Source organism: Lampetra fluviatilis, chromosome 8, assembly GCF_964198595.1.
Source record: "Lampetra fluviatilis chromosome 8, kcLamFluv1.1, whole genome shotgun sequence".
Classification (NCBI taxonomy): domain Eukaryota; kingdom Metazoa; phylum Chordata; class Hyperoartia; order Petromyzontiformes; family Petromyzontidae; genus Lampetra; species Lampetra fluviatilis.
In genome coordinates, this window is record NC_136282.1 from 2,652,379 (window position 1) to 2,940,736 (window position 288,358).

General features: G+C 44.8%; 1 protein-coding gene across 1 annotated transcript; it reads left to right on the top strand.

The window, feature by feature from the left end:
* The first annotated feature begins 95,113 nt into the window (after window positions 1–95,113).
* Window positions 95,114–237,524, top strand: LOC144933776 (leucine-rich repeat-containing G-protein coupled receptor 5-like). Its single transcript, XM_078858881.1, has 18 exons — window positions 95,114–95,715; window positions 127,625–127,696; window positions 143,618–143,689; window positions 151,564–151,635; window positions 178,162–178,377; window positions 193,509–193,580; window positions 205,910–205,978; window positions 207,158–207,229; window positions 208,172–208,243; window positions 211,072–211,140; window positions 211,999–212,070; window positions 213,207–213,272; window positions 215,375–215,446; window positions 217,713–217,784; window positions 219,507–219,632; window positions 221,820–221,962; window positions 232,015–232,098; window positions 232,847–237,524. The coding sequence occupies exons 1-18, from the start codon at window positions 95,492–95,494 to the stop codon at window positions 234,019–234,021; spliced, it is 2,820 nt and encodes a 939-aa protein (XP_078715007.1). The 5' UTR covers window positions 95,114–95,491; the 3' UTR covers window positions 234,022–237,524.
* Window positions 237,525–288,358: the final 50,834 nt, after the last annotated feature.

Sequence of the window (288,358 nt, forward strand, 5' to 3'; positions counted from 1 at the left end):
TCAACCAAAGTGATGTTACAGATCATGAACATTATTGGAGGGAGAGTGGTAGGAAAAGTGACATCACTTCCTGTGATTGCACATTTTAAGATCAACCTAAAACAAAATGAAGTGTGTGAATCATGAATCATTTACAAATAATGCGGGAGAATATGCTTATAAAGCTGGAGTGCGCAGGTTTATGAACGTGATCTCTTGCGACGTAAAACAGTACCATGTGTTTTTTTATTTATGTGTTGGTGAGTTATTCATTTGTCACAACAGGGTAATGCAGCAGTGATGCATTTCTGAATTAAAAACGTATTGTCGTAATTATCGTTTGTAATTACTGCAACGATGTTTACATTGATTAATGTGTTTAATATTGCAATTAATGTACCGTAGCGGTACATTCGGTTGGAGCAGTGGTGTGTCAGTGGTGAGTGCATTGCGCTGCGAACCGGGCAAGCTGAGTTAAATTCCCTGCCATGGCTAAAACCAGTGGCGAGTGATACTTGAATAGGTCCTGGAGACCTCCTGCACAGACCTGTGCTGACGAGCGTCAAGTATATTCAAATAAACACCATCAGCAAAAGTTAAATGGACATCTTTAGCCGGCAGTGGGTTATTGAAGGGCTTTACGGTTGATAATATAAAATTCCAACGTGGATTGCGCCGCACAGCGTCCGCTCACTCTCGTCGAGAGGGAACGACCCAAAGGTGTGACGAGAAGGCACAGACCAGCAGGAAGGGAGCCGCGTGATGAGCCAGCGACAACCATTGCCCAGTCTCTGCGATCCTCTATATATTCAGGTGTTACAGGCCAATTAACGCGTGATTACATGTGGGAGGACATCGGAACACCGGGAGAAAACCCACAACTGCAAGGGGGAAAAACTCGATCCAATTCATGATTTGAAGCTTTTGTGGCTGCAGGAATCCATACTCTTTGGTTCTTTCGGTAAAGTCACGTGGATCGAAAAAATAATAGATCACGACGTTTCGATCGCAACACAAGCGACCGTCTTCAGGTGAGAGAGAGAGAAAGCTCCTGAAACAAGATGGGTGCAGCCTTAGGGTAAGAGGGCGGGGCTAGATATGGTCTGTCTGAGGCTGTGGAAGTGGCTATTGCATCGTGAGAGATTAGCACTCGATCCAATGCTAAGGGAACAAGTGGAGTCGACGTTTCTGCTGTACTTCTTGTCTTCTGCCAAACCAGGGTTACGGCACTTTCTCGACGCTCATGAGAAGAGAATTTCACATGATCCGCGGTACCTCCGATTAGCACGGTTGGCTACGTACAGTGCTAAAGAAGTTCAACATACACAGTACGTACGCACGATCCACAAACCCTCGGTTCTTCCACAGTGCTAGATCGTATCCGTACATAGCCACCACCGCCCAATATTACAGGCACAGTACATTCTTAATCGTAAATGAAGCCACCACCGCCCAATATTACAGGCACAGTACATTCTTAATCGTAAATGAATGACAATGTAGGTCAAATAACAGATGTAATAACATTTCAGTTCATCCTGGCTTCACTCCACCCATGAGCTGAACAACAAATCCTTCTCGATGTGAACTGGAGGAAACAAGGAACAGGCACCAGTGATGGGTTCAGCAATGGACGAGTCTGTGTGGTGCAGCAAGGTGGCGGGTGCCTTCCGAACGGGTTGCCAAGTAGTTGGCAACGTGTGTGAGTTGTGTGTACGTATGGTGACCTTATTTCGCACCGTACGTAGCCAACCGTGCTCATTGGACATGCGGGGGGGGGGGGGACAATAAACTAAGCACAACTAAGCGTTTCTAAAGAAATTAGCTTAAATATCGATTTCAGAGTGCCATAGCTCCAGTGGCTTCCTAATATCGGAAGGAAGAGCGTTTCAGACGGCCCACAAGAAGCAACGCATCTGAAAGCGCGCGATGCAGGTGATCGTCTTTATTCGCTGACCAGCCAAAAGCCGCTGCGATGCCACCCACTGGGTGTTTGGAGCAGAGGAGTCGGTGCCATAGGCGGGCGTGGTGGCAGAGGATGGGAGAGGTGGGGTGATGCGTGCCCCGGGAGTTTGAGAACTTGTCTCAGGCTCTGGCGAAGACGCCACTGCTGCTGCCATGCGCTGCACAATATGGTTGTGACTCGTGGTCTCAACAGCAGAGTTGGGAATCGTGAGTGAGGGGAGTGAGCAATGTGAGGTGGTGAGCAGTGAATGTCACTGAGGCGAAAAGATGCGTTCATCTGCTATTATGTTAAGTTCATTATTATATGTTCCAGTATCATCTGCCATGATCAATCCACTGCTGGATGAAGGCCTCCCCCTCACAGTCCCATGATGCAACAATCAACCCAAGCCTCGGCATCACTTCTGATCTCATCGCTCCAGCTCCCTGGTGGACGTATATGTTCTTGTAAATTAACCACCATTAAAAAAATGAACAGTACTTTTAAATGTAATGGTTATGTCTTCGTATTTCAGGACCATTGCATTGTTTTCAGTGGAAGACCACCAATGTCATGGTAAAATAATAGTATTAAGCACATTGGCTCAAGCAAGTGTAGCACCCAGAGCCGGCCCAGCCACTAAGCGACCCTTGCAATTGCAAAGGCCCCATGGCCAGCAGAGGGCCCCCTAGAGTCACTGCTAGCTAGTGGGTGAAAAAATCATACATCAAAGGGGCCTCCAACCAAATTTTGCTTAGGGCCCCCAAAGGTCTAGGGCCGGTTCTGGTAGCACCCATTACACACAAAGTGCTCGCCACAAATGAACAACAATACTTTGCTAAACTCGTCAGGGAGCATGAACCTTTACACGAACTCCGTTCATCATCGCAGCAGCGGCTTTTGGCTAGCCAACGAACAAAGTCGCTGCATCGCGTGCTCTAAGATGCTCTTCTGTGGCCGTCTGGAACGCTCTTCCTTCCGATATTAGGAAGCCACTGCATGGAGTTATGCATTTTTAAATCATCCCGATTGAGAACTCCCTTATTTAGAAACTGCTTTTTTTGTTTAGTTTGTTGTCCTACCCCCGCAACTCAAATGAGCATGTTGGCTACATACGGTGGATAATGTATACATTTGTATTGTCCAATGTACAGTAAATTATGTGTTAGTTTAATATAAACGTACAATGTAGAAGCAGCAAATTCACGTCACATTTAATGACAATGTGACAAAAGTGAGTCATTATTTTGCCAATCAGCGATCTGTATTTCCCATGGCCAGCTTACACTGGAGGGCTTGGACGCTCAGGGAGATTGAGTGTCACAGGAAAGGGCTGTCGTGTGGAACAATGACAGATATTTACGTGGGAAGCAGACACCTTTAAAAAGGAAATGCTCTGGCTTTCTCACAAACCTTGGCTTGAAACCTTAGCAGAGGCCTAGAGGCATACCCGGCACAAATTCAACGCACTGGTTGTGAAGCAGCCTCCAACCATCTCTCTTCCTCAGCCGAGAGACAAGGGAGTTGGATCCATTTACAGCCTCGGCTGCCTCTCTGTCTGGCAGTACAGTGGCTGCAGGCATAACGATTACAATGGCTAGCTCGCTATTGTCCTGCCCGGTGCCTGGGAGTGACCACAGGCTATCCGGTCCAGGCAAGCGTTTAACAGAGAGAAAATCGTGTGGCTACACTTTTTGCACATAGGAATGGTGGAAAAGTTATTGAAATGCTTTCTGAAATGTGTACAACCCAGTCGGGATGCTGCCGTGGCGTAATGGTTGCACACAGGATTTGCAATCAAGAAGGCCACCGATTGCAGTCCATCTCCCAGCACTGCAGTTGAGACAATGGCCGTGCGAGTGACTTTAAGCCGCCACCGCGTCTGTCCGGCGAGCAGGATACAGCACAGTACATGGGTACAGAACAGCTGATCAGAAGCGTTACTCGTGCAGCACGAGTAAAGCATGGGTACTGCCACTGCTTCCAAGACGTCCGACCAGTGTGGAGGCCCGTCTGCCAGCATGAGCAAGACAGTGCAAGGCTGCGCCTTTATCTCTGGTATGGCTGGGTTATATTAAAATTAAAACTTGATATGCCCAATCATTTCGCAACATTTTTAAGTTCAGATTTACGATACATTGCCCCAAAATGCCTCCAAATGGTATACACGCTGATGTTACAAGTTAGTATTTGGCAAGGCAAAAGACAGAATCAACACACTCACTTGCCTTTCCTTGTGAACTCTAAACATATGCGACCCAAACTGAACGCAGAAATCACCTTAACCAAATTGATATCACGGAGTCTTTATGACAATGTGGCAGAGCTAAAAAACAAATAAGACAACATTACACAGGGGGAATTGTTCCGGACGTTCAAGATTTGCCTTAGAGAAATGGAACGTGACATTTAGCCTGTACAATGTGATGGCATTCCAAATGAAATTGGATCTCAAGGAGTGGTCCGACGGTTACACGTGTGAGTCACCGGCTAAGATGTGTGGTTTTAATTCATGTCCTACGTTGTTTTCTGAATTTGCGCTGTGTTCGAGTTTTTTTTACAGCAATGCAGTCTCAATGGCTGCAGGTTTTTTGCTGTTGTTTTATTCTCAACAATTTAATATTTTTTGTTTGTTAAAGCGTGAAGGCCTCAAAACATTACGATGCATTTGCAGTCGAACGAGTGCTGCCCTGCCGCACACCGTAGTTAAAAATACACAACAACAACAATAACAGCTGCCTTTCGCTACAAAGTGGCCGTGACATCACCACAGCGCTTGTGCCAGGCAAGGTGCACCTTGAAGCCATATAAAGCTCGCTGACAGTTCACGGGACAGACAGTTGCTATGGGTGAACTGAGACGGCTGACAGGTACACCACCTGTGCATCTCCCCACTGTGCCAACTTGCTGCATTTTATCCGTCCCCGGCGCTCTGCTTGTTGTTGTGAGCATCGCTCCGAACGGTGAGCGAATATACGGCACGGCAGATGCAATCGAGCGGACTCTGGGCCACAGAGGCAGCGAGAACATTGTCCTTCCCTCAAATGAAATCAACCTCAGTGTGATTTTGTTCACTAGCATGAAACATGGTATGTGGAAAACAGCCAACGGCATTGTGTAAGTTATTAATCACAGCAATGATGTCTCCAGCCCTTGATGAAGGTATCGATCTAGAATGTGAAAAATAGCTTGAAAGCTCATCGGATTTCTCCAGTATGATTCAATATTATGATTCTGAAAGCGAGGATCCATCTGCCCCCCCCCGCACGTGACCGGATCTCCGCGGTGGCTATCCTCTCCCGCGTGTGCGTCCTCCTGTGGCAGCCACTCCCGCCTCGGTCTTGACCATTGGCTAGCGTCGCCTCCCGTGATGAACATCTCCGACTAATATTGATATCAAGGTACTGCGTACGTACGTTTGTTGAACTTCTTCCGCGCCTCCGATTAGCATGCTCGACTAAGTACGGTGCGAATGAAGTTCAACATACGTACGTAGCCAACCGTCATAATATTAGTTCGTTGCAATTAAAACATGCATGTAAATGCACATGTATTGTTTCGAATTATTTAATGATTTCAGTTTGCTAGACACCCCTTATTACTGGAAAGGCTTTCTACCCGTATATTACGGCTTAAAGATATTGTATTGCATTGAAACACAATACACCTATTTCGCTCAAGGTAACAGGTTGTGGTTGATTACATGTTATCTGCTATGATATATGTTTGCGAAACATGTACACTGAACATTTTAAGGGAACAAAAGCTGAGACGTGCACATAGACGTATGGAGAGATGCGGTCTCGACATTACACTGCGGGAGACAGGAATACGCATGATCAGATGACAAATGCAAATTAGCCAAGTCATTAACTGTGAATAAATATATGCTATCGTGGCCAATTATGTGCTCAAGGCCCAAAACGCGCGTGGTGAACGCGCGTTCACGCGACTTGGAATGTATCAGTGAACACATTAATTTATAACGTCGATGCGAATTGGATATAATGCGACTGAGTGAACACAACTACGTCGCGCGAGAAGGAATACGCCGTTGTATGGCCGCCTTAGCGTAGCATCGCACACGGCAGGATGCTGCTGGATGCATTTAGATGCGACCCATGCGCCTCGATTTTTGTCCAGCCTGCACATCCATTTCACGTGTCATTGTGGACTGTGCTTTAATCTATATTTTATATATTTTTAAAATAATAACGCGATTTTTCTATTGCACGATGTTCTACAGGAACGTCACTACCGCCGCGTTATTGGAAACCAGCCTGTCACTTGTTTCCAAGCATGTAAAATAATTTAAACTATTTCGTCTGATTAAAATAAAATGAAAATCGCTTTAAATAAAACAGCCTGCTTCGTGACTTCACACATGGATAAGCGTATTCTGGTGAAACCATAATGAAGACGACTCAGTGATGAAGACGACAGAGTGATGGAGACAACTCAGTGATGAAGACGACTCAGTGATGAAGACGACAGAGTGATGAAGACCACCCAGTGATGAAGACGACTCAGTGATGAAGACGACCCAGTGATGAAGACGACAGAGTGATGAAGACGACTCAGTGATGAAGACGACTCAGTGATGAAGACGACTCAGTGATGAAGACCACCCAGTGATGAAGACCACCCAGTGATGAAGACCACCCAGTGATGAAGACGACTCAGTGATGAAGACGACTCAGTGATGAAGACCACCCAGTGATGAAGACGAATCAGTGATGAAGACGACCCAGTGATGAAGACCACCCAGTGATGAAGACGACTCAGTGATGAAGACCACCCAGTGATGAAGACGACCCAGTGATGAAGAGCACCCAGTGATGAAGACGACTCAGTGATGAAGACCACCCAGTGATGAAGACGACTCAGTGATGAAGACGACTCAGTGATGAAGACCACCCAGTGATGAAGACGACTCAGTGATGAAGACCACCCAGTGATGAAGACGACCCAGTGATGAAGACCACCCAGTGATGAAGACGACTCAGTGATGAAGACGACTCAGTGATGAAGACGACAGAGTGATGAAGACGACTCAGTGATGAAGACGACAGAATGATGAAGACGACTCAGTGATGAAGACGACAGAATGATGAAGACGACTCAGTGATGAAGACGACTCAGTGATGAAGACCACCCAGTGATGAAGACCACCAGTGATGAAGACCACCCAGTGATGAAGACGACTCAGTGATGAAGACCACCCAGTGATGAAGACGACTCAGTGATGAAGACCACCCAGTGATGAAGACGACCCAGTGATGAAGACCACCTAGTGATGAAGACCACCTAGTGATGAAGACGACTCAGTGATGAAGACGACTCAGTGATGAAGACCACCCAGTGATGAAGACCACCCAGTGATGAAGACGACTCAGTTATGAAGACCACCCAGTGATGAAGACCACCCAGTGATGAAGACCACCTAGTGATGAAGACGACTCAGTGATGAAGACGACTCAGTGATGAAGACCACCCAGTGATGAAGACCACCCAGTGATGAAGACCACCCAGTGATGAAGACCACCCAGTGATGAAGACGACTCAGTGATGAAGACGACTCAGTGATGAAGACGACTCAGTGATGAAGACGACCCAGTGATGAAGACGACCCAGTGATGAAGACGACTCAGTGATGAAGACGACAGAGTGATGGAGACAACTCAGTGATGAAGACGACTCAGTGATGAAGACCACCCAGTGATGAAGACGACTCAGTGATGAAGACGACTCAGTGATGAAGACGACAGAGTGATGAAGACGACTCAGTGATGAAGACGACTCAGTGATGAAGACGACTCAGTGATGAAGACGACAGAGTGATGAAGACAATCCAGTGATAAAGACAACCCAGTGATGAAGACGACAGAGTGATGAAGACGACCCAGTGATGAAGACGACTCAGTGATGAAGACGACCCAGTGATGAAGACGACTCAGTGATGAAGACGACTCAGTGATGAAGACCACCCAGTGATGAAGACGACCCAGTGATGAAGACGACTCAGTGATGAAGACGACCCAGTGATGAAGACGACCCAGTGATGAAGACGACCCAGTGATGAAGACGACTCAGTGATGAAGACGACCCAGTGATGAAGACGACCCAGTGATGAAGACGACTCAGTGATGAAGACGACTCAGTGATGAAGACGACCCAGTGATGAAGACGCACCAGTGATGAAGACCACCCAGTGATGAAGACGACCCAGTGATGAAGACGACTCAGTGATGAAGACCACCCAGTGATGAAGACCACCAGTGATGAAGACGACCCAGTGATGAAGACGACCCAGTGATGAAGACGACCCAGTGATGAAGACGACAGAGTGATGAAGACCACCCAGTGATGAAGACGACTCAGTGATGAAGATGACTCAGTGATGAAGACGACTCAGTGATGAAGACGACCCAGTGATGAAGACGACTCAGTGATGAAGACGACCCAGTGATGAAGACGACTCAGTGATTAAGACGACCCAGTGATGAAGACCACCCAGTGATGAAGACCACCCAGTGATGAAGACGACCCAGTGATGAAGACGACTCAGTGATGAAGACGACCCAGTGATGAAGACGACCCTGTGATGAAGACGACTCAGTGATGAAGACCACCCAGTGATGAAGACGACCCAGTGATGAAGACCACCCAGTGATGAAGACGACTCAGTGATGAAGACGACTCAGTGATGAAGACGACAGAGTGATGAAGACGACTCAGTGATGAAGACGACCCAGTGATGAAGACGACTCAGTGATGAAGACCACCCAGTGATGAAGACGACCCAGTGATGAAGACGACTCAGTGATGAAGACGATCCAGTGATGAAGACGACCCAGTGATGAAGACGCACCAGTGATGAAGACCACCGAGTGATGAAGACGACCCAGTGATGAAGACGACTCAGTGATGAAGACCACCCAGTGATGAAGACCACCAGTGATGAAGACGACCCAGTGATGAAGACGACCCAGTGATGAAGACGACCCAGTGATGAAGACGACAGAGTGATGAAGACCACCCAGTGATGAAGACGACTCAGTGATGAAGATTACTCAGTGATGAAGACGACTCAGTGATGAAGACGACCCAGTGATGAAGACGACTCAGTGATGAAGACGACCCAGTGATGAAGACGACTCAGTGATTAAGACGACCCAGTGATAAAGACCACCCAGTGATGAAGACCACCCAGTGATGAAGACGACCCAGTGATGAAGACGACTCAGTGATGAAGACGACCCAGTGATGAAGACGACCCAGTGATGAAGACGACTCAGTGATGAAGACCACCCAGTGATGAAGACGACCCAGTGATGAAGACCACCCAGTGATGAAGACGACTCAGTGATGAAGACGACTCAGTGATGAAGACGACAGAGTGATGAAGACGACTCAGTGATGAAGACGACCCAGTGATGAAGACGACTCAGTGATGAAGACCACCCAGTGATGAAGACGACCCAGTGATGAAGACGACTCAGTGATGAAGACGATCTAGTGATGAAGACGACCCAGTGATGAAAACGTCCAACCACTGGGCAACGCCGTGGGCGCAACGTGATGACTGCGGCAGCGACCAAATCGCCGCTTTGTAATGATGTGGAGCGCTTTGGGGAGCGACGATCAGCAATGCAACGTTGCGTCCGTGTCAAATGTAAACACCAATGTTTTAGTGGTAATAACGTCCACTCACCTGCATGTATAACGGTGTCATACAAAATTCATCATCATCCCTATTATTAGTGGTTAATCGCACATGTTGGGATGCAATGTCTGTCTTCTGCCGAATGTCCACGGGACACCGTGCACACACAATAGGTACAGCACCTGTCTCGTAAGTTGTTTTCAATAGGAGTGCTTATCCATGGCGAATGGGTAGAATCGAAGGTCGGCTCGACCACACTGATACAGCACCAGCCGCCCGTGATTACGAGAAGGTTCACTTCAGTTCACGACATCATTATGATGCTGAACCTTATGCATGTACTGTGCAGTAAATGCATGAAATTAAACGGTAAAAATTTGTAATGTGTTCACTTAAACAGCACAAGAGAGTCAAAAAATCAAAACCTGTTCAGCAACCCAGCACGTTATTGACACATTCGTATGAACATACGAGTATAGATCACAGCTCCGAATGTATTCGCACGAGGCTCCGTAGTACACTAACAGTCGAAATTAAACTACATTCACAGTTCCATGAGGGTATCGAGCCAGTGTGAAATTCGCGACAAATTATTCACGCAGTCGATTCTTGACAATACAAATCACTGACAATTTCCATAAGGACCTCATAAATTTACTGTGACATGATTGGAACAGCAGATGGTTAGGTATGTGATGCCCGCTTGGAATTACTCTCAAAAGGCAAACATTAAAATCTGTATATTAAATTGCCAACAGAAATAAATTGCCAGTGTGCATTTAGAATGTCAACAGAAGGCATGTTTTCAGTGCTGTTAAAATGTGGTTGGAATCTGAGATGCTATATCTAAATTGTGATTACTCTACAGATATATATTTCAGTGCAGTGCTGGTGTGTTGAATTCCGAATATGTACCTGTATTCATATACTTTTTTATTGTTTTAAATGTTTGACATGTCGCAAAAAAATTTAACATCCACATATTCAACAATGATATCACGACAGCATTTGAACCAAAAAAATCATGTTCACGTCAAGTCTAAAATAATTTTGTGCTGAAAAATAATCAAATACGGTTTTTAATTAGTGTCTGGTGAGTATTGAGTGTCTGTCGGGGTCAGGTGAGTTGTCTCTGGTGAGTGTCACCCGCCATAGGAAATACTGAGGTTCGTAGTGATGCGAGCTAAGATGTGTAAATTTCACCACCGATGCAATGCAGCTCACTCTCTGCAGGGGCACCTGAGTTGTTTTATACATATGCTCAAGTGGTACATGCCCTGCCCTGACATCAATATGTTAAATGGTTATTTTGACAACTGCATACATTAACTAGTTCCACACTAATAATACAAAAAATGTCACCCCCCCTCCCCCTCTGAAATATATCACAATTTGATCTTTGAATGGTTGATACCAAGATGCAATGTTAATCTTTGTATTACATCCCATGTTGGACCTTAACATATTTTGTTCATTATTGTGATATGAATTGACACTGAACTCAAATTTCGTGGGCGTGGGCAGGACACGTCCTTGGAAGGAACGATGGCTGATAGTGAAACACATTCCTGCGGAGGCAGCTGGTAGGAACGTTGGGTTGCTCGGTCAATGGCCAGGGTCAACGGCGGCGTGGTGTATTCAGCAAATATGGCCGACTGTGAGGGCGGGCACAAGCCGGCGTGAGTAGGTTAAACGTTGAGTTTTATAAGGGCACCACGGGGTGACCAGCCCCTCCCTACCCAGCCCCACCCCTCCCACCCCCCACCCAGCCCCACCCTCCCCACCCAGCCCCTCCCCACCCTCCCCTCTCCACCCAGCCCCACCCCTCCCATTTTTTGATGCACGATGGACGGACACAATAATCCCCTGTGGGCTGGTGGAACCAGGTGGTTCCTACCAGTACAATACTGACGGTGAACAATTGAGTGGCAGCAGAGGAGTGGGATGCATCCGTGAGAACGTCAACCGTGGAGCCATATATCTGAGAGACAGCGACGACCTTGTTGAATCCATCCAGCATTGGATTGAACATGGCTGGTGGTGATGATCATCTTAACTGTATATCCTTAATGATATTGCTCCCTGTCATTTTCATGAAAACTTAACATATGAATTGCTTTTTATCAGGTATCATGAAAATATTTACCTTTTTATGGCGAACAAATAGTTTGGAGAAAAAAAATGTTCATCCTCTGAATGGAGTAGTGTCCTTCAGCAGTTGCATCCGCCCTCTGTGTTAAATTTCACATCATATTCTACATGTGGAGTGCAGTTGTGTAGCGCACACTGCACATCGAACACAAACCCGTCGACCTGAGTTCAATTCAGTGGCGAGTGATATCCGAACCGGTGCTGGGGCACTGCCTCTCACCAACACGCAGTGACCAGAGCGGTGAAGTATGGTCAAACAAAACAACCCGTTAACCGATAAAACGTGTGCAGTTCTTCATCTAGCAGTGGACTGACACAGTGCTGAATATGAAATGTCATAATTGGTGTTCTTCAATGCAAGGCCCCGCGGGCCACTATCGGCCCCTGGTAGCCTTTAGTGTGGCCCATAACATGCGGCTCCAGACAACAATACACAAAGAGTGAAAACATAATCATCATCGCCAGCGTGCTGCTGTCAAACCCCCCAATGGTTTCAATTGTGTTGCAGCCCTCCTCACACTGATGATGTCTCATCGACGAAGGTGGACACCCTCCCCAGTAAACACGAGTGAAGAACGCCGATTTTCATTCCGCCACTGATATTTGTAATCGGATTTGTGTGCGGGTTCTGTGGACTGTTGCAAACGATGGCCCTGCCGCGTTGGCCCCTGCGCCTCGGTGGTAAGTAATGGGGTCTTCTTCTCTCTCTCCATTGAGCAGTCGCCGTTGTTGACTTTCCACGAAGCAACTCGTCGCATATTCTTTGCAAGATTGTCGGAGTCCAAACTCACGAGCTTCCAATTTTTAACGGAGCGGAATATTACAGAGCCATCTGGCCAAATGTATAGCTGAAGTGAGAACACAAATGTAATTGTTTTTAGAAAAAAATATATAGAATGTCTCTTGTTTATTTCCATTTTTTTTATGTATTAACATTTTCCTTGCACCCCTGTATCCTGTCTGTTGTGTTATCTCCCACTTCCCTCTCTGAAAAGCAACATCGTCTCATTGAGATATCTATCCTCTTCTCAATGGAATATTGCACGAGTAAATATTATTTCGCGATACATCGCACAATAAGGACCCGTTTTTGTGTCGCTGCAGCTGAACGTGGGTGTTCTTTATAGATGCTTAAATTGCTAAGTTACGCGAAAGTGTTTTCTCCTTTGTGGCACCGCTGCACCATTACGAATGGTTAAATGGCACATTCAAGAATGGTGGTTACTGATGCTATTCAAAGCAAGTGCCTTTCGCGATCGTGATGCGCTACTGACGGTGTGAACTTGGCAGTCGGCTGCCTCGATCCTCCTCCTCCTATGTGCCCCTGACCATGAATAACGGACGTCCTTTAAATCACATCGAACATGGCACGCCTAATTAATGCATGTTACGGGGACCAAGTAACCATTGTGGGAGTGTGACCAGCGGTATGTCCACGCGTATGGGAACTGAACCAGACAAATAGCTTTGGTCGCAGCTCACATTTAAGTCGCCCTCCGCTTAGGGCACAAAGGAAACTTTCACCATACAACCCGCCACCATGGAAATATGACACAAAAGTCTGCCTTTAGAGCAACACGTGAATGGACTGCTTTAACAAATAGGAATAAATCTCCAGTCTAATCCCGCGCACAACAGATGGGGTCACGGGGAACCTGAACCTTGCCATTGTGCGAGCTGACAGCTTGACTCCCTAAATAAACGCCGAGCCCTGAGAGGCACCGGGCGAACTCTCCGTGAGAAAGGCGATGGCCCTCGCCGAGGCGAGCGAGGCCCGGGCGGCGCGTTGCGACGTTTAACCCGAACGATTCAATTTTGTTCGCAGATTTTTTTTTACGTCGCAGCGATTGCATTGCCATGCCCCCCCCCGCCGCCGCCCCCCTTTTGTCAGCCCAGGTCTTGGACAAGGGCCCTTTCTGTTGCCAGTCAGGAACAATGACAGTCGTGGTGGTTTTGCGCTTGTCCAGCAGCAGCGGGAGGGCTCACAAAAGGTGGGAATAATGGCTCGTCCGGGTCCTCAACAGGACACACACTAACAATTTGTTCTGTTTGTTCGGCTCGCTGGAGGGCCGCGCATTCCTCCACGGGACCTGCGCCACTTGCTTTGCCGCGCAGCTGCGATGGCAGAGGGGAATGCCAATAACTCACCGTTACGTTGTGACTTTGCACTGCGCATGTACCTATAACAGCACCGTAATGTTATACTATACCCTTAAAACCAATATGGTTCTACAAAAAAACATGTTACTGTTGAATACGTTACTGCATAAAGTAAAAGATGTGTGATTATTCTAAATCATATTCTGGTGTAACAGGGTGCAAAATATAAAAAGAGTATCCACATATATAGTAATCTTGACTTAAAGCTTTCGTGACTGCAGGAATTCATATTCTTTGGGTCATTCGGTAAAGTCACGTAGAACAAACAAACTACGATGTTTCGATCGCTACACAAGCAATCGTCATCAGGAGGATTGCTTGTGTTGCAATTGAAACATCGTAGTTGTTTGTTATCTTTTTTTGTTCTACGTGACTTTACCGAAAGACCCAAAGAACATTTTTGGTATAGTTGGTTTTAGGTCACGTGGTAGTTTCGTGCAAAGTTCTTATCATTAACCCTTGACCACCAGACAATATTGTCATATTTACGTATATATTATTATTATTATTCATACGTGTCGATGTAGTGACCAAATTTTGACCAATGAAGTTTCATCAACGGTGGTGTGTAGACTTCATGACTGAACTGAACATCAACCCATGACGGTTCGCAAATCGAGTTCGTGATCTGATAACAAGTAAACCCGTAAAAAAAAAGTTTTTTACTATAAATCCTTTATATACGTGGCATCGGGGCGGCTAGAGTCCTCTCGTCCTCTGGTTTGAGATGGCTGCCACCTATGGGTCAGATGATTGTCTGGCAGCATTAAACAATTTGTAATTAAATATTTAAAAAAAATTCTCTAAACAGTGTAAAATTTTGCATTGTCACGCACAACGAGTCTGTGTGCAAAATGTCAGCTCGATTGGATCACGGGAAGTGGGTTAAAAAACGACCGAAAGATTTGCACGGTCCTAAGCAAGCAAGCTAACTTAATATAAAGGATTTAAAAAGTGGAACGCCACCAGCGAGGTCTTTGTTGAGCACGACTTAATCTCCACACTAACACATACAAACGGTCTCTTTCTAAACGTGACACTCTTATTGGATGGTGGAAGATAAATTGAGATGACTTTTGGCATAAAACTACCACGTGGCCGAATGGAGAAATAAATATGGATCATTGTATGGGCTACGGGAACCTGCATTTTTAGATAAGAGTAATATTATAATTGACATTTGTACCGGCAATATATGATCGATTTCTTATCAACATTTCATAAAAAATAAATCTAAAGCAATTCAATTACCCATGGCAATATAGAAATCACAATACCGCTGCAAAGTGTAGCTGGTGAGTGCACCCTTACGCTGGATCACATGTGATTGAGGCAGTTATCATGAAACGTATGCAGTACTGTCCCGTCGTTTGATTTCTTGCCTCCACGTTGTGATTAAACTCACAGTACTAGTGATATACTCCATGCCGTGAAGTGGTGCATTAACAGCAATGGTGGAGTATTTTGGTTCAGATGTCAGCTCATATCTCCAATTTTAAATTATGGGGAAATAAAATACCATAATCACTGCCGCACACCATTCCCCAGATTTCCATATTAAAGGTGAATTAATCGAATGAGAGCATGTGATTGAATAAAGTAAAACGATTTCTCATGTTCAACAACATTGTGAGTAAACTTGTGCCAGACATTCAGCCAGACAAACTCGGTCCCTCTAAACCCTAACTCTTTGTAGGTACAATGGCGTGTCTGTTGAGTATCGCTTTGTTAACCTATAATAGTGACCTCGTGGGCCGTTGTGAATTCGCATTTTTCTTTTATTTTATTTTTGTGGAGCAATGCATTACTTCCTGTTCTCACACATTTTTTTTTCAAAGTGTCAGTCTTCAGTTTCCATTAGCTGGTGGGCCACAGACGAGGTCAAGAATGAGATCAACTCCCTTGAGCGGTGCAACGACGATGATGATCAAAAGCGTTATTATCATGCCAGCACCGGAGGGGCAATGAACGGCGATGAGAGTCTTCTCACCATAACGTGATTCCCTCTCCTTTGTGCTATTCAATCGAGGAGCAAGCCAAATGGCCATGGGCTTTGTTTGGATAGTCCGTTTTGTTTTAAAGAGAGGTTTTTTGTAAAAAATATATATAACAGGATTAAGATACATGTACAAGACTATTTAATGCATATAAATTGTAATTTGTCACCAAAGTCAAAGGAGTCTTTGCGCAAATTAAAAATATGGGTGGTGAACATTCTATTGCTTAAGCTGAAGTCTGAAGTGTAAATTGCACACATCGATGGTATAATCCATTAAAATCTAAATAAACCATTAACAATTCAAACTGTATTCCACAAGCCAATATTTGAGTTGTAATTAGGCCTACTATGTCATAGGATTACTTTTATTTATTCTGGTATACCATTTTAAGGACCATGTGGAAAATAGACTATTTTTTGGCGATTTTGCACATTGAGTACAACAATGGACACTTTGACGTTACTGTATATCGTCACATGCCCAACTCTTCCCACTTTCGAAAATACAGAGTAGCTCACGTTTGTGCACATTACATTGCACTTGACTCCACTGTGCAATTCAAAGGTGGTTTATGCGGGAGCATTACGCACATGTGTAACATTTTGGATTTTTAACTTATATTTGAACCTAATTTTTGGTCTCTCATTTGCACCATTTTTTTTCTCCAAGACATTTCTTCACCCCCTCTGCCTTCACTTTTTAAATGGAAAATGTTCATCCCATTTCAATTCTTCCCCCCTTTTACAAAAAAAGACAATCTGAATTGCTTTCTTTCACTTAACTGTCCATCTGACCATGAAGCAATTTCCGTTATTTCCCTGACCCCGTGACAATCGGGGTTTCGATGCGGACGCTCGACAGAGGCGACCCTTCTCCGTGTCATAAACGACCTCGTGATTTCTTCTGACCGCAGCTTCACGTCCCTCCGGGTATTGCTCGAAATTGTTGGCTGCCTTCGACGATATCGATCACACCACGTTGCCACGCCACCCGCAGCGAGGCGTAGAAATCACGGGGTCTCTCCTCACCTGATCTTACTCTCTTATCTATTGAGCCGATCCTTTTCCGAGACCGTACAGCGCTTGGTTTCCTTCCACCATCCACTACTTAATGGATATTACTCAGGGGGCCATGCTTTGTCCGCTTTTGTTTTCTATTCAAATCCTGCCTTTGGGCAGATGTTTCAGCTGTTTCGGTGTTGACTGACATTTTTATGCAAACGATACCGAAGGTGGTATAAAAAACAGAGGAGATGAGAGAGAAAAGGCTGGTGTGCTTCGGTAATGTGGAGAGACAACAGGGCATTATGTGGGGGAGAAGGTGCAAGTGATGGAAGTGGAACGAAAGAGATCAAGAGGAAAGTAGAAGTAGAGGTGGGGGGGGCGATGTGGTGCGATCAGACATGGTGGCCCTAGGAACGGACAGAGAAGTGGCGCAAGACAGGGCAGCATGGAGAAGGTTTGGCAAGAATCGCGGGCCCCACATGAGTGAGACAAACGCGTGGAAGAAGAAGAAGATACCCAGTTGTATATCCGATTGGATCCTGCAAACTCCATCGACCAAATCAACTCGGACTATTGCCTATCCAGAGATGTATCTCCTCAAAATGTCTCCAGTTGAAACCTGGAAAAAACGGAGGTTTCTCCACATTGGGAAAAGATCCGAGATTGAACGTGCCACCTGTTAAACTGTTTACCTCCTAAATTCCAATACTTGTCTTGCAGAACGAGTCCGCAATCCAAGAGTTTTCTTACACTCCATGTGTCACGTATCTACTGCACGTGGTCAGGTGGGGGCGCCGTGGTGGCAAGATGTTAACTACCTCGTCTGGTATTCAGGAGGACGTGAGTTAGATCCCGACCCTGACGCTGCATTTTTGGAGTTTGCATGTCTTTCTCCCACGGACATTTTTTCTAGGTCCTCCAATTTTTCCCTCCACATTTAGAAACATGCGTTTAGAGTATTTGGCTGCTATGTATTTCCACATGATAAGTCACTCCGTTGAGCTATCATTTGTGGCCAGGTCGCTTCTGAAAAAGAGCTTTTGAACTCAGTGGGCCTTAGCTAGTAAAATGAAAAATAGTTTCGTTTTAAGTTTACAGCTGCGATACCAAGCTCGCATCCGCCAGTGTTTGTCTCCTATAGATGCCAAGACTCGAGTTCACGCTTTCATAACATCTTGATTGGACGATTGCACCTCGTTATTTGTCGGACTTCCAACTACTTTATTAAACCGACTTCCAGACTCCTTGCGGAATCCCGGCGTCGCAAACACATTACTCCTGTCCTGAGGTCCCTCTACTGGCTGCTCATGAAATTAAGAATCAGCTACAATATCGCTGTGATTGTCTTTAAAGTTATTCATCCGTGTGCTCCTGTTCACCTTAATGACCTCGTCTCCCTATACGCCCCTACTCGACTTCTTCGTTCCAGTGCTGACCTCTTGAAGCCGCGGTTTTATCACCAACTCCATTGGAGGTTGCTCGTTTTTTTTCTGTTGCGGCACCTGGGGTTCTGGAATTCCCTGCCTTGGGATGTTGATTCCTTGGCTGTATTTACGTCATGGTCTGAAGTTGCAGTTGCTTCCCATGCATTCAAGTGAGTCATCGCTCCTTGTGCTACCATCCCATCATTTCATTTGTCAAATTATCCTGTTGCATATTCTTTGGGTCTTTCGGTAAAGCCACGTAGATAGAAAAATTACAAAAATCTAAATCACGACGTTTCAATCGCAACACAAGCGATCGTCTTCAGGTGAACACAAGACGATTGCTTGTGTTGCGATCGAAACGTCGTGATTTCGATTTTTGTTATTTTTTCTATCTACGTGGCTTTACCGAAAAACCCAACGAATATGAATTCCTGCAGTCACGAAAGCTTTAAGTCAACATTCGTCGTGTTGCTTTTACAAGAACGGTCTTTTAGTTCTAAGCAAAGTAATGTGCGGCGTCTTGAGCTACGGAGGCATTTTGATGCCGTGTGAATTTAAATTACATTGCATTGTAACTGTAGGATGAAAAAAAAATCACTTCTGTTTTTTCATAAAATGTTACTTAAAGTGATTACAAAAACAAAGCAATCCAATTAATCGCAGAACAATTAAAATGTAAATAGCTGGGAAAAATGTTTAAAAGTTAAGCAGAATTCTGTAACTTCTACATCTAAATTTAGTAGGAGGAAATATACTGTAATGTAACACTCTTAAAATAAGAATTATTACATTTGATATTGAGTCCGATCGTACAAATTGCATCTCACAATCGTTGACCAATCACAGACAAGCTGGAGGTCGGCCAGGGGGGAGCTGGTACCAACAATTGGCGAACCACTGTGATTTTCTATAGATTAAGATGTTGTCAGCCAATTAACGAGTGTTAATACCCGTGGGAGGAAACTAGGGAACCTGGAGAAATCCCGCACGTGTAAGGGGGAAACACTGTATCCCATACAGAAGGGACATGGAGATTCGTCTACATTCGCTTTCCAGGGACTCCTCTGCTTACGAACATTCGACTTACACACTTTCACAGATACGAACAAACCTGTCTGTGTATCCAGTTGCCTGTTCGGACCGAAAACCGTAAGTTCAACCACCATGCAATATATGGCGGTGGTGGCATCTACATCTGCAGAACGTGAAGAACCAGTGGCATCTACATCTACAGGAGATTATATAACTTTTAAAGGCAGACCTCGTGTTTAGTAGACATGCCGTACACCTTGCTTGGAATCGACAGGAGTAAAGTTGGATTTACGAACAGACCTCTGGAATCTAACTAGTTGGTAAGTCGAGGAGTCCCACGGGAAAGGAGTATCGCAAACATGTGTGCGCTGATCCGCCCAACCCTCGCTGCCTCCACAGCGCTGAATTACAGGCGTGCGTAGTCACCACGGCCATATCAATCGAAGTGAATGTAACATAATTAAATTGCTGTTACAATCAGTGGTAGACTGGAATTACTGGTGAAGTGAATTGCTTGCGGAAGTATGGCAAATTTATTCGCAGAGCATGATTCTGCTGTGTGTTGCGAACAAAATTGCATTTACAGGAGTGTCACTGTGAGAGTGACTTGTTTTTAAATGACATCGGATTTTTCCTGAAGAGAGCAGGTCTCCGGAAGTCTGCAGTACTAGTTGAAGTCTCACAAAATTGTATTAGATTGGGTATCGTCGTATCTGATGTTTAACTGAAATATGTAGTTTGATCGTGTAAAAATAACATTGTATTATTGTTTTATGCTTCCAAGGATGGCTGGTCCACTGATATGATAACGTTAACAGTTATCTTTACATGGTATAACGTGATGATATACTCTAATCATCTTGCTATGTGGTTGTAAAACTTTTCTTTATTTTCACAATCTAGTTGCGGGTGTTTTATATGACCTCACATGCAGTAAGTCACTCGCAAATTTCGCGTTTGCCGTTCGTCAATGCATTCGTTTCTTATTTGCCGGTAAAAGGCCCTTTGACCTCAGACGGTCTTTGTCAATGGCGACCCGGCCACAATGACTAATACGGCAGCACGCGTGTTACAAGCATGTTTACAAGGGTCGCATAGAACATCAGGTAAATTATATATATAAAATACCAACAAACAATTATAATACAAAATAAACAATGGAAATATATTAAGCAATCCAAAATAACATTGTGAACGACGCTTGTGAGAGGAACTCACGTATGGCATTTAAAGTGGCATTTATAACAGCAGGAATTTCAATTGCATTTCCTACTTGCAATACTCAGCAGCCTTTCCAAAAATGGCATTTTCAAGTACAAGTCACGAATGTCTTTACTAATGGCATTCACAAGTGTGGCAGTATTAGCCATGAAGCAATGGCTTCAATACAGATAAAGATGGTAGTGATGGAAATAATGAGATTTAGTGACCAATTCATTCCAGAATGTAGGTACCCATAATTGAGAGGGTCCTTAACCTATTTTGAGTTCTAAATTTTGGAATGGACAACAAAGCGACCAGAGGCCGATCTTAAACCTCTCTGGTTTGCTTAAGGAGCCAGTAAGTTCAATAGATTTAGATTTGACTTATTTTAAAACGAATAAAGCCCAATGTATATTTCCCCTTGCCTCCACAGAGTTCAAATTAGTTGTTAGATATAGGTTGCAGTGGTGTGTCCTGTAGGGGGCGTTCAGAGCAAAGCTCAAAGCACAACTTGTTGATGATAGTTTCAGACGCCGACCTGTTGGCTACTTCAGAATAATCAAAGAGCGGAAGGATGGAGGTTGCTTCAATCAGATCCAAACGAATTTGTTTTGGGAAACAATGTTTTGTTTCTGTAGCGTTAACCAAGTTAGCATTGTAATGTTTTGGTGAAAAAGCGTAATGGATGTTCTCGTGTGACTAAGCTGAAATGAGCGTTATTATGGTAACTCATGCCAATTTGTGGTTCTGAGCCCACTGCTTCATTAGGGTAGGAGTCTCTCTACAGGACAGCCACCTTTCAGTCAGTGTCAAGTGGTTCCATGTTCTTAAACCTAGAGCAGGGGTCAGCAACCTGCGGCTCCGGAGCTGCGTGCAGCTCTTCAAGGACCGCAGTGCGGCTCTTGAAATGAAAAAAACAATTATCTTCTTGTTATATTGGTTGCCGACCCCTGACCATGGGCGTCCAGTTTACCATGGGCTTCTAGTTACCATGTGCGTCCAGTTTACCATGAAATCCAGTTTACCCTGTGCGTCCAGTTTACCATGGAAGTCCAGTTTACCATGGAAGTTCAGTTCACCGTGGAAGTCCATACTCTTTGGTTCTTTCTGTAAAGTTACGTAGGTATAAAATAAAATAAATCAGGACGTTTCGATCGCAACACAAGCGGTCTTCCTCAGGCGGAAAAAATATTATCCAGCAGGGGAACTGCTGAACCAGCGAGAGAGCAGCTACAACAAGGTTATATATGTGGCGATGGGGAAGAAAGCGGGGTCTGAGCTGGAGAGGAATTCCATCCACGGACGTAAGTACGTCAGTTGTGTTAATGGGGGAGATTAGGGAGAAAGGTATTAGGGAGCGAGATTAGCATAGATGGGCTTCCGTCTCCGCATAAGAGTATCATGCCCGCATATGCGCAGAACAGCAGTGTTAATGAGAGATTAGCACCATGAGAGTGCAATCCAAAGGACGTGAACATGAGAGTGCAATCCAAAGGACATGTGAGCCTGAGAGGTGCAATACAAAGGACATGTGAGAGATCTAAGAGAGAGGCATAGAGAGAGAGAGAGACACTGAGAGTCAGAAATAACAGCTGACATAGGCAGGTAGGATGGAAACATCGCAGTCAGTTAATACTTTATCTGGTTAATAACATCTTTCCAATGATGGTTCAGTTTGTACCCATCTTCTCTGTTGAAGTTGTGTCTGTGTTTATATATCTGGATAGCTTCATGAACAAATATTGAAGGTAGGTTTGCAGAGTCTTGAAAAAATCTATTTCGTGTGAGCCCACAGCGTTAAAACAATGATCAGCAACGGCAGAGGTATTGGTCCTACCGTGTTTCAGATCTGCCTTGTGTTCACGAACGGAGTCATGTTTGCATTGACCGCCAAAAGGCGCACTTTTGGCGTCATCTGGTCCAACACCATGTGAGACTAGGCTCTAAGAAAAGCTGTCTCGGGTGTGGACCAATCAATTTCAAGGACAGTGCATACATTATCAGAGTTGTCTTTTTTGTTTGCATTCTGACCGCAGGTATTGTGGTCAATGCAAACATGACTCCTTGTAAAAAGGTGTCAGTTTTGTTGCCAGATAAAAGGGTAAAAACCAGTTTACCACGGCAGTCCAGTTTATCGTAGAAGTCCAGTTTACCATGGAAGTCCAGTTTAACGTGGAATCTCAGTTTACCATGGGAGTCCAGTTTATCGTAGAAGTCCAGTTTACCATGGAAGTCCAGTTTAACGTGGAATCTCAGTTTACCATGGGAGTCCAGTTTATCGTAGAAGTCCAGTTTACCATGGAAGTCCAGTTTAACGTGGAATCTCAGTTTACCATGGGAGTCCAGTTTATCGTAGAAGTCCAGTTTACCATGGAAGTCCAATTTACCATGTGCGTCCAGTTTACCATGTGAGTCCAGTTTACCATGGGAATCGTGTGTAACGTGAAAGTCCAGTTTACCATGGGAGTCCAGTTTCACATGCACATGGGTCGGCAACCTGCAGTTCCGGAGCCGCATGCAGTTCATTGACGACTGTTCCATGACGTTTAATTTCGGACCACCGTCTCGTTTTCACCACGTGCGCTGTGGCTCTTAAACTATTGAGGTTTTTTTTTGACCGAATTAGAAAAAACTGGTTCTTGTTGCTGTCTTTGGTTGAGTCGCCTTCGTATCACTCTTCTATTGCTGCTATATCATGGTTGCCGTTCCCACGAAGTTCACTCATTGATTCCTCCAGCCATGTTGAGGACTCGGTCTCTCAGACTCCTTCACAACGTGTTCAGCCACCACGCTGCAGATTCAAACATCCCTTTCTGAGTCTTTCCTCGCATGGCTTTGGGTTTCAAGCTCACCGTCTCTTTTCCCAAGTTCCTGTATAACCTTGCTCAATTCAAGAACGGAATTAAATTTGTTTCGTGTTACCTGTCACAACTTTAATTAGTGTTGCTGGCCAATTGGCGTTTTTGGGCCCTTTGGGGGGGGGGCTTAGCGCAGCAATCGCGCTAAATCCCCTCTGGCCTGGGATTGAAAGTCACGGCAGGGCGAGACGACATATGGGGCCCCTCTGCAGCGTCAGCGCCGACCAGCTGCAACAAGATAGTACGTGCATGACCTGCAAAAGGGTGCTCATGAAACATTTCGAACAACTTGTTAAGAGTAGGCATGCCATTGCCAAATATTTACATATATATAAATCGTTGAATCATTTATGTAAATATATATTTACAAAAAATAATAATGGCATTCATGTGCATATTCTTTGGTTCGTTCAGTAAAGTCACGTAGATAGAAAAATAAGAATACAATTAAAGTGAACACAAATAAAAGTAATAAAAATAATAAAATACAAATATATATGTGCTACGGTAACTGAAAAATAATCAGACTGTCGTGGCTTTGTGCAATGCCCTTGGTTCTTAAAAAATGTCTTCGGCGCCCATCATGGTTCAGCGAAAAACTGTCTAAGCAACGAATGTAGCAGACACAACGTTGAGTAGTTTTACTTGTGTTTCATATATATACACAGTATATTAAGTATAAGCATATCCACACACTTTAGTATTTATATATGAAAAATAATGCAAGGGGTTGGTGCCTTAGGGGCATTTAACATTAATTTCGCGACTAATTTTCCCAAAATTACCACACAACGTGTGCCTTTCAGAAGAAAAAAAACTGCGATTTAATTGCAATAGGAGGATCAGTTCCTGTACTTTGTTTTGGTTATATTTAGCGCAGGCTCTGGCAAGCTACGTGTACTGGCTATGATTACCGGCGAAAGAATGAAGGCTATATAGTCTTGCAGCCTGCCACTCCCAATTGGTGACTTTATTAGGCTCGGACGAAACTGATCCTCTGTGTCTGCACACACATCCCTCATTAATTAAGTGATGAGCATTGCTGTTTCCAATCCTGGAACTACTTCAAAACCATTCAAACATTCCTTACCAGAAATTGATTCAAGATATGCCAACACTTAAAAACTATTTCCTCACTACAGCAATGTGCATGCATTGTTAATAGGCAGGGTATTCGTTCCACATAATGTCAGATGCGTTACGCTTTTCGCAGTGAATGACAATGGTTAAAACTAGTTCATGAAAAAAAAACTCTTGCAATGTTAAAATAAAGCAGCTGTACAAGAGGGAAGAAGGGAAACGAGATATTCCATTTAATTACGCATGGCTGAATTGGAACAAGGCAATTATTTCCAGATTTCAACTAAAATAAGTAATAACATGAAGAAAACAAAATCATCATCATATTGTCCACGTCTTGTATAAACACAAACGTCGTTTTAGTTCAAATCTAACCTATCAACTGCATCAATGTTATCACTATTAGACTGCTTATAACGCAATATAATCAGCCTCAAAATTGACATGTTGTGAGTTCAAATCCTGTTGGGCGTCTGAGTGAGCCCATCATCCCTCATAAAATAGGTACGACTTTGTGGAGAAATCAACAGTGGCTGTCGTGTTGAGAGATGCGTGTCCCCCCGCCAGAGTAATGTGGAATGTCCAACACTGGCTCAGGGTTGTCAATGAGAGGTGAACACTGCCTCAATGCTCACGTGAGCAGGAAATCACGTGCACACTGTGTTTTATACAGCACCACAACGTCTGTGCCTAACCGGTTTCAATCATTGTTGAATGCAAGTCTCATTGTATTTGTGTACCCACAGATATATTGGCGAAAAATATGATGGGCTTAAAACGTCAAGATCATATTTAATAGTGTGATTTGACATATTTAATAGTGTAATATATTCCAATCAAGTGTGATGAATAATTATTTGAAGCTGGATTAATGTTAATCGTATTTTAAGGTGCTCATAAGAAAACAGCAATTGATTAAATATAATGAATAATACATGACATGGTGTACGAATAGCCTATTGCTGCCATTCTCTAACCTTTCGCTTAATTGCTAATTGGTGTTGAATTCACCTGAACTCTGCTACATTTGTAATGCGGGCGTAAGCGACCTTCCGGATGTGACGTCACGGGGGGTGGAGCCATGTGACGTGGGTGGAAGGTTCGGGTCCTTAAGCGGGTAAACCGGAAGGGGAAGTCAGTCGGGGTGTGAACGAAAAAGAGTGAGGCCACGCGGGCGAGTGAGAAGAGGGGGGGCACCGACGGCCATCGGGAGCCAACCCCGAAGACAGGAGGAAGCTACGGAGTGGTGTGCAGCTGCGGAGAAGACAGCCAGAAGGGCTGCGTGTTAGAGGCAGCGGTGTGGCTGCCAGGTGTGGCGGGAGAGAAGAGGGAGAGACAGCACGAGGCTGTCAGAGCTGCAGAGAGGACGAAGGAGAGAGGAGTTGCAGCGAGTACAGCCAAGGGGGGCTGTGTGAGAGTAACAGCAGCGGGGCTGCTGTTGTGGACCGGGCCGACATCGGAGTCAGCACCGTGGAGAAGCTACAGAGTAGAGACAGCCGTGTGGGAATACAGTACGAACCGCAATAAAGGACACTGAGCCAGACATCGTGGTCCAGTCGTTTATTACACTGGTGTCGGAAGTGCAACGGCATGTCGAAACAAGTGAGGAAGAAAGTTAATCCGGCGCCTGCATCGGCTTCTTCGTCCGACGACGACGAACTCCCTCCAACCACGGATTCTGCTGGGGTGGTGGAGGAGAGCCCTGCTGAGGCGAGCACGGGGACGGGAGTGGAGGATGTCGGCGTGGTGGCGGGTCCGTCGACATCATCAGATGCTGATCAACGATGGCAAGAGATGGCGGTACAACTGGAGGCACTTAAGGACGTCCTGACGCATTTATGCCATCTCGTCGCGCCAGGGACGATGGAGGACGCAGTTGGTGCTCCGCGGGCCGCCACGTTGCCTGCCCTGCCGCCGCCATTGGCCACGCGGCAAGAAGCCGCCATCTTGCGCGCTCCGCGGCGCCAAACCGCCATCTTGGCCATGCCGCGGGCCGACGCCATTTTGAATTTGCCACCACAACCACCACCATTGGAAGACGGCGGGAAGAGGAGTCGGAGTCGCCACCTTACCACAGTTAAAGAATTTTCCGTCGGTGGGGACTGGAGCGCGTTCGCCTGCCGCTTCTTGGCGGCGGTACGCACAGCAAGATGGACCGATGCGGAGGCTTTGGAGGTGTTGCCGACTCTCCTGGACGACGAATCTGTCCGATTTTTCCATTCCATAACGACCGATAAGAAGGCAACTTTATGTGGTGTTTTTCAAGAAATGGCCGACGCTTATGAGCCACCAGATGATGCGCATCGGCGATTCGCTCAACGACAACGAGCACCAGAGGAGTCGCCCGTGGCGTTCAGGGGTGCGGTGCTGGAGCTGGCCATGGCAGCTTATCCTGAGACGCCACAGGACCTGCTCGAGCCTCTCATATTAGGGAAAATGTTGGAGCTGTCTCGGGATCTAGGGATCCCCATGCCTGTGTGTGGGCATGAGAAACTAACTTCCCGGACGGCTGCTAAGTGTCTCGATGCGCAATTCAATCTCCGTCGCTGGAAACAAGTGACGGCGTGGACGGGGGGGCCCGTCAAAGAAGGGGATGCGCTGGGGTGGAACCCTGCGCAGGCTGTCTACGTTCCGGATGACCGGGGCCCTCAACAGCTGACGGCCGCCTCCGCTCCATGGACGGGACGCGGCGGGCCGAGGCCGCGCGCGGCGCTACCGGAACGGGGCCGTCAGGAGGCAAGGCCTGCGCTTCGGCGCAACGATGCCGAATGTTTCCGCTGCGGGCGTAGGGGCCACTACGCCAGAGACTGCTGGGCCCGCTTCCCGGCTCCGCCGCAGCAGGAGGCCTCGCTACCGGACAAGCCGACTAAAGATCCTCCGAAACAGGTATGTCGGCACGCACCAGACACCCGGCAAGGCTTTACACCTCACCCATCACCTTCGTTGCGCGATCCTAATGTTGTTGTTAAAGAAAGCCCTTCGACGGGGCCTTGTCGCTCGGTCACGCAGTGGCGCAAGTTGGCACGGAGAGTCGTCGCGGCCGCTACGGGTTCGTCCACTGTACCGGGGTCTATACAAGGGGTGGACGTACGCATTTTGGTCGACTCCGGCGCGTCTGCGACTATTATTTCGGATGTCATTTTCCATCTGTTGGGCATCCCGCCGGGGGCTGTGCGTCCGGTTTATGGGTCGTGCGTCGCTGCGAACGGGGGTAGCATGGGTATCGTGGGCCAGGTGGATGCTAAGATATCTATTGGGGATGTGTCGGCCTCGGGCGTTGTGTTAATATCGAGATCTTTGGCGGTTCTTTGTTTGTTAGGCACCGATTTTTTGGCTAAGATGCCCATTTTGATCAAAATCAATGAGAATTGTATTGAACTGCCGGGGGGCCGTCAAATCTCGTTTCTGCCGTCGCCCTGGGGGCGACCTGCTTCGGCCGTACAAGTGCAGGCGCTGTCCGTCGCATCTGTGGACATCCCACCTGGTACACAGATGCTTATACCCTTGCGGTATCGGAAGCCCCTGCCTGATCGGCTAGGAGCAGTAGGGGTCTGTTGCTGCTGACTCTCCCCTGCCTGCGTCCATTGATCTTGCTAGAGCGCCTGTCGTACCTGTTCCAGACAGGCCGGCCGTGACATTGCGGGGGACGAGGGGCCCTGCTCGGAGGACGCCTGCCAGGTCTGCGGGACCTTCGAGCCCTGCAGCCCTTCCGACCCAGCTGCGGGCACGGTCACAGGACAAGCCCAAGACTAATTCTTTAGGGACACGGGACGTTGGTGGACTTCCAGCTGCGGCAGGGGGATTACCCCCTGTCATTCCTCGACTTTCATCGCGTTCCTGTTCTGCGAGTGGGCCGCCGACCGTCCGGGACGGGCCGGCGACCCGCACACGTTCCAAATCGCTTACGTTTCGTTGATTGTTGCTGTGTTTTATCTTTTTCTTACAGTTGTATTTATTGCATGCTTTTTGTACGTTCGTTGATGTTAATTGCGTTGTTGTTGTTGTTCTTGCTGTTACATTGTAGGCTTAGTGTCCTTTAGGGGGGTAGGTCGATTCGCCGCATTACGATTGCTATTGGTCAGCCGAGGTCGGCTGGGATTTTTCTATGGGGAGGGTGGTGTAATGCGGGCGTAAGCGACCTTCCGGATGTGACGTCACGGGGGGTGGAGCCATGTGACGTGGGTGGAAGGTTCGGGTCCTTAAGCGGGTAAACCGGAAGGGGAAGTCAGTCGGGGTGTGAACGGAAAAGAGTGAGGCCACGCGGGCGAGTGAGAAGAGGGGGGGCACCGACGGCCATCGGGAGCCAACCCCGAAGACAGGAGGAAGCTACGGAGTGGTGTGCAGCTGCGGAGAAGACAGCCAGAAGGGCTGCGTGTTAGAGGCAGCGGTGTGGCTGCCAGGTGTGGCGGGAGAGAAGAGGGAGAGACAGCACGAGGCTGTCAGAGCTGCAGAGAGGACGAAGGAGAGAGGAGTTGCAGCGAGTACAGCCAAGGGGGGCTGTGTGAGAGTAACAGCAGCGGGGCTGCTGTTGTGGACCGGGCCGACATCGGAGTCAGCACCGTGGAGAAGCTACAGAGTAGAGACAGCCGTGTGGGAATACAGTACGAACCGAATAAAGGACACTGAGCCAGACATCGTGGTCCAGTCGTTTATTACACATTGTTGGATTCAAGCACCGTATCGTATAAACGATTTGTTAAAGGTAATCTCATCGATATGTTAAACGAATGTGGGGAGCGGTGGCGTTGCTGTTAGCACACTGCCCTTTGAACCAGGCCACCTAAGTTCGATTCCCTGCCATGGCTATCATGAATGGCGAGTGATATCCAACCCACTCTTGGCCTCCTCTTTCACCAAGCCACTCTGTGCAGACTGATGAAGTATGGTTTCACAACCCCCATGCAGTCATGGCATTACCTTTATCCAACAGTGGATTGATAAGGGGCTGTAAGTGTCGTTCTTGTTATCTAAATGCACAACGAATGTGTACATATATTTAATATCAGAGGTTCTGGAATGAAGAATATATATTTGTTCTCACGAGGATTTGCACAATCATAAATGTCAAGCAAATTAATACTTTACACACGCAAGTTCATTTTCCAAAGAGTGTCTTAACGGTAACTTGTTGAACTCCCTCAGGGTTGAGGCAGCGTAACTCAAGTCCGTTTCTGTTTAGACACCGATGCCTCTGGCGCAGTGAAACTGCCCAGCAGGGATGAATGAGACGTGGCCGTGTTTACCCTTCCGTCTGTTTTGTAAACACGCCTGCAGTAACTCGGACTCCATTTGGTCATGGGAATGGTGATGCACAGAACGTTGGGGCACCACCTGAAGTGCCGCTCTTGGGTGATTGTTTTGCCACTAGAATGGCTTTTTGCTCCTCTGCCCGAAGCCACACACGTCGACACACGGCAAGCACTCCTCGGAAACTGGCACAGTCCTCGGCTGCTTCGTAGCAGTGTTCTTTCAAAATTATGTTGCCACATGCGTTTCTTGAGTTACTTTTTCGTAATCAAGAACGGGATCTCATGATGAAATAATGAAAAAAAGTAGCATGTGCCTCAAGAAGAATGTTTTAATCAGGGGGCACGGGCTGCTATGTCGTGATTATAAAACGCGGTCATTGACACAAACGTGAACATAACTGAAGAGGAAGCGTGCAGAGAGACGAGTGCTTGGAATTACGTTGAAAGGCAGACAGTGGATTAGAAAAAACGCGATGGTTAATGATATAACTAAAACTGTCAAGAACAGGGGGCTTGGGCAGGAGAGATCGCTGGACGGGGTGCAGGAGGTTGGCCGAGCATGATGACGAAGTCGCAGCCGTGGATCGGATCGCGTCTCGAAGTACATCCGCTGAGGAGATGGAGCAATGAAAATCAGCTCATGTGCAGGTGCTGGATAGATTGTTACATCGCAGGCCGTAAGAGATGGCAGCAACTTAGGGAGCCCTTCAGCCACCAGTGGATTGACCATAGCTGATTACTTTGATTAAATGTCTTTCCAATATTTTCCATTTCATGTTGAGCAGCTTTTCAGAGCGTGGTCTTTTGGAAGGAGTGCTTGTTATTGCTTGGCAAGGACATCCTTATAATTGAATATTGACGGAAATATTTTGTGTAAAAGTATGACCATCAGTGGTTTATGCCCAATTTTCCATTCGGCACTACATTTTCAACCTTGAACCAAATCATTCTGTTAATGCTTGTGGATATTATAATTGCACCAATTTTCTTGAGAAGAAGATTGCATTGGTTGTTATTGTTTTTTGTTTGTTTATTAAGAAAATATGAAAACGTCACCATCGCAATTAAACATTTTTTTAAATGTCTCATTTGTAAAGTTTAGTAAAAAAAAATCGTTTGGTAAAACATTCTATCAATGTATCATCCTTACACTCACCATAGCGTTTTATTGTACACAGTGAATCACTTATTGGTGATCATGACTGTCGATGATTCAGAGGCTGACAATGCAGACACCCATAGTGGCTACTTTAAATGTTTTTCATCATTACATATCACATTTCTTAGAAGAAGAATCTAACGTTTTACATTTTTGGATTCATATTTTAATGATTTGCATACTTGTCTTGCACGATGTTTTGTACTGGATTTTATTGTTATTCATTAGTGTTGTTACATTTGTTTACGTAATAAAGTCCCACTGAGTCTCAATACTCAGAGAAAAACCCTATAGATAAGGGGGAGAACATACAACTCCCTCCACCGAAAGGCACCTGAGCCAGGAATCAAACCCAGGACCTTCTTGTCGTGAGGCACACGTGTTACTAATTTCTACAAGTCTTTACCACTAGTACCACTTGTGCCTCTGACTTATCTGTGCATTTTCCTTAATCCATGTGTTCTTCTTTTGTTTTTCTTAGTATAACTCCGAGCGTGCATCTCTCCCAATGCTTGTTTGAAAGTTTTACAGCTTTCGCTCCATATTCCTTGTCGGTGTCGATGTTTGTGATTCGTGTGATATAGCTGACGATACGACTGATAAACATTATTCCTCAGGCACAATACTGCGACGCTTCTCATGATCAAGTTCACGTTGTTAAAAAGGCTCCGTCTGGGTTTTCGCCTGGGCTTTATATAGGCTAAGGAAAAACATTATACTCCATCGTAAATTAGTGTAGTCCAAGACCAAGCTATAACAAACAAGACCTGGATAAAAATCAATATAACAATAGATAATAAAAATCAATAGCAACATTGAACAGCCAAACTGAGATTACACGAAGAAAGTATACAAGATACATTTTAAAAGGGAACTCAGTCAAGTTGACAAGATTTTGCCAAAGCTTTTCACAGCAACATCACAGAGCTCTGACCAAAATTGGTTTGGAGAATTACAGGCATAATTATTCATGGACAAAATACTAACCATCTCAGATTTGCTGATGGAATAATCACTGTAGTGTCCAGGAAATGTTGGGATAACTTAATATAGAAGGTTGCAAAGTTGGGCTCAGAATAAATATGAGCAAAACAAGTCGCATATCACAAGTTTGCTAAACAATCTAACTTTGGACATTCGCTGTTGGCGAACGTCTATGAATTCTAGATTTGAAGCTTTCGTGACTGCAATGATTCATATTCTCAGGTTTTTTCGGTAAAGTCACGTAGGTAAAAACATTACAATTAATGAAAGTAAAATAAAACAAAACAAAAATAAAATTCACGACGTTTCGGAGGCAACACAAGTCTCCATCATCAGGTGGGACCGTCACAGCCGAATTAGCTGCATCAAGTGAAGCAATGATTCAAGATGTAATCCCTTATAAGCAAGTTGAAGGGAGGTGGAGAGGGGAGGGGAGAGCTTATCAGGCTGTGGTAGCCAATGAATGGAAACGTATCGGGAGGGAGGAGGAGCGGTGATCAAAGACTGCACGCAGTGCTCAACACAATGAATGGAGACGTGTCGGGACGGAGGGCGAGCGGCGATCAAAGACTGCACGCAGTGCTCAACACAATGAAAGGAGACGCGCCGGGACGGAGGGCGAGCGGTGATCAAAGACATCACGTAGTGCTCAACACAATGAATGGAAACGTGGCGAGCGGTGATCAAAGAACAATGAAGAGATTACTGTTAAACACTGTGGATGTTAACACTCGGTGAAGTAAATTAAAATAGTGCCTGTCAGATAAGATGGTCCAAAAAGTGTAATTAAGTCTTTTTTGCGTGGTTAATAACATCTTTCCAGTGATTACTGAGTTTGTACCCATCATCACGGTTGAAATTATGTCTGTGTTTGTATATTTGTATGGCTTCGTGTACAAACCTTTTATGGTAGCCCGAGGTTTGCAGAGAACCTTGGTCTCGGAAAAGACAATTTCATGAGAGCCCGCCGAGTTGTAGCAATGATCGGCAACGGCCGAAGAATCAGTTCTGCCGTGTTTCAGATCTGACTTGTGCTCGCGGACACGATCAGCAACATGACGTTTTGTTTCTCCAATGTAGCAATCACCACAAATGCAACTCAATTTGTAGACTCCAGGATACTGTAAGTCAGGAACGACATCCTTCACAGATGGAATCAGATCACGGATTTTATGCACTGTACTGAATCGGACTTGGATCTTATGTTTGTTTAGAATTTTGGAGATCTTTTTGGTCACGCCTGCTATGTATGGTAACGTGATAGTTTTGGTCGGAGTTTCATGTGGTTGTTTCTGTGTGGTGGGAGAGACAGCTTGGCGGATAGTGCGGTCAGAGTATCCGGATTCCCATCTCACCCATCTCAAAAGAATTCTCTCATCACAACGCTATACCACAGAGCCCATGGCATTTCTGACCAACACCACCTGACTGATGAATTAAGACATGTACATCGGGCCCTCAGGATGAACGGATACTCTGACCGCACTATCCGCCAAGCTGTCTCTCCCACCACACAGAAACAACCACATGAAACTCCGACCAAAACTATCACGTTACCATACATAGCAGGCGTGACCAAAAAGATCTCCAAAATTCTAAACAAACATAAGATCCAAGTCCGATTCAGTACAGTGCATAAAATCCGTGATCTGATTCCATCTGTGAAGGATGTCGTTCCTGACTTACAGTATCCTGGAGTCTACAAATTGAGTTGCATTTGTGGTGATTGCTACATTGGAGAAACAAAACGTCATGTTGCTGATCGTGTCCGCGAGCACAAGTCAGATCTGAAACACGGCAGAACTGATTCTTCGGCCGTTGCCGATCATTGCTACAACTCGGCGGGCTCTCATGAAATTGTCTTTTCCGAGACCAAGGTTCTCTGCAAACCTCCGGGCTACCATCAAAGGTTTGTACACGAAGCCATACAAATATACAAACACAGACATAATTTCAACCGTGATGATGGGTACAAACTCAGTAATCACTGGAAAGATGTTATTAACCACGCAAAAAAGACTTAATTACACTTTTTGGACCATCTTATCTGACAGGCACTATTTTAATTTACTTCACCGAGTGTTAACATCCACAGTGTTTAACAGTAATCTCTTCATTGTTCTTTGATCACCGCTCGCCACGTTTCCATTCATTGTGTTGAGCACTACGTGATGTCTTTGATCACCGCTCGCCCTCCGTCCCGGCGCGTCTCCTTTCATTGTGTTGAGCACTGCGTGCAGTCTTTGATCGCCGCTCGCCCTCCGTCCCGACACGTCTCCATTCATTGTGTTGAGCACTGCGTGCAGTCTTTGATCACCGCTCCTCCTCCCTCCCGATACGTTTCCATTCATTGGCTACCACAGCCTGATAAGCTCTCCCCCCCCCCTCTCCACCTCCCTTCAACTTGCTTATAAGGGATTACATCTTGAATCATTGCTTCACTTGATGCAGCTAATTCGGCTGTGACGGTCCCACCTGATGACGGAGACTTGTGTTGCCTCCGAAACGTCGTGAATTTTATTTTTGTTTTGTTTTATTTTACTTTCATTAATTTTAATGTTTTTACCAACGTGACTTTACCGAAAAAACCTGAGAATATGAACGTCTATGAAGGCCAGCATGGCACACAAACAAACTGAATGCACCCCAATAGGTTGTCTCTTATCTCCGGTTGTGGCCAACATTTTCATGGAAAAATTTGAGACGGACGCCATCCTGGCATCCACTCTACGCCCGTCCTTGTGGAAGAGGTACGTGGATGACACGTTCGTCATCTGGCCACATGGCCGACCGGCTCTGAAACAATTCCTCAACCACATAAATTCCATACACCCAACAATAAAATTAACCATGGAGGTAGAAAAGGATGGCATGCTACCTTTCTTGGATGTCTTAATCAAAAAGAAACCAGATGGCTCATTGAGCCATACTGATGCCTACCTAAAACCTGATTCCCACCATCGTCCATCCCAGAAGAATTCCCTAATCAAAACGCTACACCATAGAGCTCAATGTATCTCCGACCATGAACACCTGACCAGTGAACTCAAACACATACACCAGGCTCTTAAGGTGAATGGATATTTTGACTACACAATCCGCAAAGCCATCGCAGCAACCGTGAGGAAGGAGCTATCTGAAGATCCAATCAAAACCATCACCTTGCCTTACATAGCAGGGATAACCAAAACGATTTCAAAAATCTTGAACAAACACAAGATCCAGGTCCGATTTAACAGTGCATGAAATTCGTGATCTGATCCCATCTGTGAAGGATAAGATTCCTGACATGCAATATCCCGGTGTCTACAAACTAAGCTGTATCTGCGGCAGCAGTTACATTGGGGAAACTAAACGACATGTCTGAGACCGTGTTCGTGAACATAAGGCAGATCTTAAACATGGCAGGACCAATACTTCTGCCGTGGCTGATCATTACTTTAATACGGCTGGCTCACGTGAAATTGATTTCTTTAAGACGATAGTACTTTGCAAGCTGACTGTCTATTAACAAAGATTCGTTCACGAAGCCATCCATATATACAGACAGACACAATTTCAACCGAGACGACAGTTGTAAACTCAGCAATCATTGTAAAGATGTCATCAACCACTTTGGGTCATGACTTAATTTGTGTTTTCTTGTCAACCTTTACCGTCAGCAGTGTGTATGGGTGTAGCGAGGTGCAATGCCCCCCCCCCCAATCTCTACCACCCGTCTACCCCCCTCCTCTCTCCCCCTATCTCTACCCCCTTCCTCCCCCCATTGTCTCCTCCTACATTGGCTCTGACTGACTGGCTGCCCCGCCCATGCTGTTTGCGCTGTGCAGCTCTCCTCATCCCAGCTCTCATCCCCCGCCCACTCACTTTGGAAACCCTTATAAGCAGGTGCATTTGGAGGCCTTGCCTCCTCTTTTCTCTCCGCCTGATGAAGACCGCTTGTGTTGTGATCGAAACGTCGTGGGTTTTTTGCTTTTATTATTTTCAATTTATTATTTTTATTTTAAATGTTTCATTTTTATTTTATTATTTTATATCTACGTGGCTTTACCGAAAGAACCAAGAATATGAATACACGAAAGGGTGTTGTGGCTAGCACCACTCCTGACCACTTTTGTCTTCCCAGTGGTGATCGGAGGGATGAAATGCACAGTGGTATGTGTATAGCTCGAAGAGCTATTGAAAGTGGGTCGGAATTAAAATAAAAAAGAGGTGAAAGAGAGCAGGAAGGCTAAACTCCATAACGAAAAGCACCACAGCAATGCGACTAAAGAAGAACGGGAATGCGTGTTACCTGCTATGACACTTAGCAATGAAGGATATGTCACAAAATGTGAAAAGTGCGCAAAGAAGCGTGAAAAATGTGTGCTTGTAATGACGTAGATAAAAAAAACTATGCGAATTAGGAGACATAAGTAGGTTAGATACATAATTAAAACTACCGCATTAATGGAAGTAAAGTGGGTTTGGCAGGCCGCTATATCAGGAAGCATTCTATTCTATGTTGGATTTGTAAAGCGCCTTTCACCAAGGATGATGAACGATGGGCAATAATAATTCCGGAGTGCCAGCCAAAGGATAGAATGCATCTGAGAGGAGGATGTCACGAGGAGATGGAGCGATAAATTCAGCCTCTCGTGTGCAGGCATTGGTGGATTATTGCATCGCTCGCTGGATCGTGAGAGATGGTGATGGCTTGGGGAGGCCTTCACCCAGCAGTGGATTGATATTGGCTCATGATGATGATTCTAATTATATTACAAGATATACAAAAGGGCCCCACCCTTTTGTAAATCTTGTAATATGTAAACTTTAAAAAAGTCGCATACCAAATTCGCCTTTTGAGGACATAACACAACGTGCAACGACAAGCAATAGAGCAAATTTAATACTCGTAATAAATTACACTGCAAACATGATTGAAGGCAGAGACGGACACACGAAATGGAGCTCTTCTGTAAATGTAGCCACAAAAATGCGTATTTATTTTGCAGACTCAGAAGGGGCTTAGTGGCTTGGACACATAATCCCTCATTGCCTCATTCCACGCTGACAGAAGAGTTTCACACTGCGGGGTGTAGAACATTAGATATTAGCTCTCAGAGTGCAGCGGGGGATTTCCAAGGCCCTTCTATTCCTCCTCCTGCAGCTGCACACAACGCCACGGTGCTTTCAAAGCCACACTCTTTGCTATTCTACGGAGCTCTTATTCTTGAAGAAACGTAAATAAACTCGTAATGATAGTACCTCTCTGGTTGAGCTCAATTGGCCAGGCAAATAGCACACGCTTCAGTCGAATAAATCCCCCAGGCTCATTTTAAAGGGGGTGCTGTTAATTTTCGTTATTTTTCCCAAGCCTAATTAGGTTAAAGGAAAAAAATAAGGATCACCAAATTCCAAGGCAGCATCTTCGATGTGCATTTGCTGTTTCATTTAAAAATGTTAATACAACTCCTCCTGCCTGTACGTAATTTAGTCGATGAATTGTATTAAAGTGGACACGAAGTGTGATGGTTATAAAGAACCCCACCTATTCCCATTATATCTTGCAGAACATTCCAGGCATTGCCACGTGTTATACCTGGTCATGTATAAGACATATATTGAAGCATGTCGTACAGGGCATGCTGTTTCCTGCTCTGCGCAATTAAATATAAACATAAACATGCTCATAAGCCAAAAGGAGCAATATTTAGTATTACTCTGTGTTAAGAAACGTTCTCAGTAAGATACATTTCAGACTGCTCTCAGATAATATAAAAACAGATCTCACTGCAATGTATATTGAGCTCGATGTTCACATGCATACTCTCGTAGAATAACTTGTGTTGCACGATGCAGATTTTTTACAAAGTTAATCTATTAATAAAATAAACCTGTAGTTGGATAGTTTCACCTCTCCGTGCAGCTGTATCTCTTGAGAGTAGACAATTGTCCATATCTATTGGCTGCCCGAAGTCACTGATTGTATTCCACATAACCATGAAATGGCCGACTACTGTTGACTTCCCACAAAATAGCATTCAATTAGCGAGCTGTTAACTACCTCGCGTGGTATACAAGAGGTCGTGGGTTCAATCTCAACCCTGACGCTTGCTGTATATTTGGAGTTTGCATGTTCTCTCTCCCTGTGGTCGTGTGAATTTTTCTCTGGGTCCCCTGGTTTTTCCCTCCACATTTAGAAACATGCGTTTAGAGTGTTTGGCTGCTATAAATATCCACATAATAAGCCACTTCGTTGAGCTATCATTTGTGGCCAGGTCACTTCTGAAAAAAAAGCTATATAGCTCAGTGGGCCTTACCTGGTAATATTTTTTTTTGTAGGGATAAGTATTGATGTAATGCTGAAGACAAATGTTTTTTTTAATAGTTCCAGTGCACTACTACAAACTACGACTAAACCTTGATGGAATGGATCCATAAAATTCGATCAGAATGTCATGTGAATGAGTCATGGAAATAAAGATAGCCTGTGATTGGTGTAATTTGTATTACAATCGTGAGAGCCTACGGAGAATACTTCTTGTGGTTGCGATTATTTATCGCCATCTCTCATTAACAATATCTCATTATCTACCATGGTGATTAAGCTATTATCGCATTTTCACATCATTGATTGAATATTAACATTGACGAAAATTGCTATGAAAATGAAATCAATTATGTGAAAATGCCGGCTTAAGAAAAAGAAAGAGCCTAAACTGAAATAAAACTGAAGACCCGTTTAAATAAACTGAATGGAAAATAAAACTGGGAAGATAGAGTGAATCTTCAATCACAACACTGGCATATTAGAATATCGTGGCATGAATCTCAGCTAATAGATTCACCAGCATTTTCAGAAACTTGGCAATCATCCCACTAGACTGGAGATAACTTTCCGCCATGTCTCCTCGTACCGCCAGGCTCCAGGGAAGATGTTCTCAGGTGAACACGTTCGGCATCTCTATATGAATCGGTTAAACCTCATTAGCAAAATACAAATTGTATTCTTACATTTATAACCTTAAACTCAACCCCAGCACTATGGGTTGGCGGGTGGCTAAAGACCGCTACTAATATTCCACCCGTGGTCGATTTTATTTCTGCGGTGTCCTTCAGGAGGACTCAGACATCCGTATCTTCCATCACGTATGGTCTTGGGACTTGTGGAGATGCAGCTCCATTCCACTGCATGAAGTATTCCGAACCCGGTCTTCTTTCGTTTTCCTCTCTTTCGTTTTCCTTCGGTCACTAAAACAAATTTTCATGAAATATCTCACATTGATTTCGACATGTAAAAAAATAATCATTTCAATCACACACACATCATGCACTTGCTGTATGGATGGAGCTGAGGACAGCCTGAGTGACATGGGTGACTGCGATATAATTCAATGATATCAATAATGCATGTGCGATACAGTGAGTGGCCTATGAGCACATCGCCCAGAAGTCAGCTGATGTCGATAGTTCTCAGAAGCTAAGCTGAATTGAGCCTGGATACGCACTTGGAGAGGTAACCGCCGCGCATGTCAGGTTGTCGTAGGCAGCTGTGGGGCTGTGCCTACATGTTGGATCAGCAGAAGACAGTGCTGAAAATTCCATTATTGTGCTGTACTTCAATTCTCCCGACTGCTATGCTCCCGACCTTCACCAGCATAGTGAAGTACTTTCAAAAGAGTGGCGAGGTCCTCATCTAGCAGTGGATTGAAAAAGGCCTGTACTTTTACTGGTTATGCAATGGGTGAACATATTCCAGAGATTATCTTCGCTGTGCATGTTAAATTCGCCTCTAAAAGCCCTTACGCTGTGCTACCTACTGAAAGTCTGAACGTTGCAAAATTAAACACACGCGTATGTGGGTAACGATGATTAATCACAGTGCATGGTGTTATAATTGAGTTTACGCCACACACGAGCAACTCCAGAGATTTCTTATATTTACCTCTTTGGAGCCGATTCGCAGAACATTAAATGGACAGGTTAATTAACTGTGCAAATTTTGGGAAAATTAAAAGCTGTTTAGCCTGTTTGGCAGCAGCAGTCTTGGTACTCCAGAGAGTGCCACGATGAAAGTTCAAGATAAATATCGTAAACACTGACGGCAGCAGCGGAAGAGGCACTTGGGTCAGAACCAGCGATGGTTTCCCGGCCAAATCCAAACACGCATAACTCTCAAATGAAGTGTCCCCCTGAGGTATGCTGATTTGCAACTTAATGCACTTTCCATTCAACTGTTGACGTTTATGTTGTACATTTCCCCAGCCACGTTAAACTATAATATATACAAATGCCTATTAATATTACGAGTGGATATGAATGTGGCATTTTATATAAAACTAGCGGGAAGTACCCGGCATTGCCCGGGGGAAAAATATATTTTTAAACTTCTCTTAAAAACATAACGTATACGTACACAAATACGAAGCTATTGTGAAAGCCCGGCGTGCCGTTTATCTGTCCATTTGTCCATCAACTAAATTATAAAAGGCTTGCAGAAGTCCAAAAAGTAATAGAAAGTGGGGGGTAAATAGTTGATCTAAAGGTTTCCGAAAATTATTTACCCCCCCCCCCCTCAAAAAGTATTTTTACCCCCGCATTGGCATATATACAGTGAGGGAAAAAAGTATTTGATCCCCTGCTGATTTTGTACGTTTGCCCACTGACAAAGAAATGATCAGTCTATAATTTTAATAGTAGGTTTATTTGAACAGTTAGAGACAGAATAAGAACAACAAAATCCAGAAAAACGCATGTCAAAAATGTTATAAATTTATTTGCATTTTAATGAGGGAAATAAGTATTTGACCCCCTCTCAATCAGAAAGATTTCTGGCTCCCAGGTGTCTTTTATACAGGTAACGAGCTGAGATTAGCAGCACACTCTTAAAAGAAGTGCTCCTAATCTCAGCTTGTTACCTATATAAAAGACACCTGTTCACAGAAGAAATCAATCAATCTGATTCCGAACTCTCCACCATGGCCAAGACCAAAGAGCTCTCCAAGGATGTCAGGGACAAGATTGTAGACCTACCCAAGGCTGGAATGGGCTACAAGACCATCGCCAAGCAGCTTGGTGAGAAGGTGACAACAGTTGGTGTGATTATTCGCAAATGGAAGAAACACAAAAGAACTGTCAATCTCCCTCGGCCTGGGGCTCCATGCAAGATCTCACCTCGTGGAGTTGCAATGATCATGAGAACGGTGAGGAATCAGCCTAGAACTACACTGGAGGATCTGGTCAATGATCTCAAGGCAGCTGGGACCATAGTCACCAAGAAAAAGGTAGGTAACACACTACGCCGTGAAGGACCGAAATCCTGCAGCGCCCGCAAGGTCCCCCTGCTCAAAAAAGCACATATACATGCCCGTCTGAAGTTTGCCAATGAACATCTGAATGATTCAGAGGACAACTGGGTGAAAGTGTTGTGGTCAGATGAGACCAAAATGGAGCTCTTTGGCATCAACTCAACTCGCCGTGTTTGGATGAGGAGGAATGCTGCCTATGACCCCAAGAACACCATCCCCACCGTCAAACATGGAGGTGGAAACATTATGCTTTGTGGGTGTTTTTCTGATAAGGGGACAGAACAACTTCACCGCATCAAAGGGACGATGGACGGGGCCATGTACCGTCAAATCTTGGGTGAGAACCTCCTTCCCTCAGCCAGGGCATTGAAAATGGGTCGTAGATGGGTATTCCAGCATGACAATGACCCAAAACACACGTCCAAGGCAACAAAGGAGTGGCTCAAGAAGAAGCACATTAAGGTCCTGGAGTGGCCTAGCCAGTCTCCAGACCTTAATCCCATAGAAAATCTGTGGAGGGAGCTGAAGGTTCGAGTTTCAAAGAGTAGTGGGACAAAATCCCTCCTGAGATGTGTGCAAACCTGGTGGCCAACTACAAGAAACGTATGACCTCTGTGATTGCCAACAATGGTTTTGCCACCAAGTACTAAGTCATGTTTTGCAGAGGGGTCAAATACTTATATCCCTCATTAAAATGAAAATCAATTCATAACATTTTTGACATGCGTTTTTCTGGATTTTGTTGTTGTTATTTTGTCTCTCACTTCAAATAAACCTACCATTAAAATTATAGACTGATCATTTCTTTGTCCGTGGGCAAACGTACAAAATCAGCAGGGGATCAAATACTTTTTCCCTTACTGTACCTACACACCCGGCATGCAATAGAGAAGTTTCTACTGCCTCTACAGTAGTATCTATTGACTCTATAATAGTATCTACTGACTCTACAGTCGTATCTACTGACTCTATAGTAGTATTTACTGACTCTTCAGTAGTATCCACTGACTCTATAGTAGTATCTACTGAAACATTAAAATTAATAAAAGTAAAATAAAATAAAAATCACGACGTTTCGGAGGCAACACAAGCTTCTGTCTTCAGGTGGAACCGTCACAGCCACGACAGCTGTATCAAGTAAATGAGAGATTACAAGAGCTACCACTCCGTATATATAATGGTTGGAGAGGGGAAGGGCCAAGTACGGCACACTTTTTATTAATATGGTAAGGTGAGGCTTAATACTAAAAATAGACTGCATAACAAAAGGCTGAGCCTTTGTTATGGAGAGGTATGGTTTGTGACTAAGCCTGGCCTACATAACAAAAGTGTGAAAAAGAAACAACTAAACATGGTAAAACAAGCCTGACTGTCTATCAATAACCTGTAATAGTTGTCTGTCAAATAAGATGGTCCAAATAAGTGTAGTTACATCTTTTTTGCATGGTTAATCACATCTTTCCAATGATTACTCAGTTTGTAACCATCATCACGGTTGAAATTATGTCTGTGTTTGTATATTTGTTTGGCTTCGTGTACAAACCTTTGATGGTAGCCAGGAGGTTTGCAGAGCACCTTGGTCTCGGAAAAGACAATTTCATGAGAGCCCACAGAGTTGTAGCAATGATCGGCAACGGCCGAAGAATCAGTTCTGCCGTGTTTCAGATCTGACTTGTGCTCGCGGACACGATCAGAAACATGACGTTTCGTTTCTCCAATGTAGCAATCACCACAACTGCAACTCAATTTGTAGACTCCAGGATACTGTAAGTCAGGAACGACATCCTTCACAGATGGAAGCAGATCACAGATTTTATGCACTGTACTGAATCGGACTTGGATCTTATGTTTGTTTAGAATTTTGGAGATCTTTTTGGTCACGCCTGCTATGTATGGTAACGTGATAGTTTTTGTCGGAGTTTCATGTGGCTGTTTCTGTGTTGTGGGAGAAACAGCTTGGCGGATAGTGCGGTCAGAGTATCCATTCATCCTGAGGGCCCGATGTACATGTCTTAATTCACCGGCCAGGTGGTGTTGGTCAGAAATGCCATGGGCTCTGTGGTATAGCGTTTTGATGAAAGAATTCTTTTGAGATGGGTGGTGGTGGGAATCCGGTTTCAAGTAGGAATCTGTGTGGGTGGCTTTCCTGTAGACAGAATGTCCCAAGGATCCGTCAGGTCTCCTCTCAAACAGAATATCCAAGAATGGTAGTTTACCATCTTTCTCCACTTCCATGGTGAATCTGATGGATGGGTGTCTAGAATTGATGTGGTCCAAGAAGTGGTTCAATGCTGGGAGGCCATGTGGCCAGACGACGAAAGTGTCATCCACATACCTCTTCCACAGGGAAGGACACAGGGTGGATGTCTGGATAGCGTCTGATTCAAACTTTTCCATGAACATGTTGGCTACCTATCGTGCAAGCCCACTGCATTATAACAATGATCAGCCACTGCAGAGGAATTGGTTCTGCCGTGTTTCAAATCTGCCTTGTGTTCGCGAACACGGTCCGAGACATGTCGTTTCATTTCCCCAATGTAACTGCTGCCACAGACGCAACTTAGTATGTAGACACCAGGGTATTGCATGTCAGGCATAACATCCTTCACAGAGGGGATCAAATCACGGATTTTGTGAACTGTATTGAATCGGACCTGGATCTTGTGTTTGTTTAGAATTTTGGAAATATTTTTTGGTAACACCTGCTATGTATGGCAAGGTAATGGTTTTGAGTGGGTCCTCAGATGGTTGTCTCCCCATGGTTGGGGCTACAGCTTTGCGGATTGTGCGGTCTGAGTATCCATTCATCTTGAGGGCTTGGTGTACATGCTCCAATTCACTGGCTAGGTGGCGCTGGTCGGAGATGAAGCGGGCCCTATGGTGTAGTGTTTTGATGAGGGAGTTATTCTTGGCCGGATGGTGGTGGGAGTCAGACTTTAGATAGGAATACGTGTGAGTGGCTTTCCTGTAGACGGAATGTCCCAACGAGCCATCAAGCCTCTTCTTGATCAAAACATCCAGGAATGGTAGCTTGCCATAATTTTCCAATCCCATGGTGAATTTGATGGAGGGGTGTATGGAATTGATGTGGTTGAAAAACTGGTTCAGTGCTGGCTGGCCACGTGGCCATATGACGAAAGTGGCATCTACGTATCTCTTCCACAGGGAAAGATGTAGGGTGGATGTCAGGATGGCATTTTTTTCAAATTTCTCCATGAAAACATTCACTTCCACTGGTGATAAGGGAGAACCCAGAGGGGTACCTTCATTATGTTTGTAGAATTTACCATTCCAGATGAAGTAAGTGTTGGAAAGGCAGTACCTCACCAAAGTTGGTACATCAGGATTCAGTCCATGTTGGACCAAGTCTTCAATGATTTCTATGGTGTCAGGTACATGTACCTTGGTGAACAGAGAGACTACATCGAAGCTGACAAGCAAATCATCTGGAGACAGTGAAATGTCCTTGATTAGAGAAACCAAGTGAGCTGAGGTGGTCTTGCCCGTGAATGGATTTAGGGTCTCAGACAGAAATCGGGCCAGTTTGTAGGTAGGTGAGATGATGGTAGAAACGATGGGACAGAGTGGAGTATCTGCTTTATGGATTTTGGAAGACCATAAAATCTGGGTGGTCTAGCAGCCGAAGGTTTTAGAGAGAGCTGCTTGGTCGATTCGATTAGAGAAGTCGAATTAGTGATGATATTGTTTGTTTTTGTAGCCAGGCGGTTGGTAGGATCTTTGTTGATTTTAGTATAACTGCCATCATTAAGAAGATCCTGGATTTTGTTGTTGTATGTGGTTTTATTCATGATGACCATGGCATTGCCCTTGTTGGCTGAAAGGATGACAATGTCATCTTTCTTTTTCAATTGAGCGAGTTCATAGCACTCGTCCCTGCTGATGTTACAAATGTGTTTCTTAGCGTTTTTGAGGATGGCGGTGATTTCACATCTTGCCACGTCTGCTGGGATGTGACCTAAACCTTTGACTGCTACGTAAACCTGGGCAATGATATCATCCACTGGGATGTGTTTGGGGGTGACTGCAAAGTTCAGCCCTCTAGCTAGTACCGATTTGAGGCTATAATAAATTGGGCTGTTACTCTGATTGATGACATTCTTGTTAACATCTAACTCCCCCTAATCTCCCTGCCTAATCTCTCCCATCAACATAGTGCTAATCTCCCATTAACACTGTTGTTGTGTGCATATGCGGGGATGATACTCTTATGTGGCGACGGAAGCTAATTTCATGCTAATCTCTCTCCCTAATCTCTCTCTCCCTAATCTCCCTCATTAACATAACTGACGTGCTTGCATCCAGGGATGGAATTCCTTTCCAGCTCAGACCCCGCTTGCTTGTCCATCGCCACGTAAATAACCTCTTGTTGTAACAGCTCTCTCGCTGGTTCAGCAGTTCCACTGTTGGATTATTTTTTCCGCCTGAGGACGACCGCTTGTGTTGCGATCGAAACGTCTTGATATATTATTTTTTGTTTGATTTTATTTTTCTACCTACGTGACTTTCATCAGCTAGCTGAAACCAGGCCACTTGGGTTTGAATGAGGTCCTGGGTGTACACCCACCACCGGAGTGGAAGAATGGCAGGCGCATCTTACAGATGACATGTCGATGGTCTGTGAGCAGATCAGCTCCACGGTAGGTCCAGGTGTCAATAACATGGGCCCAAATCCGCTGTTCCATCACTAGGTAGTCCAGCAGATGTTCTTGCTTGGACCCGGCATGCATTCATGATGTTGTGTGGATGCTCCGATGCCGGAACAGCATGTTGGTAATTACAAGCCCATGGGCTGCACAAAAATCTAGCAGCCTCCTACCATTGTTATTGAGCTTATGTGGCCCATGCCTTCCAATCACTCCAGACCAGGTGCCAGCATCATGACCAACTCGGGCATTGTAGTCACCTAACAGAATGACTCTTTCCCAGGGGAGCACTTTAGCTAGCACCTATGACAGGAGGTCATCGAAGCCATCTGACTCATCGGCCTTGCCTGCATCTCTCCACGGATGTTCGTCTTCGGTGGGGGCATAAGTAACCACGACCACCACTCCTTGCCTCTGGTTGATGGGAAGGCGAGCCCAAAGTACCCTGAGGCTTACAGTTTCACCTCACCACCACGCCCCGATGCCCCCTTCATTATTTTGTTCAGAAGAAGAGCCACTCCCTGTTGTTTGGCAGTCTCCTGCCGCGAGTAGGAGCCAGTGCCAGTCCACCGGACCTCCTGAGTACCACAGAGATCCAGGCGGTACTGGTCCAGCTCCCGACAGAGGAGTGGCAGCCTCTCCTCTGCAGTGAGCATTCGAACATTCCACGTGGCCACACATAGTGGTTTTTTGTTGTTTTTGGAGGAGCCCCGAGGTAAGGATTCAGTCTCCTGGCTCCGCCAAATGGGGTTTGGCCAGGAGACATCATAGATGCCTGTCCCCCCGGGGCCTCCGGCACAATCTTATGAATTAGATATTTTAAACGTGGTTCTAGTGGTAATTAATTAAAGGTGGAGGGGTTACCAGCCCCTCGCACCCGTCTAGAGCCCCCATTTGGCCGCTGTAATGGCTACAAACACCATGAGGGGAATGGCTAATCTAAATTATCCCTCCTCCCACGGCACTGCCCACCACAGCGTTGCCGCCCGTCACCACGAGGAGGTAGGGGGTTGTTTTTGCCGGAACAAAGTTGCGTCCACACACAGACAGACGCACAGACAAAAAAAATTACTTTCATAGGTAAGATTAAAATTTTAATTAATATTCTTTGGGTCTTTCGGTGAAGTCACGTAGATAGGTTCAAATTAATACAAACAAAATAAACAAAAAACTATGATGTTTCGATCACAACACAAGCGATCGTCATCAGGAGAAAGAAGGACAAGATTCCTGACATGCAATATTCCGGCATCTACAAACTAAGCTGTATCTATGGCAGCAGTTACATTGGGGAAACTAAACGACAGGTCTCGGACCGTGTTCGTGAACATAAGTCAAATCTGAAACACGGCAGGACCAATACTTCTGCCATGGCTAATCATTACTTTAATGCGGCTGTCTCACTTAAAATTGATTTCTCTGAGACGATGGTACTTTTCAAGCCGACTGGCTATCAACAAAGATTTGTTCACGAAGCTATCCATGTCTATAGACACAGACGCAATTTCAATCGAGATGACGGTTTTAAACTCAGAAATCATTGGAAAGATAACATCAACCACTTTGGGTCATGACTTTATTTGTGTTTTATTGTCAACCTCTACTGTCAGCAATGTGGATGTGTGTAGCGAGGTGCAATGCCCCTCCCCCCCATCTCTACCCCCCTCTCCCCCCCTATCTCTGCCCCCCCCCCTCTCTCTCCCCCTGTCTCTGCCCCCTTCCCCCCCATTGTCTGCTCCTACATTAGTGCTGTCTGATTGGCTGCCCCGCCCATGCTGTTTTCACTGCACAAGCTCACCTCCTCCCAGCTCCCCTTTGCTTTTCTCCTGTATTAGTGTGCTGCTTGCGCAGCTCTCGTCCACCGCCCACTCACTTTGGAACCTTATAAGCAGCTACATTTGGAGGCTTGCCCCCTCTTTTCTCTCCGCCTAATGAAGACCGCTTGTATTATTTTACTTTTTTTATTGTGCTTTTTGCTTTTATTCTTTTCTATTTATTATGCTTATTTTTTGTTATTTAAATTTATTTTTTATATTATTCTTTTAATTTTGAATTTTTGAATATTCTTTGGGTCTTTGGAAAAGCCACGTAGATAGAAAAATAATTAAAACATCACATTTTTTTGTTTTTTTCTATCTACGTGACTTTACCAAAAGAACCAATATACTGCTCCACACAGTTTGAGAAATCATCTTCATTTGATTTAACCCCTTTCAAGGACAACGTAAGAAGGCTCAGTATTAATTAAGCCACTTTCGATAGTATACATTCTTGCGTATTGCAGTATGTTGAGGAGCTAAATGCCAATGTTGAGGTCTGCTGGCCACAACGAGAGGGCTTCAGAACAGAGAGTCCATTTAATTGTTTATGTCCTTCTATTGAAGGGGTGCAGACCACAGTGCTTGTTTTACTTAAACACAACTAATTCCATCATCTGGGCAAAATAGACTCGGTTCATTCGAACCTTCAATAACAGATTGAGAAGGATGTGGTTACGTATTACGCAATATATCTGAAAGAACAATTTAATTGCCTAACATCAAACTGGTGAATGTCAGAACCATTTTTTTTAAATCAAAAAGCGATTGAGCACAGTCCTAAATGCCCAACACATTAAAGTGGCCAGCAACGAATAGCTCTATCGAAGGCGTAATAGGTAAGCGTTCATACGCCAGGGTCAGTAAAAAAAAACATGTATTTGTGCATTGGGCTTGGTAACTGGTGTAATTGAAAGCAAGCAATTGATACATTTTGAATGGTTTCTCAGACTGCGGTACCTACAACGCAGTGAACGTTTTATTTTCATATCATTTGAATGAAAGAAAGGCAAGGTAAAATAGGTCGTGTACGTTTTGATCACTGTATAATGATCGCACCTTGTGTAGTGTCACTTGCTAATTATTTCATGTTGGTTTACAGTTATTCGCACACGTTTATGTTCACCTGAATAGCAATCCCAGTGTGAATAGGACATTAATGAACAGATTAAACTACTTTACATGAGCTGTGATCAACAAGCAAACAAATTAGAGTTCTTAATTTAGTATTTGAAGCTTTAACTATAAACAGTTTATTTTATTTTACCAGGTAAGGCCCACTGAGCTCTCTAGCTCTTTTCTGAAGCGACCAGGGCCCAAATGACAGGTCAACTAAGTGGCTTATCACGTGGGAATTTAAAGCAGCCAAATGCACCAAACGTATTTTAAAAAAAATTACATGCATTTAAATTCAACACAACGATTAAAATATCAAGAAGAGCTTTAATGACTGGAAGCTAACATTTGACTAATTGGCAGTTAGTGGATACGTAATTTTCCAATTTGCTACAGTAGTTTGGGCAGGCTGTTTGAGAATAAAATGTTCTACAGACTACTGTATGATTATTGTCGGCTCGTTCACGATGAAGCGAGCACGTCTCAACTTGCCATGACGACTGTTGATGTAAACTTACAACAGCAAAACACAAATCTGGTCAGTTAATTTGGGTCCTTTAGCGCCATCGAATTGATTTTCTCTGTGCAGATATGGTCATCGGTGAATTTGAATCAAACAAAGATTTCATATAACTTCTTCAGGAAGGGCTCAAGTGCGAGAAGTTGCCCTATGTATCTTTCAAAATAATCGAAAGTGCATCATGCCTAGGTCACTATGGCCTGAATTAGACATGTACTGCAACGTAAAAACACATGCCGTGACACAAAACATACGTTGAGTTATGCGATTGTGCCCATGGAACCCAAACCGTAGACCATATAATAAACCACTGTATTCTGCGCTCCTTCAATGGAGGAAGAATAGTAAAACTACACGAGCTCTCTCTTGAGCATATTGTCATATGAAATAATATCACAGCACAGTTATTAATATTAACATTACAAAAACTGCAATATATACTCATAAGATGTATGTGATATTAATAAATGAATGTCAAACTTTTTTGCATTATGAGTAATAATGTCCAATGTCATTGAATAATTTCATGAATGCAAATGATATTCGAAACTCATGCAAGAAAGGATACCAGTTACCTTGATTTCTGAACATTGTGAATTGAATGTAATTCATATTAATGACTTATGACAATTTAGTTATAGTGGTATTGGGGGGCGCAGTATGGGAAGGCCGGATCTTACGATCCGGAAAAGAAGGAGTCAGGATCATGTGGGAAACAGGATATAAGGGGGAGCCCGGAAGGGATCAGGGTCAGTTGTGGGAGTAAGAAGGCTGAGCCACGTTGGGTGGCGAGAAGGGATCCGCGCCATCGGCCACGTGGCCGAAGGACCTTCAGCACACCGTCAGCCAGCGGTGTGCGGAGTGAGGGAGTGGAGGAGCTATTGGAGGGGCACGTATGAGCGCGCGCGAGGAGACGCTGGTCCGCTGTCAGGACCAGCGGGGTGTGAGGAAGAGCGGAGGAGTTGACGAGGGAGCGCGTGCGGGGCACGCGTGAGGAGTGTGCGGGGTGCGCGCGAGGAGACGCTGGTCCGCGGTCAGGACCAGCAGGGTGCGGAGAAAGAAGCTAAATAAAAGACCAACGGAGACCAGCAGTTCCTGACGAAGTCTATTATTACAATTCCAGGAAATTAGTTGCATTCTGGGTGATCAGAGCATAGGTGACACTTAAGTAGATCTAACAAAAATCATGCATGACATTTATTAACCGTGCTTACGAATTATTAACGTTTTTCAATATTGTGTGGGCTTCCAAGTGATATTGTCCAGCCTCATAGCTGTTTATTACTCATATTCTACAGAGAAGGTTGCAGTCTTGGCAGATCACGTTACTGGCAGGTCATTCCACGCATACTTTTGCACATTACTCATTTGGCAGATTAAAAACATTACCGAAGGGATGGCAACTTTAATTTGCAAGTAATTAGTAACGTTGTAAAACAAGACGACAAACTATTTTTTTTTCTTTAACTTGTAAAACGTGTTGTCAACAATAATTTTTTTCACTTTATGTAAACAAAGGGTTCTATAACCATTGGTTACCAAGGTCCCCCTTTCGAGATCTATATCTGCCATGTTTCAGTCCCCTACAGGGTGTGTGTGCGTTTGCAATTGGGAATGTATAATAATAACATAATGTTGCATTGATTCATGAAACGAAAACTCATTTCTAAAAAGATTGAAAACAAATATATTAAGAACTGTCTTTTTGCGTTTAGTTTGTCGTCCGATTAGCACGGTTGGCTACGTACAGTGAAAAAGAGGTTCAACATAAATAACAGATTGGAGGGGGGGGGGGTTTGACCACGTAATGACCTGGCTTAAACGTATTATAAGATCATCCACCACCAGACATTACATCGCCAACCAGGTGAAACTGCCGCGTGCTTAACCAATCGTGTAACACGCCAACGGGTTTTTGTTTCAGGCTCACCGGAAGATTTCAGAACCGATTATCACAACCGAAATATGTCCATTAGATGCACGACGTTTCGCTTGCAACTACGCGTCACCTGACCGGGCTTCTGAAATAGGTGTCATGACATGGCAATGGCAACCAATCAGATTTCAACTCAATATTAACAATTAAAAACGATTTTATGATATCAGTTACTTGGATGTTACGGCTGTCTCCAGAAGAGTAGTTTATGATCATGACAGACGAGCAATACAGTTTACATGTTCTGCCCTGTAACTATTCTGGTCATACCGCGGCATGTGAGCGAACATTTGAGAAAACCTCAATGATGATGGTGATGCCTCCCTACAGACTCCCCTCGTTGTGACCTCGTGTATGGTTGGTGAGAGGGTATGCACGGGGTTATGCGTGCATTCTGCTCCAACTCTCACCACTAATGTATTAGAAACGGCTGAACATCTGACAATGGCGTTGCATGTTATACCAATTTTTTGTAATTATACCCACAATGATGGGTTTAATTCGTTATCAGCTCACGTATTTTCTCTCGAACGTTGTTGGCAATTAGGGGACATTATTACGAGTTTAAGTAGTCGATCAGTTTAACGTCGTAGGCACACATTGTTCACTATTATTATTGCTTGTGAGTTGCTCAGCCACTTGCTACAAAGCTGTGTTTGTTGTGTTGCGTGGCTCTGACGTGGCGGAGGGACTACTTTAAGCTGCGTAGTAACACAGCGTGACTGTGCGGCGTCATTGATTGTTATGATTCGCCCACCGTGTATGCCTCCGCCATTCGCATCTCCTAGCATGGCAATGCGAGAAAATAAACCCTCTGTCAATATTGACGTGCCTATGAAACTATAGGCACCTATTACGTATCTTATTTCATTGTTCACATGTCCGTTGCATTGCACTCTCATGCATTTGGATTGCACTCTCATGCTCACATGTCTTTTGGATTGTACTCTCATACTCAGAGGCCCGTTGGATTACACCCGTTGGGTTGCACTCCCTCGTCGAGGAGGCTACTCTTCTTCTCCTTATTTTCTACAGTTACATGCTAATTTCTCACATTTACATCACTAGCCCCGGCCACTTCTTTATGACTCTTGAGCTACATCCATTTCAAACCTTTTAAAACAGTCTGCCTCAGCAGCTGACCATGCTTTCCCACCTGATGATGGACGCTTGTGTTGCGCCCGAAACGTCGTGATTTATTTCATTGTATTTTATACCTACGTGACTTTACCGAAAGAACCAAAGAGTATGAATTCCTGCAGTGACCAAATCTTCAAATCAAGATTATATATATTTTATTTGCGTGCAACTATATCTTGTACTTGCTTTTCTCTATTATGTAGCGTTATTATTATTCCACGTTAAATCGTATAATTTGTGATTTGTTATGACTTTACATATGGAGTATTGGAGCACTGCAACGTATCTCCTGTATTGTAGTACATTCTTATGGGAAATAGCTGATTGGTTAACGTCGCATCGGTTTAAGTCGTGTTTCCCAGGAACGTAACTGTTCATTCCGAGTAATCATTTAGGATTACTAACGTCTCACATTTTTCACGGAATGCAAACTGCTTGTTATTAACATTTAGTGACTTGTTTACCCTGTTCTGTGTTTTGAAAGCCTTTAGTTTTTTTGCGTACTGTTTGCTGTTGTAACTTGCTGACCCACCCATATTGGGCAGCTCTGACAAACAGCTGCATAGCTCATCAGATTCCTCCTGCAGTCTCAATAAAGATTCTGATTCTGACATTCCCACGCACCTGATGACGCACAATAATACACGATAAGTAAACGGTAACTGGCTGGGACAGCCAATAAGCAACACACGGAGAGAACACAGCCAGAGTCGAATGAGCAAAGTGACAATAAAGAATGTGACGAGAAACGGATGAGGTTTCACGGTTGTGGCTAATGCAGCTGCTATGGCTACACTGGGTAACCAATCCAGACCACCGCAGTAGCTCTGGCTGATGGGAGGTGTTTTTGTTATGAGACCCGTTATCACATTTACAAAATGTTGTGCCACACAATGAGGAGGATAAGAGAGCCATAAAACACTGCGAGGATGAGTGATAGAGTAGTTGTGGGTTCCTGATATAGAAATTGCGTTGGAAGCCTATGATAAAAAAAAATCACTCTTTGAATACCATAAAATAGCTTTCAGCGCAACTCCTATTATGGCGATTTATATGTATGTTGAACTTCTTTCGCACTGCACGTTGCCAACCGTGCAAATCGGAGGTGCAGGGGAAGTTGCGTTTACAACACAGTGAAACATATCTAGCAAGAGAAGAGGAGTTATACATACCCTGGTTTAAAGACATTCACAGACTTGGGTAGGTGCAGGTAGTTACCAGCAAGGAGAGCTGATGTGTTGACAGCAGAGGTCGCAACCGGGTACCCGATACCCGTACCCTACCCGATACCCGGCTACCCGTACCCAGCCGGGTACGGGTACAGGTAGCCGTTTGCGACCCTGGTGCGGCCGGGTAAGGGTACGGGTAGGCCGTGAGTCACTGGTAAGTAACCGTTTGTCACTCATTTTGGGTAGGGTACGGGTACGGGTAGGGAACGGGTACCCGTACCCGGCCGGGTACGGGTACCCAATTTGCGACCCTGGTGCGGCCGGGTACGGGTACGGGTAAGGAATCAAAACCCGTTTGCGACCTCTGGTTGACAGACAGCTGATAGAGTTCAACTGTTGAGTGCAAACGGGTTCACGCTGCAGGTTCAGCTATTTAGTATGTAGCGATCCATAGACACATCGATTAAAAGCAATGTATGCATCCAATCATGAGCGTAATAATATATTATTTGCAATTAGGTTACAATTTCAGATAATTATTGTATGCTGTACAATCTAGGTTTCCACCATTCAGCTTTCAGGAAGCTCACTACCTCACAAGCATTGTGTCTGGACTGGGAATATCAGGTGCAGTCAACTTCTCCACAACTTGAAAATAGAAGTACCAAAATACAACTGTGGCACACGACAACAAACAGTGCAACATATTGTGAACTCATAACTGCTCTAAGTCTATGGATCTCTGTGAAAGTCTCAGTATCTCTATGGATCTATGGGTCTCTGTACAAGTATATGGGTCTCTGTTTGAGTCGATGGGTTTCTGTCTAGGTCTATTGGTCTTTGTGTGTGTATATGTATCCCTGTGCAAGTCTCTGGGTGAGTTTTTGGGTCTCTGTGTGTGTCTATGGGTCTTTCCGTGAGTCTGTGGTTCTCTGTGTGGGCATATGGATAGCTGTGCAAGTCAATGGGTCTATTTGTGAGTCTGTGGGTCTCTATGTGAGTCTATGGGTCTATGTATGAGTCTATGGAATATATGTGTGAGTCTATGGGTCTCTGTGTGAGTCTATAGGTATCTGTGTGGTTTCGTGTTCACTTTGAGCATTCCCAGAGGACACGAGTGGTTCACAGTCACTGTGCCCAGTAGCTTGCATCTGTATTCGCAATCTCGATATTCATTGAAAGCCTGCTACTCAATTCATATCCGTACTAAAGAAGAAGAAATACGTATGCTTATGTAATAAAGGTCGTTGAGGTGACTTCTGGAATCCGGTCTTTATTCGCTTTTCATTACAGCACTTCCTTCATGCTGCTGACAGGCAGCGTGAGAGGGATAGAGAGAGAGAGACGCGCGCAGCAACGTGGCAACTTGGATCCCCGCTCTCGCGTGGCCTCCTCCTCCGTTCATTCCAGTTCTGACCACGTGTTGTTCGTCTCCACCCCTATTTAATACCCGGGTCACATGGTACGTTTCCACCAATCCTGGTTGGCCTCTATGGAATCTTACAGACTCCCCCGTAGGCTCCCGGGACCACGCCCCTTACTCATCTCCCCATTGGCTGTGGCTAAAGCCAGCAGAACCAATCCTCTACAAACAGCTGTCACCTTTCCATTACGTCAGGGCCACGCCCCTAGGCTTCCCCCCATTGGCTATGGACCAGGACCGGCAGAGCCAATCATCGTGACGAGTTGTAATCCGTCAACGACCCGGATATAACCTCATATTACACTTATGCTACATTTGAGTTAGTGGAGCCAGAAAAACTGTACAAACAAGGCAGAAATAAATATTAATCCATACAGACAATGCAATGAAAGTGAAAAAGAGATCTTGACTTAAAGCTTTCGTGACTGCAGGAATTAATATTCTTGGGTCTTTCGGTGAAGTCACGTAGATAGGTTATACGAAAATAACAATAAATAACAAACAACTACGACGTTTCGATCACAACACAAGCAATCGTCATCAGGAGAAAAAAATAGCGGGAAAGCTGCTGAGGCAGGATGTTTTAAAGGTTTGAAATGGGTGTAGCCCAAGGGTCATAAGCGAAGTGGATGGGGAGAAGTGAGAAATTTGCATGTAAATGTAATATTGGAGAGCTACCTCCACGACGACGAAGCTGCCGAGGTGGCCATTGTATTATGAGAGATTATCATGTCAATGTAAGGTCGCAGAGCCACCGCCACATCGAGGAAAACGAGCAACGGTGGCTGTGTTAGTGAGACATTTAACCTGTTCATGTAAAGACATTTAACCTTTTAATGTAAAACCAGAGAGTCGAAAATAACTACTAACATCGGAAGGTAGGATGGAAACACCACAGCCAGTTATGACTTAAATTGGTTAATAACATCCTTCCAAAGATTGCTCAGTTTGAACCCATCTTCTCGGTTGAAATTGTGTCTGTGTCTATATATATGGATGGCTTCATGAACGAATCTTTGTTGATAGCCAGTGGGCTTGCAAGTACCTTCGTCTTAGAGAAATCAATTTCGTATGAGCCCACCGCATTAAAACAATGATCAGCCACGGCCGAGGAATTGTGTTTCAGATCTTTCTTATGTTGCTTTGGGGCTAGGGATATAGCGACTGTCCCTGCTGGACCCTGACTGCCCCTGCAGGTAAGTGTACACAGCCCATTGACATTGCTACATACGTGTTCCAGCTCACTGGCTAAGTGATGACGGCCGGAAATACATCGAGCTCTATTTTTTCGAGTTTTGATGAGGGAATTATTCTGGGATGGATGGTGGTGGGAGTCAGGTTTTAGGTAGGCATGCGAATGGGTGGCTTTCCTGTGGTCTTTTTCAATTAAAACATCCAAGAATGGCAACTTTCCATCCTTTTCCACCTCCGTGGTGAATTTGAAAGCTGGGTGTATGGAATTGATTTGTTTCAGGAATTGGTTCAGAGCTGGTCGGCCATGTGGCCAGATGGCGAATGTGTCATCTACGTACCTCTTCCACAAACACGGACGTAGAGTGGATGCCTGGATGGCATCTGTCTCAAATTTTGCCATGAAAACATTGTCCACAACTGGAGATAAGGGAGAACCTATTGGGGTACCGTCAACTTGTTTGTAGAATGTTCCATTCCAGGTGAAGTAAGTGTTGGTGAGGCAGTGTCTCACCAGGGCCGGTACATCAGCATTCACTCCTTGTTGGACCAAATCTTCAATAATTGCAATGGTGTCAATCACAGGAACGTTGGTAACCAAAAAGACCACATTGAAACTAACGAGCAAATCACCTGGAGATAGTGAGACGTCCTTAATTAACGATACCAAGTGGGCTGAGTTGAGTGCAGCTGAGGTGGTCTTACCAGTGAATTGTTGTAAGGTCTCAGACAGAAATTGGGCCAGTTTGTAGGTGGGTGAGTCAATGATGGAGACAATAGGATGAAGGGGTGTCTCTTCTTTATGGATTTCCGGTAAGCCATACAATCTGGGTGGTCTAGTAGCAGAGGGTTTTAAAGAAAACCGCTTGGTTGGTTCGATCAAAGATGTCGAATCAGTCATTATATTATTGGTTTTCGTAACGAGGCAGTTGGTGAGATCGCTTTTAATTTTGGTGTAGCTACCATCATTAAGTAGGCCCTGAATGTTATTATATGTGGTTTTGTCCATGATGACTGTGGCAAGATCGGAAATCACTGCAATCCTCAAAAACGCTAAGACACCTATTAGCAACACCAGTAAAGATGAGCGCTTTGAGCTTTCTCAATTAAAAAAGAGAGATGACATCGTCATCCTCTCAGCCGACAAGGGCAATGCTACAGTCATCATGGAAGAAATCACATACAATAGCAAAGAATAGACACCCATTCGTCCTATCTTCTCCACCATTGACTCACCCACCAACAAACAGGCCCGATTTATGTCTGAGACCGTACAACCATTCACTGATAAGACTACCTCAGCTGTACTCAACTCAGCTCACTTGGTGTCGTTAAGTAAGGGCATCTCACTATCTTCAGTGATTTGCTCGTTAGTTTCGATGTTGTCTCTTTGTTTTACCAAAGTACCTGTGATTGACATCATTGCAATCATTGAAGATTTGGTCCAAAATGGACTGAATGCTGATGTACCAGCCCTGGTGAGACACTGCCTCACTAACACTTACTTCACCTGGAATGGAACATTCTACAAACAAGTTGAAGGTACCCCAATGGGTTCTCGCTTATCTCTAGTTATAGCCAATGTTTTCATGGACATTTTTGAGACAGATGCCATCCAGACATCCACTCCACGTCCATCTTTGTAGAAGAGATAAGTAGATGACATGTTCGTCATCTGGCCACATGGCTGACCAGCTCTGAACCAATTCCTCAACCACAGCAATTCCATACACCCAGCCATCAAATTCACCATGGAGGTGGGAAAGGATGGCAAGTTACCATTCTTGGATGTTTTAATTGAAAAAAGACCAGATGGCTCAATGGGACACTCTGTCTACAGGAAAGCCACCCATATGGATGCCTACCTAAAACCTGACTCCCACCACCATCCATCCCAGTATAATTCCCTCACCAAAACTCAACACCATAGAGCTCGATGTATTTCCGACCGTCATCACCTACAGTGAAGGAAAAAGTATTTGATCCCCTGCTGATTTTGTACGTTTGCCCACTGACAAAGAAATTATCAGTCTATAATTTTAATGGTAGGTTTATTTGAACAGTGAGAGACAGAATAACAACAACAAAATCCAGAAAAACGCATGTCAAAAATGTTATAAATTGATTGGCATTTTAATGAGGGAAATAAGTATTTGACCCCCTCTCAATCAGAAAGATTTCTGGCTCACAGGTGTCTTTTATACAGGTAACGTGCTGAGATTAGGAGCACACTCTTTAAGGGAGTGCTCCTAATCTCAGCTTGTTACCTGTATAAAAGACACCTGTTCACAGAAGCAATCAATCAATCAGATTCCAAACTCTCCACCATGGCCAAGACCAAATAGCTCTCCAAGGATGTCAGGGACAAGATTATAGACCTACACAAGGCTGGAATGAGCTACAAGACCATCGCCAAGCAGCTTGGTGAAAAGGTGACAACAGTTAGTGCGATTATTCGCAAATGGAAGAAACACAAAAGAACTGTCAATCTCCCTCGACCTGGGGCTCCATTAAAGATCTCTCCTCGTGGAGTTGCAATGATCATGAGAATGGTGAGGAATCAGCCCAGAACTACACGGGAGGATCTTGTCAATTATCTCAAGGCAGCTGGGACCATAGTCACCAAGAAAACAGTTGGTAACTCACTACGCCGTGAAGGACTGAAATCCTGCAGCACCCGCAAGGTCCCCCTGCTCAAGAAAGCACATATACATGCCCGTCTGAAGTTTGCCAATTAACATCTGAATGATTCAGAGGACAACTGGGTGAAAGTGTTGTGGTCAGATGAGACCAAAATGGAGCTCTTTGGCATCAACTCAACTCGCCGTGTTTAGAGGAGGAGGAATGCTGCCTATGACCCCAAAAAACCATCCCCACCGTCAAACATGGAGGTGGAAACATTATGCTTTGGGGGTGTTTTTCTGCTAAGGGGACAGGACAACTTCACCGCATCAAAGGGACGATGGACGGGGCCAGGTACCGTCAAATCTTGGGTGAGAACCTCCTTCCCTCAGCCAGGGCATTGAAAATGGGTCGTGGATGGGTATTCCAGCATGACAATGACCCAAAACACACGGCCAAGGCAACAAAGGAGTGGCTCAAGAAGAAGCACATTAAGGTCTTGGAGTGGCCTAGGCAGTCTCCAGACCTTAATCCCATAGAAAATATGTAGAGGGAGCTGAAGGTTCGTGTTGCCAAACGTCAGCCTCGAAACCTTAATGACTTGGAGAATATCTGCAAAGAGGAGTGGGACAAAATCCTTCCTGAGATGTGTGCAAACCTGGTGGCCAACTACAAGAAACGTCTGACCTCTGTGATTGCCAATAAGGGTTTTTCCACCAAGTACTAAGTCATGTTTTGCAGAGGGGTCAAATACTTATTTCCCTCATTAAAATGCAAATCAATTTATAACATTTTTGACATGCGTTTATCTGGATTATGTTGTTGTTATTCTGTCTCTCACTGTTCAAATAAACCTACCATTAAAATTATAGACTAATAATTTTTTCGTCAGTGGGCAAACGTACAAAATCAGCAGGGGATCAAATACTTTCATCCCTCACTGTAGCCAGTGAACTGGAACACGTACACCAAACTCTCAAGATGAATGGATTTTCAGACCACACAATCCGTAAAGCTATCACCTGAACCATTGGGAAAGAACCATCTGATGACCCAATCAAAACCATCACCTTGCTATACATAGCAGGGGTCAGTAAAAATATTTCCTAAATCATGAGCAAACACAAAATCCCGGATCGATTTAACACAGTACGTAAAATTCGTGATCTTATCCCATCTGTGAAGGATGTGATCCCTGACATGCAATATCCCAGCGTCTACAAACTAAGCTGTGTCTGCGGCAGTAGTTACATTGGGGAAACTAAGCGACATGTCTCGGACCGTGTTCGTGAACATAAGGCAGAGCTGAAACACGGAAAAACCAATACCTCGGCCGTGGCTGATCATTGTTTAAATGCGGTGGGCTCACACGAAATTGATTTCTCTAAGACGAAGGAAATTTGCAAGCAACCTGGTTATCAACAAAGATTCGTTAATGAATCCATCCATATATATAGACACAGACACAATTTCAACCGAGAAGATGGGTTCAAACTGAGCAATCTTTGGAAGGATGTTATTAACCAGTTTAAGTCATAACTGGCTGTGATGTTTCCATCCTACCTTCCGATGTTATTAGTTATTTTCGACTCTCTGGTTTTACATTAACAGGTTAAATGTATCACTAACACAGCAACCGTTGCTCGTTTTCCTCAATGTGGCGGTGGCTCTGCGAACTTACATTTACATGCTAATCTCTCATAATACAATGGCCACCTCGGCAGCTTCGTCGTCGTTGAGGTAGCTCTCCAATATTACATTTACATGCAAATTTCTCACTTCTTCCCACCCACTTCGCTTATGACCCTTGGTCTACACCCATTTCAAACCTTTCAAACATCCTGCCTCAGCAGCTTTCCTGCAATTTTTTCTCATGATGATGCTTGCTTGTGTTGCGATCGAAACGTCGTAGTTTTTTGTTATTTTTTGTTATTTTCTTTGAACCTATCTTGGTGACGTTACCGAAAGACCCAAGAATATGAAAAAGATCATCATTTTTGTAGCAATTCTAAACCCAAAATCAGACCAATTTATCATGTCAACTGGGTGGTTGGGGACTAAAGGGTACAATTTATTCCTGCCTGGTTGATATATATTCATTTCGTTCAATTATTAGACATGTGATATATCTATGAATATATCTATCGATATATCTATGAAATGGGATTTTTAACACTACACAATTCAGTCAATTTTAGTAAACAAATGTTCACAACATGCTGGATGGTAATATAGTGTAAGGGTAACATTTTCATTGATTATACGACCAAACATCGTTTTGTGGATAGAAATCTAACAGAACGTTATAGACAGGCACTGCGTTAAAACATCTCTATTGCATTGGCAAACATTTTAGAGTAGATATCCATCATTGCTAATTCACACCAAGATGATTACTTTGCACACGTGTTTACTTTGAATTCTGGATGTGAATACACGTTGTGGTTACACATATATATTACCAGATAATGCTAGGCTCCAGGAAAGTATACCTTTATATTTTTTACCAGAACACCCGTTTTGTTTTTGAATTAATTTCCCCTCCTTGATACATTTAGAAAAAAAAGCCTTTAAAATACCGACGATGATTTCCTCCATGACATAGGTTTTTGGATTAGATCGCATAAATATAAATGCGTCGTTAAACCCGCCACCACCCGACACAGCTAATTAATAAGGTTTGTCACGTCAACATAACATGCCAATTCGTTACTAGTACAGCACACCGGTATGTTAGAGAGCAAATCCACAACATTTAGAATCTGAGTACGCCGTTTGCCAGTAATTACAACTAGATTCATCAGGCGACAGCCAGATTTGTGCCTTTTTGAGATGACGCAAAAGTAGACCATGCAAAATGTCCAGCACACGGAACATTACGCGGTACACTACCTTGCTTTCATATTTTTTTTGTTTCGCAATGTGTCTTGCACGTTGTAATTGTCAAAGCCAATCAAATCTGACGCTGCGTTATCACAAGAGCCGTCCCGTGAACGCAGTTCTCAGCTCCCTTGTACGACGGCGCTGGCGAATTACATAACACATACGGACAAACTTGTACGAAAACAACCAGACGGGTGGGACAGACATGCACTGCGCAGCTAATGGTGAGGTAAACTCAATTTAAACCGAGTCTAGGGTCCACAGAGACATAGTTATTTTGAATGGAATAAATGAGGATAATGCCCAGAAGAGATAATGGGTTGAAGGACACACAACCCATGAAAAACAAACACGTGTGGGAAAACCTTATATATATCGCAGTGTATATTAAGACATTCTAATTCAATATGACTATAATACTTTAACATGCAATTACACAATTAATTTGAATAATACGTAAGTCATAAGGATACACAGATGTTGGTTGCAATGCAAAAAGAGCTATGCATGATTAATAGGGAACGGAGGCGATTGTGGCCGGATGCGTGTTATCCTTTTCAAACAATTGCAACGTCGCCCGATTGCTTCGACGGGCACCGTGTAAAGACAATGTCACTCAGCAAACTTTTTTTATTCTAGATTCATATTGCATTTGAGAATTTAGTAAAACTGCATTAAGATTCTAAGAAGAGAAACGTGCGTCAAAACAATGAAGATATGTCACTTACTCACACACAGGATTTCCTCATTTGCTGCACTGGTATTCAATGGTTTATTTGCATTGTGGTATACGTGACCAAAGGAAAGCAGAATGCTTTGGTGGTCCAGACAGATTGCTCCCAAATGTGGCATTTTCGGCCTTGCCGCACCCTCCCCCCTTTCCCCCCATTTGGTAAAGCGACTCCGCTCGCGCACCCTCTCGCGCGATTAGCAGCAGCCTTCACGGTGGCCCACTTCCTGCGTCAAAGGCGTTTGCAGCCAAGGGGAAAATGAGCGAAAGCCCTCTCACAGTGGTGCCCCTCGCCCCACACACGCGCGCGCGGCCGTCTTTGCAGCAGGCAGTCGCTCTCTGTGTCCTCCGCACGGGCCACTTGGTGGAATGCGCGGTTTCGCCAAGTCCCCAAGCGTGGCACGGTAAATGGGCCTCGTGCACAAAAAAATACCCTCCCAGGGTAAACTCCGGAGGGCTTTATTGATAAATAACGAGGCCATTTATATATATAAAATGAAAAAACAAGCATGTCGAGAGCCTTTGACGCAACGTCGCTTATTCGTAATGACGAATACCAAAATGGCACGTACACACATTTATAATTTGCATGCGTTACTGTGCCGTGGTCATTTACAGCCATTTGTCTATTCACTGTTGGATAAAACGCTTGCTCTAAACAAGGGGAAGGCAACCTTTCAAAGAAGAACAAGAGCCATTATTTTTGTTTTTGTATTTGACCAAAAAGTTATTCGAGAGTCACATCACACGCAGAGCTACTTGCCCACAAACACAGCAGCAGGTATACAGCAGATGACAAATTCTGACTTAAATAAACAAAATAGGTGATGGAATAAACTGCGTCTACCCCCCCCCCTCCTTAGTTATTATTTGACAATACAGTTTGACTGTTTTACATTTTGTCATCAACAAGACATTCCATAGTGACCCATTCCATGCCATAGTTAATCTTTATGTTAATTACCTTTACGATTTACGTTTTTTTTAAAACGGCTGCATGCCAATGGACAGCCAAAGAGCCTCAGGGGGGAAGCAAAAGGGCCACCGAATGTGGCTCTGGAGCCACAGGTTGCCGACCCCTGCTCGACACTGTGTTGCTAAGTTTCAAATATGCGTACAAAAACCACATCGCCTCCGTGCATTATTCAAACACCATCAGAGTTTTCCCAAAGAAGTGCATTGTGGTCCTGCTGTTTTAGGTCACGATCAAAGTAAATTTGAGCAAAGTGATCGAGAGGCAGCAGTAATACGAGAGTTCAAATCCCAAATGGGAAATTACTCAATCTGTTATCCTTCCAGGTTCAATAATATATTGGAGAGCCACGATGACGAGATCTTAACTTGCCTCACCTGGTATGCAGGAGGCTGTGGGTTCGACAACAACCCACACGCCTGTATATTTTGAGTTTGCATGTTTCTCTCCCCGTCGTTACGTGGATTATTCTCCGAGTCCTCTGGTTATTCCCTCCACATTGATAAACACGCTTTTAGAGTATTTGGCTGCTATACATTTACGCATGATAAGCCACTTCGTTGAGCTATCATTTGTGGACAGGTCGCTTCTAAACAAGAGCTATACAGCTCTGTGGGCCTTACCTGATAAAATAAAATAAAAGATTTTAAATACAGTCTGTTCTCATATAACACTTGTTGTTTTCATAACACGAATTCGATATAACGGGATGCATGTATTCGGGAACACATTTTGTATAACGCGGATGCGAATTGAATATAACGCGATTGAGTAAACAAAACTACGTCACGCGAGTAGGATCAAGTGGTCGTATGGCTTGCCTTGGCCTAGTATCACACACGGCGGGATGCTGCTGGATGCTTCGAGATGCCAACCATGCGCCTCAATCTTTGTTCAGCCTGCGTATGCATCTCACGTGTTATCCCGGACTCTGCTTTACACTATGTTATATATTATTTATTATAACGCAATTTTTTCCATAACACAGTGTTCTTCAGGAACGCAACTAGCCGTGTTATTGAGAGCAGACTGTTGTTTAGTTTGATATGAGTATCGTTTTGTAGAAATTCTAAAGCGTACATCCATAGGAATGTGGAATTTCTACCACTGGCCCGGGGCTCTAAACAAGACGAGAACTCTGCCCCCACGCTTGTGTGGTGGAGCACTTGGCTGAGCAGCGTTCGAAGATGGGCGCCATCCCACAGTCGTGAGAGAGGGGAAGGCAGTTTGGTTGTGACTCTTTGACCGTTGAGTGTAAATCACAGCCCTCTTTATTATTATTATTATTGTGAAACGAGGAAGAAACCTCATGTCTATTCATGTTTTTTTGTAACAGTGTCCAAAGTGCGAACTATGTAATGAGCAAATAATGACGTTACGTTTCAAACAGAATAACATCGCATGGCACGTGACGTGCGATGGCTCGAGGTGAGGTCACGCGCAATGACGTCGTCCGGATGAGAGCGGGGGGGGCATGCATCTTGACTGGCAAGGTGAATCCTTTTAGCACTGATTTTTGCCACCAACTTTGAGCAATTCTCTGATCGATGTGGCCAGTTTTCTCTCGGATAAGTCTAAAAAAATCACGTAAACTTAACACTAGAATTTAATTCACATTGAATCATGTCTATCATGGTTGGAGGGATCTAATGGGTTCATACTCTCAACCGTAGTTTTAAAGTGTTAACAAGAGACGCATCCTGCACCTCACAGAAACACTGACATCATTTTGAAGCGTTGGTGTCAGGCATTGTATATAGCATTATGCACACTTACCTTTAGTAGCACACATGTGTCCATAGGGAGTGGTAACCGGGGATAGGCAGGACGAGCCAGGCCATTGGGACACTTGGCTCTCCCAACCCCAAGAGAGGGGTTGGGGGGGATTTTCCAGAGCCCCCTAGAGAGTTCCAGAAGGAGGGCGTGGCCAGGGGCGGAGAGACCCTGGCACGGGTATAAAAGCCGGACCTCTGGACGAGTCCGGCAGTCTTCGTCAAGCTGAAGAAAGAATACCAGCTAGGCTAGGACCATGGGAACCCCGAGACCCGCCGTCCTTTTAAGGGCCGGGACCGAGTGGGCCAGTGGTCGGGACCCGAGGACCTTGGCTGGGTCGGGTCAGATAGCCTCCCCCTAGGTCCCCTTAGCCGGAGGAACGTGAGTGTAGTCCCAGTGATTCGGACACGCTAGGCTGGAGGCTATGCCTCCTTGGGCATCAGGTAGAGGGGCCGCTACCCATCTGTGTTAGGGACCCGTGTATCCCGCAGTTATATTGAATAAACGTGTTGCCTCAAGCGCTCCATTTCCGGTCTCCGTGGAACCTACAATTTAAAAACAAAACGCGACTCAAGTGTCAAAAATAAGTTGCATTCTTAATGCTTAAAATTTGGAACACCTCGCTTTAAATTTCACATATGTGTGCGTTAATAAGGAGGGAAAACTATTTGCCCACAATCACTCTCTGAAGCATTTTCCGGAGAGTTTAGATGAATTTATTGAAAATTTGACTTCGTGTGTACGTTCTTATGAGAAGCAAAGCAGGTCTCTGAAATTATAGTCCCATTAGCACCATGTCACTCATTTTAATCGTTAACAAGACTAATGGGCAACTCAATTACTAAGGTTGTGGAAGCCAACCTCCTTTTGTGAGCAAATTGGATTTTTTAAATGTTTTCTGTCCTTATTAACATGCATTTGCACTGACGCATTCTATGAAAAGGCAAATAAATGTCAAATACAATTATTTTTAACTTTTAATTGCCTCGGGGCCACAGTAGATATCCGATAATTCGTGAAGCAGGTGACTGTCGCACATAAGCTCATTTGTGCATGTGAAGTACTCATACAATCTACAAACCATAAACCTATCATCCCAAATTATGTATGCAGTATTTGACATTTGGGGCTGGAGGAGTTGTAGTGGCAAGATGTTAACTTCCCTGCCTGGTATACAGAAGGGCATGAGTTCGATCCCGACCCTGATGCCTGTATTATTTGGAGTTTACATGTTCTCCCGTTGTTGTGTGAAGTTTTCTCTGGGTCCTCCGGTTTTTCCGTCTAACATTTTGAATCAACATCACGCGTACAGAGAATGTGGCTGCTATACATTTGTAATAAAAGACTTGACCACGATCTCTGGCTCAGTGTCCTTTATTCGGTCCGTACTGCGTTCCCACACGGCTGTCTCTCTTATTCTCTCTGTGCTGGTTCCGATGTCACTCCAGTCCACATCAGCAGCCCCGCTGCTGTTCCTGTCGCTCTTGCAGCCCCACAGCAGCTCCGCTGCTGTACTCTCACACAGCTCCCTTGGCTGTTCCTGCTGCAGCTCTGACAGCCTCCCACAGCAGCTCCGCTGCTGTACTCTCACACAGCTCCCTTGGCTGTTCCTGCTGCAGCTCTGACAGCCTCGTGCTGTCTCGCCTTCTCGTCGCTCCTGCGACTCTTGGCAGCCACCCCGCTGCCCCTCACACACAGCCTTACTGCCTATCTCTATCTGCAGCTTTACACCTCCCAGTAGCTCCCTACTGTTCCCAGGGTTGGCTCCCGCTTCTGACGGTGCCCCCTCGGCTCGTACGCCCGCGTGGCCCCACACCTTTCCATTCACACCCCGACTGACTTCTCTTTCCGGTTTATCCGCTTAAGGACCCCAACCTTTCACCCACGTCACCTGGCTCCGCCTCCTCGTGACGTCACATCCGGAAGGTCGCTTTCGCCCGCATTACACCACCCTCCCCCATAGAAAAAATCCAGCCGACCTCGGCTGAACAATACCAAAGCGTAATGCGGTGAACCGACCTTCCCCCTCAAAGGACACTAAGCATGCAATATAACAACAAGAACAACAACACAAGTAACATCGACGAACGTACGAAAGCATGCGATAAATACGACGGCAAGAACAAGAACAATAACAACATACAATCAACGAAACGTAAGTGATTTGGAACGAGTGCGGGTCGCCGGCCCGTCCCGGACGGTCGGCGGCCCACTTGTGGAACGGGGACGCGATGGAACACGAGGAATGACAGGGGGTAAATCCCCTGCTGCGATTGGAAGTCCACCGACGTCTCGTGTCCCTGACGAATCAGTCTTGGTCGTGTCCTTCGAATGTGCCTGCAGCGGGGTCGGAAGGGCTGCAGGGCTCGAAGGTCCCGCAGCCCTGGCAGGCGCCCTCCGAACAGGCCCACTCCTCCCCCTCGGTGTCACGGCCGACCTGTCTGGAACAGGTACGACAGGCGCTCGAGCAAGATCAGTGGACGCAGGCAGGGGAGAGTCGGCAGCAACAGACCCCGGCAAGGCAACATTGGGAGATGACGCATCACGTAGGGGAGCAACATATGGTTTTAACCGCGACGTATGAACAAACCAACGGCGAGACCCAATCTGAACGCGTGCCGACTGTGGATTGGGAACCTCAATGAGGCGCACAGGACCATGCCAAGGTTTGTGCAATTTAGGAGAGGTCCCCGGCCGCACCTGCGGGCAATGGAGCCAGGCCAGGTCTCCCACCTTCCAGGGGCACTCCCCCTCAGACCGCCGAGCATACCGCTCGTTCCGGGCCTGGGCTTTGGCCGTAGCCACGCGGGCGTTTTCCCGCGCCTCCGTAACCCGGCGAACCGTGTCCTGAATGTATTCAGGGAGTGGTTTACGAGGTCCCTTCACCCCAGTACCCAATTGCACATCCACCGGAGGCACGTTTTCCCGACCATACATAAGGTAAAACGGCGAATACCCTGTAGCCGCATGGGGCGTCATCCTGTACGCCGAAAGCACTCCGGGGATGTGCAGATCCCAATCTGATTGCTGTTCACTCACAGTATGGCAAAGCATGGCAGACAATGTCCTGTTCAGCCGCTCAACCATACCATCCGTCTGCGGATGGTATGGAGATGTCCGTATCTTCTTAGTCCCAAGGCCTGCGCACACTTCAGCCAATAATTTAGAAGAGAAATTTCGGCCCTGGTCCGTGAGGAGTCTCTCAGGCGCCCCCTTGTCCATAATGTACCCAAACAAAAAGGCGTCGGTGATGGCCGCGGCCGACTGATTGGGCAACGGCCAGGCCATCGGCCAACGGGAGAGATACTCAACCCCTACCAGCAAATATTTATTTCCCCTCGCCGATGGTGGGAAGGGTCCCAATATGTCCAGTGCCACCAATTCATTGACTCGAGACACCTGAATCGACTGGAGAGGCGGCACGTAAGGATGTTTAGGCGGCTTACGCCGGGCGCATTCAGGGCACGCGCGCACGTGCCCTACGACATCTGTCGCCATGCCGTGCCAAAAATAATGACGTTGTAACGTCAACAGAGTCTTCTGCACCCCTAAATGCAATAGTGTGTCACAATGGAGAGTTCTAATCAACTCAAATCGCAAGGACGTTGGTACCACCACACGCCAGCTTTCCTGGAACCTTTCTTGCCACATAAGCAGACCATCTCGGAGAGCGGTTCGCGGCCCCACAGCCGAACTCGGACTCCCATTGTCCCTCATAGACCGCTTCCGCATGGACAACAACGACTCGTCCATCATCTGTTCCCGAACCCAGACAGACCGCGGCAGATTCAAAACCCCGTCAGTCGGTCCCGGTTCCATCGGAGTATCCGACTTCTCGACGGCCAACGTAAGCGGCTGAGGGGGGTTTAGAATCGGCGAACACCTATGCGTCCCCGACGCACATTTACAAGGGGCGCGCCCTGGTAATCTGGAAAGTGCGTCAGCGTTCGCATGGCGCACTCCCTTCCGATGTTGAATTTGGAAGGAAAATTCCTGCAGCGTGTCCAACCAACGTGCCCACTGTCCCGATGGCTGGTCCATTTTGAGTGCATATTGCAAGGCCGCATGATCCGTACGCACAATAAACGAACGACCGTAAAGGTACGGTCGAAATTGGCGTAGGAAAAAAACAACCGCCAAAAGTTCTCTACGAGTGACACAGTAGCGTGTTTCCGCAGGCGACAAGACTCGGCTACCATACGCCACGACGCGCTCTACGCCCCCTTTAGACTGTGATAATACTGCCCCAATACCTGTGTCACTCGTGTCCGTATCAAGAATGAAAGGGCGATCAAAATCGGGATAATCCAATGTCGGGGCCGTAGCCAATAGATCACGCAGACTCCGAAAGGCCGCCTCTTCCGGCTCTCCCCAAACAAATTTCCGTCCTTTACCCGTAAGGAGATGCAAGGGCCTCGCAATCGTCGCAAACCCCGGCACAAATCTTCGGTAATACGAGGCAAATCCCAAAAACCGCCGAACATCCCCCACGGAGGCCGGAGTCGGCCAATCCCGGACGCACGCCGTCTTTTCCGGATCCGTGGACACCCCCTCTGCACTCACAATGTGCCCCAAATAACGGACGGACCGTTGCAGTAGGTGGCATTTCTTTGGTTTGAATTTCAAATTGGCAGAGCGCATCCTCGTGAACACTGTCTCCAGCCGCGTTAAATGTTCCTCGAATGTGCGGCTGAACACAATAATATCGTCCAAATATATAAGACACGTCTCCCACTGCAACCCCGTCAAAACGAGCTCCATCAACCTTTGAAACGTAGCAGGGGCCGCATTCAATCCCATCGGGAGGCAGTTGAATTGAAATAACCCCTGCGGCGTACGGAATGCGGTTTTCTCCCGTGAGGACTCGTCAAGGGGAAGCTGCCAAAATCCCGACGAGAGGTCCAGTGTGGAAAAGAACTTAGCCCCCGACAATGCGTCAAGGGAGTCGTCCATACGCGGCAGGGGGTACGCATCTGCCACCGATATCTTATTCAATTTCCGGAAATCGACACAAAATCGCAAGTTGCCATCCTTTTTCTTAACCAAGACCACAGGAGCGCCCCATGGGCTGTTAGATGGCGATATAATGTCCGCAGCCAACATGTCTTCCACTGCCCCCCGAACGTGTTCTCGCTCTGCTGGACTCATCCGATGCGAATTTAACCGAATAGGGGCAGTGTCGCCCGTCTCAATGTGATGGGAAAGCAACGATGTGCGTCCCAAATCCAAATCGTCGGAGCTGAACACATCTGAATACGTCAGCAACAATTTACGCAGCGCATCACGTTGCCCCACGGACAGGGAAGAATTTTCGTCACATAAGGTAGCGATCCAACGATTATCCGAACCCCTTGGCTCGGAAACACCAGCGACCACTCCCCGGCGATGCGGACAATCGTGCGTCGCAAACGCCGTAGTGGCATGTGCCACAACCGTACCGGCCGGAACACGGATGTTTTCCACCCCCGCATTAAGCACCTGTAAAACCGGTAATTGATCCGGCCGGACGATGGTCTGTGCCCCAACTAACGCCAATCCCGTTGTTATCGTGGCGGATGGTGACAACAAGACCCCTAATGCTCCTAGCCGATTGGGCAGGGGCTTCCGATACCGCAAGGGTATAAGCATCTGTGAACCAGGTGGGATGTCGACAGATGCGACGGACAGCGCCTGCACCTGTACGGCCGAAGCAGGTCGCCCCCAGGGCGACGGCAGAAACGAGATTCGACGGCCCCCCGGCAATTCAATACAATTCTCATTGATTTTAATCAAAATGGGCATCTTAGCCAAAAAATCCGTGCCTAGTAAGCAAGGAACCGCCAAAGATCTCGATATTAACACAACGCCCGAAGCCGACACATCCCCTATAGATATCTTAGCATCCACCTGGCCCACGATACCCATACTACCCCCGTTCGCAGCGACGCAAGACCCATAAACCGGACGCACAGCCCCCGGCGGAATGCCCAACAGATGGAAAATGACATCCGATATAATAGTCGCAGACGCTCCCGAGTCGACCAAAATGCGCACGTCCACACCTTGTATAGACCCCGGTACAGTGGACGAACCCGTAGCGGCCGCGACAACTCTCCGTGCCAATTTGCGCCACTGCGTAACTGAATGACAAGGCCCCGTCGATGGCCTTTCTTTAACAACAACAATAGGATCGCGCAACAAAGGTGGTGGGTGAGGTGTAAAGCCTTGCCGAGTGTCTGGTGCGTGCCGACATGCCTGTTTCGGAGGTTCCTTGGTCGGCTTGTCCGGTGTTGTGGGCTCCTGCTGCGGCGGACCCGGGAAGCGGGCCCAGCAATCTTTGGCGTAATGGCCCCTACGGCCGCAGCGGAAGCAATCGGCCTCGTTGCGCCGAAGCGCAGGTCTTGCATCCCGGCGGCCCCGTCCCGATGGCATAGCGCGCGGCCCCGGCCTTCCGCGTCCCAACCATGGAGAGGAGGCGGCCGTCAGCTCCTGTGGACCCCGCTCATCCGGCACATAGATCGCCCTTGTGGGGTCCCACCCCATCGCGCCTCCTTCCTTGACGGGCCCACCCGTCCATGCCGCCACTTGCTTCCAGCGACGGAGATTAAACTGCGCATCCAGACACTTTGCTGCCGCCCGGGACGTGAGCTTCTCATGCCCACACACAGGCATGGGGATCCCCAGATCCCGAGACAGCTCCAGCATTTTTCCCAATATGAGAGGCTCGAGCAGATCCTGTGGCGTGTCAGGATATGCTGCCATGGCCAGCTCCAACACCGCACCCCTGAACGCCACGGGCGATTCTTCGGGTGCTCGTTGTCGTTGAGCGAATCGCCGATGCGCGTCGTCAGGTGGCTCATAGGCGTCGGCCATTTCCTCAAAAACTCCACATAAAGTCTTCTTCTTATCGGCCGTTATGGAACGGAAAAATCGAACAGATTCGTCGTCCAGTAGAGTCGGCAACACTTCCAAGGCCTCCGCATCGGTCCATCTTGCTGAACGAACCGCCGCCAAAAATCGGCAGGCGAAAGCGCTCCAATCGCCCCCGATAGAGAATTCCTTAACTGTAGTAAGGTGGCGACTCCGACTCCTCTTTACGCCGTCTTCCAATGATGGTTGTTCTGGAGGCAAATTCAAAATGGCGTCGGCCCGCGGCGTGGCCAAGATGGCGGTTTGGCGCCGCGGAGCGCGCAAGATGGCGTCTTCTTGCCGCGTGGCCAATGGCGGCGGCAGGGCAGGCAACGTGGCGGCCCGTGGAGCACCTTCTCGTTCCATCGTCGTCCTTGGCGTAACGAGGTGACATAGATGCGCCAGGACGTCCTTGAGTGTCTCCAGTTGTTCTGCCACCTGTTGCCATCTTTGCTCAGCGTCCGATGTTGTTGACGGACCCGCCAACGCGCCGACATCTTCCACGCCCGTCCCCGTGCTCGCCTCAGCAGGGCTCTCCTCCACCACCCCAGCAGAATCCGTGGTCGGAGGGAATTCGTCGTCGTCGGACGAAGAAGCCGATGCTGGCGCCGGGGGAATTTTCTTCCTTACTTGCTTAGACATGCCGTTTCACTTCTGACCCCAGTGTAATAAAAGACTTGACCACGATCTCTGGCTCAGTGTCCTTTATTCGGTCCGTACTGCGTTCCCACACGGCTGTCTCTCTTATTCTCTCTGTGCTGGTTCCGATGTCACTCCAGTCCACATCAGCAGCCCCGCTGCTGTTCCTGTCGCTCTTGCAGCCCCACAGCAGCTCCGCTGCTGTACTCTCACACAGCTCCCTTGGCTGTTCCTGCTGCAGCTCTGACAGCCTCCCACAGCAGCTCCGCTGCTGTACTCTCACACAGCTCCCTTGGCTGTTCCTGCTGCAGCTCTGACAGCCTCGTGCTGTCTCGCCTTCTCGTCGCTCCTGCGACTCTTGGCAGCCACCCCGCTGCCCCTCACACACAGCCTTACTGCCTATCTCTATCTGCAGCTTTACACCTCCCAGTAGCTCCCTACTGTTCCCAGGGTTGGCTCCCGCTTCTGACGGTGCCCCCTCGGCTCGTACGCCCGCGTGGCCCCACACCTTTCCATTCACACCCCGACTGACTTCTCTTTCCGGTTTATCCGCTTAAGGACCCCAACCTTTCACCCACGTCACCTGGCTCCGCCTCCTCGTGACGTCACATCCGGAAGGTCGCTTTCGCCCGCATTACACCTTTACACGTGGTAAGCTACTTCGTTGAGCTATCATTTGTGGCTAGGTCGTGAAAAGTGCTATACAGCTCAGTGGGCCTTACCTGGTCAATTACAAAAATAGTTTTAAGTAGTAGTGCAGTGATGATCATATTACAGTTTGATTCCACATGGCTAATATCAATGATAAGTGATATCTGAACCGGTCAAGTCCCCAGCATCCCCATTACCAACCCATACGAACCAGCAAGGAGAAGTATGATTTGCCAGGTTATTCAGAAAAAAAGCTTTCGATGTCGTTTTTCACGGCTTGGCAAATGAGAAACGCTCTTAAAAGCTGCTCTTTCAGGATAGCCATGGCGAGCACTGCTCGTTCCTGCTTTGTCTTACCAGTAATCTCAGACCAAGTTGGCGGAGACTATTAACAGAGAATAATCATCTACACAATCGGAGATGACGAATCGATAATTATCACACATTTTCCTGTGAGTCACCAGCACTTTTATAAGCAGGAGCAGAACCTCAGCTGGATGGATAGATAACACTGCCTGAAGGTGCCTCGAACGTGGGAGGAGTCGAAGCATCGCGAATGAGAAGGGAACAGCACTCGGCCGTGGCCATTCCCAAAGAGCAGAGCCTTGCAGAGCATTTCTCCGAAGAGAGTTGGGCTGTGTTGGGCTCCGGAGCCGGAGCTCGAGCCTCTGGAGCTGGGGCCACTGGATCCAGGGTCACCACAGCGACATTGGGGAACCTCCCTGCGGACCCTATAACTTGCAGAGGACCGTGACGATAATTTGATAGTATGCCACTAATTACGGGAGTTTAAAGTCACATGACTGCATTCATCCCGCACCTCCAAATAGCACGTGGCTACGTACGGCGCGAAAGAAGTTCAACATACATACAATCCGCAAATATTTAACGAATTATAGGAGCAGCTCGTCACGTGACGAGCGACTCCATAAATCTGCGAACAGAGTCCCGGTGGGGTCAACATGGATCACAGTTTTACAAAACCGTGAGGAGTGTAACCTGTAATGACGAGCCTCCGACAGGGTAATGGCATTGATAATGATGAGACAGGAGATACTGTATGCAACATAGATATTCGAGTTGGTATAAATAATGTTTACCACATCAACGTGAACAAGCTCCTCAAGTTGCGATGGTTTAATAACATACCATCGCCTGTATAATTTAAAGAACTTTGATTCACTATGCCACTCATTCCGAATGCTGGTTAGGCACACACTGCACCGTTTTGTGCCAGCACATTCTATGTTGCATTACCATCCCTGCAGTGTGCCCTAATTAAATTTTATTCTGAAACGCTTCGTGTCATGAACACCGACAAAAATGCTTCGGGCTAACCTTTTTTTTCTTTCTCTTTTTCAAAACTTGAGAAGAACATTCACAATTTCAGTCGAAAGAAAAGAGCAGCTGAAGAATGCAGAAGAAGAGCTTTTTGGGGCGAGGCCCGCACCGGAGGCAATGGCTTCACGCCAAGGCTCAATGCAGAGAGAGGGACACCTACCGCACCTTCCACAGTGTAAGCCTCACCTCTCTCTCACGCAGGATTGCGACCTGTGGGCCATGGGCAGCACCGCGTGTGATGCTATGTTTATCCGCCTAGCTGCGTAGTAACAATACATTGCACCCAGGCTTGTGTTGGGTTTTTTGTTGTTGTCGTCGTTCATGTGTTGTGCAAGTTAATTTATGAGTGGAATCAAAACAACTTGGCGGAACAATATACAGTAGTAATGGCGATATTTGAATTTAAAAAAATGATTAAACTTGTGTTCACTCCTGTCTCTTTATATACTCGTCATATAACAATAATGAGTGCGTCGATGGTTTTGTTACAATTTAGAAAAATATTCGGTGATGATAACGCTTGAGTTTTCATGAGACAGTTGAATGTTGTGGGTTCGATTCCAACCCTGACGCTTGCTGTATATTTGGAGTTTGCGGTGTCTCTCTCCCCGTGGTCGCGTGGATTTTTCTCCCGGTCCTCCCGTTTTTCCCTCCACGTTTAGAAACATGCGCTTAGATTATTTGCCTGCTATAAATTTCCACATGTAAGCCACTTCGTTGAGCTTTTAGTTGTGGCCAGGTCGCTTCTGAAAAAGAGCTAGATAGCTCAGAGAACTTTAGCTGGTAGAATATGATTTCGATGTGAAGTTAATGGTGGTGGTAAATATTGATAACAATTGTGATTTTGAGAATTATTATGACAAAAGCGATTATGTGATCCTTATAATGACAGTTATGAGGATTATGTTGATAATGATAATATTAAAATTGATTATGCTGTTCATAATAACAATTGATGGTTATCATTTGTGGCTAATAATGGCAACTATGATGGGAAATATATAATCTCCTCTTCCCACAATTCCAATTCAAAACACCCAGATACTTCACATCAGTCACTACTGCGGCAGACATTCCACACATCCCACTGGAACTTAGCTCATTGATAAATACAAAAAACTCTCTTTTACACGTCGGCTTTTGCGAAGAATATTATCCATCATATAAGTTTTTGGGTTAGATCGTGTAAATATAAAAATGTCATTAAACCCGCCACCACCCGACACAGCCAATTAGTAAGGGTTGCCAATTCGTTACTAGCACAGCACACCGGTGTGTTGGAGAGTAAACCCACAACATTTACAATTCGAGTAGGACGTTTTTTGCCAGTAATTACAACCAGCCTCATCAGGCGACATGCAGAGTTGTGGAGAAATCCTCCTGTTTCGCTCCTAAATAGAGGGGTAGATGTGATCTTGTAACTTGCGAGCCAATGAGGTGTACAGGCCGACGGGGGGGGGGGGGGGGGGTTAATGAATGCATTTAAAGTATCATGCATATAATTACCGGTTGGGTAATCCATAGGGTATTTCAACTTACATTATGCTTGAACATTATGCATGCACACCATGCCCGTACATCCTGCCGTTTTTTGGTGCAAGATATCGCAATACCATAGCTGTAATTGTCTGCTCACAGTCAATCACCATCGATGTATAGTGACCTTCATAGGCGTGCAGTTAAACAGTGCATTACTTGATAATTCACTTCCAAGCAGCACTAAGCATGTAGCTATCAGGACGGTTCTTTACTCTCCCTGAAGTTAACACAATTCGTATTATTTGGAGCTGGGATGTGGAGTAAATTTTCTAAATTAATCAACTAAAAGTTATGATTGATCACTTTTGGGGGGGGCAGTGGCGGAGGTAGTCACCCTCACATCCAACCTCTCCGAAGGCAGGTAACCCCCCTACGAGCCACGCCCACTGGGCTGCAGCTGATAATACCGATGACGTCACCAAGCCCCGCCCATCACCTGTCATCCACCATCCAGGAACAACACAGGCGAGACTTTGCATCCAGCCTTTTTGTCATATTGTGCAATCAGAATAAATGATTACTTAAAAGATGCCTTTTAGCCTGGCACTAGCAGTGTCATTGTTAAATGCACTGCAAGTGTAGACAAAAATTGAGTGAGAACCGGATGTCATGTTACATCAGTGACGTACCACGTTTTTTCCATCTTCATCGGGTTAGCCCATAACAGCGATTGCATGCAGCTATTTAGGGAATTTAAACATGAAAGAAAGAGGAGATTACAGGGAAATTAAGGGGAGCGGAGGGTAGAGAGGTCATGTGTGTGGTCAGGGCTGATTTGGGGGCGAGGGGGCAAACAGGGAGGAGCAGTTCCGGTGAGTCGGGGGGAACAAGACCAATAATTATTCTAAACGAGACAATTATGACAGTTTAGTTTGGGCGCAGTGAGTTGAAGCGAAATGGGGACCACATCTGATGAAACATCGGGGATCTTCCAGCTGGTTTATTATACCCAGAATTGTTCTACACATGTCGATCAGAAAACGTGTTTAGCATTAATGAAACAAAACGTTATTAGGCTAAACTCAGGTCACTTGATGCGTTTTTCAAACATGAAGGGTCATTATCGGGGCTGCTGTCAAGAAGGCTCTTTGAGAGGCTACTTAAACTAAACGACACGTTTTATTTTACCAAGGAAGGCCCACTGAGCTCTTCGGTTTTTTCAGACGAAACCTGGCCATAAATGATAGCTCAACGAAGTGGCTTCTCATCATGTGGACATATATAGCAACCAAATAATCTGAACGCGCGTTGAGTCTAAATGTGGAGGGGAAAATCGGAGGACCCGAAGAAAAATCCACCTGGCCACGGGGAGAGTGAAACATGCAAACTCCAAATATACAGCAGGCGTCAGGATCGGGATCGAACCCACGACATCCTTCATACCAGGCGAGGGAGATAACATCTCGCCACCATGGCAACCCACGTAATTCCCAATAAACGTGTTTCCATTGTTGGTTTCACTCTAGTGGCATTACAATAATTGTAATATTGAAGGATTTTTCCCATGGAATTCCTGAACATCTGAGGAAGAGCATAACACATGTTCATAGGTTTGAGTTAAAGATGGAGATCAATAAGGATTCCGACGTACCCTCATATTTCTCTCTACCATGATTTGTGAGGTAGGTACGATGAAGCAACAGGAACTGGTTTAGTCGGGATGGTGCTGATCTACACTTAGAATATACAACAGACCATGCTGTATTTCATTCCAGTCTTTGTCCGACATCTGGCGTCCCAGCCGATTGATATGTTTTAAACATTGGACACAAATCTGGGTGGGAAACTCACAATTGTTCGTGCGGGCCTTGGGCCTGGCATGGGAACGAACCTGAGCCACGAGGCCAGAGGTCCACCCTCCCCTGCCGCTCTTACGGGATGATCTACGCTGAATCTCCAAGTTGATAACCCTCACCCTTCCAAACAAATGATCACATCCGCTCCATACACATGCATTCAAAGCCCAGGAGCTCTTTCCAATTGCTCCGTTAAAGTTTATCTCTATGACCCTTATGGTAAGAGAACTCGTGACTCAAAATGCCTCTCTTTTAGCACTAACGTTGGCCTGCCTATACTTCCAAAGTGGCTTGTCTAGTCTGTCAAATACCAGACAACATTAGGGGGCGTCCATAAATGACGTCACGCGATTTTGGCCGATTTTTGACCCCCCCTCCCCCCCTCGTCACACGGCGTCACTAAAAGTCAGGCCCCCCTGAAATATGACGCTCTGCCCCCCCCCCCCTCAAAAAACATTTCCATTTTGAAAATAAAACATTCTTCAAATCACTTTAAACTATTGTCAGTGTAGTGCTTATTTAATGTGGCGCTGCACTCTGATGTTGTAGGACAAAACATGTATTAAAAAGTAGGCGTTGGAAAGCTTAAATTATATTCAACGTCTAACAGAATATTATGTTGAAATTCTCTTATAATTACAAAATATTAAAAGTAATTATAACTATAAAAAAATACTTGAAACTTTGCAGTAGAACGAAGCAAAATGGAGAGTACAATTATAACAATCACATATTCATTGCACAGAATGAAAAGCCCTGGTAGAATCATTAGAATCAAACAATGATCATTCAAAAAATTTACAAAATGTATGCTTCTCCATTCTCCCATGGAGAAGCAAAATGCTCCTTCATGGAATAAATAAAAGGTGACCTTAGTAAATAAAACAAATTAAATAGTTAATAATGAAAATTAATCAAAATTAGTGTTATAACAATTCTATTTAATTAATATTTATTTAAAGTTGCGCATTTTGATGTGACGTCACATTTCTCAACCCCCCCCTCCCCCCCTCGTCACACATCGTCACAAATGTCTGACCCCCCTCCCCCCCTCGGTGCGTCACGTCATTTATGGACGGCCCTTTACTACATAGTCAAATGGTACGTTGTTTTCTACTTAAATCCATTGCATTGTGCGATATGTACAAGAGCAATGCTTATTATTATTATCATCATCATCATCCTTGAAGGTACTGAGAATTTTATGGATTTGGGCGTTAATGGTGCCAGGATTCGTACCACCCAGACGGACACAGGAGGAGGGGTGAGAGCTGTATGGGCTGCAGCAGGCTTTCACTCTCGATGCTGCCTCTGTAATACATATATGAAAGTACGATCATTACTTTATTATTCACAGTGGATAAGATATTCGTTAGAAGAAAGAAATAGTTTCATCCGCAGCTTATTGAGGACCACGTGATACCCCCCAAAGTCTAACTTTATCATAAAGGCAACAGAGCCGTAGGGAGTCGTTCCCAGGTTCACAATCACAACTGCTCTTTGCGGTCACACTGATTCATGCCGCTCTTCCTTTTGGCGCTCTGCCAGATGGCTCCCAGCAAAGTATCTGATTGTCTCCCAAAAGCCCTCGACTCCCGCTGTTCCTTCTCTAAGCTACGACCTAATTGGCTACTCCCTAATGTCACTTAACGTGCACATCCACAGTCCGCACAAATGTATATAGATGCGTGCAATGATGCCACGAAATCCATCAGCCTAATATAGCCCGCACTGCATCATTATTCACCGTAAAAACAAAAGATCATCTCAATCATTAAAATATGCGAGTGACCGTACATTACTGTAACAAGACAAGCCCAACTGTAAATCTCCTCGCGGGGATTATTATCATATCTCAGGTTCGCGAGAGGTGACTGAGGCTTGGGGAGGCTTCCATGCAGCAGTGAAAGAACAATGCCCGCTGCTGCTGCTGATGATGATGGAGTCAAGACAACACAAACTAAACAATGTTATTGATGGTCTTGCCCCAGCCAATGTTGACACTCTTGTATCCTTCTATGGCCCTTATCACCCTTGGCGTTCTCAATCTTTGTCGTCTCTCTTTTTTTTACGATCAGAGGAAACAAGAAAATTATCGGTGTAGTTGGCACTTTGCTTCGTTCATAATTTAGTTTTTGCGTGGTTTTTTTCAATACTTTGCTTTACGTGCCCCCCCCCTTTTTAAATGAAAGATTTCACGAACGATTTCACGCTCTTCTCTCCTCCTTCTTACCCCTTCTCTCTCTCTCTATGTCTATGTTTTCTACGAATCTCTATTTAATATTTGTAAATATCTCCCCTCCTCCTTGTGCTCAATCCACGCGTTTGCTCTCTCTCTTTTCTCGCCCCCCTTCACTCAAACAAACTTCCCCTCCACATTAAGCAGCCACCTTTGCTCACTAGTTTCTGCTTCTCCCTAAAAATGCACTTTTTTTCCACGACCACCTAATCTCCCCCTTCTAACTCTCTGCATCTAACCAATCTCCCTCTTCTAACCACTACTCATCACTTATAACCCCTAATTTCCCCCTTCTACCCACTACCGTACCTACTCCCTCTGTACAATCTCTCACTATGGCTACCACTCATTCCCCAGCCATCCAATCCATTCATCATTATTTCCTCTCGCCAATTTGTCTTGCACTTAATTCACGCATCACAGGTTCGTCCACTAGTTCTACGCGACCACGGGGAGAGTGAGACATGCAAACTCCAAATATACATCAGCAGGCCTGAGGGTCGGGATCAAACCCACGATGTCCTGCATACCAAGCGAGGGAGATAACATCTCGCCAACGCGGCGCCCCATATTACAAAGGTGTGTATAAGACCATCAAAGTCCGTGAATTACGCGAGGTGACCACATCGCACGTCTGTCACCCACGCTTCGAGGGGACGGGCATTGTCATGGTCTGGGGGGTCTTCTGTGTGACGGCAAGAGGGCCTGCCCCCAGCAGGTGACCCATGATGCTTCCCCGTGCGGGTCACGGCCACTACTGTCATTGCGCAACCTTTCCCAACGTTTCTCGTCATGGACTCTGTTAGAATTTCACGATGATGGATGTAATCAGGGCATGGCCGTCATGATGGCTGCTGCCGATAGCTAGTTTCAGCACATGGCCTCCATAACTCGGCTGCCCACACCGATGAGTCCGTGCTCTGGGAGCCGAGTCCTTCACAATTCTCACCACGATTGCATGTACTGCATTTAGAAATGGTAGGGTTTTCTTTTCAAACCTTCCGTTTTGTTAGAGCAGTTCAATTGTTCTACGGCAACTTTGCAAACAAACTTTTGTAATCATTACAGCATTACCACAAAGACCTGGGAAATCAAGAGAAATGCCATAACGATGATAGCCCAATTAAGTATCGTTTGCAATAAAAAAAAGTAACTTAGCTTTCGTGTTAGATGCAAGCATGGATACTCAATTGCGGACCCTACCCAAGTGTGTGTGTGTGATGAGAATTTATAGAAACGTCTGACCTCCTGTCCCCAGCTGTCCCCGTCTGAGTGTGGTGACTGATGGGGCACCGGCTTAGGGTTGCAACCTTTTCCAAAGACCAAACCGCGGACATATCCCTGTCGGCCTGGGTCTATCAAATCCATGCAGTATCCTCAAATAAGTTCAGCACAATCAACGATACCAAATCCTGGTATAAATCGATTCGTGCCACCCGATACAGATGACAATTCCCGGATAGGTGGCAACTCTGCTCCGGCTAGAAGGGACGAGGCCACTCTGCTCAGCACGGCTATGACAGGAGCCATGCCCCAGCGTGGTGGTTCTGGTCCGCATTGTAACTGGTCGTGGAAACGTGGGACAGAGGAACAAGGCTATACGCCCTTCACGTGGGGTTGTGACTCTGTCGAGCTTAGCCAGTCAGGAGTCAGGCACGCATTTAAAGTGCTGTAAGATATTGCCCGAAGATGGACACCACCAGGCAAAGGTAAACCTGGGAGACCCAAGGCCACGTGGCGCAAGACCGTGAAGGACGAGCTGACAGCGATCGACCTCTCTTGGGGCGAGGCTCAACACGTTGCCAAGGACAGGAAGAAGTGGAGGGAACTCATCGCGGCCTCATGTCCCACAGGGGATGAAGAGGATTAACTTGACTAAGATATGTGGGACTGACGGCCACCATTGGGTATCTCGCGTTTCAGCGTGATTACCTTGAACGTTCTGGCATGAGCCAAGAACTGCGCGCAACTCGTTGAGCGATTGAGCAGTTGGCTGACATTGCCATACGCGGCTGCATTCAGAAACGCCCCAAAAATGTATAAGTTTAAGTTGCGGTGTAATTTAATCTCTCATTGAATTAAGTTCATTGTTCGCAAGCGAAAACATGTTGCCGATTTAATGCAATTGCAGGGAGTTGATTTAATGTAGGCTGGGCAATGGCTGTAGGGTACATCTGGGACCGTGGGAGAGAGATCTGGACATACCGAGTTCTCTGAGTGATGCGCCGGTCTGTTTGATGTCCACGATAATCGTCGCTGGGCCACCCGATCAGACCACGAAATGATGCCCCAATGTCAACAGGATATGAGCTGATATCTTTCACAAGGAGCACGGGTGTCGATTTCAAGTAAACATCTTGTGTAAAAAGCAGCAGCTGTCTATCATAATCGCGTATTATTAACGTATGGTGAAAATCTCGCGTGCCCCACCCAAAATTACACCCAGCTTATAATCGTGGGAGACAGGTGTTTGGCCACTAGGCGGCACTAGACACCTGCATTTGCTTAACAAAGCATATCGGCACATTGAAAAATGTATGTGTGAATGACTTTTTTTGTGACAAAAAGGGGGTTCTTCAGGAACTGCTGGTGGTGTTTGCATAATTTTGGACAGTTCTTTTTTCGATACGTTTGTCTGTGTTGTTTGGTAAAGTTATACACCCACCAATTCAAGAGGACAGGGTATCCCACAATGGTCTCCCCACAAGGGGCGCCGCGGTGGCGAGATGTTAACTCCCTCACCTGGTATACATGAGGTCCGTGGGTTCGATCCCGACCCTGACGCTTGCTGCATATTTGGAGATTGCATGTCTCTCTCCCCGTGGTCGCGTGAATTGTTCTCCTTGTCGTCCGGTTTTCCCCTTCACATTCAGAAACAACACGCATTTAGAGTATTTGGGTGCTATACATTTCCACACTATAAGCCACTTCGTTGGGGTATCATTTATGGCAAGGTCGCTTCTGAAAAAGAGCTATAGAGCTCAGTGAGCCTTACCTGGTAAAATAAAAAAACAGCGTTCAGTTTAGAATTAAGCTCTAATTGCCCCAGTCGAATTAACCATTGATATATACGCTCGTCAATGCTACATTGACGAATGCACGTGTCTTGAATTCCAATGAACGGGGACGACCTGTAGGCCTATTTTGAGTTGCACTTTTCAACTGTAATTAATCCGCAAGCCACTTGCACATGCACAACGCCTGTATCGGGAACAGTATTTGAACTTCGACCGTGCCTCTGCACATTTTATTTTGGAGTTGTGCGATGCGTTGGCGCGCGATTCGATGTGAATTTTTTGAAGGGGCTAATTTAATCGCAGCTGTAGCATCGTAGAAACAAGAAGGATATGCGATGTAAATATATTCACAGTACTGTATACAAACTCGACGAACACAGACCACGATCCCCAGTATAGCCTTCATCAAACTGTTGGGGCAAGTGCTCTTAGCGAGCACCTTTGAAGGCCGACACGGCGCACGAGGGGTTGGGAGGCCAGCACAAAGCCCGGTCACCTTTGTCTCCCCAGTGCTGATGTTGGCACACCGCACAATTCACTTTTTAAGGCTGAGTCGACATAGTAGAGAGACCCAGGCTCGTTTCAGATAATCGTCGCTGGTGTTGGCCGTGGGCGGGAATCGAACTCGGGTCGCCAGCTTCGTAGCGCAATGCTAAAAAGCGACACTGCGGCTCCCCGTGTCAATTTTAAAAAGACAAAGATGACCTTAATATATTTAACAGACGGTTGGGGCAAGTGTTATTAGGGAGCACCTATGAAGGCCAATACAGCACACGAGGGAGTGGGTGGCCAGCATAACGCCCGGCCGTCTTTGTCTCCCTAGTGGGGGTTGAGGGCTTGTCCAGCCACTCCCCATATGCACTTGACACACACACACAAAGGCACTGGCGGTGTCGTTTCAAGGTCTAATTGGTGCATTAAAACCACCGGTCGAGTAACCTTTAAAATGTCACTCGTGCGGGCCGCATTCGGCGCGGCGTAATGTGGTTAAGAGGCCGCCTAATGGAAGCGCGAATGTTCACTCCGCAGATGCAAAGCACCGACTGCTGCTGCAGCTGCGAGCACTTGGGTTTCTTGGGCGGATGAAATAAAAGACGCGTCGTCACAGGGGCCTATAAAAAACAAACTAAAACGTTCGAGACTCCTTAGATTCATAACGTTGCTCTCTCTCTCCCCTCTCTCTCATTTGCCGAATCGCTGTGGCCGCTGCTGTGGTTTTTATTTGTAACCTCGCCTCTTCATTCGCATGCAGCGTGCTGCCCGTGCCGCGTAAAACGTCGTGATGATGAACCGTGGGAAAATTCGGGCTTTCCCGACATCCGCGTGCGCGCGAGCATCCATCAGTGCTCGCGCTCAGTCTTCCTCGCCGCCGCGTGACCTGGCTTGTGAGGCACTTCGAATCGGACAGCCCGGGACAGCCCGGAGAACGCGCAGAGGGCAGGCATTCGCAATGTTAAAAAATGTTTGTCCTGCTGAAAAGTTCAAGATGTCACCGTGGTAAAAGCCGCTTGCTGCCACCATCACAACCACCAACAAATCATCGCCAACGCTTTATGCCTCACCGCCAGATTCCGTAACGACCTCTAAAGGGTCTGCCCTGACAATGTGTCACTATCTTGCCTTTCTAGGTCTTCGTTCTTGATCCCTGGATATCGTGGAGACCACTCCCACGACTTTTACTGTTGAAGCAACGCATATACATGTAACATGTAGAAATAGTCGCGTGCGTTCGGTATTTTCGTGGGTGTTTGGTGTGTAACGGGCATCACCGTGTATTTATTCACCAGTATTATAGTGATACAGTGGTTGATAATGGTACACATATTCCATGGATGCCGATAGAGTCACACTATATTATTTTCTGTGTTAACAACGTGGCTCATTTAATTATCTCTCTATACACAGGTATATACGTTACTTGAATCCTGTAACGAGTGGTGGAACCCACGATATGCGTACATGTCCTGTGTTTTCGATAATAAAAACAACAACGACGTTGCCTCGCGCCCAACTCTTGAGACCATCTAGAGGTGTTGAGAGACAGTGGTGGTGGCGGCAGCGTGCGGAATGGCCAAGTCGAATGGTGACACTTTTTTATTTTCAGAATACATTTTCCTCGACGCTAGGAGGGTGCTGGGTTGCAGAGCCGTGTTCCGCCAAATGTATGTGTTAATCTTCTTTCGCACCGTACGTAGACAACCGTGCTAATTGTCGGTGCGGGGGGAAGAAAAACAAGCTAAACACAAAAATCAGTTCTAGAGAAATGAGTTTTCAATTTAGACTTGAAAGTGCATTGCTCCAGTGGCTTCCCAATATCAGAAGGAAGAGCGTTCCAGACGGCTGCAGAAGCGCATCTGAAATCGCGCGATGTGGTGACCGTCGTTGTTCCATGGCCAGCTAAAATGATGTCCACGTGGCCCGCGCCAGTTCACGCTTCTCTAGCGATACATCACCGTTACAGTGGCCCCCCACACACCAACTTTACTGACCCCCCCCCCCCATTCGAGAGGAGCTGGAGCCGGACTAGCATGGGCTTTGGAGAACAGGTGGTGGTTTAATGCACAACGCCGTACTGCAATACAGCGCTCTATTAATACAAATGTGTAGTGTAGCTTATATTATTATAATATGAATGACTAACTCAACAGTGGCTGTACAATATAGAAGGCACAGTGTACTCTTTGTACTTTCATATATTACGAGCAATGTGCACGTCCTCAGTATGTAACCGTCCGTCCAGCTAGGCAGCCAGCAAAACTTGTAGTTTTTTTTAATTATAATTTAATACGACTGGAAGTATACATTAGATTTTGGTTATTTCGGTAAAGTCACGTAGAAGGGAAACAATATCATCATGCTTGGAATTTGCAGTGTTCGTTTTTTACATTTATTTTGTCAATCCACTACTGGATGAATTAAGGCCTTGCCGTTCCAAGTTCGTCATGGATGGTTCCTTCATTCGTTCGTTTCTCAAGGTGTTGTCTAAAAATGTTCTATGCGCCAGCCTACCAATGGTGATGCTAAATAAGGAGTGTATTTGCTTGAACGATCACACGCTTAAAGGTCGGGGGAGGAAATACCCCGAGGATATGGAATAGGGCAGATGAAAAAGCAACAACAGACCATCATGACCTATAACACTAAACACACCGCCGTGTTCGAAGCCTGTAATCACTTCTTAGAAAGTGAAATATGAAATTATTGTAATCACCCCCCCCCCCCCATATATCATGTAGTGAAAAATACATGCAAAATGTGTACGAGATGCCACAAGCCTACTCCTTAGCCCCAAAAGTTTGACATTGGAAATGAGTCAACCAACACAAAGGATACGTGATACATCACACGAAAGCATTCTCCTAACTCTCCAGCACGAACCGATACACATAACTTTTTTCCATGGCAGGAGTGTTATTGTTTTTTTTCTCAGAACTGCAGACTCAACCGTGACATCAACAGGATCTCTGCACCAGCCAAAAACATATCTCCCACCCGATGGGAATCTGCATCGGTTGCCTTTACATGCGAAGAACCTCGGGTAAAAACTAAGAAGATTAGAGCAGCTTTACTCCTTCCACACGAGAACCAGGGATCCATCTGTAGCAAATGCTGTATTTACCCCTCATCAAAACAATTGATTTGTCAACTGTCACCACTCGCCTGTTAACGCCGCATGCAATATCCTACTGGGTACGTTGTATTAGTCTATGGGGCCCAGCGAATCCCACGAGTTATATCCTCATAGACTGTTGGCGGATAGCGTTGTTAGCAAGCACCTGTTAAGACCGGTATGGCCAGAATCACGCCCGGCTGTCTTTGTCTCCCCAGGATGGATGTTCCCTCACCGCGCAATGCATTCATTTACAGCAGTGGCGGCTCCTGCAAAATCTCTCAGGGGGGGCACATGTCTGGATGATTGATACGGATAAGGTCCACCCATGCAATGGATAAATTAACAGCTTAAGCATGTAAAGGCAACTTCACTTCTTTAATATTAATGAAAAATAAAGTGACTCTTACAATACATCGTGTTTGTTTCTATACTCACTATTAAAACAAACCACTCAAGTTTATTTTATTAAAGATTCCACTAGGTGGCGACAAATTATATTGTTGGATGAAACGTGCTTACGTATGGTGACGTAAGCACGTATGATGACGTAAGCACGTTCGGGTGAGCCCTCCCGGAAGCCATAGAGAATGCATTGCAGCGCCCCCGTTCGAAAAAAAACATCTTTGAATGTAAGTCTATGGGACCATTCGGGGCGATTCTCCGCTGGAGGGAAATCGCCCAAAAAGAGGCGGTACTCCACAGAACGTAGCATGACGCTGATTGGACTATATCCAGAGGCACAGTGACGGCTAGCGTGATTCTGTGGTTGAATGACATTGGTGGTGCGTCGCCCAATCGCCCTAATGAAGAAACCGCCCCTCATTTACAGGCTGAGTCGACGAAGGGAAGACGTTCATAATCACTCGCCACTGATGTCAGCCGTGGCATGGACTCAAACCCACGTCGCATGCGTAGCGGGGTAACCACTGTGCTAGTGCACAATAACATCCATTATCCTGCTGCCGCAGCGACCTTACACTGCCCCATTGAAAACCAAACGGTATTGCTTCCTTCGCTTCAAGTGTAATTAATACCCAACGTTTGTATTCACGAGTGCATATCTCCCAATGCGATAAGACGTGCACGCAGTTGGAAACTAAAATGTATGAATACCAAAAATACAAGTCCCCTCTGTCTGTGCAAGCCCAGTGACGATTATCTGAACCGGTCCTGGGCCTCCCTTAGATCGACTCAGCCTCAAATGAGTACCTGCTGCGGTGTAAACATCGCCATTGGGAGACAAAGGCGGCCGGGCGTGGTGTGGGCCACCTACCCCCTTGAGTGCCATGCCGGCCTTAATAGGTGCACGCTAACAGCACTTGCCCCAACAATCTGTTCAGGCGATACGGGGGGTCTTCGTGTAGAGAGTATGTGTATACATTCAACTGCACGGAGTTGTGCAAGTGTTCAGTTGGACTGAGAGTCCCGGGGAAGCGAGCGTTGAGAGTCGTTAGCATAGCCTACACACAAATACACTTGCAAAACCATACAACCCCTCTCCACAGGAGTATTATAATGTTCTGATTAACCGCGGGGGGTGGGGGGTGTGGAAAGTCGTGTCGCCAAACAAGCAATGCCCAAACGCGCCCAAAGTTGGAACAAGGCAATCACACCTGCAAGCTCGCTCTCCATCTTCGTGGCACACCGCTTGTCCTCGACCGTCCGATGCACGACCCGGGGAGTTGAGAGGGCCACGTGGGGGTGCTGACGGCTGTCTGCTGCCATGCTGCGCGGGACTGCTGCCATGCTGCGCGGGGACGACCAATTGGAGGGTGCGAGGTGGTGGTGTGGTGGCTGCTGGATCGGCAACTGAGCGGCACGGAGGAGTTTCGTCTGTCCGAGTTTGTAACCAGTGCGAGTATTTCACTTTCCTACACTTCTTAAACTACCACGACCACATTTGCGACTCTGTCGCTACACGCCGGTTGCGAAGCACCGCAGTCAGGCATTGCGTTGCTTTTTCTTTTCTTTTTGTAAACGGAAATAATAAACTTTGCGTGTAGTTCGTGGATGTGCACATATGGTCTCCGTGTGAAGGAGGTTGCGGTTGACGGAGTGGCTGGTGGAGAAGAGGCTCGCTTACGAGACGCTGAACTTCCGCGGCTCAAACAACAACAGCAGTAGCAGCAGCAGCCCCGATTAAGATCGCACACCTTGGCACTCTGACAAATCAAACCTTCAAAGTTTAAAATACGCTGAGTTCGTGTTCCCCCAATCCCCCCGCTGCGTTAATGAAGTAAACGATTAATAGACGCGCGAGTTACTCGAGACTGCTTAAATGGAACAACAACACCAGCAACAACAAAACAACATTTCGAAATCGTTCAGCCTTCGCAGGTGGCGATGATTCCATCGTTTCAGGCGCTCTCCTCAACACCCCCTGCCCTTTGCGCAAAGCAGAGCTCGCTCAAGAATTCGCAAGCAGCGAGACACCTCGCTGTTTGCGAAGTGGATTGTGTCGCGTTCGCATTGCGTGTATTCCAACTTGCCGAGAATGCAGGTTATCGTGGAAGTCATATTCGAAATCGGAATCTCTATTGATAACCGGAGGAATCCGATGAGCTGCAAAGCTCTTTATTTTGCAGATGTTCAGTAGGGGCGGGTCAGAAAGTTACAAAACAACAACAAACAATACAAAACAAACCACGATAGGAGTGCAAAGTATATATAGAAAGAGGCAAGTGAATCACTAAAACATAACTATGTTTATTTTACCAGGTGATAAAGCCCACTGAGCTCGTGGCTTCTCATTCAGAAGTGCCCTGGGCCACAAATGATAGGTCAACGAAGTGGCTCATCACGTGGAATAATGCGTCGTACGTACGAACACATCTACGGATTGTGTTCGTTAACGCGCGTGCTAGAAACAAACAACAACACAAATTGCGATCGGCTGATGCGTCGAGGCTGTAACACTGCGTCAACAAGTGGCTGTGCAACTGTCAGGTGTTCCCATTTCTTATCATTAATCTGAACATCTGTGTTACATTCAAGTCTAATACCAATCACTGCGTTGTATAATCATAGTCACGTGATTATCTTCAACGGTCTTAATACCACGCTCATTTGTTAAGCGTAATTAATCGACGCTAGGCACATTTCGCCGACGCAAACGCAGCGGCAGAATGATTAATTAATGCTACTGCCCGAACACGTCAAACAATCAGCCTCCCTGTCTATTGTTCGATATTCCCTTAAACTCACTTCCCCTTGCTTACCCAAAGTCCTCTTCCCCTTCCCTTCCCCACCATTAACTCCATCCCTCTTTCCCGCTTCTCTAACCCATTCATCACACTCATTATTATCAACCACTCATTGTCACTCTCATCAGCGTTTATTTCACGCATCGTCATCATCATATTCACCATCCTCATCAACTCATCATGTCATATCACAGAGTACCGCTGAACAAATTGCTAACTCTCCATTCAGCACCTTGAATCAGGCGCGATATAAATTAAATTAGGATTGCGATTTTAGTCGACGTGTTGCCAAGAACAATCCCGTGATTTTGCCTGGCGTGAGTGGCTCTGTGGGACGATCCATCCACGCGGGGAGCGAGGTCACACGACGTGCCACGCACGACACCGTCGCCGTCAAGCCGTGCGGCTCTACCCGCCGCCGCATTGCTGACGACCGGAATCCAGCCGTCTGGCGCTCCCCTCTACTCCCTCCTTCCTCTGTGGTGGAGTTCCCTTCTCTTCTATGTACACATTCTTTGATGCAGGTATTTAAAAAAAAAACGCGGACGTTCCAGTATAAGCACCTCGTTCGAGACCAGGGGACGGCAACCTACGGCTCTTTAAGGAACTGCTTCGCGACGTTATTCACATTGCATTGCGGCTCTTGAAATATCGAGGGTTTTTTTACCGAATTATAAAAAAAAATGTTTCTTCTTGTTATTCTGGTTGCCGGCCCCTGTTCGAGAATCCGAACATAACGCCTCCTGGCCTTAACACTCCCCGAAGACACTGGTGGGAACATCGGCAGGCCGATGTGCACATCTCCTTCATACATGCAAACATCACAGACAAGCCACAGTTCAGTACTGTCGTGCGATTGTGGCCACGCAACCCAAATTACGGACCGTGCAGTAAAACCACTGTCGTCAAAAGCTTATTCAACCTGAACGACACGAACTCTCTCTCTCCTCAAGCCATCGTGGCCAGCAGACCTCGATATTGGCATTTATCTCACGAACAAATTGCTGCCACCATGCCCGAGAAAAAAATATACGCAGGGAACTCATTTTTATATGGAGCCTCGATCACCGCCAGCTGTGTCTACATGTACGCATTCAGAAGCCATTACATTGTTCATCGACAGCTCATGCTCACGACGTCTGCTTTTGTCATTGCCACTCAACGTGTTCACCTGTTTCCTGCTCGTGCCTAGCAGCGTTCATCGGTGAGCTGGGGGGGGGGTTAGTTCGAGAGCTCAAACCGCACCATAACCCCACGCCGAACAGCAAAGATGGGCCTCCATGAGTCATGTAATGTTGCTTGAAGGAAATTAACTATAATTACTAGGATGCAATACGTTGCATGAACAACACGTTCGCTGCAAGAAAATAAAATGACCACACATTTGACGCATTCCCTTCAAGGGCACGTGCACGACTCGTCTCGGCAGCTGCTGCACCATGCCGCGTTAAATCAGCTCGTGCGCAGGCGTTAGTGAATCATTGCATCGCGCACTCATTGAGAGATGGCGGCGGCTTAGGGACGGATGCCTTCATCCAACAGTGGATTGTTGATGATGATGACGACAACGACGTACTGCGGACGTGGTCACGCGCGCGCTCAAGTGCCACTTTTTAAACGGATTTGTTCATGCCACCCGGCTCCGTGCAGGCAACTCCTCGTGTGCGCCGCGAACCATCTGCGCTTCTAGCTTCAGTGGCGGCGCCAGTCGTGTTGTTGCAGGGGGGGTCGTATCTGGGGCGACAAACGGAGCGAAATAATTGCTGAAGTGAGACGTGGTGGTAGTGGCGGTGGTGGTGGTGGCGAGTGTGCCGCCCTTTAGCGCACCACTCCCGAGGCGACAAATCAACACGTCCACGGAGCTAGATTGCTCTTGCAGATTAAATCAACTAAAAATTTGCTCTGCGTGTGAATGTGCAGCGCGGGTCTATACACTTGGAGGATTGTGATTTTGTTATTTGTTTTTTCGATCGGACGAATATTTCAGCAGCATTCATTAACACCACCAAATCAGTTTCTTTAAATATTGCCAACAAATCCACGTCCGTTGTGCCCTTTCCACCAAACCGTCAGCGCATTCGGTAATTATCGGGTTTTTTTCCCCTCTGGCTCCAGGATATCTGCCATTAAGTTTTAAAAATAGTCGGTAGTTTACACTACGCGCGGTGCCTGCCATTTTCGCCCAAACAATAATCCCCATTCATTATGAAAGATTAGGGCTACGTGTAAAAATTTTAGTTTTGACTGGAAGTCCCCTCCGACTCGGCGATAGGATCAAAAGCTGTCAACAATTCGTATTCACCTCCAAACATACACCCGGTGGAGCCATCTCTGTCGCCTTGGATGATAAACTCAGATAATTATCGCGGGTCGCATGTACTTGCAAGTGCACGTACACGTGCAGAGTCTATAGTAGTAGTGGTGGTGGTGGTGCTCAGGGGAGTCTATAGTAGTGGTGGTGGTGGTGCACAGGGGAGTCTATAGTGGTGGTGCACAGGGGAGTCTATAGTGGTGGTGGTGGTGCTCAGGGGAGTCTATCGTGGTGGTGGTGGTACTCAGGGGAGTCTACAGTAGTGGTGGTGGTGGTGGTGCACAGGGGAGTCTATAGTAGTGGTGGTGGTGCTCTGGTCTCTGCGTGCGAGAGAGGGGTTCGTGGACTTGAGTTGGTGTGCGGATTTCACTTCGTACGCTACACACATTCCACAATTACATCTACGTATATATCTTCATGATACAATACTCTCCCCCTCTCCGCCTAGAATCACTGCAATATATTGAATTAAATGACGACGTCACCCTGCTGCTGCTCTATTTAAGACCGGGAGCAGGTGGAGGGCTTCACCATTCTGGCAAATCGCCCGATGAAGCTGGATGTACTTACCAGCGAAACGTCGTACTAAAATTTTTAATGATGTCGATTCGCTCTTCAACACACCAGCGGGCTAAAGGAGTGAATTATCTTGTCCTTTTTGTAAACGTGACAAATTGTTTACTGTTTGGCCGTGTCGGGTGGTGGGGATTACGACACATGCATAAATAACGCGATCTAACCCAAAAAACTTTATTATGAATAATATTGGTCGCGAAAGCCTACGTTGTTAAACTGACGTATAGCTTATATGCAACATTTCAATATGCACCGGTCGAGAGGATATGTCATTTTCCATCCAGCGGGTTTTTCAAGTGTCGTCTGTTCAAAAAGTTGACAACCAGGCTAGAATATTTGGGTTGTCCGAGCAACGAGTGAAACTTTAACTTTTCACGCGCACGTGTCACTCCGTGATCGCACACCGCGTGGGATCTTTCGTGGCCGTCTGTGTGTGTATGAGTATATATATACACTCACGTGCACACGTGCGTACGAGCGTTACTCGTGTGTACGTGCGTGGGGAGCGGTGGCGCAACGGTTGACGTGCTGCGCTACGGACTCGTGCGACCCGATTTCGATTCCCGCTCACGGCCAACACCGGTGGCGATTATCTGAACCGGTCATGGGCCTCCCGTAGGTCGATTCAGCCTCAAATACGTACCTGGTGCGGCGTGTAAACAGCGTACCACGGGAGACAAAGGCGGCCGGGCGTGGTGCTGGCCATCCGTAGCCCCTCGTGTGCTGTGCCGGCCTTCATAGGTGCTACTCGCTAACAGCACTTGCCCCAACAGTCTGTGAAATACATGACGGCATCTTTGTCTTTGTCAAATGGACACGGGGAGCCGCGGTGCAGTTTTGTTGCATTGCGCTACGAATCTGGCGACCCGAGTTCGATTCCCGCACACGGCCAACAAACACCAACGGTCTGTTAAGGCTATACGGGGGATCTTTGTCATTGTTTTTTTGTATGTAGGTACGTGATGTGGGCTTTTCGTTCACTTGCTTACGTGTACATTACTTACGGTATTCGTTGTAATCCGTCGTATGACGTTTGGGAACGAACTAAAAGCAGCATTTTATTATTGTATTATTTCCCTTCTACGTGACTTTACCAAAAGAACCAAGAATATGAATATAAAAAGCAGCGTGCTACAATTAATTGTTATTTTATATTCCGAAGCTGAATAGAGTCCACTTGTTCCACGGTGGCGGTGCCGTTAACGCACGCGTGCCGTGTTGTGCACGCGTGTTGCACAGGCGCATTGCGTGTGCGCGTGTCTCTCTCTCTCTCTGTAAGCACGATCCAACACACCAGGCGAAGCCACGACCCCTTGTTGCCGCTTGTATCTCGAGGCCGCACGCAGGACACTTATGTGCTCGCGAACAATACTTGTCCCAACACTCTCTTTAGACTGTACACGGGATTTTGTTTTTTTGTGGGGAGCGGTAGTGCAGTGGTTAGCGCGCTGTGCTACGAACCCGGCGAGCCGAGTTCCATTCCCGCTCACGACCAATAAAAGTGGCGAATACCCAAACCGATCCTGGGGCTCCCCTAGGTCGACTCAGCCTTATTAAACGAGAGCCTGGTTGCGGGCGCGTTAACATCACCCGTCCCCTCGTGTGTGCCGTGGCGTGCTTTATGGGTGCTGGTAAACAGCACTTGCCCCAACAGTCTGCCAAAGAATCTATAGATTTGAAGTGTTTCGTGACTGCAGGGAATCCACACTGTGGTTCTTTTCGGCAAAGTCACGTGGCTTTACAATTAATTGTAGCACGCTGCAAGAACCAAAGAGTTTGGGAGTCTGCCAAAGGCTCCTACGGACGGGATCTCTGTCGCTGTGTGCGTGTGAAAGAGAGAGAGATGCGTCTCTTCTGAGTGCCGGAAAGAAGAAGATGAAGAAGCAGAGAGAATGGCACATCGGCACATCGGCCCCCGCGGCGTCCCGCGTGCTTGCGAGTGTCGGAGCGCGAGAGCCAATGGAGAGCAGCCTTGCACCGCGCCGATCTGCCCGCGCGTGTGTGTGGGGTGTGTGTGTGTATATATAGGGGCGTGGGGCCAATCGTGCGACGATGCGCAATGTTCCACTTTGCGCTCCTATAAAGTAAAGTGCAGGGCGAGCGGCGAACACGAGTCTTAGCTGTAGCTGTAGGCACGCTGCTGCTGCTGCTGCTGCGTGTGTACACCACACGTGCGTGTGTGTGTAGGGCACACGTGTGCGCGTGTGTGTGTGTAGGGCACACGTGTGCGCGTGTGTGTGTGTAGGGCACACGGCCATAGGTACACGAGTGGACGCGCTTCATTCTTGACGCCCGACGTAATCTCCCTCCCTCTCGCGCGTGTGTCAACCAGCGACTCGGTTTACCCAGTGCGACTCCGCGTCTCGAGCGCACAACACGCGTGCGACACGTCGCTTCTTCGCGCAAGCTGCCTCTCTCTCCCACCCAGAGGCGCGGGTTGTTAGCAACAGGTAATAAACTCGCCGACAGCCACAGCCAAGGGCAAGCAGCTGGAGAGACAGATACATAGAGAGACACACACGCAACGGAGAACCATGCCAGTCTCGCCGCGGAAGCCGGTGATGTCCCTGCTGCTGCTGCTGGTGCTGCTGCTGCTGCTGGTGCTGTGTGGGACGAGCTGCGGGGCTCGCCCGGGTGAAGGGGGCCGCTGCCCCCCGCGATGCCGCTGCCAGGAGGAGCCCCGCGTCCTCAGAGTCGACTGCTCCGAGCTGGGGCTCACGTGCCTCCCCGCGGGCATCAGCCCGCTCACCACCTTCCTGTGAGTACGCGGTCCCCTCTGCGCCCCTGGCTCGCTCAGTCTGCGCCTCTCTCCGTCTCTGCCTCTGTGTGTCTCTGTCCGCCCCTCTGTGTGTGTCTCTGTCTGCTGCAGTGTCTCTCTGTCTGCCGCTGTGTCTGTATGTCTTCCCCCTGTGACAGTCTCTGTCTGCCCCTGCATCTTTCTGTCTCCGTCTCTCTATCTCTGCTTTTTGTGTTTCGTTTGCTGTCCTTCCCCCGCACCTCCGATTAGCACGGTTGGCTACGTACGGTGCGAAAGAAGTTCAACATTCATACATCGCTATGTCTCTGCATTGCCAGCTGCGATGGGAAATGCGCGCAATAGCCGGCAGCCCCGTGTGAGGGCCCACACGAGGTGACCGCGTGATCAGTGCCTCTATATCAGAATCTGAATATGTATGTATACTGACGAATCCGATGAGCTATAAAGCTCTTTAACATAGATATCCAGTCGGGGCGAGTCAGAACTTGAAAGCAACAATACAAATACCCGATCGGTGTACAAATTATACGAAAGGTAAACAAAAATCCGAGACCCTCTTGAAGATTGGGTGGACGATTCGGTGAATGATGTTCACTGACAGTATCATAACGAAACCAAACGTGATCGATCACCTTTTATGGATGTACAACTTTTCCTGTTGACGTATGTGCCACATTCGCTTTGGTGAATTATAATAAAGATAGAAATCGATTCTCTCGTATGTGTTCTGTAAGTAAATGTGAGATTTATGGAAATTAATTGACTTCACGTTGGCAATTCCATGGCGATTGCTGACGATTCACGAAGGATAACTGCGGATGCTGCTCACAACTAAGCGCTGATTGCCATCACGCGTGTGTTTCCAAGGCGGGTTTCACAAAGTAAAGATCAGCCGCCTTTATAGAGATGAGTGGCGGTCACGTGCGGCATTGTAATTCGCGCTGTTAATTGTTGATTGACGTATTCACAAAGTCTTACACCCACCCATGGGCTTCGATGAATCTGCACATTCAATTGATTCAATTGCCACAACATTGAGTTGATAGCGGCGAATGTAAGCGCATGCTTATAGATCATCAAAAGCTACTGTGTAGGCTCCCACTAACTACAAATCAAGTATCCAATAACTCCTGTAAATGGCAGGCATGATAGAGCACTCGAGTCAATATAACACGGGCATACAACAAACGTAGTCAATAAACTGTCATAAGCGTGGCTTAGCGCTGTGAAGATAACCGGGTTGTGTAATAAATCGGGCGTTGAGAGAACAATCCATTGACATTTCACTCGGGGCTGTGTTCACTGGGGGCAGTGTAGTCCAGGGCGTAGTAGTCATTAAGAGAGGGGGACATAAAGCCATAAACCTGGCGATTGATTGCTGCGCTCCGTGCCCGTGCACAGAGAGCAGCGCAGCAAGCCACGCGTTTGCATTGGGGCAATGGTGACCTATGGATCACGAGAGTTGATTCCGTGAGCCCTGGGTGCCAACTTGGCGTCGTGCCACTGCCTTCGGTGTGGTGGATAGGTGGCTGCGTGAGACTCGCAGGGGGACGCCAGTTGCAATGGGGCCGGTAGCACCGTGCGTGTTTACTCCTCGGCGCACTTTTGTGGCCCAATATGAACACGGGGGAAAGGGCGCGTTGGTGTTGTGCGGTGCGACTCGACAACAGGAGCGCTCGTAGGGATCATTACGTTATCGTTGCAAAGGGTCACACGTTCAGACGCCATGTAGGTGTGAGCAGAACAAATTGGGAAAATGGTACAACTGGAACACGAAAGAGAGGCAATAATCATCATCCAGTGATCGATACACTGCTGGGCGAAGTCCTCCGTAATGCGTCCGCTCGTGTCTCGTCGAGCTGCGCTCTATTCATCCCAGCAATTGGGGAAAATGGAACAGCGCCATGGAACTCACGGCGACTCGTGACATTGACACGCGGTGACTTTGCCGTGAATGACGGTCGGGGTGAGAGGGGAGGAGGGCTCTGGAAAGAACGCGCGCGGCGCGGGCAGTGACCGCGTACCCCGATCCCCCCACACACGCGCGCGCGGGCAGGGGGGGGGTGTACCCTCCTGCCCCCCCTGCCCCCCCTGCCCCCCTGTCCCCCCTCCCGCACGCGCGTGGGACAGAGGGGGGGGGCATACCCCCACAACGCGACCGGCGCTGTGGTCCCGGGCGTGAGGCGCTGCGGGGTTGGGGAGCTGCTCTGTGATGGACCGATAGGAGAGAGAGAGAAAGCGAGTGAGCGAGCGAGGGGGAGAGACGTCCTGGGGACCGCTGGCGGCGAGAGGAGCTCGCCCTTGACTCTGCGAGGTTCCATCCCTGCTCCTCGTTCTTCTCTAAATGTCAACAACATTTCGCGCGCACTCTGTACAATCGTTGGTCAAAACGGGACAATTCCTGTTTTTTTTTTTACAAAATTACCGTAAAATGTGTACGAAACACTCTAGATTTTAAGCTTTCGTGATTGCAGGAATCCATACTCTTTGGTTCTTTCGGTAAAGTCACGTAGGTATAAAATAAAATAAATCACGACGTTTCGATTGCAACACAAGCAATCATCATCAGGTGGGAAAACCACAGCAAGATTATTTTTTTTGCTGAAGTGGGAATAGCAATAAATAAGGGTGCCCATAAGATTACTAACCGAGTCAGAATATGTATTTATACTGGATGAATCCGATGAGCTACACAGCTCGTTGTCACACATGTACAGAACTTGCTTATAACTAGATAAAGAATACAACTAAAGCAAAGACCGTTTGGGTCAACAGTAAAGTGTGTGATATAATTATTCTCAGGAAGAAAAATAATATAAAATTCGGGCCGGACTTCACTGACATTTGGACAAGTGTGTAATGGATAGAGGAAGTGTGCGTGAATGAAGGTCATGGATTCAGCAGCGCTAGCGAAATAGGCCAAGCGGGAATCTAATTAAAGCGTTGCCTGGGGAAGGGTGCCGGGGATTTTGCTAAGGGCGCATTGCAGAGTGTGCAGGCACCAAGGTGAGCCAGTGGATGTGAAATCATTTATTTATTAAGTTCTGCGCATTACACACCGCTGCCACACACGCACGTATTATTACCAGGGACGACTCGTATTACCGTAGGAGTACAAGCCAGCAGGACGGGTCCAATAGCACGTTTATACCGCAGTTAAACAGCCCTAAAGGCAGATGAACTCAGCAGAGGCGTGCGTGACGTGGGCATTTGGCCCGGAGGACCTGCATCTGTCCATGCGTATGATGCCCTTTGAAACCGTTTTGTTGCAAACAAGCTGCCACGAAAAAGGAAGCCGTAATAGATTTTAGGCTTTCTTACGACCAAGCCCAAGATGTCAGTGTCCACATGTTGTGGTTGTCAGTTATGCGGAAAGGTAAGGGTTAGGTCAGATATCACAGTCGATGGGGAACAGGTTATAGAGCAATGCCTGGCCACCCCCTTTGCATGATATTTGCATACTGTAAGTACAAGGTGAGACACACAACCAAGTGATGAGCTTTGGGCTCAAAGGGTGTGGACGCTAAATCCACAATTGTATTGAATATGAAACCTGAATGCAGCATCAGTGGCGGGTATGCATAAACACACTTCAATGCACACATAGGTGCATCACATCGGCGTGATTATGTTACGCGTCAACAACAACTGCCCTCATTCCACACTAATTAGCAGTGACGTCACCACATCGCTTGTACCCGGCTGGGTGCACTTTGAGGCTACGTGAATCATGGAAGGCTCGCGGCTGACAGGAGGTCACGGGACAGACCCCAGGTGTTATGGGTTGACTGACGGAGATGACTGGCAGATGCAACACCTATGTTCCCTACTGTGCCAACTTGCAACGTTCCGCCCGGCGTTCTGCACATTGTTGTGAGCGTCGCTCCTCTGTCCACCGTTGTTGCTGGAGAGGACGACTTCCTCCAACTGTTGAGTAGCGTCCTTCGCGAACCTCCTCTACAAAGGCCGATCTTGACACCTCTGGCACCAATCAGGAGGATGCTCCACATCCTCCTGTACCGCATGTTATGTGTGCACACACGCACACACATCACGAGTTGGGGTAACTGACCGACTGGGTTGGGATACGTTCGCAATGCCACATTTTTGGCCGTGTGTACACTCGCTCACGTGTCGAACCGCTTCGCGCACGGGCACGCAACAACGCACGCAATGCACTCATTAGCACGCACGTTTGAAGTGACGCACACGCAGACGAATACACTCGCGCGCAATGCCACGCATACACGCGCACACGTTCACGGATATAAGCCACATGGTAGTACAGCGTTAAGCGCGCTGTGATCTGAACACGTAAACCCAAGTTCGATTCCCGCTCAAGGCCAGCACAAGTTACGATTAACTGAACCGGTCCTGGGCCTCCCGTAGGTCGACTCAGCCTCAAACGAGTGCGTGGTGTGGTGTGTAAACATCACCACTAGGGATACAAAGGCGGCCGGGGCGTGGTGCTGGACACCCACTCCCTCGTGTCCCGTGCCGGCCTTCATAGGTGTTCGCGAACAGCACTTGCCCCAACAGTCTGTTCAGGCTATACGGAGGATCTTTGTCTGTGTGCACCCAGTGTCGATGAGACACCACACCAAGTACAATCTATTCATTTTTAGCTTCTCCTTGGGTTGCCGACTACGATAACTATTTGCACAATCTAAATTCTTAATTGTAAGCCCTGTGCTATATCTGCAGCCCACTATTTCTGTGCCCTATGTCTCCTGCAGAGCATCATGAGAAAAAATGCATTTTTTTGTTATCTTTTGTCTTTGCATCCACGCATTTTTGCAACTTGATGGATATTCTCATGGACGAGAGGGGATGTTTATATCTTGCTACGAAACATAACTTGGGCAAAGGTGGAATTCCTTCCATTGAAATCTTGAGAAATTAATTAAATTTTATTTAAATATCCCCATCAATACATCGAGTTGAATTTACATACCGGTGATACAAACAACACTTTTATTTATTTATTTGAGGGTGCTTTTGCACGTTGTTCTAAATGCATTACGAAATAATATGTCGCGAAACGTAAACTTCCTTGCGAAAATAAATATTGATCGTTCCTATTACAACGCGAAATCGTTGCCACATGGTGCAATGCAGCTGAATGCAAACACCGTTGGCCACAATTAGATCCGTGACATATTTGTGACACCATTATGAGCTGGAGGCTGATTGCGTTGGAAAGAGACGCACTCTCGGTCGGAATATCACACAACCTATACCAGTATGCGGTTTGTGATGAATAACATGCAGACTTGTTGTATGCCTACCCTATTTATGATTAGTACGGATCTACCGATAACAATCATTAAAAACATTTAATGTTTAGTTTAATATATCGTCGTCGGCCATGCGGATTCCATCTCGCAATCGCCGAGCAGGAACCGCAGAAAAGAATTGGAAGGCTGCCAGGCGGGCAGTGAGCGCTACCAACAATTGCTCAGCACTTCTCTTCGTATTTAGACGCTTTCAGACAATTAGTGGGTGTTTATACACAGTGCAGTATTACGTTTCACATCCCACACTCGTAATAATGATTTTCAATTCGGGATATTGTGCCGCACGAGGCAAGCGGTCTGGGGGTTTTTGGGCCCGAGTAAGGAGCTGCGATAAGGTCAGAGACCTCCGGCACTTTAAGCGAGAGCGCGTCATTGTTACTTCAGTGGCTTCACAGATGAAACATTATTGACGCAAATTTCCCATTAACACCACGCGCATGCCTCCCTGAGCCTTTTTTTTTGCAGCCACGTGCGTTGCAGTCAGTGACACCAACCCTCTGGGTAGTTTCATTAATACCGCACGTGCCTCTTACCAACAATGTCGATGCGAGCCGCTCTGCAATTGATTTCGTTATCACAGCGGGAAACAATAGATCCAATTTTTTTTTACGATGAGCCCTTGAAGGTCAACACGTGCCTTTCTCCAGTGCCTCCGCTACAGGCTACATCGTGTCGCTCCATAAAGAGTGGATCCCCTACGGTTATACTTGCGAGCCAGCACACCGGGTACTCGCCATCACTGACCTTGGGGTGTCTGTAGGACTTTCTCTTTTTGTTTGGGGGGGGGGGCTGTATGTGTGTGTGTGAGCTTAAATGGGGAGCGGTAGTGCAGTGGTTAGCGCTAGGTTGCACTACGAACCTGGCGACTCGAGTTCGATTCCCGCTCACGGCCAATACCAGTGACGATTATCTGAACCGATCCTGGGCCTCCCCTAGGTCGATTCAGTCTCAAATGAGTGCTTGGTGCGATGTGTAACTATCGCAACTGGGGAGAAAAAGGCGGCCGGGCGTGCATGCTGGCCACCCACCCCCTCGTGTGCTGTATCAGCCTTCATAGGTGCTCACTAACAGCACTTGCCCCACGTAGAAACACATCTTTGTCTTTGTGAGTTTCAATCACGGTCAGAGGTCAACCATTGCCCTTGGGGGTCAATAGAATAAGCACCAATTTATGGGAGGTCAAAGATGCTTGTTCAATGAACACAATGGCCCCCGTCATAGGAATGTGGAATTGTATACTCCTTTGTGCTGGGATGCTATCAGAAATGAGCATAACCCAGGTCTCATTTTTGGCGTTTTAATCCGCCTCACATGTTCTGATAACGATGCCTTCACAAGCCTTCTCTGCCACACTCTTAACGTGGCAAAGTACGAAATAAATTGTGACTCACTCTTTGCCCGGTTCATTATTGATTGCAATTATAATTTCTAACAATTAATCACGCCGCCATACATCGTGAGGTTAAATCACTCTCTTACCGTTCAATGCCGAAGGTTGGTAATTGCCTTGGCCAACAATGATATCATTTTATAATCGAATCACGTGAGGGAGCAATTGTTGTGAAATCTTTGACATCAATAGCCACAATATATTCCTCTTGTGAACAATGAAATTAAATAAATTAATGTTTTCCAACGATATTTGTTCTTTCATGCGACAATACTCGCAGTGTACTCAGTTTTTAATAAGCGCTCATTATGCAGGATATTACAATTAAAAAGCTTCATTACACAATCATAGCATTTAAAATACGTAGAAACACATTTACAATAAACATGGACACCGATAATACACTCTTGGTTGCTTACAGGATTAGATCATTTGTTCAAGCCAATGTAACCATAAGATATTGCTATTTAAACCCAAATTCGTGAACTCATTTAACTATGTTTCAGTGTTCCGTCTGCAGTGGTAGAATTCTAAATGGATACGAATGAGTAACACAACACACCGTCGCAATAGAGATTAAATAATGTTATGCTCAAGACGGTGAACATGAGGGCATAAGAAAGGTGGGGGGTGGTGGGGGTTTGGAGGGGGGCTGGAGGGATTGGGTGGTTGGGGTGCACAATGTAGTGGAATTCAGTGAGGCTCATGGCCACGGCAATGTCCTGCTCGCTAAAGGTCCTTGCTATTGCCTGGGGGTGTGAGCACTAATCCATATTTTATTGGCATTGCTTAGCACCGCATGCGCCCACCTATCACGTGCTTTGTCATCTCTCTTGCCCCAAACACTCTACGAGGCTAAGGATGTCATAATAGGAGTTGGTCGTCTACGCATAATGATGTCATCGCCACCGACTTTTGAAAATCTCGATTGAAAACGCATTTCTTTACAACAGCTTTTTGTGTTTAGTTTGTTGTCCTTCCCCCGCACCTCCGATTAGCACGGTAGGCTGTGTACGGTGTGAAAGAAGTTCTACATACATGCATGCATAAACTAGGAACCACAAGATGTTATCACGGTGCCATGGTAACAAATTGCAGTTTGAGACTGTGCTTCTAAAGCCAGAGGATCCGAATGCTTCCACTGAACACATTTACCACTGCAGAATGCATAATTGCAGAATCCAGATACAGTCTGGTCTCCTTTAACGCGGTAGTTGCGTTAACACGTGAGATGCGTATGCAGGCTGAACAAAGACTGAAGATTGAGGTGCGTGGGTAGCTTCGAGAAGCATCCAGCAGCATCCCGCCTTGTGCGATGCTACACCGAGGAAGCCGTGCAACCGCTTATTCCAACTCACGCGATGTCGTTCTTATAACTCAATCGCGTTACATCCAATTTGCATCCGCGTTATAAAAAAATGCGTTCCCTAATACATTCATCGCATTATATCCAATTCGCATTATGAACGCAACACGCGGGCGTTATCGGAGAACAATACAGCCTCCTGCTGCTGGTATTCTCACTCAACTCTGAACGTGAACCCCTTTGCTCGCACCTTCCTTTGCATCCACTCGCTCGCCCATCAACTCGTGCACGAACGATCCATCGTTTTGAAGAAAAAAACCTGATCCTTGCCACTCACGGATGTCGTCCCCCACCTGCGTTCCCTCCCACGTGCTCTACGTTCAGCTTCACTGCTTTCTGTCTCAACCTCCCATCGATTGCTGTAGGAGATTAGTCCTATGCACCTCCGAACATGTTTTAATGACTTTCCCTTGGCTCTATCTATTTGTTCTCACTACGAAGGGTTCGAGAATACATGACGCATACATTGTTACATTTCATGAAATTGGCTGATCCTTTCCATTTATCTTGCTATATTTTCGTTGTTGTTAAATCTGTTGCCACACCACGATGTTGAGCACGGAGACACTGAAGTCCCAATTTCAGTCGTGCTGGAATGGTTGAAACACACCGTTTAATTAATTTGCCCCATTGCTGGTTATTGATACATGTTCAGGTTTTCATTGCCATGTTTTCAGGATAAAACTGACAGACCATTGGATTTTTGTCCAAATGAGAATCAGGCGTTTTGATCACTGTGGTGAATCCAGCGGTGACTGCGAATATTCACACGACGTTAGCTCGATGGTACTTTGTTCCAACTGCATCGTCACTGTGACCACTGCAGTCTGGCATGGGGGCACTACCACCGCTGTGTATTAAAAACACAAGATAAGCGAGCATGGGGTGTTGTATATACACGGTGAGTGAGTATTATACACAATGTCTGTGCGCGCCTCTGGCTTACAGAGCAGTTAATTTGCTGTTGGTTTATAACTTTTCCTGATTGCTCATGCCACAGGGATGGTGCCAGTGAGTCTCGAGAAAATGGCTTCTTGTGCAAATCAAATGTTTGCATGTACGTACTTTTGGTGTGTTTTTGTGCTTCTGATGTTTAAATATTCTTTGTAAAAACATCTGTAACGTGATTAGCATCATGCATGGATACAAGTGCATGGCTGCACTTTGAATCAAAGCAGACCGCAAGTGACACGATGTAGGATTTCGGTGACAGGCTGGGCCCTGTTGGCGCAGCGCATTTGGGGGCATCGCTTGCGAAACTGACAGTTGACGGGTGAAAAACTCTGGCCTCTAAAGCCGTTTTACGTAGAGTATCGCACTGCACCTCATAAGAAAGCTACGGCACAGGCGGCAACATTGAGAGAAAGCGATTCGTTAATGATGCAGGGACAGAATCCGTGGGCTAGCGGAAGTGTTGACCGCCCAACGCTTGCGTATGCACCTGCAAGCGCTCCGCATTGCGCCGACAGCCTTCATAAATAGGGCTTCAACTCGTGACAAAACACGCACTCATTTAGAGTTATGGCCTGTGCCGTGAAGTGCGAGTGCAGGACAGAGTGTTTAGCACAAACGACCTCTGGGATCACCACATGGGATGCACCCGCAGCCCACTGAGCGATGTAGCTATTGTTCAGAGGCGACCTGGCCACAAATGATAGCTCAACGTTATGGGTTACCATCATGTGAAACTTGATAGCAACAGCCAAATACTCCGAATGCACGTTGATTCTAAATGTGGAGGGAAAGACGGGAGGTTCCAGAGGAAAAATCCTCGTGACCACGGGGAGAGAGAGAACATGCAAACTATAAATATACAGCAGGCATCAGGGTCGGGATCAAACCCACGATCTACTGCACACCAGGCGAGGGAGTCAACAACTTGCTTCTTCGTGACAGCTGAACACTGAATCCGGGATCACGGGAACTCCAGCGTGAGGACGTTTTTTGCACGATGCCCAAGCGGCTCTGTGGGCCCGCCACTCGTCTGGGTTGGGAGTAAGTTGTCGTGCCCCATCCCTTGAGCCCGCGACTTTATTCACGGCACTTTGCAGCCAGTGAACACATTCAGAGAGGGCCTCGCGCGGTTCGGATGATCCAAGTGCGACGGCACAAAACGGCCCTGTTTGGTGCACGGCGTAAGCTTCGCGTGGCACGAAAAAAAAAATTACGAAGCCTCTTTGTCAGGGTTGCACAAATAACCCAAACCCAAGGCCATTGCCTCAAATGTCACCAATTATGTATGGGTTTTTTTCCGTTTTGGGCAGTGCTATTGACAATCGTATTGAGTTTTTGTTAAAAGATAATGATGTACGTGAGGGATGTGTGGAGTGATTGAACCCCGCCGTAACCTTCCTAACAGCCCCCCCCCTCTCCCTCCAAAAACACCTCAAGCAATTATTTGCTAAAATTCAGGGTTGTGATTTTCTTTAAAAATCGTGTTTTTTCATATTGCAGGTAATGGCAGTGCATCTCGTGTCTCCAAGGGGTGATGCGAATTGATTGCGTGCAATGTATATAAATCGTACAAACATCCATGCATGTATCGCGAGTTTGATGCATGTATCGCGAGTTTAAGTATGTATGTTCATCGATTTATTGATAATAAATTATGTCTATTTGTGCTGCGCCACGCAGTATTTGCTCATCTCGTAGAGCGAGAACAACTCAGAGGTGAGAGGAGCCACAGACCAGCGGAAAGGTAGAAGCCAGGCAGTAATGCGGTGCCAATAATTTGCCAAGCTCTACTGTTCTCTATATGGAGGTGTTCTCAGGCAATTAACGAGTGTTTATGCTTTGGAGGAAAGTGGAGCAACTGGAGAAAACCCAGCATTTCACACCATTACATGCATTACACCTGCATTTGCCCTTCTCTGCCCCATGTTTCTGACTCAATTACATCTTAGGGAAAATTTGGCGACGGTTTAATATCTGTGAGGTTTTGTAAACATAACCATGTGGACACTTTATGCTAACATAGCCAAATTAAAAAGAAAGGTAACATGGATATGGAAATAAGACTTAAATAAAGACCCCTTGGCTTCAGACAATTGGCCACCCAGTTATACCTTTTGGATGTTTACAGTGAATACACTGATCATCTATTTTTTGCTTAATTTTCATAACACTGTAATTGCTAAAATGTTACGGAAGTAGGCAATTGTAACATTACACACCAATTGTGCACTGGTTCACAAATATGAATATATTTAACATAATTTCAATTGAAACTGCAACTGATTCCTTCCGTAACATTTTATTTTCTTAGCCAAAGACAACGACCCCCAAGCAGCCTGAACAGACTGTTGGGAAAAATGCTGTTAGCAAGCGCCTATGAAGGCCAGCACAGCACACGACGGGTTGGGTAGCCAGCACAGCATATCAAGCAAGCCTTTGTCTCCCTAGTGGTGGTGTTTACACGCCACACCAGATACTCAATTAAGGCTGAGTTGACCTAGGGGAAGTCCAGGCACAATTCAGTTAATCGTCAATGGTGATGGCCGTGAGCAGGGAATCGACCTCGGGTTGCCGGGTTAGTAGTGCAGTACATTGATGGCTATACAACCGCTCCACCCATAAAAAAAAACTGTTCATGTAAACCATACACGTCTGCACTCATCACAGCCATAATATGCCTTACTATCTCTTCCTATACACATGTTTACCTATGCTTGCGACTTCACGTTTACCCAAGCAGGAAAGCAATAACTGCACCCCATACAAACGTTATGATATGATGCGTACACAAACATTGGTGCAGGTCCATATTCTCATTATCATTCGATTGAAAAATATGTTGTGATGCTCATAAAATAACGGGTCATTCTAAAGATAATTGGTTGACACATGCTATATTCCATTTCGCTCTTGTCAAGTGCAAATATATAGCAAATATAACTTCCCAATTGAAACATTTGTGCCAATTGTTTTTAAAGAAATGATGGCATGTTTCATCAGTGGCCTGGTCAGCACCCGTCTTTTTGTTTAAGCAAGAAAACCATCCACTGGTTTCAAAGTTATGATTCTCATCAGCAAAGTCACGGAGGTTAAACAAACGTTGCTGTATTGCCAGACGTGTCTGGCAAAAGGCACCCATTGAACCAACAGCTAAAATAATCCCCTGAGACGCATCCATACGTGTACGTGTGCGAATGTATATCAGACAGATTAGGGCTGCGAATTGCTGCCAAGATTTAAACCTTGGCATCACTGCCGCCACTCCTGCGTTCTGCAGAGCAGACTTGGGCGCGGTGCATTGGACCCACTGGAACGGCGTGCAAGTGGTCTGAGCGGAATGGAGGGGGGTTTCTGCCATCAGGATTTTCCGGCATGGAATATACCTACGTGACTTTACCGAAAGAACCAAAGAGTATGGATTCCTGCAGTCACGAAAGCTTCAAATCAAGATTGTACCACCCTATTCATTGTTATAATTTACACTCACATAGTACTAAATGCCACATTGACGTCGGTACCTAATTATGTTAAGTGTTTGCAGCACAGCTGGTAATATAACAACGGTGCTTTTCCAAATGACGATCACGGTGATTTAACGGGAGACGGACTAGCATGTTACACGTCCTCACATTTCTCTATGGGGTCAATCGGGTGGCTTTGCTTGCTTATATATTTAATTTTTAAAGTGACTCGATCCGGATTCACCCTGGGATTGCACTTATGCACAGCAACATGATGTGTATCGTGATTCTCAACACTGTCCCAGATCACACGCTATGCCAATATCTCGTCATAATCATGCCAACTTGGGTTCTGCAGGTGTGCACGTGCACATGTGTGTGCATGTGCACATGAGTGTGCGTGTGTTTCGGTAAAGTGTGGGTGCTCCCGCCTCTTTGCAGGACGTTTGGTGAACATGGAAGAGTAGGCCAAATACCCTCCTAAAGGGGCTCTCAAGAGCTTACCAGATTGAAGAAATTTCCTCCAACAGTGGCACAAGCAAGTACATTGCAGGGCTTTACTTTATGAAAAGAAAACTGCTTAAAATTGTGTAAAGCAATTTACGTCCATGAAATGTGATTGCCATATAATGAAATATACTTGCACCATGGTGTTCCAGTTTGACCAAATAATATAGTTAATCAAGAAATCGTTATTGAATTATGTGGTGATTAAATGTGGACCAATGAAATAAAGGTGTGACTATGAGCAGCTTGGAGTGATTTTGTAAAATTAAATTTGACAATTAAAAGTAGCATACCAATTTTTTTTCGATTTAAAGCTTTCGTGACTGCAGGAATTCATCTTCTTGGTTCTTTGGGTAAAGTCACGTAGAAGGGAAGTAATAAAATAATAAAAATAAAACATAATAAAATGAAATAATTCTCACGACGTTTCGGCTACAACGCAAGCAGCCGTCTTCAGGTGAAGACGGCTGCTTGCGTTGTAGCCGAAACGTCTTCAGGTGAAGACGGCTGCTTGCGTTGTAGCCGAAACGTCGTGAGAATTATTTCATTTTATTATGTTTTATTTTTATTATTTTAGCATACCAATGTTCCTAAAAACACGATGTTCGCTCGGTGCACGCTACCTGCCACGACATGTTGATTGGAGACATGGAACTCTGACAACAGTGAATGCGTAATAATAGATATAAGAGTATAGAAAGAATTGCGGAGAGACGAATTCTGGGAATCACACCGCGAGACAGAAAAAAGAACACGTGGATCAAAAAAAAGCATCGTGTTGAACTCTTATCGCTGTAAGGGAATGAACGCCGGTGTGGTCGAGACTAAAACACGGAGTGGCAACCAAAGAAGGCAACCTATCTGAGAGGATGCCCCCTCGGGAGATTGATTAACGAGGTTAGCTGATGTGCAGGAATGAGATGGATTGTGCCATTGCAGGACTGTTGATGGATGGCAGTGATGGTGGGGGTGGGGGAGTCATTCCGCAATGGATAGAAAAAGGCTGATTATTATTGCGATGATCAAGAAGAGATGCCACATCAGTTGGATGGAGATAATCAAACAAACAAAGAGAATTCCTGCTCACATTATTTTCCTCGCTTGCTTTGTGGGCTTGTGAATGGATCTTGGGTTCAGGGCTATCTCTTTAAGATCAATAATCACAGTAAATGTGGCTTTACAATTTCTATACATTCCACTAAATATATACATCACACTGAAATCCACAAAGTGTGCCACGTAAAAAAACATTACGTACATTTTATCTCTAACTATTGCCCAAGCCTATACACTACCTGCATTACGTGTACATTTTTAGATATTATCATAGAAACTGTGAAAATAAAACACTACATTTTTTATATTGCTGTGGTAATGTAGTTTACAAAAACATATTAATGATATTACTTTTCATGTAAAATAGAAAACACTAACATAAATTCGTCAACAATGTTGAAGGCAAATTCTTAGATTATACCCTGTGACTGCATGAACAACACGTGTGCATCACCATGACCCGAAATATCATAGTTCACAGTCCCCTAAGGTGGAATACGTTTCACCTCATCCTCTATCACCTCATATTGGTCACATACCACAACACTCTCTGGCCCCTATCTCCCCCAGACTGAATTTTACTTGCCCCACATCTAACCTAACATCCTCCAAAAATTGTATTTTAAACATACCTGGCGGATTTTGGATGTACATTTTGCCACGGTGCACAGACGTTGGTTGCTGATATCGCTTGCAAGCAGGTTTCTAATTCAGTTTTCAGTCCATTCGCACGTGCGTGCCTTGCATGATTTGACCCAATCTGCAGGCCTCTTTCCATTGCGAATTTCCTGGCAGAAACAAAGGCTCGGTAGCCTTGTGATTAGTGTGCTTGCCTCTAAGTTAGTTCTTGTGGAGGATTGATAGGTTATGTTTCTGCTGCTGCTGCCACTGCGGCCCAGTAATATGTTCAGCAGTAAAATGTGGCACATGTATAGAGCCACGGGCTTTGCATTATACACATAGGGCACACCATGATCCCAGTTTTGTGCAGTTTTTAAAATAGTTTGCATGCAATCCTTTATTGTATGCAGTGAAAGCCCATTGCGTTAATACGTCTCCATCGAAAGTGACACCTATCCAAGAATACATTTAGAAAACAAAGTAGATTAGGGTGCAAAACTTAAGTTAAATAATAAACCGTGCAACTAGAATCCAACCACTTCAATGGAGTGTGTATTTACACGATGGTGAAAACACTCACAAATTACAAATACAAAAAAACATTCATATTCAGAGTTTTACTTGAGGAGACAAACTGAATCATGAGAAGTTTCATATTTTTAATGAGTGGGCCTGCCAGCGAGATTACGTTTAGTAAGCAAACATTATGATTTCCCATCTGGATACTTTAAAAACACAATTATTTGCGATTTTAGCAGAGAGAAAGTCTCAAGTGGTAAAATAATTTGAATCCGAATTGTGAAAACTAGTAACACTGCAATATGTGCTCTATGATAACCCTGCAGGTTATCCAATTTCCCCTTACTCAATGTATTTTGACGTGATTAATGGGATCCGATGTTATTGAATAAGGCATCAAAACACACATTTATATATGTGTGACCTCAATGTGTTTGCTCTAAATGTGAGACATCTACAATTATGATGCATGTTTGCTTGGTAAAGGTGCGTTCGGGAAACATTGGCGTGTGGAGTCACTTCATTATAACGGAACCATAAGACATTGTGAGTGTATACACATTGTTCTCAGCAGTTGCCAAGCACTATATGATAGCGTTCGTTGTTACACACACACACAATGTTATGCACGTACCCCACAAAGCTTACGAACCGATTTTAATCGGCGAATAATTGCATGCCTTGTGCTAGCTGCCATGTGTGCGGGTGTGGTTAAATAGTGTGACGGGCCTTGGACTTTTCCACACGTGGCACTTATGTGTATGTCAGCGACCGATTGCTGGGATGCCTACAAATATGTATGAAATGTGAATGGCATATGGTTGTGAGCAATAATCGTATCGGTGAGTTAGTTTCGAACAATTCTTTAAAAAGTTCTGGAAATAAAATTTTAAAATCCACACGAAGCCCCTGAAAATAAAATGTAAAAAAAAAATCTATGTCAAATGGGTGCCTAAGCAAATCAGAAGGTTTCGCCTTGGACAATTGTGCGACCTCCCGAATGGTTCCTGAAATCACAGGGTGTGATGAAAACGTGGCACCCGTCTCTTGACTTGTGAATCTACGAGATTGAGTACGCAATGATTCCAGACCGGTCCCCCTCACCAACGTTCTATTTGCACCAACAAAATTGTGCTGTGAAATTTGATTTCCCGATAACAGTTGCGAGCAACAGACTCAGACACCCTTGCTGTTTTGCACATGGGCAGTGAGGTATGAGTCAAGCGCATTGCTTTTTCAATGGAGGACTTAAATAATGGGAGGAGTTTCACGTGCTATGCACTGTGTACAGATGGATGTCAGACGTTCTTTTTAATCCAACATATTAGACCAACATGCAGATACGATCTTCTTATTTATGTGCATACATAATTTATGTTCATGTAAAATATTTTTTTTTTGAAAATATATTTACAGCCCTTCTTCAGTCTCCTGCTGAATGAAAGCCTGCCCGTGCCATGTCAGTCACATGGGTATTGTGAACATACTTCCCCTCGTTGGTCGGTAAAGGGGGTGGCGAGGGAGGCCTGCCACTGATGTTAGCGGTGTCTGGGGATTGAACTCAGGTTTGCCGAGTTCATGGTGCTTTGCATTGCTAACCAGCATGCCATCACTCCACGTAACACGTACTGTACACCCGTCGTGTATTTACACCCACACGCACCCAGGCGCGTGTTTATGAATAAACACCCGCGCTGTTCTGCAGCGAAATTAAGATTCGCAGTGTTATCATTCATAAGCAGTGTGTTGTTAATTTCATTCATTTTGCTTTGCACAGAGGACATAGTGTAAGCAATCCACGCGCAGGTCGGGCACGCTGCACGGTGTAAATCTCCTAATAAAATCGACTGAATACCTGTGCCGGCGATGAACTGTCTGCCCTCGTGATGTCTTGCGGCACAGTGATATGCGGGGATTTAGCCCACCAAACTAATCATCCCCTTTGCTCTAGTATATTTCAAGATCGTTTTCTTTTCTTCAATATAATTACGTAGCTCCGCTGTGGGTATTTCAGATGCAGTTCATGCTTGTAGTTTTCCATTCCGTGAGCCATTTCATTTTCCACATCAGTTAATGTAATGGAAAATAATGTGTGAAAAGTGTTAATGTAAGCAGGGCCAGCAATGATCTTATGTGTTCAGGGTGCCAAAGGTGCAATTACACAACAACAACAAAAAAACGTGAAAAAAAACAATGGCCGACTTAAAAAAAACTAAATCTCAGAAGTCATAGGTTTCCGCGATTAAACACTTTAATGCGTCGTTATCTTATATAATCTCGGTTATTGAAATGGTGCCACGAAGTGCGATAATTAGAGGTGAGTGTACGAATGCGCTGTGCAAACCGGAGTGCCACTTTATTGTGTAAGCGGAGTGGTGGCCCGGACGGTTCCCACACTGCACCGTGACCCCCGTGACCTGAGTTTGATACCTGATCACGGTGAACATCAGTGACGGGTAACTACTTAACCGGTTCTGGCTCCCTCCTCCACCCCACCTGCACTGACCAGTGTGGTGAAGTATGGCCAAAACACCCTCGTGATTGACATGGCATGGGGGAAGCCTTCATCCAGCAGTGGATTGACGCAGCGCTGTACATTTGATGAAGAAGATTAACCCTTTAAAGACTCGGTATGTGAACTGAGCACTAATTCAGTGGTTGAGTTCACACATTTGACACAAAAACCATAAATGCACGATGGAAATAATGTCATTACCATCACGTTTACAACCTGCAATGTTTGCCACCCTCGTGTTTGACAAATCGGTGACAGCGAGGGCTTTTATTTGACCAACATTACTTCTTGATTGACGACAGCATCATCAACGATAAAAAAAACTGCGCATCTCCCCACAAGCTGTATTAAATATGTATTTATTGCAGTTTTATCGGTGAGGTTTGGGGAACAAAACGTAATCATCGACGCATATTTTCACGTTTAAATATGCACTGTTAGAATGCAAGCACACAATTCAATTACATAATTGCATCGGTTTCCCGTTGCCACTCCTGCTCACTGCAGCACTAATGCGAGGATGGCTGGATGCTGGATGAAAGCCCAGCGAGGTATCCGCAAAACCTGACAGCATAGCAGGGTGTGCTGCCACTTCCAATAATGTTCGTGTGGGCATTGAGCACATTACATAGCAGATGGTAAAACAATATTGAGGCAGCTTCAGTCGTGGCACATGCAGTCTGTTTCGAGAAGCGTTAACCACTGCAAACTACGAATCCAAAACGCGTGCACACTCTCTCTCTCTCTGCTCACAAAGGCCATGACCATAACTTCCACGTGTAAGACCCCATCTGGCTATTAAATGACGAAGGGAAATTACATGTCTACTCGTGGCATCCACCAGCTATTCATATCGATCCATATTAATCACAGAGATTGTTTTAGGCACCAACACAACGGAGGAATACCAAATATGTTAGTACTGAGTACGAACAGTTTTATAATCACTTCTGTGCATACTGCATCTGAAATATTCTAATAGAAGAGGAATGGACGTCTGTGTTGTGAGATGAAAGCAGAACGTGTACGCACATCTTTATAACTCATCATCATTGTACTATTGTAAAGTGGAGAGAGAACAGTTTGAAAATAAGGTGACTGTGATTTATGATGATGGTACACGTGAACTGGCGAACGCTCTTTCATGAATAATGATTATGCTCGTCCATGTTCTGCTCATTGCACAGAGAGCAATGACTTGTACAAAACAACACAATAGGAGAAAGCATAGAGGCACACATAGTGATCTTGATAAAGATGCGTTGTCTGAAGGTATGGCCCATATGTTTAAATTGTTACGCTACTCTGAGCTTAGTAACAGTACTATATGAAACTAAACTTAATAAACTTTGTTTTTATTAGGTAAGGCCACGGAGCTATGTAGCTCTTTTTCACAAGTGAATTGGCCACACATGATAGCTAAATGAAGTTGCTTATGATGTGGAGAAAAATACACCTGACCACGAGGAGAGAGAGACACCCCAAACTCCAAATATACAACAGGTGTCAGGGTCGGGGTCGAACCCACGGGCTCCTGTATACTGGGCGAGGTAGTTAACATCTCGCCACCCTGGTGCCTAATGGGGTGGTAGATTGCTAGGATTTTAACAAACTTAAAGTTTCCGATTTGGCTATACTGTACTTACATAAGTGGGGGAGACACATAGATGAATAAACTAGGCAGCCAAGACCAAAGGGTTATGTTAACTAGTTCACCTCCAAGAATCGCATACGTAAGTATTATTGTAGATGCTGCGTTGGTTGCTCTTGAAATGGACCCGAATAGCTCAATGGGCACTCCTCAGGTAATAAACTTCTGATTCTGATGACGGAATCGGCACAACACTAAAAACGTGGCGTCATGTAAATATCCATAAATAATGTACGACAAATCGCCATGAGAAAAGAAGTGCATTGGTAAAATGAAATAAAGCTGAAACTTGTTAAACTATACATGACTGGCATCTACAAAAAATACACAATAAGTCCCTGTTAACAAACACGTAATGAATTGTAAAGTAATTCTATTTTGTTCAGTTTAAGTTAGAAACAAAATCCCAGTATCCCCATTAGAGTAAATTGCCTGTGAAACCCATTCAGATATTGAACATTATTAACACGTCGCTACAGTGGTCAGTGTTTGCATTTAATCGTTGTAAAAGAGTGAATATCTGTACTCTATCCATCACTATACCAAACATGCGTCGTGTGAAAACAATGCCTGTCATTGGCAATACGTTGTACTCTACCATAATTAGTGGTGCTGTAGAGCCCAATACGTGTATTTTGTGCACCAGAATTTTGTGTGTGTGTGTCAATGCTAGGGAACCATATAGTCAACCACCGTAGTCTGCCCTCCGTCGGAGAAATAGCAGAAGTTAACTAAATCTCTCCTGAAGTCCTCTCGTGGCTAGCAGGCCGCGACATTGGCGTTTAGCTGCTGAGCGTATTGCCATACGCAAAAACAATGGAATAGAGTGCCAGTGAAGAGAAAGCGCCATCCTGTAAACAGTTTTATGAAGATGACATTGCAGTGGCCAACCACACATGCTCACGAGTTATGCGCGTGTTCCAACTGCAAACTGTGTAATCTCAGTATATCAATCCAGTGCTTTTCACCCTTGGGTTATTATCGCGCAAAATGTGACATCCAGGTATGTCACCTAAAGCATTCAGGTGCAACTTTGGGTTAACCCGCGCTCTGTTTCTCACGATTAGCGATTCACACTTCTATGGGATCGTAATTATAAGCAAGCACCACCATGCTATCTCTTCGTGTAATCGTTCAACATATCGATAATAAAATACTTTGGTAAATATTTATTTCATTTAGCCACTGAATTGATACTCACCTGCTGCATGTGTTAACATGCAAGGATCTCAATACACACATCTAGGCAGACATTATGCACACTTATTCTAAGGTCTAATGTTCAGGAAAGAAATGCAGAACTGCACACAGATTAAAAAATAAAGGCAAAAGTGTCGTCCTGAAAATATTTTCTCACACCACTTCTGGCGGAAGAGACTCCACTCGAGGGAGTTCTAGACATCCTCTCCAGATGGTATTGGGCCTACTCTTCCACACTGAGCAGACATCTTGTAAGAGGTGTGAGTACCCACACTTTACCCCACCATACGTGACTAGTTGATACACTGTGGTGTATCCATGTACACTGCTGGGCTGTCAGAGGCAGGAGGGTTGAAGACACTTGTTCCATCATTTCAACTTCCACTCTGGGAGTTTGCATTCAACGAGTACGCTAACCATTGCACCATGCCAGCGCTCCTTTAGGATGTATGGAATAGTAAACATGAATAGAGGACACAGAGGTATTTTCTTGACCAGGAGAGAGCCCGTTGAGACCTCTTTTTCATGTTGATTACCTTTGAGATCTCCTCAGTTTAGCCTGAATGCGTTCAAGAGACCAAAGTATCTATGAAGTATGAAATGTGACACGAACGGCAATGTTTCCTGATGCGTAGACACCAACGCGTGGGACTCCTTGAGTTCAGCACTGCCAATGTGCTTCATGATTTCAGGAGAGGTTAAGTGGTTAAGTACATCGTGCAAACATGCCGTGTGCATTATATAATGTCCTCTCGGCTGTAGTTTGTAAAGCGTTGAGACGGGGGGAGGGGAAATACCGCACTTTTTCATTCTTTTTTGAAAAAAAAAATTTTCATGTACAAAGTGAAACATACATTTCTCGAGCCTATAATGAGTGCGGAAGCAACGGGGGTGCTTTCTCTGCCCTCTCATTAACATCGTCGCTGCTGAATAGCCAACACGTGGGAGCGGCACAACAAAGGCAGCGGCGGCGTGGGCAGCAACAACGACGACGCCACCAACTCCACGCCACCACCACCAGCAGCAGCGACCTGGTCCCACAGCTCCAGTGACAATGTCGGCGTCCTCCCCTTGTTGGCTGGCTCGGCTCCAGCTTTGTTCAGAGAGAGAGAGAGCTCCGAAAATAAATACATGAAAAGGGAACAATTGTTAATCTGCTTTAACGGATGGTTGAGCCGCCTCCTCTTTGCGTCGCCAAGTGTGCGAATCTGCGGAGGCCTCGCCTTGACGTTCCCCCTCTCTGCCGTTGTGCAGTTTGGGTTGTGGCAAGGGGGTTTCGTTCTGAGCGCATTTAAAAACGAAACTACAATTTTGTAAAAAAAAATTCTACCAGGTAAAGGCTCTGCTGAGCGAAATAGCTCTTTTTCAGGAGCGATCCGGCGATCACAACTGAAAGCTAAACGAAGTGGCTCCATCGTTTATTTATAGAACTGCTTTTTGTATTTTAGTTTGTTGTCCTTTCCCCCCCGCACCTCCAATTAACACGGATGGTTGCATATGGTGCGAAAGAAGTTCAACATACTTCACGTGGCCATTTATTTCAGCAAAATACCTTGAATGCATGTTTATAATTGTGGAGGGGGATACCGGGGGACACGGAGAAAAATCCACGCGAACACGGGGAGAGAGACACGCAAACTCCAAATATGCAGCAGGTGTCAGGGTCTGGATTGAACCCACGGACTCCTTGCATACCGGGCGAGAGAATTAACATCTCACCACCGTGACGGATTCGAAATCATTCTCTGTCAGCTTTTGCACCAGTGTTCCATGCTAATCGAAAATTAGCAGTTGCTGGTACCACTATATCAGAAGAAACAGTGTGTATGTCAGTACATGCCAGTATGTATAGCAGCTATAAACGGACAAGTAGGCACACATTTTTTGTATATGTTATAAAGGGCAATTACTCATGGCGTCACCTATGATATTTTCTCCCTTTTTAAGAGCACAGTGCTATTGACGAATGTCCCGAGTCTTATGTTAATTGTGCTTGTTCACCACTTCCAGCGCAGCAGCACCACCAAATCATTGGTTTGTGTTGTGGGCACACACACTATTTTCGTATTCAAAAGTGGAAAGCGCATAAATGCATTATCGCATTAAAAGTAATAGCAGCAGCAACAATAATCTACTTCGTACAAATTGTGCAAACATCTCTTCAATATATCATTCGGCTCTTGACTGATGCTCATGGGATATCATCATCAGCATGTGGATTGCGAATAACGGGCGAAGAACGGTCACAGTAACAACGAGCAGCCCTGGGCCATGGGACCCGTTTGAGCCTTCCCCCATCACCCCACCCCGAATTAAATTAGAAATCTCCGCGAGGTTTTTGGGTCCCGGTTTAACGACGCTGCTCCGTTGTGAACTCAGGCGTTTATAAGATTAAGTGGCGCGCAGAGCCGAGCAGAGCCAGCGAGTGCAAAGCGGGCCGGGCGCAAGCTTTGGCGGTGCCTCCATTGTGCGCTGTGACGGCAACAGCTGCATGGATAAATGTCGCACGAGCCAGGGCCCCGGGGGCCCCCTTGGCCGTGGGAAAGCGGCGGCACGCAGGGCCCTCTGCTCGGGCTTGGCACCACCTGAATAGGGCCCATTGTGAGCGCGTCGCCAGCATTGTCAGCCTTCCTCACCTACTCGCCGCATAGCCCCCCCCCCCGCCACCCCCCCCCGGCCCTTCCCCTGCTCTTCTCGTTGAAAGATTAATTGTCCAACTTAGCCCTTAATGATGCAATTAAAAACAGTTTAGCGCAACAGTTTTTCTTGCGGGGGGTTTGGGGTGAGGTGGAGTGGGGGGTGGTGGTGGCCAGGGCTCCGAGTGGGCTGTTGTGTGAATGAAAGTGCCCGGGTCTGACGCTGCTGCTGCTGCGGCTACTGGAAGGAGCAGATCAAAGTGTGGCGAGTCCCACAATCGGTGTTTGTTCGTGGAGTGGCTCTACCCCCCCCCCCCCCGACTTCCCTTCCTGCAAGTGACAGGGAAAAGGCATTTTTTTGTGAAAGCTTCATTTTTGGTGGACAATTACAGGATTTAGAGGAATAAAAAAAAAACCCTTCCACTGTTTATGATTAAAGGTTCTATCTTTTAACCCTTTGAGCCTCTGATGACCACTTTCAATGCAATGCATAAGAAGGAATTATTGTACTTTGATTCGTGGGTTAAATGGCTTTAAATAACTGCATTCTTGAGTGTCGCATTGCTACAATTGCATTCTGTCTCGTTTCCTGCATTGCATCGCTGACTCGGACAAGCACGGGCCGTGTGCTCCTGGATCCACTGAAATATATATATATACTCTATATCAGTTCATGCCAGCGACACTTTTGAAGTTTGCGATTGATTTATTATTGACATTGCATTTATCTTCACATAATGTCAACGCGGTCTCGGCGCTCCTGAGAGGTGAACTCATTCTGTAGCTGTAGTTATTTTTGTGTTGTTGCACGCGAGTGCTGCATCCTGCTACAATAGGCCTTACTAAATATTCTAACACAGTTTTTGCACTAGGTAACAAAAAATTATACCAGCTAACCTGAGGCCCACTTCAAAGGCACATGCGTATACCAGAGCATGAATGTGATGCATAAAGTGTATCGTTTTAAAGTTTATTGCAGTGTTATACATTTTCAAGTTTATGTGTGCCTTTCATCCTGCCATGTGTTATTTTCCGAAGTGCTTTACCGTGGATGGTACTTTTGCGAATGAACATTGAGTATTTGCATTTGCAGGGAAATGCTGGTAACTAAAAAAAAAGCAAACAACTTGTGGACACACGGTACATCCAAAAGATGATGTATTCTAATATATAAACGCATTCATCGTGGTACAGCATGGTCAAACAACCCTATGGATTATTTAGCTTCGGGAGGCCTGGATTTACAAACAGCTCGCATATTCTTTGGGTCTTTCGGTAAAGCCACGTCTTCAGGTATAGACGATTGCTCGTGTTGCGATCGAAACGTCGTGATTTTAATAGTATTTATTTTTTCTATCTACGTGGCTTTACCGAAAGACCCAAAGAATATGTATTCCTGCAGTCACGAAAGCTTTAAGTCAAGAGGTAGCATATTATTAAAATGTCAATTTAAAATGGATAAATTGCTTAAGTAAATGTTGACAAATCGTTCACATATTTACAACACATAAGCAACTTCTTCTTCCTAGCGTTGTTCCCGCTGTGGCGCAGGGTCCGCTTTTCGGCATTGTCTTCTCCATTTGGCTCGGTCCAGGGCATCTTCAGGGGATGCACACATAAGCAACGACATTTCTATAATTTGCTTGATAAAACATTGTTCAATGCACGTGCAATACACAATGCATCAATATAAATCTTTACTGACATGTAGGGGATTTGTCACAATTCCTGACATTAAATTGGTAAAGCACGAACATATTGCTCTGTCACAAAGATCCTCTTCTGCGATGGCAGAAGAAACGAAATTAATTTAACTCTTCTTTTATGTTTGCCATGAAACAGAAGTTGTATCAAACAGGGCTCTCATCAAAGGTGGATACTAGTAGCAAATTCACAATAACACGAATAGGCTAATCAGAAAACAAATACCATAACTATGGGTTTTATGGCTTCTAGGTGTTTATAGTGGTCTGTCAATGGTCGTAAATGCTGTAAATCCACACACTTACTAAAGTGAGATTGTTCCACCCTGCTGCAGTGATTGTGGAGTAGTCGATTGCTCTTTTTTATTCATAGCCCTGAGCCAGCGGTGGAAATTCCACAAGATGATGTGGGCTGAATTTTCACGATTAGTTATAAACGTGATCACTTCCTGCAACATTGTGACCGGTGTACTTACTTGTGTACATTTGGATCGCATCGATAAATCATATCGCCGGCGTTAACCCGTGGGATGAGGAACTCATTGAGTGTCTCTGTAAAGCCAGCAGAAAAAAAACAACAACACAAGGGACCGTGCAAAAAGAGACTTCACAACAATTTACGGCGTCTCCTAAACAGTTCTGTTTTACCCATTACTTCAAGACGGTACTAATTCACAGTGTGTACAGATTTGATGACCATGTATATATGAGCCAAAACGAATGACGTCTTCGGAGCTGGTGTAAAGGGGATTAAGTTAAAAATACAAGTTACATTGGTGGGTTTTCTTTCGTGCGATAAACAGTTAGCAGGCTCGCTAGGTTCATGTTGTCTGGGAGCTTTTATATGTGAACCCAGGATCACCGTGGTGCTGCTTTGGCACTGAGACAGGCACACGGTTACACACATTATTCTAGATTTGAAGCTTTCGTGACTGCAAGGATTCATATTCTTAGGTTTTTTCGGTAAAGTCACGTAGGTAAAACATTAAAATTAATAAAAGTAAAATAAAATAAAAATCACGACGCTATACCACAGAGCCCATGACATTTCTGACCAACACCACCTGGCCGGTGAATTAAGACATGTACATCGGGCCCTCAGGATGAACGGATACTCTGACCGCACTATCCGCCAAGCTGTTTCTCCCACCACACAGAAACAGCCACGTGAAACTCCGACCAAAACTATCACGTTACCATACATAGCAGGCGTGACAAAAAGATCTCCAAAATTCTAAACAAACATAAGATCCAAGTCCGATTCAGTACAGTGTATAACATCCGTGATCTGATTCCATCTGTGAAGGATGTCGTTCCTGACTTACAGTATCCTGGAGTCTACAAATTGAGTTGCAGTTGTGGTGATTGCTACATTGGAGAAACGAAACGTCATATTTCTGATCGTGTCCGCGAGCACAAGTCAGATCTGAAACACGGCAGAACTGATTCTTCAGCCGTTTCCGATCATTGCTACAACTCGGTGGGCTCTCATGAAATTGTCTTTTCCGAGACCAAGGTTCTCTGTAAACCTCCTGGCTACCATCAAAGGTTTGTACACGAAGCCATACAAATATACAAACACAGACATAATTTCAACCGTGATGATGGTTACAAACTGAGTAATCATTGGAAAGATGTGATTAACCATGCAAAAAAGATTTAACTACACTTATTTGGACCATCTTATTTGACAGACAACTATTACAGGTTATTGATAGACAGCCAGGCTTGTTTACCATGTTTAGTTGTTTATTTTTTCACACTATTGTTATGTAGGCCAGGCTTAGTCACAAACCGTACCTTTCCATAACAAAGGCTCAACCTCTTAAGCCTCACCTTACCATATAAATAAAAAGTGTGCCGTACTTGGCCCTTCCCCCCCTCTCCAACCATTATATATACGGAGTGGTAGCTCTTGTAATCTCTCATTTACTTGATACAGCTGTCGTGGCTGTGACGGTTCCACCTGAAGACGGAGGCTTGTGTTGCCTCCAAAACGTCGTGATTTTTATTTTATTTTACTTTTATTAATTTTAATGTTTTACCTACATGACTTTACCGAAAAAACCTAAGAATATACACACATCATGTTGATGTACGCATTTGTGTGATACAGGGCAAAATTGTATTATGCACATTCATGCTATAGTTTGTGTATTTCGCAGAACTAATAGAATAAGAAAAGAGAGGATTTCTTTCCGTCGCTAGGAGTACAAATGATCTCGTTTCAGCCACATCGTTAAATCATTGTCACAACACTATCATTGTAAACAAAGGGTAAAGGCAAAGCCCTGCTGGCATAATGGCATGCCCCCACCCCAAGAATATACTTGGCCTCCTCTTCCTTAATAGCCAGACACTTTGGAAGAAGTGGGAGTGCCCACAACATTTTACCCCAACACGCGAGAACTCCCGATTGTGGTGAACCCATTTATCAGCCGTGGGTAGCGGAGGGGATTTCAGAAATTTGCCCAATGGTTTATCTGCCAAGCTGGGACCTCTGTAGAGTCTGTATCATGCACTGTTGTATTCTCTGCACAGCGTGTCCATATTCCCGATATAAGATGCACAGTATAGTTACTGCAGTTTACTATGAACAGAATGTGCGTACAGACAATGCAATTCCTATGCCAGTGGGCACACGCATGTTTATTGATAAAAAAATATATAAAAACGGGAATAGTTGCTGCTCTTGTTGAGAAGACTCAGGTTTTTCAATACGAAACAGAATATTAAATGACTCACAGCCCAACGCACGCTGCTACTAATTTAGGTTCCAAGGCTGAGGTACAGCCCTGGAATTGCTTGCTGGAAGAAGCACCTCCACTTGATGAAGCCCATGAGAGAGCCGCTCTATAAGATGTGTTTTCCTCCTGTTCCACATTGACCGCACGTCTTGGATGAGGTGAGAGTAGCCACACTTTGCCCATTTAAGAATCTTGCCCCATTGTTTCAACTGTAAAGCCGGGAGATTGAACCAGTAATCTCTGGATTGCAAGTGCAGGTTTTTTTTTGCATAACACGACAACATCCCTAGTTTCCAATATTTCAGAGTAATGCCTTACTTCAGCACACATCCTGTGAAAGTAGATACATCCGAACATACATATGGGGTTTCAAATTAGCTTAAGTCTTAGGTTTGTAATTTGTAAAATAAATCACGAACCTTTTGCACATTTACATGGCATGCGGCCATGTGCAACGCATTTCAAAGTGATTTTAAAAGGTAATTAATGTACTGTGAGGGTAAAATAGTAAAAGGAATGCAAAATTTCCCAAGGCATCCTAAGCCAGAAAAAGTAACCCATGTGAATTTTGCTCCAGGAAATGTTCGTCATATCCATATCCAAACCGTAAGACACAGAATTATCACTTGTTTCCAACCCAGTCAATCATACCGTGCTTGCTTGATAAAAAAAACATTGCATTGTGGCAACCCAACACAGATTGTTCGATAGAAATGCTCATGCCATGGGAATGTGGAATTTCCACCACTAACGTCTCATGGCTCATAATGGAATTGAGTGGTGTTTGAGTAGTTTGAATGTCCAATACAGCAATAGGTAACGTGGTGAGCTTAATTGCCATTGCATTTGTATTTATATAAAAATATTTACCACGTGAATTTTGCTCCAGAAAATGTTTGTCATTTCCATATTCGTGACTGCAGGAATTCATATTATGTGGGTCTTTCGGTAAAGTCACGTAGATAGGTTCAAAGAAAATAACAAAAAAAATATCTAAAAAACTACGACGTTTCGATCACAACACAAGCGATCGTCTGTTTTCCTTCTGTGTTGTGTTTTTTTTGTTATTTTTTGTTATTTTTCTTTGAACCTATCTACGTGACTTTACCGAAAGACCCAGATAATAACTTTGACTGTCGTATAACATGATTATTTTACAAACGATATTACACCATTAAGTTTAGCTATAAAATATGAATCCGTTGGTAATTTGGTTTAAAAAAATTACTTCGCCGATCGGAACGTATCGGCGTTGCATTTCCAAGAAGGCACATGCGCTCTGCAATAACATGACCACAAAGACTTGTGCATGAAACCGTGCGAGAATTTAAAGAGGAAAACAATTCCCACTTGCACGTCCGTCCGGCTAGTACAACCTCAACAAAAATTCTGCCCTCCATGCGATTCACAGAGCCCCCACCTTACCCCCCTTCCCTAACGAAGCCGGTTCGTGTGCGATCCCTTCACTGTGCGCCATGATCGCTTCCTAACCGTCACGAGCACTCGCGAGTGAAGCAAAGTGGATACACTGCGCCGAGCCTCGCCCGGTGGCAAACAAAAGTGAGAACTCGCATGCCCCCCCCCCCCTTTTGCTTTTGGCGGCGGCGGCGCCTTTGAGGTGGTTGTCTCTCCCCCTTCAGGCAACGTTCAAACCGGATAGGCTGGAATCCAACCATCCGGACACACTATTTATAAAGCCTCATTGCCATCAAATTCAAAGAGATGCTCGGCATTGAACGAGGGAGAAACATGTTTCGCGCGTTGCTTCATAACATTGAAAATGCAACATTTCAAGTTTTGACTTGTCACTTTTTAAAGCCGAGCTTGCAGTCACCGACACGTGACGTGTGTAAACAGACGTTGTGTTTTAGTGTTCGACTGTTACGACTGTTTTTATATTCACCTATGTGCATCCTAAATTAGTCTTTCGCAAGAGGAATAGGGAGGGATGGCGCTCACCGCTGTTGGCGGCACAGAGCCAGTGGTCACACATTCCACATTCCTATGACAGAGGACAGTCTATCCAGAGGACAACAAGTGTTACGTTCCGAGAAATGTACGGATATGTACTGCTTCTTCAGAGGTATATACACTTTGCAGTGTGTATCAGTATGGACACTGCACTCTCAATCCAGAGAAACCAGAATTCATAGACAACTTGCTCCATTCACTCTTTTAGCTGCTCCTACCCAACAATCGAAGAACGTGCGCTTCATACTGCGACTGCAATTGATTGATCTCTTGTAGTGGGGGTACATTTAAAACATATTTGGCCAGTTTAGATTACGATACAAGCAGGGTACCCCATTGAAATGAGATACTCTGCTTGCAATGTCTTAAACCCGAGGTGCAAGTCAGTCACTCAACCACAGTACAGTATCTTTCCAAGAAACAGGTAACATGCGTGTCTTTCAAAGTTACGGCATTCAAACATTTAAAAACAAGCGCGGCCAACGGCTGTCGCCTCGCTGACATCTTGAGTTATAGCATCGTAATTTAGAGAAACCACAAACCACCTAAATTATCTTAACTTTAGTTAAGAAAGGCCGTATAACTTGCACAAGTGTTAACTGTTCGTTGTCACGACAGTGCCATGAGTGTTATCGCCTCTGTAAGCGCAACTGTAATTGTGGAAATTGCTACATGTGTGAGAATGACCATAACTTGAATGGCTTTTGTTGTTATGGTGGCACATTTATTTGTGTACATTTAATGACGTTAATGTAAAGATCATTCGACGATTTGACGTAGTAAATCCCAACATTGTCTCTCGGCTGCTGCCTGTTTATCGATGTAAAAAGTTAATAAACTGTGAAAATTCCACTTTTTTAAGATAATGAAAACTGCCAGTCGTAAATCAATCAACATAATGGGGTTAAACAAACACCCTCACGTAACCAAAAGGTGTGTGAAAGGGTTTTACCAGCTTCCTAAACGCTGTGATTTATTGCTCAGGAGCTGGGGTTGCTTGTACTGACCATAGCTCAAGTTTGCTGAGCAAACAATGTTCACCTTGAAACAGGTAGGAGGAATAAGTTAAGACACCCCCAATGTAATCCCAGGCAAGGTGAACATTTTCCATTATGTATATAAAAACAAAACATTACCATTGCATTTTGAAACTTGCGTGAACTGAATGAGCGTGAAAAAAAAGTATCAGCTCTGAAAATGTCCTCAAATCTTCTGCCTTGGTTCTCGGTTAGCCCAGTCCGCATCGTATGGTGCGAATGAAGTTCAACACACAGCAATTCAGTCAAACTGTGTCATAAATACCGCACTGCCTGTGCCATACTAGTCTGACCCAGGGTAGATTGTAACAGATAACTCTCCGTCAATCTAGATTATAGCTCATGATTTAACGCTCGAATAGTGCATCCTTATCTAATGCCCTTTTTAATAGGTACTTTTTGGTGGGTGAAACTGGGTACCTACTCACAGAACATGAGTGGACAGTGGATAAGAAAACAATCCACCTTTGTGTTTTGACGGCTGATGTTGGCAAGCGAATATTGCCAGGCACTGATTTTCGGCTGCGTTATAGACTCAAACTCTTGTACGTGTTGCTACTGACGTGCATTTCCAGTGGCTACGTTTTGATCGATGGTATTACGATGCAACGTGCTCATAAAGCTGTCAAGTTTTACCCACCCCCACCAACAAACAATATTTGATTTCTACACCAATCAGAACACGTCGAGCAATCCACGTAATTACATTTGAGCATATACGATAAAAGCAAATGGTTCCTTTTTCTAAACTCTTATGGTATATATAAAGACACAAATAACAATGTTGATTGTGACAATTATAACATAATTAAATAGAGCTCTGGACTTGAAAACGTCGACAGAATGGCACGTATATTACAGGAGCTCATTGCTCATAATTGGATAAGACGGCAGGCAGGCTTCGCATCTCCTGTCAGACAACCTGCTTAATTGCATTGCTTCAGTAAGCGTGGCACCTACCATGCATTTCGCTTGAAAGTGGAGAATGCTGAACTGAGAGGTGTGCAATCTGCCTTTGCTGCCATGCTGTTTCCCTGTAAGATGTAAAGTTGCATAAATATACTCGTAATAGAATGTCATTTTTGCTATACAATAATTCCCATTTAGGATTTGTAAAACAATGTGTTATTGAGGTTTTGTTGGTAGTTTCACGACACATTGTACATTCATTTGGTATTATACCATTACCTTTCCAATGAGATTGTAAGCATGGACGCGTATTACTAATCGATTACAATCATGAGAACTAAATCTGCTGTGCTTCTTGTCCCTTTGCAGAGACCTGAGCATGAACAACCTGACGTCACTGAAGCCGTTTGCATTCAGCCACCTGCCGCTACTGCAAGAACTGTAAGTCACACGTCTAATAGCTTTGGTTGAAGCCACAGGGTTAGAGAAACGCGTGGCATTTAACCTCATGTGAGCTAACCGTGACCCAAGGGGCTACGCGGTGACATCAGTGGAGTGCAAAAGGAGCATTGGGACGTTGAAATGAACAAAGCTGGGTGGAAGCAACAATTGGCTTCGTGTCATTAGCAGTCATCAGGGATGCACAGAGGCCCCTGGAGGGCTGGGGCAGGATGCCACGTGGGGCCCCCTCATTCCACCAGCCACAAGGTTGTTATTGAGGCCCTCTTTTGTGTGAGGCCCACGGCAAAATCTCCCCCCCCCCCCCCACAGGTCCGCACCTCTCCCCCTTTCCTCTCGGCAGCTCTGGTAATAAATCAGTTCGAGGACTGGGCCTATCTATTTTAGAACCACTCACTAGTCACCTAGGATTTGTATTCACAACCTTGCTGCCAGCGAGTTGGCCACTCTGCCACAGTGCCATCAAGGTCAAGGGGTATCATGGCTAATGCCATTAATGTACGCATCATCGAGGCTTTTCTCGGGGGACATTGGGAAATATGTTCCCAACGTTGAATTGAGAAATTAAGGCATTAAAGAAATGGTCAACGCGTTGACCATCTCAAATTTGCTAGTGGTCCCTATGAGAACCAGCGGTAATGAATTGGAGTAAACAATTGAAGGTCTTAAAAGAAGAGGCTACAAAGTGAGGCTGAAAATAAATGTGAACAAAACAAATAGTGCACACATTCGCTGGACAAAATAACACAATGGTTGGAGTGATGCAATCGAACATGATTGATTGGCCAGCTGGGTATGGATTGGCCTGCTGACTATAGATTGGCCTTCTAGGTATGGATCGGCCTGCTGGGTATGGATCGCCTTCCTGGCTATGGTTAATATGGGTAATATGACAAAAACACTTGAGTTCCACAACTGACTCAGGCTGATTGCTTGCAAATTGTCTTGCAATTCATTGCTGGGTTTTCTGTGGTTTCCCATATCCAAAGCACATGCACAAGCAAAAGATTGATATTGCTTTCACACACGACACAGTACCGGTTTAAATTACTTGTTGGCTTTACTTTGTGTGGATAATAAGTGAAGCCCCTCCACATCTTCTCTGCACCAGCGGCTGTAGGAAAATCGAGAATATGGGCAGAGGGCAGTGCAGATTCGACCATGGCAGTTGCACAAATACATTGATTACTAGCATTATAACGCGGCGTTCCCTTTATCGTGGATATTTAACCTTTCCAAAGTCGTATATCAGCATGCATCCCTACTTTGCAGCCTATTTCTTATAATGTCAATGTATTTTATTGTGGAAATTGTTCCATTTCTTGATAAAAGGAAGCATTTTCGCAATGTCATAATATTGCAATGTGACAATTTATCCACAAATAATTAGTTTTCTTTGTTGCGTATAACATACTTTGTTGCATTCAAGTTATATGTGTGTTGCATGCAACATGGCACTTGAGACTGACATACCATGGCATATACCGTCTTGGAAAACGAGGCTGAGGAGACTACAGACACCCAGGGGACGTGCGGAGATGTTGTTATACGCTTCTTGTACATATCTGCCTTAAGGGTTGTTTTGATTGCACGGTCGTTTTTTTAGATGCTCACAGTTTGCTATTCACAACTTCCATTTCTCTTTTAGTAGTAGGGCTACTCTTCCTACATGCCTCGTTAGTTTAGATAGCATACAGTTAGTTGTTTGGTTTGAAAATGTTTACATTGTAATGTCTTCCATTACACGTTGCGCTGCATAAACACTGTTTACATGATCATAAACGTTCAGGTAAGGTGTCGTTAAGAGGAATGGGGTAGTGGTGGGTGGTGGCTGAGCGGTGACACAGCGGTTAACGCACATCACTATCAACAAAGTTCACCCGAGTTCGATCTCCGATCGAGGATAACATCAGTGGCGAGTGATATCTGAACCAGTCCTGACCCCCATCTCACCAATCCACACTGAGCAGCGTGGTGAAGTGTGGCTAAAGACACCGCATAACTGACACAATATGGGGAGGGCCTCATCCAGCAATGGCTTGACAAAGGCTATAAATCATTATTCTTGTATTGCTGCGGTTGTGACGTGCGTGGTTGCTGCACTTGACATTTGGAAGGTTGTAAGTTTAAACACGGGTCTAGGATTGCAGCATACCCCCATTGTACCTTGTACCTCTGCGTACCTTAAGCGAGCACCACTCTTGGCCTGCACGAGGGTAAATGTGACATTTCCACCAATGGGTTAGGGTTGAGCAGCATGTTAAAGGAAACACTGAATATGCAATGGGTCAATGCTTGTAAAAGTCACCTACTACAGAATATGTGGTATACCTAGAACGAGTTTTGAGAACAAATCGGGATCAAATAATTAAGTAGAAAGGCAGACAAAAGCAGGACAGAGTACTCTTCCAAAATTAAATGCAAGAAAGAAAAGCTGTAAAAAATGTTTTCGTAAAGAAGACATTTAATTTGCACGCTCTATCATTCAACAACTCATTTGTTAAACTAAATTGAAATCGGAACTTGTTCTGTGAAATGATCCAGTGAATAGTATTTGTGATGAAGAGTTTTATCAATTGACGGAAAGCCGTATTCAACAACATTAACGGGACGTCTATACAACAGTTATTTTCATATTGGCCATGTCCACTGTCATGCGATAAATATCACTATGGCAATGATGTTGTTACGATACTTAGGGGAACGCTCTTCTTGTAACCTTTATTGTTTTTAACAAACTTAGTTTTCAAAAAAAATGTTTACTTTTCCTTCCATTTTAAGTAAATTCTTTAAAACGTGTGGAGGGAGTTGGTGGGGAGGGGAGTGACCCCACGGACACGGATCTGGGCCATGCTGCTGAACCAGGCAACACGAGTGGCCCATTTCCTGGGCTGCCAAGCCAGCCCAGTGGCCTGTGTGCTGGAAACTCTTGGTTCTCTTCGGGTCACATTCTCATGAAACTAACGATGTTCACAGACTACAAATGGCGACCTAAATTCACACCACTACCGCCGTATATTGTACGTATGCATGTTGAACATCTTTCGTATGTAGCCAACTGCGCTGTACGTACTTTCCATCACTTGGTACAAAGCACAGGTTATTTCTTCAATTTACGTATTGTGTTTGATTTAACCAACAGCCAGCCTATTATTCCTTTGTCTTGTCAAATTGGATTTGTAATTTTACAATGTATAATTTGATTTCTATGTACCAATCCATTATTGCCAAATCATGCATATTATTACGATTAGTTACGTTTTTTTATCCTGGGTGCCAATTTTAAAATATTTATCATTTAAATCGGATGTCATTGCATTAGATGTAAATGGGTTGATACAATTGCGTTCATCGTATTCATTGGTTTACTGACACAACAGCACATTGGCAATCTGCTGCGAGATGAACACCTCCCCAACATAAGCTTACATTTCGCATACAACAATTGCATCATCACAGACTATACATGCATGCGCTATAGAGTGATGTCTGACTGGCATTAAATACACATTTCTTGTACAATTATTATTACAATTATTTATTATATTTTTTTTTTATTTTTCTTATTTTATTATTTCCCTTCTACGTGACTTTACCGAAAGAACCAAGAATATGAATCCCTGCAGTCACGAAAGCTTTAAATAAAAATTGTATTTGTGAAAAGTTAAACAATGCAGTCATTTTTTACGAGCAAATATTAATTATTCCCACAGTGGTTTCTAATTAATCCTGACCCTCCATCATAGAATATATACCACCACCACTACCACCACAATGTGTCCATGTAGACAAACATCTATATAATATCTAAACCAGCTCAAGCCGCCCGTAAACCACGTGACTTCTGTGTGACCATCCTCACTGTGAAACCTTCTTCCCGCCCTCTTTGAAAACGGACGTTTGCTAGTGCAGCATCGCCAAGGCCCTTATGTGGTTCCTTCCTCCCTATCCTCACCTTTCAGTGACCCTCTGCTCCCACGTTTCCATTCATTTTCTATCCCTTTCCTTTTGGTTACCATCCTTTATCTTCTACCCACCCTTTCGCATTCCTCTCTCTTGTTCGATACGTGACATCCTTGACTCGAGTCCCCTTCTCGTGCTTTGCCTTGGGTCAAACGTTGTTTGCAACGAAATGGAATTCAAAAAGACCTTGTCCTATGATTGTCCCCTGGCCCGAGAGGTGCCGATCTTTCTTCTCTACGAGGCTCTAAAGCTGAAATTGCATGTGCCAGATTAATAGCCATCACAACGAGAGAATTCATGATTGCCTTAACACTCTGGAATGACGGATGTGAAGGTGTCCAACCTAATATGCATGGCGTGTATGTGACGTGTGTGGTTGTGTAGTGTAATGAAGCATCGAATGTGTACAACACAGCTGTTGAATTTCGAAAATATCCAACAAATTGTTGACAGTACCAGATTATTGTATGCTATGTCCATTTCGAATATATGTCATTGAGCATTTCATAGGTCTGCGATGATGCATATGCTCGGTTTGCATGCATCAACTCATGGTTCTGAGAATCAATTGTTTGCAAATTATATGGCAATGTTACATTTTAGATAGTGGAGTGAACAAATTGTGTCAAAAGAGATAAAACACCATTAAAAAATACAAATGAGATGGCAAATTAAATGAGGCAAAATGGAACTGCTTCTTGTATTGAATCGCAAACCACCGTCCGGACAATTCATCAGATCCCAGGGGGGTGAATTGTTACAAGCCTCACAATTGCTTTGTACACACATGTACAACGTATACACCACGACCGAATGCCATGAGTTCAATACATACACGAGCATAGCTGAACATAATTAAACATAACAGCAATTTGTAAATAACCGTTTTGTTCTAGTCCCCATAGCTTGAGCATGATTCTCGCACAGGCAGTTGGCACCTCCTATACGATTCTGAATTCATGTTAGAATCATAGGAATGCAATTTACTGACATCATCTGAACTACTCCTCGATGAATACGAATATCTCCCAGACACTGCCAGAAAGGACAGCAAAAGCATGCAATGGGGTGTGAGAGGGAGGAGGGTGAGAGAGAGAGAAGTTGGGAGCGGAAAGGCACGGGCTGTGTGATGTTAAAATAGCAGCGTCGCTACAAGACCACTCAGAGAACCTGCCGCGTAACCTTTGCTTACCAGAGGTCGACAATCACTTCGACGTTTCATGGAGACTTGGCATGTACCGGCTACAAACAAGTACTGCTGCTTCCACACTTGCATGGACATGGCAATAAAACGTGCCTAGCTGTTTGTAATGCAGCAGGCAAATTAGCAATGTGCTTTGTGACAACTCAGAAGGTTGGTTGTTTCCTGGCCGGCTTTGGAGTTCCATCGTCAGCGATAATTATCATGCACTGAGCGTGAATAGCAGCCTCTTGGCAGACAGAGGTGCCAGCTGCATTGCCCCCGTTGTCTGTGTCTATGAAGATGTATAAAAAGCATTACGAACCACTGAAAAAATATATAATTTGTCTTTACAACGTTTCAGCCCCACTGTGGTTATTGCACGGTGCAATAGGCACCAATCAGCCAATAACATTGATCCCAATGTACTCATTCCGCTCCTTGAATTGTGATTGATTGATTTGTTGCTGGCACTGGTAGCAGGGTGCAATACGCAGTGTAATTCCTGGGAATAAATGAGCCTATGCCGGATTGTTTGACTGACTGAATATAAAAAGTTTCCATATTCTTACGATACGTACAATGTTAGAAAATCAATTATGGAATTGAATTATTTTATTTGTCATTATTATTTCATTTCACTTTGTTCAAGATGATGCTCGTGCACATCCACTAAATTACTATTGGTTGACCATGTTCTTGTATTTAAATGGATACTCCCGGATTGATTTTAATATGGAAGCCACCGAATCAGTTTTCCACATTTCAAATATAACATTAATTGTGAGATATAACAAGATATTTAGTGATACAGCAGACTTTTCTAAATGGACTCAGTAGGATCCCATGCAAGGAGAAGTACATTGCTGCTCATCAGAGATCAGCCCCAGAAAACGATGTAAATATAACTACTTGTGAGGTCACTTCAATAGGCCCTCGTTAATCCACAACAGTGGCACACCTTTTAATGTCTTGTATAGATAGTTAATCGCACATGAATCAATGTTACATTTTTGAACATGAAAGTTGGGATAAGCTAAATTAATTAGAATTGTTTTGTTTGTTGGCAGTCATTGCTGACTTGGTGGACACCCTATAACTCATAAAAATTTCAGAACCCATTTTAATCATCGGTGTCTGCCCAGATTCAAACCCAAGATGCCAGCAGAACCAGCTTACTACTCTGAACCTTAAGCCACCTCAATATATATATACACACACACAGAAAGTGAGCATAATATTTGTTGAGAAGCTCACGGGATGATGAGATGGGACTGGGAAGATTTCCCATGGGGATGGGATTGGGATGAAATTCAAATTTCATCCCCTTGTCCCTCTGTGGCTTAGGCATGAGATAATATGATCTGATAGAAGGATCATGATCCCCAGAGGGGAGGGGAGATATCCAATGGAGAGGCTGTACGCCCCAAATGGAGAGGATAGAACATCCCTATCAGGATATTTAAGCATCTTGGAGCTATGGAGATCAGAAGACTTGACATGGACACTGGGAGTCCTGGGATAGCAATCAATTCCCTCCTTTACCTCCAAATAGATCAATTGTTATAATTTGTTGATTGAAATCTGGAGTTTAGCTCAAGGATTTTTTCCACCCTGAAGGATTGTCGACCTCACCTTCCTGCCGAATCCAGGTCTGCCCCCGTGGGTCACCAACGAAGATTCCAAATGCCTAAAGCTGACCTCAGGTTTAAAAAAAAAGAGAAAATAAAAAAAATGGACCATCCCATGTGTTTCTGGCGCTCCCAGCAGCAATCGCTTACGGGAATCTCTACCCATGTGTGTTGTAGGGACAGACCGCCCCCCCCTCCCCCCAAATTGAAATCGCAATTCTGTAAGCTATGTTCTTTCTGTGAGGGATTGTTTTACATATTTAATCAAATATAATTGGACTTTAACGAGTGAACACATGCACACGTTGTCCGAAGAAAACCGGCCCCATGATTAATCAGGAACTGCGCGTTTGAGGTCCGAGGGTGCATTATTTTACTTGTTTGTAAGCATACTTTAAAGTTGAAATTAGCTAATTGCAGCTCTCAAAACAGTACTTCTTAAGAGTACATGATGATTACATGATGATTACATGTTTGGTTGAGTGAACGTACGGCATCTTGTTCGTGAACCAAATATCATGGCCAACCCTACACTGTCTGCGCATATTACCGATTTGACTCAGCTTATCCGGTTATGATTACACATACCCTACTTCCTTGTCATCGTTTTCTGCAATGAAATCAAGTTCATGAGGTCGTCACGTCACATTCGCACGTATACTTACTGTGCACATTGTTGTTACGTCCCGCACTGCGCTCCGTATAAAACTTCCTGAAGCTTGGTCCGCAACAATGTTTCCTTCTCGTCACGTCTCACGAATATATCACTCGTGATGTGATCCACGGCACGTGTGGGTTGTCGCGTTTGTCGGCCGCGGTCGATCCACTGCTGGATGAAGGTCCTCCCTAGTGATGCCACCATCCAGCTCCCTCCTGTGCGTCGAATCAATTCGTCGCTCCATCTCCACACTTGCCCTCCTGTTGGATGCGTCCTCTTCTTTGGTGGCAATTCTTAGCACGCACCTTCGATCGGCACAATTGGCTATGTACGTTGCAAAAGAAGTTCAAAGTACATACGTACAACACACGTAATTAAGGTGTAAGGTATTAATGTGCACGTAAATAATAGAGCTGCTCACTTTATAGCAAATATGATTGTGCAGAGAAAAACTTGACAGCTGTCATGCCTCGACATTTATCCAGGGCTATGATTTGCAATGTGATTATCTCTCTTTTTTACCCCATAGCCAACCGTGCTAATCGGAGGTGCATCTTTTCGTGATGATGTTACAAAAGCCAAATTGGTTTGAGCTCTTGCTGGGGCTTCGTGACCTTTTTTGAAAATTGTATGTTATGTTTAAGGGCTTATTTATTTAATAAACATGAGCCAGGTGCAGAGCACAAGCGACAGGAACAGGGGATAACGGATGATCCGCGTACGACAAGGAGAAAGGGAAGGTGGTTGTGCTCACTGCCCCACCACTCACGCAGGGGCAACGATCGGGGTATTGTGATGTCTTGATGGGTTATTTTTTTCCTTGTTGATAATGTCAATTTAATACATTATCGTGGCATGAAAAGTATTCAATCAATAAAACTTGATATCACAACACGCCGTTCACAATAACATTGCCACGGAGCGTTTTTCGTGCAAATGTAAGACAATTGCATCAATACAATTTGAGATACGCAAAATACTAAAACGAACACACAGTTCAAAATACGGCATACAAAGGAGATTATACAATTCAGGAAAACAAAACATGTTGAGGTTTTGTTCTTTGTAAGCACCCATTGGGTGTTTGTTGTGTGAGTCAATCGTCTATGGTTAGCCAATGGAATGTGGGCCCAGCTGATCATCTTCATCCAATACGCAGTGATTTGGAACCATATTTAGTAGATGCTTAATGATGCATCGGTTAATCAATGATTTTATACCGTAAAAGGTCCACGTGAGCTGCTCCAGCCATCAGTGGCCGCTACATTCACCACATGACAATGATATGGTTTCTAGGATCAAAAGCTAACCCTTGACCAGCACAAATCGGGGGGAGGGTGGGGGGAATCGTCAGACCTCTCAGGTTAAAAGACAAATCTGTGCAGCCAGAAATATAACATGCACGATATAATATACTCGAACCTGGAAATAAAAAAAACATTGCGTTGAATGCAAGTATGAAACACATTTTCACGTGAAAAAAACATTGCAAAGGCTCATACAGAATACCAATGGCCACTTTTGTGTGTTAGCAGAAACTGTTCTTATAAAATAAAAAAATAAAAATTACCCAAATTTCCAGAAATCAGTGGAAATTTGACTCTTTTTCTTCCATAAATTATATAGAAATCATTGTAGCAATTGAAGTACATGGTTCAACTTTTTGATATTGACCTTCTGGAGTGGCCAATCAGCTACAGAACCTGAACCATGCTGAGTGATGCCTGATATGTGCAGACTGCCGTTTATTGGTTGAACGGTAGGTATATTAAGCACTGAACCCTAAGCCCTTCTTGTCTTTGTGTCTTTATGAGGCTAGGCAGGTAACTCATTAATCGTCTGACTATAGCCACTGCATTCAATTAATGCATGAGATGTGACCAATCAGTTGTAATGTCTTTTCGCAACTGGAGATATTATTAATGGGTCGTATGGTGAGTGACCACGTGATCTACTAATAAGAATAATTTACATTTGTAACGCAAATTTAATCCGTAGATCCCAATGCACCCTGTATGGAAAGCAGGAAATAAACAGAACTAAGGGGTTGTAGATAGGCCGATTCAAAGACATGCGTTTTCAAGACAGACAAATATATCTAAGGACTCTGATTGTCTTATCATCACCACAGGAAATGAGCCTTGACCTTGGGGTACTGAGGAGAAAGCGATCCGAAGATAACAGGGACCTCGTTGGAGTTTACACATGAATTCGTTTGTGCAAATATCGTAGCGCCAACCCCTTTGAGTTTGCAGAACGGTGTGGGAAACTGGACACATTTATTAATTTCTTCTCATTTTCAGAGAAGGCTGCATAATGTGTGATGTGACAATTAGGGGTATCTCAAAATTTGTTTTCCAAAATTGGCTCTGCTGAAATGTTGACATTGCATTGCACGTATAAAATACAACATAAGCATTGCATAAAAAAAATCTTGTTTGAATTTGGTTCAATGAATTGACTTATCTTATAGAGCCGTGCAAACATCTGGGGGCCAACTACGTTCCTTTCCACTCCTGCTAAATCTAATGCAGGAATGGAAAAATGGAGGGACAATTAATCATGCACCCAGGAATATATAGCTTTGGACTATGCTCACCACCTGCTAATTCCTTAACATAATTACCAAGCAGTGACATTGAGTGTGGAATAGACAAGGCTCTGTTCCTGGGGTGGATCGGGCTTTTGCAAGTGCAGCTCCAAGACTAGGAATCTCTTTGCCTTTGGTAAATAAAAGACAATCAGAGTCGTTGGAGCTATTTAAGTTGCGTCTTGAAAACTCACCTCTGTAAACTGGCCTTCAGCCCAACTCGTTCTGGCCATTTCCCTTGCAGGTTTATTCCCTGCTTTCCATATGCAGGGCATTGGGATCTATGAAGTAAATGTGGCTTAAGATTGTAAAGTATTATTAGTAAATTCGCCACAGTGGCGAGATGTATTCGACCTCGCCTGATATATAGGAGGTCCTGGGTTCGATCTCGACCCTGATGCTTTCTGTATAATTGAAGTTGTTTCATGTCTCTCTCCCCATGGTCGCATGGATTTTCTCCAGGTCCTCTGGTTTTTCCTTCCACATTTATAATCAACATGCGTTTAAAGTATTTGGCTGCTATAAATGTCCACGTGATAAGCCACTTCGTTGAGCTATCATTTACGGCCAAGTTGCTTCTGAAAAAAAGCTATAGAACTCAGTGGGCCTTACCAGGTAAAATTAAAATAATTAATAGCTAGGCCATTGTGTCTGTTTTACAGCACACAATGGCCCGAGTACAACTAAGTTGTTAACACAAAAATGATTCCCCCACCTTTCATTACTGAAGTGGAGTTTTGTTGTTGTTGTTTCTGGGAATGATGATAATTAACTACAGCAGTGTTTTAGCTATTTTAGATTGTTGAATACAAGGTGTGTTTAACAGAGTGTATGATCCATGATGTTGAAATTACACGGGCAAACACCAACACAGCTCAACCAATTTAAACACGATTGTGGGATAATAAGTATTATTATTATTGTTTTATAGGCAAAGGTGATTCAGAGCAAAGTCATGCTCCATTTACGTGTGCCAAAATTATATGGGGATCTGTGAGGCTGTGATGACCATTCTATCAGTTACCTTCAAACAACATGTAGATAATGAGCTAGCACATTATACACTGACAAGGAACGTTCACGGAGTGTTAGGCTCCAATTTCAACCAACACAATTGCATTAACCCTTTCACATTCCGAGACATCTGCAAGTTTCAGGCTGGGTCCCGTTCACCACGGAATCTCGGAATGCGCAAGCGGTCAGCATTAATTTAATGTTTTGTACTCACCGCCGAGAACCCTAGCGACACGACCGCACTACTTAATAGTTGGCGCCAATCTGTACCACACGCCCTCCCGCATGCCCTTGTGGGAACCTCGGAATGTCTTTTGACCTGAATATGTATCGATAAAGCTATTTTATTTTTGTTTTTCTTCTGATTCCGATCCAATGACTTACACGGCATTGGAAGAAAAACTGATGACGTACACATGTCATCGGAATTGGAAAGGGCTAACAGAGCATGACCATAGAACAGGACTGGCGAGATTTCACGTGTCCCTCATTGCCTCTTGGGGCACCACGGTGGCAAGACGTTAACTTCCTCGCCTGGCATATAGGAGGTCGTGGGTTCGGCCCACGCTATTTCTGGCTTGCACTCATGAGATAATCGCAGGCCACTATTACCCGTGACATTGGCACACCTCACTATAGTGATGGGCTCCTTGCTACATCTGTAACATGGCTTAGATTGTTTGTGTCTGTTGGCAGCCAATCTATGTATGTATGTAGGTATGTTCAACTTCTTTCACACCGCACGTAGCCAACTGTGCTAATTGGAGGTGCGGGAAATGTTTCAGAAGGCATTGCTCTTTAGAGGGGGAAAATCCTGTGCTACTCACAATGTAGATCTTACAGGATGTCCCACGACCCTAAAGCGTTTGGTAGGCAGCTGCAATATCCACACATTTCACGTGATGTCTTCTCCATTCTCCTGGAGCCGTGGATTTGTCATTGTCATGCAAGTGTTCGCTTGTGAACATTTTTACATCCACAATGCTGCAGAGTTAATGTCTAAAACACTCAGCTTTTGCATTAAATATATATCGCTGTATTTTCTTGTTGTGCCTTATGTCGGTACGGTGAATGGGCACAGGCCGTTTGTCTTTTTTGACAGCAGGAAATACGTATTTTCCAAAAAGTGAGCTCATTTATAACAAAAGCCAACCATGTCTCTTTTGAAATCACAAACACAGACAGGCGCGCGCGTTCACACAGACACACCTTACCGTGCGACTAGGAGCGCAGTGTGGAGAATACGCCTGCGGTCTCTGTGACACATCGTGCACGCGACCTGCAGGCACGACTGAAATTGCATCAATGTGCCCCGGAGAAGGGCATTACATTTTGCTTATTTTGCATCGGTTCCTTTCCCTGTCATATTTGTTGTCAATCTTTCTCGTCATTGAGTTCACTCTGTAGTTCCATTTACTAGTTTTTTCCCTCGTAAGTTTAATTGACGAAAAGTTGTTACGTTCTTTTCTGCCGTTGATATTTTTTGCCACAAGGAAGGCATTTGGGTTGAGCAAGCTGGAGGACAACGATTGAAGCCCTAACCTCATTGGCATATACAGTATATCGATGTATGGGGGAACACATCTGGCAACATCGTCTGTGACAGAAGCCACAATATATGAGAATACCATATATGCAGTTTGGACAAAATTGTGAGATTAAAGTATTTCGGTCACACGGCGTTGCAACAAAATCCCCACAATGGCATTCAAATCACAGAACATACGATCGTTTACGCGCCAGCAAAAAAAACAGCTGAGAGGAGCAAAAGAGCATGGTGGCTGCACGGCATTTCTATCTTTATTAAATATCATAAAAAGGACGTTTAACATAACCTCAAACCATCTTTCATCTTGCCCGCTTTCTTGTCTGCTTCTCAACTCCGCCAGGTTTCAAGGTGGGGCACTGCTATTGACTTTTAACTAAGACACAAAAGTCCCGAGGCTACCTCTAGTGTGCAGTATTTGTTTTTGAAAGCCCAGAATCAAAGTTTTTTTTCATCCCAAAGAAAATGTCACGGACAATGCTTGTAATGCCCTTGAGTCTGAAAATAAATATGCCCTCTGGTAACGCACTGTGAGAAACGCTCGGCCTGGACCTTTGGTGCGAGCGGCAGAATGTCGCAGTGACGCACGCGAAGAGACACTGCCAGCAGATTGGTGACATGCGTCCTGGTCAATAAACTTGCACTGGCGAGCTCACTATTCTTGTCGCGTGAACTATTCGGTCACGTGAACATCAGTCGCTCTGTTAATCACCTGGCAGTGCAATATGTTGCGTGTTTTCACCACGAAACTATTCGCAAGATGTCTCGCCGATTCAAAAGACGCAGCAAAAATGAGCAGGCGTCAGCTATTCAGAGATCAATATACCAGGTGAGCAAGTTCCTCGATCCTGATCTAAAAGTGAGCATAATTGTATTAGAAAGAGGTTCGGTTTTCCTAAAAAAATAACACCAGTGGTTAACTTGCCTCAACAAAAGTAAGAACTAAAAAAGAAATCATATGACACTTTCAAAAGTTACCAGCCACAAGCGCCCCCTTGCATTACCCTTTGAACAACATGATACAGGGCCTGAAAAATTAAGCACATTAGCATCTTGATAGTTGCCTTTTCCAATGAGATACAAGATGCTTTTTTTATATTTCAATGACATCCCTGACTTGTTTGATGGAATAACATTGGCCGATTGCATTTAGTCTTAAAAATCCCATTGACTAATCTTGCTTTTTTTACATTTGTGAAAGCTATACACGTTGAACGTGATAATGCGAGTGTATTTGTTTAGCGAGGTGAGACCCCAAGAGACCAGGATAGCGTAATTGGCAAAAGAGACCTTTGGACATTAATTTACGATTGACAAAACCCTCGCATGATCGGCCAAGAAAATATAGCGTAGTGAACATTACCATGATAATTTACATGGAAAAAGCTTGTCATAGGTATCAAGAGCTATTGTATGCTACATATTTCTCGTATCTTTCTGTACGGGTTAAGTAATACTGCATTGGGCGATTTGAGTATGAAACGATTTACCTTTGGGACATTCCACGCTGAAAATCGATATCATAGACAACATGTATGTAAATGTGGTGATTAAATACCATCATATTTCTTGAATACAAATTTCGGTCACACTGCAATTAACAAACAAACATCAACACACGTGTCAACAACATTGCCTTGGAAATGAAAAAATAAATATATAATCACATATCATAAAGGGCCTTTGCCTGAAGCCTCGCCGATTATATGTGAAAGAGAAAAAAAATGAAGGCAAGTGCTGCTGATGAGTTTGTTTAATTTATCTTGCATCGTGGCCTCTCAGCTTGTTAATTTGTGGCACCTTCGTTGGAACGAACATTTTAATCGCAGCAAGAAGTGACAAGCAGTGTACACAGCCAATGTGAAGCCACCTCGACCCCTCCTGCATCACAGACACCCTTTTGAAGCTGCATATTTCATCTTCCCTTGAAATGGCCCTACTCTCCCGACGCGTAAGAGCCTGCGGGGAAAGTTACGTCTCTGCCCTGTCAATGAAACCCCAAATAACAAATATCATAGAAAAACCTTCGCACATCCACCTGCGTTCCAGATTGTGCAGAATAATTTACATGTCAGCATGTCACACTGTCACGAACATAGTAAGAGGTACGTAGCATTTGAAGGGCATTAGGTCATCAGTTTTTGCGTGCATATACAGTATATGTTATTTTTTTAAATGACCAGGTGCTACAAACCGCTCTGACTAAGCTGCAGCATTTGACATGATGATTGATGACAGTAATAACACACTCGCAAACACACGTATTCATTACACATTGTTCACAATATACGTTATCAACACTTAGTCGCATGTCTGCGTCCTTGATACAATAAAGAGCATTATGAGAGTCAGAACCCAATTTTTCATTTTGCTGCATGCACACTAAACCGAGTGAAATCCAGTCAAAGCACGCGTCGAGAAATTGCTTAATTACTGAAATAAATTGTGGTACATATATTATTTTAAAATAATTGATAATTAGAATGACCCCTTTTGTGAAATATCAAAGAGGGTCACTGGCTGAAATGATCAATTGTATAAAGGATTGCAGCCACACTGCTGAGTGTGAAGATACGAGCATGCGTTGCCCTTTGTTAGAGGAATGGATATTGTTTGCAATACCTGGGGTGGGAACCATGAGATATGGGCATGGTTTTGGATTAACCATAAAGAAAAGAAAAATGTTAAAAAATTGAGGGGTTTTCACGTCAGTTAATGATATACTTCATATCATTATTAATTAGGTATCCATATTACATGTTAGTAAGGTTTGTCATGTAAACAGAACATGCCAATTTGTTACTAGTACAGCACACCGGTGTGTTGGAGAGCAAATCGACAACATGGACAATCTGAGTACATTGACAACCTTCTGATAGCGATTAATTTACAATCTGAGTACTCAGATTGTAAACAACATTAACATTGTAAATGTTAATGTTTTTTAAACCTACAGTCAGAGCTTAACATTCTGTGTGGAGTGTTGTTCGTGAGAGTGCTGTCAATGTACACGTTGTCCAAGCGAACTCGCACTGCTTTCCAATTGCAGAATTCCTGTATTTAATGAGGAGGGGGGGTTTGTTAACACGACACTCGACACATTTACACTGTCTTTGCTCTTTTAATTGCCATCTTTGAATAAAAAGAAGCGATTGGACAAACCGCACTTTATATAATTTTCTGTTGATGGTGAATGGCAGACACATCCAATACACCCTAACGTAACTGGATATGTGGTACCGTGTATATATTGAGTGTTCGCCAAGACATGCTGCCGCTCACTCGGTAACTCGATCGCATGTGTGTATTTTCTCGTCGCAGGCGATTGGCTGGCAATGACTTGGCCCATGTACCCAAGAGCTCCTTTGCAGGACTGGGCAGCTTAAGAGTGCTGTGAGTATACGTACCCATGCTGCTTTGTGCACACACTGCACAGCTGATTATGCATTTAAACCCGTGTAGATATTTATGCAATGTAACGTGCACTTATATCTGTACATTTTAAGCTGTTGGTTGAATCTGGTGCATTAATTTAATGATTGCTAATCAGGCAATATGTTTAATGAGCATTTGCACAAACATGTTTATTTCCTGAAATGGCCTCAACTACACTGAGTCTCATCAGCAACATGTGGCCTGTTAAACCATTAACGAATAAATGCTTTGACATTGAACAGGAGACTTGAACAGCTGCAGTTTCAATTGCCTCCTCATTTATTTAATGAGTGTACTCTGCATGAGACTAAATTTTATCTGCCTAAATCAGAATATTAACTGCTGGCAATGGATTTCAGGGCTTGACTGAGTAGAACTTACGTGGCTTTTGAGTGTCAAAGTGATTTCTTGCTGCAATGAGCATCGAGGCAGTGTGCATCTCCTGTTTACAGTCCTGAGGCAGTGGTGGGAATTATTTAATCATATGGCAGGGGTAAGTCTATCCATAGGACAACCACTATTGATAAAGTGGTACTTATTTTCTCAACCCTAGAGGTATGATGGGCTTAGTCAACCCCCAAACAGGATTGAACTTGGTTAAGAAACAGGCAAGCAGGTTGATAAACAAAGCGGGGGGGGGGGGGCAACTGAGGCATTCAGTGGTTGCCATTCCAGCGCTTGGGATACGGACAACCGCATTGGTGGAGGAGTGGTGATGTGACGTTGTAAAATAAACACGTATTGATATACATTTGCTTGTATTTCAAAGAAAAAAAGAGGTCTATAACACTGCACGATTGCTAAAATATGTAAATACCACTGGTGTAATCACGAACTAATTGATAGTTTATACCGGCTGAGGCAGATTACAATTGTTTCCACATAATGTGCTCTTAAACGGAATGCAACTTGATAAAAGAAGAAAATTAAAATCCATCGCTACATTTTACTATAAAATAAACTTTTTTTTTTAAACGCATGCAAATACGTATTAGCGTTATATATTGCCTCAATTATGGCTAGCACATTTTATTTCAATATTTTCCTGAAAACGAATATTTATTATTTATGTTAATTAAGTTCTCCCGAAACCAGCAGATTTTTTTTCTTTCTGTCCTGCATTTCACCGTGGCCAATGGCAATATTTATTTGAATTTAATCGCCGCGCAATGAAATGGCCGCTGGAAAATCATGGCAGAATAATTGAAAAAGCAATGTTCGAGGGCTCGTGTTCTCAAGGGTGCAGTGGAAAGAGTGAATGTTACAGTGAGCCCTTAAATTACTTAAACAAACAGGTTCGAGCCACGAAGGCCACCATTTCACCCAGTAATTATGAAGCAATCCCATAGCATATGTCACATACCCATAGGCTTAAACCAGACCCTTTAGTTTATCAGATTTCTCACGTGGAATTGTACTACAAATGAATACATATTGTTACTAGATAACAGCTTTACATGGTAAAATGCCAACACTTGTAATTTATTAAAACCTTTGAAAGCAACAAGTCCTCATATAGTGGCATGCACACACACACTGTCTCTATCAGGAATTTGTTTATATGAAAAATGTATATTGAAGAACAGTATAGCAATTGAAACTAGCTACTACCAATAGCTAGAAGTATTATTTGTGCTATCAAATTAACGACCCACGGTGTATAACTATATAATTAGCACGTGTGGCTCTAATTAGCAGGGTTGGCTACGTATGGTGCGAAAGAAGTTCAACATACATAAATACGTACTCGTGTCAGTGTTCTTTGCTTAACAAAGTGATATGATTGTGATATTTGTTATCTCCTTATCAACTGTAATCATTTACATTCTGTTATTATTGTAAATTATGGTTCATTATGACATTTTGGGATTTGCAAAGGTGACACCAGACCACAGTGACCTACTTTTTTTAATGATTCCACAGTCATATCCATACTATCTTCATAAGATAGAGCAAATGCTTGAAAATTCCCACCTGAAGTTATGGAGTCTGGATAATTGAATACAATTTTCTCTGTAATCAATGGCGATCACACAATTAACACTTTAGCCACAACAGCCAAACATGCAGCACATTGCGATGACAACTTCACACCACGGTTACAATATCACCAATCGACTCGCGCTAAATATTGTTTTGCCCATCCTCAAATTGATCCCCGTGAGCGATGGCGATGATTGCATGAGAAGGATCACACCCCTTGCATTGCACCTCGTGGTGTCTGGTGCAAACATCCTTAAATAACTTGCTTGACTGTTGTGACTCTGCTTAAAAACTGATGTATGTAAATTGACTGAGCGCCACATGTGTGTGCTGTCCATAACAAGGGCCCGATGAAAAAAAAAATGCTGCCAAAAATAGAAAAAAACAACTTCGTGTGCATCTTCATGGCCTTCCAGTAAATATTGAGAAGTATTAGTCAGTTATTCTTTGGTCTTTCGGTAAAGTCACGTAGATAGGTTCAAAGAAAATACCAAAAAAACTAGGACGTTGCGATCGCAACACAAGCAGTCGTCATCAGAAAAAGGTGGGTTATCTTCTAAAGGCAACTGCTAATAAAGGTTTAAAATGGACATAGCCCAAATGTCAGCAGCCAATTCCAATGCAAGTGGTGGGCAGCAAACCACGGCAGTGGTGGGCTTTCCACCAATCAAAGGGCTGCCAGGCAAAAATTAGCATGTCAATGCAAGATCGCCGAGCATCCTTCCCGGCGAGTGTGCCAAGGTGGCTTTCACATTATCATAGCCACCTTGCATTTGCGTGGTATATAATTTCATCACGCCCTCTTTGGCCACGTGCGCACTGCAATCAGTGCAATGACGTCCTAACGATGTCATTCAGTCCTGTCCGTGTGACATCACCGCGGGACGACGACGTCATACAGAAGCAGTATGAATGCAAGTCAATCGGGAAGCCAACTTTCGGACGATTGTACTGATAAAATGCGAGTCACTCTTTAGGAATATGTTGGCTTCCATGACTTTGTATTGGACGTTATTTGTTTTCGTTCGAATTTTCAGGGACAAAATTTGGAAAGGTGCCAATTTTTAAGGAATGTCCTCGCCAAGAGACACGTTTTTACTTAATCAATGTTTTTCCTACAACGTACCGTTTGCTAGATTCAGAGCGTGACGGACAAACAAGTGCGCATTTTACAGATAGATGCCTCGAGGGGTGTCCGTGGCTTCCCTGGTGACATAGCAAACCCTAACTACGTGGCTCAGAAAACCCATTGGGGTGTTCACCCTCTTCGCTTGGGGGGGGGGGGGGGGCAATACCCTACCTGAGCTGGGGCTGCTCGAGTTGATCCCAAGTTGTGGCTGGGAAGCTTCAGCCTTCTCTGTTATGCATCACGCTTTTAATGAGAGCGTCACTTATTGGTGAGAAAGAACTCCGTCCGTGGGGCGAGCATCCCATGGGTACAGCAAGAGAGAGAGAGATGAGAAAGAATACAAGATGGAGAAAAGGGAATGAACAATGAGCTCGCTTTCTTACGAAAAGCCCACCAGATCACGCGATGTTAAAGGTTTAAATATGTGGGCACTTGACTATTCATTTCCACTATTTCTACATTAAAAAGTTGACTTTGCAGAAAAATTATTCCATACATAAATAAAATTGTGGATGTGTGAGAAATTAAACATCAAACGGGTCAAAGTCAAATTATTCGAACATTTTTTATTTGTAGTAAAGTCCGTAGATTGTTTGGTGTGTGTTGCGCTGGTTCAAGTGGTTAGCGCACTGCGCTACAAACCTGGCTACTCGGGTTCAATACCCGCTCAAAGCAAACGGCAGTGACGATTATTTGAACCGGTCCTGGGCCTTCCCAGGTCGACTCAACCTAAAATGAGTACCGGGTGCGGTGTGTAAATGTTGCCACTCGGGAGACAAAGGCGGCTGGGCGTGGTGTTAGCCACCCACGCCCTCGTGTGCCGCGCCGGCCTTTATAGGTGTTCGCTAACAGCACTTGCCCCAACAGTCTGTTGAGGCTATACAGGGGGGGTCTTTGTCTTTTGCAGTGGTTAACGCACTGCGCTATGGACCTAGCGACCTGCTCACGACCAATACGTACTTTGGTAGGATACACCACATTGGTGAACACCAGGCACAGTTGTGCCTACAATATTCCTGCTCCTGGCAGTCTAATACAACCACAGCAACAATGTCAAGACGTCCGAAATGTTCACATATACACGCAGATTATGACAGACAAGTATGTGTGCTACATGTCTACCTTTCATCATCATCTATTCCTACATCTTCTGTTCATTGAACCCTTCTTCAACAAAGATGTGTATAACATGCACACTACGGTATGCGTTGGTGAGATATATTGTATATATTTATTTATTCGTGGTTATCTGTAGGGCCAGTTGGTGATGTCTGGTGTTTTTACACCCATTCTTTGGGGGAATAATTGGAGCAACTGAGATGTAAACTGTTTAAAATAGATTAAAATGTTCCCTTGACATGGCTACAGTAATTAAAAAATCAAGGAGTAATTTATATTCATGTTGGGATCAAATATCACTTGCAATCTACATACATTGTTAACATTCTGTATTTATATGCTATATTTAATGCAAACGTTATGCATAATCTTTATATATAGTGCACATCAGCAAAGGAATCTGACAGCTCCGAAAATGAAATAAAATTCGTATAAATCCTTTACAGTTCCAATTCATGGTATATAAAATACGAGACATTAGTTGCAAATAACAAATGAATGTGCCCTAAGCAAAGGAACGTGAAACCATGATTTGTTTATTATTATAATTAAGCCAAATTACGCAATGCACATTACTGTATTCGCATTCTACACTGCCATGTGTGGTTTTTTTATGGTCAGTACAATGTTTACAACAATTATGACATTTATAATACTCAATTCTTGTTCGGTTGGAAGGGCCACGACAGAAGCTCTGGCCGTACGTACGTTCGTCACGTTCTGCGAGGTAACGAAGCCCCGTGCATCATTTGCCGGGTTGCCAGTGAAGTCCACTAAAGTCAGAAACTCGGTGGCGTCGTGGCTGTTGTAGCTTTGGCCTCCGCGAGCACTGCGACTCCTCGGGCCTGAGCGAGAAGCGGGTTACACCGCAGCAGATCATCGCATACACATGGGGAGGGTACATTGCGCTTATTTAATTTTTTGGCTGGCCATCGAACAAAGGCGGTCGCTGTGTTGCACGCTTTCGGATTCGCCTCTGCCGGCCGTCTGGAACGCTCTTCCTTCCGGTAAAAGCAAGCCACTGGAGCTATGCACTTTTAAATCATCATCTAGATTGAAAACTCATTCCTCTAGAACTGCCTTTTGTGTTTAGTTTGTTGGCCTTTGCTCCGCAGCTCTGGTTAGAGCGGTTGGCTACGCACGGTGCGAAAGAAGTTAAACATTCCTCACATACATTTCAGGAGTAACATATTGCGGTACCATATCCTCAATGTATCAAACCCTGTAAAGGGTTGCTATGGCAGCTGGGCGCACAGTATTGCATCATATCTTGGTGGCCTTTCAGCTCTTGCTGTCCACCGTTTATTTTCCTGGTCTAACATTTGCCACCATTCGTGTGCTCAGGCTCGTAATTTCAATTTCTGGACTTTGCCATTCATCTCTGGGTAAACTTCTCGGCTGCACACTCAAACTCCCAGTTGTCATTGAGGATTTATAAACTGAACAAGTGAACTGACCGCAAACAAATTGTGATCTTTACCAAGTCGGTGATTGCCTAAGCAGCCAGATATTCATTGTATATATATTCAAAAAACTTCACGTAATAAGCAACAAACATCAAATATTCAGCTGACCAGCATTGGTACAGGTTAATTATTCCACAACCTTGGATTTCCTCTATGTAATCCAGTGTTAAGAGTTTGCTGTTTTTTCACCGAAGGCCTTCATGGGTAGCACATTTGTGTGCCATACGTGCGGTGTGTAAAGTGCAGAGTCTACCGACACGCACCAACGAACTGCTACCAAAGCCAAAGAACATTTACATTTTACTCTTGTCAGGAGAAGCCAGAGAACTTGAAGTGATGGCACACGTGAGATGGGAATGGCGCAAAACAAATGTGTGCAGATAGGTAAGCAACCTGACCTTTGCGATTCTGCACAGTATTCTGCATGTACGTTATCTCTCAATTAAATTACAGCATTAAATTATCCTTTGCCTGACTGAAATGGGCCTATTTCAAACAGTTAGATTTCATGGTTTTGACAGAATTTTCAAACAAACTTGAAATCTATGGCGTTTTAAAATAACCATTTAGCATTTTTAGCAACGTGTATGCATGTATGTTGAACATATTTCACACCATACGTAGCGTGTGTACCAGATTAATTGCACTTGTGGCAAGTGCTTTGTTGGGCAGACAGGACGAATGATCAGCACGAGACTAAAAGAACACCAAATAAATATTAAATACTTCCAAATACAACTGTCGGCAGTGCCAGAACACGTGTGCCAACACGGACACTCAATTTATTTTGATAACGTTGAAGTTCTGTGCAAAACTAGGTACTACTGGCCAAGACTAATTAGATAATCTATATCAATTGAGAGAAAACAAAAATTTAGCTGTTCGGATAGCTGCAGGCTTAGTGCTGCTTCGAAGCGAATCATTAAATAATACATTGTTTAAATGCATGCCTGTACATGTCACCATACATCAATGGGGAATACGTGTACGCAGACAGTAACAGGTATTGCTATTTTATTTCACGGAAACGACAGGAGGTAGAAGAACAATGTGCATGCTTAATGTGCCTTGAATACCAAATGAATAACCCAAACGGCAATGGATATCCATTGTCATTCATATGCATTCATTAATCCCCTCCTTCACGTGAAGAGCTCACAAATGACGTCACACATCTATCCCTCTTTTTAAGGAACGAAACAGGAGGGTTTCTCCACAAATCTGCCTGTCACCTGATGAAGCTAGTTGTAATTACTAGTGAAACGTTGTACTCAGATTGTAAATATTGTGGATTTGCTCTCCAACACACCAGTGTGCTGTACTAGTAACGAATTGGCATGTTCTGTTGTGTGACAAACCTTACTAATTGGCTGTGTCGTTTGGTGGCGAGTTTAACGATACATTTATATGTACGCGATTTAACCCATAAACCTATATTATAGAGTATATAGAGACAGCCGTGAGGAAGCACAGCAATCCAGCCAATGGTATATGGGCATTTCCATAGCGGTTATGAGAAATACGTATTTGAAAACTGTCAAGTAAGTTCCAGCCCAAATACCATTGAGGTAGTGCTCATCTCCAGGTTGCAGCCCTCCTCAGCCAGTGGTGGAAATTCCACATTCCTATGGCAGTGGTGAGTATATAGTATTACCACTGTTGCCTTCCCCACAAAGTGGCACTTGTACTCGTGATTACCGTCCAGATGACAGACACCCAGTATCTTTATGGTAAAGTCCTCAATGACTGGCCATGAACACAACGTGACAGCCTCAACATTCATCTGCAACGAAGGGGACATGACAAACTCTTCTGAAGATGATCCAATGTGAGCAACGCTTTATTATTAGGTTGCATTGCTATTAGGGACCCGCCCTTGCAACAAAAACTGGCCACATTGATCAAGGGATTTCTTGCGCCTTTCGTGGGAAAAACCCGCTGAGCCCTATTGTCTCATCACGGCCTATAGGTGTGCCACTTCCTGCACGCCCGGCACGAGAGCGACCATTGTCATCGCTAATTTAAGACGTTCGAGGGCCGATTGGAAAGCATGACGAGAATCCGCGTGTATTCATGATTTTTCTCCCTTGTTAAATCAGGACTAACAGCATCTTCTTCTCTCTCTCATTCCCCAGAATGCTGCAGAACAACCAGCTGAGGGAGGTGCCCAGAGAGGCACTGCGAGACACCACGGGGCTCCATTCTCTGTGAGTACCTTCTGGCCAAACCCACATTATGCACGAACTGGATCGCAATCCAGGACAATATCGTGTGCATTCGATGTTTATTGCGTGAGCCTATCCCGTGGTTGAGCAAGCATAGGCCAAAAGGCCAAGGAGTCACAATGATTTATTGCCGAAATGTATGCATGCATGTGTCGTGACTCTCGGACAACTTGAACTGTAGATGTTTATTTATTTATTATTTAGGGCGCTTCACGCAGATAACTTGGGCCAGGATCACGCACAGATAACTTGGGCCAGGGATAGTACGCAAGTAGCGACGACACGAAGATAGTGACTATGTCAAGACAGCGACGACCCAAAGACAGCGACGGCATGAAGACAGTCGACCCCGATCCCATGGCAGCCCCGAACCTTGCCTCTTGCCTCCTTTAATTCCCGGTGTGGCCCTCACTCCGCGCCCGAACTCTCTAACCCGTTCCCGAACTTCCCAGATGGTTCCCATTCAATAATTACCCCTCCTGACCATTGGGCCACAAACTGTTCCTGCACCCGCACTGTCTCTACACATGTATGTTGAACTTCTTTTGCACCGCACATAGCCAACCATGCTCAATAAGCATTGAGGCAGTGCTCATCGCACATGTATAGCCCTGAGCTCGTGGTTAAATTTCCACATACCTTTTACAGAAGCGGGACTCTCCATACGACAACCAGCACTGACTTCCCCGGAAAGCGGTACTTTATTTGTATCGACCTCAAGAGGAATGATGGGCTGAGTCAAACCCGCAATGTTTCCAAGCCGCTCAATCTACCGCTGAGCCACCTCGTTGGTGTGACTCACGATAGTTTTGCTTCGATCATTGGGGCACCCTGACAGGCATTACATGGGGATGTTACGTGAAGTAATGGATAACCCAGGCCCACTGGAAATCTGACCATTAACTCGATGGCCATTTGAACAATATACATACAGCCAATCCACCCACGCAGCGGCCCAACTGAACTTTGAAACTGGAAGTATCATCATGGTGGAATGTTGTTTTTGTTATGCCGCTCGACTTGCCAGCCGTTTAATTTGCTTCAGTGTTTGTGGTTTAACATGAATCCTTTCAAATGTAAATTATAAACACTGCTTTCGTGACGGCAATACTAGTTAGACAATCAGTGGCTTGACTTTAGTTAAGTTTATTTTGAAGTACCCTGTGAGTTAAAAAAACTCTTAAGTCGGGTTTCATCAATAACAACAACACACGGTTATTGTGACAGACATAACACATCAGATAAAAAAATTAATGAATAATACAAATTAATACATAAATAAAACGTAATAAATCATGTAATTTTAAATATTAAAAGTACCTTTTAAAAGTTTTAGCCGATTAAGGAATCAAAAAAAAGAGTGCAAGATTCATGCATAAAAAGTGGATGTCACACACATCACAGCAGCCCTTTTGCTCTGACAAGTACGTGCGTGGAATTAGGCGTGGATTCTCAGAGCAGTACTTCTGCCAGCGAGTCCTTGACCGTAACCTCCTTCCCCTCGACACGACGGTTGAAATTTCCGCGGCAACTTCATTCCTTTCCCGTTCTGGTTATGAGAAATTGAGTTGAGGTCGACTGTTCTGGGGGGTGAGGGGCGTGTGATCGATCGGACTTCTTGTCATTCCATTATCAAGTCAGTATCACTTTGTTGGGAAATGGGCTTACATGTGTTGTAATGAAGAGTACTTGTTGAAGTTAGCTTTCAGAGATTGCGATACAGCTGCCAGATTAAAAGCATTCAGCAAAGCAGCCGACCGCTCACTCGAACATGTTCAGTTTATCTCAGTGCTGATATTGTTCTGATTTATTACACATGTCATATTGATGGCATCATGTCATCCCATTTATATTTTATTTTTAAAAAATATCACTTTGGGGATTGTTGTTTTTTTGTTAGAAATTGGCGTAAATGCTTCCATAGGGTCGGAGATCTTCATGGCGGCACATAGTGTGTGTAGATGAACTCCACTCACAATGGAAACCTGGTCACTCCATGAAAAACCAAACACGAGCGCACACAGACTGCTCCCAGGTAGTGCTGATGCAATCGCTATGATTGCATTGACCACAAATGAGCATTGCCTTACAGGTTGGGATGGTGGGAATGCCAATAGTTATTGTGGCATTAATTCCCCACAAACCGCAGTTTAATCGCGCGGTGCCGTAACTGCCGTTCTAGAAAAATCCTTACTCGGGTGGTCTAAAACCTCTCCACTCGCTGTTTTAAACAGAGGCTAATTCGACGAGGATCCAGCGTGCACAGGAACAGTTTGGGAGCTTGTTTTATTTGAGAATAAAAAAAACTATGCCCAACGCAGGCGCAAAGCAGAGCTCTATTTAGACGCACCAGAGTGATTTGCAAACGTTTTTTTTTTATTCCTCGTGACAGCTGTGGTCAGTCGCACGTGTTGTGAGGACACCAGTGCACCCAGTCCCCTCTCTACAATTACCTCTGCTGGCCACGCCTGGCGCATGGGAAGGTCAAATAGCTTTACAGCTGATTCGATCTGGCCATTCGATCTTAATGGAATCTCAGAAAGCGGATTTGACCTAGGGGGCTGTTGTTTTCTTTTCTTTTTAAAGTTCCCACGACAGGTGCGGACCACGGTCATCGTCATATCCCACCGCTGCGTGCGTGCGCACACGAATCGCTCGGGCCAGGGTGGGGCTGCCGTGGGAGCTTCTGGAGTGTCTATTTGGTTCTTTCGGTAAAGTCACGTCGAAATAAAAGTAACTAAATAATAATACAATACGAAGTTTCGATTGCAACACAAGCAACCATCATCAGGTACAAATGAATGAGAAAACAAACATAGTAAACTTGGAAATATAATGCAATACAACATAGCGAGTCGGCCAACACAAGAGTGAACAGCCCACCTGGTTGATTACGTTCTTCCAAAGATTGCTAGATTTGAGAGAGAGACAAAACATAGACACGGAGACACACAGACAGACACACAAGCAGAGAGAGACACACAGAAACACATAAGCAGAGAGAGAGACACACACAGAGACACAGAGAGAGACAACACAGAGACACACAGAGAGAGACACACAGAGACACACAGAGAGAGACACACACAGATACACACAGACAGACACACACAGAGAGACACACAGACAGACACACAAGCAGAGAGAGACACACAGACAGACACACAAGCAGAGAGAGACACATAGGCACACAGAGAAACAACGACTCTGTGATGAGGCATTATATAGAGGAGGGAGGGGGGCAGATAAATTAGCATGTCAATGAGAGCGGCCAGAGGAGAGAAATTGGAACTTGACAAATCTGGTAAAAAAAATTAGAGAGAGAAATAGGAAGTTTGAGAAAACAAACATAGTAAACTTAGAAATGTAATGCAATGCAACACAGAGAATCGGTTAACACAACAGTTAACACTTTACTTGATTGATTATGTTCTTCCAAAGATTGCTAAATTTGAAGTTAAGTGTGAGTTGTGTGGAAATCCTCCCCGTGGAGGTGGTTCAAACTTGATTTGAAGCTTGGGGAGATTCAAGAAAAATTGTCTATTGCTCAGCTGCCGTGCTAGGAGATCAAACGAGCGACCTCTGGATTGCAAGTCCAGCGTGCTGACCATTAAACCACGGCAGCATCCCGAGCAGTGCATATTGCCTGGAGAATGTGTTGCACCTTTGCAGCTGCACGGCTGCAAAGGTACAACAACTGAGAAGTGCACGAAGCGGTATGGAGAGATGCGTGCTTGGTGGTGCATTGAGAGACGAAAAAAAGAGGTGGGTTAGAGAATGTCTGCTGGTGAAAGGAATCACTCAAACTGTTGAGGAAATTAAGTGGGCTTGGGCATGACACGTCACTCGAACGGACGATGATCGAGAACACTGACCCTGAGTGGCAGGCCAAGGGTAGGTAGGTCGCCGAGAGGGTGACGTCCACCACGGAGATAGAGCAATGGAATCAGCCGGCGTGCCCGTGCGAGGCGGCTTATCACGACGGCGGCAGTTGATTGATCGTGGCCGATGATAGTGACGAGGTTATGAGAGCATACGTGTCTCTCTTCGTTTCGTATGCACACTGATTTAGTATTATTAATAATGTGTGTAGTATTTTGGATGCTGTATGAAGTTATATTTATCTGCTGGCACTGTCCCTGTTCCTTAAACCACAGTCTGTGGGCAGGTTTAAGCTCAGCCGTCTAAATCGTGCATCAGCCTAGAACACTGATGATTGATGGCCAGGTGAGGTACATTGCAATTTGGCTCTCTTTTTTTAAAAGCCAAGATCACAATCTATCCAGAGTAACTAATCACAGTCCAGGAGTGACAGCACTTCTTGCCCTCCACACTTCCCCCGGACCCTATACTTCTGCTTTGTGTGTCACTCTTCTTGTGAATGCAGAGCAAGCTTTAGTATAATAGTCTGTGTATTTGTCTCTTATCTCCCTTTGTCTATATATATACACACACACATCTGTGTTACTCTGCGTCTCTCTCTCTCTTCCTCTCATCCGCACATTTTTGACATCCCTCATAGATTGTTGGTGCTCCGTGCGGCTTCTTGTCCCGGGCACCCACTCTATCGCCCAAGCCTAAAAGGCTGCGCCTGTGTGCACGTGTAGTGTGTTCACCGTTTCAGTTTACACGTTAGACATCGCATTTCACACCAAGTATTAACGGTTCAACCAAGCTGCGGAAATGTGAGTGTTGCTGCGTAATTTTATGGGTTTTTTGTACACCACGGATCATCAGATAAGCACAGAGCGAGAGAGAGAAAAAAGTTATAATCCACGCAGCTAAAGAGTAGAATACATGAAGCTGTGGTAAGGTGACGGTTTAAGTTATCTCTTGAGTCACGTCCCAATGTAACTGCTGTCACAGGGAGTGCCAAAGAGACACGCGCGTGTTGATCCTCACCCTACATGCTCATTGCACAGGTGTAGAGATTATTTGTGAAGACTGCACAGACTCGAGGTCATTTAGTTAATTTAATTACCTCGAATCTGGGACGCCGCGGTGGCGAGATGTTAATTCCCTCGCCTGATATGCAGGAGGTCGTGGGTTCGATCCCGACCATGACGCCTGTATATTTTGAGTTTGCATGTTCCTCCCCGTGGTCGCATGGATTTTTCTCCAGGTCCTACGGTGTTTACTTTCACATTTAGAAACATGCGGTTACTATACATTTCCATGATAATCCACTTCGTTGAGCTATAATTTCTGGACAAATCGCTTCTGAAAAAGAGCTGTGGGCCTTACCTGGTAAAAGAAAAGAAAAATGTATAGTTTAGTTTTATTTTCCATGCTGTCTTTCAACAAAGTGAAAATGCACATGACGTGTAAACTTAACATCAATCCGTAGCAAACTATGAACGGCAATTATACTATCACAAGGCACTCACTCCGAACGGGCATTCATCTTCAAATACTCAGAGCCGTGTGCAACGCTAAGTTTTTGCACAACTGGAAACCAACGTAGTGGCAAGTTTTTTTAATCCCCATTCCAATTACCTGATTGGCCACACCTGCGTATTTAAAAAAAAATGTTCGCTCAAAATTAGCGGCTCACTTCAGCGCAATCCAGTTGGCTGCCTTCGGAGCATCGGTGAAGTATTTGTTGACAATCACGGATCATGGTTACAGGACACACAGAAAGTTGCACAAGTGCATGTTTAGCTCGTGTTTTTTTGTTTTGTTACGATGAGTCTTGTCCCTCCCATGTGCAGTTGAGCCGCGGCTAGTTACGCCATTCCTCTCTGTAATCGCAAATGTGTCACAGTTGTCATTTGTGAAAGGCTTTATGGGCATTTAATGTGAAGTGAGTGTTTCTCAGAGAGTGGATTCATATACATGGTGTTGTGGTTCCACACAAACACTTCTTTACTGGTATTACCTGTTCTCTTTGTACGGCAATAAAGACTGCAAGGGATTTCTCATAAATCTTGTGTAGAGACACCTCCACCCGCCCATGAATGATGACATACATGAACATTAGCAGAAAAGTATGCACGACTGTGTACAGATACACTATTGTCTTGTGAATCAATTGAATACGCGTGTGTATAATTACGAATCTTTCAAAATAACCAGAAGTAAAAAATAATATCAAGGAGTGGCTCATTTCCGAAATCTCAACAGAACATTTTAACTGGTTCCAACGTTTGCATTTGATGGAAAATCAGCTGATGAGTGTAGCGAAGCAGCACCCCCTCGTTCTTCACGAACTTGCTTACCGCTATTTTGCCTAACCATGAATTGGGTCTGAAACTCGACACGACCGCATCGAGAGAGGGAGAATAAGATGAGATAAATTGACGAGGTAAAATTACGAGATAAAGTGATGAGAGAGAGAATGTGATGATGATGCTCCTGTGCAGCAGCATCACATTTTAAGTTAAGTTCATTTATAAACTAATATTTAATACTTTTATATTTATTCGTATTTACTTTATGTTAATTATAACCAACACATTTTGTTGTGGTATTATGATACTGTTCATGTACTTCATAGCTTATTTAAGCATTTAGTTAAGAGAGAGCTTTTCATAGCCCAATATCGTTAAATTTGCTCCGAAACGTGTCCCTCGCGAATACCAAGGGAATAATGTGCACACAAAAAGAACAGATTCAGTACAGTGACATATCAGTGATCGACGTTGAGTGATTTAATAATGCTCACGAATGCCGTTGTAAACGTCGTCAGGTCTGTGCAGCCTTCAAACGCGACAACTCGTTGCGCCCTTCAAATGTTGTGCAACATCCTGTGGCAGACACTGCAGAGGTGTGGCAGCGCAGTTGTTCATTGCCGACCCATCGCAATGTTCCATGACGGCGATTATTTCTAGAAGCGTTTCACGGAAATATCCGTGAAACGAGAAGAGCACTGAGATGAGTGCATATCAGTGTTATTGGTAAACATATCCATGGCCTCAGATCAAAAATAGTCCACGAAGTAGAATTGTGTTTACCGGTTCTCATGATAAGCCAAATTAATAATGTCATGCAATCAATCACCGAGATGTGCAGTGTGCAACAACAACAACATTAAAGTGACGTTCAACAAAGTTGCATTTTGCAGACCCATGTGTTTCCTCGGTGGTGCAACTCACGATTGATGGAACAACACTGACCAATACATTGTTGGGAGCAACATTACTCCATGATCGTTGCATCGTTTCATTTACAGATGAAGGCACTTGCAAGCCACGATCCAGAGATAGTGGGCCGCATCATGGAGAGTTTGGTTTCACGCTTTTGTGGATATTCCAGCTGTAGCAGGAAATTCCGCAGACGGTATTCCACCTGCAATCCAGCACGCAGAAACGTACGAAACTTCAAAACCTTCTGTGCCACAAGGTGGCCAGGAGAAGGCAGTACAGAAAGTAGATTCGTGAATATATCTGTGTGGATGTTACATGTTCTACTTTTTAAGCATGGGGTTTCTCTTGATACTGTGCACTGCATTTTCATTCCACATGCAAAAGCTCTTAAAAGCAATTTAAGGGTATTCCATGAGTACTACTTGCCCTGCATCTTTGGTATCACTATTGCCATCAGCAGCAGAATCAACATCATCACATCATTTATCTTCATCACCATCATCCTCTTCTGGTGCACACATGGTCCATTCCAGTGCTTGCCGCAACGTTTGAGAGAGACACAAAAAAGTATCTGCCGTAAACATTGCGCGCGGAAATTCTGCAACAACAGAAAGTCATGGAAGAGGGGTTCGCCAAATACGCACACGTTTGTTTATTTTGTTGTTGTGCGAATTGAACACCGAGCCCTCTCAGCACTACCCACCCGAGCCTCACCCTCAGAGCGTGATTAACATTCTTCACATGATGACGGAAAGTGTCCTCGTATTCACAGAATCTTTCCGCCACCGTCGTTGGCAGCACAGAATCCATTCTCTGTGACGTTCCGCAATCGTGGCACGAGTCGCGGCCGAACAGGTGTGCCTTTGTGCAGGGTCAGTTGCGAGTGTTTTGTTAAATGCTGAGTGTGGGTCAGATTAAATTTGATTGTCGCTGTCACTCCACAATGAAACCTTGGAGTGATGGCCAAACATAATTACGTTAATTGGGTCCGTTGAGTTTGACCTCATGACAAAACTACTGTAACTTTTTGGCAAGTTTTTGTGGTAATTTTATATTAACCAGTGTCTATTTTCCATGAGTGGTAAAAAATTATGATTAAGTCAATGCTTGAAGTAGGGAGTCTCTGTGTTCTCTGCCAGCGGGGCCAAATTAACCATGAACCAAGGTGAAATTGCCATGTAAGGCCCACTGAGCTATAATGCACTTTTTCATAAACGACCTGGCCACAAAGGATAGCTCAACGAAGTGGCTTAGCATGTGGAAATTTATAGCAGCCCAATAATCTAAGCGTATATTTCTTAATGTACAGGGAAAAACCGGAGGACCCGGAGAAAAAATCCACGTGACCACGGGGAGAGAGAGAGAACACGCAAACTCCAAAAATACAACAGACGTCAGCGTCGGGATCGAACCCACCACCTCCTGTATACCAGGCGAGGTAGTTAACATGTAGCCACCGTGGCACCCTTAAATAGTGGAGCTGCTGGGGCCATCGGGATCTTGGAGCTCGTTGATCCTCAAGGGGAAACTCCGGCGCATTCTGCACCATGCCGAACAAACGTTGCGCCGAGACAACGCCGATTGCCACTGATCCTTACCGACGACGGCACTCCTCCACCAAAGCCTCAACACCAGGCCCATAATATAAATATGTCATATCCTGTACGTGCAACTGGTCTTAGCGGTCTCAGGGGGCAAGGAATATTTGAGCCACGGAGGGCACAACGTTTTGAGTGCTACGTGTACAATCAATGGTAGACGTGTGGGCAATCCTACTATTGCGTAACCACTGATGCAATCACATTGCTATGGAAATGTACATTTACATCTCCTTTTTAGTACTCTCAATAAAATAATTTCCTGGAATCGTATGAATCTTTTTTTATATAATACCGATTACATTTTTTTCTTTTCCTAAATCAGTAACAATGGCATAAAAAAGTGAAACAGGTGTCATATTGTTCTACATTTATAAATAAAAATAAATTAATTTTCCTTTTCAAGTAAGCGATACCAATATATTTTAAGCAACCGTCCAATTAAAAACACAACTCTTATTCTCTTTACCTCTGCCTTATAACACAAAACTATCAAATAAGTTAGACTATAAAATATGGTAGTTATTTGAAAAATAGCCTTTGGTTGAGAAATTGCGCTGCGTTTTTACAGCCAAAAACAAGAACCCCATAAAAGCGATTGAATTGTAAAAGCCATCTCAGCAAGGCTTGATGTCCGATGTGAACCTCTCGGCATTGAACATCATCTACAAGCACGGGCAATGAACAGCACATTGTCAATGCTTTTCACATTCCAGATCATTCCATGAGCGATTGTGATATACATATTTCCTGGGATATTCATGTTCATGTAATGACCGGCTCCCACTGACCAATTTGAAGATTAATCGACACTTGCCTCTGCCAAATTTCAGATAAATATTTTCCGTGGTATTAGCTTTGGCGCTGACGCACAGCGGCAATGCATTTTCCCTGACGACAGGCAGGTGATGCATTGTGCATCAAGGGCACTCTTCACACTGCCATCCAGAGGTGGGGGCCTCCTGGAATGTGTTCACACGCCGGCACTTTGCGTGAATTTGAGCTTGCCTTGTTTATGCACCACTTGGCATCAGACAGGAGGCATTTGAGCCATGCCAACCCGCTCGTGCAGGGACACGCGACCCGTGATGGAGTGCTGGGTTCTCGTTAGGAAAGCGAGCGTCGGCTGTTTTGCATTTCGTCTATTATTTACACCATGTGCGGCACTGGTTACCACGGGCAAACATCATTAATGAATGTAACTACATTACTACAACAACAACAACAAAAACACCCATATTATGCTCTCCTATTGTTTTAAAATAATACAAAACATCCAGCCTCACAATGCCATGCAACAAACAATCTTCAACGCTCGCTGCTGCACCTGAACAATTGATGGCAATTGATTCGGCGATGCTGCTTAGACAGTGGTTTGCAAGCGTGTGTTGTAAACACATTGCCTATTATATATATACAAATATGCATTTAATGTAATTGTTGCATTTTCATGCAATTCACGTTTGATTATTGTTGCTCATTTAGAGTAGATATTAATGCACTTCACTTTACAATGTCCACAGTTGGAACTGCAGTAAATCAATACTGGAGATAGCGTAGGAGTTTGGTTTTCACCTTTTCATGAGGACGAAATTTTGAATGACTTTCTGTGCAGTGCATACTATGGTTTCATATCCGATGAGGTTTTATGACAAAGTAGTGGGCACACGTGGTCCATGTGCCGTGAGTTCAAATCCCGGTCGATGATAACCACGGTCCCTTTCCACAACAACAACAACAACGAGAAACAACTCTGTGAGATAGGGATCGCCTCGTTGGTCGGCTTAGTCTTTTGGTTCAGGGGGCGAGCGTGCTGATGCCATTACGAATCACCCCAATTCCCACCGTCAACTGCTCCCTGCCGCGACGTGAATTTGGTGCACCCAATTTCCACGAAAAAATGAAAACCAACTCAACATGCCCAGTGGTTCTGGGACTGTCAGCAGACAACTGCTTTGCTCGTGGGTTGTAAAAGCACCCACCGTGCGAACAAAATTAAGCGTCGCACCCTTGAAGTGGATTTCAATACTCTTGCAGCATTTTTTCTTGGTGCATATGAATACCCTCTTGGCGATGGACACACCGAGGGAGGATGAGTTGTTGGAATGGGCACGTCCGTACGTAAAGTCAAGCCAAACAATGGGACTGCTGAGGCAACCCGTGCATCCACCAAGAGTGTTGGACATTGAAACTCCGATTCATAGTCTCCTCTCAACTCATAGCCATAATGGAAGCCTGTATGGCGACCTGGGCACATAGAGGCATGACTGCTTCACCCTCTATTATTGAATAGCGGGTACCTTGACAAATGTTCCCACTGTACATGTGGTATGTATAAGGTATATATACTTTTTTAATGTCTATTTTGCTTAAGGGATTATGCAGTAGTGAATAGAGAAATACAAGCTGGCGTTTCAGTGCATTAACAAGTGTGGATCCACTTGTGTTTTTGCCATCTCAAAATAAAGTGTTTGGTAGTCTGCCGTGTCCACAAACTTCAATCATATTATGTGATATCCCAGGAATAATAAGGGCACTTTAACTTTTTCAACATTTGTCTGCATGTGTGGCACCCTTCCAGGGAGTGCACCGATGTTTTTCTGGCTTCGGAACTTCGATCAACATCCTGGAGGCAGATGTGTCAGGAAACCAAAAATTTGGATGCCAAGCTGCATTGTGTTAAGGTAGCAGCAAAGCCATGCTTGGTGGCTGTGATTTTGCAGTGAGATCAAATCAGATTTAACGGTCATTAAAACAACCTCTACATTTCTCTCTCACTGCCCGATATCTGGCCCAAAATCTCTTTCTTGAAGGAACCTGCCAATGTTTTTTTTATTACATTCGCAAAGTAGCAAATATGAGCAGTGGCCATGTTGAAAATATCCTTGGTCTTTAGCCTTTGCGGAAACAGTATGGATTTGATTTGATTACATTGGCTTTCGAAGCAGCTCTTAATGGCGCGCTCCCTGCTGTTTGACAAAACAACATCCAGCCTGCTGCGTTTAATATGACCTTAAAATATAGCAATGGCAATAGAATTGTGGTGTGAGCCACTGTGGGATAATAAACAAACTCAACACTTGCATGACACACGCCTTGTCCTTCCCCGTACCTCTGATTATAACGGTTGGCTACGTTTGGTGCAAAATAAGTTCAACATACGTACATCTCCAAAAACACCATATGCAGTGAGAGATAATCTGAGGATTTAAAATTCATGAAATGTTTGCAAGAACCAGGTTAAGCAATGTTTAGGGTTGATAATTGAAGTCCTTCATTTATAGCCAGTTGAGAACATACAAACATGCTCCAATATTTATTTTGTGATAGAGAACTGGAACAAGCATATGATCAAATGTAACCAAATTACTGACATAAAGCTTGTAAAATACAATAATGTTTCATCATAAGTGTGGTCAGCTGGTTCAGTTGTTGAGCGAGCGGCTCGAAATCAGAGGTTTGCGAGTTCAGATTCTGGTTGGGGGTTTGACACAACCCATAAGCCTTCTGTGGTCGTACATTCGGTACCACTTTTGTGGGGAAGTCAACGCTGGGTGTCTCTTATGTATAGACTGCAAAGCAGCAAATGTGCACCACTCGTTTCAGCAGGCAATCACTGAGACTTGGCGACGCAGAGTAATCGGAGTTGCAGCTAAACACTCTCAAGGGCAAATTTCAAACGCCTCGATCAAAAATGTAAAATATGTACAGTTAAAACACTAATACACCTTAAAAATGTGTTCAATGCTTAATTACATCTTAGGAATGCATGTTTGTGTAAAAAAAAAAATTGTGTGGAAACAACTGGGTATGGCTGTGTAAGTATACATTTCTAAAATCGGTTTTTCTTTGGTGTATGACAGGGGTCAGCTACCAAAATAACAAGAAGATCCATTTTCTTCGAAATCGGTCAAAAAAACTCAAAATTTAATAACCAACGTCAAGAAGCATTCCTTAAAGAGCCACCGCACGCGGCTCCGAAGCCGCAGGGAGCCAACCCCTGGTGTAGGACAATGACATTTCCTCAAGAGAGCAAAGATAACGAAATGCGTTGCGGGAAGCAACGGAGGCGATCAGATCACGCCACAGAGATTTACAGCCAAATGCGTGTTTACTCTTGGGATGTCACGTGAGAAGATTTAAACCATTTCTCAGATTTCAGGGGTTTGCTCGTGGCCTAAGCAGGGTAAGTGTTTGCACAAGCTTTCTAAACTAAATCTAATGCAGTTTTTTTGCCAAGCGTAGATGGCAGCCAGGCTGAAGCGCCCATAGGATTTTCGGATGTCCACATTAATAACCGAATCTTAGTCACGGACAAAAATTGCCTTGGTATTTTTATATTTTTATCTTTAACCACTGAGAACCAGAGAGCCAGATGAAACAATTTTCGATATCTATGGGTTCATTGTCCGATTCAACACAGTACATAAAATCCGCGATCTGGTACCGTCTGTAAAAGATGTGGTTCCAGACATACAGTACCCTGGTGTCTACAAACTAAGTTGCCTCTGTGGTAGCAGTTACATTGGGGAAACCAAACGACATGTCTCGGACCGCATCCGTGAACATAAAGCTGACCTGAAACACGGTAGGACAAACACCTCAGCCGTGGCAGATCACTGTTACAACTCAGTGGGCTCACATGACATTGACTTCTCCAAGACAGAGGTTCTCTGCAAGCCATCTGGCTATCATGAGAGATTCGTTCATGAGGCGATCCACATATACAAACACAGAGACAATTTTAACCGAGAAGATGGATTCTGGCTTAGCAATCACTGGAAGGACGTAATAAACCATTTCGATACACATTAGGGTGGGTAGAATAATACATAGTGTTATATTAAAATGTATAAGGTGGTTTATAGCAATACAGTATGTAATTTAATGTTGGGTTTGTCTATGGCAGTATATAGTACGGTATAGACGCGTGTGATGTAAGAGAATAAAGTTTAGATGGAAGCATATTATATAATTTTTTACAACGTAGAATGTTTTATGTATTACTTACTGTTAGTAACCCAGCTTATTGTAGAGTATAGTAAATACACTGATGATGCTATGTAGTTTATACTTTAGTTTGTTATGCAGTTTTTACTTTAGTTTTTTACGTGGTTGTTTAGTAACTGCAGCTACATACTATTAACATTCCTTTCCTTTGTTAATGCTACCCCCCTCCCCCCCCCCCCCTTTGATGCTGCTAATCCTGCATAATGCACGGGCATAGTATTGATTTGGAACCCCCCCCCGCCCACCTCCCACGCATTTTCCATATGCTGAATTCCTCTTGATATGCAAATTATTTTGTCTAGGCGCTCTTCTTCCCACCTCCCCCCCTCTAACCCAGCTTAAATATACGCTCCAAGCTTGGTGGTGTTTCATTCTTCGCCTGAGGACGGCTACTTGCGTTGTGGCCGAAACGTCGTGAGAATTGTTTTATTATGTTTTATTTTTATTATTTTATTACTTCCCTTCTACGTGACTTTACCGAAAGAACCAAGAAGATAATGTATTACATTCAGAGGCACTGAGCACAGCAGTGTGTGATTAAGTTAAGTTTTTTACAGTTTTGCTAAATCAATCAGATCATTAATGAATTTGTAGAGAAATTTGTCACGAAGACTGTTGTATATATAATGCATCGCACACAATAGAAATATCCCCCATAGAGCCTGAACAGACTGTTGGGGCCAGTGCTGTTAGCAAGCACCTATGCAGGCCGGCACGGCCTATGAGGGGGTGGGTGGCAAACACCGCACCTGGCCGCCTTTGTCTCTCCAGTGGTGATGTTTACACACCACACCAGGTACTCATTTGAGGCTGAGTCGACCTAGGGGAGGCCTATGACCGGTCCAGATATTCGTCATTGGTGTTGGCCAGGTTCGTAGCGCTCCCCGCATCTACAATGCATGTACACACAAGCAGAGTACACGCGGTGATCGGAGATGGAGCAGTTAAAATCAGCTCGTGTTCAAGTGCTGGAGGGGGATTGTTGGACTACAAGATCATAAACGATGATAGCAGCTTGGCAGACCTTTCATCCAGCAGTTGATTCGCCATGGCTGACGACGATGATAATGACTGTGTACACAAGAATACATAAATACACAAGCGCCAATATCTATATGCACATTATACTTAAAATATATATAACAGAACAATGTAATTCCATAAGTTGGAAAGTAATGTCTGACAATAATGTAATTCCTAAAACAATAAATGTTACTAATGTGGAATAAATATGCAAATATTATAATACAGCCCCTCTAATCTTCTCCAATTACTCGCATCGCCGAGGCAGAAAGGAAACATTACACCACCTCAAAGGGTTTCCCAGAAGACGTGGTAGGTGTTGCTAGTTGTTCGAGTATGTTCCATACAAGCGACACCTTTGCAACACTCACTCATCTGCTTTCAACATTCATTGTACTACAACAACGACGACTATGACAACAATTTGCCAGCAGACTGTAGGAGAGTTATCAAACTTAACTTTAATTGCCCTGTGCACGAGGCAAGTGACGGAACGTCATCGTGCTCAAATGATTATCGGAATGTAGCTCTGCTGCTGGCATCTGTTTGCTGAAGGATGCCTCTCTGGGTGTGTGCGTTACCAGAGCGCAAGAACTCTGACTTTGATGCATTTTTCAAAAAGATTCCTCGCGGGCGGTTGCTATGGCAGTGGCCATGGTTTGTATGTAAAGTCCCCCGGCAGAATATTTTCTCGCTGGCACAATTTACGTGGGCACTCCAAAGAGCTTGCTCTGCTAAGTCTTCCGCGGTTTGCAGAAGGGATGGAGGGGGTGGGGGTGAGAAAGAACGCGCGTGTGTTTTTGTAGTTTGAGGTTTTTTTGTTTGTTCTTAATGTGGCTTGGTAGCAAGCTCCATCACATTGTTTCCTTTCGCCACCCAACCGAATGACAAATGTAGCCCATCCTTGCCAAAAACACCTTTCGCTCCACATCTCCCAGCGAAGCAGCAGCCAGCCTCTCCACTCACACGTGTGCTGGCTCCGTGCAGTTGAGAACGCTCCCAAATGCCGCATTACGCAACGCGCGGCATGATGACCGCGGCAGGAATTGCATCGCAGTTTGATTTCAGACGGAGAGTGCGCATATATCCGGCAAGGGACATCATGTCTCGGCGTTCCGTCACTCAATTACGAAAGTATGCGGAAACTTCGGTGTGCAGGTACTTTTTCAGCAATTTAAACACGCGGCAGTACTAAAATAGTCACGGAGAAAATGGTTTCAATGTACGGCAATTAGGAGCATGTTTTTTGCAGCCCGCGGGCCCTAAGGGGTTGTTTTACATTAGCAACTGTGCTTCTGCGAGCTCCTCGCCCCCGTCCCGAGTTCATTTGTTGGTTTGCACAAGCCGCCAGCCTCCACCAAAGCAGCCGCATTAATGAAGCAAGGCAGTGGCGTATCCGCTTCACGGCACGTGATTACAGCGACGGGCATTGCAGTCGTTGCAAATCCACGTGCCGTGAACTCTTTCCCAATACACGCGGTCCCCCTCGCATGCCCTCTCGCCGCACGCATCGAACAAGTGGAGAGATTCTAAACCACCCCCCTTGCTGCATTCGCTGGGAATCGTGACTGCCGGCGGTCGAGAATAATGTCGAAGGCGGCTCCCAAGGAATGGAAAGGTTCCCGAGAGGAAGGGCCCCCACCAATGCGATGGAGCGAGTGGTGCAGGCTGCTTCGGTGGTTTATTTTGCATCGCGGTGCCGTGAACGATGGCAACGGCTTGCGGAGGCCTGAATCTAGCGGTGGATTGATCGCGGATGTCGATGATGATGATATCCCGAAAGATATAACATTGCAGCGATTGCAAGGAATACATTACATTCCTGAAATATAATATGACCCTCTTCATCGGAGGCACTCACCACTGTTTTCTGTGCAGTTTAGCACTGCGTCGCTTTTATGAAAATGTGCAATACAATGTCACGTGTTCATTGCTTGAGTGTGCGAAATATGTACTATAAAGGATATTTTGAATGGACACTTTAAAACATTGATAGATTTGTTTATACTTTGGTGTGACCTCTGGTAATATTTATACATCTATAGTTCATCTCATGCAATGGCCTAAGACTTGTGCAGTGGCACAAAGTGGCTCTGCACGCCCGCAGTTTAACAGGGCGTGAACGGATTTAGCGAATCTCCATCCTTGGTTTTTAAATCACTTCGGCAAACTAAGGGGCAAAAGTGGTTCGCTTACGGTCTTTGGGCAGGGGGGGAGGTGTGGAAAAGATGAGTGTGAACACACAAGCCAGACAGACGCAGCTGTTTAAATCCCCAAGGTTTGTTTGTGAAAAGTCACTGCAGTGCTGGGTTATGGGCCCCCCGTGCTTTTGGGAACATCGCGGTGCGTTGGTACGCTTTGGATTTTCTATGGTTAACGGGTAAAATTTGCAGTCCTCAAATTGCTAGCTCACACCACCGCTCATGTGATGGCCCACCGCTAGAGGGAGCTCTAGAGAGCCCCTCGGGAGCGTGTTTTTGGCCTACTCTTCCACGCCGGCCAGACATCTTACAGGAGGTGGGAGTGCCCACACGTGACCCGCCGATAAACGAACTGAGGTGTCCCATTTGCATGCTGCTGGTTTGACGGTGGCATTCAAGAACAACCCGCACTGCCGTTTCAATGTCCGCTGCCGGGAGGTGTAACTGGCGGCAACATCTGGCGTGCACGCGCGGTGTTGCAACCATTGCACCGCGGCAAAAATCCGGGTTTTTTCTACAACACGTTGAAATATTCGTTGATATATATTTTTTGTATCTGAAGGTTTACTTCACGAGTCATATGCAGAGGGCATCTCCGCCAATACGAGCACTAGAGCAGCGCTCCTCTCTCCTTTCGAAACCTGAGTCAGTGCTGGAAATGAAAGATTCCTGTGGTGAGGGCAGTCTAGTCATGTGACAAGCACTGTTGGCGTTACAAAGAGTGGTCCTAATTTCGTCAACCACAAAGATATTATATGGCCTGTCACCCCCAACCAGGAATTTAACTATATTAACTTTTTTTATTGTAAGTCGGGCATTCTAACGGAAGCACGGCTCGGTGTTGCGAGTATTGCCGTTCATGGTCGGACAGCTATTAAGCAAGACGTGCAGGAACACATCCAAGCGCGCATGTGTTTTATACCCGTTGGTGTTAAACAGCTGTCCCATGTTGTTGCCTGGAATGAAGGTGTCCCACGTTGTTGTGCTTAGTGTCCACCTGTACACTGCCAACATTCAAGGTAATTCACTCACATGTGCTCATTCCTTCTGTTTATTCAACCTTCAGTCACCCTTCCATCACATTCCCTCAACTGTTTCATCACAATTCTTCATCGGTTTCCATCCAATTGAGTTAAGCGTATTTCCCTCCCCCGTTCTATATCTCAGCTAGCCTGCCATTGCATTTTCACGTGGAAAATCAGCATTCACCTCTCTTCTTTGTGAAAATTGAAAACCACCTCTGTGGGTTTTTGGGGACTTTGTGTCCTGATTGTTATGGATTAGTTGGGAAGAACTATCGTATCCACAGAGTGGATCTGGTACTTTGACTGGAATGTGTGGTGACCAAAGTGGAGTCTTCGACCTTCAAACACATCCTCACGTAACACAAATGTAGCGAATACATTGTCCAGCTCATAGTGGCTATCTGTAAAAGGCATATATATGTTTGTCTATGAAAATGTGACACATGCATTGATGGTACAGGTAGTGAATGTATAAAATCAGGTGTGGTCTAATTTGTAGTGTTCTATTTATTGGCCGGGTAACGTTATCCAAGGTTTCAACTCCTTGGCATTTTTTGGGGAGGGGCTGGGTGGGGAGGGTGGGGCTGGGTGGGGGGTGCGAGGGGTGGAGTTGGGTGGGGAGGGGAGGGGCTGGTAACCCCGTGGTGCCCTTATAAAACTCAACGTTTAACCTACTCACGCCGGCTTGTGCCCGCCCTCAAAGTCGGGCATATTTGCGGAATACACCACGCCGCCGTTGACCCTGGGCCATTGACCGAGTAACCCAACGTTCCTACCAGCTCCCTCGGCAGGAATGTGTTTGTTATGTGTGCATGTTTACAGAGTGCCAATCAGCTTATGTGGAGCGAGCGTGGTAGGGATTGCAATTAGTTTCTCATAAGGCTGCAACCATCTGTCTAAATCGCACTACCAGTATCTGACCCGTTAACTCACGTCAGGGGACCCTTACAATACCACCTGACGTTGTTGTGGCTTATGCTTGGCGCAGGCATTGTAGGAACGTCACCGCCGCTTAGTGGTAAGTGCGAGCTGGCACCGCGGCTGCGGTGATATCATTGCCACTTAGGGTTAAATGACCAATATAGTTGTCGTCGTTGTTGTTGTGTGAAGAGGACGTGCCCATGATGTCATCCCAAAGACAAATGTTTCCTTGTGGCAGTTTATCCCATTGGGGATGTGTAACAGTCAGCTCAGGAAACTGGCAAATATTCAAACTGGAAACTAACTCATACTTTAAATATACACACATGTGCACACCCACACAAGACAAATATCCCCCCCTGTAGCCTTTAATAGGCTGTTGGAGTAAGTGCGGTTAGCAAGCGCCTATCAAGTGCAGCACTGCATACGAGCTGCTGCTGTTGTGGTCAGCAATACGCCTGGCCGCCTTTATCTCCCCAGTGCCGATGTTTACACTCTGCACCAGGTACTCATATAAGGCTGGGGGCTCCTGCGGAGACTCAGGATCAGTTCAGATATTTGCCACTGATGTTATCTTTGACCCGGAATCGAACTCGGATCACCTATTTGGTGGCACAATGTGCCCCTCCGCCACAGCTCACACACACATTTACAACAACAGCCGCCATTCAGTGGCGGTGACGTCACCAGGGCACTTGTGCCAGGCCAGGTCCACTCTGAAGCCACATGCAGTGTGGAAGGCTCCCTGACAGGACGTCACAAGACATACCCAGGTTATACACACACATTCATACACATACACATCGTGTCCACATTTTGACTTTTGGCATTACACTGCTCCAGTGCATTTTTTTACACCTGTAAGCAAGCACATATGTGCATCATTCCAGATATGTGCCTGCAGTTCACCATACAAGTTGTGTCTACATAGTAGAATTTCAGATTTTTTTTAATGGCTCATGCATATTCCTCTGGGTTTGGAAAGTAATCTGCGATAGAGATATAGAGATAGATAAACCCTCAAGACAATGGCATTCAAAAGTCGACACACCATCATCGTCAGTAGTGTGGGGAATGTCCACTGACTGAATTGTGGGCCTCATTTTATTGAAGGCCTTTCCTTCAAGCCACATTTTAAGTAAAATTAATTATACCACATGGGCAAATTTATCTCATGCCAAGCCACTTTAAAAGTTTCGAATAGTTTGAGATTGAGTATACAACTCCTCTGCCAATCGTTCTTTTTTTGACGTAATATATTTTGGCTACCTTTACATCGGTGGAATTGTGGCTCAAACCCAACGACGTTAATCAGCCACACAATTTGTTATTTCCTTCGTGTGAGAGTGCTGCACATCAGCTTCACAGAGTCTCTTAACACGTTTTAAAAAATACGACATGTATCGGTCAAATGCTTTCCCTTAGCTACCCTGCTGAGAGTGTGACTCATTCCACATCTGATCCACATAACTGAACATAGTCATACCATGTCAATGGGGAATGTGTCACTTGTGCGTAATTATTTACACTTTATTAAAGCCTCTGCTGTTTCTGTGGCAGTACAGTTGAGCATCATCCCTATATCGCACAGACAATCGTGCATGTCATATTCATAAGGAATGTATCGGTAATGTATTATGCTATCTTGCTATGTTACACGGCTATATATGGAAGCATTTAACACTCACATTAATTACCCTTATCCATGTTGGTTCAAAGACATAATACACCAAGTAGTTTTTTTATATGTATAAAATAACCAGCACTAAAAGGTAGCACTGTAATAATGTTTAATAGTTATAGAATGAAACTCGAGTTTAGATAGTTATGGCATTGACATATATTATCGTTTCGTAACGATTCATTGTAAAATGTATTACTTACAAAGCATGTAGCACAAGCTTGTGTAGGCATGAGTAGATCAGCACATAATTTGTATTTGTATAGACCTGTGCTTAATCTTTTATTATTCTTGGGTGAAGGCGTTTAGGCTGTTGCAACTGCAGTGGTATTTACTATCTGTGGTCAGGTCCAGATTACCTCACGTGAAGGAAATGCGACTGTGCAAGGTACGCCTGAACTACAGAGGCCCCAGAGATGTTAATTATGTCTACTTACAAACTAGCAGTTATATAACCCAATCCTGTTATTACGGCCCATTCACTCATCTGACCCACTAATGGGAAATGAAGGAGCCAGCTCTCATTAAGGAGCTGTGTGATTGCACACCGCCAGCATGTCCACTCATGGGCCCCTTACCCTGCCCCATTAAGCTGCCTTTGCTTTCCCGCTTGTCTCTCAGCTGGACATGGCCACCAACTCATCAACTCACCCTCGCGTCACGCCAATTAGGGTTAGAGACCATTCAGATGCATAGCCTAGTATGCCAGTGAGCATTTGCCCTGTAGCGATGTCAGTTAAACAGCTACTTTTAAACCATTTTGTTTTATTATTTCTTCATTTTCTTTAATGATTCTAAGAATAGGAGTTAACTTATTTATCCAGGAAAGCAACACTAAGTCGTATTACTTTTTTAGGAGGATCCTGCATTTGGTTTTAATTTTAATATGTTTTCAGCCAATTAATGGGTGTTTATGGGCTGTGAAACTCAAATCTAACTGCCCACCCCTGCAAATATATTCAGTGTCTGTAATGTGCACAATATATTGTGCTTTCACAAGCTCCAAAGGAAATTCCTGTGCAGTGACAATCCAGGAGTCCACCATTCTCGCAAAATCACCATCTTCATCATCATCACAGCTTTCATCTCGTTTGCTGTGAGAGGAACTTTTTACAAAAACCATAGCGCACATAACCATGCCTTCTCACAACCCACTCTATTGAATGCATTGATCACTGATTGTGCACAAATCCTCAACGATCTGCATGTTCTCACCTTCCACTGAGGCCTGTGATAAGATGATGCAAGAGGCCAACCTCAGGACACCTTTGCCAATTGAGTTGATGAACCTACATTATGTAGCGACTCCACGTCTCTTGGGTGGAAAATAAACCGATTGCAATGATGCGTTGTGATGGCTTCTGTAGTACCACTCTGTGATAACTACACCTGATGGACACTGAACAAATCTACGAAAATTAAAATGCAAATATAGCAAATATAACGCGAAGCGGAACGTAACTAAAAACTAAATCTACGATAAAATTGTAGCTAAGAGGGGGAGGGGGGGGGGGCAGGGGGTGGAATTCAAGGTGCATGAAGGCACGAGTGGATGGCAGCTACAGGTGGCTTAAGAGGGTAGGCTCAGACAAAAGGAGGCCATCATCAGGCAGGGAATAGGGAATAGCTTACGGTGGTGAATGTGCACATTGAAAACGTGTATAACTGAATATTGTCGAGGCCTATCCCAACACACTGTCAAGAGCTGCAATTGACCGCTGTGTGGAATCGTATAAAATATCGCCACAATTCATCATCAGAAACCTGTTAGATTACTCTGAACCCACCACAACTCGTTGCTGTGTACTTTTTACAAAATATATTCCAGACCCAAGGGGAAAATTAGTTATTTTTAACGGTTATTGAAATGCCATTTCTCTGTTCCTGTTTATATATTTGTCACATTAACTAGCCTCGATTCTTTCCGTGTCTACATGATAAATTGTTTAACAATATTGAGCAACATCGCTTCAGGAAGGGTATGTGCTCAATAATAAATTAATACGTTTAACACTGCACTTCATAGGCTCTAATGAGACTGTAATCCAATATTTGTGGTTAGAGTAAATTGCTATGGTGGCTTATTTGATTAAAGCCTTTCGCGCCGGAATACTTGCTAATCCAGTCCACTAAGTCATCTTGCTGAGACGGGTAATATTATATCTTTGCCGACACATCTCTTGCCAGATAGGTGACGTTCGCACAAAGGTGACGTGCAAGTGTCGATGTGCCTTCCCATCGCCACGCGGCCTGAGAAAACCTGGGAGAAAATGCGCGGCCCTATGTTTACCTGCACGGTCCATAAAAGGGAATTGCTCAGCTGTGGGTTATGTTGCCAATGGACCACCTGGCTCCCTTTTCCCTTCCCCGAGACACACTCGTGATTGAAATTATGTGGGAAGGCTGGAAAAATCAGGCATTGCTCCAATAAATCAATCCTGTCTCTGAGTATGAGACGGAAGATGTTACAACCCACCCACCTCACCTCCCCCATCCCATTCCCTCTTTCGAACACCACAGCTTTTTCATTAAAATAAGCAATGCCCCCTTGTGTGTAATGTCGTTTATGTTACAATTTTTAAGATGTCCAATGCTGCAGCACAGGTTTAGCCGGTGCTACGTTGTGCGACTGCGTTCGTAGCAGCAAGGCAATTGGCATGCAGCCACGGTCATGTACAGGTCTGACCGCGGTGTCATATTCAGTTGGGCATTGAATTAATCCATCGCTTCTCAATAGTCAACATTGGTCAAATTATAGAATGCTCTTTGCCAAAATAACCATAGGAATGTGGAAATTCCAAAACTGGCTCAGGAATGAGAGTAGAGCAAAGCACTGCCTGGTACACATTTGACCATTGGGACAATTTGGATTTGTTTTAAATTTGGTACAATATAGCACAAAGCATTAAATACACTCGAAACAATAAGTACCTTCAGAGCTGCATTTCTCACACTTGCGGTACGTGATCACAGGGTTTAAAAATTATAATTCTATAAATGCAAGTGCTGGCACTTTTCCTTTCCGTGTTGATTTGGCCATAACCCCCGTACCCAATACAGTGAAGGGCTTTCCAAGAAAAGTCCGGTAAAAGGGGGTGACAAGGCTCCTGCATTGGAAGCTGCCACGATGGTCTACACAGACATTACACTTGCAGTGTTGAAAGCAACTAGGAAAATATAACCGGTTTCTTTAGAAATATATTGAATGATGTTCAGAGATGGCCAAACGTTTGTCAAGTTATCCCGTGGTCTGCGTAATGCCATTGTTTGTGCAACTGATTGCATTTGAGCATTAATAATATCGTGGATGGACAGACGTAAGCATTAAAACACGTTGAAAGAGGGCCAGTTGCAATTGAGAGCTTGCCTAATTGTGCATATTGGATAAATGAATCTAGTTCACAAATGACAGGTAAACTCTGAAGGCCCTCGTTAGCAAACCTGCATCTGAGCCACTTGAAGCAAAGTTGGAAGGCTGCATAGGTGTTTTTGTTTATGTATAAAATAATGCGAATTACATAAAATGCATATATGGGATGACCTTATCTAATTCATGATGAGCTTAGAGCTACACCACGTGTGGATTGACTGCAGAACGTTGTATCCCAACTCAGCATCCCATCGGCAATTTGGTCTGGGATTATTTTCATTCACTGTATTTTTTTAATGTGTTTTCATTGATTTCTTTTGGTACCCTTTTTCAGCTTGCTGATAATTCTGGCTTACTGGAGTCTGGATTCGGGAGGTTGTCCTGTACATACAACTTCACACGCTCATGCACACATACCAGGTGTAGGGATGCAGTTACGTTTTGAATTATGTGAACACACACTGTAAATATGACATGCAGACTAATTGCATCAATTGGTTTCAGGAAGAACTTATTAAGGCTGGTATGGTAAACGAGGCAGTAGTGTGGTCAGCACCGTACCGAGCCACGTTTGTATCCCCAGCGCTGATGTTCACACCCTGTACCAGGCATTTAATTAATCCTGAGATGACGAAGGGAAAGCCGAGGAGAAGTTCCAATGTCATTTGACACATTTGTTTTCAATGTAAATGTAAATTGAAAACAAACAGGAAAGTCTCACTGAGCTATACATCTCTTTTTCAGAAGCGATGTGACCACAAATGATAGCTTAACGAAGTGGCCTATCACGTGAATATGTATAGCAACCAAATACTCTAAAAGTCTAAACCATTGCTTCTTAACTTTTACTGCACCTTGCAGCCCTTTGGTTCTCAATCGTAAAAAAAATGTATCATGTTAATAAGTACATAAGGGTTTGATTAAACAAAGTAGTTGTACTTACGTGCCCGTGCTTAATTTGTGTTTTCGATGATTTACCTTCTAAAAAAATTCTGACTACGCCTCGCACCCCCAGAAAGGGCATCTCACACTCCCAGGGGGTGCGTGTACCCCAGGTTAAGAACTACTGCTTTAAACGAACGGGAAGAACATGCACACTCAAAATATACATGCATCAGGGTCGGGATCGAACCCACGACCGCATGTATACCAGGCGAGGAAGTTAACATCTCGCCACCACGGTGCCCAATCATGCACGGGCTACTGGGATTGTAGCGCTACGCTGTTACAAATACACACACAGTCCCATAAAAATGTAACAAACGTATATATTTTATAAACCGTCGTTACGTGGGTGGCGGACGGTAGGCGCATTCTCTCAAAGAATGTGAGCTCGTGTGGTAGATATGCCAAAGGTTAATTCTGAGTAAGATTGGAGGCCGAAACGCTTCATTACTATTCAAGGCAGTCGGGGCCAGTGGGATCCCCAGATGCATAAAACCATTGGATGTGGATGTCAGTGCGGAGACGTTTAAAACCGAACGACAACATCCTACGGAATTTCTGATAACATGGATTATTTTCCAAATGTCTCAGACTTTTTACGAGATGTCAGAATGCATTAACTCGGGAAATTCATACAGGTAGCCGACTTATCGGAGAGAAGCATGCTGCGCCAGCCCTCAAAAGCCGGTTTCAGCGTGCCTGATTTCAATGTAAAACACGTCAGTGTGATCCGTATTACACGTATACTGAACGCACAGAGCTCACTGCACTGAATGCGTGGCTGGCAGCTCACGGCACATTAATGTCAGTGATATCATGTGCTAGCCCAACGTAAGGCTGCCTCATGTCAATGCGGTGGCTTATTTAAGGCTCACATCTGAATGTCGCCACTGTGAGCACATGTATGTATGTTTAACTTCTTTCCCACCGTACGTAGCCAACTATACTAATTGTCGGTAGGGAGGAAGAACAACAAGTTAACCACAAAAAAGCAGTTCGAAAAAAAAGTGATGTTTCAATCTAAATTTAAAGTGCATAGCTCCAGTGGATTCTTAATATCGGAAGGAAGAGCGTTCCAGACAGCCACAGAAGCACATCCGAACACGTGCGATGCAGTGACCACCTTTGTTCGACGGCTAGCTAAATGCCGTTGTGAGGATGACCGGAGTTCACGTGATGGTTTATGTTCCTTGACGAGATCAGCAAGGTATTGTGGTTCATTTATGGCAAGCACCATGCTTACTACCAGGTTTGACTCTGACGAGAAAACATTTGCACAGACACTTCATTTAATTCACTTCATGCATTTCCATTGGTTGCCAATTATAACATTGTGAACATTGAATTCCATATTAGCAATCAAACTATGAGCTCCTGATGTAGGCCCGGGAGAAGGTGTTCACAGGCACATTTGGCAAATTTACTCGAAAATGTACCCGGTTGAGTAAAACCACATTGCAACATCATCACCTACGGCGAACCTACTAGACTATGCTCATCCGTGAAAGAGAGCACCTTCAATGGTGGCAGCCTTTTCGCTATTTGGAATGGCACGGAAGATGCCAAAATTCGCAAACGATTAGAGTTGATTGTGAACGGAATCCCCCCCCCCTTCCCCCGTTTGACCTGGGATTGCCTTCCTCCTTCAGACGCCTGGACGCCAACCACCTGACGCGCTTGCCGGCGGGCAGCCTGCGTGGCGTGGCCAGCCTGCGCCACCTGTGGCTGGACGACAACGCGCTGACGGAGGTGCCCGTGGGCCCGCTCAACGAGCTGCCAGCCCTTCAGGCCCTCACGCTCGCCCTCAACCGCATCGCGCACATCCCCAACGGCGCCTTCCGCAACCTCTCCGGCCTCGTCGTGCTGTGAGTGGCGTCGCGTTGGTTCGCTCGCGCACACGCACGGTGACCGCACTCTTGCCAGCGGGCCCGTAGGTGCAAGGTTGTCTTCTCCCGCGTCGCCGTGAGCCAGGTTAGTTTTACGCCAACCGATGCTGTGTCGTCGCAGTGATAATTCTGCTCAGTACAAGAGGAACCACAGGCTCAGGCATCTGGTGCGTGCCCTTGGCTGAGAAGGCAAGGGTGCGACGCTAGCACGGTTGGCTACATGTGGTGCAAAAGAAGTTCAACATATATACTTCGATAGTTTAAATGGCGAAAGCTTCCCAGATTGTGTAATGTATGTATGCATGTTGAACTTCTTTCGCACCGTACGTAGCCAACCATACCATCTCATTGGCTCGTATTCAGAGCTTTTGCTTCAGTCGTTCCTCTCATGGTGTGAGGGTAAAGGTGCAGCCCTGAAATTGCTCGCTCATTCCACTGCTGTCAGAAGGATCTTCACAAGGGAGAGGTTAATTTTCTCCGATATCTTCAGAATCAGAATATATATTTACATTGGAAGAATCCTATGAGCTATGAAGCTATTTTTCCCAGATGTCTTGGAGGAGGTGGGAATACCCACCTTTTATCCCACCATATGCAACCTGCAGATCGATTGTGGTGCACTCTTTTATACTGTTGTGTGGACAGAGGCTGGCGTGGGGGGGGGGGGTTAAGTTAAACAGCTAAATATGTTACGATTGTTGCTAGAGCTTTGTATATGGGCATCAAGCCGGTTACTCGTGTTTTACAATTTCTTTTCACGTGGTTGTTGGTCATACAAAGCAAAAAAAACAAAAAACATGTTAACAACTGTAGTTTATTATAACTGTTTCCCATCTGTACGTATATTGGATTATGTGTTCACATTTTCCTTATTTTTTGAATTGCTTGTTAATAGTAATTTTTGTTTATTGGAAACGATTTGGCAGCTGTTTTTGTCCAAATTTCAGTTCAAATCGCCATTCCGCAAAAGTTGCATACTCGTTCACACGCAGTTATATTTTCCCACTATAAAACACAAATTCCTGAAACATGAAGTTAATGTAATTATACGCCACACATATTGATATTTATAATGCTAGTATTTATTCGTCATGGTGGCCTCAGAGTTGTTTCTGCACAATAAAATAAACAAGCGCTCGGAGTAAATACAGCAAATGGACGTAAAAAATGTATCTTGAAGCATCACACTCACGCTGCTTTGAGTGCAGCAGTGATGCGCGTAAACAAATCAACGGAGGTAACTGAATTAATCTTCAGCCAGGACGTCGTGTTTTGGACTCCACTCGGTGATCGCGTCCAAATCTAAAAAGTTTCACTGCCGTCGCTCTCCAACGTAATAAAATCGTTTAGTTTTAGTGGTGCATAATATAACGTTCAGTCTTATATAGCAGCGTTCATGCAAATTGCATCTCAGACTTGCTGAGGAACCACAGACAAGTTGGAAGATAGCCCGAGCTTTGCAGTCCTTAAAATATCTTCAGCCAATTAATGGATGGCTGTTTATATGTCACCATAATAACTTCATTTAAATGTAATTGCAGTAAGCTTTTTTAAATTATATTCTTGAATAAGCAACACTTTTGCTTATTTAAGTGTGAGCAAATGCTGCGATCGAGGTTTGATACGATATGTCTGATATTAAAACAACAACATAAACCATTTCCATGAACATCTATTTTTCCCATTATGGCATTTCCCAATGCCATAACTTGTCCTAAACTTGAAGAGGACGTGTAAACAACACAAACGCACATTCCCTGGATGTACCACTCTCACTCTATGTGCGTCTAGTAATGGAATTAAACTTGATTGAACGGCTGAACATGATTTCGTCAGGGTCAAATGTGAAAACAAACACTGTCTCCAAATGTGAGCAGACAGACACATTTCTACAGATCTATGGCAGGTAATTAATATCAACGAAAAAGACCAACATCAGCCTGATATACGTTCCAGGGGAACTCTAAAAGATGCCCTTTGAGGCTTACCTTCAATTATTCAAACACATGAAACCATCCCGTTCAATAAGTCATAAACTAATCCAATCATTTTAACCATCCTCCCTGGGACTGTAAAAGTCGTATATGGCCTTAAGCGACGCTGCTGTGGTGGAATGAAAGCGTACCCGAATCCTGGAAAATGCATAAATACGCGTGTGCTTGATAGTCATCTGTCACTTGTGCATTTACACACTTCTCTCGAGCTTTGGATCGAGAATTAATGAGGCCGGTTGGAAATCGCAGTGCTCCATGTGGTGGAGTATTTTTTTTTTCATTGCCTGCTTGTGAATTGGGACAGTGTTTGATTTGTCGCAGCAAGCCGGGAAGGCTGGAGGACGACAAAGAAGAATATAACAGCAGGACGAGTGGGGCTCCTAAAACCACTGCAGCAAAACTGATAAGATTTGCATCAATGCCATTTAGTCCAGTTTATTTATCTACTTCAATTCTTCTGCAACCTCCTAAGTGGCGATAAAATTTTATTGAACTTCATGTCTATTGAAATCCACGCAATATATATTCTGCGCACATAACGGATACACATATATGCAGCATGGTTGTAAACGTGCAGACTTTACGTGTGCATGCGTTACATGCTCGCTCGATACACATGTAGTGGGTTCTACGGAGGCACATAAAAAACGACATCATATGCACAAACGTAGTGTACATTTCTACACACTTAAATACTGAAAACATGTAAGTTAAAAAGAGACCAAACATTTATACACTTGACAATTCTTATTCACGTGCAAGCTGTGTGTATAAACAAACCAGTGGACTACAAACATTCAGAGTGACTGCTTGCTCGAATGAGCAATGAGACATCCTCGCAGCAGCTTTTGGCGAGCCATCGAACAAAGACGGCCACTACATCGCGCGCGTTCAGATGTGCTTCCGGTATTGGGAAGCCACTGGAGCTATGCACTTTTAAATCATCTAGATTGGCAAACTAATTTCTTTAGCACCGCTCTTCATGTTTCGTTTGTTGTCCCCTCTCCTTACCTCTACTTAGCACGGTTAGCTATGTACGGTTCGGAATAAGTTTGACACATACAGACAGTACTCATCTTCACTGATGCCTCGAGTCAGAGCTGAATATTCAACATTCCCATAGAAAGGACCGTATGGCAACAACTTCTGTATTCCCTCAATAGACTATTCATTTATCGACCCATGAAAGATTAAGGCAGCCGAGTAAATATCTTTAATCACAAATCCACCCATCTGGAAAATCCCATGACAGAGAAAGGTTCAGCCCAGCAATTCCTTGCTCACGCCACTGATGGCAAAAGGCCCTCCAAACGGTCGAGCATTGAATACAATTGTGTGATGTGTATATTTTATGCTTTTCTTGTTGAGCAAAACAAATACTTTAGGACGTATTTTTTAAATTTGTTTACATTTATATGCATTATCCAGTATTTAAAAACAATGGATTAGCACAGCACCATTGCAGGACCACGATTAGTTTATGCTCTCAAGTGCAGTTCTGGAACCTAATCAAGAGCATGGGCTCTGATATAACTGCTTTAAATTTCGCTCCACACATGCGGCCAATATAGCAATGGCAAGAAAGCCTTTAGTGTAGCAGCTCCAATGTAGTATGAAGCATCTGCTCTTCTTGATTGAACATGTATTACATATATTTTAGTTTGGCTACAGTTTGGTTTGGCTACACGGTGTGGAGGTTGGGCATGTTGCTCTCTGGGTCCAGATTTTGCTGTCGTCTAATCCCTCAGACTTTTCACTCATGATGATGTTATGAGGGTGGACGCTTTATTCACGTTTGTGCAGATTTTTTCACTCTTTCAGCAACTGAATGTGACCCGATGTTTATCCGTGCCCATAGCTACCCAAATATATCATGGGGCTACGTGAAAAAAAGTTTACTTTCAAGCATTCTGAACAAATCCCTGGCTTAACATCGCCCTGTCATTTTGAATAAATAATGCACAACATGTGAATAGGCTGCACTAACGGATGTTGTTTTGGGACCTAGACATTGGACTCAGAAATTATTGTTACTGGGTCTAAGACATGGCCAAGATATAGGCAACCAGTGCCAGGCCTCTCCATCTGCCTGTGCAAGCCATAATAGCAGCCATGTACTTACCATGGAAAGCCGCAATGCCTCAATGACTCTTTAGACTTTTAAGGAGGGTCCTGCATTTAAATTGTTAGCCAATTCTGTTTCAAGTATTTTTCATTTTGTGGATGTAAAATCGAGTGCATGTAAAATACCCGTAGATTGTATTATTATTAAAAGGATTTGTCATACTTTGTAGCTACTATTAGGTATCTATTCAAATGCCAATTTGAAAATCCGGTCATCAGAATTTTGTTTATACTTAATTCTCATCAGGCCCTGCGGTGTTAAAGTGCAGTATCTCACTCTGATCCACTATCTGTCTAGCCTATCTATGTATGTGCTATGAAGAAGGGCCACTGTGCGAAACATTACCTGTTATATACTTTGTTTTATATTCTATTTTATGGCAGCAGGAATCTCGACGAATGCGTTGATTTTTTCATATCCATGAGGCAGTGATGCTCAAAATTCTGCACACATGGTTCAAAAACCAACTCACCACCGGGCATTGCTCAGCCATCAAGATGGGAGTCTCACACACGTGATGAGTTTCGTGTAATCGTAGGCGTCTATGCACGCATCTACCCACTCATAATGTAGAAGTGAACTACAGAAAGCTGACCGGTGAGATTCGTTTAAGTGGAGGAACATTGTGGTTAAGCTCATAACATACAATTTATCTTGTCAGCATGCAAGGGTAGACAAAAATGCCACTGCACTAGCAGTTGCATGAGCAATGTTTGCATGGCTGACTTTTATTCTTTAAATGTTACTAGAATGCCATTGCTTTCTTAGCCTGAATGCTAATTCTTCAAAATAGCCTGAGGGCACTGGGAACCGAAAATCCATCTTCCGGACCATTAACTCTCTCCTCTTCAAATGCAGCCACCGCAATTATGCCAACAAGTGATAGGATTGCACGTTTGCCTCTTGTTGCCTTACTCTTTTATCAAAGCATAAAAAAGTAACTCAGGCTTAGCAATGGTAAACAACGAATTTATCTGAGTTTCTTTTATATACATAGTGATTACTACACCATAAAGTGCATAGGCTCTCTTGCAGAGGTCGCAACCGGGTACCCGATACCCGTACCCTACCCGATACCCGGCTACCCGTACCCGGCCGGGTACCGGTACGGGTACCCATTTGCGACCCTGGTGCGGCCGGGTACGGGTACGGGTAGACCGTGAGTCACTGGTGAGTAACTGTTTGTCACTCATTTCCCAACGTCTTGTCTCTTCTCACAATTCAAGTTCCTAGAATCAACCCACCCGCGCCTGCAACATGGCTTCATCCCAGAGGTCGCAATCAGGTACCCGATACCCGTACCCTACCCGTACCCGGCCGTGTACGGGTAGGATACGGGTACGGCCGGGTACGGGTACGGGTACCCGTTTGCGACCCTGGTGCGGCCGGGTACGGGTAAGGAATCAAAACCCGTTTGCGACCTCTGCTCTCTTGTCATCGTTTTAGTTAAGCTACCTGTACACGTTTTAATATGATAGTAATATTACATAGTGTTTGAAATTTTTGCACTGTAAACACCAACTCATGCGCTTCATACTGCTGGCAAATTATAATTGCAACTATCATCAAAACTTATCTCAATGGAGTCACTGTGCATAGTAAGGAAATTATCCCAGAGGCATGAAAGGAATTTCAATTCCTCACTACTTTCGTTTCTCAGTCCGCTTGTCTTGGTGAGGGTCACGGCGGCAGCATGTTGAGTAGGGCAGTCCAAACCTCCCTTTCCTTGGCGACAGACTGTATCTCTTCCTGGAGAGTTCCCAGGCATTCCCAGGCATTCCCAGGCCAGCTGAGCAACATAGTCCTGCCAGTGTGTCCTGGGCCGGCCCCGGGGTCTTCGCCCAGTGGGACATGCGGCCCGGTAGAGTTCCAAAGGAATCTATGAGGGGGCATCCTTACCAAGTGCCCAAACCACCTCAACTGGCTCCTCTCGATCCAGAGGAGCAGCGGCTCGACTCTGCGGCTCTCCTGGATTACCGAGCTCCTCACCCGATCACGGAGAGTGAGCCCGGCAACCCTGCGGGGAAACCTCATTTCGGGCCCTTGTACCCGCGATCCCATCCTTTCATTCATTACTCAAAGCTCATGGCCATAGGTGAGGGTGGGAATGTAGATCGACCTGTAAACCGAGAGCTTTGTTCAAGAACTGAGCTCCCGCTTCACTACCACGGAATGGTACAGCGCCCACAAAACTGTGCACGCCGCACCGATTTACCAGCTAATCTTACCATCACTCGTGAGAGATACCTCGAGGTACATAAACTCCTCCACTAAGGGCAGCTGTATCCCCCTCACCTGGAGAGAACAATCCACGATCTGCCGGGAGTGAACCATGACCTCAGATCCTCATCCCAGCCACTTTACACTCGGCATCAAACTGTTCAAGTGCATGCTGGAGATCACAGACTGATGAGGCACGGAGGATAACGTCACCTGCAAAAACAAGTGACACCACCTCCATGCCCTCTTCCTAGATACTGTCCATACCTAGGCTGCGCATTGAAATTCTGTCCATGAAAATCACAAACACGAGTGGAGACAAGACACACCCTTGGCGGAGTTCAACACCCACAGTAAACGACTTTGATTTAACACCAAGAATATAGACACAGCTCTCACTCCGGGAATCGAGGGACCGGATAGCGCACAAATGTGGCACCGGTACATCATACTCCAGCAGCACCTCCCACAAGACATTGTGGGGAACACGGTCATATGCTTTATCCACGTCTACAAAGCAGAGGTAGACTGGAGAAGCATACTCCCATGACCCCTCAAATATCTGTCAGAGAGAAAAGAGCTGGTCCATTGTTCCATGCCCATTACGGAAACCACATTGTTCCTCCTGAATCAAAGCCTCCTCTCCAGCACCCTGGCATCGGCTTTACCTGGGACGCTGAGGAGTGTGATTCCTCGATAGTTGGCGCACACCCTCTGGTCCCCTTTTTTAAAAATTGGAACCACGACCACAGTTTGCCAATCCAGAGGTACTGTACCGACCTTCCATGCAACATTGAAGAGGCAAATTAACTACGACACTCCTACACTGTCCAGCGCTTTCAACAACTCTGGGCGAATCTTGTCCACTCCAGCAGCTTGTCCGCTATGAAGGCCCTCAACCGCCTTAGTAACCTCAGCAGCTGTGATGTATCTAACCCCCCCCCCCAGCTATTTCCAGGGCTGCCTCCTGAGAGGAGGGCATGTCCACCGGGTTGAGGAGCTCCTCCAAGTGTTACTTCCACCTCTCGACTGTCTCCTTAGTTGAGGTCAATATTACACCACTCTTACTGAAAACAGCCTGGGCCTCTTAAAACCACTACAACTAATCTGATAAGCTTTGCATCAATGCCATATAGTCCAGTTTATTTATATACTTCAATTATCCTGCACCCTCCTAAGCGGTGATAATATTTAATTGAACTTCATTGCTATTGAAATCCACACTATATATTCTGCGCACATAATGGATACATATATATGCGGCATGGTTATAAACACGCAGACCCCTCCTAAGGCGTCGGATGGTTTGCCAGAGCATCTTTGAGGCTGCCCGGTAGTCCCTCTTCATGAACTCTCTAAACTCCTCCCATGCCCGGACTTTTACTTCAGCGACTGCTGCAGCTGCTGCCCTCTTGGTAAGCCGGTACCGCTTAAATCGAGTCGGGTGGCCTTTTTCCGAGCATTGCTCGGAAAGCCTCCTTCTTCAACTGTCTACCGACTCCATAGTCTTACTATGGAGTAGTAATTAGCCTGCACCCACCTACAGCACGCTGTTGACCACTACCCCCACCGTCTCCAAGAAGGACTAATACTCTGAACTGCTTTTTACGTGCATAAGCACAGACAACAGTCAGAGTTTTCCTTTTTGAGACCCGAAGTCTCATTGAGGCGACCCTTTAATCTACTGCGAAAAACTCTAACTGAACAGCACCTATCCAGGAGCTTGTGAGTATCCGCAAACCTGCCCAGGGCCTCTCACCAGGGGTTACTCCGGAATAGGAGAGAGACCATCCCCGATCGAGAAGTTTGGTTCCAGCACCAATGTTGTGTGTGGAGGTGACACGGACTATATCTAGTCGGTACCTTTCCACCTCCTCCACTAGCACTGGTTCCTTCCCCTCCAGTGACGTGACATTCCACATCCCAATAGCTAGTGTCCATCTCCAAGGTCCAGTTCATCTGAGACCATCCCTCTCCCTGCCATACTGACATCGCACACCCGCCCCACACCCTTTGCCCTGCGGATGGTGGGCCCACAGGACGGTGCCACGTAGCCATTTCAGGCTGGGCCCGACCCGTTACGTGGGTTACCCGAGCAACAGGCAGTTGCTTGCGTACACCACCCCCAGGCCTGGCTCCAGGGGTATCCCTTGTCCGGGCGAGGTTCTCAGATTTTTGTATTTCTTAACCATTCATGAGGGCCTTTTTACCGTTATTTGTCTGGAATCTCCCCCCTCAGACCTGTTCCCCAAGGGTGACCCTACCAGCAGTACAGGACTCCAGGTGACATAGCTCTGAGGGTCATTGGAACACACAAACCCCTCCACCACGATAATGTTACAATCTATTGGTGGGGCATTCCTCACTACGGATTCTGCTATTGTAACTTTGATTACTCTTGACTGTTGCTGATATTTACTTTGCAGCGTGTGCCTATAACGCACAGCTGAATGTGACACGAGTGTGGTGAGCACTCTGAGAATCATCTTTCCAATGACGAGGAATCTCTCAACACCAGTATTTAAATCACATAGCATTGAATAGGACTAGGCCTTAAATGCTTTCATGCAAATAATTAAGCAACCTAGGTAATAAGGAAATAGATACAGCTCTGTGTACATTGTATTATTAATAACATTGACATGCACCGACATCAGCTGCTCTCTACTTTTTACTTCAAGAAGGTCTCCCCGTGTAGACACAACTTCCTCTCATTCAGCACGGCCGTATTTATGACTTCATTCCCTTATCTTACTCACAAAATGTACCACGGCGGCAATGCCTTCCATTGTGTTTCCCTTGTAGGCAGCCACTGAGTCATAATGTTGGTTACAACACTTGTCACATTTTGATTACATAGCACACCCAGGTACATTGGCTAGTTTAGTGCACACAATGGTACTATTCATGATGAATGCCTGAAATATGTTTCTTGTTCTTTTTTGTGAAATCTTGTGCAATGCAGTATTGCTGACCGACTCCCACTAATAAATAATACATAATCTGTGCCCTCCAGCATCCATCCAACCGCACAAACCTCCACTCAACTTGGTCCCCAATACATTTTGATGTCTGACGTTAGATTCCTTGAGCTTATTTAGCAATCTAAGTTGTGTTGGTGAAAATCAGCCGTTTTATTAATTCACTCACCGTCAATGTTACTGTTTGATATGGAGCAAGTCTCTGTTGTTCAATATTACATCAGCCTCTTATTTATTTAAGAAATAAATAATCAAATTATTTTGCAGAGTTTCAAGTTCATCAAGATAGTGTGGTGGATTATATGAATTTGGATGAAAAAATAGGCTTCACTGTACAGCATTAGCGATAAACGGCATGGGTTTATTCAGTCTGTTTTCCAGCCAAAAATTGCCCTAAGGGTTGGCTCAACTGCAGGTTTAACAAGTTATTCACTTATTGAATCTACGGCAGCTTCCCTCCAAGAGAGTAGAATATGTACATAAATACAATGGAACCACTGTGACATAGGGGCTAGCATACTGGACTCACAAGCCAGAAGGACAAGGAGCTTAACACATTGATTAAGGTCTTTTGGGAGAGGTTGTGGGTAGTTTGGATTACATTTCCTTGCAGATGGCATGGATCGAGATGTTCTAAGGCTAAGTCACGCTTTACTTTACGACAAGCGATCCATATACTGCTCGTAAACCTATTCAAATCTGGGTAGGAAAAGATAACTCCTGAAAAATATATATAAATTTTTAATTCATTGATCAATGTAACCAGCAAGGAAAAGTACAAAAAAACGGAGGTGCTTTCATGAGTGATCACTGTGCAGTCACTATGTGCAGAGAAGTCCTTGTTTACATGCGCCACGGTGGTGAGATATTAACTCCCTCACCTGGTATGCAGGACGTCGTCGGTTCGATGCCAACTCTGACGCCTGTATATTTGGAATTTACATATCTCTCTCCCTGGGGTCGCGTGGATTTTCCTCTCCGGATCTGCCGGTTTTTCCCTCCACATTTGTGATAGCCAGGTCGCTTCTGAAAGAAAGCACCCACGGCAGCAGCCATGATGTACAATCGTGATCCCCAGACAGCCGCCAGATGCTGCAGAAACGTCGACAACAAGCACGTCCCCAATATCGGTGGCACTGGGGAAGCCACCTGCCAGTCGTCAGCTTGGCTGTCGAGAGCAAGGTGACATTTTCCAATGCGTGCCATTTGAAAACAAAGAGTTTGTTCCAGGAAATTCATTCTCGAGTTGTAATGTGACGGTCACGTTTAATATATTGCCTAGCAGCTATGCTCAGGAAGGTAAAAATATATAAATTGCCCACCCAACGAGCACCATCAGGAATAACATTAAAGTATAATTTTGTTTGTCTGGGAAAACCACAGCATGGATTACTTGAGCTGGGTGCAAGTCATTATAATCCAGATAAATGGAGCTCTGAAGATGACACCTATAATAACCTGCTGTCTCTGACCCAAGACAGGATGTCATCACGAAGTGCAACTTCATATCGCTTGTTGTGAGAGAGCCCCAGGCAAAGCTATAATGTCAGATGCACCCTGCAAACACTGCGACATATAATGAGCCCGAGTTCATCATACTTATCGGCCAATGATCACCATGCCTCTGTGGCAACAACACTGAGCACTAAATCCAGCAAGCCTCGCCACATGAAGGCTGCTTGATCTGCTATTGAGTGAGCCAGATCAGTACTTTTTTGTCAAAAAGCTGCAGGTAGTGTTACTTTCTGCAGAGACTACAAATGTAAACATGTTCTTTATGTATACAGGGTAGCACAAAGGTCAAGACACGTAGGGTTATGATCATCCTTATTTTAACAGATCGCAGAATTGCCTTCTTTATCGTACGTAAAATGAATTGAACTCGTTCGTCTTGAGACAATTTCCATTCCAGTTTAAAATGTCATTTGAAAAGGAAGAAGAATAAAAAATAGATATTAATAATGATAAGAGATCAAATATGAACTTAAAGAATAACCAATTAAAATGTTTTAATGCTAGTGTTAAAATACATGCAATAACCATATGTGCCCGGACTTTGGGACCACTCTGTATATATGTGTATAAACACGATTAGAGCCCGTTGACAGCAAAAAGTATATTTTTCAAAAGATACAAGAGGCACGCCATCTGGTGTAAAGTGTAGTGTGTAACACAATTATTATTAATAATAATAATCGGCCATCATGCGCTTACTTGTGCCATTGCCCAAATATAAAAATTTGAATTCCCGAGTCTCCATAAAACAAGGAAACCACTGTGAGTGTTCATCTGTTTACATGAGGACTTATGATTGTATAATTACATGTGTCGAGCAGGTCATTCAAACAAACTTAATGAAAAGTTTAATAACAAACATTTGAACAACGAATTTGTTACCTAACGTGTTTTATTTTTAAGTTCACATGTTGTACAGGGGTATTTAATTTTTTTTGCATTTTCATTGGCTTTAACGTTGTGTTTTTTTCTTTAAGTCGGCCAAAAAGTCTCAATAATATGCGTGCACGTTGTCTTGCCCTGGCAGCTACGGAACAGGGTGTTGTTTTTTCCATAAGAAGGCTCTCGCCCACTGCTCAGCATGAATCTCTTATTCTCACCACGCAATCATCTCGCACGCACTCGCCATCCCCACATCACCATTGACTCCTAGCCATCTGAGAGCGCATTCCTTACCCTCACGCCTCTGTCCCTGCGATATTTCTCCTGTGATGTCTGGAAGCTATTGTGTCCTTTTGTTCAAGTGCAGACAAGCACATGCTTCATTTTGTATTTGTTTTTAGGCATGACGCTGTATCCCAACAGTGTGCCAGCACTGTTATGTGTCTGAGTGGGAAGCACACTATGAGCATTACACATCATTCCGGAATATTAACACAACACAAATGCATGTCATCGAGAACCTCTGAAGACATCGTCAACCTGTCTGCCTAAAATGTTACACCCCGAGGAAATAAAAATGCTGCAGGTTTCTGAATATGATCAGTTTTAAATGTCAGCAGACCTTTGTGGAAGGGATGGCCCATTTTATTTTGTAAACGGCTGAAGGTTAACATACACCATTTGTAAATGGATGGTAATCAGCTTGGAGTGACTTTGAATAGGCTCGCAATTGCCATTCACGTCTGACCTGTATAAAAAATGTACACCAATTATGACTCAATATTCTGTCAAGACCTAGTAAATAGTGCATTCATTCAACACAATTAAGTAACGTGTTACCCTGTCCTTTTATTATTTTAACGGAAAGTCATCATTCCCCCATCATCCCAGTGGGCTTAAGTAGCCACCAGCAAGGTTCACGGTTGTGCATACAGCCCCATCTGCGTTCTGACCGTCGGCAAATATGCACGTTAATCAAATTTCTTGATAAACACCCCGCCCAATCTGAGTTTGGTGAATACATGTGAATTCACACGTATGTATGATTGTATGTTTGTATGTTGAACTTATTTCGCGCCATACGTAGACAACCAAGCTCATTGGATGAGCACGGGAAGGACAAAATACAAAAAACATGTCGCCTCTGCATACACAGACGTAGTGGTGAGATGTTAACTACCTCGCCTGGTATACAGGAGGTCGTGGGTTCGATCCCGACCCCGACGCCTGTATATATATGTAGTGTGCATGTCTCTCCCTGTGGTAGCATGAATTGTTCTCTGGGTCCTCCGGATTTTCCCTCCACATTTAGAAACACGCGCTTAGAGTATTTGGCTGCTATAAATTTCCGCAGGGCAAGCCACTTCGTTGAGCTGTCATTTTTGGCCAGCTCGCTTCTCAAAGAGAGCTCTACAGCTCAGTTGGCCTTACCTGGTAAAAGTAAAAATAAAAGATTTAGTTTATAGTTTTAGAAACTCCCCCTGCCCTTCCCCCACCATTGTGACCTACGATTACTGCAATCTTCTGCCTCCAGTCAACATATCTCACTCGTCGAGGCAATGCTGGTCTGTGTCATACGTGACATAATTGTAGGGGTGGTATTTTTTGAATGGATATTACGAAGCTTTTAAGACACTTCATCTAACCTCTTCAAATGCCTTTACTGACATGCCAATAGACATTATAAATGCATTTATAACTCGCATTATGTTTACAACTTGGTGAGTACATGGGGGAAGGGTGGAGGGTTATTTCGAGGACACGTGTCAAGGGGCAGAGTGAACTGCTAATGTGGTACGCTTTGTTGAGATTTCTCACAAATGTGAAATTGTAAATACATCTGCGTTCCATGTTCTTTCTTTAAAAAACGTTGGCGATCATGGCCATTCTTCCATTTAGCTCCATCTATGATATCACTCAAGAAACTTTGCATTAGTTCAACATACGTACATACATTAGATGGTTGCATCCAATTGTTCGATTTGCTTTTGTAACTTAATGTGCTGCCTTCCCCACCTTCTTTAGCCGATAATTTTCCCAGTCAACACATTATATTCAGTCTCTTGTTCTGTCATCACGTCCAAGAAGTATAGCTCACCTTTTCCCCATGTATATGAATGGTGAATAGTTATTCACGTGTACTGAAGTTCCTTTTAGCTAAATGGGATATCATATGATGGTATAGGACAGGGCAGCATGGAGAAAGTTGACAAGGGCAGCGGACCAGACGAGTGGGACAAAATGCGTGGAAGAAGAAGGATATAATATGATGATACCCTAACGCGAGTGAAATAAACATTGTGTTTCCCAAAATGAGTGACTATTATTATATTGGGGAAAACCATTTAATACACATTTTCTAGAGCCCATCAAAACAGTTCACGTAATCCAATTGTCATGTTAGAGGAAATGGATACATTGTTGCTTTTTTACTTACTTCGTTTTTCCACCCCTGACCTTTTTACCCAGCATGCCACTGAATTGGCTTCGGGTAAAAATGAAACCATCCGACGACAATAATTCTCAGTTTTCCCCGCACTGTAACAATATTTCATGCCTGTAACCTCTCATAAGTACATACTTGGCGAGTTGAGCGAGTGTTTGGAACGATGGCAGATCTGCGTCACTGGCATTTCCATTGCCGTGATGTCAGAAGAGATGGGTGCTTATTAAATGCACACTTTGGCCAGTCCACGCTGCTGGCACACTGAATTGTCTCAATGCGAGCGCTCTCGTGGCAGCGGCCCTGACTATGATTGCGTTTGAGGGCCCCCCCCTTTTTACCAGCTTGGAAGCATCTCCTACCCCCCTCCCCTTCATTTGTCTCAAAGCAAACCCCGAGGTCTGCAGTATTTCTCTCAAATGCTACGTTGCGCACGTTATCGCCGCACGTAAACAGAACAGTAGGGAGAATTCATTCGTCTTCATCGTGCTTGGGAAAGTCGAGCGTGATTAATATTACGCATTTCTTTTCTTGATTAATTTCAAGGGGCTCGGCGCAGCCTCCAATGTTTTTGCCAAAACTCGGCGCTGGCGCAGTGGAAGGTAGGCGGCGTTGGCATCGCGCGCCACCTCTGCCCTCCTGCCTGCCGTGGGAGGACCCTTCGCGGCAGATTAAAAGCAACAACAACAAAGGGGGGGCTAATAAATGAAAAGGCATGAACTAATGGGCGATTTGTCGCTCGTTTAATAGGTCAGAGGGAGACAAAGTTTCTCGCGTGCCCTGGCTGATCGACGTGGTGCAGGCCTGCGTCACAGTGGGGGGTGCGGTGGTGGAGTGGGAGGCTGAGAAGGGTGAGCTGGGAGGTTAGGAACTCTGCTTCATTTTTCAGGCTAATGTGGAGCTGTTTGCTAACCAGTGGTCCCCCTGTGCCCTCCCACCCCTTACTCCAGGCACCTGCACAATAACCAGATCCAGAGCCTTGGTGATCGCTGCTTCAATGGCCTGCACAACCTTGAGACTCTGTGAGTGCGCTTTATAATTAACTTTTTATCGTATACACCCCGTATTTCTGGGTAATGACGCGGCGCTTAAATGCCAAGAGCCTGTTATATTCCAGGACATAATTCTGCCTGATACTACTCTCAGGCCTGGCTTCTTCATCATGTTGTAACATAAGAATGCCGTAACCCAAGGACAATGGTACGGCTGCTGCGCTCAGTACTTGACATTTGGACAGCATTTACTCATATATCATGCCACCATACGACCCTATGCCCATCCAGGTATAAGGCTATTAGTTCAGCCAGCGAATGAGTGTGTGCTTTAAAGTCATACTGTGAGTCGAATACATCTGGAACATAACACCAGTGATTTAACTTACCCTGCAGATGGCATTCATAATGGAATCTGAACCGTGGCATACTTTTGAGACATTTAACAAAGGGGCACACAAAGGACGTTGCGCTTGCTTTTGTATGGAGCCGTCGACTCTGCCTTGATTTAACTCCTTTCAATCCTTGACAAGTTTAACGGCCGATGGCAATATTCATTATTGCGCTATTAAAATTAATGCACAGCCAATGTAACAGCAACTGATTCAACGAGGAAACGTGATCATTTTAAATCGGGCCAGTAAGTAACGTGGTTAATTCTAAGACGGAGTTGGCGATTGTCAACAGTAAGATACGTATACAGTCTTCCCTGTTATTTTCCTTCCCCCGCACCTCCGATTAGCACGGTAGACTACATTTGGTGTGATACAAGTTCAATATATGTACGTTATTCAAGGACTTGCTACGCGCGATTTTCGATTCCTGGGAATCGCATCTGGAACCTCTACACGACTGCATCGAGAGAGCGAGATAAACTGATGAGATAAAGTGATGAGATAATTGTCATGTATTTCATCGTTTATTAATGTATTTATCGAAGTTAATTTTCGGAGCCCAATTGTCATTATCTGCAAAATGCGCTATTCTCGAGCATCTCCGGAACATATCCCTCGCGAATAGCGAGGTACTACTCAATGTCGAAATATGGGGCTAATGATAATGTAGACATTTTGTTTTAAAACGTGGCACACACGTGCAACTTGTTTTTGGTTTAGGTGTCACGCCTATCACGATGCTCATGGTAACATTTGAAAGTTTCACACCCGACTTGAGCGGCTACAGTAATTCCCGTCCAGAGATGACACCGCGAGGTCAGATGCAAGGGCTCAAAGTGAATTCAAAACTGGTTGTGTGAATACACACGGCACCTTGGATCATTCGGCTTTGAGTCATATTCCTATACAGAGCAGATTATTTGGATTCATGTGACTGCTTCTCAAAACACGGCACGCAGAAGGTGCATATCAGAGCTCGGGAAAGAGGGGGGGAGTGGTAGTGTAGCGGTTCTGTCAGTTTCCACCATCGAAGTGGAAGCTGACAGAACTCTAACATTTCTGGATATTCTGCTAGGACGGGGTAGAAATGGTAAAATAACACAGTGTTTATCGGAAGAAAACGCATACTGACGCCTATCTGAATGCAGTCACACCATCACCCCGCACAGAAATCTTCTCTTATCAAGACGCTCATTCATTGAGCTAAGAAAATGTCAGATGGTGACAATCTGAGAAGTGAAATTCAACATGTTAAAGAAGCGCTGCAAAGGCATGGTTACAATGATGCACAAATCAACAGAGCATTGAATACCAAAACCAAATCAAATAACAAGAGCATTGAAACTGCCCAAGTAATTAAAACAAGCAAAATACCGTACATTGCGGGAGTAACTGATAAACTAGCCAGATGTTTGGAAAAACAAAACATCCGAGTCAGATTTGACAATATAAAATACTAAATTTTATATCTGGTACAAACGATGTATTACCGAAGCTATCAACAGAAGATGTGTACAGGATTAACTGCACGTGTGGCAAATGCTATGTTGGGCAAACAGGACGAATGATCAGCACGAGACTAAAATAACATCAGAGAAATATTAAATTCTCCCAAATACAACTGTCAGCACAGAACACGCGTGCCAACAAGGACACTCAATTGATTTCGATAATGTTGAAGTTTTGTTGAGAACTATCTACTACTGGCCAAGACTAATTAGAGAATCTATCGAAATTCAAATAAATCAAAACAACTTTAACCGTTCGGATAGCTACGGTCTTAGTGCTGCGTGGAAGCTAATCATCAAATAATACATGAATTAAATGCATGCCAACGAAGGGCAACGTACTTCAATAGGGATTACCGTTGGTAGGGCTATTTTAAAAACACAATAGACAGGAAGGACAAGTTCAAAGGGCTCGCATAATGCACATGCATAATGTACATTGCCTCAGTAATCCCCCCCTCCACATTGTGCAAGAGCGCAGAAGGGTTGTCAACACATCGACGCCTCTATATAAGGAACTAAACAGTAAGACTTCTCCACAAATCTGGCTGTTGCCTGATGAAGCTAGTTGTAAGTACTGGCGAAACGTCGTACTCAGTTCGTAAATGTTGTGGCTTGGCTCTCCAATACACCGGTGTGCTGTACTAGTGATGAATCGGCATGTTCTGTTTACGTGACAACCCTTACTAGTTGGCTGTGTCGGGTGGTGGGGGGTTTTAACGACACATTTATATATTTACGCAATCTAACCCAAAAACCTCTATTATGGATGATATTGGTCGCGAAAGTCTACGTGTTAAACGAACTGATTTTAAATGTATAATTTCCATATAATTTGCATTACTTATACGCAATCGACTTTAAAATCCAAGATTCTGTGCTCGTATTTTAAGCAGAAGAATCCCTTTCAAGAATCAATGGTTACAATATAAAACAGAAACGTACTTTAGTTTTGACGATGCAAACCAAAAAAAAAACACAAAATAAGCAGACTGTAACGAACAATAACAGTAGACCCACGTTCAACGTTCACAATTTCGTGAACGGACCGCATATTTTTTCATGCAACTCAGAGGAGGTGCAAGACCCAGCTCCGAGTCAGTTGACAGTTTGCTGGAACAGGTGCGCTTTTAAAGTAGTCGGTTATTGGACGGCTACATAATATGAAGGGGAATGGAGTCCCAGACGGCGGGAGCATTTCACGAAGAATCGACGGTCAGTACGGGGCCATCATTTGGGGGGGGGGGGGGACGATCAGCAGATCAAGAGACGTACTGTGCAGTGAACGGCATTGTGGGAGATACAGAAAAGCAATGGCACCGACTTTAGGACCCGGCTCAGGAACCCGGCTCAGGAAGCTTTTTCACGCGAGAGTTGAGCGCTTCGTTGACACCTAATGATATTGGTTGTAACATCTAGCGAAACATCTTCTTGGTTCTTTCTGTAAAGTCACGTAGAATGGAAATAATAAAATAATTCTCACGACGTTTCGGCCACAACGCAAGCAGCCGTCCTCAGGTGGATAGCGGGTCTGTCGAGAAGACAGAGTCTGAATGACAAGCCCCAGGCTTGGAGCGACTATTTCGTCCCTCCATCCCAGCTTAAATAGTCGCTCCAAGCCTGGGGCTTGTCATTCAGACTCTGTCTTCTCGACAGACCCGCTATCCACTTGAGGACGGCTGCTTGCGTTGTGGCCGAAACGTCGTGAGAATTATTTTATTATGTTTTATTTTTATCATTTTATTATTTCCATTCTACGTGACTTTACCGAAAGAACCAAGAAGATGAATCCCCGCAGTCACGAAAGCGAACCATCGTACACAAAACCCTTAAAATGTTGCCCACTTTTCAACAATTCTGGTTTTTAATTTTAAAAAATCACTTGGAATTTTTGTCCAATTGACAACTTGATTCGATTGGCTCTGTCGGGTGCTGGAAGGTTCTCGTGAAAATGTTTCATCATGCCTACACAATGCAAACCAAAATAAGCCAATTATTAATTTCGCAACCACGTTGTCCTCATTCCAGGACGATATGCAGATGTTTGTTGTGCCGAACTCAAAGGCTCTAATATACACGCCTTTGAAATTCCACTTTTGACACAATTAGCAATTATTTCAGAGAAAACAACGCATATATATTTTAAGGTAGGACATAAAATCGTACATTCTTAAATCTAATACTTGGCATGTAATTCGAATGTTTCCCTACATCTGTTTCACATTATAGCGTTTAAATGTTTAGGTTTTCACAGTTTTGCTCGAATTAAACGACCAATGGGTGTGTTTCCATGAAAATGACAGGTAAATTTCGATATGAGATTGTTATAAGCCACTTAAACAATTATTCGACGAAAAAATATCATACAAACAAAAGTATGCACATGGAGGATGACATGACAGTTCCACGATGCCATGCTGTACATAGTTTGACATTAAAAGTAATCAACTATCAGCATTTAAATGTATATCCATGCATTTAAAGTGTTTATCACTTCTGTTCTCTCCGTGGTCGGGTGGATTTTATCTGGGTCCGCTGGTTTTTCCCTCCACATTTAGACTCAACATGGCTGCGATACGTTTTCTACGTGATAAACTACTTCGTTAAGCTATCATTTGTGGTCAGGTCGCTTCTGACAAAGAGCTAGATAGCTCAGTGGGCCTTACTTGGTAAAATAAAAAAAACGCTTGAAATAGTTTAATATTTATTTAGTTGATTTGCTTACTTCGCTCACATAGTTAAGATGGACAAATGGATTTTTTTCTCAACCTTCTTATTTTTGGCAACATCACCGGGACAAGGACTAGAGAGGATGTGTGAGAGAGAAAAAAATGGCCCGGCAACATCAAAGAAGATTGGTCTGGAACTGGGACTTGCACTCCCAGAAGCAGACGGGGCTTTCGCCAGACAACAGCTGGAATGTGGCCACGAGTGGGCTGCCAGCACATGCCGACCCTGTCGGTGTCACCTAGGCATAGAGTCGTGTACACCGAAAGTACACATGTTGTTCTATTTCAGTTTTAGTAAATAATTTATATTCTGATTGTCTTAGAATACAACACGATTGCAGCTTCAGAATACCGTACCGTAAAAATGTCAGTAAAATTGCGTTGGTTGAAATGGCGTTACACTGCAGCGTATTTACTTCATATTATTTGGGTATTTGGTATTTACTTAATTCAAAAGGAACAGGCAAATGGACAGGAGACAGAATCAGAATCTGTATTCATCTGCTGAGCTCTAAAGGAATTTGATGAGCTATGAAGCTCTTTTTCACAGGTGTCAGAAAGTTACAACAGCAAGAAATAATACAAGAGCAAGACGGAAATATATTTAACATATGGAAGTACAAATTGCGAGCGTACATCAATTCCTGCATATTTTTCAAGACCAAAATACAAGCGTGTGCAAGGCAACAAAACAACGACAGTCCAAGACCACACCAGGTCTATCTCAGTCGATGTGGCTCTGAAGGCACACAACCCCCCATCGCGGACACAGCACTCCTCCAAATGAGGTTGTGTCACGTGCACTGAATGAAAACTTCTTTAAGATGCGCAAAACAGTGGTCAATTTGCTTCACATCTCATATCGCAGTTCAGGGATGTGCCCGGCTGTTACCTGTGCTCCCAAAAGGTCCAGAGTGGATATCCCCTTGAGCCTCATCCTCGGCGCGTGCGACACAGGAGAGGGGCAGCTCGCGCGGCGAATGAACGACCAGGTCCTACGCTGCACCGCGAGAAGGAACCCCTTGTTTTTAATAGGGGACCAACTTCTTGTGACAGATATTGAAGAATGGGTATAGTCTGCGTATTTGTTACTTGTATTCTCCATTACTGAAGGACCCATTTCAAACAAACAGGATCATTGCTAATCAACATCATTTAAACCATCATGCAAACTCTGAACATCCTCGCTTTGGCTTTTGGCGAGCCATTGAACAAAGGCAGTCACTGCATCGCGTGCTTTCAGATGCGCTTCTGTGGCTGTCTGGAATGCTCTTCTGTCTAATATTAGGAAGCCACTGAAGCTACGCACTTTTCAATCTAGATTGAAAACTGATTTTTATAGACCTGCTTTTTGTCTTTAGCTTTTTATCCTTCCCCTGCACCTCCGATTAGCACGGTTGGCTACTTATGGTATGAAAGTAGTACAATATACATGCATACATCTGGCAGTTCAACAGCATTGGTTGAAGCAAGTCAGACCCTGCTGATGAGCCATTGCATGTTGAAATTAGCCAAGAGTTGTATTTTGTTGAGCCAATTATGCTGAATTGATGCATTCCCAAGAGACCCAGTGGCTGATAGGATGTACAAAAATATATTCTTACTATTCACTTGGAGGGACAGATCTGCAAGGAATATTATCCGCTTACTTTGATACTTATGGAGAACCGAATTACACATATTTTAAATTTGAATAAGGTGTTAGACAGGTTTCAATTATCGGTCATGCGTTTTGTAGGAAGACACAACATTTGGACATTTTGTAATGACTAATTTACCTGCTGTGAGATTGTTCAAGTTTACTGCTGTTATCGAGTTGAAGGTTTGTTTCTTATAACCTAGATTGAAAATATGATGCTAAAGAACCTGTTATAAAATTCACAAGCATAGGTAGTGTAACAAATAAACTATTCAAACTTAATTTGTAGCTTTCGTGACTGCAGGAATTACCGAAAGAACCAAAAAAATAAACTATTGTACATTGGTACTCATATACATGCCGCAGTTACCCCTTGAAATGTATATGTTTATGCTGCATGGAAAGTGTTACTTTTCTGTTCGCCTGGATAAACGTTCATTAAGCATGCACCTTGCTGTAGCCACGGTTTCCTTTGCAAAAGAGCCAATGTATCACGTCTCAATGGGCCTATATTTCAGCATGCTGCTGCTGCTACGACCTTCAATCATTACGATATTTCCATTCGAATGTGACGAATCTTAATGACCGTCATCTGTTTTATTAAGAACGTTGAGTTGGTGGAATTGTATTGTAAACGGATGCAGTAGTTTGTTGGGCTGCTAGCTGGCTAGAACACGCGTTCACTTCAAAGTCCCTGTGCAATCTTTTTGAATTCCTAACTCCATTAATTAGGATGAGTGCAATGGTGAAAGATTGCGGAAACCTTGGTGACTCGAGCAGTCGTTACGTGGACTGTGTACGATCGCGGTGTGACTGAGAGCCGCTTGAGGCGGCAAAGGGAAGACGTGTACACATACACGAACATTAAATAGGGCTTGTAAGTCACAAAAACTTCAGGAATAATGTTATTAACTAAATTATTCATCCACGATAGCGGGCAGCAAAACCTTAACCCAACAAAATAACTTTGCACACGCTATGTAAACAATAATGCATTATTTATTCATCACTTTGAAGTCTTGAACGTGGAAAAGCAACCATAACAGATCAAAGAGCCAAGGAGTCCAAGCAGCCTAAACGTTGTCCTAAAACGATTGTGGAAGAGTTTAAATTTAGCTGCGAGCAGTTTGGTTTAAAATGCTTGAAGCTGAGGCATGTGAAGCTATTTGTTCTGTGTCCTTTCAATAGCATTCGCTTCATCAAAACAAAAGCAAATCAGCCAGGCGAGGGATATACAGAGATTCTGGAATGCTTGCTCGATCTCATCTCTGCTATGCGCACAACAAACACAGATAGACTGTCACCATTGTTTAAAGGGTGTGGGATGTTCAAAACAGTATTGCCTTTACAAATTTGATGTTCTCTTCTGTAATGGCTACAAAGAGCTTTCCGCACATATAAGTAGACACACCACATCAGATCGTTGAATTAAGTTGGCTTTAATTTAATTTTTATAGCCACATCTTAATTGGATTTAGCCAATAGTTTTTGTATCACATCCCGCTAAATTTACTTTGTTTGAATATAATGCACTTAATTTAATTTGGCCAGTGCATTGAAAAAATCCGTGAAGATTTTGAAATGTTATAAGCAATGAAGTAAAAAATCACAAATTTTTATATTTTAAAAGCGCCTTGTTAGGCGACCACTGACAAAGATACGTTTACAGTTATTTTCCACTAGCAATCTTCACACTATTTAGTATTCAACTGGTTACTGGATCTCTCTACACTAAAAGTAATATTATACAGACATTTATTAATCAACTGGAAGATGAAGGCCTCGCCTTGACAATTCAGGCAATGTGGGTGGTTTGACCATACTTCACCACGCTGGTTCGTGTGGGTTGGTGAAGTTGGGGGATGGGGGAGGGACCAGTTCAGATATCACTCGCCACTGATGTGAGCCGTAATCCAGAAAAAACAACTCAATGTCACGTGATGATTATCATGGCACATTAACCACTGCGCCACCATCTCCCCTCTAATGCACATCCATAATGCCAATTAAAATAAATAAATGCTATTTGTTAATATTGCTTCAATAAATCTCAACATTACAAAACAAAATACCCTGTAAAATGTAAATGTGAATGATCTACAGGTTCCCCCCATTAGCTTTGAAGTCACCCTTAATTAAACATAAAATATTTGCAATCTTTCGTTGCTTTCTTACATCTCTCACCTCTGGTAGCCTCTGGTAGCCGGGGGTGAAGGTGCATCTTGGGGAGACGTTGCACCTGCCTGACGACGTCACGCACGTGCCTGACGACGTCACGCACGTGCTGTCGCACTGACACCACCAGGGTGATATCGGTGCATTCCCAGTCACAAGACGGACATCCATAAGCGGCAAATGTCTGTGCATCCTGTGGGCACGCGTGCATTCGTTGGAGCTGTGTGTCGTGAGTACGGACCGTTCGAGTGTTGAGCAGTGATAGTCAGGGGGCATGCGAGTGCAGTGTTGTGTGTGTACGATGTTAAACTTCTTTCGCACCCCACGTAGCCAACCGTGCGAATGAGAACTCTGTGCAGAACTCTCGACGCGGAAGAAACTCGTTGTTGTGCTGGCTTAATGAGAGGTGCATTAACCATTAACGATAACATTAATAAAGTGGGCAACGCAGCTTGTTGAAAGGGGAACTTCAACATCAACGCAATCACTGCTATTTCTAGTTTTCGCACAATCACTGGCAATTCTAACACCAGCAGAATCTTTCCCAACGACGAGAGCAAGCAAACGGTTTCCCATTCATGGCTCTCTTTCAATATGCAATTACTCTTCTTGGTTCTTTAATACCGAAAGAACCAAGAAGATGAATCCCTGCAGTCACGAAAGCTTTAAATCGAAATATGCAATTACTGTCACTCGGACATCTCCAATCCTCTGCCACTCCGAACGCCTGCAAAGCATGCTGGTTTTATTGTGCAGAGCACGTGCATTCTAAGCCAATCAGAGTCGATCACAACGTTGAAAACTCGTTGCGAAGCGTTGATTAATAATATAATCAGCGTCTCCGATTGGACCGGGATCGCCTTCTGATTAGCTGGTGCCTATCCCCAGGCCATTTCCTTACCATGCTCAGTGCTGACCCGACTTACAGCAGTTCCCTTCCGGATACAGCTGTATGGGGTACTACACGGGTGTAAAACGTCTGGCAAGGTTGGCCATCTCAACGCCTCGACTCCCTACAAAAAAATAAGCACAATCTCTTGAAAGTGAAAATGCTTCAGCACAATTGCAATCTCAAAAATTAACCCGTAAAAACAAAGCTTTTCTCTATAAATCCTTTATATGCGTGGTGGCTAGAGTCCTCTCGTCCTCTGGCTTGAGATGGCTGCCACCTATGGGTCAGATGATTGTCTGCCAGCATTAAGCAATTGGTAATTAAATATTTAAAAAAAATTCCATAAACAGTGTAAAATTTTGGAAAAAAATGTTCACGAAAATTAATTGTCATGCACAACGAGTCTGTGTGGAAAATGTCAGCTCGATTGGATCACGGGAAGTGGGTTAAAAAACGACCGAAAGATTTGCACGGTCGTAAGCAAGCAAGCAAACACGCAAGCACGCAAGCACGCAAGCAAGCATTCAAGCGAACTTAATATAAAGGAATTAATCAAAAATTAACCCGTAAAAACAAAGTTTTTCACTATAAATCCTTTATATGCGTGGCGGCTAGAGTCCTCTCGTCCTCTGGCTTGAGATGGCTGCCACCTATGGGTCAGATGATTCTCTGCCAGCATTAAGCAATTGGTAATTAAATATTTTTAAAAAAATTCCCTAAACAGTGTAAAATTTTGGAAAAAAAATTTCACAAAAATTAATTGTCACGCACAACGAGTCTGTGTGGAAAATGTCAGCTCGATTGGATCACGGGAAGTGGGTTAAAAAACGACCGAAAGATTTGCACGGTCGTAAGCACGCAAGCACACAAGCACGCAAGCAAGCAAGCGAACTTAATATAAAGGATTTAAAAAGAGCCACGATCTGGCTTTTGGAAGGAGGTGACGGCGTGGTGAGCGCATTGTACGACTGCTCCATATCCGGGGACCAGAGTTCAATTCCCCTACAAGACCAATTAACAGTGGTGTATATTTTAACCAGTCTCGGGCCTCACGCAACCTTCAATGAGTACCTGATCCCGTGTGTAAACATCACCGCTCGGGAGACAAAGGCGGATAAATGCAGCTGGGCGTGGTGTTGGCCTCCCACCCTCTGGTGTCCCGTGCCAGCCTTCATAGTTGCTTGCTAACAATACTTGTGTGACATCACACAGCCGTGATGGGATGTTATGATGAGCAATGATCTGTTTGGTAATACTAACAATGACTAACATTGAAAAATAGGGGAAATATTCCATCCAGATGACCAAACTTGTGTCCAAATGATTTATGGATTCCACACCAATCTCTCTGCCAGTATTGGAGGTTAATGAACTTTTCTGCAGAAACGGAAAAGGTCTCTCGCCTGCCACTAACAAGGGAATGAACTGTTGAGAGGAGTCGACATTGGGTGAGTTGGGCCTGTAGAGAAGCGACCTGGCCACAAATTATAGCTCAACGAAGAGGCTTATCACGTGGAGGTTTCTAGCATCCAAATACTCTCGCATGTTTTCAATGTGAAGGGAAAACACGAAGGACCCGGAGAAAAATCCAAGCAACCACAGGGAGAGAGAGAGACATGCAAACTCCAAATATACAACAGGCATCATGGTCGAGATCGAACGCACAAACTCGTGCACACCAGGCGAGGTCGTTCACATCTCGATTATGCTGTGGTATGGAGGATACGTTATTACAATAGGACATGAGGCTAAGTTTGTGTGTGTTATCAGTTGTTTCCTTTATGTCAGGAGGAACCTGTTTTCCCCAATGGTATCAACACAGCCAGGTTTTTAACAGCAGGTTTTCTTAACTTCGAGTTTATGTTTGAAAATCTAGGCGCAGATCTTTTTTTTTACACTAAAAGCAAACTTCCAAAGAAATGGAAACCTTTGTTTGAAACAACAATTAAATATTTATCCAGGGATGATGTTTTAGTCTGATTACTATTAAATATCAATAGTTGATGCCAACAAAATGTGTATGCTGTGCTTGCTTTGTTGATAGTGGCCATCGACACATTTATCAACAATATCAATGATGTTTCAAAAACATCTTCATCATCATTTCTATTCATTATTCTTTTCAATTAAATAATTAGCAAAATACCAGAACGAGAGAAAATTCCCGTGCCAACTTTGCGTAAATAGACGCTGCTGTGGTAATCGTTGGTGACCGCTGGATTGCAATCCAGGGGTCGCCGGTTTTATTCCATCTCCCGGCGCGGCGGTTGTCGAAATAACGAGTGCAAGTTTCTTAAATCTTCACTGCCTCTGTCCACCCAACCCATTTCTAGATGGGTTCACCACAGTTAGTCGTTCGGCGGATCACACCTGTGGTGGGGTAAAGTGTGAGCACTCCCACCTCTTCCCAGACGTCTGACGAACGTGGAAGAGTCAGCCGAACACCGTTTATATATAGTGCACTTCTTTCACACCGTACGGAGTCAACCGCGCACATTGGAGGTGTATGGAATGGGCGTGAGCGACCAATTACGGGGCTGCGCGTTTACCTTTTCCTGTTTGAGAGCGCGTTAAGGACCTCTTTAACGACGGTTTATCGTCGCCACCACCTCCCGCGTGCACGCGCGAGTTTCCCCGCGTGGATTGTGATCGGTGACAGAGGTCGCTTTACTCTGCTTTGCTCAATAGCGTGATTCTTTATGTGCAGAGTTTAGACTCTTTACAGAGATCTTCCGTTGAGCCACTTCTGGCAATCTCAAGCCACCTTGTGACAGCGTGAAGGTCAGCACCAAGATTCACGTGAAGCGAACCCCATTGTCCCCACAACCCGACGCAATACAAATATTGCCAGCACATATTTCCTCTTTCTGTACCTGAATGGACGGCTTTGCCGTAAGCCCATCCTGTCCAAACGACGTAAGCCCCCCCCCCCCCGTTGCCCCCGCTGTACAAACACACGTTCCCCGAAGTTATTACAGGATCTGATGGAGGTGTGCACGTGTGGGCTTACTGTTTTCACAGGGATCTTAACTACAATCAGCTCTCTCAGTTCCCAAAGGCCATCAAAGACCTGCCTAACCTTAGGGAGCTGTAAGTATTCGAGAGAGAAAACCCCGTATACTCACCACGCTCGTGTAGAAATATCACAGAAACAAAGTTATTGCTTAAAGTAAAAACGTAAAGTGGTAAATGTGTTAATTAAGTAGTTTTGTAAAACAAATACTGCGTTGTTTGATGTACATTATTTATATGTTTACTACACACACATAGCCTGCTGGAGCTCGTGCTTTTAACCAGCACATGTTCAGGTCAGCACTGCAAACGAGGGGGCTGTGAAGCCAGCACCATGCCCACTCACCTTTGTCTCCCTTCGTGCCACTGTTTACACACCACACCAGGCGGTCAACCGAGGATAGATTGGTCTTGGGGAAATCCCAGAACCGGTTCAAATATCACTCACTAGCTGATGTTAGCCATGGCCAGGCATTTAACTCAGGTCACCGGATGAATTGTGCAGTTGCTGTATCCACTGTAAACACTGCTTGCATGTAAAATTATCATTCCCCTTTTTTAGTGTTACAAACTGGATGATTTCAATGTTTGTAGAGTATAGTACACGGTCGCATGGAACATCTGTATCACGTGATTTAATCGTGAAGTCCAGCATAGCAGTCATTTGTTGTTACAGAGAGATCAAGGGATACATTTGGAAAACGTACTATTATAGGACTTTCCGATTTTCTCAAGTTATATATTCATCATCTGAACTATAGCACATCACTGCATTTAGAGTGTTTAATGTGCCATAAAACATATATATTGTCAGATTAAATTAACTGAAAGTGCGCGTTTTTCTACTTAAGCACATTTAATTAACAGAATTTGTCAGAAGCAAGCATTCAATCCACTTGTTAACTGATACCGATCTTAAGCTGGTACTTAAAAAAAAGAAAAATTATGTTCGTCAAATTTAAAAAGTTAACAGGCTTGTTTATTCAACTTGTGATTAAGAGGTTATCTGAACTAGGCCAATCAGATAGGACAAATAAGTGCTCAGAAGGCTGGTTCCCTACTGAGCCAGTTGGCGCACAAGTTGAAATTTCAACCACTGGCCTCTGAGTATTTTCCTAATTAATCTCAATGTAGACATTTCTTCCCTTTCAATAACATGCAATTATTAAGTCATCACTGGTTGATTTTTCATACCGCGTGACTGTTTACAGAGGCGTGTTGCCAGCATTGAAAAGTATTCTGTCGTGTTGTTTTCAGAGCATTTCACAGCAACAGAATCGAGATGATTCCTGAGCATGCATTTCGGAGCAACCCACTCCTCAAAACCATGTGCGTATGCGCCTGCCTCTCACCCTGCGAGCACTCACAACATACGCAGACTCGCGTGTATCCACTATACAGGGGCAGCGTTACTCTGGCACGGGACACGGTGGTCAGCACACTTGGCAATAAGCCACTTTGCACATATTTCCCAGTTCAATTCATGGTGATGTCTATTCATGGTTAAGGACACTACACACACAAGACAAAACACCGTGATTGGTTGAAGTGTTCACGTGTGATGTTGTAGTCACTGTCTGGCGCGTTTTCGGGTTGTGCCATGTTTTTTCGGCACGACGTCCGAAGTTTAAATGCATGTGCTGAAAGCTTCTTCAGCAATCAAGCAATTACTGAAGAAGCTCCGAGCATGTTGAGCAAAACGTCGGACATCCCGGACAGCACGCAGCAGAACTGTGGAATCCTACGCAGTAGTATAATAGTGTTCTGCTATGGGTCTCGCAGAATTACACTGATTGGCACATTTAGAGTGTGAATGTTCTTAAAAGAAACATACATACTTACTTTAAGCTTTTACTTCATGCAGTCATCTTATATCAGAAAATTAATAGGCACACTGTGGAATTTGTTTTACAGTTTAATATTTAATCTTTGAATTGTTGTTGGCTGTGAAATGTACCTATTCTCATATATTGAACATACCTAATGCGTACCATGGTGATGTATGAACCATATTAAATATGGCAGGTAGATCTGTTCCATTTTTCTGTAGAAAATATTACCCCACTGTTCACATGGGACAATGTGTTATAGCATATCTAATATTCTCCAAAGTTTCAAGTGCTCGCACAAATCACTTTTAACATGTTTTTCATTTAAAATGAAAAGAGCTTGAATTTTATGAGAAAATGTATAAATGTATTTTGGATATAGTCTCGCACATTGTCAAATATATATATATATATAAATATATATCTTTCTAAACTTTTACAGCCATTTCTATGACAATCCCATCCGAGTTGTGGGGAAGACTGCGTTCCAGAACTTGGCAGAGCTGCAGACCCTGTAAGTGCTCTCAGAGGCACAGTGTGCCAGCAGACACGGGCTCACATTCTGTATCACAACCACGCTGCATACATACACACACACACCACACACATACAAAGACCCCCGTATAGCCTTCACGGACTTTTGGGGTAAGAGGCTTTTGCGAGCACCTATGAAAACCGGTACGTCACACGAGAGGGTGGGTAGCCAACACCACGCCTGGCCGTCTTTTTCTCCCGAGTGGCGATGTTTACACACCACACCAGTTACTCATTTGAGGCTGACTCGACCTAGGGGAGGCCCAGAACCAGTTCAGATATTCGTCATCGAATTCGGGTTACCGGGTTCGTAGCGCAGCCCTCGAACCACTAGATATACCCACATTTACATACGTCTGCAGATGGTAAACCTCTTTGGAAAGCCAAGTAGTGAGCTATTAATGACAAAACGTACATTTTTTTTCCTGATGTTTCATGGGGAGGGGGGGGGTTCAATCGGGAGCATTCTAAAACACATGTTTAGTGATTTTGGTTATTATTTAATGGTGAACACGCTGCCGTGGTGCGATGGTAATTATCAGAGTGGACCTGCAATGCAGAGGTCGCCAGTTCGACCTGCTGGCACGGCAGAGTGAACCAAATGGGGCACGTTTCTTAAATCTCCTCTTCCAACATTTGTCCACCCAGCGGTGTAAATGGGTGAAACCAGAGTTTGACACTGGTCACATGTGGTGGGTGAAATGCTAACGCTCCCACCTCTTCCCAGATCATCTCACCATTGTGGAAGAGTAGGCCAAATACCCTTTATAGGGGCTCTCGAAAGCTCATTTTAGTGGAGTCCCTTCTGCCAACATTAGCATGAGTAATCAATTGCAGGGCTGAACATTTACCTGGGTTTGTTATTAAAATGTAATGGTCTAAAACAAAGCAGCTCATTACAGTATATGGCACTGAGTGTTTTTTTGAGACAAGTAAAGTACGCATACCCTTCCACCACACTTGCATCACACGAGCACCACACACCTGCACCAGACCTGTACCACACCTGTACCACACATGCACCACACCTGCACCACACCTACACCACACCTACACCACACACCTGTACCACACCTGCACCACACACCTGCACCACACACCTGTACCACACCGGCACCACACCTGCACCACACACCTGTACCACACCGGCACCACACCTGCACCACACACCTGTACCACACCTGCACCACACACCTGTACCACACCGGAACCACACATGCACCACACACCTACACCACACACCTGCACCACACCTGCACCACACGTGCACCCCACCGACACCACAAACCTGTACCACACCAGAACCACACCTACACCACACACCTGCACCACACCTGCACCACACGTGCACGACACCTGCACCACACCTGTACCACACACCTGTACCACACCTGTACCACACGTGCACTACACCAGCACCGCACCTGCACCACGCCTGCACCACGCCTGCACACCGCTGGCAGATCGAGGCATGCACGGCTCATGCCCACTCAGATGCCGGCTTGCTCACTCGTGCCGCACAGCTTCGCTGCAGGCTCCGCTGTCGGCACATCCATCCCTAATGATGCGGAAACACCAGGAAGCACTGCATCAGCAAACAGTCAGCTAATGCTTCCTGGAAGCACAACCGGAGTTGTCATGTGTGAGAAAGCGTGACAGGGCATAATCTGAATAATTATAATGTAGATGCGTTTGCTATGAGGTGGCTGCCTCGTGATTGGTTGCTGAATATGTGATGAATTAAAGGCTTTGGAGCAGTTGTCAAATTTAAACTGGGTGCATTCCACAGGCTCACATGAATGGTTTCTTTCGTGAATAAATTTGACTTTTTAGCTGTTCTGCATCAGCAGTTTTTGTATTATTCACAATTCAGAGTGGCTCCCTGCTCCATCAAACAAGGACATAGCATCCGTTTCCACAAATATCACTAAGCCAAATGCATACATTCCACATTACCATGGCAGGGACCGGTCTATACGTAAGACAAGCACTGTTGACGTCCAACAACGTGGCACTCATTTTGAACAATTCGTGAAAATAAATCTCCTTGTCGTACGACACATTCAAACACATTCACGTTTTGTCAAACGCACATGCATATTTAATCTATCAACAACAAAAGTATTAAAGAGTTGCTGCATTTTTCCCATCCACAAGATCTTAAATGTTTTGTTTTATATGGCATGTGGTAAGTGGACACGATGAGCTGGTATCGGCTTTGACCAGGGTGCATCCCAGCAGTAAAGCCCTCAATGAGGAAACAACAATAACAGGGATGTTTAAAATGGTTATCTCTGATGAGGAAGCTTTAAAACGTTTGTAAGGTGTATTTCATTCCATAGATGTCAATGCCCTATGTATGGAAAGCAGGAAATAAATAGAACCAGGGTGAACGGCCAGAACTAGCGGGTAAACGTCCAGTTTAAATAGGTGGGTTTTCCAGACAGACTTACATATATATAACGATTCTGAAGCGTTTCAAAGCTTTGAAGCTGCACTGGCAAACGCCCGATCACAGCCCTAAATTTTACCTATTTATTTAAACATATTGCTATAAATTGTGTTTAACCACCACCAAAAATGTCTATAAACACATTTAGAAAAACACATGCAGGGGCAATTTAAATGTCTCCATTCTGAGAAATTTGCTCTGTTATTTATGCATTCATTCATTCATGTAGAGTATTCCATTTATTTATTGACTGCATGCACATTTATTCCCGAGTACATGGTTCACATTCACGCAGTTAACTAATTCATGTGGTCACGAGAAAGCACTGCTCAAGGTAATTTGTCTCCGAATGTCAGACTGCTCCGTGGGGCTGCTGAAGTCGACTTTCTGCCGATCCTGAATGGCACGACGAACCTGGAAAGCCTGTGAGTAGCCCCTTGCAAGCGTTCATCTCTTAGCAGTGCTAACAGGCCATACCCAGCAAGCATAGAACGTGGGGCCAACGTTTGTCCACCAGTTCCATCCAAATGCCAACGTTGACCCAACGTTTGCATGTTTGCCAGGAACGCAATCATGCAAAAAAACACCTATGCATCATCATAATTGCCTCTGTGGCTGTTTATACATTATTCAAAAGTATGTTGATGTTGTTTGCTGCAACACAAATGTAACGTGCGTTATTACGTTTGCAAGCAAAACACATTCAGAAATTGCATAAACACCCTGTAAATAATCAGAGAACCTCATATCAACATGTATACAATGCAAACCGTTCGTGTACCGTGATTGCTTACCAGGCTTGTGCAGTATACAGTAGTTTTTCGTGATGGCCTATTATCTGAGTGAGTGACTATTGGTAGTCTTTTTTTAAGTGAAACGCCAGTCTGGAAACAAAGTATATTTGCGTCATGGAAATAACACATTAGTAATGGACAGTACTAAAGATAAAACATTGATATATGAGCTAATATTGAACGGAGTAAACTGTTTTGTGAACGTCTTTGTGGAGATGCAAACTTTACCGGAAAGTTGTTAAACGAATAAAAAAAGCTGTTTGTAAATGAATAACATAAATACATTATTCTTTACTGTTTACAATGACTGGGTCTCGGACTGCAGAGGTATGGGTTACCCATGCATTGGTGAAATGTTATTGTTTGAAATATGATCGCATGACGTTATCATAATGATAGTGGTAGTAATAATAAGTTTTACGTGGAATGCCATTCATTATAAAAATACAGTATTTATTCAAAACATTGCCTATGCTTTGTGTCAACTAGCACTCTAACTGGGACCAACATTTCTTCACTTCCCCAAGACTTCTGCAAGCAAATGCACAAGCTGCAAGTGCTGTGAGTGACAGTACACCTCTCTCCAGCTGCACACATCAAAGCTCTCTGTAACGTGCGTCCCACAATAGGAACAATGCATCCAATAACGAGCAGTAAATCGTATATATATATTTTAGATTTGGGCTCAGTGCCCACATCGCTGGATGATGAATGAAGCAGCTCTTGGCCATATTTTAATGTAACTAGAATCATTTGGTTGATTCTTACATGTGGTATTCATTTACACAACCAAAATGGATTAAAAATGCAGTACTATTTCAAAGATAGAATGGGCTGCAGCCAAAACTCCGGATGCAAGTGGTCCACATCAATGAACTGCAGTCAATCCGTTTGGTGCCCATCACAGCCCAGCTTTTTATACCTCCTGACAAACAAGTACACTCAACATAAACATATATATACCTAATATGTAAATAACACCTGGACTGCATGGTAATGTAAAATACTGGCAATGAGAAAATGAATTAATACAATCACACTGAAGAAGTTTCAGATGATGGTGATGTATTTTCTCTTTGGTTTAGCATGCCAGCTAATGTGCATTCAAATTTTGAACATGTGTATGTATGTATGTTGAACTTCTTGCGCACTGTATGTAGCCAGCCGTGCTAATAGGAGGTGTGGGGGAAGGACAACAAACTAAAACAGTTTGAAAGTGATGAGTTTAACATCAATAACGAAGAAAGTTATTATTTCTTAATTAAATGGACCCACAGCTATTGCTGCAAGCAGAGCAAGATGCTGTCCATGTACTGTGTCCACAGGTGCCCTGGGTCCCAGAAAAGATATATCTCCAAATGCAACACTCTTTAAGTTCTTCTTGGTTCTTTCGGTAAAGTCACATATAAGGGAAATAATAAAATATTAAAAAGAAAACATAACATTTTTATTTTTTTTATTTTATTATTTCCCTTCTACGTGACTTTACCGAAAGAACCAAGAAGATGAATCCCTGCAGTCACGAAAGCTTTAAATCGAAACTCTTTAAGTTGTTATAAAACGGCTCTGTTTTAAGAATGAATCCACTTGGCACGAGGCCACCGAGCCAAGACCTGCACAGCCCTACGGAGCCCTTGAGATTATCATTAATAATCCCTGAATATTGTGTTGCCTCTTTTTGTCTTTCTTTCTTCCAGAGACCTGTCTAATAACCACATCCAGACTCTTCACAGCCTCCAGGGATGCCTGGCTCTAGAGGAGATGTAAGGAGCTTCCTTGGTTTAACCCACATGTCGAACTTTTGTCCACATCCATACTCTGTGTGTGTACATATATACTTATATGTGGAAGTTGAGCCGAGGCTGGTGTAATTATTTCCATGCTGGTGAAAGTTATGTTCTTCTTCTAAAGACAGTGTACTTTATACATCGTAAACAGATTGTTTGTTTTTGTACTTGTTGGCAAGGGATATTTATTTTAATCACACGAAAGCCTAATTTCATACGAAGTCTGTCACCATCTTATATTATTATTCATAATTGGTTCATGTTGGGTGACGTAAATTGTTAAAAATGTTCCTCCCTTTTCAACATTACTCTTGTTTTTGCTAAAAAACAAATCAATTGGCATATTTGCTCACATGCCAAACTTAATTTGATTGGCTTTGTCCATTGATGGAGGGTTATAATAAAAAAAAATATATGTTGCCATCATGCCTACATGATCTAAACAAAAAAAGAAACTCATTATCATACGAAAGCATGTTTGTAACTAAGTGGGAGCCCATTGCAGCAAACCCTTTTTGTCACACTGAGTGCAAGTTAGCATGCTGATAAATTAGAAAATTGTTTAAAATAGATACGGTATATTCAACATTGCAACGGTCAACTCCTATCTCCATAAACTTGGCCCATCCGTTTGTTGCCAAGCAAATACCGCTTGATCTCAGATGATTTAAAAAAGAAACAGGACATCTAAAAAAATATTTCCTACGCATTTGAAAGAGTAACAAATATATATTTTACGCCATAATAGAGGCTTTTAGGGTTAGATTGTGTAAATATATAGATGTGTCGTTAAACTCACCACCACCCAACACAGACAACTAGTAAGGGTTGTCACGTAAACAGAACATGCCACTTCGTCACTAGTACAGCACGCCAGTGTGTTGGAGAGCATTTGAAAAAGTAACAAAATATATTATTTGGTTCTTTTGGTTAAGTCACGTCTAAAGATAAAATAATAAATTAAATTAAATAATAGAATACGACGTTTCGATTGCAACACAAGCAATCATCATCAGGTATAATGAAATAGCGACATAAAATCTAACCAGAAAACTATAAACAGACATATTAGCAGACAGATATCACCAAGATACATAAAGAGAGCAACACAGGTAACAGAGAGAGGTGATCGTCTCTGTGGGGTGGCCTTAAATAGACAGAGGAGGGCGGATGCAGAGAGAGTGAGGGGGGTTAGAGAAAAAAATATATATTTTACGACTGTGTGTTGAGTTTGTACAGCCTTAATATTATTTGAGTGAATGGTATAACTGTCTCATTTTTCAGGGCTAAATATAAACATGAACGGGTTATTGGTTGATTCAGAATATATATTTTTGGGTCAGATCATATAAATAAAATGTGTGGCGTAAATCACAGCCTATGAATTAAGTAGTCACGTGAATAAATGTGCCAATGTATCACTGCTTCAGCATCACCACTCGTGTGTTGGAGAGCAATGTCACACCATTTAAATGGGTTCAGACGTTTCGCTGATAGTTACAACCAGCATCATCAGGCAGTTGCCAGAATTGTGAAAATGCCCTCCAGTCTTGGGCCTTAAACAGGGGGTGTGATGTCATCAGTCTGCGCTGGGAGCAGAGAGTGGCAGAAGTGATACTACTCGATTATTGTATTGGCTTAAATGATGTAACTTTTTTTTTTCTTACAATGCATTCAAAACTATACTCTTTGGTTCTTTCGGTAAGTCACGTAGGTAGAAATAAATCAAAATAAATTACGACGTTTCGATAGCAACACAAGCCATCGTCTTCAATGGCTTGTGTTGCTATCGAAACGTCGTAATTTATTTTGTTTCATTTCTACCTACGTGACTTATTGAAAGAACCAAAGAGTATCGATTTCTGCAGTCACGAAAGCTTCAAATCAAGATCATACAAAACTAGTTTATGAATCAGAATATTGGCGGCGAAAGCCTACGTAAATAATTGATCGTATGAAATGTGACTGGTTCCTCGGCGCAAAGTATGACACGTGTGTTAAAACTCAAGGTGACAGCTGATGGATGGAGATTGTAATGAAGAAACAGACGCACTAATTGCATTTGTGCTTATTTTTAGATCTCTGCAGAACAACGAATTGAAAGAAATTGGGGAAGACACTTTTCAATACCTCACCTTTTTGAAATCACTGTAAGTCTTTCAAATGATGTTATTATAGGTGCATATGAACATCTACTTTTTGAGCACGTGTTGGGATCACATATCATATTTTTCTATCGCTAAAATTGGTCAAATGAGTTGCAGAGAAAGAGGACTGTTGCTATCGTCTGCTGCCCTTGTTTAGTAATTGTGACAATATTTACACTGACAGCATGGCGGTGGGACTTTGTTGAGTGACATTTGTTTCAATTAAACACCACTTTCAAGATTACTCACAAGGCAGCTTAAACGTTCGAATAGTGAGAAGTATGAAACGTTAAATGACTGTGGTAGTTGGGGTATTTTTCAACCATGCAGTGCAGTAGCAATTGTAACAAATGCAGCTGACAGATTAATGAAAATAGCCTCATGTTCCGAAAACCGTTGAAGCATAACTTATTTTTCTCCCGAGTTTTTCCAAAAAATCTTACGTAATTTAAGTGATGCATTCAGGATCTCAATGTTTGCTCAGGGGAGGTTATAGAATAAAGCCCACCAAACAGCAATAACAATTTCCAGCAGCGGGCACAATATTTGTGTTCTGTGGCCGCTTTATGAACAATGTAGACGTGGCACATTGCTGAACGTGTCGTACTTTTTGTGATTTAGAAACAAAAAACACGTCGGCATCTCCCTCCCACGCCCCCCTCCAGCCAATGTATCATGGTTCCCATGGCCATTGATGGCCCAGGAGCCAGTCGCATCACTTCTGTGTGGCAGGAGGAAGTTATCGTGGGGGATGCGCAGTGAGGAATTATGACTCGTGATTTGTCAATGGAACGAATGACACCGTAGGACAAGAAAAACTGACAGTGAGGACTGAGGAGTGGGGCTCAGGGTGAGCTTGAACAAAGCAAAGCGAGGCATGTGCAAATAATTTCTCTGAACGATTGGAGACATCGGTCAGAAAGACGCAACTGGAAAGTGCATCAGAATGTATATTGATATAGGGTGGTTAATCCCAGATGGATCACGATCAAAATGATAAAATAAGTGGTAGACAATAGAGGGTGGAAATGCTTTTTAAAAAACTGAACTCAACAATGGAAAGCAACGTAGTGATGTGACTAAAGAAGTGTTTATCAGCTCATAATGCCTGCTATGACATGTGGATCAGAAACAATGACATTAACCTAGAACTTGGACTCAAAGCTAAAGAGTGCTCAAAGAAGCATGAACGGGTTTTCATTCCTTGTATACAGAGAGAAATTAAAGTTATGCTGACAGACACAAATGCATGTTTTACTGACAGACAAAATGAAGCTATACTGAGAGTCAGAAATTTAAGTTATTACTGAGGGACAAAATGTTGAATTTTACTGAGCCCACTTGTTAGACTGAGAGACAGAAATGGGAACACAAGGTCGAGACTAACATTGGAGTGTCAACCATAGAAGGGAATGTGCCCGAAAGGACATCAACTGTGGAGATGGAGTGATGAAATCAGCTGGTATGCAAGGAGCTAGATGGTTTGTGTGATTTCAACAACGTGTTAGATTGTGATTGCTTGGGGCGGCCTTCAACCAGCAGTGAATAGATTATGGATTGCGCTGATTATGATTTTTTTTAGTTTCACCCAAACTCACCAAACACAACTTGCTGTTTCTCCTTCATATAGACAGCAAATATACAGATGAGGGAAAATCTAAACAATTTGAAAATGTATATTACAAGTTTACAACATTTAAATAATACATTAAATAATGAAAATACGTAACTGGAACATGAGACTTTTTTGCGTGGGTGAGGTTTTTTATTGTCTACCTCCCAATTTTAGGAAGTGTGCCCCTTACATGTGAAATTAGAGGGGTTTTTTATTTCCATATGGTCAGTAATGGCATGCATTCATTTGACCTGAGGGAATCAAATACGTATTGCAGATTACATCAAATACAAAAATAAAGTATCTTAAAACTTGTTAAGAAGGCATCAAACAAACCTCGTGACGTTCCAATACGCTCTCAGAATTTCCACATATAGTTTTCAGAAATATATTGTTCTTTTGAATATAATAATAATAATGATGATTATGGCAATTCACTTCCATCTGCAAGAATGGACAATGAATCACATCTGACAATTATTTGGCTAGCATATAAGCAATATGTCAGTTTCGATGTAACAGAAACAGTGATGTGTTTGTTTTTATTATTGGATTTCACTTCAGAAGACGCCTTAGAGACTGTGATTAAAGAAAGGGTCCTTTGCTGCAGGCCAAGGGTGCCATGCCAAGAATGCCGTGTTGTTTGTAACTCAGGGATCTGAGCGAGAACAACATCCAAGAGGTCCACCCACACGCCTTCCTCACCCTGCGCGGCCTCGGCAAACTGTGAGCAGCTGCGCCTCCCTCCTCCTCCATCACCTCCTCCTTCCCCACCGCCGCTCGCCCATTCACTTCGCTCGGGCCCCTCTCTACCCCCTGCCCCCCTTGGCCAGCGAGCCCGTCACAGGGGGCGGCGGGGGGGGGGGCGCTACACATTCCCCTCGCGCTGTGCCGGCTTGTTTAACCTTCACAATTTGGTGCCCTCCCGAGCCAAGTTCGCCGAGACGCGTTTCCAATTTGACGAATCAAGTGTTTGTACGTTCGTTCATGACTGGAGATAAGAATGTGCTTACTCTTTGGTTCTTTTGGTAAAGTTACGTAGAAAGAAAATAAATTCAATAATATAATACGACGTTTCGATTGTAAAACAAGCAATCGTCATCAGGTAGAAAACACACCTAGTGAAGTTAGGAATGCAATGCAATCCAACACAGAGAGTCGGCTAACACAACAGTCAGCACCTTACCTGGTTGATTACGTTCTTCCAAAGATTGCTAAATTTGAGAGAGACAAAACACAGACACGGGGACACACAGACAGACACACAAGCAGAGAGAGACAACACAGAGACACACACAGCGAGTCTATGTTGTGTCTCTCTCTGTGTGTCTGTGTGTGTGTGTGTCCGTGTCTGTGTTTTGTCTCTCTCTCAAATTTTGCAATCTTTGGAAGAACGTAACCACCAGATAAGATACTGACTACTGACTGTTGTGTTAGCAGACTCTCTGTGTTGGATTGCATTTTATTTCTAAGTTCACTAGGTTTGTTTTCTACCTGATGACGATTGCTTGTGTTGCAATAGAAACGTCGTATTCTATGATTTAATTTATTTTCTTTCTACGTGACTTTACCGAAAGAACCAGAGAGTAATTCCTGCAGTCACGAAAGCTTCAAATCAAGAATATGCTTGTTGCCTTTAAGGTTGTGTAGCTGAAATTAAAGACACCAAAAAAGTGTGTAAAGACTAAAATGAGTCGATATATTTCTTCAGAGATTGTGATCAACCTTTGCAGCATTGCAGAACTGCTTTCATGTTATTCCACTGAGCCACCGTGTCTTGATGAAAATGAGCTCACCACTGTGCCTGGATCCTTCTGATTTCCTCTACTCATTGATCTCACTACATCCCTTTACACCGCTTCATACACTATCTTGTTTGACCATTTATGCGTCTGTAAATCTGCGGGAGTGGATTACTTCCATGGCAAGCCACCCTTTACAGCTGTGAAATAAATCATTATCATTCAAATCTTCACGGTTAACTCTGTACTCCATTTAGATATGGGTTTTTTTAAGATTCTATATTACTCAAAGGAAATCATACCATTTAGCATGTTATAACTCTGCAATTTAATGATAGAAATGTCCCAATCACAGAAAAATACATTTGCACAATTGGCAACAAACTTGTGTAAGCAGTTTAAAACCCCCTTTGTAGAATCAGCCCGAATAGTGCATTGATCGACGTCTTTCAAGATAACATTCTTGTGCATACTTACTGCCTGCCTAAAATAAAATCACAAAGCAATTAAATAATCTAGGATTGCACTTGATCTAGTACTGCGTCCTAATTACACACATAAACCAAATTAATTCTGATTTAAATACACAAAAAAAAACTTGAGTGTTTGGCAAAGGTGTTAGTCTGCAAATACTGGCAAGCACCATTTGTTATCGTTTTGATTTTGCGAGCGATGATTGCGAGACGTATGTCATCCCCCCCTGCAGAGACTTGAGTTCCAATGGACTATCGTGGGTGCCAACGGAAGGGCTGGAGGGACTGGTGCACCTCAAGCTGGGGGGAAACCCCGCACTCATCCACCTCAACCCCACTCAGCACTTCCCTCACCTCCGGTGTGTGTTGTCTCAAATACGTGTGGGGAGTAGTCGTGCCGTGGTGGTTAGCGCACTGTGCTCCAGATCCGGTGACTCAAGTTATGTTCCCGCTCACGATCAACATCGGTGACGAATATCTAAACCGGTCCTTGGGGCCTCCCCTCGGCCCACTCAGCCTTGAATGAGTACCTAATGCGAGATGTAAAAACAAGCATTGGGGAGACTTGCCACCCACCCCGTCACGTGCCGTGCTGGCCTTCATAGGCGCCCGCGAACAGCACTTGTGCCAACAGTCTGTTCAGGCTATACGGTGGGGGGGGGTTCTTTATATTTGGCTCAGAGACTCAATGCATGCATGCAGGATAGGACCACTCAGATGCAGGCCAGCACCAACGAAAAACAAAACTTGGAACAAAACCCAGATGCACCGTGAAGCACCCAGTTTGCATCATGCTCTGCAGATTAAAGGAGTTGGGAAAAAAAGGAAGCTTGACGTTACAGAAAAGCAGCGTTTTCCCCCACTGCCGTCGAGCAAGTCGTTAACAGGAATAGCCCCTGCTATCAAAGTGGCTGGGAAGCACCTTTTGACAAGCCTCTGTTTTGCCAACCAAGTTGACTTGCTCTAGCATGTCACATGGACTCACACGTGTTCTCACTTATGTCATCTATCAGCGTTAAATGTGAATTCCAAGAAAGCATTTCCAACTGCTTGTTCAGTGGCCACGTGTAAACATTAAACCAAAGGACTTTTCAAAAAATGAACTGCGTAAATGGTAGGAATATTTATTATCTCACAAAGATTGCCCCTGTTTCATATCATGCAATCAACCGTCACGAATACAGACGTCGAGGAAAATAAACCTCGTCAATTTGTATATTCACGTAATATACCGTGGCCGATGTCTGTTGTTATCCCACATTTTGGAACGTGAGCGTAATTGTATTTGAGGTAGTGCATTATAGCTCTAACGTTTCTGAAGTTTTAAAAATAATGGAAAATCCTTAGGAAGGCTATATATTTGCATATATTGAATCAGACCGATACTTTGTCTGCGTTTAGTTTGTTGTCCTTCCCCCGCACCTTCGATTAGCGCTGTTTGCTATGTACAGTGCGAAATAAGTTCAACATACACGTAAAAAAAATACTTCATTATTTATATATGTAAACAACTTAAGCTTCCAAAAAAATATGATGCATTGCAAAATGTTTAGTCTCATTGCTTCTCATTAAGGATTCATACTCTTTGGTTTTTTCGGTAAAGTCACATAGGTAAAAAAATTTAATAAACTAAATCACGACGTTTCGGAGGCAACACAAGCTTCCGTCTTCAGGTGGAACCGTCACCATTGCAGTCCCGAAAACTTCAAATCTAGAATCTCATTAAGGAGTTCGCTTTCAACAGGGCCATGAAAGCTGCACATATTTAGATGTAAATAGATTTGTAAAACTAAAAAAAAAACAAGTACAGCCAGATGTGTGCTGAGAATTACACGAAGAAAGAAGAATGCTTCGATCGGAGAAAGGTAATCGATGACGGCCGATGGACGAGACTGGTGACGGAATAGCAGTCAAGAAATGAGAGAAACGTGAAGGAAAGAAGAGACGCACCAGCATCAGCTAAGATGTAGGAGCGAGATGCACAACGGCATTACGAAGCTGGAAGGGCTATCAGCGACGCAGGAGGTATTCATCGAATGGTGGATTGATCATGTATGTTGCTTGACAATGATGAAGTAAGCTAGCTCTGTGAGTTAAATGTTGTCAATGATGACAATAAACTTATGAGAATTTTATCACGTTTAATATGAAGACAACAAACGAAGCTTTCCTTTGCAGAAAGATTTTTTGAGTCAAAGAGGTCAGGTGCAAATAGGTTGTCATTATTATTTTTGTTGTTTTAAAACACGCATTCATTGGCTGAAAGCACCTTAGTGTATAGAGGATGGCAGAACTTGGGCAAGTATTTTGTGCCGGCTCATCGTATGGCTGCCTTCACGCTGGTCTGTGGTTCCTCCTTGCACCTCTTGAATCTGCGACAAATAGATTCATGGCTCATCGGATTCCTCCAATATGAATAAATATTCCGATTCTGAATAATGTGCAGCGCGTTCCAATTTTTTACATGATTAATATAACATTATTATTGTGTCAGTCGTGCCACTGATAACCTTTACTTTGTGCACTTTTTTGTGAACCTTCTGCAGGACACTGGAGGTGCCCTTTGCGTACCAGTGCTGCGCTTATGGCTACTGTGACACGCCTGTCTCTGGACAAAACCAGTGGCTCTCAGACGGAGAGGATATCCACAAGAGAGATGTTCAAACGTACCTTGGCCAACCGGACATCTGTGAGTTTCTATGCAAAGCGACATCTGTGTCGTGCACAAAACAGTGGCAGATAAGCAGTTTTCTGTGCACCACATTGCGGGGGCATGCATGCTCATTTTAAAAATAAAATCTAATGTTTGTAGAACAGATAAAACTCTTTTATTTATCTTACCAGGTAAGGCCTACTTAGCTATATAGCCCTTTTCATAAGCGACCTGGCCACAAACGATAACTCAGCAAAGTGGCGTATCATGTGGAAATGTATAGCAGCCAAATACTCCTTCTTCTTGGTTCTTTCGGTAAAGTCACGTAGAAGGGAAGTAATAAAATAATAAAAATAAAACATAATAAAATGAAATAATTCTCACGACGTTTCGGCTACAATGCAAGCAGCCGTCTTCAGGTGAAGAATGAGACACTACCAAGCTAGGAGCTTATATATAAACTGGGTTGGAGGTGGAAGAGCGCCTTAACAAAAAAGAATGTTCATATGAAGAGGAATTTAGCATATTCATGGAAAATGCGTAGGAGGTGGGCGGGGGGGGGGGGTTTCAAAGGCATATTATGCCCATGCATTATGCAGGATCAACAGCACCAAGGGGGGGTGCAGGGAGTAGCATTAACAAAGGAAAGGAATGGTATTGATATGTAGCTGCAGTTACTAAACAACCACGTAGAAAACTAAAGTATAAACTACATAAAAAACTAAAGTATAAACTGCATAGCACCATCAGTATACTTACTATACTCTACAATAAGCTGAGTTACTAACAGCAAGTAATACATTACAATTCTACGTCGTAAAAATTATATAATATGCTTCCATCTAAACTTTATTCTCTTACATCACACGAGCATATACCGTACTATATACTGCCATAGATAAACCCAACATTAAATTATATACTGTATTACTATAAACCACCCTATACCTTATACATTTCAACATAACACTATGTATTATTCTACCCACCCTAATGTGTATCGAAATGGTTTATTACGTCCTTCCAATGATTGCTAAGCCAGAATCCATCTTCTCGGTTAAAATTGTCTCTGTGTTTGTATATGTGGATCGCCTCATGAACGAATCTCTCATGATAGCCAGATGGCTTGCAGAGAACCTCTGTCTTGGAGAAGTCAATGTCATGTGAGCCCACTGAGTTGTAACAGTGATCTGCCACGGCTGAGGTGTTTGTCCTACCGTGTTTCAGGTCAGCTTTATGTTCACGGATGCGGTCCGAGACATGTCGTTTGGTTTCCCCAATGTAACTGCTACCACAGAGGCAACTTAGTTTGTAGACACCAGGGTACTGTATGTCTGGAACCACATCTTTTACAGACGGTACCAGATCACGGATTTTATGTACTGTATTGAATCGGACCTGGATCTTGTGTTTAATCAGGATTTTGGAGATCTTTTTTGTGACCCCAGCAATGTAGGGTAAGGTGATGGTCTTGAAAGGCTCCTCAACAGGATCCTTCTTGATGGTTGGAGTGATGGCTTTGCGGATTGTGTAGTCGGAGTAACCATTAGCCTTAAGAGCTTGGCGTACGTGTTTGAGTTCACTGGAAATGTGTTCATGGTCGGAGATGCATTGGGCTCTATGATATAGAGTCTTGATGAGAGAATTCTTCTGGGATGGATGGTGGTGGGAATCCGGTTTTAGATAAGCATCCGTATGGGTGGTTTTCCTGTAGACAGAGTGGCTCATTGAACCATCAGGTCTCCTTTTGATTAGGACATCCAAAAAGGGTAGCTTGCCATCATTTTCGACTTCCATGGTGAATCTGATGGCTGGGTGTATGGAATTGATGTGGTCGAGAAATTGGTCTAGAGCAGGCCGGCCATGTGGCCAGATGACAAAAGTGTCGTCTACGTACCTCTTCCATAAGGTCGGACGTAGAGTGGCAGTCTGGATGGCGTCCGTCTCAAATTTCTCCATGAAGATGTTGGCTACAACCGGAGATAGGGGGGAGCCCATTGGGGTGCCCTCAATTTGCTTGTAGAAAGTTTCATTCCAAGTGAAGTATATATTGGTTAAGCAGTGTCTCACCAGGGGGGGTACCCCAGCATTCAGTCCTTGATGAACCAAGTCTTCAATGATTGCGATGGTGTCAGGTACAGGAACCTTGGTGAATAAGGAAACCACATCAAAACTGACAAGCAGGTCGTCTGGGGACAGGGCAATCCCCTTGATTGTCGATACCAGGTCAGTAGAGTTTAGTACTGCAGAGGTGGTTTTTCCAGTGAAAGGCCGTAGAATTTCAGACAAAAAACGAGCCAATTTATAGGTGGGGGAGTTGATAGTAGAAACAATGGGACGAAGAGGTGTATCTTCTTTATGTATCTTTGGCAAGCCGTATAATCTTGGTGGCCTGGCTGCAGAAGGTTTCAACGAGAACTGTTTGGTCTGATCAAATAATGCGGTTGAATCAGAAATGATTTTGTTGGTTTTAGTGACGAGACTGTTGGTGGGGTCTCTTTTTATTTTTGTATAGCTGCCATCGTTGAGTAGTTCTTGAATTTTGTTGTTGTATTCTATTTTGTCCATGATGACAGTGGCATTGCCTTTGTCGGCTGAGAGGATGACAATGTCATCCCTCTTTTTTAATTGAGCTAATTCAAAAAGCTCATCTTTGCTGATGTTGCTAGCTGGCATCTTAGCGTTTTTGAGGGTTGCAGAGATTTCGGATCTTGCTACGTCTGCAGCGATGTGACTCAAGCCCTTGAGAGCTACATCTACTCGAGCAATTATATCATTAACTGGTATGTGTCTAGGTGTGACTGCAAAGTTTAGTCCTTTAGCTAAAACGGATTTCAAACCTTCAGAAATAGAACTGTTACTGCGATTAATTACGACTTTGTTAACATCTAGCTTTTCAATGTGTGGGTCCGGTTTCTTGTTTGAGAGGCGGTTGAATTTGGAAATCAAGTTGTCCTTACATTTAGTCTTAAGGCTAATGGTTACTCCGACTACACAATCCGCAAAGCCATCACTCCAACCATCAAGAAGGATCCTGTTGAGGAGCCTTTCAAGACCATCACCTTACCCTACATTGCTGGGGTCACAAAAAAGATCTCCAAAATCCTGATTAAACACAAGATCCAGGTCCGATTCAATACAGTACATAAAATCCGTGATCTGGTACCGTCTGTAAAAGATGTGGTTCCAGACATACAGTACCCTGGTGTCTACAAACTAAGTTGCCTCTGTGGTAGCAGTTACATTGGGGAAACCAAACGACATGTCTCGGACCGCATCCGTGAACATAAAGCTGACCTGAAACACGGTAGGACAAACACCTCAGCCGTGGCAGATCACTGTTACAACTCAGTGGGCTCACATGACATTGACTTCTCCAAGACAGAGGTTCTCTGCAAGCCATCTGGCTATCATGAGAGATTCGTTCATGAGGCGATCCACATATACAAACACAGAGACAATTTTAACCGAGAAGATGGATTCTGGCTTAGCAATCATTGGAAGGACGTAATAAACCATTTCGATACACATTAGGGTGGGTAGAATAATACATAGTGTTATGTTGAAATGTATAAGGTATAGGGTGGTTTATAGTAATACAGTATCTATGGCAGTATATAGTACGGTATATGCTCGTGTGATGTAAGAGAATAAAGTTTAGATGGAAGCATATTATATAATTTTTACGACGTAGAATTGTAATGTATTACTTGCTGTTAGTAACTCAGCTTATTGTAGAGTATAGTAAGTATACTGATGGTGCTATGCAGTTTATACTTTAGTTTTTTATGTAGTTTATACTTTAGTTTTCTACGTGGTTGTTTAGTAACTGCAGCTACATATCAATAACATTCCTTTCCTTTGTTAATGCTACTCCCTGCACCCTCCCTTGGTGCTGTTGATCCTGCATAATGCATGGGCATAATATGCCTTTGAAACCCCCCCCCCCCGCCCACCTCCTACGCATTTCACATGAATATGCTAAATTCCTCTTCATATGAACATTCTTTTTTGTTAAGGCGCTCTTCCACCTCCAACCCAGTTTATATATAAGCTCCTAGCTTGGTAGTGTCTCATTCTTCACCTGAAGACGGCTGCTTGCATTGTAGCCGAAACGTCGTGAGAATGATTTCATTTTATTATGTTTTATTTTTATTATTTTATTACTTCCCTTCTACGTGACTTTACCGAAAGAACCAAGAAGATGAATCCCTGCAGTCACGAAAGCTTTAAATCGAAATTCAGCCAAATACTCTAAACGCACGTTTCTAAATGTGGAGGGAAAACCCGGAGCACCCGGAGAAAAATCCATGCATCCACCGGGAGGGAGACATGCAAACTCCAAATATAGAGGCATCAAGGTCGTAGTCAAACCCACGACCTCCTGTATACCAAGCGAGGTAGTTAACATCTCGCTCCCATGGCGCCCAACAACAACAGCGGATAAGCTATGACGTGCACGTTTGAAGACCATTGTTTTCATCACCCATGCAGTGTTGTCAGAGCAAATATATTTCCATCATCATCAAAGCTATGAACAGTACGTGTAAAACGTTAAATGTCTCATATATTTTTCATTTGAAGCATTAAATCAGGTTTTACAAGAGCTTTAAAACTCACCAAGGGTGCTGAATGCAGTTTTTTTACGTGGGGGCAGGAGCAAAAAGAGAACCAGGAATTTTATTTACTCATGGAGCATGTTTATCAAGGAATGCGCTCTTTAGAAAATTTAACATCGAGTTTACAAGGGTGCCTTGGTGCAGCAAATCAAGCAGTAAACACAACTAAACTCGTTACGAGCACAAAAATGCACAATTGCCCAGAAAGCATGCACTACAAAACAAACTCCTATCAGTAAAATATTTTAATTGTGATGAATATGTGCATGGTATGACAAACATAAAAAAACGTCTCCATTTCACATAACCAGTGACGAATAACCACCGTCAATAAAACCTTCGCTACATTGCACTTTAATAGCTGCAGCTGTCTTATATGGACTCGCATATCGTTACATCGATATATGAGCTGCATATGATACATACATCTATTCATAGCTTGTTCGCTCATTAAATTGAAAACAAATTTATCGAGATTCAAAACTAATTTATCGAGAACTGTTTTTTTTTTGTTGTCCTTACACTACACTGCCGATTAGCATGGTTTGGCTAAGTATGGTGCAAAATAAGTTCAACAAGCACACACACTAAACAGAGCATTACACCAATTTTCAAGGAACTCCATTACTTTCTCTAGTTATCGAGAACATCATTTATGCTCTCTCTCTCTCCTTCTAACTCCGAATCCACTGTCACCTTCTTTCAATTCCACTCCGTTTTTTTATGTTTCTTCAGTCTCGTATAGTCACTGTCGCACTGTCCTTATGTCCGACCAAGCATTGGTTTCTCTGTGATGTCCAGTCTCCTCAGTGCTGGCTGCGACACACCAACACCTCACTTATAATTCTTACATAGAAACAAATTCACACGTTTTACATATATAGAGAGTATATAGACTGCTTTGAGGTATAGAACTAAGACAGGTGTCGGCAACCTGCGGCTCCGGAGCCGCGTTCGGCTCTTTCAGGAACTGCTTCGTGACCGTTATTTATTAAGGACCACCACCATCTCGTATTCACCCACAGTGCACTGCGGCCCTTGAAATATTGAGGTGTTTTTTTCACCTATTCGGTAACAATCGCTCCTCTTGTTATTTTGATTGCCGACACCTGAACTTAAGGTTTTCTCCTTTCGTTGTTTGAATTTTATCTTTGAATCCATGGGGAAAGATACACAGGCTCCCTGGCCTCAGAATGCAGAGCATAGTTTGAATTTAATACGTAGGCTTTCACGACCAATATCATCTATAATACGGGGTTTTTTGGGGTTGGATCACGTAAATATGCGATCTAACCCAAAAATGCCCGCGATCTAACTAAATTTTTTTTTTATTATGGTAGTTTGAATTGTCTGTGAATCCATGGGGGAAGGGCAACACAGACCCGCTGGCCTAGTAGTCTTATTCAAAAGAGAGGATGCATAAAATATAGAAACAAAAATACATCCGTTAATTGATCGAAAACGATACTACGCCCACAATACATGCAATCGAAGAATACGTCATTACTTAATCGCGCCAATTATATTCAAGTGATCATGTTAATGTTACTTGAAAACTTAACGGCTTGGAACAAAATGAGGCAAAAAAGTGAAGAAACAATTCTAAACAAAAACTGCTTTTTGAACTGGGGTTGAGGGGACAGCTGGGGGAGTAAATTGCGAGGTACAAAGTATCCAAAGTAGCTAGTGATACCCCGTTGTATTACTCTGATGCTATATAACACCAAATTGTATACATGTGCAGGTTCACATTACACGTGGATGGAGTTGCAGTAACTTTAAGCCACGTAGACTGAAGCTCTGGGTTGCACACTAATCCCTGTTGACATGTACCCTCATATTGTGAATGCCCGTCCGTGCATCTCTGCATATGTTGTCCACACCTGGTATTATTCTCCATAATACCCCTATTGCTGTAGACTCAATGCCACCAAACCAGTAGCAAAACACTGCGATTACATATTTTCTAGGTTGATTTGTGAAGGATAGTTTTTTTACCCTCCGTCTATTGGGGAAGTCTTGCACAACCATAATCTGGACAATTTTATTCAACTGAAGCCTCGTTTCCTTTTGTAGAGAATCGCTTTTATGTTGGCTCCAACATAAACATACACAGGGGCTCAGCTTGGTGGTAGTCTCACTGATGCAAGGCTTAGCATTCTTGGGAAAAGCTGGAGAATGTATACACCACTCAAGTAGCTATTCACCCTCCTGAGCGATCTAAATGCAGTCACGTGAGTTTAACACGTAGGCTTTCACGACCAATATTATCCATAATAGAAGTTTTTTTTGGGTTATATCGCGCAAATATAAATGTGTTCTTAATCCCGCCACCACCCAACACAGCCAACTAGTAAGGTTTGTCACGCAAACAGAAAGTGCCAATCCGTCACCAGTACAGCACACCGGTGTGTTGGGGAGCAAATCCACAACATTTACAATCTGAGTATGACCCTTTGCCAGCAATTACAACTAGCATCATCAGTTGGTGTGCGGTACTGGTAACGTATTGGCATGTTCTGTTTGCGTGACAAACCTTACTAGTTGGCTGTGTAGGGTGGTGGTGGGTTTAACAACACATTTAAATTTGCGCAATCAAACCCCCAAAAAACCTCTCATGTGGTTTGTGGTTTATAATTCGGTTCAATGATCGACTAAATCCTGGGTCACATTTTCAGTATTTTGATTGCACTGTTTATTTTTGTTGTTGTTGATCTCTTTTGTCCAGTTCTCTATCTTCTTCACTATCTTTTGCCTAAATGCTACATTCGCATGAAATGTTCAAATCATGTAAATAGGCAGTAATTGATCGTTCACGTGCTATTCTCTGTGTGTGTTGTGAGCGTAAGCGTCTACGTTAATCGATGAACGAATGGACGGATGCGTCGTTGCAAGCCCACCGCGCGTTACACGGTGCGCACTGTACTCTGCTCACTGAGCGCAAACGACTCTCTGATGATCCACAGGCTTCGTGATCTGGGTCCGCATAGGCAACACGGTGCAAAGTCCACCAAGGGTTGAAAACTATGACTCCAAAGCCGCGCTGTTAAAACCACGGGGAAGCAACCATTGGCTTAGCCTCTAAACTCTATTTGTTTTTTGGCAAACGCCCCTGCAAATGCTTCTACACAGTGATCTACATCCTACGCTTTAAGTTTACCGCGACACCACTACTAAGAGGAATGACATGTTTTGAGAACAAAGAGCTGTATAAATATAAGGAGCTATACAAGACATTGCTGTTCGTTGTTTTCGCTCTTTTTAATATATCTTTGAATATCAAAGTTAAAAACACTGATAGATGTTAACCAGTATAGCAGTAGAAGTTACAAAATGTTAAAAACTGTCAAATTATACATGATTATACACAGCCAAATGCCTCTCTCACATCATTTCCTTTGAATATAACTACACTCTGAGGCCAGGGAGTCTGTGTGTCCTTCTCCATGGATTCACAGATAATTCAAGTAATGCTTGAGAAAACTTGAGTTTAATACCGCAACACAGCGTCATGGATGTAAATGGGTATCTATTTTAAATACGAACTATTTTGAGAATGGCGTTTTGCAGAATATCACCCATAACAGGCTGGACATTTCCTGTTAACTCTTGTTACCTTTTGTCAAAGTGCTTAATGTCAAATGTTCACTTAATTTTGTTTCGAGTACATTGACTTGTATTATTCATTCACATTTGATGCGTGGATTAAACTCCACTACAACCACACATTCCCTATACTTGCCGATGTTGTCTCATGATGGACCACCACCGTACGGCCGATTCAAAAGTCCACGGTGACCTTCGGCTCAGCGTTTTCCAACTGCTGTCCTGGGGTCATGACGACTGCCAATTTCTGTCCCTCGGTGGTGTAAGTGGCAGGCAACATATTGCAAAGGAATTTCGTGACCCGACAAGAGACCTGGTCAAAGGAAAAACAAATTTTAAAAAATAACATTTTTGTAAGACTTTTTTTTATAAAACTGTACAAAAAATTTTTGTTATATATATAAATAAAACTTTAATACAACATTAAATTGCTGGTATATTTATCTCTCTCAAACTACAAAAACAATAATGTTTTTGATATCGAGTGCCCTATATTTCAGGGGATCTTGGAGCCCTCTACATCAACATCTCATCTCATAACATTTGAAAAGCCACCCCCAGTGGCAGTTGTCCCTGTAGGCACATAGCGACTCGGCACCCAGCCTGCAAATGAATATTAGTCTGCCAGTCAGTGGTGACGATGGAGATTGCTACGTGGTATTCCGATTGAGTAATTTGCGGTGTAATTGTCGAATTTGAAAAATTCTGACCCTGATAACGACACGCAGCGGCCTACTCTTGTGAATGACGTCGGCGGATCCTTGACGTCCACTGTGAGTGAAACGGACGGCACATAGTATTACTACGGTATAACATGTAGGCTTTCGCGACCAATACTATTCTGGCAAATTGCCCGATGATTCTGGATGTAATTACCAAGGAAACGTCGTACTCAAAAATTGTAAATGTTGTGGATTCACTCTTCAACACACGGGTGGGCTAAAGTAGTATAATATTTGTCTTTTGTCAACGTGACACTTTTTTACTGATTGGCCGTGTCGGGTGGTGGAGGGTTACAACACATTTATAAATAACGCGATCTAACCCCAAAACGTTTATTATGATTACTACGGTAATTACACAGACACAGTAAAAATCAGGGCGGCCGCTGGATTCCAACCATGAGCCTCAATCCACACCTCTGATTAGCACGGTTGGCTACTTACCATGCGAAAGAAAATGTAGCAATCCCACACCAATTACCTGCTGTGGATAGCAGGCTCTGGGAATATAATTATTCGAGTATCTTAGTTGACATTTTATTCGACGTTTAATGCCAATGCTGTGCTCAAAATGTAAATACAATTTTCAAATATTCTGTACATGTACTGCAATAATAACCCATTATACAGAAACATATTGTCATTGTATTTAAATACATACGTCAATACATGTGATGGGAATTTCATGACAGAAAATACGGCAAACAACTTGGAATTTAGCATTATAATTGGGTGCGAAAAGCATTGTCGATGCAATCAGGAAGACGCTGTGGCAAGATGAGTGGGACGCACGTGCAGGAGGATGGAGGGGGGGCAGGTTCCTGAGACAGGCATTTGAGTGGCACCCAGAGATGAGATCGTGACCAAGGGAAACAGTTGAGTCCAGATGATGAAAAACTATGAGAGCAGACTGTGGAGGTTGAATGTGGACTGTGCAACATTTGGAGGATTTGTGAAAGTGATGATGGTAAAGTATGTGCGTATGTTGAACTTCTTTCACACCGTACACAGCCAACCGTGGTAATCGGAGGCTACTGAGGTGTGGTGGCATTAACGTCGTTGGCCGTGGTGACGATGCTCTGCTCGTGATATGTGCTTGTTGCAAATGTCGCATATTAACAATAATCCGTTGTTGTGGCAGACGATCTGGATTCTGATGAGTTCTTCTTGGAGCTGGAGGATGACCTCAAATTACAGCATACTGTGCATTGCACACCAACGCCAGGTACATCACCTCGACGCACATTATGCCCTGGATACAGCACACTACATCTCGAGCACAAACGGCATGGCCACCGAAACTAAACCTACGTCCAAAATCGTATGGTATTGAGCGTGAATTTGACGCAATCGATTTGTCACAGTTCACCATTGGACTTGAAAGCACACGGTACAGGGTGGTCCAGATGCCTTGTGGCCCCCCCAAATTGAATTCTCTGAAACTCAATATTTGATTGTAAGTTTTATTGAAAACATACATGAATATGCAAACAAGCAAAAAATGTGTTATGGGGTCAATTCATGGGGGGGGGGGGTCACAAGACATCTGGACCACCACCCTCTACAATAACCTCAGTGGCATCACAAAGCGTGGCCCTTCTCAACAACCTCGTTATCATCACAATTCCAAAGACGTCACAATAGAGCACAACGGGTTATCGCCAGGCACCCGACTACACCCTTCATTATATTTTAGCTTCGCAGAGAACAGCAGACTGATCCACAATAAAGGGTTTTTTGGGGTTAGATCGCGTAAATATAAATGTGTTGTTAAACCCACCACCACCCGACTCAGCCAATTATAAAAAAAAATTATGTCAACGAACATGCCAATTAGTTACTACTTCAGCACCACGTGTGTATTGGCGTGTAAACCCACGAGACGTTTATTATTATTATTATGCATAATATTGGTCGCAAAAGCCTGCGTGTTAAACAGCAGAACTTACATTTGGAGTGAATGGCTTTGACAGGGGCCTTCAAGCCATGCGAGTACCTGCTGGGCAGCTGGATGGTGCGCCTGGGCGTGTGGTTCATCTTCCTGCTCGCCATCTCGACCAACGCCGTGGTGGCGCTTGCCACGTTCTGCTCGTGCCAGCGGCTCACCTCCCTGCGCCTGCTGCTGGGCCTCCTGTCGCTCGCCAACCTGCTGACGGGCGTTTACAGCGGCGTGATGGCCGGCCTCGACGCCGCGACCTACGGCCGCTTCGCCGAGTTTGGAGCGCGCTGGGAGACGGGAGTCGGCTGCCGGGCACTGGGATTCACGGCCGTGTTTGCCTCCGAGTCGTCCATCTTCCTGCTGGCGGCGGCCGCGCTGGAGCGGGCCCTAAGCGTAGGGCGGCTGTCCAGGCACGGCAAGGCCCCGTCGATGCTGCCGGCCTGGGTCATGACCGGCATCGTTCTGGCGCTAGCGGTGGCCATGGCCGCGTTGCCTCTGTTCCACGTCGGCAACTACGGGCAGTCTCCGCTCTGCCTGCCACTTCCCAACGGAGACAGCTCGTCCCTGGCTTACCTTGCCACGTTGGTGTTGCTCAATTCGCTTGCATTCCTCAGCATGGCCATCACCTACACCTGGCTCTACTGCTCACTGGAGAAGGAAGATCCACTAGATCCCAGCGAAGGGGCCATGGTGAAGCATGTGGCCTGGCTGATCTTCATAGACTGCGTACTTTACTGTCCCGTGGCCTTCTTTTCCTTTGCAGGACTGCTACGTTTAGTTCTCGTGGAGCCTGAGGTGCCCAGGACCCTACTTTTACTGCTGTCCCCTCTCCCTGCCTGCCTCAACCCTCTGCTCTACCTGCTCTTCACCCCGCTCGCACGACAGGACCTCAGCCACATGTGGAAGCGGCTGGTGTGGCGGCACTACCGCGGCCCTGACGACGCCGGCTGCGACAGCTCCTCCACCATTTCTGCCGAAGCGACGCAGCTCTCGTCCGACCCGCTGGTGCAGGAGGTCTGGAAGCCCCTGTGGTCACCGGGGGTGCGGCTGGTGCCTTGCCAGCAGAGCAGGCGAGGGGGAGGGAGGGGCTCGTGTGACTCGGCCTACACAGACGAAGAGGGCTCGGTTATCTCCGACGCCTCGTCCGAGCAGCTGCAAGCCTGTACCCGGGCCTGCTTCTACCAGCCACGGGGGAAGCTGCTGCCCTAACTGGTGCCGGCAAATGGACATGTGCACAACACACGAAAAGCAGGCGGGCAGTGATGCAACTGCCACTGCCAGACAAGAGCCTCTGACCATTCATTCGAGTCATCTCGTGTTATGGGAAGCACCAAGAACCGTACATGCTCGCATAGGGCACTCTTGTAAAGAATGCAGATGTTTTTCCATCCATCCTTCCCGACTCCATTACCACACTTTACCCACCTCCCCTTGCCCATGTTACCGTCTTGACTAAGTAGACACTTTTACAGATGTAACCTGATGTATAATCTGCTTGCAAGTATTTTAGTTGAATGCTAACAGCATGGGTTATGTCCATCCAGTCCAGTGAACGTTGTTATCTACGACTCACTCATGAAGGAGAATCACAATGGCGATAGAGATGAACCGTCTGTGATTAACAAACATCATAACCGTACAAACTAGTGTTGATGGTGTTTTGTGGAAAGGTTCCAGGTGTTGTATCTTTTTGTAGATTTGTGAACTTCAGAAATCCCGCATCTATGTCCACAACTCCCACACTTCTGCTCTACTCTCCCAACTCCACTGGCTCCTTGTCCACTATCGCTGTTTTTTAAAAATTTCGCACTCTCATTTATAAATCCCTCCATGGTCTTGCCCCACCATATCTTGCTTCTCTCATCTCTCACTACCCTGTTCCATCCCGTCCTCCACTCTCCCAATATCTACCGTCCTTCTCTGTGCCACCCTCGCCCTGCGCCCAGTTTCGTCCCGTTCCTTATCCCGTCTTTCTCCCATACACTGGAACCAGCACCCACTGCAGCACACGGAGCAAGCATCCTCACTAACCTGCTTCCACTTCTCCCTTAAAACAACCCCCATCTCTCCTCCCTTGCATATCCTACTGCTACTCCCTGCCCTGGCCCCCCAGATACGACCAGGCCTACCCCGACCGCTGTCACAATCTCTATTCCTATCACTACCCCTATTACTACCCCTACCACTATTCCTGTCACTACCCTGACGGCTGTCACTACCCCAATCCCTCCTTAAACACTCCCACCTGTCCTCCTCACTATCACCCAAACTACACCGCCACTTTTAATAACCCCACTCTTTTTTACCACTATCATCTAATCTACACCTTTGAATAAGTGTAAAGCGCCTTGGACTAAGGCGCTATATGAATCTATATATGATAAGATTACTACAGCTATTTACATGTTAACACCTCTAGCCCACAAAATCTTGGTATTGAGACCCCAGTGATAGTTGCCTTCATAAAAGATTAAAATAATGGTATTCGAACTCTGACTGCAATCAGCTAGCAGTGTATTCGAAGGTCACGCTTTGACCTGAAATTAAAATTTAATTTTGCGTGAAAGAATTGATAAAAGGGTTGAAAAACAAACTGCAATACTACCCTTTCATTTTTAATCAAAGAAAACATATTCTGCTTTAAATAAACAATGATGAAAACCCAACATTTTTTCTTCAACAGTTATTAGAAAGAGCAGGGGAAAGAAAGATGACATAATATGGAAAACGACAGATTGCAACGTTGAGATTCAACAGTGCAGAGAAGCAAAACGTTCATAATTTGACATTAATCACTTTTCAGCTGGCAGATATTACTTGATAAATATACCGTTCAAAAACAAGCCAAATTAAATCTGAATAAAGTATGTAAAGTAGATTCATCAATACACATTTCACATTTTAGTTAGTATGTCAATTTGCTTAACACGACATTGTTCTTATGTTGGCAATCTGTTACTGCTGCATCTGCTGCTCTAAAACCACGTTGATACGAACGTTTAGACAATCCTTTTGCAATCACCCATTTCCAACACCGATATGTGGTGTATAAACAACAGGTCATAATTTTAATATCCTCACTCTGCTGCATTGAATTGACAATGTTCAAATGATTATTTAAAGACACATTTGATCAACAATGCAAGTTTAACCGTGGTATTTTTTTAATATATTTTTTTATCATATACTGATACTTGGTCGAGTAAGCAGCCGGATATAACCTTTGTTTAAAAAATACCACTGTAAAAGCATTGTATGGGGATGATCATAAACTAACCAACAATAGTTAGGTTAACATCTATAAAGAGTGAGGAGGGGACTGTTTTAAATCCTTTCTGACAGCCGTGGCTAACAATACAAGCAATCGGAGTGTACGTTAGAGATAACAGCATGCTTAAAATATTTGTATCTGTGCCTGTGCACTTGATACTCAATGGGTGTTGTATTGTGGGATGAATGCAGATCCAGACATGACCATTTGTCCACGCCTCATTACCTAATCACGTTATTCACCAACATCACTGGAAAACTTGAAGAGGAAACATGACTGCAACTGACACTACAGGCTTACACATATGTGGCCGAATACACATTTGCAAATAACTCGCACTCGTTTTTACGAATTGGGTGAACACTATCTCCAGTAACCTGGACATTCTGTGTATTAGACCACCACAATATGTAGAATTGGAGCTTAGTTGTTGTCTAGAATGTATAGCAAATGAACCTAATTTATTTTAGCTTTGGAAGCACGAGATAAAGGCTACTCTTCTGAAGTCCAGCGGGCTGAATAGTACCATCGTGGAAGAAGGCATTCTTCCTTGGAAACACTAAATGTCATGTAAAGTGAACGCTTTTTAGCGATGTTTCTTATCAGACAAGCTTCTTTGATGTGAGAAGCACATTTTTGCTGGAGTGGATCAGATATCGGGAAGTTTAGAAAATTGCTAAAACTTGTGCAACGGTAAGACCAGTTAAACAGCCATATTTTGGGGGGAATGGTTTATCTCTGGATTAAATTGCTAAATACGTTATATTATCCCCAGTGCTATCGTGGCTGGAGTGCATTCCACAAACAACTGGTTATTTAAACAGAACAGTTATCAATTGTGCAATACATTGCCGAATTATGAAAAAAATAATCATAAGTGATTCTCAGCAAGGTCTTAACTGACATACAAAGAGTTATGAAGGCAGCATAGTAACAGCAGAACGCTCTTACCAGTATACTTTTAATGGATTTAAAATTCAACTATATTTTAGGAAGTGCATATCTCCAGGAAAATGTAAGCAAAGTCTATATGGGTACAGTATATTTTTTATATACATATTGAAATTTAACTGTACTAACTTGTATTTATTTTCATGGCTGAGTGAGTATACCCATTGTTACAATTGTGGGGTATAATGCAACAGAGTGCTTTACAGTTACCATATTACATACACAGTATATTAAATGTAAATCACAGATTGATTTAAAAGCATGCAATATAAAGGGAACTGCTGTGATGTTTTTTTGTTTTATTTTGTTTTTAAAAAAACATGCTGGCTATATCTACTCTTTGCCCGTTATGATAGCGTGTATATACCGTGTATTTATTCAAAATGTAGAAACTCCTAAGATTGTTGATAATTTGAGGGATGTACAGACTCAGTCCTCTGCTAGCCTTTGTGCTGTGATTGCTAAAGGATGCTGTAGATGACTACATTAAAAAAAGAGATGATCTATTGTCTATATATTAATATTCAGTGAACCGTATCCTATTTTGTTTTCAGAAATCGTTTCTGGCATTTTGTATTTTGTTGAAGTGACATGGGCCTTTATATTACATTGAAAATAAACTTTAAAAAAAATCCTCAGCAATCAATGTTTGCCATTTTTATTGAGTGCAATATTAAAATATCTTATTTTACAATGGGAATTATTACAAGGGTAATCATTCCAACTTGTGACATGCTGCACAGTAACTAACTTTTTTATTTTACTAGGTAAGGCCCACTGAGCTATTTAGCTCTCTTTCAGAAGCGACCTGGCCACAAAATGAACGAAGTGGCTTATCACGTGGACATTTAGAGCAGCCAGATACTCTCAACGCATATTTCTAAATGTGGAGGGGGAAACGGGAGGACCCAGAGAAAAATCCACGCGACCACGGAAAGACACTGCAAACTCCAAATATACTGCAGGCGTCAGGCTCGGGATCGAACCCACGATCCTTGTATGCCATGCGAGGTCGTTAACATATTGCCACTGTGCCCCGCCCTACCCACCTAGTCTTGGCTCAATCTCAGAGAGAACTACTCAGAGGCATGAAGAGTAAAGATGGATGAGAGGGAATGTTGCCAGGTGGTGAGCACTCAGTTCTGAGACCACTAACTACACTACATACGTTATTTTTACCTCAGATGGGAAGTGCTCTTTTTACTGTTGCTCACCAGGCCGGGATATCTTGGTTGGGCATTCGGCCATCGATTTGATGCCATTCGTTTGAAAACAAAGACGATCGCTGCATCGCGTGCTTTCAGATGCACTTCTGCGGCCGTCTGGAACGCTCTTCCTTCCGATATTAGGAAGCCACTGTAGCTATGCACTCTTAAATCTCAATTGAATTCTCATAACTTCAGAACTACTTGTTGTGTTTAGTTTGTAGTCCGATTAGCACGGTTGTCTATGTACGGTGCACAAGAAGTTCAACTTACCAATCATCCGTTGTCCTTTATGCACGGAGCAGGGGAGACTGCTCGAGTTTTGTCATATCCTCCCCCAATCGTGGGCGGTTGTCGACGTAGTGCAAACAAAAACGTTGCTGAGGCCACGACTGTGGCAGTCCAGGGCTTCTCTCTTCCACGACAACGATGGAGCTCGCTGTACCGCGCTCGATCCACCGTGGGAGATGCAACAGCCACCTTCCACGAATGGAAGATAAAAAATTGCCGAACCGGGACTGTGGTCCTAACGATCGAATGCATCACCGACAAATGCGCCATCCGTGCAACATCCTGGCGGTGTTGCTGCGATTTGTTGAAAAAAGATATAGCATTCAACTGTAACACGTTTGAGCAATGTTGCTTTGCAATCCTGCCGTCCGAAAGAATAAGAAGAGAAATCTCAGATGGCAGTCTGGAACTTGAACTTAGGATCTCATCAGGGTTGGTTCATTACTCTGCACGAGCATTAACATTAACGCTCGTGCTTAAGAGCTTTAAAATCCTGCGATGGAACATTAAGGGATACGTTTCATGAGGCTTGACATTTATAGACTTCATAGACACGGACTGGATTTCAATTATTTTATCGCACGGTTCTTTTAATTACAATTTAATGTCAGTAAATTAGAATGAGGAAAAATTACTTCACATTTAAGAGAGCATGTTAAAGGTGATATAAAACTGATACATTAATAAGCCAGATCTATCAATGCCCTTTATTTAACTAGTTGAAAGCTCTTTATCATTCGTGATATGTTTTTAAACCAAAAACATCGTGAATAGAATGCTTGGTAGTGACATATAAACGTACGATTGAAAAGACAATGCATAATCATTCACACTGCCTTGTGGCTGAAGAGGATATACCATAACATATCCACTTTCTCTGATGCCGATGTCATGCTTGTTTAAAGGGAGTGTTATACGATGACACAACACAAATTAATATTAAATAAACATTACAACAAATACGAACGCTCATTATAAGAGACTATATGATCTGTGTTTGTCCATCATGCATTCTGCCACTCATGTATATGATGAACCTTGAGTAAAACTCACTACTCGGACTACATATTTTACCAAAAGGTTTTGACTTGATCATAATCATTTAAGGGGGGGGGGGTGAGTCAGCCTTCAGCAGGGAAGAGGCTCAGCCCCCTCCAGCCCCCACCCCATGCCTCATGAATGACCCTGACTAAGCCAATGTAGTTTGTTGACACCACAAAAAAGTCTTCTAATAAATGTGGTTCCATTCCCTCCAAAAACACCCCTCCGCATATCGCATACACACCAACAAAGTGGTCAAAGCGTTTTTTCTGACAATTTTACAAGCGTGAGATGCCATGCACAGGAACCTATTCGACACATACACATGAACTATAGATTGACAACTCAGTTATTTTTAGATTGAAAACATTTATTTCCAACTGCTTTTTATATGTAGTTTATTATCCTTCCCCCGCATCTCAGATTATCACGGTTGGCTACATTGGTGCGAAAGAAGTTGAACATAATACATATGCACAAACACGCTTGCAGAGTGGCCTTTTATAATTATTGGTGTTTTTTGCGTGAACAATCAAAATCCCCTCAAAAAGTTTAATTTCACTGAATGTGGCTCCCTCCACCAGTGACTTTGATCAATTAATTACATTATTTCCCTCGCGTATTCGGTTGCTTCGTGTTTAATCTCATACGTGGCTTGATGTGTTTGCTAATAAGCTTATGTATCTGTTCGCATGGCCTGGGTATAATCCTGCCCCTCTTGTTAATGGCTACGCGCACGCCTGTAATCCACCACTGTAGAGGCAGCGAGGGTTGGTGAGTCGCACAGATGTTGTGAAACTCCATTCCCCTGGGCATCGACGAGATGCCATATTCTGGCTTTCCAGGAGAAGGCGGGACAAAAAATGTTGCTGCTGTTCCATCTGCATGGGATAGAGTGTTGCTCCTCCCCCCACCCTGTTTCCTAATGATTAACTTGGCTGAAAACATCTTAATATATAGATGATCACGGAGCTTGGGAAAGTGTCGGCACTGGCTATTCACCTGGCTCCCTTTCCGGCTTGGCTGTGTTTTTCACCGCACCTCTGTGCGTTACAAATTGTAAAAACGTTGTCAGGCGCAAGTTGTATAAATAGTGATATATAAAACGAATCGTTAATTATAAATTACCAAATTCTCTGAATTATAAGATGCTCCTGAAAATAATGTGCACCCCAAACTTGTGTCCGGTGTCAGTAAAGCCATACAAATCTGGTCGCAAGCACTCCCGACTTTTCCCAAAGCACACAGTGTACAGAAGTGTGCCTTATACAGTGAGGGAAAAAAGTATTTGATCCCCTGCTGATTTTGTACGTTTGCCCACTGACAAAGAAATGATCAATCTTAAATTTGGAGCTTTCGTGACTGCAGTAATTACTCTTTGGTTCTTTAGGTAAAGTCACGTATAAAGATAAAATAATAAATTAAATAATAGCATACGACGTTTCGATTGCAACACAAGCAATCGTCATCAGGTATAAATGAAATAGCAACAAAAATCTAACCAGAAAACTATAGACAGACATATAAGCAGACAGATATCACCAAGATACATAGAGAGAGAGTAACACAGGCACAGAGAGGGAGATCGTCTCTGTGGCGAGGCCTTAAATAGACGGAGGGGGGCGGGGGCGGAGAGAGGGAGGGGTTAGATAAAAAATTAACATGTCAATGAGTACGGCGACGCGTGGTCAAGTACGCAAGCTTGAACATTAGGAAAGAGGGAGAAAGAAAAAGATAAACTTGAAACTTCCCCGTAGAAGTGGTTCGATCTCTCTCTCTGGGTTTTTTGTTTTCTCTCTCTGCCTGTGTATTTAGTGTACTTTTTCTGTCTCCACTCGTTTTTTGTCGTTCTTATGTTCTGCTCTGTCTGTGTGTCTCCGTTCCTCTTGTTTTATGTTTTGTCTCTCTTTGGAATTTTCGCACTTAAATTCTAACTTAGCAATCTTTGAAATACGTAATCGACCAGGCTTTGCGTTAATTGTGTGTTGACCGACTCTCTGTGTTGTATTACATAACATTTCGATATTTTGCTAGGTTATTTAATTTAGTGTGTTCTTTCTCCATCTTTCCTAATGTTCAAGCTTGCGTACTTGACCACGCGTCGCGTACTCATTGACATGTTATTTTTTCTCTAACCCCTCCCTCTCTCCGCCCCCGCCCCCCTCCGTCTATTTAAGGCCTCGACACAGAGACGATCTTCCTCTCTGTGCCTATGTGTTACTCTCTCTCTATGTATCTTGGTGATATCGGTCTGCTTATATGTCTGTCTATAGTTTTCTGGTTAGATTTTTGTTGCTATTTCATTTATACCTGATGATGATTGCTTGTGTTGCAATCGAAACGTCGTATGCTATTATTTAATTTATTATTTTATCTTTATACGTGACTTTACCGAAAGAACCAAAGAGTAAATAAATGACCAGTCAATCATTTTAATGGTAGGTTTATTTGAACAGTGAGAGACAGAATAACAACAACAAAATCCAGAAAAACGCATGTCAACAATGTTATGAATTGATTTGCATTTTAATGAGGGAAATAAGTATTTGACCCCTCTGCAAAACATGACTTAGTACTTGGTGGCAAAAACCCTTGTTGGCAATCACAGAGGTCAGACTTTTCTTGTAGTTGGTTACCAGGTTTGCACACATCTCAGGAGGGATTTTGTCCCACTCCTCTTCGCAGATCTTCTCCAAGTCATTAAGGTTTCGAGGCTGACGTTTGGCAACTCGAACATTCAGCTCCCTCCACAGATTTTCTATGGGATTAAGGTCTGGAGACTGGCTAGGCCCCTCCAGGACCTTAATGTGCTTCTTCTTGAGCCACTCCTTTGTTGCCTTGGCCGTGTGTTTTGGGTCATTGTCATGCTGGAATACCCATCCACGACCCATTTTCAATGCCCTGGCTGAGGGAAGGAGGTTCTCACCCAAGATTTGACGGTACATGGCCCCGTCCATCGTCCCTTTGATGCAGTGAAGTTGTCCTGTCCCCTTAGCAGAAAAACACCCCCAAAGCATAATGTTTACACCTCCATGTTTGACGGTGGGGATGGTGTTCTTGGGGTCATAGGCAGCATTCCTCTACCTCCAAACACGGCGAGTTGAGTTGATGCCAAAGAGCTCCATTTTGGTCTCCTTTGACCACAACACTTTCACCCAGTTGTCCTCTGAATCATTCAGATGTTCATTGGCAAACTTCAGACGGCATGGATATGTGCTTTCTTGAGCAGGGGGACCTTGCGGGCGCTGCAGAATTTCAGTCCTTCACGGCGTAGTGTGTTACCAACTGTTTTCTTTGTGACTATGGTCCCAGCTGCCTTGAGATCATTGACAAGATCCTCCCGTGTAGTTCTGGGCTGATTCCTCACCATTCTCATGATCATTGCAACTCCACGAGGTGAGATCTTGCATGGAGCCCCAGGCCGAGGGAGATTGACAGTTCTTTTGTGTTTCTTCCATTTGCGAATAATCGCACCAACTGTTGTCACCTTCTCACCAAGCTGCTTGGCGATGGTCTTGTAGCCCATTCCAGCCTTGTGCAGGTCTACAATCTTGTCCCTGACATCCTTGGAGAGCTGTTTGGTCTTGGCCATGGAGGAAAGTTTGGAATCTGATTGATTGATTGCTTCTGTGAACAGGTGTCTTTTATACAGGTAACAAGCTCATTAACTGTATAAAAGATTCCTGGGAGCCAGAAATCTTTCTGATTGAGAGGGGGTCAAATACTTATTTCCCTCATTAAAATGCAAATCAATTTATAACATTTTTGGCATGCGTTTTTAGTATTTTTCTGTTGTTATTCTGTCTCTCACTGTTCAAATAAACCTACCATTAAAATTATAGACTGATCATTTCTTTGTCAGTGGGCAAACGTACAAAATCAGCAGGGGATCAAATACTTTTTTCCCTCACTGTAACACTGGTCAACAAAAAAAAAATATTTTTTTCTGACCTGGACTTTTGCAGCTGTTTTAGACTAATTTCAGGGTGCTGATTCCAAATCTGATCTCAGATTTGCTCTATCACATCTCATTTTTATGCTATCGGCATACCCCATTTTCATTGATGTTACCCGAAATTAACTCTGTCACTTATGATTGCAAGTTGTTGCGAGTCAGTGACTGCTTTAGTGTTAAAATATGGTGCTGTATTTTTAGGATAGTGTGTTTATAATATCATTTTATGTAGATATCCACATTTATTTAATATTTTTCTTCTGCAGTTTTTATTGAAATGCAATATTTGATACCCCAAAATTACCTTATAACCGTTGGAATACCTTATGCCAGAAAAAGTGTGTTGACCAGTGTCATTGGGAGAATACGGTGCTATTTGTTTGGCTTTGGCCTTCAATTGTTATACGTCGCAGGTGGCGTATCGTGCAGTAGCCCAACTTCGTATCGTGCTGTTTGTTTCATGCAAAAAATGTTGGCATGTACAATGATGAGTTAAAAAAAAACAGACACAATGCGCTATGTGTCTAATGCTTTCAATAGAATGTCACTTACCTGATAACTTCACGTGTACGCACAGCTCCTAAAAGACTCCCCCCCCCGTCCACCGAAATTCATATCACCCATTTAATCGTAAATCACCTTTTAAACGTTTGTACTCACCTGTAAGGAATGCGATCACGGTGCCCTTTCTAAAAAGACTGAGTGACACAATTCTCCCGAAATACTGACTGGTGTCACGTACAAAATGTTAAAGCTCAACAGTACTCTGTTACGTTGACATTTGTGTATCTGATTTACTGCCAGCTTGATACAAGAAACACTCTTTGTTGGACATCTTTTTTCAAAAATACTTATGTTATATAAAGATTCCCTATCTTGAAAAACTATCACCTCGGGACAAATGTCTTAAAATGCCCGACTGCCCACATCTCCTGATTACAACCGCAGAAATAAACATTTTATGGCAACGCGTCCGCCAAGCAGTGCTCGATTCCATCCTGGTGCACAATGGCCCAGTTATACCTCAACGTATTTACAAAATGTAGAAAAAATCCATAATAGAAGTTTTTTGGGGTTAGATCGCGTCAATATACACGTGTTGTTAAACCCGCCACCACCCGACACAGCCAGTTAGCAAGGTTTGTAACGTGAACAAAACATGCCAATTCGTTACTAGTTCAGCACAACGGTGTGTTAGAGAGTAAACCTACAACATTTGCAATTCGATGTGCTGAACTAGTAACGAATTGACACCTTTTGTTCACGTAACAAATCGTGATAATTGGCTGTGTCGGCGGGTGGCAGGTTTGACGACACATTTATATTTACGCAATCTAACCCAAAAATTTCCATTATGTATAATATTGGTCACGAAAGCCTACGTGTTAAAGTTAAAATTTTCTCTTTTTTACATTTTAGCGTTATTATTTAAATGTATTATTATTACTGCTACTACTACAAGTTTTTCAAATAATACACATTTTTGTGAAAAGGTTGGATGTAGCATTAGACATTGAGTTTTTTTTTCTTAATCAATATTACACACTTCAGTGGCGGTGTTTGCGTTGAACATGGAATGCAGTACTTGTATTGGTGATTGTTTTGGCAAGCATCCACTGCAGCCTGGGCCGTTGCTCTTTCAGCTGTATGGGCTAGAAGAGCTTCATCATGATGTCACCAATAAGGAATTACTGAGAAAGTCAGTGGCGGCATGTCTCAGTAAGGGCTTGTACCCACCACCAATGCGCCTTCACTTGCCGTGCTCTTGGCTTCTAGAGGCCCTTAGCACGGCAGGTCAGGACTGGGTCCTTGCTGGCTGTGTGTCAAGCAGAGCCATCCCTGCAGGATGTAATGTGTCCCGTTGGTTATGATTGGCACAGCTGTCAAATCCAAACACTTTTTAATGCTCCCCAGTGGCTTGAACAAAATTATGCATCCCATTGCAGATTTCTGCTTGGAACTTGGTGATAGTACGGTAATGGTTGTTTTGAAAAACATCCATCTGTCTCGTCTCAAGAAACGTTTTGTATACAATTAGAATTTCTGTATTTTATGCTGGGAAGAAAGAAACCATTTTAAGAGTCAGTCGTTTGCTTGGCTGTACAGTAATATAAAAACAAATAAGAATTCATTTTTATTTTATATATGTAATCTAAAAATGTTTTTTTTTTCACAATAAACACATCTATTCTGCAATAAAACACTTTCTTCATTCACGTAACCAATGTTGCGTTGCCTATTTGCCATCCTGTTCATAGTTTGCAAATGCATTGAACTATATTAATGAATATACTGTACATATCATCTCAAACACTGCGAAATATACTCCATATATGTACCTCCTTTTGGACCATCCGGAGCACAGTAAATGTCCTATTCTGTGGAAAAATGTCAACAGTCATTCAAAAGAACCAATGGCCTCTTACAACGAGCCACTCAATAACCTGGGGCAATTATGGAAAATCCCAATTGATTTAATGAACTGATTGCAATGAGTATAGCCCACAAGAGTCATCCACGTCAAGAGTTCTCCCACAGGCAAGAAGGAGGTGAGCTCACAACCCTCTGGAACAACGCCTCTTGTTATTGTGAAGCATCCGGTGCATGTGAGTTTAACCATGTGAGTTTAACTATGTGAGTTTAACCATGTGAGTTTAACCATGTGAGTTTAACCATGTGAGTTTAACCATGTGAGTTTAACTATGTGAGTTTAACCATGTGAGTTTAACCATGTGAGTTTAGCCATGTGAGTTCAACCATGCGAATTCAACCATGTGAGTTTAACCATGTGAGGTTAACCATGTGAGTTTAACCATGTAAGTTTAACCATGTGAGTTTAGCCATGTGAGTTTAGCTATGCGAGTTTAACCATGCGAATTCAACCATGCGAGTTTAACCATGTGAGTTTAACCATGTGAGTTTAACCATGTGAGTTTAACCATGTGAATTCAACCATGTGAGTTTAACCATGTGAGTTTAACCATGTGAGTTTAACCATGTAAGTTTAACCATGTGAGTTTAACCATGTGAGTTTAGCCATGTGAGTTTAGCTATGCGAGTTTAACCATGTGAGTTTAACCATGTGAGTTTAACCATGTGAGTTTAGCCAACAACAAAATAATATAACATTCGGCACCCTGCCTTTAATATTTAAAACTGAAACGTATCTGAATTACGTTATAGTTCGCCATCATCATCGGCCACAATCAATCCACTGCTGAATAAATGGCTCCCCAAGCCTCTATCTATTTATCTACTGTCATCCATAATACAGGTTTTTTGGGAGGGTTAGATAGCGTAATTTTTTACAGGTTTATGGATGATATTGATTGCGACAGCCTACGTGTTAAACTTATTTTCTATGCATTTTAGCAAATATTGTATTACAATTTGTGTCCCTTGTGGTCATACCTGAAATAAAAATGTGATACTTTATAAAATGTTGCATTGTTTAAAATAATATTTACATCTTAAAGGCTTCGGTTAATACCGGGATCGGGTCTTAGACATGCATGCAGTTTAGGGATTATGGTCTCCAGATAGGCCTTGAACAATTGTAATCTTATGTGAATCATACAATATTAAAACAATTTTTATTTAGGGATTTATACTACTTCCAATTGTGTGAGATAATTAATGAAAACACACTTTAATTTGTTGTTTTGTAAATGTTGTTTTGGTTCACGTGAAAAAGCTTACCTTTGTACATTGCCCGCCCATTACATTTTCCACTTCAATTGTTCAGGTGGCACCCTGCATGGATACAAACAGAATATATTTCTGGCTCTGCCAGATGGCTAGGTTACTGGGACATAAAGGTCACACATTTGCTGAAGTGTCCACTGACGATTCACAGAAGTTCATGATTCATCACGTTGTAAAATCTGTATGACAAGCACATACTAATTCAAAGATTTTCCATTTTTACCAATCTTAAAAGTGAGAGATGTACCCACCTGTTGCTAACAGTAAGTAAATTTGTATTGGTTGTATAACTGCTGTAACATATCATCATTATCAATAGTAGCATTAGTCAGCAATTATATAATTATTCCATTATATTGAGTCATATAAACGGCCATTGTGTCCGATGGATGCTGCAAACACAGCGCAAAGTAGCACACTGACGCTCATTTAAACATCCTTCCTTTCACAGCTGCGATCCAAAAAAGCATCTCGCTCTAGAATTACCTCACCGGAACATTTGCTGAATAGACCGGCAGGTCTGCGCGACGTTTCAGTCCTACTTTAGCACATTGCAAGTAATTTACAAGTGGAAACGCAGTCACTGTATCCTGAGTACCCACGAAATGTCACTCAATTGCTATATCGCACAATAGCCTTGTTGTATGGAGACACATTACGGCCATTTGGATCACAATATTTCTGTTCTTTTGCTAAGCAACCTGCTGCTGATAGAATCACCAGAAAAACAGGGTATGTAGTTTTTTTGTAGCAAAGCCATTTTGTGTGTTGTGTGTGTGCTCTGTATCAGATGTAAAGGTAACAGGCATTCTCATCTGTCTGCGTGTCGCCTGATAATGTACACATGGCACAGTGGCTATCACCTTCATCTGCCACAAATGGCAATGTTAAGAGATTGGTACCCGATAACATTTAGGAAACCCCGGATAAAAAGAACAACTGTTGCGTTCATTGGCATGTCTGAGCGGCACCGAGTGGGGATTTTTGTAAACTTTATCAAAACTCATTTTGACGTAAGTGGAAATGTGGGAAATACCAAAGGCAGAATACAATGCTGCTTTTGTACCTGCGAATTTCAAAACAGGGCATGCACACAGACGTGTGTAGGCACACCGATAAGCACACAGGAAGCATTGAGATTGGCTTATTACCTTCATATAACAGAACTCCTGTCATCCGCCACCCTATGACATATAACTCCTATTATCTGCTGGAGTTCAATGGTCTGCAACAGCTCATAATATGTGTGACCCTATGCTTCATATTACCCATTGTTATCCGCGGTTTGTCCTGTCCTGCTTTTCAGGATGGCTTCCTCTCATCCTCAAAACGTTTGGTGGGTGAGACGAAGCCTCCACGCAGCAAATTGATGCCATTAACCTCGGACTATTCAACACGCATTTCCCCGCGCATTTTGAACGATGCCAAAATCAATATCTGTATGCCGCAGGTACAAAATAAAATAACTCGTCCATCCACGAACCGCGGATGGAGAGACACGAAGGCACGGGATAAAGCGGTCACGTTGGTGGCAGACGACGTGCGGCTCACTCGCACGGCCCCTGCAAGCTGCCCGCACATGCCGCAATAGAGGCACAAAGAAACGATAAACACAAAGACAAAGATCGCCCGTATAACCTTGAACAGACTGTTGGAGCAAAAGCTGTTAGCAAACGCCGATGAAAGCCGGCACGGAACGCGCAGTGGGTGGGTACCAATGCTGATGTTTACACAAGGCGCCAGGTAATTATTTAAGGCTGAGTCGACCTAGATGATGCCCAGAACCAACTTAGTTATTTGTCACTGTTAATGGCGGTGAGCGAAAATCGCACTGCTCCCCACACACAGGCAACACGCACACACCGGCACACAATCACACCAGCTGTGCTATAAAACACTGCGAGTGCCCCCAGCATCTCCGTGTCTTTCTGCGTTTGTGTGTTACATAATAACTTGTATATTATCTGCACCTCCGATTAGCGTGGTGGGCAACGTACGGTGCGAAAGAAGTTCCACATAGGAAACAATTAGAATAGGTGTTAGCCTTTCTGGCTAAACAACAGGTGTTAAGATGTTCAAACACCAAATAGAAACCTTTGCAAGGAATAAAGTTCGCATTAACCACACGAACTTGTGGTTAAACATGCAAACAAGCATCCTCTGATAACACTATGTAATACAAATTTTGTTCCTGGGTAGTCAGTGTTATTTCGTAATTGCTTATGCCTAAAAAGTATACAGAATGGATATTATTCCCCATAAAAAACAACATATGAATCAAAATGTGCGTGTATTTATACTAAAGTAATAAAAAATTACTACAAAAGATTTAGGAGTGAGTAGTTTTTCGAGATTTACAATTATACTGTAAATCACTTTCACGAATCAGCCCCAAAATGTAGTCTTCCATCATGTTCTCGTTAGACTGTCCTTGGTAGCGGCGTTCAAAGTCCAGTATATCCTGGTGGAAGCGCTCGCCTTGCTCCTCCGAGTACGCTCCCATGTTCTCCTTGAATTTATCAAGATGAGCATCAAGGATATGGACTTTGAGGGATATCCTACAGCACATTGTGCCGTAGATCTTCACCAGAGTCTCAACCAGCACTACATAGTGTTCGACCATGTGATTGCCCAGGAAACCACGAACCATTGCGACAACGCTGTTCCAAGCCGCTTTCTCCTTACTAGTGAGCTTCTTGGGGAATTAATTGCACTCCAGGATCTTCTTTATCTGTGGTCTGATGAAGACACCGGCTTTGACCTTTGCCTCAGACAGCTTAGGGAAGAAGCCTTGAAGGTACTTGAGGCTGCCGACTCCTTATCTACAGCTCTGACAAATTGTTTCATAAGGCCCAATTTGATGTACAGTGGTGGCATCAGCACCTTCCGCGGGTCCACAAGTGGCTCCCACTTGACGTTGGTCCTCCTCACAAAGAACTCGGTCGACTGTGGCCAGTCCTGCCTGTGGTAGTGAGCCTTGGTGTTGCTGCTGTCCCAAAGGCAAAGATAGCAGGGAAACTTGGTAACCCTGCCATAGAGACCCATCTGGAATGCCACCATTTAGAAGTCTCCGATGACGTCCCAGCCGTACTTATCATACTTCAAGTCGTCCAGCAAGGTGTTGATGCTGTTGTAATCCTCTTTGAGGTGCACTGAGTGAGCCAGGAGAAGAGACGGGTACTTGTTACCATTATGGAGCAGCACGGCTTTGAGGCTCCTGGATGAGCTGTCAATGAAGAGGCGCCACTCATTCTGGTTACAGGCGATTCTGATTGCCTCGAACAGACTGGTCACATTGTGACAGAAGCAGAGCCCATCTTGACGGGTTGAGGAAGCTGCAAAAAGGTTGGTAACGCTTCCTCTGATCTGCGACTTGCACACTTTAATCCACCAAGTTCCGCTGCTTGAGCCTAGACGTGAAAAGCTCGACTTGGTGAGACCAAGATCTCTGATCAAGTCGTTGAGGTCTTTTTGGTTGGGGTGGTATGGGTTTCTCTCCTCAGCTCCACCTCTGAAAATGTCATCTGGATCTCCCTCTTCCTCGCTCTCTGACTTGCTGCTCTCTTCTAAAAACGGCTGCTCTCTCTCCAGAGGAGTGGGTATGGGGAGCTCATGGCAGTGTGGCGCCGGGGCGATGGATGAGGGAAGGTCCGGATACGTGATAGCAGGTGCATTCTTGGCAGTCCGACGTTTGGAAGGGTCCACCATGCAGAAGTAGCAGCTGCTTGAGTGGTCAGTGGGTTCCCACCAAATTCTTGAGATAACGAACTTCATGGCTCTCTTTTCCCCTCTGTACCATCCTACAAAAATACATTTATTTCACCCATGACTAATGTGTCAGAGATTCTCGCAACATTTTTCATATATGATATATTTTTTCAATAACGTTGAAAATTGTAAAAAAAAACGTTTACATATTTTTTTTTTACAAATTCTATAACATAAAATTCCGAGAAACAATTGTCCATCTTACCTTACAGAGTTTTTTTGCATTGTTCGCCGGTGAAATGAGGTGCCTAGGGTTTGTCTTGATCCCCGACAGGTATGCCAAAATATGCCTTGTAGGCCTCACACATCTTAGCAAATGCTTCCACAGAGTACTTTTTCGCTCTTGTCTTGATAAATTGGCCGCAGACATAGAAAAATGCGTCTGCCGTATGCTTGCAGCCTCTTGATGCCATCTCAGAAAAATGCAGATGTGTATCCACTTAGGCAGCTGAAACTAAACTCAACTGGTGGGCTTAAGGCACCTGTATTTAAACTACTATTTATGTTATTGGAAAGTTCTAGAATGTTCTAGAAATTACTCCAAGTTTACTCAGCACTGAATCTATCTGGAATGTTCTGGAAAATAGGTAAATTTCAAAATATAAATGTTCTGGTCACAAAAGCAAAGTTTGTGGGGAATAATATCAATTTTTTGTACTCTTGAGGCATAAGCAATTAGGAAATAACACTTACTACCCAGGAACAAAAAATAATTGTTACACAGTGTAATATATGTGCTGTCTTTTAAACTGATTGGCCTACACCAGAGACAGCCTCCATTAAGGCCTAGTCTCACTAGTGCCGGATGAAGTTAGTGCAGGGTCTGTACCATATGTTATAAACGGGCCCTAAATAAAAAAAAACGTAAATATTAAAAACATTATATTTTTTACTTGCATAGTAAAGTAATTTTATTTTTTCATTTGCTATACAGCCAGATAATACGACAAAGTCGCTAACCTTAAACACCCAGTCATTCATAAAAGTTGAAGGCAGTATAGTACTACAGTAATAGAGCAAGTGCAGAATCACTGAACCGGAATTGATAGCTTGAAAGCATTTAGTGCAGGGCCATTGAATGTGCGGGGCCCCTAGCATACGCTATTTTTTTTCTACGAGGATAATCCCGCACTGAGTCTCACCAATATCAGACCAGAGAACGCCGAGAGGCGAACTGTTCAACATACATGCATGCCCACAATACAGTGGCAGTCAAAGGCGGAAGGACACCCAAGAGCACTACCGCGGATATAGGACAACAAGATCAGCTGATGCACAGGAGGGGCAAGATGGATTGTGGCCATCGCCGAACCATGATCTATCCAGAAGTGGATAGATCATGACTGCAGACGACGATACATTCTTATCCTCAGCATGGAGCATAATAGGTTTCAGAGAAGATGAATTTTCATCACAGACAGGAAGTTTCCAAAAATAAATGTACCCCCCCCCCCCACATTGTGGTCAACATGACTGCATCCACCAATTGTGGGTTTTGGCCAGGGGACATTGTGTATGCCTGTCGCCTCAGGGTCTCTGAAATATGCTTCCTTCGTCTCTCTGTGGTGCACGTGATTTTGGCAGAGGTGAATGCCCCAAGAGGGCAATCAGCTGACTAATTTATAATCAGCCTCTCCCCCAAAGGCACAACAACAACAATGATTCACCCGTATAGCCTGAACAGACTGTTGGGGCAAATACTGTTAGCGAGCACCTATGAAGGCCGGCACGGTACACGAGGGGGTAGGTGGCCAGCACCACGCCCGGCCGCCTTTGTCTCTCCAGTGGCGATGTTTACACACCGCAATAATTACTCATCTTAGGCTGAGTCGATCTAGGGAAGACCTAGGACCGGTTCAGATTAAACGTCACTGATTTTGATCGTAGCACAGCGCACTAACCGCCATACTACTGCTCCCCCAATGGCACACACATAGATTCACGTGCATACATTGCAATTATACACTTCAGTGCCCTTAAACATAAGGCTGCATCTTGTTAGTGCTACAGCGATACAGAGTAGTACATACGAATGCATTTATCTTTAATAACATGCTCGTTTAAGTGTTGAACTGCATAAACCTTTTCAATTGACTGACTTACATTGCTGAAAAATGCTCTAAGCAACAGTGATTCAAACATATAAACTTATTTGAGTCTTACCTTTAAATTATACGCAATTATTTTTACACTTTTTTCACTTTTGTGGATAGTATCGCATACCAAAGTAAAATGTTATTTCCTTGTCGATGGCACAGGTTTAAATTACCCATGAAAGTGCCAATGACCTATGTCAGCATTATGAGCTCGAGAGCCAAAGGCTTTGTTAAAATAGGGGTGAAACGCATTTCCAGGATGAAATGTCACTTCAACAAAATTGTCAAAAACGTAAAATGTCCATGACTACGATGAAACGGCACGAGTGTTTAGACAGGGGTGACACTAAACCACCTTGCACACGTTTTCATCGAGTTCGCTGCTGGTAAACCATCCCGTATAGGCGATTCTCGGAAAGATTGCATCTACGTATGTCGGCCGTGTTACTCGGTTAGTGCGCAAACCAAAGAGCCCAGTGGAACCCAGCTCAGTGCCCTGAGTTAGGACCACAATGCCGTTGTTCTCTTACTGGAATGAGACGAAAAATCAGTTATTCGGTCATGCAGATATGGACTTAAATTGGTTACTGAAAAAAAACGTCTGCGTAACCCAAGTGATAAGTGATAACATTGAATGCATCTATCATAATTAAATGGTGGTTGAGATACTCTCTACGTGTATGTACATCGCTCAAAATATCAGCAAGCCCTGGATATACTTTAGTTTTATCGACCGAACATTGACACAGAAAGTGGATAACTATGCAACATTAGTCATGAACTCACGTGTTAACCTTACTCTATCGATAAAAAAAATCACAAAGAAATCCGAGGCCCAAAAATTCACTTCACAGCCAGCAAAATGACCACCCACATCATGGCAACGAAATATTTTCAACTCCAGTTGATTCAACCGATGCATTTTTTTCTTAACAGACATGGACGATGAAAAATATTTTGTCTAATTCACATATCAATTGGCACCCGATACAGGTGATATGCATTTGTTTACAAATGATTATCTAGCGGTGAAAGCTGGGCAATGAGGGTGGGGGAGGCCTTGGGGATTGTAGCTACTTTGCCATGGGCGCCTTCTCAACGCGACGACTTGAAGGCGCACGCACGGCGCGTTGCTCAGCTGAAAAACAACTACATTTCTCCGACGATAGAGCGTTTTAGAAAACGGTTTTTTAATCGTCAGTGATGCAGATAAATCACGTGAATAAGTGGAATCTGCAATAACAGTAATGATAATGGTGAACAGAGGTCCACAATTTCTTATGCTTCCTCATTAGCCTTCCGCGTTTGTGCGTTTTGGTTTTACGTAATGCACACAACGACATATGCTACCATTTATGAAAATATTTAATTTTATAAGGCTCTTTTACACCTGCATTTCATCTCTGCGTGGCATCCATGTCTAGTCGGTGTAATTCTACAACAAAGCCAAAATGCAAGGCTCAGCATTTTACAATTCCAATGTCGGAGATAACTTTCTGACTCCATTGGAGGTCTTGTAAGAATGAATTAAGATTAAATGGCTTGGATGAAAACTCCAAATGGATCACCCGGCAAGAATAAAAAAAAAAATCCACAATGTGTTGTAAGTGTCCGTGTGTGGTGCTAATCAATTCAGCACTAGCCTGTTCGAAAAAAAATGTAGGTGTGTGTGTGTGTTTTTATTCATCTTATAAAAGTTCTAATTGTTCCAGGTTGTACTTTTCTTCTGCTAAAGGGGGAAACAAAAGTTGTAGTGGCCACTGGAATAATAATATTTTTAGCACACCCCCAACTCTCAAATATTATTGCTGTGCCTATCCAACATTAATAAACGATTGAAGTCTGACATCTTAATACGCCTGGAATGTCCTTGTAAATGTTAAAACAACATCTTAACTGGCTCGAATAATCATTTAATTATGATGCATTATTCAGCCTAGTCTTCTTCAAAAGGTTTTTTTTACACTTGATGAAATCTAGAAGAGGGCGACATCACACTCAACGCCTTTGAAGCTGCCACATATCACCATCACTTCCTTCCTTCTGCCAAATCCTATAAAATGTGCACAGTCCACATCCCCGCACCTGCCACCATCTGGCTTTCGGTCTCCTTCGCTAAAACGCCGAATTCTGGGTGCCACATCAATAAACGTTCCGGAAACTTACTCATCACCTTATGCCGCATGTCTTCCATGCTCATCGCAACCTAAGTTGTCCGAGTAACGGCCAAACTTGCTTCTTGAAGAATGTGTCCTTATGTTGCGTATTTACATGAAACTCTGTAAGTCTCCATTTCCCTGCAATGGGATAAATCATCAGGTAATTTGCATCAACCATTCGGTCAAGTTGTGCATCTTGCCCTTTGGCAACAATACATTTCATCTGCATTCTGCTCCAAATTTACAATCTGCTTACCCTGCCCTGCTGCGTCATTATTAGCACGTGATGAGGTACTTCAGCCCATTTAACATTTACAAGTTGTGAACTGCTGACAGATGCTTGTTATGGCAGAACATCAAGTCACTCCAAATAGTAACAGAAACTTCTACAAAACCATACTACGGTGGGCCTAATAACTAAAAAAAACATGAGCTGTGGTTTTGCTCAAAGTGTCTTACTATGAATTTGAAGAGATGTTACCAGCAATTATTTTTCATTTTAAACATTGGTTAAAGCTTCATTAAAACATCATCCTTACAATTGTAAGAATGAAATGAATATAATTATAGCAATAGTAAGACGATATTATAAAATGTCTTCCATTTTATGGGGAAGTCAACAGGGGCTGTGTTACGGATATAATCACCCCCATCACAGGAACGTGAAATTTCTACCACTTGCTGAGGCCTGTAAGTGGGAAATTACTTTTGTATGGTGAGGCTGAGAGGTAAAGCAGGTCGGAGTGTTTTTGTAAAATAGAATTTGATCATATAAAGCAATGCGCCTCAAAAGTATATTTTTCAATCAGTGCATATTACCTGATATTATATGGATTGGGAACATCATGACTGACAAAGATAATGGAACATCAGCTGCAAAGTGTCCAAAGCATTGAGATATGCATGTTGAGGATTATAATGAGAGAAAGGGGAACATGTGAAATACAAAATAAATATAAATTAGAGATGTTACATTGACTAATAATGAAAGTAAGTGGGCTTGTGGAGATTGACAGTGGCATTGCAACACCAGGAAGGATGGAATACGGCGTGGGGAGGTGATGTCATTCAAAACTGGTGCAATTATTTTTTGTTTTTAAATAATTACAAAGGAAGTAAATTGTACTTTAAAAATATTTATTTTGTAACAATGAACTGCGCAATAACAATTCAAAGTGGGTTTCATCTCATTACGGGTGACGGAGTGATGCTTTCAGCACTCAGCTTGTAATGTAAAACTTAAAACGGTGCTCATTTTAATAATCGTGGCGAAAAGAAGGCCTGATTCAAGCCATAACTAAAACTTGACTTCACACCATTTCCAATTTTCCTATGCAGGCTTCATAAACCTGCCCTCGTATTTAGTCCACGTTTATATTTATCAGCAACCTGTACAACGGCTTTTACAATCGATGGCGCTTTTACCCCACGTGGATTCTAAAACCCAAGTATCAAAGTGTTATGCTTTATATATGGGCATGTTCTTTTTCATGAATAGCAACGTACTGCGCATTTGCAGAAAAGGGGGAAACATCATCATTATCAAGCATGGTCAATCCGATGCGTGATGAAGTCCTCCCTAATCTACCACCATCCCAAGGAAAGCTGTACTGCCTTCCCTGAATATACGGTACAGCTATTATTGCAAACACTGCGAGGACATGAACGTAATGCGGATGAGGTGTGGAACTACCTTAATGTAACAGGTTAAATGGAAAGACAGTAATGGATTCGCAGATATGTAACAAACTTACGAAGGAAATGTAAAATATTCACCAAGATCGAGCTTAAAATTGATCATCAATAGAGCTCAGTAATCAGCACAATGTCGTGTCTTTCCAGCAATAAATATTTTGCTTGGATGATGAATATTCAGTCGAACAATGTCAGAGTGTTTTAGCTTGTGTCTGATTAGACTTTATAGCTTGACTCATACAGGGGGACAAGCCCTGCCACAATGTACAGATTTAATTTAATAGCTTAAGTCAGGCGCGTGGAAACTTCAGACTGCATACATTCGTAAATGATGGCTTCCTGTATAATATGTAAGTGAATGGTGCCACATGGTTCATGGAAGAATATGAATATAGTGCATACAGAACTTCGAAACTTGGAGTGCATACTCATTCAATGTCATGTAGTCGTAAAGAATGTGGCAGCATGTGGCCTGGCCAGCCGAGTGGAACCATCATTGGCCGACGAGTATCGACCCCGTTTCCAGCCGGGCCAAGATTGACCAAAATCTAATATAGCATTGGCCATTTCACTGGGACTGCCACTTAGACCATTGGGATCTCTAGACAACAATTCTCACCACCAGCTCTACCCCGAGGGTTGCCTCCTGTCTGGGCTTGAGCCAGACGGTCAAAGAGTTGGTTATCTGTGTTTGGGTGGTTGGAATTCATTTGTTTCGAGATCTGGTACTGGTATTATGTTGAACTTTATGACGGTGTAACTCCACCGTTTGGACAGATCTCGGCTGACGAATAAATGTTCTGGGAAGAGGCCGGCAACCCTAACTACCACTCAGATCAATGGGACTAGAGGGACTACTTCCGGAACAACCAAAACTACCAACAGGACCACTATATGGGTTGTGTAACATCATTATGTGATGTGTGCTGTGTGTGTAACTTGAATGGCGCATGTTTTTTGTCATCATCCTCTTCATTGTCATATGTTTCGTTTTTTTCACCATGGTCAGTACGGTAGTTCTAATGGTCCCGATAGTCTTAAGTGGTAAGAAGGGTCGTGCAGGCATCAGTGGCAGTGGTGCTGGTGGTCTCAGTGATAGATCTGGTGGTTCCGGTATTCCAAGTGGTAGTCTGGGAGGTCTCAGTGGTGGTCAGTGATCGGCTCTGATACTAGCTGACCAATATAAATCAGAAACGCCATTGAAAAATGTATGACTGATACCTAGTGCATGTGTAGTGGGTTCGAATTAGGTGCACACACACGCAGCTTGGAGGCAACACTATTTATTAACGGTAAGTAATATAACACTGTACATGAGGTGGTGACCACCTTCCTCAACTCACTAACACTCTGGAACACGACACAGACTGGACCAGGCAGGCAACGGCCTGCCTGGCCCAGGACGACGACTCGGGACTTGACGACCGATGATGTCTTCACTTTGGAGTACAGTACAACAGCCTCGCTCTGCGTTCACACCACGCTTATATCTGCTTTGGCGTGGCCGGCTCCGCTCCGGCGTGGCTGGCTCTCTCCAGGCCACGCCTCCCTTCCCAGGACACGCCTCACTTCCCCCACCTCTGGGAAGGTCCGGATCCCTCCACCACGTGACCCCCCAGGCACCCCCTTGGGGCCCCCAGCCCTCGTACGGGCCGACACAGTAGTGACCGTTCTATGTCACTACATCACCCCCCCCCCCCCCCCCTGTATAAACACACAGCCATCCCCGGCTGTAACACAACTGTGAAACATCGAAAAGGTGTGCCTCCGAACCAGCAACATCAATAAATGACCGGCGACCGATAAGAAATACAATCACGTAATAATTACAGAATCGACGAGGGTTAAAGGGAACCGCATAGAAAACGGGGAATTAACAACAAATATACATGAAAACTGGCTAACCCACTTACGCTCCAGCACAGCCCCCCCCCCCCCCCCCCCCCCCCGTGAGAATCACGCATGCACTGACATGTGAGTGTGGCCATTGGAATGACGGCGTAGGCAATGAGCAAGGAGTCTGAGAGGCATGTAGAGCCGCCAGTCTTCAACGAGTCCATGTGGCCGGGCCTGGGGAACCAGAAGCGGCCCAAAGGGCACGGCCCCTCCCCCCAGGAGTCAGAACAGGAGGAGCAGGAGTAGCTGACGCATGCTCCACTTCCCCCCCCAGTCCATAGCCGGTCGGCATAACCGGCGACTCCAAGGTGCCAGGTAGATACTGCCTCCTGTGACGAGAACCAAACCCTCCTGAGGCATCACTCAACGAAAACTCGCCTCCGCTCTTCGGACATGACAGTCACCCGTTAGCACCCCCCCCGCCTTTCCAACGCAGCGTCACAACCAGTAGCACGCGTCGGCCATATCGGGGGGGGGGGGATTTCCATGTTACCACCCCACCGCCTTTCCGACGCGGCGTCACAACCAGTAGCACGCGTCGGCCTTATCGGGGGGGGAATTTCCATGTTACCACCCCACCGCCTTTCCGACGCGGCGTCACAACCAGTAGCACGCGTCGGCCATATCGGGGGGATTTTAACCCAGTCTCTTTCCAAGACTCGCATCGCAGCATATAGCTGTACCGACCGAGCTGAGACCCAGTCTCTCTCCAAGACTCGCATCGCAGCATATAGCTGTACCGACCGAGCTGAAACGACCCAGTCTCACTCCAAGACTCGCATCGCAGCATATAGCTGTACCGACCGAGCTGAGACGACCCATCGTTCACTCACTGCACAACATGCACCCTAACAACTGAGGGATACAGTCCCAACGTAACAGGACAACTCCACCTGAACCTTACGAATCTCCAGCCCACTGTTTCAACGCACCTCGGAGTGTCTCACTCTCCGGGCCGTCAGGTCAAGCCATCAGACACAGCATGATGGGACCACACTCTCTGAGCCATGTGAGCGCACAGCCCACTAGGCTAGACAAGCCACGGAGTGTCTCGATCTCTGGGCTGTCAGGTCAAGCTATCAGACACAGCATGACGGGACCACACTCTCTGAGCCATGTGAGCGCACAGCCCACTAGGCTAGACAAACCACGGAGTGTCTCGATCTCTGGGCTGTCAGGTCAAGCCGTCAGACACAGCTTGACGGGACCACACTCTCTGAGCCATGTGAGTGCACAGCCCACTAGGCTAGACAAGCCACAGAGTGTCTCGATCTCCGGGCTGTCAGGTCAAGCCGTCAGACACAGAATGACGGGACCACAATGTTCGTGTTAGACACGCAACTCTCACTGGGCCATCCTGGTCAAGATCTGCGCCCCAAGATAAGTGACAGCCAGCACCATAATTCCAAATCCCTGGCAGCATGTCATCATCGCAATTTAACACCATCACAACACATACAATTTTAATTATGATCCCCCACAGATCTGATCCAATGCCGAACAGGTACGCACAATTTGTGACGATCCCGAATATTCAATGGTCACAACAATACACCTCACATCCCGTATCCGTACACATCATCTCCGAGACTCGCATTGCAGCATGCAGCTGTACCAACCGAGTGGAGAGAGCAACGCAATTTGACGGCAATTAACGGAAACGCACCCCCGATCCATGTAGAACACAAGGGGCATTCCCGCACAAAATACATCATCTGTGCAACAACGGACAGGAACCAACCAGTGAGTTTGAAACAAACCGAAGCTGTCATTTCAAAATCCCCTTCAACATTAACCATGGGACTCAGGGCATTCGAATTTTGAGAGCAAAAAAACTAGACACAAACCCCAAGAATCGCCGAATTGATCAATACAGTATATGCAGTATACGAAGTTCGTACAGTCAATCATTTGGCGCAATGCTCCATCCAGTCCCCACATGGCAACACACACAATCAATACTCCAAACAATCCGTACATAGTAAATAATCACAAGCAAGTACCCAACAGTCCATACACTGTTAACAATTTCAAGCAAAGCTCCATACGGTCTGTACATTGGCAACAATGACGATCAAAGTTGCTGACAGTTACACGTGACAATCACGAGCGAAACTCCATACAGTATACACAATAACAATGGCGATTTCGCAACAAAACGACGTAACAACACGAGTCATTAACACGGCAACCTACAGGATATCAACGGAGCTCGGGACACCAAACAACGAATTCATCATTAACTACACCCAGAAGATACCGATCTCGACGCCGTGAATAACGACACTGTTACAAGCAGACACCCGCATGGAAGCCGCGTCAATTTATCACGCACACAACCGGAGGAACACGCTCCGCAAACCAGCGAGTTAAAAAAAACACCCGCGATCGCAACCCGGCGCACGTAAGATGGGTGAAGATATTATTATTTTTCTTGGGGCCGGGTGCTTGTCATGTCACGACTCGCCTGGCAAACTGTGAATAGCGGAGGGCGGCAAGGTGGAGCACTGGGACGGCCCGAAGAATCTTTCATGGTGAACACGGCCTGCTCTTGCTAACCCATCCACCTCTCGCGCTCGAGCAGAAGGCTGGAACTCCCCCTCTGCAGGCGTTGATGTCGTCGGGAGCGGCATTTCGGCAGCAGGAGCGGCGTTTTGGTGGGAACCGCGCCCCGACCAGCCCTCGAGGTGGCGGGAGCGGCGTTTTGGCGGGAACCGCGCCCCGACCAGCCACCGAGTTGGCGGGAGCGGCGTTTTGGCGGAAACCGCGCCCCGACCAGTCGCCAAGTTGACGGGAGCGGCGTTTTGGCGGGAACCGCGCCCCGACCAGCCGCCGAGTTGGCGGGAACAGCGCCACGATCAGCCGCCGAGTTGGCGGCCCCACCGCATGGCCCGCATGCCCGGGTCTCCCCCCGCCAGCCCCCGCAGAGACGACGGTGTCCTCTCCCCGCGGCTCCATCACTCCGTTCCCGATGGCGGCGAAGCAGCGGTGCGATGCCAGTCCCGCCGCTCCGCGTGCAGCACCATCTCTCTCTCTCTCTGTCACCGGGGCTGCCATCCCCGGGGCTGTCCGAAGGATGGTCGTCACACCATCCCCGTCGTACGAAGGCATCCAGATGAGTTTTGTATTTGTTTTTCGTGTGCCCATTTTACTTCCCTAGGATAACACCTAGCAATATTTATATTGCCACAACTTCTGACGCCAAATGTAGTGGGTTCGAATTAGGTGCACACACACGCAGCTTGGAGGCAACACTATTTATTAACGGTACGTAATATAACACTGTACATGAGGTGGTGACCACCTTCCTCAACTCACTAACACTCTGGAACATGACACAGACTGGACCAGGTAGGCAACGGCCTGCCTGGCCCAGGACGACGACTCGGGACTTGACGACCGATGATGTCTTCACTTTGGAGTACAGTACAACAGCCTCGCTCTGCGTTCACACCACGCTTATATCTGCTTTGGCGTGGCCGGCTCCGCCCCGGCGTGGTTGGCTCTCTCCAGGCCACGCCTCCCTTCCCAGGACACGCCTCACTTCCCCCACCTCTGGGAAGGTCCGGATCCCTCCACCACGTGACCCCCCAGGCACCCCCTTGGGGCCCCCAGCCCTCGTACGGGCCGACACAGTAGTGACCGTTCTATGTCACTACACATGGAATTGGCGCAATTCTACCTTGAATCCAGTCTATGTGCTGCTATAATGTGCCATTCAGGAAAGTGCACTCCAGCTAGTGGTCTCATTAACTCATATGTGCAGACATCAACGTTGCCATTACCTTATATGTGTTAGTTTTCTCCAGATCATATTTGCGGACATGTCTTAATTTGTTTATTCATTTTTTATTTTGCTTGGTTGTAAGGTTATCATTTGCTCGGTATATGTGTGTGTTGGGCTTCTTTAAAGCCGTGTGTAGCCAACCGCGTATATGGGATTTGATCCTGATATATAATTAATTATCAGCGTTGTGGGATTCGGTTGGCATGAATACAAATATATAAACCCCCAGCTCTGTCATTCTGTGACTCTGTGATTCTGTGATTAACGCGGCACGGATTGGCTGAAGTGCATCACGTGACCACGAGCAAACAGCCAACCAGAGGTGTGCCCCTCTCAAACATGTACGCCCCTGGATTAGTTGAAGTGCGTCACGTGACCGCAAGCAAGAGACGGGTGAGTAATTTACAGTATCACCTTCTTCTTTTGCATCTCCTTCACTGCATCTGGCCATAACGAAAGGATGCTCTGAATTTGTGGTGGCATGAGGGGAATATGGGTTAAAAAAAGGTAGCCCACAAATAAAGCACAATATCTAGTCATGCCCTCTCAGCGCTCGCTAAGCAGGTCACGACCCCAGAAAGTTATTGACAAAATTCAAGCCAAGGCAGAATAATGGCCTAAATCATGGGTCGGCAACCTACGGCTCTGGAGCCGCATGCGGCTCTTTACGGGCTGCTTCTTGACGATATGTACGTATGTACAGTATGTACATAGATGCATTGCGGCTCTTGAAATACTGAATTTTGTACCGAATTGGAAAGAAATGGCTCTTCTTGTTATTTTGGTTGCCGACCCCTGGCCTAAATACTTGGACCGTATGCAACAGTTGTAAAATATGACAGTTAAAGGAAGTGACGGTGTGGTGTTTTGAGTAACATCATCTGTGAACGAATGTTCACCATCATTAACACAATGTATGGAAATTACAATATTTCCTATTTGTATCTTGACGAAAGTTTCAGGGGCTTCATGGTTATCTGGTTTGCACACAGCTTGGCACGCCAAAGAATTGGCATTCGTGGCAATAAAAATGAAAAATGCATACCGCCTACCTTTAAATGAAGCCCAAGGTTACATTTATTCGTGGAAAAACCTTTCATTCCATAAGACCTAGGATTAATGTCACGACATCCAATTACACCACTGTCATGACATGATGAGAAAAGTGGATTTGTTTACACACAGATCATGATTTCATTACAATGTAAATTAGGTTAATGTTGACTCTGTGCCAGGAAGGCCTTTAATTGAAATAATTATTCATGTTTTCTGTGCGCAAATTAGTCTCTTGAAGACTGAATTTGTGCATGGCTTGGGGGGGCTTGGGTTTAAAATATCGTCCTCGATAAGCTGCACAGTGAAAAGGATTTTCAGGCTCACTAAGGCACACCAATGCATTAATGAACCTGTCCTCATTATTAATTGTAAATGAGACAACAATGCACAGATTCCTAGCAGCCCCACAGGGTCCATACTCAAGACCTCGCTCAAAGTGATTCCTGTCACTCAACTGAACATCGAGGCAGCGCTCAACCCCCATTTTACAGCCCTGAGCCAGTGGTGGAAATTCCACATTCCCATTGCGGATGAGAAGCTGTCCGCGGGACAAAGACGCTTTGACTTCCCTACAAAATGGTCCCAATTTTATCGACCCCCAGAAGGATGATGGGCTGAGTCAACCCCGACAAACAGGAGTTGAACTCGCCGACCTCTGATTGCGAGCCGCTCGCTCTACCACTGAGCCAGCTGGCTGGATCCACCTCTGACTGGCGACTTTTCCCATCGCGCCTCCGCCGCGACCTCCTGACTCTTCCTCAACCATCAACCCAGCTGCTCCCAGCACGATTCTCGAACTTGTTCGGATCATCTCGAGATGCGATGTCGTTTAAAACTCTCAATGCATCGAAATATGTTGTGCGTATTCGAACGAGCATGTCTCAACCATGTGAAATGTGAATGTGAGGGCCAGACAATTCTTTGTGTTTTATATATATACCCAAGAAATCGCAGATAAAATGGCTGGATGACATTCTTCCTGGCCATAATGCTACAGACACAATGCCGTATCTGCTGTGCGGATTAGCGTTACCAGATTTTCTGTTATGACTCACGCCCCACATCGTTGGCGTGATCGACCCAGGGCAAGTATCCATCTGTAATAATTCTCCGGAGACGGATTCGGAATCAGTCCTCTTTATTTTCACTTGACGGTACACTTGCTCCCACACGCTCCGTTGCTGGCAGACAACGTAGCGTCAGCGGACTCCCACCAGCTCCCACCGCGCACGTGGCACCCGGAGCCCCGTACGCGCGTGGCTCTCGCCCCCGTTCAGTTCCCAGACTCCTCCTCGATCCTTCCTCTCTCTCCCTCTTAATCCCTTCGTCACGTGGTCCTCCCAGCCAATCCTCCATGGACAATCTCGACCGTTCTCGATGGTTCCCTGTCAATCCCGGGACCACGCCTCTTACCCGGGTCCCCATTGGCTGGGGTCCCAATTGGCTGGGCCAATCACTCCTGCTGACATGCCGTGATCACGCCGGCCCCACACTCCCTATCTCAACCCTTATTGGCTACAAGCAGGACCGGCAAGCCAATCCCCCATGTGAACCCACGATAGCTGTTATTACATCACCCCCCCCCCCGGTGAAAAAAATAGCCGTCTCGGCTGGGAAAGGGTGATAAACCAATTCCGAAACATATTATTAGGGCACCGAGGTGCATTTAACGATATAAGGGTGAACCGGCGTCCCTGCGCCTACAACATATAAAAAGTCACCCATACAACAAAAACAACGACATACATTAGGGCGCCCCTGCAGCGCAGTAACAACAGGGAATAAAACAAACGACAAAACGTTAACAAAACGGGAGAGATTTCGACCGCGTACGCGACGCGGGACCCCCTCCGCTTCCAGCGCCTGATCCCTTTGCTTCCGGATGGACAGGAGGTGGTAGGCTTGAAGAAGAAGTAGGTTGTGGATGCTTGGTCACGTCCAGGTCAGGTCTCCTTGGAGGGGGGGCGGCTGGGGCCACCTCAGCCCTCAGAACCTGTTCATCTGTAGGAGGCACAACACAGTCCCTCTTGGGATCAATGGGTGTGACAAGCGGCGTGGTCGGCTCGACGGAACCCGGCAGGTCAACTAATGGGGATGAAGGGCCGACACGCGCGTCAACATAGGGTTTGAGCCGTGAGGAGTGGACATACCACCGCCGATTTTCATACTGAACACGGATACTCTGCAAGTTCCGAACATCTATTAGTGTTACAGGCCCCTGCCACGGCCTGTACAGTTTGGGGGATGTGCCCGCCGGTACCTGGGGGCAGTGGAGCCACGCTCGGTCCCCCACTGACCAAGACATGTGCGTATGCGATCGACGCGCATAACGTTCGTTCCTCGCCTGAGCACGGGCTGTCGCACACCGGGCAGCCTCTCGCGCCTCCGTCACTCGTTTAAGCGAGTCACGCACGTGGTCAGGCAAGGAACGGGACGGCCGTTTGCCTGGCTCACCCAATTGCACGTCGATGGGTGGAACATTTTCACGGCCATACATCAAAAAGAATGGTGAGTATCCCGTGGATGTGTGCGGAACCATGCGGTAAGCCGCTAAGACGCCTGGTATGTGCAGGTCCCAATCGGTTTGCTTTTCACTGACCGTCTGACAAAGCATAGCCGAGAGGGTGCGGTTAAATCGTTCCACCATACCATCTGTTTGTGGGTGGTAAGGAGAAGTGCGAATTTTCTTCGTACCCAACGCGTCACAAACTTCCTTAAGCAATTTGGAAGAGAAATTCCGCCCCTGATCTGTGAGCAACCTTTCAGGTGCCCCCTTGTCCATGACATACCCGTTCAAGAAAGCGTCGGTAATGGATGCTGCCGTCTGGTCGGGTAGGGGCCAGGCCATCGGCCATCGAGAAAAATATTCCACCCCGACGAGAAGGTATTTATTGCCCCTCGCCGACGGGGGAAACGGGCCCAGAATATCGAGCGCGACCAATTCGTTAATGCGGGACACCTCAATGGAACGTAACGGTGGTACATAGGGGTTACGAGGCGGCTTCCTCTTTGCACAGTCCTGGCATGAGCGAATAAAATCATTGACGTCTGTTGTCATACCGGCCCAAAAGAAATCCTTCTGCAGTGCGGCCAAAGTCTTTTGGACGCCGAGGTGCATCAATTTATCAGCGTGCAAAGCACGAAGCAGGTCGTAGCGAAGTGAAGTAGGCACGACCAAGCGTGGCCGATCAGACAACCCGTCAGTACACATTAACAATCCCGACTTGCCTCGGATCATCTGCCATTTCCAACCCGCCAATCGAGATTTTTGTTTCCCTATCAATTTCCGTAGTGGAGACAGCGAGGCATCAGCCTCCTGCTCACGTAGCCAAACCGCGTGCGGTAACCGCAAGATATCATCCGTGTTCACCGACCCTTGCTGGTCGTCCTCCTTCGCTTCCGCCCCTGCCTCGTCATCCGCTATCGCCCCCATAACCGGACAAGGCGAAGCGGCCGGTGCCGCACAGCGGTGCGTGCCCGTCAGGCAAGCGCACGGAGGAAGGAGCGGCAGCCTTGAGAGCGCGTCAGCGTTCGCATGACGGGCCCCCTTTCTATATGTAATATCAAAGGAAAATTCTTGTAACGATTCCAGCCACCTGGCCAATTGGCCTGACGGTTGATCTAATTTCAAGGAGTATTGTAAAGCCGCATGATCCGAGCGAACTAGGAATTTCCGTCCATACAGGTACGGCCGGTACAAACGGACAAAGTGAACAATTGCCAAAAGTTCCCGTCTTGTCACGCAATAGCGTGTTTCCGCAGGGGACAAAACCCGGCTGCCGTACGCCACTACTCGCTCTACCCCGTCCTTACGTTGCGACAAAACGGCCCCAATGCCGATATCACTAGCGTCCGTATCGAGGATGAACGGCTGTGAGAAATCTGGGTAATCCAGCGTTGGCGCCGTGGCGAGGTGGTCCCGAAGTGCCATAAAAGATTTTTCCTCTTCCGCTCCCCATTGAAACCTTTGATTTTTGCCAGTCAGAACATGTAATGGCTTTGCCAACGTCGCAAAATTTTTAACGAAGCGGCGATAATAGGAAGCGAAGCCAATAAACCGCCGAACATCTCCCACCGAAGTGGGTGTGGGCCACTCTCGTACGCATTTCGTTTTCAGCGGGTCAGTGGATACGCCGTCCGAACTGACGATATGACCCAAGTAGCGGACAGAGTGTTGCAGAAGGTGGCATTTTTTAGGTTTAAATTTAAGGTCAGCCATACGCATTCTTTGAAAAACCGCCTCTAGACGTTGGAGGTGTTCTTCGAACATGCGGCTGAAAACAATTATATCATCAAGATATATGAGGCACGTTTCCCACTGCAGTCCAGTCAGCACCAATTCCATGAGCCGCTGAAACGTCGCCGGTGCCGCATTCAAGCCCATAGGCAACCGATTAAATTCAAAGAGACCTTGCGGCGTGCGGAATGCCGTTTTTGCCTTCGACTCATCGTCGAGGGGAAGCTGCCAGAACCCCGAGGACAAGTCAAGGGTAGAAAAAAACTTAGCACCCGATAAAGCGTCCAACGAATCATCCATCCTCGGTAAGGGGTATGCATCCGCCACCGAAATTTTGTTTAACCGGCGGAAATCAACACAAAATCTTGTACCGCCATCTTTCTTCTTTACCAGAACGACGGGCGCGGCCCAGGGGCTGTTGGACGGCGAAATGATGTCCGCCGCCAACAATTCATTTACCGCTCCGCGCACGTGATCCCTTTCCGCCGGGCTCATGCGATGAGGGTGCATAGAGATGGGAGGCGTCGCACCGGTGTCAATATGGTGCGACAAAAGCGACGTGCGGCCGAGGTCCAAATCATTTTTACTGAAAACATCAGTGTACTGTATCAACAATGAACGCTCGTTCGACAAGGAAGAATTTTCTCCGCACAAATCTGCGATCCAACGTTCTTGAGAGCGATCGTGTGGGGGCCTACCAGCGGGCATTCGTGCGCGCGGCGCTGCGTCGCAAGAGGCGAAGTCGGTAGTGGCGTGAGCCAACACCGACCCCTCTGGAACAATAACGCGGTCAGGTCCCCCATTTAACACCTGTATAAAAGGTGCTTGACCCGGTTGTACGATCGTTTGCGCCGCCGCTAAAGAAAATGATTTAGATGCCGAATTAGATGGGGATAGCAGCACGCCTTCTGCACCCTTCCCCATTCGAAGGGGTTTTCGGTAACGCAACGGTATCAACATCTGTGCTCCCGGCGGTACTTCTACCGTAGCAGCAACAACGGCAGTGACTGCGTTACCTGTAGGCGCGCTGGCCAACAAGGAAGGCAGGAACGCCATACGACGACCCCCCGGCATTTCTAAACAGTCCTGGTCGACTCGTATTTTCAGCGGCATCCGACGCAGGAAATCAGTACCGAGTAAGCATGGAACAGCTAGCGAGCGAGAGATTAACACAGGTCCTGCGGCGGTAATATTACCGATAGCGATGCTCACATCCACCTGGCCACAGATACCCATGCTTCCCCCATTCGCGGCGACACACGCATCATTAACCCTACGTATCTGCGACGCAACAGATGGAAAATAACATCAGAAATGATGGTGGCCGACGCGCCCGTGTCCACTAAGATGCGCACATCAACGCCGTCGATGGTACCTCGTACCGTCGACGAGCCCGAAGCCGCAGCTACCACCCTGCGAGCCAATTTTTTCCACTGCGTAGCAGAGCGCGTAACTGTAGCGGGGGAAGTAAATTTTTCCCGAGGAGTGTGAGAATGAGTGCGAATGGATGGGTGATGTGACAGGACCTGCCGGGTGTCCGATGTGTGCCGACTCGCCCGAGGTTGTTGCAGCTCCGCGGCAGGTGGAGGAGATGGAGGTCCCCTCGTCGGAGGAGGCGACAGCAGAGGCCGACAGCGGCAGTCACGGGCGAAATGGCCCCGTCTGCCGCACTTGAAGCAAGCCGCCGACGCCGGCCGGCGGTCGGACGACCCGGCCCTTGCACGCGGACGGCCCATGTAGTTGCCACGCTGGTCGCGCAGCCGCCGTCCCGGACTCTCGTGCTGAACAGCAGCAGCCAGCATGTCGTCGTCGCCCGAGTCGTCGGAGCAGTGGACCACTAGTCGTGGAGACTACCCCAAAGGTAGCCCGTCGATCTCCGGCTTCCCCGTCCACGCCGCCATCTGGTCCCAACGCCTGATATTAAATTTTGCGTCCAGGCAACGCGCCACCCATCGCGATGTAAGTGGTTCGTGGCCGCACACTGGCAGCGAAATCTTGAGTTCCTGAGCCAACTCCAGCATACGGGAGAGGATGAGAGGATCCAAATGGTCGGCCGTCGCGTCAGGGTAGGCAGCCATGGCCAGCGCCATCAATGCCCCCCGATAAGCCAACGGCGATTCCTCCGATGCTCGGCGACGTAACATAAATTTTCTGGTGGCTGACATCGGTGGGTCATAGAATTCCGCCATCTCCACGAACGCGTCCCGCAGTGTCTTCTTCTTGGCCGCCGGAATGGAACGGAAGACCCCCAGAGAAACATCGTCGAGCAGTGTAGGTAGCGCTCCCAGTGCTTCCTCCTCCGTCCAATTGACGGATCTAAAAGCTGATTCAAAGCGCCATGTGAAAGCACTCCAATCACCTCCGGCGATGAATTCTTTGATTTGTGGAAGGCGATGTCCGCGGTGGCAAGCGCGCGCCGCGGGCGTCTCCGACTGGCGTTCCCGCTCTCCACCCGTATCAGACAAAATGGCGGCCGGCGGCCGCGTGGCGGTAGGCGCGCCCAAAATGGCGGCCGACGGCTCTGGCGCAGCTGCCCCACCCAAAACGACGGCGTCCTCCCGCGTAGCAGAAGGAATGGCGGACGCAGGTTCCTTCACCGGACTCCTTCCCACGGCGTCCAGTCGATCGGCAATCTGGCGGCCCGCGGCTGGTGAGGATGCCACGGCGGTCACCAGACTAAGCAGAATGGCGCGTAATGATTCGATCTGCTCCGCCATCAGCCGCCACTCGTCTTTTGTTCCTGCAGCGGTTGCATCTGCCATCGGTCGACGCTGAGAGACGTCGAGAGGTACATCTTCAACAGGCGGCATAGGGGCTGTAGCTCCCAACAGCTCATCTTCATCCGTCTCGACTTCCTCCTCCGATAGAGGCACAGGCAGGTTCTTTTTTCTGGGGTGCTTGGACATCTTGACGATCTTCCAAACAGTCGCAGAAGTACTTCTGACACCAATGTAATAATTCTCCGGAGACGGATTCGGAATCAGTCCTCTTTATTTTCACTTGACGGTACACTTGCTCCCACACGCTCCGTTGCTGGCAGACAACGTAGCGTCAGCGGACTCCCACCAGCTCCCACCGCGCACGTGGCACCCGGAGCCCCGTACGCGCGTGGCTCTCGCCCCCGTTCAGTTCCCAGACTCTTCCTCGATCCTTCCTCTCTCTCCCTCTTAATCCCTTCGTCACGTGGTCCTCCCAGCCAATCCTCCATGGACAATCTCGACCGTTCTCGATGGTTCCCTGTCAATCCCGGGACCACGCCTCTTACCCGGGTCCCCATTGGCTGGGGTCCCAATTGGCTGGGCCAATCACTCCTGCTGACATGCCGTGATCACGCCGGCCCCACACTCCCTATCACAACCCTTATTGGCTACAAGCAGGACCGGCAAGCCAATCCCCCACGTGAACCCACGATAGCTGTTATTACACATCCATACGAAAACATTTAAGGTGAGGACTGCCTTTGTCAGTGCGAGGGCACAGAAGAGCCAAGACATGATCATGTTAATTCATCGCATATGACTTGCATTCATCTGTGAGCAAGAAAAAAGACGAGTGCAAAATATTAACAGCAGCGTTGCTCACTGGCAAGCTGCTCCTGGGATTGTGCTCTGGCGTTATTGCTAAACAATGGTATCCTCTTGTTAACTCTAACCGTGTGCAAACGCTGTTGCGGCGTGTGCACATGCAAATTCGCATAAAGTAAACGATGGAAAAGTTCATGACGACCTCACTTATAGGAAAATGATGTCAAGGGGAATGGACCGCGACATCGTCTGGTGGTGACCGTCACCTGAGAGCTGCGGGATGAAGCAGAATGTCACGGAGAGGAGCAGATGTTAGGAAGTTGTAAGGTGGAGCTTATGGAACAAGGAGGAGATAGGTTGGAACTAAAGGTGTAGAGAGAGACTCAAGTGATATATAAAGTACAGGAGGTTGCGGTATGTGTGGTAAAGTTGAAATGTCAGTGAGAAGGGCATCTTAGAGGCCTGGAAGGTCAGAGGGGAACGCGTGGAGAGAGATGGGAAGGAGAAGCGAATGAAACCAGACGATAATTTGGAGGACAAATATATAGAGATAGACAACTGACAATTGAAGCTCGCGTGAAATGAATTGCGTGACAATAGTCGAGGGACAGTTAGAAATCCAGTTTGGAACGTGCAAACGATAGGACGCGCGAGCAACAGAGATTTTAGCAGGGCAGAGGCTAAGAGTGGTAGAGTCAAAGTCAACTATTATGTGCATTATAACTAAAGCGTTATAAATTATTATTGAGTTATATTCTCAGGTTTTTTTCGGTAAAGTCACGTAGGTAAAACATTAAAAGTAATGAAAGTAAAATAAAACAAAACAAAAATAAAAATAAAATTCACGACGTTTCGGAGGCAACACAAGTCTCCGTCATCAGGTGGGACCGTCACAGCCAGATTAGCTGCATCACTTGATGGTCCCACCTGATGACGGAGACTTGTGTTGCCTCCGAAACGTCGTGAATTTTATTTTTATTTTTGTTTTGTTTTATTTTACTTTCATTACTTTTAATGTTTTACCTACGTGACTTTACCGAAAAAAACCTGAGAATATGAATCATTGCAGTCACGAAAGCTTCAAATCTAGAAATATATTATTGAGTTATTCGGCCGGTCGCAGTTTAAACTAAAGTAGAAAAAAAGTTACCAGGTAAGACCCACTGAGCAATGTAGCTCTTTTTCAGAAGCGACCTGGCCACAAACCATGGCTCAATGAAGTGGTTTATCACGTGGACATTTATCGCGGCCAAATACGATACACGCATGTTGCTAAATGTGGAGGGGAAAACCGGAGGAAAAAATTCCACCCGATCAAAGAACATGCAAACTCAAAAAATATACAGGTGTCAAGAGTCGGGTTCGAACCCACGACCTCCTGTATACCAGGCGAGGTAGTTAAAATCTCGCCACCGTGGCGCCCATTCAGCTGAAGAGAGGGCAGGTGAGGGCTGAGCGGGACTTCCTGTTGTTGCTGCTGGATGGGGGCTGGAGGTGTCCTCGCACAGTCACAGCTACGTGCAAAAGCATTCGCTAAATAAATAAATAAAACTCATTGACCGTAATTATTTTAGAAAATATATAATTAAGAGGAGAATCATGCTCATGGCGTGCCACGTTCTTTTTTTATGAATTGTTACGTACATTTACTATGGAATTGTTTTTTGCATTTCTATACACAATCACTTGAATAAATATACATTTAGCAAAAACCATTGGGGATTGCTTATAAACACCCCTTGATATGTCACAGAATGCACGAGATATATAAAAAAAGGTTTAGTTATTCAAATTTAGCCAGCTGAACTTGATTATTTTATATAAAGATGAGACATTCTTGAAACCGTTATCTGCAGTACAACTGATAATAGGGTTACAAACTCTAACCAAAACTCTTGTTATCCAAAGATGTGTTGTTGTTGCTTCTCTTTTTTTTCCAAACCACAACAGTCAGGGAATGTATCAATAGAGATAAGAGACGTCTATCACACGTACACTACGTTCCATGTTTTACATCAAAAATAGGCAAATTATATTCTTAGGTTTTTTCGGTAAAGTCACGTAGGTAAAACATCAAAATTAATTTATTTTCATTAATTTTGATGTTTTACCTACGTGACTTTACCGACAAAACCTAAGAATATGATTCCTTGCAGTCACGAAAGCTTCAAATCTAGAATAGGCAAATTAAATTACAGTAAATGGCTTTTAGTGTCTGTGTGTGCCTGACAATAACGAATGTGGCTTAATTATTTACATTTTACCAATGCATTGTAAAACAGCCTTCAATTTTTTGGTCTGTCATCGTTGGTACGGATAAGCGTCCTAACCTGCTACACTTCTAATGTAAGTCTTCTCTGTGTTGTGCAATCCTCTATCCATTCATGAGTTCTTGCCCACAAATAATCGGAATTGGAGAAACATACTTAGCAGTTGCTCAAGGAGAATAAAGGTTTTTTTGTGGTTGTAGCAACTGCGTGAAAAGGCACGAGAGTGGAGGGGCTGAGTGTTTTACCAAGGTTACCTGACAAAATAAAAATTGTCCGCTGCGTGTACAGAGCACATCAATTAGGAAGCATTGTCAGGCCTTTCAAGATCTCTCAAGCACAACCATCTGTTGCATTCACCGCGTAAGCTATTCATGTACGTATCCAATGAAGCTCCGAGCAAGTGGAGCGAAGTGTCCGGGACGTTATGCTGAAGAACACGCGACGCACCGCAAAAAACAACACCGGGGGAGCATTTCCTTGCACATCGCCGCATTTTCTTTTCAACTTTAATCCCCCTGATGTTCCCCATATTTGCAGTCGAGCAAACTCATCTTGCGACGCAACCGCCCTGCGACTGACCAACTGAGCGTGCGTTGCAGCTTCGTTCAATGGTCAACATCCACGGCTCTGTTTAGGAGGGAACAGGGAGGCGATTTGGGATGGAGAAGAGGGGCAGGGAGGTGGTGGGGTGTTGATCTGGTGACTTGACATGATGTACGAATCTCAACAGTTGCATACCGCAGACGTGCCGCCACAGTAAATCATAGGGGCTTTATCATCGCAATTCTAAGAGCAAGGAGGGGACAAAGCTCTGCCTTGTTTCACTTTGGAACATCTTCCATTAGTGTCCCCACCCACATCTGGATTATAAATATTTTGACTATAGTAGATAGCAACTCATCTTTATTAAAAAAAGAAAACTATAGACTTAGCGATGAGACCAGGCTTCACACAATAATGTTGCGTGGGAGAGAGAAAAATGTTTTATACCTTCAACAGGAAGATTACTGTGTCGGGCTTCGGATCCAAGGCAGCTCACATGGAGATATTCGTTCCAATGATGGCTCTTTTATGGTAAATGATTACTATTTCCCAAAATAGTGCAACACGTTTGGTATGAGTGCCTGTGCATTGCAGCATTTGTCAACACACGTGACATTTTACACGTACAAATCTGCACAGAGTGGTGGAGCAGTGGTTGTCGCACTGTGCTGTGAACCCAGCAAACTGAGTTTGGTTCTGACGCACGGCTTAACATCAGTGGCGGAATGATATAAGGACCAGTTCTGGGTCCTCTTGCCTTTACCCACTCACAATTACCAGCGTGGTGAAGTATGGTCACACAACCCCCACTTCGACACAGCATGAAGAGGCCATTATCCCACAGTGGATTGACAAAGGCTGTAAATTATTGTTGTTGCCTTCACAATAAATATTTAACCTACTGTGTAACGTGCTTTGTTTAACCTAAACGATATCTCGTGTGAATTCTAAACAATCTGTAGTACAACACAGAAGAAAAAGTGTGCACAAGAATGTATGTATGTTTTTGAACTTATTTCGCACCGTACGAGCTAACCATACGAATCGGAGGTGCGGGGTAAGGACAATAAACTAAACACAAAAAAAATGAGTTTGTTCATCTAGATTATCTAAAAGTGCATATCCCCAGTTGCTTCCTAATATCGGAAGGAAGAGCGTTCCGGGCGGCCGCAGAAGTGCATCTGAAAGCGCGCGACGCAGTGACCGCCTGTGTTCGGTGGCCAGCCAAAGATCGCTGCGAGAGTAACAGGCTCTTATATTGTTGTGTTCGATTTGAGTTCACCGTAGCGTGACGGAGCGCCTCTGAATCTATGGTGCCACGACGATGGAAAATATTGCAGAGAGGGGAGGTGAAAAATCATGGAAATATTGATTACCGTGAATCGTTTAGTTTTTGTTCCAAATTAAACGGCACTTAAATTGTGCGGAAAATCCCATACTTTCCACAGCAAGTGCCGCAGTGTCCCCTCAGCGGCTATCACAAGAGGCCCCTCAGCCGTTGAAGTCCGACCCAGTCCACACAGCCACTTCACGCACGGCACGAGTCAGCTAGGAGCCGGGATGATGATGCAGCCAGCCCTCCCTCCCCTCCTCCAGAGCCCTCGTGAGGGCCACGACCGTCCGCGACGCGTAATTGCCATCGTGAGAAGAGCACGAGAGTTCATCGCACTTGAAGGTGGAACACATTTAGAACGCTGTTACATTTGAAAAAAGCGACGAGTGGCATCGGCGCAAGTTGCTTGTCATTCGGAGAGAAAAATCGCAACATTAATGTCGAACGTTTTCAAGAAAATTGCCTGTAAATTTAAACACAATGTTGTTGATTACCTGTTACTTTGAGCATGCAGTTAGCCCAGACAAAGATTCACCATGTATCCTTAGCAAATGTTTGGGGAAAGTGCTGTTAGCGAGCGCTTATTAAGGCTGGCAGGGTGCACGAGGGGGTGGGTGGCCAGCACTACACAAGTGGAAATGTTTACACAAAACTCCACGTGCTCATTTTAAGCTGAGTCGATCTATTAGAGGCCCAGGACCGGTTCAGATAATCGTCGCTGATGTTGGCGGCCGAAAGTGGGAATTGAACTCAGGTGGCCGGGTTTGTTGCACAGTACACTAACCGCTACACTATCGCTCCCACACCAGAAAACACACGAACACACACAACACGAGCATGTGCCTGCAACGGGCAGTGGCCACTTCATCTGCGGTCAAAGTCACCCTGGCACTGGCGTAGGTTCACCTCGTAATAGCTGTGCAGCTCGAAAGGTCAGACAAGGTGTGATCCAGAAACTTTCCGTGATCTGCAATGGAATGGGCCAAGGAAGGACCGCCAAACTTGTGAATACGCTCGTACGTGTCCTGGGAAAGCAGCGTCATACAAGCGTCCTGCCTGCCACCCCGAGGAGGGTGAACACCTTCCGCTGCGTTGTCTGAATACAGATTAGTTCACCAATGGCAGATGTTATAGAATCTTCCAGTTTTATGCAAATGTTACAGCAAGCATCTCAAGTCGAAAGTCAGAGCGTTCTCCTGCTGAAATGAGCATGGAAGCAGCAGTACTCATCTTCTGTTTACATCCCTAAGCCAGTGGTGGAAATTCCGCATTTCTATGGCGTGGACGAGCCTACCTATAGGGCGACCACTGTTGACTTCCGTAGGGATGATGGATTGAGTCAACCACCAATCAGAATTTGAACTTGCGACCTTCCAACTGTGAATCACTCGCTCTGCTGCTGTGCCACCTAGCAGGTCTGAGCCAACGTAACATTTGTTCACGTAATGTTTGCTCTCTGCAATGCCTTTTACAAACACTATCACCAGACAGAGGAGTTAAATTAGGAATCAGAATATTTATTTGTACTGAAGGAATCCGATAAGCTATTAAGCTTATTTTTCACACATGTCCAATCGGGGGGGGGGGGGGAGAACGTTACGACAACAAACATTACAAAACACGATAGGTGTGCAAAGTACAAAAAAGGTAAACACATCTCCCAAAAACATATAACTAAAATAGTTCAGGCACTTGGCATGAAATGGATATAAACCGACATTTACAATTGGTTGCGCTAGTGAAGCAAGGCACTGTCGATCTTTGCAGAAACTCCTTCCCGAGCGCGTCAAACATGCCACACACTGGCTCACCAAGAGAAGTTAACTAATTGCCATTTGTTTCCATCTGTAGGGGGATAGAGCGTTGCCCCTTTTGTTTTGGCGGGTTTCCTCCGGGTGCTCCGGTTTCCTCCCACACGTATAAGCACTCATCACTAATTGTCCGAAAGCATCTTAAATATCTAAACCTAATGCAGGACCCAATGGAAAAATAATCATTGGGCTCAGCATGGCTTTGATGGATAAATAAAGATTAATTGTATTTTTATAATACCAAAACTGATCATGCTGAGACTGTGTATATGATTTACACTTCTGCCTCAAACATTATGACTGTATCTCGTACATACAGTATTTGGTATGTGTTTAACTCATTACACATTCATATCGTATTTGATGATGACTCCACTAGAGGTGGGGAAGGTGTGGGGTGGGGTGGGGTGATGGGGAGGGGGGGAGGGGCAATGGAGCACTGAACCTCTCGCCCTTATTCCTGAAATGAACTCTCCAACTGAACAGGTAAAAAAAAAACTTAACTATTTTTTTAATTTTACCACGTAAAGCCCACTGAGCTATAAGGTATTTTTCTCGAATCTGGCCACAAATAATAGCTCGACGAAGTGGCTCATGATGTGGACATTGACAGCGGCCAAATACTCTAAACGCACGTTGATTTTAAATGTGGAGGGGAAAGCTGGAGGGTCCCCAAAAGAAATACACGTGACCACGGAGAGAACCCAGCAGCAGGCGTCATGGTCGGGATCGAACCCACGACCTTCTGTATACCTGGCGAGGCAGGTAACATCTCCCATTAGCAGCTGCCGGCAGCTTGGTTGCCTGGAGCCGGTCACAGGGGATTGTCTTACTCCGCACACAGAGCGTCTTGTGCTGCACGCACGGTGCCTCGGGGGATGAATATGCCAGCCGAGGTTTTCTCCATCCACTCGTTGACTTTGGGAAGCGATCGGCTCCCTTTAAGCACTCATCCACGTGGCTGTTTATTCACGTGTTGCTAGTAATGTGACCGGCAAAATGGCATTTTATTTTTGGTTTGGCAATTTTATTTCATTCCCATATCTTGCATGGAAATATATACGAATGTAAACAACTTTACTGTTGTTATTGGTGTCCTCTGAAAAGTGTACAATCTCTTGCCGGGGCGTAATTTGAAAGATAATACTTTCCAATTATAATTAGTGCACAACCATAACTGTGATAATGTGATACAAAAAAAGTGTTCAAACCCAAACAAAGCTGCACTGACCTCTGTTTAAAGCTGATATTCTTAATGTCAAACGCTCTGAGAATGAGCCCAAGGCATCACAACCCAAACAGCATCGATCTACATTGCGATCGAACTCACAACCATTAGGCTCTGCAGTTAAATTACTTAATGTTGCATAATTGTGATTTTGCTTATAACTAAAAATTATTAGGTGACTTAATAATAATCCGCATGAGGATACAATAAGACAATGAAGGAAAACAGTGAATAATGCTCGTAATGTATGTCACTTATAATCGTAGTAAAACATTCAAAGTGGTATTTCTTTTCTTCAAAGGTGTGTTATTATCATGGGACCTTTAATTGCCGGTATCAAAGTTTGAAAAATAAGAATAGGTTTTACACTTTTTGGCACAAAAACCAGTTGTTAAGATGTTTAAACGCCAAATAGAAACCTTTTTCAAGGAATCAAGTCTGCATTGGCCACACGTGCTTGTGGTGAACATGCAAGCAAGCATGCTCTGATGATATATGCATTCTTTGAAACTGATTGGCCTGCACCAGAGACAGCTTTCTCCTTGACAGACAATGCATTTTCTTTTCTTTTCTTTATATAAAAGTCTCCGCGCGCTCGCGCTTACGGGGGATTTGGCTCTCGGACGGTGGGGTTTAAGACCGAAATTATTTGCCGGGCGTCACGCCCTAAGCCCCGTGGTGGGAATAGGCTATTCCGTTTTCCCATCCGTAAACTTTAAAGTAGTTTAATTAACACATTTGTGCAGTTTCTATTATTCATTATTTACTTATTGCACGACATCGACCGTACCAAGTGACGCCAATTGCGTGGGGGGGGCGGACCCTACCAAGTCATGCGCCTTCGCTCCAGCTCACGGTGAACATTTTCTTTTACGCGTTTTACAGCCAACACATACACACATCACGCTGCGGATATTTATTCACAGTGTCATGTCCTCTTCGCCTCCCCCCCCCAACACGATTCGTCCAGTTTATACTACAGACTCCGTAGATAATAATATTTTACTGCTCACATAGCATTATTCTTGCACGGGCAGGGGATGCTGGGGAGGGGGGGTAGCGGCCCAGCCCCTAGCCTGGCAACGTGCCAACTCCGCCGCCTCGCCAATGTAGGCCAAGACGGGGGCTACGCATGGCACAAGGCCTCAACACGCCTATGGTAAGTACAAAGTTCCTTCTAATTACGCTAACAACTCAAGTCCATTGTTTACTATTGTTAAACACATTAGTTCACAAACATTACAATAATAATGTTTGTGCGCAGATCAAAACTCAGCTTCATTGTTCAACATTATGAAACAAGTTCACAGATGTTACAATAATTATCTTTTTGTGAAGATAACAACTCAGGTTCATTGTTTACCATTATGAAACAAGTTGACATGTTACAATAATTATGTTTGTGTACACGAAACTCTTTATGGATTTTTGGGTTGCTCAATTTCCCCTTTTTTTGCTGCGCTTTTATAATGCTGCCACGGTCTACTGGCAGTCTGTGATTTCTGCTTATTTCTTCAATGCATTTCTATTGTTTCCATCGCTCACGTCACGCTATTTACTCATACGTAGTACTGCGATACTGATAGCTGTGCCATCATCGGGGATTGCTGTGCCCGTCGATGTGTGTTTGTGAGTCCATGTGTGTGTCTTTGAGTCCATATGTGTGTGAGTCCATGTGTGTCTTTGAGTCCATATGTGTGTGCATGTAGAGCCATGCGTGTCTTTAACTCCATGTGGGTGTCTTTTTCGAACGGACAACGTCAAAGTGTTTATATGTGTGTGTTAGTCCATGTGTGTGTGTCAGTCGATCTGTGTGCATGTACGTCGATTTGTATGTCAGTCCATATGTGTGTGTGTTAGTCCACATGTGTGTGTACGTCTATACATGTGTGTGTCACTCGATGTATGTGTGTAAGTCAATGCGTCTGTGTGAGTCCATATGTGTGTTAATCCATGTCTGTGTATCTAAAGTATATGGACTGTGTGTCACAGTCCATATGTGTATGTGTTGGTAGGGCTATGTGTGTGTCAGTCTATGTATGTGTAAGTTCATGTGTGTGTGTCTTAGTTCATATGTGTGTGTGTAAGTACATATGTGTGTTTCCGTCAATGTGTGTTTTAGTTCACGTATTGCTGTGTGCGAGTCGGTGTGTGTGAGTCGCTGTATGTGTGTACGTCCATAAATGTGTGTGCAACTCCATGTGTATATATCTCAAGTGGATGTCTGTGTGACAGTCCACATGTGTATGTGTGTACGGCAATGTTTGTATCACTCTATGTATGTGTCGCTGTATGTGTGTACGTCGATATGTGTGTGTAACTCCATGTGTGCATATCTCAAGTGCATGTCTATGTGTGTGTGAGTCCATATGTGTGTGTGTCTGTAAGTCGATGTGTTTGTGTGTGTCAGTCCATATGTGTGTGTGTGTGTGTCAGTCCATGTGCGTGTGTGTTAGTCGCTGTGTGTGCATGCCTCCATGTTAGTCAGTGTAACTCAATTTCTTTGCGTGTCTGTAGGTCCATGTGTGCATCTTAGTCCATGCGTGTGCTTTATTGACCTGCTCAAGGCCTATGATACCATCAGTAGGCCTGGACTATGGGTTACTCTTCGTGCTTTCCGAGTCCCGAACCCACTCATCACCATCCTTAAGGACCTTCATGATGGTGAGCGGCCTCGCGTCAGAGCCATTCCCTTTACACCTTTGGGTGCAACAGGGATGTCCTCTGGCTCCCACATTGAATGTAGTTCGTCGAGCCTTATGTAACGGGTTCCGGAGACACTTGTAGAGGTAACTTCTTTATTACAATACAACACTCCAACAGTCCTGATACTCTGTTACAGCCTAGGTATACAGCCTAGGTACACAGCCTAGATACTCTACTCTGGCTACGCTCTGGAACTCGCCCTCACAAGGTCGTAGAGTCGGGAGTTCCAGAGTCCCACCACTGGCTCTCACATCATCCCAGGGTCCTCAGATGGCTGGTCTTGTGTCTTGGGTCTTGAGCTCCGACTGGGCCTGATCGTCCAGGGAGCTCCGCTTTAATGCCTAGTCCCCAATGAGGGGTGGGGCCGTGTGCGCCCCCAGATCTCCCACAGAGCACACACAGCCCCCCCTCCTTTGGCGGCGCCAAGGCTTAAGCGCCTGGGCCACCCGGGAACCCAACGCCTGACGCCAAGAGGCTTAAGCGTCTGACCCGCCTGGGAACCCACGCCTAGCGCCAAGAGGCTTAAGCGCCTGGCCCGCCCAGGGTCCCAGAGCCCCCAGAAGCCCCTACCTTCTTATGTCACTACATTACCCTCCTCTTTGTAGCCTCCAGCCGTCCCGGCTGTCAATAATTAGAAAGTTTAAATTAACGAAAGGGAGAGAGAGAAAAAAAATACGCGAGCCTCAACAGGAAAAGAAAAAGAGAACAAGAAAGCAACCATAATTACCATAACCAACCTGTACAACTTTACACTATATACAAGCATCAATCAACAAAAAGGTGAAGCAATGACACGTGAACAAACGACCCGCGGCACACCTAGCCCTCCTCGGGATCCGCATAGAAAACGGAAAATTAACAACAACAAATATACAGATTCCGACGCGTTGGATGCACAACCACCGCATGGATGGCAGGGTTTCACACCACCCTGCCAGCCTCCCATCCGTCAGATGGTGAGAAGGCGAAGACCAACATGTCTATCACCCCTCTACACACACTTATCCGGACGTCTGTCTACGTCCCGGGTCGAGAAGTCATACTTCAGGGCCGACCCATGTACTGGGCAAAGAAGTCGCACTTCAGGGCTGCTCCAGTATCTACATTTTAAAATATACATATAAAATTGACATGACACAAACAAAATAAATCTGCCTGCTCCTGCCCAGAAATGGTGGCCGCACGCGCGAACCGCATCTCCAAAAGGCATCCCGTGCTTGCGTCCCAGCAGCCCTCAATGAGGACCACCACCGACATTACATGTCAACCATTAGCACCCCCCGCCTTTCCAACGTGGCGTCTCCATCCTAAAACCGTGCACGTCGGTCATATCGGGGGGCTTCAACCCAGTCTCTCTCCAAGACTCGCATCGCAGCATATAGCTGTACTGACCGAGCTGAGACGATCCAGTCTCTCTCCAAGACTCGCATCACAGCATATAGCTGTACTGACCGAGCTGAGACCCAATCTCTCTCCAAGACTCGCATCGCAGCATATAGCTGTACCGACCGAGCTGAGACCCAATCTCTCTCCAAGACTCGCATCGCAGCATATAGCTGTACCGACCGAGCTGAGATGACCCATCATTCACTCCCTGCACAACATGCACCCTAACAACTGAGGGATACAGTCCCAACGTAACGGGACAACTACACCTGAACACCACGAATCTCCAGCCAGCTGTTTCAACGCGCCTCGGAGTGTTTCAATCTCCGGGCCGTCAGGGCGAGCCTACTGCTCCAGACGCACCACGGAGGGTCTCAACCTCTAGGGCCGTCAGGTCAAGCCGTCAGCGATTCCATGACGGGACCACACTCTCCGAGCCATGTGAGAACACAGCCCACTAGGCTAGACATGCCACGGAATGTCTCTATCTCCGGGCTGTCAGGTCAAGCCGTCAGCCATAGCATGACGGGACCACAACTCTTGTGTTAGACACGCAACACCCGCTGGGCATCCTGGTCAGGATCTGCACCCCAAGATATTTGAGAGCCAGCCTGACAATTCCAAATCCTTGGCAGCATGTCATTATCTCAAGATAAATGCCCCATACAGTCTATACATCGTTAACAATGACAGCACAAGCTATACATTAACAATCACGAACAAAGCTCAATACAAACCATACATTGTTAACAATCACAAGCAACGTTTCGCACACACATTGACAACACTCACGAGCGAAGCTCTACACAGTTTACCCAACAACAGTCACGACTCCCCGACGACAACGAAGAAAATGTCAACAAAAAAATAATTAATCCGGAGCGCGTAAATGTACGAAGTGTCAGGGGCCTGGTCTCCCGACCTCCAACCTTTGGCCAGAGCAGCAGGGGCGGCGACCAGCGTGTCGGTCGATGTGCCGGCCCCGGCGCCGGTTACAGTAAGAATGGTGCCCTCACTGTCCGGTCGCAGCGCTGATGACGCGGTATGCTAGGTTGAAGCCAGCTGTCATCCGGCAGTGAAGGTCGCAGCGTTGATGACGCGGCGTTGCTTGGTTGGACCACGTTGGGCCCGGAAGTGACGTTGCTCCCAGCGGTCATTGCTCCTCCGGTGGAAGTGATGTCATTCCCGGAAGTATCCCTCACATCCGTGGGGGGGACGCTGGTGGCGGGAATGGCGGTGGCGAGCTCGGGCGAGCGCCGCGCCTCTTCTCTCCCTCCCGCCATCGCCCGCGAGCGCCGCATCTCGCCCAGGAGGGAGGCGGTGGCGCAGAGCAGCTCTGCGAGGCGAAGCAGCGTTTCCTCCATTGCTGCTCCCGACGCTGGAGGAGGATCGGCAGGTGTGGTGGACGGCTGCTCAGCCGGCGGTACGGCGTCGTTGTCGGCCCGAGTTGGCTGCCCCGTCGCCGCTTGCTCCTCGACATCGCCGTCAGGACTGAAGGTACGTGGCTTACTTCTTGTCTCCATTGCCACTTCTGACGCCAAATGTAACGGGTTCCAGAGACACTTGTAGAGGTAACTTCTTTATTACAATACAACACTCCAACAGTCCTGATACTCTGTTACAGCCTAGGTATACAGCCTAGGTACACAGCCTATATACTCTACTCTGGCTACGCTCTGGAACTTGCCCTCACAAGGTCGTAGAGTCGGGAGTTCCAGAGTCCCACCACTGGCTCTCACATCATCCCAGGGTCCTCAGATGGCTGGTCTTGTGTCTTGGGTCTTGAGCTCCGACTGGGCCTGATCGTCCAGGGAGCTCCGCTTTTATGCCTAGTCCCCAACGAGGGGTGGGGCCGTGTGCGCCCCCAGATCTCCCACAGAGCACACACAGCCCCCCCCTTTGGCGGCGCCAAGGCTTAAGCGCCTGGACCACCTGGGAACCCAAGGCCTGACGCCAAGAGGCTTAAGCGTCTGACCCGCCTGGGAACACCCGCCTGGGAACCCACGCCTGGCGCCAAGAGGCTTAAGCGCCTGGCCCGCCCAGGGTCCCAGAGCCCCCAGCAGCCCCTCCCTTCTTATGTCACTACAGAGCCATTCCCTTTACACCTTTGGGTGCAACAGGGATGTCCTCTGGCTCCCACATTGAATGCAGTTCGCCGAGCCTTCAATGCCTGTACCGGAAGAATTCCCATCTGCTACAGATACAATGGGAGGCTGATCAAAGCCCGGGTGCGGTCAAGGGATGGCTCCTTATTGCTCAACCACGTTATGTATGCCGATGATCTGCTAATGGCTGCTCACTCGGAGGAGGAGTTAGAGGTGCTGCTGCTGAACCTGGAGCTTGCCACCAACAGGTGGGGCCTTACCATCAGCCCAACCAAAGCTAAGCACCTGCCTGGCTATTTAGTACCATCCGACACTCCACCCCCACAACTCCCAATTGGTGATGGGGCAGTTGTGGAGACAGTGGAGAGTTTCCCTGGGCAGTGTGCTAATGACCGGCTCCGGTTTAACAGCAGAGGTCTCACTCCGAATCAGTCGAGCTGCAGTATATTTTAATTGGCTGCGTAACGCTGTGTGGAAGCTACCTGGTCTATCACTCCGTACGAAGCTTCAGGTCTTCTCGGGCACGGTCATTCCCTCCCTTCTCTACGCTTGCGAAACTTCGACCCCCCTAATGGAACATCTTCGCCGGTTAGAAACATTTAGGCTGGCCTGCCTACCATCCATCCTGGGTTTAACCAGGCTGCATTGTGTGAGGAGCTCACAAATCCTTGAAAGATGTGGACAAAGTCCCATCGGTGACCTCCGGCAGGCAAGGCTGCGTTGCCTGAGTCATGTAGCCCGCATGGCCAGCCACCGCATGCCTAAACAGCTTTTGTTCCGCCGGATCGAGGGGGCTAAACGGGCGCGGCACGGGCTGGAGAAGACATGGAGTGATGTGCTACAGGAGGACTTGGAGCTGAGTCCACTTGCGGATGACTGGTACCAGCCGTGTCAAGATCGGCCACTGTGGAGGAGGCTCCTGAAGGACGCTACTGGACAGTTGGAGGCAGTCACCCTCCAACAACAAAGGAGGGCGGAAGAGCGACGCTCACAACAACGAGTGGAGCGCCGGGTGGCTAAAGCACAGAAAGTTGCCACAGTAGGGGCCACAGGTGGTGCATCAGCCAGTCGTCTCAGTCAGTCGACCTGTACATCTGGGTTTGCCCCGTGACCTCTTGCCAGCGGGTGTTCGACACTTCACGTGGCCTCAAGGTGCACATAGCCTGGCACAAGCATTGTTGTGACGTCACCGCCACTTAGTGGCGAATGGCGGTTGTTGTTGTTCAGTCTATGTATGTATGTGTGAGTCCATTTGTGCGTGTAACTCTATGTGTGTGTATCAATGGATTTGCGTGTGTAACTACATGTGTCTGCCTTTTTCGCCCAGGCAACGCCGGGTACTAACCGCTAGTATATTATAATCAGAGGACGTTTGTGTTTCACTTTCACCACAAGCACGTGTGGTTAATGCAGATTTAATTCCTTGAAAAAGGTTTCTATCTGGCGTTTGAACATCTTAACGCCTGTTTTTTTGCCAGAAAGGGTAAACCCTATTCTTATTTTTTCATACGTCGAATTTCTTTCGCACCGTACGTAGCCCACCACGCTAATCGTAGGTGCAGATAATATATGAGTTTTGATGCGACACACACACGCGCAGAGAGACACGGAGATTCTGGGGCACTCGCTGTGTTTAAAACACAGCTGTGTTGCGATCAAAACGTCGCAGTTTTTTAAATTGTTATTTTTTGTTATTTTCTTTGAACCTATCTACGTGACTTTACCGAAAGACCCAAATAATATTTATTCCTGCAGTCACGAAAGCCTTAAGTCAAAATTGTGTTATTTCTGTTTCCTTGTGCCCATTTGAAGACACCCCAAAAAAGATACTGTGTTGGGTCAAACGTTACGTGATAGCCCGATGCTGAACGCCAATCCGTAAAGGTGTTCAGATCGATGCTTTCATTGCACATAGTTGCTGCGCTCCTCACCGTAGCCATGATAGCCTTGAGGCTCAACATACGAGGTGACGTGACTTCAAAATGTTGTCGGACACAATGAGCCAACAAACTCCGTTGTGTGCGTTCGGCGCGATGCCATGTAGCGTGCAGGAATGTCCCGCGTGCGCCACAGTGCAGGAGCTACTCGCGCGGTAGCCTCCACTTTGCTCTACCATTTTAGGCGACTCAACAGGGTGTCACCATGAGTCTGGAATTAGAGGGGAAACACACGGCGCTGTGTTATTGGCTCGCGGTCTGGATGCAGTCTGTTCAATTCAACAGCGAACTCCCTCTGACTCCGATTCCCTCCGAGTAGAATGATCTCGACTCGTTCTTCCTTACTCAGATATATCTTGGGCCTGCAGAAAACATATATATATTAATTAGTTATTTTCGCCTATGATTCCAGACATATGGGCCACCCTGTAGTTTGATATTTGGCCACCCACATCAAGTCAACAAAGGGAGTCCTCATGCTTGATGAGTTGTGGGGCAGTGCTCGTCTCGTTTGGCGGCCGTGAACTCTCCACATTGCCATAGCACAAATCAGCTCGACCATTGGAGATATTGTATTGACCATGGGGCGCCACGGTGGCGAGATGTTAACTACCTCGCCTGGTATACAGGTGGTGTGGGTGGATCCCGACCCTGACGCCTGCTGTATATTTGGAGTTTGCAGCTCTCTCCCCATGGTCTCCGTGTCCTCAGGTTTTTTCCTTCCACATTTAGAGTCAACATCACGCGTTTAGAGGATATACATTGCAACATGATAAGCCGCTTCGTTGAGCTATACAGCTCGGTGAGCCTTACCTGGTAAAATAAAAAATATATGTAGTTTAGTTAAAAATTGATGGGCTCAGTTCATCCCCAGTGTGGTTACAGGAAAAGGTAAATGTGCAGCCCTGAAATTTCCTGCTCGTGCTAATGCTGACAGAAGGGCCTCAATGAGTGGGAGCTCTGGAGAGAAACTCAAAATGGTACTTAGCCTAACTTTTCCATGCTGGTCAGACATATATATAAAAAAGTAAAAAATTGTGGCTTTGTGGGTTTGTTTGTGGTCGCTCGTTCGCTTGGCTCTCCGACGGTGGGGTTTATGTGAAGAAAAAAAATAGCCAAGCACCACGCCGTAAGCCTCGCGGTCAGCAAGCGGTCGGTATGCACTGCTGTAATCATAGCAGGTACCACCACAGCAGTATGCACTGCTGTAATCATAGCAGGTACCACCACAGTATGCACTGCTGCAGTGAAAGCAGGTACCACCACAGTCAGTATGCACTGTTGTAATCATAGCAGGTACCACCACAGCAGTACGCACTGCTGTTACATTTTTAAGAGTAGTGTTGAAACATTTTTAAGACCCGGGCAACGCCGGGTACTTCCTGCTAGTTTTGTAATAAATCGGAATACTCACAGTTTACCCCACCACATGTAAACTTCCAACCGAATAACTGTGGTGTACCCATTTATATTGATGGGTAGAATTAAGAAACTTACCAACAGTTTCCACTGCCGTGCTGTGAAATCTAACCCGTGATCAGTGCGCGAACCACTACAACACGGCAGCATGGAGCCCTCAACACAAAAAAG

Bases quoted from the DNA above. Each gene is read 5' to 3' on its own strand.
- LOC144933776 (XM_078858881.1), top strand. From the start codon at position 95,492: ATGCCAGTCTCGCCGCGGAAGCCGGTGATGTCCCTGCTGCTGCTGCTG. The intron at 205,979-207,157 runs GTAAGTATTCGA...TGTTGTTTTCAG, and splicing joins CTGCCTAACCTTAGGGAGCT to AGCATTTCACAGCAACAGAA. The intron at 211,141-211,998 runs GTGAGTAGCCCC...TGTGTCAACTAG, and splicing joins ACGACGAACCTGGAAAGCCT to CACTCTAACTGGGACCAACA.